This window comes from Amblyraja radiata, chromosome 14 (assembly GCF_010909765.2).
Source record: "Amblyraja radiata isolate CabotCenter1 chromosome 14, sAmbRad1.1.pri, whole genome shotgun sequence".
In the NCBI taxonomy this organism is placed as follows: Eukaryota; Metazoa; Chordata; class Chondrichthyes; order Rajiformes; family Rajidae; genus Amblyraja; species Amblyraja radiata.
The window spans coordinates 25,740,233-26,028,590 of NC_045969.1; the positions used below are offsets into that span (position 1 = coordinate 25,740,233).

The following is a 288,358-nucleotide window of genomic DNA, read 5'->3' on the forward strand; positions in this document are numbered from 1 at the left end:
AATTGTTTTAGAGGCAAGTAAAAACCATGAGAGGAAAATAAGGTGAATGCAGTCTTTTCCCCGGGATATGTGATTCAAGAACTAGAGGGCATTGGTTTAAAGCAGTTTTGTTTCTCCCGTGCAGTTTGTGTGATAGGTGAGACAAGGCGGCGGTCCCAGCACCAACCCCCCTCCCCCTCCCCCCCCCCCACCCGAGGCACGGCACACACACCTCCCACCCTCACGTCCGGCGGCTCTATGTCCGTCGGATGCTCTGTCCACACCCCATATAGTTTTAAACCCGGCCCGGAGCCATGAGCGGACCCGGTGAGTGGGGGCGTCGATGTCGCCACTGGAGCCGCGGGGATGAATCTCGGGCTAAGGCTCCGCTCCGATGCCCGACCCCCGGGTCACTGACCCTCACCTCCCCCGGGCCCCAGCTGGACAATGGGCACCTGGGCCGGCCCTCATTCCCAGGAGGGGGAGAGGGAAACACTCCCCAGGCATACTTGGCTAATAAAATGTATTCAATTCAACAGTCATAATTGTATCTGCTTCTGTGGCTTCCTCTGGCTGCTCATTCCAGATATGGACTACACTCTGAGTGAAAAAACTGCCCCTGAGGTCACTTTTGCATTTTTCCTCTCTATTGAGAAGGGGTAATTCCGAACCTAATCTTAGATACTGTTGTCAGGCAAGTAGTTGAAGGATCAGTGGGAGAGCAGTTCAGAAATTGTATCTAAAATTCTGCAAGTTTCAACATAGTTATGAAACAGCTCCTTTCCCACAACCATCAGGTTCTTAAACCGAACCTGCAAATGCCAATCCGACCTTGACAACAGAACACCATGGACCACCACTTGCACTACCATGGACTTGCTTTTATTTATCTGGGTTTTGTACTGATGTCTTGTTTTGTTTCAGTCTTTTAATTTATTTTTGCTACGTTGCAAGCAAACTCCACACAGACAGAAAAGAAGGGCAGGATTGAAGCTTAGGCAAGGAATGACACCCCCAGGACCATGAAGGGTCATCAATTGCTCTCTGTTTAGTTGCTGTTTGGTTTCCACTGGCTCTCTTTACAAGATTTTGATGTTATCTAGCATTTTTTTTAATTGCTCGAGTCTGCAAAGATATGCACCAGATGCTGAATAAATTTGCAATGGCTTCAAGGCCCCTGCACATATCAGCTGTTCCTCGATGTATTAATGTTAGTAAATATACCCTTGCTTTCCGGCATCATTGAAAACAAGCAGATTGTGAATGGAGTAGGACACGTGACCAGGCTACAAGATGCAGAGGACTCTCAGCGGGAGCTAATGTCACCCAGGGAACAATTCCCCAATGTGAACATGTGTGAGGAGCAGTGAGTGAGGCCGCTACAGTTCAGGAAGCAAGGTCGCATTAAATCTGCTGCCAGTGAAGAGCAGGGCAAGGCCTGCATTGTCAGTGACTGTCAAAGTGATTGGGGTCATGAGCTTTTACATACCAGGCTCATTCCAGGTGAAGATGTTAGCATCTTACACAGGAGGGGAGCTGGTTACATTTAATCCTCCACCCATCAGAGTGGGTTGAAGCTTCCTGATGATGCTTGGCTTTCCACGGTGCAGGATGCTACAGGCTGCACTCACGTTGCTTTGCGGACATCGCACGGTGTTGTTAACGGAAGGAGGTGTCACCCACTCCCCTCACTGCCAGTGATGCAAGTCATTGCCCTGAATCTGCAAGTCTACTTAGCCACCTGGATTGGAGCCACCGCTGGAAAAGAAGACTACTAGGTAAACAGGTCTGGATACGGCTGGCTGCATTTTGGCACCTTAACGGTTGGCATGTTTGTGCTGGAGTCACTCGTGTATGAGCAGCAGATAGTCTGCTGTAAATCAGTGCCCTGATTGCCTGCAATACCTGTTATGTAACAGTGCCACTGGTAAGTAGTGGAGCGGAAGGCAGAATATGGTCAACCTCTCTCTCTTCAGGGCCCATGGAGCAGGAGCAGTAGGTAGAGGAAGATGGGAAGGAGGCCCCTTCTGGCTACGCTGTATCTTGCATCAGACAGGACCACAGACACCCCATGTGTGCCTCCAGTCTCTGCCTGCCTGGTCACAATGTAAATGTAAAAGCTAGCACAGATAAACATTCCAACACATGCTGCTGTGCTGCATCAACTAATCAATGAAAGTCGATCTGGTGCTTGAAACCTGAAACAAAAACTGAAAATGCTGGATCATCTGAATAAGTCAGGCAAGTCAGTTGGTCTTCCCTTCAGCTCCAGCTTGGCCCTGCCCCTAGGTGCTGACACAACACTGGAATAAGATGCACCTCTTACCTCGTCTGCCCCTTTCATGGTCCCCACCACTGCGGGTGGGTTCAGGGCAGAAGCTCCAGCTGAGGCAGCAGGAGCCCCTCGAGAGCACCAACACCCAGAGAGGAGGAGCAGCTCCTTCCACTGGTTAATATATCAGCTGCAATCTGCCGCTGAAACCGGCACAGTGGTACAGCTCTGCCTCACAGCACAGACCCGGGTTTGATCCTAACCTCCAGTGATGTCTGTGTGGAGTTTACACATTCTCGCTATGATGACGTGGGTTTGCTCTGTGTGCTCTGGTTTCCCAAATAAGTGCCGTTGGTTGGTTAATTGGCTGCTTTAACTTGCCCCCAGTGTGGAGTCAGTCGGGATGATGATGAGAATAAAAAATTGCATTAATGTAGGATTCGTGTAAATGAATGGTTAATGGTCGGTATGAACGTTTCATGCTGGAATGGGCGCAGATATTAATGAGGATGTTGCCAGGACCCATGGGCCTGAGCTATAGGGAGCTGTTGAGCAGGCTATGACTTTATTCCTTGAAGCACAGTAGGATGAGGGGTGATCTTATAGAGGTGTACAAAATTGTGAGATGAATAGATTGGGTAAATGCATAGTGTCTCTTGCCTAGAGTAGGGGAATTGAGAACCCGAGGACATAGGTTTAAGGTGAGAGGGAAAAGATTTGAAAGGAACCTGAGGGGTAACTTTTTTACACAAAGGGTGGTGGGTATATGGATGGAGGTACTGGAAGTGGTAGAAGGTACTATCGCAGTGTTTAAGAAACATTTAGATTGATACATGGATTGGATAGTCCTAGAGGGATAAGGGCCAAACGCAGGCAGGTGGATCTAGTGCAGGTCGGTGTGGGCAACTTGGGCTGATACCGAGTCAGGGGATATGGGGAGAAGGCAGGAACGGGGTACTGATTGGGGATGATCAGCCATGATCACATTGAATGGCGGTGCTGGCTCGAAGGGCCGAATGGCCTACTCCTGCACCTATTGTCTATTGTCTATTGCCTATTACCACGCTGTATGACTCTATGACTCAGATGTTGCTTTATCTCTCGCTGATTCTATGACCAATTTGCGTTCCTTTAAGGTTCAACCAGCTTGTGAGTTTGCAGCTTTGTGTTGGCTTTGGAGGACAAATGCTTCCATCTTTGTGATCTCTCTGCCAGTGAACCCCAGTCACACGTTCAGTGAAGCAGGAAGCAGGCAGCTCGCCTGGCCACACCGAGTCTCACAGACTGCGATCTCATCCATAAACAACAGAGATGCGGGCAGGTGATTGATTTCCCTCCTGGACGTCACTTCAGTGACAAAGTGGACCCGAGCTTTGCCGGGTCTGTGAGTGAGACACTGACTGCTTGAGTCCAGATGACAGGTTGACATCCTTTACTGTGACAACCAGAAAAAAAAATCACACAGTGATCAGAGAAAGGAATTTAGAGGCATCAGTAAGTATATTCAAGTTTCATTGAGATGTTTAATGCACAGGAGACGGCTCCAAAGTTGGTCTCTTTGAATTCAAATATGATGTGATGTGACATTCTAAGAAATACAGGGTTTTGTTTAATAAGAGGATTCACCAGCACTCAACACTTTACAAGCGTATGGATTACCAGACTTTGATATTCATGGTTAGGCTAGAATAACTGATGGGTGAATCATATTTTGAGCATTTACTGTCCGGACTAAGCAGTAAGCATGACAACTCTTCAAATGAGCTTTCATAGTTCACTTCAGGAACTTGTTTTTGGGATGTGGGCTATGTGGCAATGTCAGGACATGCCTGCCATCCTTAGTGTAAATGAGGCTTTGTGGCAATGCGCTGCCCGCCACGCAGTCCTTCTGAGGAGGCTGCTCCACAGTGCTGTGGGGAAGGGTGTGCATGGCAACAGTGCATGAACAATGATATATTTCCAAGTCAGGAGTTGGACCTGTGGATGGTGGTGTTCCCTGCTCCAACTGCCCTTGTCCATCTTCCAGTAGAGCTCCCAGCTTTGTGAAGTGATGTCGGAGTAGCCTGGGTGAGTAACAGCAGTGCATTTATAGTGAGTACGCACTGCAGTACTTTTGGCAGCGGGAATGATTGTTTAGGCTAGTGGTCAGGGTGGCAATCAGGTGCTGGCCAGTGTTGAGCTTCTTGAGGCTTGGAGCGGCATTCATCCAGGCAGGGTGTTGCACCTGACTTCGGATTTGTGCCTTGTGGATGGTGTAAAGGTTTTGGATGTCAGGAGTTGAGTCACTCACCTCACAATAGTGCAGCTGTCTCCTGGCACCAGGGACCCAGGTTCAATCCTATAACCATATAACAATTACAGCACGGAAATGGGCCATCTCGGCCCTTCTAGTCCGTGCCGAACACTTACAATACTCTCACCTAGTCCCATCTACCTGCATTCAGATCATAACCCTCCATTCCTTTCCCGTCCATATACCTATCCAATTTATTTTTAAATGATAAAAACGAACCTGCCTTCACCACTTCCACTGGAAGATCATTCCACATAGCCACCACTCTCTGAATAAAGAACTTCCCCCTCATGTTGCCCCTAAACTTTTGTCACTATCTCTGATAAGGTTGAAGAAGTTATGAATATAAAGTTTGAATCACAAGCTGGGAATTTACAAAAGCAGCAATGAGGAAAGTCCCAGCATTTAGCCTGCAGCCAAATGCTTTTTGCTATCAACCAACTTAAATCTGCTGTCTATAAATTGCCTATAAATTAAGTTGAATGAGACGATCGACCCCGGGGGCATCATCCTCCTGCCTCTGGTGTCCAGTCATGTTATATTATTAGATAGCGGAGTCAGGGGATATGGGGAGAAGGTAGGAACGGGGAACTGATTGGAGATGATCAGCCATGATCACATTGAATGGCGGTGCTGGCTCGAAGGGCCGAATGGTCTACTCCTGCACCTATTTTCTATTGTCTATATTGGTGGGTTCTTAATTGTACTGCAACTGCAACAACAACTGTGTTTGAAGACACTTCAGACCAGTTCTAGTTTCTGTGTGCATTCTGCCTCAGACTAAATGTTAACAGACTAGCCTGACCCTCTGAGTTCCTCCAGCAGTTTGTTTTTTACCCACAGCCTTTTGAAGCTAGCTGTGATAGTATTGTTCAGAGATGTTGAATTCTTTCCCCTGTGATCCTTCATATTTCACTTGGGTAGTTGACACCCCAGCGGTATGAACATTGACTTCTCCTATTTCAGGTAGTCCTTGCTTTCTCCCTCCCCTTTCCAGCTCTCCTACAGCCTATTGTCTTCAGCCACTTCCTTTCTTCTTCCCGATCCCGCTCCGAGTCATTTAACCCCGCGATTCCGGCGGGAGAAGTTGCCATTGCGGGAGCTCCGAAAAGCGATCTCCCACCAGGGACCTGCGAGCTCCCGATGTTCCTGTCCACCGGGCCTGCGGCCAGAGCCTCCGAAGCTCCGAAGTCGGGTCGCAGCCGCGCGCCACTACAGCTCTCCCCGCTCCGAAGTCGGCCAGCTCCGCGATGGCGAGTCCGCTGTGCCCTCAGGTTGGTTCCGGATGGAGGTCGCCGGCTCCACGATGTTAGGCCCAACGATATCGGAGACCCAACAGGGAAAAAGTCGGGTCCCCCGTACAGGGAAGAGATTAAACGGTTTCCCCCACCCCCACATATACACAGCTAAAAAATAATAAAAACTAGAATCTAGTTTCTTCCCTCCCTCTAGTTAAAAACTCTAGTTAAAAACTAGAGGGAGGGAAGAAGGGAAGGGAGGGAGGGAAGGGAAGGAGAGAAGGTAGGGAGATGGCCGGAAGCGGGAGCGGATGCCGGGGTCCGGTTGAACGCATGTGAGCTGAGGCCGAGGTTTGTAAACATTGCTCCAAACCCCGGCCCGGCCCTCCCTGTATTGTTCACCGCGTCTCCCCGGGAAGAGAGAGGGGTGGAGCCAGGGTTGTGTGCGTGAAGCACGGTGACTGGAGGGGCGGGAGCGCTGCCCTGGGACCGTGAGGGACCTCCCCCTCCTCAATTTCCCCTCACACCCCCCTCCCCGTCTACCCCTTTCTTCCCCCTCCACCCCTCTACTCTCTCTCCAGCCCTCTCCCCCCCCCCTCCACCCGGGGTAGATCTACCCGAGCCGAGAGTAGATTACTCCCGCGGGGCCCCCCTTAGGCGCGGGGCCCAATTGGGAGCAATCGGTCCAATCGGCTTAAGGCCGGCCCTGACCCCCCCCCCCCCACATCAGTCTGAAGAAGGGTCTCGACCCGAGACGTCACTGTTGTATTCGAGGGCTAAATAATTCACAAACTTCACTTGGTGTCCAGAACCCGAAGTGTATTTATTACAAGCCAAACATGGCTGCTGCTAAAGCCCTGCAGATCCCCCAGGGACCCTCCATGAGGAAACATTCATTCAGGCAGAGCCCTCTAGTGGTGACCCCAGTACACAACAGTCAGCTATTCCTTCACTCCATAGATGCTGCCTCACCTGCTGAGTTTCTCCAGCATTTTTGTCTACCTTCTCTACCTGCTGGTAATCTATATTACTAAAAGTAAGATCTTGACCGCTTTTGACTCACTGCGATGTGATTTCCAAGAGAACGCCGCCATTTACGGCCGTCATTTTTGGCCACCTCGCTCAGAGCCCCCCTCCGCCAGACTGGATCGGAGGATTTTTCCCATTGGTGAAAAATCAGAGAGATATTAATGTTTTTTAAAAATTCACCATTCTCTCTGCTGCCCCCGCTGGCTGCAGGGTGGAGGGACTATAAAACCCGGAAGTGTCGTGGCGCACTCAGTCTCTGCCAGACAGAGGAAGCAAGAGAGTCACGGCTCTCTGAGCTGCGAATAACACTAAACGCACGTCTGCTCCACGGTGAGTCTCCGGGATGTGGTTTTCAGAAAATGTGTTTGTTGTTTGCAAAGTGTTTGCCCAATTAGGTTGGCTTTTTAAAGGGCTTTCAGCAAATTTCAAAAATTGTTGTCTTGCAAAGTATTTTTTGTCCAATTGGCTTGGATTTTAAAGGGCTTGCTTGCAACAGTTTTTGGATGGATAAAGCGTGAATAAACATTTTATTAGATCAGGACTGTGTTTAATTTCAAAATTGGTGCTCATTCTGTGATTCTTGCTTAGTTGCAAGATGTCGCCGATGACGTCATTTCCGGTTAGCGGCATGCTGGCGCTGAGTGCGTCATTTCCGGTTCGTGGCAAGAAGCGAGAGGGTGATGTCAAGATGGCGCAGAGTGCAGGCGCCGTTGAATAATTCAAGAGAGCTGACTGCTGAGTCTACGGTGAGTGTGTTTGTTGGATGTTATTTAAAGCACGTTTTTGCTTAAACAGCAGCAGTCTCTACAGGAGGTTTTAAACATTCGTTTTACACACTGTATATTCGACCTGTTCTGAAGTTACTTGGCATTTTAGTATTGGGTGAGTGTGTGTGTGTGTGTGTGTGTGTGTGTGTGTGTGTGTGTGTGTGTGTGTGTGTGTGTGTGTGAATGAGTCTGTGTGTGTGTGTGTGTGAATGAGTCTGTGTGTTTGTGTGTGAATGAGTGTGTGTGTGTGTGTGTGTGTGTGTGTGTGTGTGTGTGTGTGTGTGTGTGTGTGTGTGTGTGTGTGTGTGTGTGTGTGTGTGAATGAGTTACACACACACAGACACACCCAACGGGTCCCACTTAGTCTAGTTCTTGTTATAGTTTGAGGTGTTATTTCCCTTTTCCCTTCTTTAATATGACTCCATCCCTTCCTTCCCTCCATCTATTATCCTATCACTTCTCTCTTTTACCTCTTCACTGTGCGTACTAATCATGCTGTCATTTTCTTGTTAAAGAGCCTTGTGTGAGAGGCAGATGGGGCTCAAATGGTGCATTTATTTACAGAGCAGAATTAAACCGCACTGCATGCAATCTTCATAATCAGCTTGGTTCTGAGCCAATGGCACATCCAGGATACACTGGGGGCTGGCTTGCATCTGCAACAGGCTCCGGGCCACAATGAGCACAGATTAAGCCAATCTCCTCAAGCAATGATCATGAATGAGATCTATAGCCACATTAGCCCTCGTAATTTCACCAGATATTCATGCGGGATCAAAGCAGCTTGTGGAATGATGCTTAGACAGTTCAACATCAAAATAAAAGACTCCCCCATCTGCATTTCTTTAAACTTCTCATTTACAATTCCTGCAAAATTGCATTTCCAAACTCTAAACTGTGGTCAAAGAGCTTTATTTGCTTTGTGAAAACGTGGGCACCTGTAATTTTGTCTCAATACGTTTGTTCAGGATTCATCTCAGTAACATTTCTCATTAAATGTGCCATTAACAATTTAGTTCTTGAAACGATTCAATTTTGAATTGCTTCATGACTGTTTATTCTACTTGAAATGCCACATGCTTCAAACAAAAGTTGACACCAAGGCACGTGACTTGTCATTGCTGATCTAAAAGTGACATAAACATGTTCAAAGTGGCCGGTTTTACAAAGGATCCCAAAGGGATGGGCAGAGGGAATTAGGTAGGAAATTCCAGACCTAACAGCCTAGGCAGCTGAAGGTATTTCAGATAAAAGTGGGTGAGGAAAATCAGCCACACAGATAAAGATGGTTAGGAGTGGGCGCAAAGTGCGCGGCACAGTAATACAGCTAGTAAAGTTGTTTCCTCACGGCACCAGAGACACAGGTTCAATCCTAACTGTGTGAGCGAGAGGGTTTCCTCCACATGCTCTCGTTTCCTCTCACACCCCAAAGACATACAAGGTTGGTAGGTGTATTGGTCACTGTAGGTTACTCCTTGGTTGTAGGTGAGTGTAGAATCTGGATGGAGTTGAAGAGAATGTGGGGTGAATACAACATTTGATTAATGTAGGATTCATGTAAAATGGTGAGTCAGCATAAACTTGATGAGCTGAAGGGTCTGAATATATGTTGTATATCTCTGACTCTCAAACATTTTGTTTAAGCTGGAGATGGTTTTGGAGACTGAGAGTTGGGGTTGTACAGGGAAATGAACGCAAAATTCAGATGTTTCTGTACAAAGTGTAGATCAGAGAGTGATGGCTTGGGTGGGGAGAGCTTGTATGCTCAGGGTGTACATTGAGCATTTAACTGATATTATTGGTTTTGCCCATCACAGAGAACCCTGACTGAGAGAAAATAAAAGAGGAAGCAATGGGTCCTTTGATTTGCAACAATCTTGAGTTCAGTCCAGGAGCATCTTAACTTGCAAAAAACAGGCAAATATTTCATCTGGCCACGTTATTTTTCATGCCCAACAGAAGATTGTTCAACTTCAAAGCTGATTTAAACATCTGCACACAGAAGCTCTGCTCCTGTAAATGTTTTTCTAAGAAAGGGGATTTTTATTCATACACGCCTGTCAGAATAATTCAACTTTGACAGCTACGAATACAATGGTGAGCGATGGTTCCAGACGGCAGAAATTAAATGTTGTTACAGTCTGAGACAGGATCTTGCCTCAATTGATATGAGGGAAATGCTCAAAGCTGGAAAGCGTTCACGTCAGTCTGGAAATTGGAGCCTTTCAGGAGTAGCTCCCGAAACAGTCATCAACGGTCAAAGAAACAACAATGCATCTGACAGCAGAATATTGTGAAAACTCCAGTGTGTTGGCAACTCATTAGACCAGGAGCATGCACGGTGAATAGAAAACTGCAATATATACTGCAAACACCTATTGTGAATGGATAACATGACTCTACAAGCAAGTATGAATTGTGAATGCAGAACAATAACAGATACCGTGAGTTCTGTGAATATATTCTGCAAACATTTATTGTAACTATAAACTGTAAAAATATATCATGAATCTATACCACAAGCATAGGCTACGAATACATATCACAAGCAGATACTGTGAGCCGAAACAATGTCTGTTGAAAACATCTACTGTGACTAAAAACTAAGTATATATTATGAATCTACTGTACATGTTTATACACATTGACTATGTATATAAAGTTGAATGCATAGATATATATTACAAGCAGATACTGTGAATCAATATTGTAATACATACATTGAATATTAGGCACTGTAGTCATTATTATGGATACATACTGTAAACAGGTACCATTAGTTGATATAATGAACTGTGAAGAGAGAAACATAGAAACATAGAAAATAGGTGCAGGAGTAGGCCATTTGGCCCTTCGAGCCTGCACCGCCATTCAATATGATCATGGCTGATCATCCAACTCAGTATCCTGTACCTGCCTTCTCTCCATACCCCCTGATACCTTTAGCCACATGGGCCACATCTAACTCCCGCTTAAATATAGCCAATGAACTGGCCTCAACTACCCTCTGTGGCAGAGAATTCCAGAGATTCACCACTCTCTGTGTGAAAAATGTTTTTCTCATCTCGGTCCTAAAAGACTTCCCCCTTATCCTTAAACTGTGACCCCTTGTTCTGGACTTCCCCAACATCGGGAAGATATGTCATACAACATATATTTTATATATTAATTAAATACAGAGCAGATATTGTAAATGTATAATGAATTGTGAATATGTACTCTGATTATGCATTGTACTAATGGTGAATATGTATTGTGCATATATATTGCAAATATGAGCTGTAAATTACAATGCAGAACTGCGATTCCAGTTCATTCAGAGAGTATATTCTAAATGCAATACAAACAAGGCTTGTGAATATATTTTGTAAGAGAATTGAGCTTCACGAATGGGAGAAAATGTAAAAAGAAGATAGATTATTGCTTAAAAAAAGGGACTGGGCACTTTCTTCTTGCACTCAGTTGGATGATCAGCCATGATCATATTGAATGGCTGTGCAGGCTCGAAGGGCCGAATGGCCTACTCCTGCACCTATTTTCTATGTTTCTATGTTTCTAATAACAAAAGGTCAACTCAAGGCCCAGCTGGTATTTCGGCATTAGTGGCAATATTAGCATTTATTAAATGTTATTAATAGTTTTGTTCGGAACAAGAAGCGTGAAATTTGCATCAACTTGCAACAGGAACAAAGCTTTGTCAAATGGACAGCACACCATTGCAGCCAGCACAGGGAAGTCTACCTTGTCTGGTCCTGGCCGCTGTCCCTTTAAATGAAGAACATCGTGCCAGCAAGATTGTACATATGGCTGAGATTATCCGTGACAACCTGATGAAAGGTTTTAGAGGGAATTTAGCATTCCTGCAAATCTGTATGCACTTTGTGATTAGCTCCATTGTGAACTTGGCAGCATGTTATACTTTGATAGAGGCTGAAAGTGTAAATCCCTGACAAGCAGGTCACGAGCTATGAAAAGAAGTTTCTGTCTGCAAGTCAGCTGATTCCATTATCTCTTACTACTCCTGCCTGCTTTTGGACGCTTTCTGCCCCATCTCTTTCTGTCATTCAGTCACTGTGCCTCCCATTTAATCCCACCACTCACTCCATCGTGACTCCAATCTCTCCCGCGATTCCGTCTGTCTCCAGACCATCGCTGGATTATAAACGGTATGCACTGGAACTCCGGCTTCACTTACTCTGAATCAACTCACCTGCGGACCAATCATGAACAAATAATTTATTCTTTTAAATAAGACGCTCTGGCACATTATTTCATCTCCACTTACTCTGCGTTCAGGAACGCCAGTTCTGCTTCCCTTGATAATGTCACTGGGCTGAGTGCGGGGGATTTCAACGAGTACTCAGTCCCGTCATGAAAAGGAGCTAGACGAGAGATGTAGGTGATTCTGTGGTGAAACGCATCACTATTCTGACCAGACATTGCCCGGGACTACATGGAATTTATCACACATCAACAGACCATCCACACCCATGGAAGGACATGCTACACCACCATCACACCTTACATTACATTTTCCCTGCTGTTCAGCTGGCTCCTCCTTAAATGCTTTCATGCACCCAACCCCTTTCACCGGGGATGAGATCCACTCTTTGGGAAAACAATTCCTTGCTGATTCCACTTTGTTTGGAGACCCTCACAGTTTATGGAATAAAGGGGTAACGAGGGATACACTGATGTTGTAAATTATGATTTAGGACTGCTATGAATTGACACTGATTTAATCCTGCAAATCCTCATTAATCTTACCTCATCAATGGTGGCCAGCTTTATTAGAGATTCAAATTAAAGGTTGCAATACCTTTGAAGTATTAGTAGGTTCATTATTACTTAATGCCAGACTTTAGATAATGGAGAACCTGAGGAGCCTATTAATATTTCTGAACATTCAAAACGATTAATTTCAAATGTATTTGATGATGAATAACACAGTAACTAATAGCTAAGCATTTATAATGTTCAAAGTCAAAGTCAATTTTATTCGTCACATGCACGCGAAGGTGCAGTGAAATGAATTTGCCAGCAGCGATACACTTAAAAAGAACACACAATACACAATAAGATACTGTGATGGAAGGCAACGAGGTTCAGCCAATCCTCCTCCTTTGTTCACCCTTTGTTCACCCGTGGTCGGGGCCATGAACCCTCCGTAGTCGCCGCTACGGACAGCCCTCTTGTCGGGATGATCCAAACTCCGACGTTGGGACGGTCGAACACACTTGGAGTGCCCGAATCGGCACTTTCTTCCCAGAGACCGCGGCTTCAGGATGTAAAAGGCCACGGGTCCGCGGTCGGAGCTCTTCTCCGGCGAGTGATCCTAGACTCCGGATGGTAGGTCCAAGCCACGCCCGTGGCTAGAAGCTCCGCAGACCACAGCCCCACGATGTCAAAGTCACCAGGCCAGCGATCGGAGTCCTCCTTTCTGGCGACACCCGGCAAGTGTTTGCCCGCTCCGCGATGGAAAAGTTCATGCTGTGCCCGCTGCTGTAGTTCTGGTCCGTGAGGGAGGCGACATGGAAAAAGTCGCCTCTCTGTTGAGGAAGCGACCAAAAATGGTTCCCACCTGCAGGGTTACAGGTTGGAGGAGATTGTGGAGATAGAAAAAAGCTAAATGCAGGCTAGATACTGTCCACCACGATATGAAGTCAGTTAAGAGTGATTGGATTGCGGGAGGGTCATAAGGTCTGGTCTGTCGGGGTAAAAGTGGCAAATAGAGTTTAATCCAAGAAGTGTGAAGTGATGCACCTGGCGAGGTTCTACAAGATAAGAAAAAGTACAATAAACATATAAAAATCAGAAACAGGAGGAGGCTATTTGTACCTTTGAGCTGTTTTTCCATTTATTCCAATCATGGCCAATCACTTACCTCAACAATATTTTCCTGCCCCATCCCCATATCCTTTTATTCCATTTTTATACAGAAATCTATCGATCTTAGTTTTAAATGAACTCAATGACATTCTTCTGAATAGAATTCCAAAGATTCACACCGTTTGCAGGAAGAAACCTCATCATATGAGCCCTAAATAATCCACCCTAATTCTGAGCCTGTGACCCATGACCTAAGATTCCTCAGCCTCAGCAAACATCCTCCCTCCATTCAGCCCCTTGAGCCCAGTAAGAATTATGTAAGTTTCAACACTCAGACATGATGACAACAATTGGAGTAAGGTCACTTCTCATTCATCTAAACTCTGGAGAACATAACCCAAGTCTGCTAAATGTCTCCTCATACAGCAAGCCAATTATCAATCTGGTGAATCTTTACTACACTCCTTCAATGCTAATATGTTCGTTTGTAGAAGGGAGACCAAAACTGCACATAGTACTGTATATAGAGAAGCAGAGGAAATAAAAGGAGATTTTTATTTAGTGGTTTGTTATGATCTGAGTGCACTCCCCGAAAAGTGTCAGAGGCAGATTCAATAGTGGTTTTGTGAAGGGGATGAATGCTTAAAGTGGATGAGTAATGACAGGTTTGGGCACAGGCACTAGAGCAATCCTAATGAGGTGAGATGGGTCCAGCTCCCATTCCCCTGGATCTAAGGGGGATCCCTCGATCCCCAAGTCAATGAGCTTCATCAATGATCTTTAGCAAAACTCTATTTTTTTTCTCCATAGATGCTGCCAGTCCTGCCGAGTGCTCATTGTATTTTCTATTCTTGGCAGTAGATTTAAACGTTTACAAAATCAGGTGGGGCTGCTGTGTTTGATCATGTTTGAAATGTTGCACGGTGATGCCTAATGCTCAACACTGTAAAATAGAGAAGGCTGCAAATACATAGCAGGCCAGGCAGCACCAACGTTAATATTTTAGCTGATAATCCTTACGAAGGTAATGTTCACTCACAGGTTGGTGTTGGATTGGCACAATGGTGCAGCTATAGAGTTGCTACCTTGCTGCTCCAGTTACCCGAGTTCAACCTTGACCTCTTGTGCTGAGTATGCATTTTCTCTTTTTTAGACTTTTAGAGAGTTAGCATGGAAACAAGCGCATTGGCATCCGAGTCCGCTCCGACCAGCGATCGCCAGGCACACTCGCACTATCCTACACACTAGGGACATTTTTAAAAACAATTTTACTGAAGCTGATTAACCTACGAACGTATATGTTTTTGGAGTGTGTAGGCAACCGAAGCACCCGTAGAAAACACACGTGGTCACAGGGAGAACGTACAAACTCCATACAGACAGCACCCATAGTCAGCATCGAACCCAGGTCTCTGGTGCCATAAGGCACCGAATCTACCGCTGTGCCACTATGTCACCTCTTCTCCCTGTGACTGCATAGGTTTCTTCCGGGTGCTCCGTTGTTAGGCATCCAATTGGGCATCTATCAACAGGCCCTCTTCTCGCTGCTACTGTCAGACAAATGATACAGCAGCCTGATGCGCAGGTTGGTAGAGTAGCTGAGTGTAAAATCTGAAACAATGCAGAGGGTGGGAGGAAATGGAAGTTGATGGGAATGTGAGAAGAAGAAGATAAGTTAGGATAATTAGTGCTAAGGTGAGTCTTTGTTGGTTGGGCTGAAGGACCTGTTTCTGTGGTGCATTTCCCTATGTTAATTGGCCACTGACAATAAGCGAGTTTGGTATTCCGACTGCACATGCCCAGGTCATAGGTCACTAGCTATAAAACAGTCTTGGCAACGGTGGTGCTGCATTGTGTGCAGGCTTCCGTTTCGTCTGTAGTTGGGGCCGTGGTCGGGGTCGGCTCTCCGTCTCTGCGGGTGCTGTTGAGTTGTTGTTGGACCGTCCCCATCCCTTCCTCGGTGTCCCGTCCCTGTCCGGAGGTGTCCAGGGTGGCCCCGGGCTGGCAGAGCGGCCCCGGACTTGTAGCCAGCGCTGCAGCCACCTGCAGCCCCCCACCTCCTCCCCGCTTCCCTCCCCTCAGTCCAACACTGAGATCCTGCTGAAGAGGCAGCCGCCGGCATGGATCCTTCTCGAAGAGGGGCGACTCGGAGCCACTGCTGCTGGAGTCGTCCTGGTCAGACAGAGAGTCTGCGGGTGGGCTCCTGCCGGCATGGGCAGGCCGGGCGCCTGCTGGAGCTGCGGGTACTGTTGGTGACGGTGGTGCTAGTGGCAGCAGCAACCTCCTCCTCCCCCCTTGCCCAGCCCCAGAGAAAAGGCACAGAGAGCGAGAACCAGAAACAGAGAGAGTCAGAGAGAGAGCTAGAGAGAGACAGAAAGAGAGACAGAGACAGAGACAGAGACGGAGACAGAGAGGTCACAGGGAAATAAGTGTTAGATTGCGATTGATGGGATTTTGCTGAGAGCCAGTATAGACTTAATGGGCCTCCTGCTATATGTATTATAATATTCCGAACAATGCATTCAACTTTTGGAAATATACTTCATTGAAGTCACGTCTTCCACGGCTTTCAGACAGTGAAAGGAAATAATCTACGTTCTCAGTGGAGTTCTCGCTGTTCACTTGAGACAGATTCTACTTGAATACACTATCAAAACCTTTCAGAAAGATAAGCATTCCCCCGTTGCAAGCGACTTAGTTTAGTTTAGAGATACAGCGCAGAAACAGGCCCTTCGGACCAACCGATTCCGCGCAGACCGGCAATCCTTGCACATTAGCACTATCCTACACACACTAGGGACAATTTACAACTTTACCGAAGCCAGTGACGGAAATCACTATCAAAATATGGAGGGGATAGGGGGACAGGGGGGACCGAATTTCTTGGCAGCCACGCGCGCATGCTCACACTCGCACACACGTGAGGCTTCGGAGGCTTCAGCCGTGGGCCCTGTGAACGGTAATTTCAGCTCAATCCAGCGCTAAATGCAGCTCAACTCTGCCTGTCTCGCCGGATTAACCCACAGCCCTGCCTGGACTGATGGAATACCAGTCCGGAGCCGTGGAGCTAGCGCTGCTTCTCCGAGCTGGCTGTAAATCTGGGCCATATTTCCCTTAAGTCCAGGCAGGGCTGTAGGTTAACCTGACGGGACAGGCAGAGTTGAGCTGGGTTTAGCACTGCTTCTCTGCGCTGGCTGTGGGCCTGAGGGCACCGTGCCCGTCTGACTCCTGACGTCTCTGGTCACCCCCGGGCGTGGGGGGGTGGGGACGGGGATGGTCCAGTGGTGGTTCGGCAGCAATTGCAGTGCTGGAGAGCCGGCCGGGATCGATCCTGACTGCGGATGAGGCGCAGGTCTGTGTCCAGGGCTGCCGTTGTGACCCTATGAACTGGGCACGTCTCCCTCCTCCAATAACCGCGCTCTACCCTCAGTCCCACACCCCTACTTCTGCCTCTGACCGACACCTGCCTCCTCCAATCATCGCGCTGAATCATCATGTCCCGCCCCCATTGCCTGCTGACCGACGTCTCTCGTTTAATCGGCGCCCTCGATCAGCAGTCCCACCCCACTGTCCCGTGGAAAGCGGAGATTTCACCGAGTTTTAAAATCTGGATTACAAAAAATGGTGGGGGGGGGGGAAATCGTCCCCCACCTCATCAAGACGTGTCCCCCCCCGGCCCCCTCCCGGGATTTCCGCCAATGACCGAAGCCAATTTACAAACCTGTACGTCTTTGGAATGTGGGAGGAAACCGGTGCACCCGGAGAAAACCTGTGCGGGGAGAACGTACAAACTCCGTGAAGACAGCATCAGTCCCTGGAGATGTTCTGGGTCGAATCTGGGTCCCCGCACGTAACAACTTGTCACTAAACACCTCCAAGACCAAGGAGCTGATTATTGACTTCAGGAGGTCCCATAATGGAGAATACGCCCCAATCTCCATTTACGGGGAAAGTGTGGAGAGAGTGTCCAGCTTTAAGGTTCTGGGCACTCACATTTCAGAGGACCTCACATGGTCCACCAACACCGCTGCGCTGGTCAAGAAGACACAGCAACGACTGTTCTTCCTGAGGACATTAAAAAAGACTGGTCTGCCCCAACAGCTGCTGACAACGTTCTACCGCTGCACCACAGAGAGCATATTAACGTATGGCATCTCTGTGTGGTATCTCAGCTGCACGGAGGCGGAGAGGAGAGCTCTTCAGCGCATCGTCCGCAGAGCGCAGAGGATTATTGGGACACAGCTACCAGCCTTGGAGGGCATCTACCACACACGGTGCCTCAGGAAGGCCGTCAGCATCCATAAAGACTCCTCACACCCTTGTAACGGACTGTTCGAACTACTTCCCTCCGGCAGACGTTACAAGGCCTTCTATGCCCGAACCTCCAGACTCAGAAACAGCTTTATTCCCAGAGCTATAGCGGCTCTGAACCGGCCCTGCTGAGTGCCCCCCACCCCCCATGACTGTCTCCCTCGGATGGTCACGTCGCACAGCTTATTTATTTATTTTGCTTTTCTTTTACATCGGTTGGAAGCTGCATACTAAATCTCGTTGCACTGATGTGCAATGACAATAAAATATATTATTATTATTATTATTATTATTATGTTAAGGCAGCAGCTCTACCGCTGCACACTGCTGGCCGTCTTATTATGTTTCATTCTAAGGCACAACTCGATTCCAGTCCAGTTCTTAGTTTAGTTTAGTGTCACGTACCGAGGTACAGTAAAAAGCATTGGTTGTGTGTAGTTAACCAGTCAGTGGAAAGATTACAATCGAGCCATCCACAGTGTACGGATACCATGATAAAGGGGATAACGTTCTTTCCAAATCATCAGATTGATTGGAATTATTCCAATACGAATATTTCCAATGATTTATTTGGAATTCTGCTAAAGCCAGTGTTACCTGCTGAAGTTATTCGAAACAGCACCGACTTCCCATCAGGTCGGGCAGCCCTGACCTCGGGTCTCGACCCAAAACGTCACCCATTCCTTCTCTCCAGAGATGCTGCCTGTCCTGCTGAGTTTGACTCCAGCATTTTGTGTCTATCCTGACCTGTTAGTCAGGCAGGCAGCGCGGTTGCCGTGGCGACAATGTAACAATGAGGCGGGATCTGGGATCCGGGACCGGCCCCGGTGCCCACGGCTCCTCACAGAGGCACTTGTCTCCTCACAGCGGTACTGTCTCAACTTCTCCTTCCGCGGGAAAACTTTCCACCGGGAGTTGAAGTGACCCTTGAAGTTGGGTAGGTAGGCACTGCGACCGGCAGGACCGTGGACCGGGTGCTGGAAGGTGAGATTCGTTAGCTTGGGTGGCCTTCGGTCACCACCAGAGTTTTCCTCTGATTCTGCCGGGCAATTGTTTGGTAAGGCGGGGTTGAGGAGAGGGAAGGGCCGATGGCTGAGCAAGTTGTTACTTAGGTGAGACCTGCCTTCTGAAGCCACGGGAGCTGTGTGTTTGCTGCCCCTGCAATAATGGCAATTATGGACGGAGGGCTGGACGGAGTGGGAGGACATTTCTTTGTGCGAAGAGCTGTGATCCGACGCCAACGTGTAAACAAAATGCAGAGTTAAAAGCGGGCGTTTGGTTGCAAAGAACCTGGTGGATGGGACAGGGCGTGCTGTGGGGTTGCAACTCACGGAATAAACGTTTTCAAAAAGCTGGCATGGTGGAATGCATACAGGGATTCTATTTGCGCTACTTCCTGTTCGGTTGAATGAAACATAAACTAGAGTCATACAGCATGAACTTGCCCATACCGACCAAGATATCCATCTACGTTGGCCGCATTTTTATACGCATTTGCTCTATATCCCTGTAAGCCTTTCCTTTCCTTGCCTGTTTAAATGTTGTTATAGTACCTGCCTCAACTACCTTCTTTGACAGATAGTTCTATATACCCATCAGCCTCTGTGTGTGAAAATAGTTCCCATGTTCCTGCATCTCACCTTGAACAAGCTCATTTTTTCCTCTGACATTTGAAGGATACATCAAAGCCCCTTCCATGATAGTGAAGTGTTTCGGAATATTCTGAGGAACAAGAAGATGAGTGATGAGCAGCAGTCCAGTGACCATGTCTCAGAGGTGGCTCCGGAAAACACTGAGGATCTCCAAGAGCAAACCGCAAATCCTGAAGCATCATTGTTGAAGAGTTCTAGTGAGGAATCTGAGAATTCCACCTCTTCTGTGAGTAGTTCACAATCCAGCAAAAGTCAAAATTCTGATGGGAATCCTATGCCTGATATGGAGGAAGCTACAACTGAATTCTCATATGGAGAGAGCTCTTTGGGAGAAAATATACCTAGAATAGATGAAGGTAACTTTGAAAGTGATAATAGCTGCTGGGAAAATGTTATTCTGAGTGAACATTGGAGGATGTAGTGTGATTATTTTTAACTTTTAAAGTTTTTGGTGCACCAAGGTAATGTCGATGACTTCAAATCTGAAAGGAAATCAGAATCGAATCATGAAGACTTGTTTTCCCCAAGTTCCGCAGAGGCCTCTGAAAATGACGGGTAAATGCACTGTTTTGTAATGAATTTGGCAGCCTTGTCCATCGGTCTATGTGAATAAAAATCTCATTTCAGTCTTTTCAATTATCCTATCCACTCATGATTTCATTTTCGATTTAAAAAAAGTTTTGAATATTTAAAAATAAATTGTTTAGGTAACTAAATTAAATCACTATGTCCCTTATTCCACATTCAGTCCGATCTATCTTTCCTTCCCAGCTTGCCTCTTCAATCTTCTCTGTGTAATGTGAACTGCCTTCACCTGCAGGGCATGTGACCCTTTCAGTAGATAACTTTATTTCATTTTTCAGGATTTATGATTTGCTGGCAAGGAATTGAACTCTCAACATGGATTATTTAGGCTTGATTAACTAATCCTGTGTTGGAACCACTACACGACCGTTTCTCTTCAATATCAATTCTATCATTGTTACTAATATTTATTTTGGGCTTTTCTGTATTGCTGTTGCGGTTGATATTTATTGCTAGTCCAGTATTGCGCTTGGGAAGCTGAAACCACTCAAGGTTTCTCCAATTTACCTGCTTACATATTAAAGCACAGGAGGTCATTCAGCCCACTGGATTCATGTCATCTCTCAGAGAGAGTCTCCCTCTCCCTCTCCCTCTGCAAAGGTAGGGAGGGTGATGAGTGCAACAAAGGGAATTTCTCTGAAAGGGCAAAATGTCACGTAAGGATGTTATTCAACACCTAACCGCACTCTCCCATATGAGGTGAGGTGCACCTTCCAATATCTCCTCCATCTTCTCCTGTACTTGGTTACCCAATATGTCGAGATCAACCTGTCTGCTTTCTCTCATGTTCCCTTTGTGTAGCTCTTAATGCTCTCTCTGCATCCCTTTTAAATCACCCATTCTGTGGGATCACCACCATTCTCTCATTTGTGTTAGATAGCCTCTACTTTAGTAAAATATCTCTGTATTTTAATGCATGGCTCAAAATAGGAAGTAGCATTGATTTAAATATTCATTAAAGGGACTCATTTTGGGGAGGCAACTGCTTTTGTTTTGCTTTAATAATGGGGTAATCATCTTCAATAGGTATGAGGAATTACCTGATGCAGCGGAATTGGTCAATAATGTTTTTCCATCTTCCACACGGCAAGAAGGCAAGGAAGAGGAGCAAAAAGTACTTAACACAATGGAGACACAGACCACCTGGATTTCTTTGGACACTCCAGGTTCTTCGGTGGCAGGTGAATGTAGCTTTGCTGTATTTAATGTCTCGCGTTTAGCCTGTTCTTGTTTCAGGGTATTTGTGGTTTGCACTGCTGGTCAATCATTGATGATTATAGGTATGTTTGTTTCCTCGCAGCAGAAAGTAATACAACATATTTCTCATTTTCACGTAATGGTCAGATTGAGTCTGCTGCTTCTTTCCACCGCTCCCCCAAAGAACCCTGATCTGAATATTCCAAAGCTTTTAATGCCAACATCTCTGCATCTGTAAACTAGGGCTCATCAAAACTGTGCTCTGCATGTCCTCACCTGCAGTGTCCCATATACCCTGCCCCATGTGCTCACCACCCGTGTGATTCTTGGGCTGAAAATGTATGATGTTTTGTTTAAACCGCTTCATGGCCTCGTGCATCTCTGTGACTGCTCCAGACTAATTTTTGAGAGCAACGTAGTGCCAAAGCCACTGCAATGCAGTGCGAAAGATGTAGATTCAATTCCGACCTCTGGCACTGTCTATGTGGAATTCATACATTGTCCCTGTGATCGCTTGGGTTTCCTCTGGATGGTTCAATTTCCTCCCTCAAAGACATGCATGTCGGTAGGTTTGTTGGTCACTACAAATTTCCCTTAGAATAAAAGTAATGTAGGATTAGTGTAAATGGGTGATTAATGATCTGCATGGATTGGGTTGGCTGAAGGGCCTGTTTCCATGCTCTCTGACTCAATTTCTGAGCTCTTCCATTTCTGACCTCTTGCTATTCCTGACACCCATTGTTTAAGAAGGAAAGTAGAGATAGTAAGAAAATCACAGGCTGGCAAACCTCATCAGTGGTAGGGAAGTTATTGGAGAGGTTTCTAAAGGATCACATTTAATAGCATTTGGAACAGAATGGAATAATTATTGACAGTCAGCATGGGATTGTCCAGGTTAGGTCAAATTGATTGAGTTTTCTGAGGAGATCATGGGGTGATTGATGAGGGTAGGACAGCATTTGTTGTTTACATGAACTTCTGTAACTGTTACATGAAATTGCGATATATATATATCTATATATAAATATATTTATATATATATAAATCCCATCGTTTTTCTTCAGAGATGCTGCCTGACCCGCTGTGTCTATTTTTATATATATATATATATATATATATATATATATGCAAGTTCATGTAACAGTTACAGATATATATTATTTTCATTTATTAGAGTACTTTGTTTACATGTGTAGGAAGGAGCTGCAGATACTGGTTTACCCCGAAGATAGACACAACTGCTGGAATAACTCAGCGGGTCAGGCAGCATCTCTGGAATAAAAGGATGGAAGAAGTCACCCAAAATGTCACCCATCGTTTTTCTTCAGAGATGTTGCCTGACCCGCTGTGTCTATTTTTTTGGTATAAACCAGCATCTGCAGTTCGTTACTACACATGCATTTACACAAACACATACTACACACGCATCCCTACATTTCTTGCCTAACCAAATGCTTATTTAAAATCCTATTAAATGCCACTATCGTATCTGCCTCCACTGCCACCTCTGGCAGCGCGTTCCAGGCACCCACCACCCTCTGCGTTGGGGAAATAAACATTTCCCACACATCCCCTTTAAACTTTCCACCTCTAAGCATATCAACGTGCACCTTTCTTCATCTACATACCCTTTCACATTCCTGTATGGTCACGAATTTCAATTCTGATTAACAACATGTCTAAACTGTGATGCTGACTGACTCGTCGACCAATTCTAGCATCTAGTCATTTATTTCTTCCCTTGTAGAGCTTGAAATGGAAATTCCAAAACTGTTCAAATCTCATTCACTGGACTCAAAGTCTTGGAAACTGGACTACTTGACTGATTCTGAGGTAGGAAATATTATATGTTACAGTGATGTTTGTTTCTGTCTTTCTCTCTTGGGGATTCTGTCTCATGGGTTTATTTTTCACTTTTTAAGTTCCTCATTACCATGCTTCATCCTTAACCAATAGTTTAGTTTAGAGATACAGCGTGGAACAGGCTCTTCGGCCCACCGAGTCCGCACCAACCAGTGATCCCCGCACATTAACAATATCCTGCACACACTAGGGACAATTTACACATACACCAAGCCAATTAACCTACGTACCTGTGCGTCTTTGGAGCATGGGAGGAAAACGAAAATCTCTGAGAAAACCCACGTGGTCACGGGAAGAACGTACAAACTCCGTACAGAGACAGCACATGTAGTCTGGATCGAACCCGGGTCACCGGCGCTGTAAGGCAGCAACTCTACCGCTGCGCCACTGTGATGCCCACAATAGGCAAGCAATCAGCCTATTTTGACATATTGTAAAAACAGAAAATGCAGGAAACACTCAGCAGGTCATGCGGCGCCTTTGGAAAGATAAACAATTAACGTTTCAGATCATGGATCATTCAGCCTTCTCCCCAGCTGGCCCACGTGGGAACCAATGACAAGTACGACTAAAAAGGAGATTCTCCAAATTAAGAAGCAGAGCCACAATGGACTGAGCCAGTAAGAAAGTTGAAAATGTGCTCTCAGATTGATGTGGTCTCAGAACTGGGGGAAAGCAGCTCTTCCATTGGGATGAACTGCAATTGAATCTGCGTCATTGCATATCATGTAACTAAAGGTGCAGCTAAAACTTTAAACTAATTAATGGGTGGCAGGAATGGGAAATTTAGAAAGTTGAAAGGGATTTTGAAAGCATAGTGAAATGGCTAATCATTACTCGAGGCTATCAGGAAGGTTCAGAGCACATAACAGAACACCGTGCCAGGGCGGTATGGTGGTGCAGCCTTACAGCCCCAGAGACCCAGGTTTGATCCTGACGACGGGTGCTGTCTGTACGGCGTTTGTACATTCTCCCTGTGTTTCCTCCCACACTACAAAGACGTACAGGTTTGTAGGTTAATTGACTAAATTGTAAAACATGTCCCAAGTGTGAAGGATAGGTGTGCCTGTTTCCACGCTGTATCTCTAAATTAAATTAAACCTCATGGTCAAATAAAAATACCATGAAGACAGAATTGAAGGCAACATTTATAACCGGCTGCGTGGATTAATTAGACAAAGAGAAATAAATTGGTACAATCTTAACGGTCATTTGAGAGACATGGAAGCTCATCTGCAAAGCAAAATGTTGGGTTTTAAATATTTCAGAATGCTTAACTTTTAAATGAAAAGTGAGAGGGGGGAGGAATGGAGGGTGTGTGGAGACGGGAGGGGGGGGGGGGGAAGGGGGGGGGGGGGGTGCGTGCTGTTCTCTGATGGTAAAGAATTAGATAAAGGCATTGGATAAAGAAGCTTAGCTTGGTATATCGCACACAAGTATTCCATGTAGAAACCTTTAAATACATTTCCAAATACTTCTCTTCTCTTCACCCTTTTAAATAGCAACGTTTTTCACGGCAATTCCATATTTTAAGGTGTACAGTTGAAATAAAGCAAATGATTAACTGATCACCATCACATGAAGTGACAAAGCGTCAGATAGGGTGTTACTGGTAACGAGCAGTAGCAGCACTGTTCTTATGTATAAACAAATACTAAAAATGTATTTTCATACTTCATAATTAATTAATTAAATTTCAGTGTTTGAAATTGCTTAATATTCTTAAATGTTTTTGCCGGTTAGGTGAGAATTCTGAATGCAAAAATACTGAATAAGCAAGAGTTAGGAACAACAATAGACTCCTTGCACGGCTGATCTGATTAGTCTCATCTGTGCATTCTCATCTACCTGTGACTGCCTTGTGCTATATGTCCTTATCAAGTCTTTTGACCAATTTGGATTCTGACAGTGTCCAAGGGTTTTTTTAAATCTAGAACAGCTGAATTATAGCCTCATTGAGGTTCAGTCTTATGGTACAGTCTTTTTATTTTAGTCTCTCCTTGATAATTGACCACAAATTCTCAAACAGATTCAGGTAGGGTTAGTTACCAGCCCAGTCCAAGACATGTATCCTCTTCTGTTGGGGAAATTGGGTCACCATCTTTAATGTGTGGCACGTTGCAAGGTCTTGCAGGAATATCCCACATCCATCTTCGTTATCTCTGGCACCACTCTTCTCTGCAATACATCGATAGATTGCAGCAAATTTATCATTCTGTCAACTAGGTGCCGCTGACCAACTGAGAGTGGGTGGTACAGGGGGCAATTACTGAGCTTTGAAGATATCTTGTGCCTATTCATTCCATTTCTTGAGCCCATGTAATGAAATAGAAAAAAAAAACAGCAGGCAGGTTTGCTGAGCTGAGGAAGAAGAGAGTAATCTATCTGAGAAACAAAAGTGCAGATGCTGGAAAGTTGAAATAAAAACTGAGTATGCTGGAAACACTGAGCAGGTCAGGCAGCCTCTATTGAAAATGAAAGCAGAAGAATTAATGTTTCGGGTCAATTGGCCTTTCTGCAGGAATACTTTAATTGTGCCTAAATATTGCATTCTGTCTTTTGTTCTTTTTTGTTTGCAGAAAGGAGGGACTCAAAAGAAGTTTGAAAGTGACGACTCTTTTACTGTGGAAACTGACTTTACTCTGACCGAGGTGAGAGTTTCACTCTGTAATTAACATCACCCACCCTGTGACTTGTATTAACCAGGCTGTGTACATGCAGTGGGCTGTGCTGTGCCTGTTTTTTCTTCCCTCCACGAATGCGATGGTTGGCAATGGGGTGGGGAGGGTGTGTTGCTGCTTTGTGAGGTGGATGTGCGGGTGAGTAGGAGGATTGGTCGGAGCTTGGAGTCATTTAGAGCAGTGGGTGGTGGGGGGGGGGGTGGACACAAGGGTAGGTTTGAGGGTTTCAGTGAAGCCATTCTGCAGTGGTGGGAGGAGCTTGCAGCGCTGGACGGCACTGGCGCAGCAGGTAGAGCCATTGCCTTACAGCGCTGATGACCTCAGTTCAATCCTGACCTGTTACTCTCTCTGTGTGTTGTTTCTGTGTTGTCCCTGTAACCGTGAGGATTTCCTGCAATTATTCTTGCTTCCTAGCAGTTCCCAGAGAAGAACTGGTGAATTTGCCCCTGTGAATTGCCTTATTGAGGGGTAGAACCTTGCAGGAGTTGATGGGAAAGTGGGAAGAATAAAATGGGAATTAGTATAAATGGATGCTGGATGGTCGGTCCAGACTCAGTTGGCCGAAGGGTCTGTTTTTGTGCTGTATCTTTCTATAAAGCTGAGCTGATATCTGATGACAAAGGATACTATGATGAGAGATTGGATCAGTCCAGGGTTGGAGACTTGATAGAGAGGCTTGACCTAAATTCTTAGTGTAGGAGCAAGTATGTTTAAAAGAAATTCTGAATAGACCTTGGTGGTTCAGACTCGGTGGCCTTGCGCAAGGTAAGGCTGATTGATGCCTTATCTAACTACTGCTGAAACATCCCCTGCTCTCACTGCTTCTGTGCAAGCATCAGCAGCATCCTTGGGCTTCAGATGAGCACGTGGAGTTTGCACAAGTGATGTGAAATCCTGTGTTATACACTGACCACTGCTCTTGCTCAACATCTCCATCCACAAAGGATAGGGAATGAGTTTTGGAAAAATGGGGCACCCACACACGAACAGTAAATTCTTTTGACTGGTGCATGGATTATTGGAATCAAGCAGTTTAGGGGGTTGGGCGGGGGGAGACCTCCACGAGTCAGATGTAACGCTTGGGAGCGGGGTGGGGTATTTGACCAAGTTAGCAGGCTTTGAATTGAGGATTGACTGAAGTAAAAAGAGCCAGGTGGCAGAGAGCGTGAGAACTGTTAACCTGTAAGTGGACAGCGAGAGATCATTGTGTGGAAGCTGGGTGGTCAGTAGGTTTCAGGAATAATTACAATAGGTGGACATTGTGACGATGCAACATTGGACAGCACCCGAGGACTCGCAGAAGAAAGACAGAGAGAGACGCAGCATTTAAGGGCCGATTTGAACGAAGGTTTGGGCAGTAAGAGCGGATAGGGGAAGGCAGAAGTTCTCGGGTTTAGAGTCGATCTCTGAACATTTGGAGCCAGTTTTTAAGTGTGTGGCTGGAGGAGAGGAGGTCTGGGATCTGTCAGGAGACGAAGAAAGTCATAGTCCTAGGAAAGTGAGGAGCTTTAGCAAGTGAACATCTGAACCAAAATAATTTGAATCATTTTTCAGACATGACTATGTGAAAGATTCACTAAATGTATAAGCAATTCCACTAGCCTGTGGATATTTTGTTTCTGTTTTGGGTTGTGGACTTGGGGTTAGCTCTGAAGTATCTGAGCTTTGAGGAAGATTTGCTAATGCTATGCATTTTGCAAGCTCGAGTAAGGAAGGGAGAAAATAAACCATGGGCTCTGTATCTACGAATCATATAAATAATGTAAATATACAAAAATATTATTCATTCCCACAATTTTTTTTATCGCCTGTGCGGAATTTTGAACTACGGTAAAAGACAAGAAGTGAAGAATCTGATTTTGAAGAGACTGATTATTATTCATTGGATTCCACTGAGGTAGGAAGAATTTTTTCCTACCAGTTTTTGTTGCAGTTTTCATTCTTTTTAATCTATGATCGATATTGACTCCTCTGGAACATAGTACATAAAATAGTAAAGCACAAGAACAGGCACTTTGGGCCACAATGTCTATCAAACATGTTGTCAAGTTAATCTCTGCTTGCCTGTGATCAATATCCCTCCCCTCTCTAAATATCCAAGTGCCTATCTAAAATCTCCTTAAAAATTGCTATTGTATCGATATCCACCACCACCCTTGGCACTTTCAGGCATACACCCCTCTCTCTCTCTCTCTGTAAAAAAAAAACCTTGGCCCGCACATCGACTTTTTCCCTTTCAACTTAAAGCTACACCCTCACATTCATAGTTGCACCCTGGGATAAAGGTCCTGACCGTCTATCTTATTTGTGCTTCTCAAAACTTGATGTACTCCCTCAACCTCCGATGTTCCAGAGAAAACAATTCATCTATTGTTTCAATTAACAATTAACACTCTATCTACTTATGTTACCACTTTTAGGGAGCTATAGGCTTGGGCCGTAAGTTCTCTATGTACATCAGTGCTGTTCAGGGTCTTGTCATTAACCGGATACTTTCCCCTGGGCATTCGACCTCCCAAAGTGCAACACCTCACACTTGCTCGGATTAATCTCCTTCTCCCACTTCTGCACCATATCGACGACTGATCTACATCCCACTGTAACCTTTGACATCCTTCCTCACAAGTTTATTTTCTAAATTCCTCTTTTAATATTTCCTGTTTCTTTTGGGATATTGTTCTGTCATTTTATTTCAACCAAATGAAATGTTCCTAACATGTATGGTTGTAAAATATATATCAAAGGATAGAATCACTGCTTCTGTCCTGCACATACCATCCATCAATCTACCACCTTCTTCAGATCCACCTATTGCATGCCAGCTCTTACCCTATCCCTTCACCTCCTTATACCAGCCATTTTTTCTCCATTCTTTCAGTCAGAAGAACATTAATTGTCCATTTCCCACCAAAGATGCTGCCTGACCCTCTGAGTTCCTCCAGCAGTTTGTTGTTTGCTGAGATATGTATATGATCCAAGGAAGCTTGTTGGAGTTTAAATCTGCATCGCCCATGAATGGCTCAGAGTACTGAGTGCCTCATACAATCTATATTGCTAGTAAACCGAATAATTAATGGGTATTTTATCAGTCTGAGTCAATGGCAAAGTTGAGGAGTTTACTAAATGTAAAAGGTTTCTCTTTGCAAAATGTGTTTGAAATTGTGGAAATATATTCACAGGTTAAAAGGACACAATTTTGGGGTAACGCAGCAGGTCAGGCAGCATCTCTGGAGAACATGGATAGGTGACAGCTTGTGTTGGGACCCTTCTTCAGCCTGATTGTTGGGGAAGGCGATAGGGGGGGAAGAAAGCTGGAAGAAAGGAGGGGCGGGACAAGGTGTGGCAAGTAATAGGTGAACACAGGCGAAGGGGGGGGGGGGGGCTTGAGAGGCAGATGGTCGGACAAAGACAAGAGATGAAAAAAACAGAAGGTGCAAGACAAAAGGATTAAGAGTTGTGAATTGTAAAGCCGGAGGAAGAATGCTGTTTGAGGGGGGGGGGGGAGAAATGGGTGCGTGTCCAGGTGGGACACAGAAAGGGTAACCTAAAATTGGAGAATTCAATGTTCATACCATTGGGTTGTAAGCTACCCAACTTTGTGTGTGACCTCACTCTGGCAATGGGGGCGGCCCAGGGCAGAAAAGTAAGTATGAGAATGGGCAGAGGAGTTAAAATGGATAGCAGCCAGATCCTGCAGGCCTTGGTGGCCAGAGTGTGAGTGTTCAGTGAAACAGTTCGTTGTACCCCTCCTCTCTTCCAGCTTTCTTCTCCCTCCCCCTACAATCGGTCTGAAGAAGGGTCACGAGACAAAAGGTCACCTATCCTTTTTCTCCAGGAATGCTGCCTGACCCACTGAGTTACTCCAGCATTTTGTGTCTTTTTTTCGTAAGCCAGCGTCTGCAGTTCTTTGTTCCAACATTTCTGGATTTGAGAGTCGGTTAGAGACCTTAAGGTCTTGTGCTATTCATTTTGGGAGCCCAGGTCATGAAATTGCAAAATATTGCAAGGGATGCTATTGAACTGGAGATCAAAACCCTGCAATGATAGAAAAGTACAAATATATAGCACAGTCTCATGTTCTGTTTATCCTTTTGCTAAATAATGAACTGTTAAAGAGGACAAGGTGGAAGACTGGAAGGTCGAAGGGTATATTAGGGATTGAAGAGTTGAAGACTGAAAGGATAAATGGTTTCCATCCTGACATGGTGAGTAGACGTCATTGTTACCCTACATCTTTGCTTGTGATTCAATATTATTTGACTATTTATTCTAGACTAATTTTACTTGACACTCAATGATTAGAATTTTTCATATAGAGTCTTACATTTTATCCAAAAATAACTGGTTCAATTAACAGACAAAAATCCTGTTGTAAAATCTGGTCCCAAAAAAAAGTCCAGTTCCTCCAGCCAGAGCCTCAATACTGAAGCAAAATTTGGGGTTCACTCTGGTCAAGTGTCACATGTGCTGATTGAAAGTGTGTTTTTCAGGCCACTGATTTTGTTACAACATGTAGGATATGGCATTCAGCTTTCAATCAGAGCTGCTTTCTACTTGTAAAATGCTCAGCAGTTTGTGGCAGAGTACATCATGACCCATTTACAAATTCATGTAATTCTTTGATCAAGTCCTGAGTCGCGGTTTGTCAAAGAGTTACATAAAATTCAAAGCACAGAAATGGGACATTTGGTGCAACAAATATGGGTCGTTGTTAATTTCACACCAGTCTCCCTCTTCAGTCCCATCTAATCCTCTCAGCAGCCCCTAAGCCTGTCGGAACCAATCATTTGAGTCATAGATAGAGCCATTGGCACAGAAACGGGTTCTTGGCCCATTTAGTCTGTGACTATAAATGCACCCATTTATACTGTTCCTAGTTTATTCTCCCCACGTTCCAATTTTCTCCCCACCCCCTCTTGCCTTTGTGCCTACCTCTGCATGTGGTGCTGGCAGCAATAGCCTAAAATAAGTAATTTCATAGCACATCCACGACAATTACTAATGCCACTGTGTAAATATTTAGAGGATGATCTGCAGGTTGTGAACTCATTTGTGTTGTCTCTTTGAGACTTATTTCCCCACTTAAAAGCCTATTTTGTTAGGAGATGCAGGACAAAGGTTGGAAACCAAACCTCTGAACTCTTGCGCCATTATTGTGTTGAACAAGTTATGTGCTGCACTGATTCTGGGGTTTGTCACCAGTTGAGGTGGCCCATCCTGTCATTACATCCCTTTCAGAATTAAAGGTGTTGCTTTATCAAATTCCATACTTCTTATTAATGGCAGAAATTTTATTTTCCAAACTGTATTGTATGATTGCATACATTGTTTTTCAACTTTTTCCAAGAGAGAGTTAGATTCAGCTCTTAGAGCTAAAGGAATCAAGGGATATGGGGGAAAAAGCAGGAACTGATTTTAGATGATCAGCTGAGATTAGACGCTGGCTCGAAGGGCCTACTCCTGCACCTATTTTTCTATGTTTCAAATTGTGGGTCTACTCCACTATTTTTGAAAGAAACATAACTTCCGCTGGTACCATTCCATGGACTAAAACCATGTCTCTGGTGTTTGAACTGAATATTTAGGAAATTACCTGATTTATGCCATGTGGTTGTCGATGTTTATAGTCTTTGATGAACATCATTGGCTTCCACTTCTCTGCAGCTACAGATTTATGGGCAGCACCTTGTTGCAGTCAGTAGAACTGCTGCCTCACGTGTTTTATTCTTAATGTTTTATTCTTAATTGTTTACTGTATGTCGTGTTGTTACTTGCGAGCGGACCACCAAGGAAAATCCCTTGTATGTGCACATCCTTGGCCAATAAACTTATTCATTCATTCATTCCAAGTCAGCATGGGTTTACGAAGGGGAAATCATGCTTGACTAATCTTCTGGAATTTTTTGAAGATGTAACTAGGAAAATGGACAAGGGAGAGCCAGTGGATGTAGTGTACCTGGACTTTCAGAAAGCATTTGACAAGGTCCCACATAGGAGATTAGTGGGCAAAATTAGGGCACATGGTATTGGGGGTAGAGTGCTGACATGGATAGAAAATAGGCTGGCTGACAGGAAAGAAAGAGTAGGGATTAACGGGTCCCTTTCAGAATGGCAGGCGGTGACTAGTGGGGTACCGCAAGGCATGGTGCTGGGACCGCAGCTATTTACAATATACATCAATGATTTAGATGAAGGGATTCAAAGTAACATTAGCAAATTTGCAGAAGACACAAAGCTGGGTGGCAGTGTGAAGGAGGATTCTATGAGAATGCAGGGTGACTTGGACAAGTTGGATGAGTGGGCAGATGCAGTTTAATATGGATAAATGTGAGGTTATCCACTTTGGTAGCAAAAACAGGAAGGCAGATTATTATCTAAATGGTTCAAAAAAGGGCATGTACAATGGGATCTGTGGGTCCTTGTTCATCAGTCAATGAAAGTAAGCATGCAGGTACAGCAGGCAGTGAAGAAAGCGAATGGCATGTTGGTCTTCATAACAAGAGGAGTTGTATAGGAGCAAAGAGGTCCTCCTGCAGTTGTACAGGGCCCTACTGAGACCACACCTGGAGTATTGTGTGCAGTTTTGGTCTCCTAATTTGAGGAAGGACATTCTTGCTATTGAGGGAGTGCAGGGTTCACAAGGTTAATTCCCGAGATAGCGGGACAGTCATATGCTGAGAGAATGGAGCGGCTGGGCTTGTATACTCTGGAATTTAGAAGGATGAGAGGAGATCTTATTGAAACGTACAACATTATTAAAGGTTTGGACACGCTAGTGGCAGGAAACATTTTCCCGATGTTGGGGGAGTCCAGAACTAGGGGCCACAGTTTAAGAATAAAGGGTAAGCCATTTAGAACGGAGATGAGGAAACACTTTTTCACACAGAGTTGTGAGTCTGTGGAATTCTCTGCCTCAGATGGCGGTGGAGGCCGGTTCTCTGGATACTTTCAAGAGAGAGCTAGATAGGGCTCTTAAGGATAGCGGAGTCAGGGGATATGGGGAGAAGGCAGAAACGGGGTACTGATTGGGGATGATCAGCCATGATCACATTGAATGGCGGTGCTGGCTCGAAGAGCCGAATGGCCTACTCCTGCACCCATTGTCTATTGTCATTCGATCATTCACAATGCCAGTGATTGGGTTCAGTCCTAACACCGGCTGCTGTTTGCGGCTTTGTGTGAAGTTTACTCTTTCTTTCTCTGATCATGTGAGTTTCTCCTGGCTGTTTGTGTTTCCTCCTCCGTCCCTATGATTTGTGGGTTGGGTGCTTAATTGCCCCTGGTGTGGCAGTGAATGGTAGAATCTGGGGACAGTCGATGGGGTTAAAATGGGATCAGTGTAGGATTAGTGTAACTAGATGTTTGATGATCGACGTACGCTGCTGAACGAATCCTTTCCCCAGGGAATCTTGATCGTCTCTGCCACCAGAAAGCCTCAGTCCCATTTTCCATTGTTGTTGTTATTTTTTTTAGCACTTCCAGGTGGCAGTGGTCAAAACTTCCAAAGTTGTTCACTGCGAGTTCTGCAAGCAGGAGCGAATGCCGTTCCCGACGCCCCAGCAGTTGGACACCACCACTCCAGACAAGGTAAAACGCTGAGTGATGGCGATGCATGCAATTTATTTTTGAACTCGAGTGAGTCCTTAAAATGGCTCTCCTACCTTTTGTCTTGTTTTTGAGGGGGTGGGGGTTGCACATTAAAGCCTGAGGTGACTAAAGCTGCCTTTCCTGATCATTTTGTGCACAGCTCTTCTGTTGCAACATGAGTTGGGAACTGTACCAGCAAATCTTGAGGAAGCGAGAGGAGGATCCGGACTATTATGAACCAGATTCTGAAGAGGAAGGCTTCCACGCCACAATGATGGAAATGGAAGAAGCAGAGAAGAAGATCATGGAGAGGTAAGAGAACAGAATATCCGAGTCGCTCTTCGGTAAACTAAAGTGCCACTTATAAGCGAGTTTGGATTCCGACTGCGCATGCCCAGGTCATAGGTCACTCGAGAAAAACATTCTTGCCGGCTGATTGTATACAGACCTACGTTTCATCCGTAGTCAGGATCGAATCAGGTCTCCAGCACTGCTAGCTCTGTTGAATCGCTAATGGAGTTAGCGACACTATTTCTCCCTTCTCCACTGGTCCATGCAGAAATCAGAGCAGTGACAATCTAATGGATCACAGCCTGGGTGTATGGGTTCCATTCTCACTCGGGCTTCACCATTGTCGCCGCCCCACTTCATGCCTCCATGGTGCTGACCCGGGCCCCAACTGCGAGCTCTGTCAGCCTCTTCGCCCTACCCGCGAGGTCCCGGTCGGGCCCCGACCCGGCTTGTACGCAGCGATCCTGGAGGCATCGAGACATTCACTCGAGGGAGCAAAAGGGACATCCGACAGTGTAGCACCTGCTCGTACTGCTCCAGCTCCACACAAGGCCCTGGCATTTTACCATCCCAGACTCCTGACACAGAGTGTTGCCCTGACTCAGTAGGAGCACATGTTGATGGGATTAGCTGTCTGGCACTGAGATAAATCCTAGCACAGAACTGAATGGCTGGGTTTTGATATTAATTTAATGTCATTTCTGTCATTATAAATAGAAGCAAACTTTATTTGAATTTTACATCTAATTAATTCTTGTTCTCTTTCACCAGTCTCATTTGGTTCCCTGCAGATTTCCGTTCTCCTTCCCCCCTCTGTATTTCCCTGCAACTTCTTATAGCCCATGATGTCGCTACCTTCTGTATCATCAGCAAATTTGGACATTATACCCAAGGCTCCCCTTTCCTAATCATTGATGTGGCTTGTGAGCAGCTGTGGCCCAAGCACTGACACTGGGCCCAACCTCCCAATCCAAAAATAAACCATTTATTACTTCTGTTTTTCGCCACTACCGATTCATCAGTCCACACCAGTTGCTTCCAACTCCGTGCTATATCTGTGTTTGATAATCTCTTGTTTAACATCATATTGAAGATCTTCTGAGACACACCATTCTCTGCTGTGCTTGTTGCAAACATCAAACATGATCTCTGTTTAACAAATCCATGTTGATTTTGCCCCAACATTTCATTCCCAACCTACAGTACTTTGATAACAGATTTCCCCATTACCGTGCTACTGATTTCTCTCCTGTCTTTTTTAAATACTGCTTGCATTTGCTACCTTACAAACTGTGGAGAACATTCTAAAATATGACAGGATGCTGGTCAAGCGGTTCTAAAGATGTTGGACCGGGCGAGGAAGCTGACATTTGTTCACTTATCTTGTCAAAGAAGGACTTGTCTTGTCAGTGAAGCCACCTGTTGGTATACTTCTCCAGTACATTGAAGTGCTTGGTGTTGTGTACACGCAGATGCATGTAATAGCCACTCGGATATCTGGCAAATTAAGGGTTCACTTTAAGTGGACTTCATTGTACTTGAAGAAGATACTCAAGAAATGTTTTCTGTGCAACAGTTGGTAATTTCTTGCTTCTTTCTATTGTTTGCAGGATAAAAAATACAGAAGTTACGATGTACATGACCACCATGGTGCATGGAGATGAAGTCATCTTCAGTACGTAATGTGAATAATAATAGGTGTTTCTGTGACCGACTAGGTGATACCCAGCTAGAGTATATGGGGTTGAGGGATGGGGTGGATACACCACACCACTATCTCGTCATTACAAAGATATTACATTTTCAGTTGGGCACATAAAAGATTAATGATTTGGAATCTCAAATCTTCTTAGAGAGGGTGTTAGCTTCACCAGATCTTTAAATGAGCTTCCCAATCACTTGACCCATTCCTGCAGCTCCAGTGTTGTTGTAATACAGTCTGACACTTAGCTACGGCAAGAGATGCTAGGATAGGCAATTGAAAGGTTTTAGGGGAATGCTTTAAATGAAGTGGGAGGGGATGGAGAGCTTGGAGAATTTAAGGGTTTGAATGCTGAATGGCCAATACTCCAGTGAAAATTTGAGAGATGGGGAGCCTAGAATTATAAGAATGGCAAGATCAAGATTTATTAGTGTTGGGTAGCCTACAAGAAGGACTTTTAAACAAAGATAGAATTTATGAATCAAATTGTTGAACTCGGGGCCAGTGTAGATTGTTGGGAAGTGAGAGAACAGGACTGTGTGAGTTATACCCCTGTCCCACTTAGGAAACCTGAACGGAAACCTCTGGAGACTTTGTGCCCCACCCAAGGTTTCCGTGCGGTTCCTGGAGGTTTTTGTCAGTCATCTACCTGCTTCCACTACCTGCAACCTCCGGGAACAGCACGGAAACCTTGGGTGGGGCGCAAAGTTTCCAGAGGTTTACGTTCAGGTTTCCTAAGTGGGACAGGGGCATTAGAAGTCTATAAGGTGGAGGCAAATACATTTTTGAAAGATTGATGAATTGATGGCTATGGGGAACTGGCACAGAAGGGAGAGTTGAGGCCTGATATAGATCGACTTTTATCATATTAAATGGTGGGACGAGCTTGCTGGCTCCTGCTATTTCTTTGTGTTTCGCTCTGCACTGCCATTTAACATGATTGTGCTAATCATACTTAGAAAATGGCCAATGCAATCAGTGCCAGTGAGCTGAATGTTAGTGACATAGCCAAACTCATTAGCAGCTGAAATGACTTTCACTCCAGGCAGCATGGTTTGGCCGAGCTTGGTTTGTGGACTGCAGGTGGGCAGGGGAGAGGGGAGGTTGGCAAGAAATCAGACACAAAATAAGAGCCTTAGTGCATTGAAAGTAAAAACTGAGAATGTTTTAGTGCAGGGCTTCTATTTGACTCGGCAGTGTTAGTTTCCGATTTCCTCAATCACTTAGTGACGTTAGTGACATATTTGTGTCGGATGGTGGAGGAGATACCAGTAAACTGCTCAGCCATGGATGGTGTAGATGTTGGACAGTTGATGGGCAGCCCACAACTAGATAAGTTCCATCACTCTCCTGACTCATACCTGGTGGAAGAATTCTAGAGAATTGGGACTTGGGTCACATGCTGCAAAATACTCAGCTGATGATTGCTTTTATAAGCACACCAATGCCTCTACTTCCTTAGCAGGCTTAGGAAGCTTGGCATGTCCCCTACAACTCTCACCAACTTCTACCAGATGCACCATAGAAAGCATTTTATCAGGATGCATCACAGCTTGGTTTGGGAACAACTCCAGCCAAGAACACAACAAATTGCAGCGAATTGTGGATGCAGCCCAGACCATCACACAAACCAACCTCCTTTTTATTGACTCCATTTGTACCTTGTGCTACCTCGTCAAGGCCAGCAGTATAATCAAAGACAAGTCGCATCCTGGCCACCCCCTCTTCTCCCCTCTCCCATCAGGCAAAAGGTATAGAGATGTGAAAACGCACACCACCATATTCGGGGACAGTTTCTTCCCAGCTGTTATCAGGCAACCGAATCATCCTACCACAACCAGAGAGCAGTCCTGAACTACCTCTTTGATGACCCTCGGACTATCCTTGATCGGACTTTGCTGGCTTTATCTTGCACTAAAAGTTATTCCCTAATCATGTATACACTGTAAATGGCTTGATTAATCATGTATTGTCTTTCTTCTGACTGGTTAACACGTCACAAAAGCTTTTCACTGTACCTCGATACACGTGACAATAAACTAAACTGAACATTATCGCCATTATATTTTTGGTCAGTGGTGACTTTCGGGATGTTGATGGTAGGGGGTCTCTGCAATGATAATGCCATTGATTGCAGAGGGTAGGTGATTAAAGCTGTTGGAGCTGGTCCTCATGTGACACACATGTAATTCGACACATATCAACCCATGCCTGAATCTTGTCTTGGCTTTGTTGCATGCAGGCATAGCTACCTCTTGTGGAGATGCAAGTGGAATTGAACATTTTTACATTGTGTCACAATGACACAGCTGGTAGAGTTGTTGGTAGACAAAAATGCTGGAGAAACTCAGCGGGTGCGGCAGCATCTATGGAGCGAAGGAAATAGGCAACGTTTCGGGCCGAAACCCTTCTTCAGTCTGATGCAGGGTGGGGTGGGGGGGAAGAAGAAAGGAATAGGAGGAGCCCGAGGGCTGAGGGAGAGCTGAGAAGGGGAGGAGACAGCAAGGGCTACCGGAAACTGTAGAAGTCAATGTTCAGGCCACCGGGATGCAGACTGCCCAAGCGGAATATGAGGTGCTGCTCCTCCAGTTTCCAGTGGTGCTCACTCTGGCAATGGAGGAGGCCCAGGACCGAAAGGTCGGATTCGGAATGGGAGGGGGAGTTGAAGTGCTGAGCCACAGGGAGATCAGGTTGGTTAATGTGGACCGAGCGGATGTGTTCGGCGAAACGATCGCCAAGCCTATGCTTGGTCTCACCGATGTAGATCAGCTGACACCTAGAGCAGTGGATGCAATAGATGAGGTTGGAGGAGGTGCAGGTGAACCTCTGTCGCACCTGGAACGACTGCTTGGGTCCTTTAATGGAGTTGAGGGGGGAGGTGAAGCGACAAGTGTAGCATCTCTTACGGTTGCAAGGGAAAGTGCCCGGGGAGGGGGTGGTGCGGGTGGGAAGGGACAAATTGACCAGGTAGTTACGGAGGGAGCGGTCTTTGCGGAAAACATACAAGGGGGGAGATGGGAAGATGTGGCGAGTGGTGGGGTCACTTTGGAGATGGCGAAAATGACGGAGGATTATTTGTTGTACGTGACGGCTGGTGGGGTGGAAGGTGAGGACTAGGTGGACTCTGCCCTTGTTACAAGTAGGAGGATGGGGAGAGAGAGCAGTGTTGCGGGGTATTGAAGAGACCCTGGTGAGAGCCTCATCTATGGTAGGGGAGGGGAACCCCGGTTCCCTGAAGAATGAGGACATTTCCGATGGTGGAGTTGTTGCCTCAGTTCCAATGAACTGGGTTGAGTCTAGACTTCCGGTGCTGACTATGTGGAGTCTGCACGCTCTCCCTGTAACTGCATGGGTTTCCTCTGGGAGCTCTGGGTCCCCAGGATTGCATAGTCATAGAGCAGTGCAGCACAGAAACAGGCCCTTTAGCCCAATTCATCTATGCTGACCAGCATGCTTTTTTATATAAATCCCATTTGCCGGCATCAGCCCTCGACCACCTTTCCTATCCATCAGCTTGTCTAAATACGTTTTAGGTGAGGTAACTATGAGTTTGCACCCTGGGCTCCCTTTGTACATCAACACTCCTGAAGGGCCTGTCATTTACTATCCTACCACTATTTGATGTCCTAAAAAATATTACCTCACACTTGTTTAGATTAAATTTTATTTGCCACCACTACACCCAACTTTTCAGTTGATCCATGTTCCTCTGTATCCGAAGAACCTTCTTTGCTAACTACGACATCACCAATTTCCCTGTAACATGTGGCTTTTTCTAAGTTCTCCGGTTTCCTCCCACATCTCTGGGTTATGTTCGGGTTGGTAGGTTACCTTGCTGCTCTGTTATGCCTAGTATGTAGGTGAGTGGTTAAATTTGGGGAGAGCTGATAAGAATGTGGGGAAAATAAGATAGGATTACTGTAAATGCGTCCTCTCCTGGACAGTAACCTTGACGTGGAGGAGAGGAGGCTTGTGTACTCCAGTGATCCTGAGAGCTAGGCCGGATGGGGATTCATATCCCTGGCAGGTTCAACCAAACCGGACAGGTCTCGGGTGAGGAGGCAGACGAAACAGTCCCTGGTCCTCCAGGTTGGGGGTTGGGCGTGGGGTTAACTACCCCACACTGGAAAAAAGTGTAAGTTCAAGTTCAAGTGAGTTTATTGTCATGTGTCCCTGTATAGGACAATGAAACTCTTGCTTTGCTTAAGCACACAGAAAATAGTAGGCATTTACTACAAAATAGATAAATGTGTTCATATACCATGATATAAATATATACACACATGAATAAATAAACTGGTAAAGTGCAAATAGCATAAAGTGGTTATTAATAATCAGAGTTTTGTTCGAGCCAGGTTTAATAGCCTGATGGCTGTGGGGAAGTAGCTATTCCTGAACCTGGTTGTTGCAGTCTTCAGGCTCCTGTACCTTCTACCTGAAGGTAGCAGGGAGATGAGTGTGTGGTCAGGATGGTGTGGGTCTTTGATGATACTGCCAGCCTTTTTGAGGCAGCGACTGCGATAAATTCCCTCGATGGAAGGAAGGTCAGAGCCGATGATGGACTGGGCAGTGTTTACTACTTTTTGTAGTCTTTTCCTCTCCAGGGCGCTCAAATTGCCGAACCAAGCCACGATGCAACCGGTCAGTATGCTCTCGACTGTGCACCTGTAGAAGTTAGAGAGAGTCTTCCTTGACAATCCGACTCTCCGTAATCTTCTCAGGAAGTAGAGGTACTGATGAGCTTTTTTGATAATTGCGTTAGTGTTCTCGGACCTGGAAAGATCTTCAGAGATGTGCACGCCCAGGAATTTGAAGTTCTTGACCCTTTCAACCATAAAATAGTGATATAAATGGGGCTGTGGGTCCCCCTCCTACTCCTTCCAAAGTCCACAATCAGTTCCTTGGTTTTGCTGGTGTTGAGGGCCAGGTTATTGCGCTGGCACCATATGGACAGTTGCTCGATCTCTCTTCTGTATTCTGACTCATCCCCATCAGTGATACGCCCCACAATAGTGGTGTCGTCAGCGAACTTGATGATGTAGTTCGCACTGTGGTTCGCTACGCAGTCATGGGTATAGAGTGAGTACAGCAGGGGGCTGAGCACGCAGCCTTGAGGTGCTCCCGTGCTGATTGTTATCGAGGCTGACACATTTCCACCAATACGAACAGACTGTGGTCTGTGGATGAGGAAGTCGAGGATCCAGTTGCAGAGGGATGCGCAGAGACCCAGTTCTGCGAGTTTGGTAACCAGTTTGGAGGGGATGATTGTGTTAAATGCCGAGCTGTAATCAATGAATAACAGCCTGACATATGAGTTTTTGTTGTCCAAGTGGTCCAGTGCGGAGTGGAGGGCCAGCGAGATCGCATCCACCGTTGATCTGTTGTGGCGGTACGCGAACTGCAGTGGGTCCAGGTTTTTGTCGAGGCAGGAGTTGATTTGCTTCATGATCAACCTCTCAAAGCACTTCATCACCACCGGCGTTAGTGCCACTGGTCGATAGTCATTGAGGCACGTCACCTTACTCTTCTTGGGCACCGGTATAATTGATGCCCATTTAAAGCAGGTGGGGACAGAAACTTTGACGAATGAAAACAAATGACACACTTGGTTGAAGAAGGTGCCCCAGCGATGGGGAACATAATGCATCCCAGCCAAATCTGCAAGGGCCCTGGGAAGCTGAGACGCTTTCTGACGCCAAAGATATCCATCTTTGTGGGGACATGGAACATCCAAACCATGTTCCTGGCTGGCAAGGCTGCCACAATTGCCAACAAAATGGTGCAGTACAATCTCTTAGTCCTGGGCCCGGCTGAAACAAGATGGACACAGTCATGGGAGACCAAATTGGTCAGCGGGCAGTCCATTATCTACTCCCGACAGGAAGAGGAAGCAATGTGGACCTTGGAATAGAACAAGTCAGGAGCCCATTGACTTAGAAATTCGAAGGAGAAAATGGAGTTGGATTGGACACAGCCTCAGGAAACCTGCCACAAACATCACCCGGCAAGCCCTGAAATGGAACCCCCAAGGAAAATGGAAAAGAGGTCGCCCCAGGAACAGCTGGAGAAGTGTCCAGACAGAAATATCTGAGAGTGGGCTCAACTGGGGAGATCTCAAAAGAACTGCCAACAACCGAGTGAGGTGGAGGACATTTGTCAATGGCCTATGCTCCATAGAGGAGCAAAGGGCTTAAGAAGAAGAAGACTGTAAATGTGTGATTGATGGTTGATACGGACTTGGTGGGCTGCAGGATCTATACCTTGCCGTACCTCTACAACTTCATTTAACTATTAGCCCACAGGGTCCATGCGAATCATCGATCATCCATTCACACTGGTTCTATCATCCCACTTTTACATGCATCCCTACACACTAGGGGCAATTTACAGAGGTCAGTTAACCTACAAGCCTGCACGTCTTTGGGATGTGGGAGGAAACCCAATCACCCGGCAGAAACTCGTATGGTCACAGGGAAAACATGCAAACTCCACACAGACAGCACCCAAGGTCAGGATCGAATCCAGGTCTCTGGTGCTTTGAGGCAGCAGCTGTGTCACTGTGCAGGCCTATTGGAGTGTTTGTTTTTGAATAGTTGTAAAATTCAAGTATTATCACGAAACGGAGAGAAAATTAATGAAAAAAATAGTAAATTTGATATTTTGTAAGTTTATCTAAGCAAGCTATGGTCTTTGATCACAGCTCACCTCCCAGGAGTGGCTAATGTTTCACTCATTGCTGTGTTGATTGTAGCAACCATGAAGACCATCTCATACAAGTTGTCCTCAGAACAATGCAGGAAACAAGGATGGACGTTGGGAATTCCCCGAGCCAAGCCCCTAAAAGTGGAAGATCTCTCGCAATATGTTCCCGTTGCAAAGTCCTACAAGGAAGATGTGGTGAGTCCAGTCAACAGTGGGGGAGGGAGGTCATAGCTGAGGGAAAGGGCAGGTAATCCGTCATGTACTGATGTAGAAGGTGTGGAGAACGGAATGGAATGATTGCAAGAAGCGGAGTGAGAGGAGGTCATTTAGGCAGCCACAGGAACCTGTGGGCTTGGTTGCTAAGCTGCCCCTTGAGGTGGATAACCCAGTACAGGAAGTCACTGCCTTCCCACTGATCCCAATTTGTGACCTGTGCTGGAAAGCGCACACGTTTAAAACAAACACGCATCTTCAATCTGATGTTTCTAGTGGCTAAGCAGCCCGCCCCCCCTGAACTCTGTTGTCTGGATGTAAGTACTAGAAGCAGGAGTGACCCATCCAGTCCCTCGCTCCATCCTCCATCCATTCACATCATGGTTCATCAGATCTTGCCCCAGGTTCTGGTTTCCCTCCTGTTCTCCATGCCTTGGATTTGTAGTGGTTTGGGCTCTGGATGGCAAGTACTCAGATGGAAGTGGAGGTGTATAATTGTGCCTGTGTATAATTGTTACTTATTGGTCATATATTTCCTGGCTTGCGAAGCAAAAAGTGCTGTTGAGCCAAAACCAAAGAGGCCAACGTCAGGTAGTTGAAGACTCCATTGTGAGAGGTACGGACATGGGGTTTCTGCGGCAGTAGACGGGATTCGAGGATGGTGTGCTCCCTCTCTGGTGCCAGGATCCAGGATGTCACGGACAGAGTGCAGAAAATCCTCAAGGGCGAAGGTGAACAGCCGGAAGTGGTAGTGCATGTCGGCACAAGCTATGTCGGAAAGAAGGGGATGAATATTCTGCAGCGTGACTTTAGAGAGCTCGGAAAAATGCTAAAAAGCAGGACCTCCAGGGTGGTTATCTCCGGTTTGCTTACAGTTCCTCGTGCTGGTGAGAACAGGAACAGGGAGATACAGGACCTGAACTGGTGCAGGGGGCAGGGATTTAGATTCTTAGATCACTGGGATCTGTTTTGGAGTAAGGGGGAACTGTGCAAAAGGGACGGATTGCACCTTAACAGGTGGGGGACCAGAATTCTGGCAGGCAGGTTTGCCACTGCTACACGGGTAGTTTTAAACTAAATAAGGGGGGAGGGGGGGGGGGGGGGGGGTGTCAAATGGGATAGTCAAGGAGGGAGTTAAAGGGAAAGAAAGTAAAGGGATGGTTAATGACCCCAGAATTAACGGGAAAGAAAGTTCACAAAGGGATAGGAGCGTATGGCCAAGTGTAATAGGGATCGATGTGAAAGGTGAGATGCGTAAGGAATTTAAAGTATTGTATATGAATGCGCGAAGTATAAGAAGTAAAGTAGATGAGCTTGAGGCTCAGTTAGAGGTTGGTAGATATGACACTGGGGATTACTGAGATATAGCTGTAGGAGGATCGGGCCTGGGAACTTAATATTCAGGGTTATATATCCTATAGAAAGGGCAGGCAGGTGGGCAGAGGAGGAAGGGTAGCTCTGCTGGTGAGGGATGGAATTCAGTCCCTTGTTAGGGAAGACATAGGGACTGATGAGGTAATCACTGTGGATTGAGTTGAGGAATTGTAAAGGCAAGAAGACACTAATTGGTGTTATCTACAGACCCCCAAATAGTAGCCCGGATGTAGGGTGTACGTTGCAGCAGGAGTTGTAACTGGCATGTAACAAAGGTAATGCCACTGTGGTGATGGGGGATTTCAATATGCAGGTAGACTGGGAAAATCAGGTTGGTTCAGGACCCCAAGAAAGAGAGTTTGTAGAGTGTCTGTGGAATTCTCTGCCTCGGAGGGCGGTGGAGGCAGGTTCTCTGGATGCTTTCAAGAGGGAGCTAGATAGGGCTCTTAAGAATAGGGGATATGGGAAGAAGGCAGGAACGGGGTACTGATTGGGGATGATCAGCCATGATCACATTGAATGGCGGTGCTGGCTCGAATGGCTAAATGGCCTACACCTGCACCTATTGTCTATTGAATGCCTCCGAGATGGATTCTTAGAGCAGCTTGTAATGGAGCCGACCAGAGAAAAGGCAATTCTGGATTTAGTGTTGTCTAATGAACCAGATTTGATAAGAGAACTCGAGGTAAAGGAACCGCTTGGAGGTAGTGATCATAATATGATTAGTTTTTATCAATTTGAGAAGGAGAAGGTTAAATCGGATGTGTCAGTGATGCAGTTAAACAAAGGGGACTATGAAGGCATGAGAGAGGAGCTGGCCAAGGTAGACTGGAAAGGAATCCTAGCAGGAATGACGGTGGAACAGCAATGGCAGGAATTTCTGGGCATAATCCGGAAGACGCAGGATCATTTCATTCCAAAAAGGAAGAAAGATTCTAAGGGGAGTAGGAGGGAACTGTGACTGACAAGGGAAGTTAGGGATAGAATAAAACTAAAAGAAAAGATGTATAACACAGCAAAGGAAGCCAGAGGATTGGGAAACTTTTTATACGACAACAGAAGGAAACAAAACGGGCAATATGGGCTGAAAAGATGAAGTAAGAGGGGAAGCTGGCCAGGAATATAAAGAAGGACAGTAAAAGCTCCTTTAGCTATGTTAAGGGAAAAAGAATAGCAAAGTCAAATGTGGGTCCCTTGAAGGCAGACATGGGTGAAATTATTATGGGCAACAAGGAAATGGCAGAAGAGTTGAACAGGTACTTCGAATCTATCTTCACTAAGGAAGAAACAAACAATCTCCCAGATGTACTGGGGGACAGAGGATCTAAGGGGGTAGAGGAACTGAAATAAATTTTCATTAGGCGAGAAATAGTATTGGGTAGGCTAATGGGACTGAAAGATGATAAATCCCCGGGGCCTGATGGTCTGCATCCCAGGATCCTCAGGGAGGTGGCTCTAGAAATAGTGGACGCATTGATGATCATTTTCCAATGTTCAATAGATTCAGGATCAGTTCCTCTGGATTGGAGGATAGCTAATGTTATCCCACTTTTCAAGAAAGGAGCGAGAGAGAAAACGGGGAATTACAGACAAGTTAGCCTGACTTCGGTGGTGGGAAAGATGCTGGAGTCAATTATTAAAGAGGTAATAATAGGGCATTTGGATAGCAGTAAAAGGATTAGTCCAAGTCAGCATGGATTTATGAAAAGGAAATCATGCTTGACTAATCTTCTGGAATTTTTTGTGGATGTGACAAGTAAAATGGATGAAGGGGAGCCAGTGGATGTAGTGTATCTAGACTTTAAGAAAGCCTTTGATAAGGTCCCGCACGGGAGACTGGTGACTAAAATTATAGCACATGGTATTGGGGGTAGGGTGTTTACATGGATAGAAAATTGGTTGCAAAAGTAGGAGTGAACGAATCCTTTTCAGAATGGCAGGCAGTGGCGAGTGGAGTGCCGCAAGGCTCGGTGTTGGGGCCGCAACTGTTTACCATATATATTAATGATTTGGAAGAGGGAATTAGGAGCAACACTAGGAAGTTTACGGATGACACAAAGCTGGATGGCAGTGTGAACTGTGAAGAGGATGTTAGGAGGTTGCAGGGTGACCTGGACAGGTTGAGTAATTGGGCAGATGCGTGGCAGATGCAGTATAATATAGATAAATATGAGGTTATCCAATTTGGTGCAAAAACAAGGGGGCAAATTATTACCTCAATGGGGTTAGGTTAGGTAAGGGGGGGTACAGCGAGACCTGGGCGTCCTTGTACACCGGTCACTGAAAGTTGGCTTACAGGTACAGCAGGCAGTGAAGATAGCTAATGGAATGTTGGCCTTCATAACAAGAGGATTTCAGTATAGGAGTAGAGATTCTTCTGCAGTTGTATAGGGCTCTGGTGAGACCACATCTGGAGTATTGTGTACAGTTTTGGTCTCCTAATTTGAGGAAGGACATCCTTGTGATTGAGGCAGTGCAGCATAGGTTCACGGGATTGATCCCTGGGATGGCGGGACTGTCATATCAGGAAAGATTGAAAAGACTAGGCTTGTATTCACTGGAGTTTAGAAGGATGAGGTAGGATCTTATAGAAACATATAAAGCTATAAAATGACTGGTCAAGCTAGATGCAGGAAAAATGTTCTCAATGTTGGGCGAGTCCAGAATCAGGGGCCACAGTCTTAGAATAAAGGGGAGGCCATTTAAGACAGGTGGAAAAAAACTTTTTCACCCAGAGTTGTGAATTTGTGGAATTCCCAGCCACAGAGGGCAGTGGAGGCCAAGTCACGGGATGGATTTAATTGGAGATAGTTAGATAAAGCTCTAGCGGCTGGTGGAATCAAGGGATATGGGAAGAAGGCAGGCAAGGGTTCTTGATTGGGGACGATCAGCCATGATCACAATGAATAGCGGTGCTGGCTCAAAGGGCTGAATGGCCTCCTCCTGCACCTATTTTCTATGTTTCTATGCATTATTCACCTTTATGTATTAACCCCACACAGAGACCTGATAATATCGTGGAGAAATACTATCCAAATGGCAGGAAGTTTCTCGTCATGTTCCCGGATGGAACCTTCACCGTTTTGTATCCAATTATCATCTAAGCTGTAACGGCAAAGGTAACTTGTGATGTGCAGTGTCACCATGGTCTGTGGAGCCAGATCTCCACTGTAATTTGTAAGGCAGCTGCCGATTGATGCTTAGTTCTGGTAGTCTTAGCTAGGACAGCAAGTGTGAGCAAGGAGAGCAAGACATCTCACTGTGAGAACGGATCACCCAGTCCTCCGTTTTCACCACCAGTGCAGTGCAAGATTAGTAGCAATGTCTTTTCAGGTGGACGCAATAGACCCAACAGTATTATCTTGAAAAACTGGGCAGGTGGGGTGGATAAGACTAATATTTATCCCTCCTCTAGTTGTTTGTGAGAAGTTCTGTGTACATATACATAGAACAATACAACACAAGAACAGGCCCTTTAGCCCACACTATATGTTCCAAACATGATGCCAAATGTCTCTGCCTGCACATGATCCATTTCCCTCCATTCGCTGCATATCCATGTTCCCATCTGGAAGCCCCTTGAATGCCACTATCCTATCTGTCCCCACATCCACCCCTGGCAGCGTGTTCCTGGCAACAAACGCACTCTCTGTTAAAAAGCACACATCGCCTTTAAACTTTACCCCTCTCAGCTTAAAGCTATTAGATTAGATAGAATTTATTACCACACAACCAGGGTCGGTGGAATTTGGGTTGTCAGCAGCGATACAATAATAAAGAACACACAACCACAATAAAAATGTAACACAAACATCCACCACAGCATTCATCACTGTGGTGGAAGGCACAACATTTGGCCAGTCCTCCTCCAATTCCCCCCCGTGGACAGGACCAGAGTCCAGAGTCAGTCCAGGATCGGCTCTTCCTCACCTATGCCCTCTAGTCCATGACATTTTCAACTTTGAAAAAAAGTCTATCCTAGCTATGCCTCATAATTTTATATACTTCCATTAGGTCTCCCCTCAACCTTTGATGTTCCAGATAAAACAACATCTTCTCCAGTATGCTGTCATTTATTGAAACACTGTTTCTGATCCTTCAGCCGATTGAGACTGTGTCAGGATTTGCCCCATGCAAAATATCCAAGACATTCCATTTTTGCTTACATTTGCTGCAATCTAATTATCATTTTAAAAGAGTTTAAAGCCTCTTCTTCAAAACGAATTTGTGGTTGTGAATTCCAGATGCTAGCCATCCCCCAGAAGCTGTCAGGCACACGGTAGTAATCTGATTTTTTGGACTAATGTTACCAACTGTTGCCGGAAGAGACAGAGGTAACCCCACCTCTGAGGTGGGACCATTTTCTGGGATCAATTGGTAGTTTGTTAATCCGGTTAACATCTAAATGATGCTTTTGGCCATCCTCTGGTTCTTCTTAACTTGCCCTCAGCTATCCCTCGGGTAATATCGCCATACAGACCTCTCCTCTCCTCCACGATCAGCTGGTTTACATCATATTTGAGGACCTGGATTGGAATGTAAGAATGCTGGGTGTCTTCCAGTCAACCGGTCATGGGACTTGTTACCATCCCAATCGACATATTTGGTGAGTGATCAAACAGTTGGGTACAAAGATCTCAGATGTGTTACGACACACTGGGGACTCCCTGCATTTGGACAGGTTTGTCATTGCTCTGTTCTGATGGGGTTGATCTGTACACGAGTTTTCTTACAGTCTGGTTTGTAAGTTGTTATCTTCCTCAGTTAACCCAAGGAGTCGGGAGCTGGTAAGGTCCAAAATCTATGAGTGGATAAAGTTGTCAGGTGGGAAAAGCCAGCTGTCATCGCTGCCCCCACGCTCACAATGACCCAGGGGTGCATCTGGACAAAACGCAAGAAAATAGGAGTAGACCACTCAGCCCATCGAGCCTGCCCTGCATTTCAAAATGTGTGAGCTGCTCCGGACCTCACTTCCTCCTCTGAACCAGTTTTCCGATATTTCAAAGGAAGTGACAATTCTCCTGTTTCATTGCCCTGCTCGGAGAAATAATTCTTCTGCAGGTGATTTCATACTCATCCGCTCCTGTTATCCAAATTGCACACCTAGGAACTGGAATGATTCAAGTAGGTTTTTGAGGATTCAGATCAAAGATTGGAGAAAGAACATTTCTCATAACTATGTTTATTATAGTAAAATGTAATATGGTTAAAAAAAATAATCAATAAAGCAACACATTCCTCGCCCTTCTGCTTGTTGTCTTCTGATACGAGTGGCGGTTTTTGGCAATGAATCTCAAGGACTTCTATCTCTCAGGGACTCCTGCTAATGATGGCTGGTCTGGACCACTTGAGGGTCCTTGCACTGCCCCAGATCCCATAGACTGTCCAGTGTAGGTTTGAGGGAGTGTTGCACCATCAGTGCCATCTTTCAGTTGCGGTAATAATGCCTGCCCCCATCAAGGCTGTAAAGGAACCATGGAGACTAATTTGATGAGCTGGTGATAGAGCCAACATTTATCTATTAATTGTCTCGACCCGAAACGTCGCCTATTCCTAGATGCTGCTTCACCCGCTGAGATTCTCCAGCATTTTTGTCTACTATCTATTAACCAATGTCATTACTGAAAAGTGAACTTGTAAAAACAAGAAATATTTAGCAATTTTAATGTATCCAATAAAGAAATAAAATACTATATTCTTATTATTTTGCATGGTATATTTATTGTAAAACATAACGTGCAAAATGTTAAAAAAAATAACCAAGCAGCACAAAAATACTCGGTAGCCAAATTTATCCTTAATCTGAAAACGACACCATCTTAAGATATTCAGACTGCAGATCTACTACTGAACAACTGCAACACCTGGTCAATATCAGGTTACTGTACATGGGATTGTGCTGTGCTTCTTTCCACATTACATTGGTGCTTCCCATCAGAGTGCAGTTACCTGAGAGGTGATGTGCAAAAGGTGAATCTTTCAGTCATTTCTATATGCAGAAACGTTGTGTCCTCACCAAGAATTATCGTTTCAAACATAATCTAAAAATTAAAAAAATGACATATGCTGGAAATCCAATCAAGTGTTCTGGATCTGTAACGTTAACTGCTTTTCTTTCCACAGATGTTGGCTGACCTGCTGAATGTTTCCAAAAATAATATGTTGCCTGTAAAGACCTTTTAGTGGTTGCGGCATTTTCTTGTGAGGATGTAATGCCTCCTGAATGTAATTACATGTCACTATAGCAACATAGTATCAAAACAGGGACTTGAATCACCAGAGTGCAGGCAGCTATTGACCAAATGCTGGTTATCATGATTGATCGGGATGGGGAATGGACGCTTGGCACAGATGTTGGGCCGAAGGGCCTATTTTGTGCTCTCTGACTAAAATATGGTCAGTGCTGCTGCCTTCCCACTCCCCGGTCTGCTCCCTCAGTTTGATACAGAGGTTGCTTTGGGGGGTGGAATGAGTGGGTCAGTCACAGGTGACGGTCTATCGATTGGTCTCTGCAACACAAGTCCAACTCCCAGATTCACAGTGTGCCTCTGTCCAGGAAGACTGCCTCATTGAACTTACCCCGTGTTAGCTCAGTTTTTGGACAACCCCTCTCAAGCTGTATGTATGTGACTGAACAGACTGTGAAAAGAAATAGAATGGTAGCATTTATTGCCCTTGACAAGGTGGTGGGAGAGCTGCTTTCTGGAACCACTGCAGTCCTGGTGAAGATGCTCCCACAGTCCATGGAGACGGAGTTCCAGGACTTAGTTCCAGTGAGGAAGAAGGAACAGCAATACATTTACCAGTAAGAATAGCTGCTTGGAGGGGAACCCACAAGTGGTGGTGTTCATGTACACTGTGGTCCTTGTCCTTGGTGGTAGAGATTGCAGGATCGAGAGGTGCTGTAGCCTGGGTGCGAGACTAGAAATACTGGAGCCATTGCAGCAGTAGTGGGGGGAGTGAATGTTTAGGGTGCAGTGCCAGTCAAGTGGGCTGCTTTGGCCTGGATGGTGTTGAGCTGAATCTAACTGCAGTTGTGCTGAATCTGTTCTCTTTCCACAGGATCAACCTGACCCCTCTCCGTGGATTATACTTCACTGAACAGGGAGTCGTCAAGATGCACTGGCAGTGGCGAGATTACGCGTACCATGTCCATGCACCACCGTATAACTCCATCAGCCTGAAATTAAGCCCCTTCATTAGCATCCACATCATTTCACGAGATCAGGTTTACGTCACATTCAAAAGGATGAAGAGAAGAATACGATTCAATGTGGGAGCAAAGCTGGTAGTAAGTGTCCTTGTGTGTTTAATGAGTAAAAATATTCCTCTGTCGCCGGTCATGTCTGTTGGGATTAGTAATGTGATTTGTCACAGTGGAGGAAGCACTCAGCCTAACAGATGGTCTTGTGCTGAGATCTGATCTGGTAGATTTCCGTGGAGAAGTTCATGGAAGCTAGGGAATTCAGGGAAGAGAATAGTCAGGTCATGAAACAAATCCACATTCCAAAAGAGGAAAAAGAGATGCAAAGTACTGGAGTAACTCAACAGGGGCAGCATCACTGGGGAACATGGATAGGTGATGTTTTGGGTTGGGACCATTCTTCAGTCCGATTGTGGGAGGGGAACGGAAGAAAGCTGCAAGAGAGGAGGAGCACGATAAAACCTGGCGAGTGATAGGTGGGTGTGGGTGCGGGGGGGGGATGGGGGAGGAGGGTTTAACATGCAGATGGCTGGACAAAGGCCAGAGATGAAAGACGTCAGATAAGGATAGGAGAGAAGCAAATTATGAAGCCAGAGGAAGGAATATAGGTGGAAGGGGAGAGGTGGGTGTGAGTCCAGGTAAGGGGGGGGGGAGGATTAATATATATTTTTGTAGGTTCGTAACCTAAAATTGGGAAATTCAATGTTCATACCGTTAAGTTGTAGCAACCCAAGCAGAATGTGAGGTGTTGGTCCTCCAGTTTGTGCGCACCCTCACTCTAACAATGGATGAGGTCTAGGACAGAAACATCAGTATGGGAATGGGAAGGAGAGTTAAAAAGGTTAGCAGTTGGGAGATCTAACAGGCCTTGGCGGACTGAGCGCGTGTTCATCGAAACAGTTGCCGTGTCTACGTTTGGACTCATTGATGTAAAGGAGGCCACAACTGGGATCCAAATGCAGTCGACAAGGTTGGGAGTTGTTGACAGTCTTAAAGGTGGATAAATCCCCGACCAAGTGTATCCTAGGACATTGAAGGAAGGTACTAGGCAGGAAATTGCTCAGATCCTAGCAGAGATATACATGTCAGTGATCACCACAGCTGAGGTACTTGAAGTCTGGAGGGGGGTTAATGTTGTGCCTTTATTTAAGGAGGGCTGGAAGGACAAACCAGGGAACTACAGGCTGGTGCATCTAACATCACTGCTGGGAAAGGTACTGAAGGAGATTTTGAGATGGGAGGGAAGCCTAAAACAAGAGAGCATAGATCGACAGGGATCGGTGCTGGTTCTATTGTCATTCACATGAACAATTTGGCTGAGCATGCAGTTGACATGGTTAATTAACGCATGGCATCAAAATTGGTGGTGCAATGGACAGGAAAGTTTATCAAAGATTACAATGGAATCTAGATCAACTGCCAGATGGAATTTAACTCAGACAAGTGCGAGGTATGGCATTTTGGCAAATTAAACCTTTTGGCTTCAAAAGTAAATGGCAGGACCCTGGGGAGTAGTGCAGGACAGAGGCACGTGTACTGAATGCAATGCGGGAGCCTCCCTCAGCCAGAGTCCTGATCGCTGTGTGAACTGGTTGGCCTCTAAGCTTTGCTCCTAATGGTGGATTCACTTATCTGCCAATCATTGCCCCCCATTGATGCTACTGATGTTTAAATAGTGCCAGAGTTAAAGCAAATCTTAAGTTTTCTCTTTCTGTGTTCATCTCCATGCAGCCGAGAAACCTTGAACAATCTCATGCAGCACAATCACGCATGAAAGGAGAAAAATATATCAAAAAAGCAAAAGGGAAAATCAACATGCTCCTTAAACAACTAAGAGAGCGTGAATGATCGGCATTTTCAGCACTACTATCTCACATTAGAGAGGCGGAATCTGCAGGTGGGAGCCAAAATTCAAGCATCCATACCTTTAAACTAAAGGGACTATTTACAAGTAAATCCATCTTATCCTGAAAATGTGAATGTGTACAATAACTCATGGATAGTTTGATCCACTTTTTCTTAGATGTGACTAATGAGATTTATGTTTTTTGCACCAATCCAGTTTCAAGCGTTTGTTTACCATTACCTTTGATTTATAGTTTCTAAATGTATCAGGAACGTTGACTACAATTGGAATTGATGGAGTGAAACATTTTACACATGGTACCTCCTACAGTTTATATATTGTCTATGTAGAGAAACAGTCAAATGCCTGTTATGGGTTAAGAGTATATTTTTCTATGGAATGTTAAAATGCACCAACTAATAGTTTACATTATTATTATTGTCATGTGTATCGAGGTGTAGTTAAAAGCTTTTCTTTTCATGCAATCCAGTCAAAGAAAAGACTATTCATGATTACAATTAAGTTGTCCACGGAGCAGGTAAAGAGTATAACATTGAAGTTTGATTAACGATAGTTCAAAGGCCTTCAATGAGGTAGATGGGGGGGGGGTCAGGATTGCACTTTAGCTGAGGAGGGGACTGTTCAGTTGCCCATAACAGCTATGAGGAAACTCCCTGAATCTGAAGGTATGCGTTATTAGTTAAGACCAAAGTTGGATCCTTGAAGACCGAAAAAGGTGAATTTATTATGGGGAACAAAGAAATGGCAGATGAGTTGAACAGGTACTTTGAATCTGCCTTCACTAAGGAGGACACAAACATTCCTGATATACTAGTGGCCAGAGGATCTGGGGTGACGGAGGAAATGAAGGATATCCACATTAGGCAGGAAATGGTGTTGGATAAACTGATGGGACTGAAGGCTGATAAATCCCCAGGGCCTATTGGTCTGCATCCCAGGGTACTTAAGGAAGTTGCTCTAGAAATTGTGGATGCATTGGTGATAATTTTCCAATGCTCTATAGATTCAGGATCAGTTCCTGTGGATTGGAGGGTAGCTAATGTTATCCTAATTTTTAAGAAAGGCGGGAGAGAGAAAACAGGGAATTATAGACCAGTTAGCCTGACATCAGTGGTGGGGAAGATGCTGGAGTCAATTATAAAAGATGAAAGAGCCGAACATTTGGATAGCAGTTACAGGATCGGTCCGAGTCAGCATGGATTTCCGAAGGGGAAATTATGCTTGACTAATCTTCCGGAATTTTTTGAAGATGTAACTAGGAAAATGGACAAGGGAGAGCCAGTGGATGTAGTGTACCTGGACTTTCAGAAAACATTTGATAAGGTCCCACATAGGAGATTAGTGGGCAAAATTAGGACACAGTATTGGGGGTAGAGTGCTGACATGGATAGAGAAGTGGTTGGCAGACAGGAAACAAAGAGTAGGGATGAGAGAATGGAGCAGCTGGGCTTGTACTCTCTGGAGTTTAGAAGGATGAGAGGGCATCTCATAGAAACATATAAGATTGTTAAGGGTTTGGACACGCTCGAGGCAGGAAACGTTCCCGATGTTGGGGGAGTCCAGAACCAGGGGCCACAGTTTAAGAATAAGGAGTAAGCCATTTAGAACGGAGACGAGGAAACACTTTTTCTCAGAGTGGTGAGTCTGTGGAATTCTCTGCCTCAGAGGGCGGTGGAGGTAGGTTCTCTGGAAGCTTTCAAGAGAGAGCTAGATAGGATTCTTAAAAATAGCGGAGTCAGGGGATATGGGGAGAAGGCAGGAACGGGGTACTGATTGGGGATGATCAGCCATGATCACATTGAATGGCGGTGCTGGCTCGAAGGGCAGAATGACCTACTCCTGCACCTATTGTGTATTGCGTTTTCAAACTTCTGTACTTCTACCCCAATGGAAGAGGGGAGAAGAAGGAGTGACTGGTCCTTGCCTATGCTGATTATGAAGTCAATGGAAGGAAGAATAGTTTGTGTGATGGTCTGGGCTAGAAACACAACTCTGCAATTTCTTGCAGTCTTGGTTGAAGCTGTTCCCAAACCAGGCTGTGAGGCATTCCCTATAAAATATTTTCTACAGTATATCTGTAGAAGTTGGTGAGGGTTGCTGGACAACCCGAACTTCCGAAGCCTTCTAAGAAGTAGAGGCGTTGATGTGCCATAGCTGAGATGTGGCTGGTCCAGGACAAATTGTCGGTGACTCCTGAAGCGTGTTTCTGATCTGTCGGACAGGTGTTTGGGGATTTTTCTTTATTATAGAAAGAATACTTTTGTCATCAGCTGTGGAGGTCTTCCTTGGCCTACCAGTCCCTTTGCGATTAGTAAGCTCACCAGTGCTCTCTTTCTTCTTAATGATGTTCCAAACAGTTGATTTTGGTAAGCCTAAGGTTTGGCTGTTGTCTCTAACAGTTTTATTCTTGTTTCTCAGTCTCATAATGGATTATTTGACTTTCATTGGCCCACTTTGATCCTCGTTGATAAACAGCAATAAAAGTTTCCAAAGGTGATGGAAAGACTAGGTGCTGAGAGTTCTCATACCTGCATTAAAGAGGCAATTAAACGCACCTGAGCAATTACAAATGCGTGTGAAACCACGTGTCCCAAACATTATGGTGCCCTGAAATGGGGGGGGGGGGGGGGGGGGGGGGGAGACACTATGTATAAACACAGCTCTAATTTCTACATGGTGAAACCAAAATGTATAAAAATGACCTTTATTAAAATCTGACAATGTGCACTTTAACCACATGTGATTTTTTTTAATTACAAATCTCAAGTTGTGGAGTACAGAAGCAAATATATCAATGATGGGTCTTTGTCCCAAACTTTCTGGACATTTCTTCCTGTGTGATCCCAGGCCTGTACAGGCTCAGCAGTGCAATGCTGGGCATCCCCAGCGCAAGCCAACTGCACTCACTAAATGGCTCTGGCTGCTGATGGGGGTTCATGCCAGCTGTTAAAGCTGTTGCAGAAGTTGAATGTTTACAGATGACCCTGATGGCACACAAATATTCAAACTCGCAGGAACTACTACAGAAAATAATATTTATTCAGACATTAAAATTTAAAAACACATAATTAAATGCAAGTTGAATTACAGCTGAAACAATTAAAATGGTGTGCTTACAATTTCCCTACCAGCCATTATATTCCACAGTGGAATTTAAGCGATCCAGGCTGGGCTACTGGTCTCCCCATCAGATTCCACAGTGCCAGCACTGGGTTTCAGTAATTCTGTAAACAGTATATACAAGTCCAGCAGCAATGCTGGTACCTCAGCAGAAGATCTGGCTTGTTCTCCATTTATCAGTTTGTTGTGCAATTTTGAATCATGTCAGAGAGAGCAAATTCTTGAAAATGTTTTTATTAAAACTGTCAGATTGCATTGAGAAACTGTGGACAGGCAAGTTTATATTATTAATTTCTATGTACATACAATTTACATTATGTAAACCCTTTTAAAACACCCAAAAATAATGTAATCAGAATCAGTGAATGGGATCTCGTTAGCTGTACCTGTCTCTGAAATAGACTACTGTAAGCATTAACTAGGAATTAAAACTAAAAAAATGTTTCTAAAGTATAAAATGAAGATACACCCTTTATAATAACTCTGGTAACGCTTGCCCACAATTATTTACAGTAGTAAAATGTCATTTTGTTCCATACCAGGAAACCAAATATATACATCGTGCAGTTCCCCCTAATTATTTTATAGAGAAAATCACTGTTATTTAACAACATATACATTCATATTACAGGACATGTTTCGATGCAAGCTGTTTTAACAATGCAACCTGCAAACTTTCTGGACAACCAGTAAAATAAAACAGATAAGATTTTTAATCTCATAGAATGTCTTATTCGGCAGTCAACTGGATGATTTCTGGAATTAATAATTCCAGCTACAAAAGTTTGGACATCTTAAGAACCAAGAGGGTGCCTCATGTTAGCATAGGAATTTGAGTGTGGAGGGTGAGGAGGAGGAACAGGAACTTTGACATTCTGCTTATCCTAGAACAGGAAATCAATCACAGAGCATGGATGGACCTTCCCGTTCCAGGTGTCTGCCTATCTATCTACTCGTACCGTATTAGCACGCGAGGAAATTGAGTTTTCTGAAGCCTTGGTGCAGACCTAATTGAAAGCAACTACTTCAATTCCAAAACCTTTCACTGAATCCAATTGCCAACTTTAACAGCCTCTTCAATGCACACAGCATTTTACTTCCAATTGAGCATCTCAGAGACAATTATTTATCTGCATGGATTAGAAAGTATGATAAACAGTTCTTTATAAATTATTTATGACTGGATATCCAAGTTAAAAATTAAAAGAAAAATGGGACAAATCAAATTTAAACCAGGTAGACGACTAATGTACTACGTTCATTTCAGCAATTTGAAATTAATCTTTGATTCAGAGAGCATTTAATGAATCATAGAGCATACTTTACAGAGTGCAGTAATACCTTAAGGCAACTGCTAATTTAGCTTGTTGTGATAAGGGAGCAACGAAGGACTTGATCAGGAAATTACCCAAAGAAGAGAATTGAGGCAGTGAGGAGACAGTGGGGGTTTAGGACCTGTGTTCTTACATAGAACTGGCATAAACTCTGCAAGACAAATCATTCCATTGAGATTCTCATTCTAATTTACTCATGTATCTTAACACACTCCATTCTCATTTGGTTAGTATTATATTAGTGAATGCTAAAATGCTTACCAAATGTTTTTCACAGTTCAAATTGCTGTGGGTTAAGAGCTAAGTGAGAGTTGATGCATTTATATATTTATATAGAACAATGTTTGCATTTGGGAGTGTGATCTATGCACAATTACTGTTCATTGCTATTGAAAACTTTCATAGTGAGTCATCTTTGTGCCGATCAATACTACAGTGTCTGTCTTTTTCTGTGACTTCTGCTGTTAGTGTCCTGTAACAATCAATGGACAGAATGTGCATAGATAACAAGAAAACGATATTCCCCAACTGTCTGCGGTTTCAGCTTGGTCCACAAAGGTGAGAAGTTTGCAAACTCATATAGAACTGTGAAAATGGAACTAAGCTTAAAGTACAAGAATAGTAAACCAGCCAGTCAGCACTGGCTTGGTAACTGAGTAAAATTGAACAGGAGGTGTAGCAGCTATGATGTATAATAAGAATCACATCGCCTGGCCTCATCTCAGAACAACCTCTGGAACACCCAGTTAAATCTGTTGTCCAGGAATCAATTGTCAGATTCGGACACTGAACTTCACTTTTGGGCCTAGGCTAACCCCAGCTATTGTGGTTCAAAGCTCCTGTTATCATACAAGTCCAGGCAGTTTCAATCCACATGCAAACAGCACCAATGATACTGCAGAGGCATGGCGATGGAAAGATGTCTACTTAAATTGGGGTTGAGACGAAGAGTTGAGGCAGAGGAACGGGAACTTTACTCCACACCTCACTGTGCTACTTTTTGATATTGCACAGGATGAGGATGTCTGAGATGGGAAGAGTTCCGTTCCCTCACCCTGCTGAGCATAGAATGCTAAATAAATAAACTGTGACTATAGATCACACACCAGTAACACAAAAGGGGAGAGTCAATTTGAACTCTCCTCTAGTATACCATACGCTTCAATGTTCCCTTTAATACGTCGTTCATATAACATTTGAGGCCAGCATGTCGGTACCAAGTTCAATGTACAACGTGGAGAAAATAAACACACTCACCAGGTAAAGAAACAAAAACCATTCAGACTTTGAGAAATAAGAATCTCCTTTAGGAAACCGCAGCCTTTCAATGATGAAGTGGAGCCTTTGGTAGGCAGGTCACACATTTAAGAACTGACTTTACATAAGGTAGCCCTTCACCTAACGTTATGAACAGGGGCCATTCCATTCAAGACCAGCTTTGGGTTTGGAGGTGACTGGGTAAATTATGTCACATTAAGTTCTTCACAAAACACCCATAACGTTTACCCGCAGTTCTGTAGTGCTTTCTGATTTCAATCAGTGATCCTAGAACTTCTCTTCGGCCAGCTGTTTTTCTCCGGGTACTGTCCGTTACCAGTGCTTCCCTCCACCAGTTAATGCCCAGGTGTTAGACATATTCCCATTTTCTCTTCATTGCATGACAACAGCTCTAATTGGAAGCTGACAATAGCAGATTAACCTGCAAGAAGAGGATGAAAAATTGAGAAGATGCGAATTAAAGATTGTCCAAAGTCTCTGACATATTCCCACTTCAAACTGAAGTGGAAGAGAGCGGAAATAAAATATATAACAGAACAGTGCAGAATCAGGACCCCTTGGCCCATGCTGTATATGATACCAAATTAAACTACAGGTGCACAACCTTTTATCCGAAAGCCTTGGGACCAGACACTTCTCGGATTTCGGAATGGAAGATTTTTAGCGTAGTTTAGGTAGGTAGCGCGGGCGGCTTGAAAAGTCTGGAGCGGCTGCCTCCACCCCGGAGACCGGGGAATCATTGTAAATCATTGCTTAAATGTTAGTCAGTTAGTTTGGGGATTTTATGTGGTGGGGGGGGGGGGGTGGTGAAGGGGGAAACTTTAATTCTTAGTCCCCTACCTGGTCGGAGAGGCGGGAAGCGGGCAATGCCTTACCGGGTCGCCGTGCAGTAAGCTCCAGAGCGTTGTGGCCGCCGACTCCCAACATCGCGGAGCTGGGGCTGCGGGCGTCCAGCGCCAGTTGGAGCTCCGACCCCGGCAACTCTATCCCTGGCGGCGCGGCTTTCCAAATCCAGCGCGGCCCGCGGCCGGACGCCCGCAGCCCCAGCTCCGCGATGTTGGGAGTCAGCGGCCACAGCGCTGGGATACCAGCGGGGAGCGGGCAATGCCTTACCGGGTCGCCGTGCGGTAAGCTCCGGAGCGCTGTGGCCGCCGACTCCCAACATCGCGGAGGTGGGGCTGCGGGCGTCCGGCCGGCGCTGGATTTGGAGCGCCGCACAGCCAGGGGTAGAGTTGCCGGGGACGGAGCTACAACCGGCGCCGCCCGCGACTGGACGCCCGCAGCCCCAGCTCCGCGATGTTGGGAGTCGGCGGCCACAGCGCTCCGGAGCTTACTGCACGGCGACCCGGTAAGGCATTGCCCGCTCCCCGCCTCTCCGACCAGGTAGAGAACTAAGAATTAAAGTTTCCCCCTTCACCCCCCCCCCCCCCTTCACATAAAAGCCCTCCAAACTAACTGACTAACATTTAAGCAATGATTTACAGATGTTTAAGTGTCTCCCCGGTCTCCGGGGAGGAGGCAGCCGCTACAGTAGTACAGACCTGGGCTGACCGTGGGTCGTTTCGGGTCAAGTTTGGCGCCAAACGCGAGCTTTGGTTTGCAGACGACATCCTGGAAAAAATGTCCGGTTTTCGGAGCTTTTCGGTTTCCGGAAAAAAGGTTGTGCACCTGTACTACCTTCTTCCAGAACATCTTCTATATCTTTTAATGTACATCCATTTGCCTATAAAAAAGCACCTTAAGCATCACTAACATAGCTGCTTCCACACCACCCCCAGCAGCATGTTCCAGGCACCCACCACTGTGTAAAAATCTTGCCCCTTGTATGGTAACCCATACACCCTGAATTTAGGAGGGCATCACGACTCCAAGTTTGACTGCTTCCACCCATGTCACTCCAGTGACTCACTGTGTGTGAAGTGGATACTGAGAGAGAATATTCAGGTCTTCTCCCTCTCAAAACATGTTACACTGGAATTTAAGAGCTTCATTTGGGGTCAAATACAGAATTTGGGGTCAAATACAGCAGGGACAAACTGCTAAATCAAGTCACACCACCCAATGCCCCCTTGTCCCCTCAAAGGTCATGTGCAGTTTGATAGAGATCTCTCATTGTAATTTTAAAGAAAATTCTAAAATGTGGAGTATACACACTGGCACCCATATCTTGGTTTGAGTGGCCTGTTCCAGTGTTTTATATTCCACACAATACAACACATTAACAACGTTTTCAAAAACAAATGAGATGTAGACCCTGGACACTAAGTGGAAAACTGGAACTGAAACCAACTCACCCCTGCAGTAGGGATGGAGAATGGACTTTACACAAGGGGCCTTTGAATAAAGGGAAGCTTCTCTATTTAATGTGTAGCAAAATATTTCCCTCATCGATTTCCAGATTTAGCCAATTCCGTAAAAAACATCAGCATCTTACGGGGTGCTGAATTTGAAGAAGTGTTTCTCTTAGCAGTTTACCAAGTTTTTGGAGCTGCATCTGGTGGATTGTTTTCTCTGGATTATTCTCGTTTATTTTCCCTGGAGCATCAGAGACTGTGTGGAGACCTGATGGAAGTATATAATTTGATAAGAGGCATAGATAGGGTAGAAAGTCAGAACCTATCTCCCAGAGTGGAAATGTCAAAATCCCTTTGACTGAATATATCAGATTGTAAATTATGTTTATCAAGCCCTTGGTCCATATATATTTTAGTAATCTGAGGGATAGGGGTGGTTGGGGTTGGGGAGGGGGGAATAAAAAGCAATATATACAATGGTTGTGTTTAGGAAGGGGGGTTGGAGTTATGCTTTTAAGATGGCATAGAGCTCATCCTAGGAAGTGCAACACAAATTTGTCACACACTGTTACATCAGGCTACTTCCTACCTGGTCCATGGAAGGACAAGCTATAATCTGCAAATCTTCACCAGAGAAATCTTCCTGCAATACTCCTTGCAGCTTCTGGAATGTCTGTTGGATGTTGCTCTAAAGAAAAATCAATTGTCTTAGGAACAGGGCACTATAGAGCGTTTGCAAGATACTATGAGTTATGTGTCCGTTTCACTACAGGTAGTCTGCTATAACACGTGTTTCCACAACACAAACGAGTGACAAATTAGTGAACATTATTTGCATTACATGGGCTGAATTGGTTATAATGCAAATTCGATGCAGAACTAGAGAACATGCAGAAAATGAGTTGCCTGGATTTAAACAGTATAGGGTGAAAAAAACCTGTTTCTATGTAACCTCCCCCCAGTAATCAGACACCATTGTCTCTTAGGAATATAGTTGCTACATTCACAGCAGGAGGTCATTGACAAGCAATCATTTCCTTTGACATTTGTGCAATATTACTCTATAGGAACAATATAGTATACAGTTTTTAGTATTTTTGGCTTACAGTTACAAAAATGTTATTACTGATGGAAATCCTGCAAGAAAAATGACTTTGTTATTGCGAGCCTGAAACTCTGTAGCTCCTAACCCCTTTCCCAGACTGACACAATTGTCTTTATAAATGCGATCGTCTATGACACAAAGTATGTTGGAATGCAACAATGGCGTTATAGCAGAATACCTGTATTAGTGTGATTTGACACAAATATTTAGCACTAGATTAATGCAAGATTACTGTGCATCAGTTGTCAATGTGGCTTTCATGCAGGACTGTGTTACTTACCCGCACCAAATATACCTGGGATAACACAATGAATTAGTATCATTCCCAAATGTGACCTTTCCCCGAGTGTTAAAAGGAGAGGGAAAGTGAACATTGAAAATATTAACTATAATTAAGATTTAAGAGATAGCCAGGAGTGATGTATTCAAGAGAGAGCTAGATTTAGCTCTTAGTGCTAATTGAATCAAGGGATATGGGGGAAAAGCAGGAACAGAGTACTGATTTTGGATGATCAGCCATGATCATATTGAATGGCGGTGCTGGCTCAAAGGGCCGAATGGCCTACTCCTGCACCTATTGTCTATGTTTCTCTGCGTTCATTCTGTGCACTGGATTAGAACCAGAACAATGACGTTCTTATTTGCTGCAGCTTTGCGGGCAAATTAAATGCAACATCAACAATAATAATGAGACAATAAATTATCAGTTATTCCAAGTAAATTGAAACATGATATTGCAAAAAAACCTAAGTACACAGTAAGTGATCTGCCAATGTCGATGTGCATTTAACAAAACTGTAGTCTGAAGGGAGTTTATAAATAGACACATTGCTGGAATATGGTCCATTTTTAAGGTTGGTCATTAAAATATGATGAGTGTTTGTTCATCTTCCACTCATGGGTGATGGAAATCAGTACGAATTTCGACCTCAGCTACTGGATGCTATTTAAAACCAAATTCTGTATTTTTCACTCTCACCTAAAAGCTTAGTAGGTAAAATAAATTAAAATGGCTGAAGTAGAAAAGAAAGAGGAGACATAGAAACATAGAAAATAAGTGCAGGAGGAGGCCATTCGGCCCTGCAAGCCAGCACTGCCATTCATTATCATGGCTGATCATCCAAAATCAATAACCCGTGCCTGCTTTCTCCCCATACCCCTTTATTCCGCTAGCCCCAAGAGCTCTATCTAACTCGCTTTTAAATTCATCCAGTGAATTGGTCTCCACTGCCTTCTGTGGCAGAGAATTCTACAAATTCACAACTCACTGGGTGAAAAAGTTTTTTCTCATCTCAGTTGGCATCCCCTTTATTCTAAGACTGTGGCCCCTGGTTCAGGACTCCCACAACATTGGGAACATTTTTCCTGCATCTAGCTTGTCCAGTCCTTTTATAATTGTATATGTGTCTATTACATTTTCCTCTCATCCTTCTAAATTCCAGTGAATACAAGCCCAGTCTTTCCAATCTTTCCTCATATGACAGTCCCGCAATCCTGGGGATTAACCTTGTGAACCTACACTGCGCTCCCGCAATAGCAAGGATGTCCTTCCTCAAATTCGCAGACCAAACCTGCACACAATACTCCAGATGTGGTCACACCAGGGCTATGTACAACTGCAGAAGGACCTGTTTACTTCAATCCCCTCATTATGAAGGATAACGTGACATGACTGAGACCCTAATCAACTCAGTACCTCCTCCCAATCCCAATCGAGGTCTGATCAGTCTGAAGAAGGGTCTCGACCCGAAACGTCACCCATTCCTTCTCTCCAGAGATGCTGCCTGTCTCGCTGAATTACTCCAGCATGTCTATCTTCAATTTAAACCAGCATCTACAGCTCCTCCCTACACAATCAAGATCTGCAGACTTAGCAGAGTTGACTACAGTGCCATCCATAATGTTTGGGACAATAACCCATCATTTATTTATTTGCCTCCGTACTCTATAATTTGAGAGTAGTAATAGAAAAAAATCACGTGGTTAAAGGGCACATTGTCAGATTTTAATAAAGGCCATTTTTTATACATTTTGGTTTCATCATGTAGAATTTACAGCAGTGTGTATACATGATCCCCCCATTTCAGGGCACCATAATGTTTGGGACACAGCAATGTCATGTTTAGTATTTTGTTGCATATCCTTTGCATACAATGACTGCTTGAAGTCTGCAATTCATGGACATCACCAGTTGCTGGGTGTCTTCTCTGGTGATGCTCTGCCAGGCCTGTATTGTAGCCATCTTTAGCTTATGCTTGTTTTCGGGGCTAGTCCCCTTCAGTTCTCACTTCAGCAGTGAAAAGGCATGCTCAATTGGGTTCAGATCGGGTGATTGACTTGGCCACTCAAGAATTGCCCATATTTTAGGTTTGAAAAATACCTGTGATGCTTGGGATCATTGTCTTGCTATAGAATGAACCGCCGGCCAATGAGGCATTTGTTTGAACTTGAGCAGATAGGATATGTCTATACACTTCAGCAGTTGTATCATCAATGAAGATAAGTAAGCCAGTACCTTCAGCAGCCAGACATGCCCAGGCCATAACACCCCCACCACCGTGTTTCACACGAGGTGATATGCTTTGGATCTTGGGCAGTCCATTCTCTCCTCCATACTTTGCTATCACTCTGATATAAGTTAATCTTCATCTCATCTGTCCACGACATTTTTCCAAAACTGTAGTTGCTCTTTTAAGTACTTCTTGGCAAACTGTAACCGGGCCATCCTATTTATGCGGCTAACCAGTGGTTTGTATTTTGCAGTGTAGCCTCTGTATTTCTGTTCATGAAGTCTTCTGCGGACAGTGGTCATTGACAAATCCACACCTGACTCCTGAACCGTGTTTCTGATCTGTCGGACAGGTGTTTCGGTTGTTTTCTTTATTATAGGGATAATTCTTGTCATCAGCTGTGGAGGTCTTGCTTGGCCTGCCAGTCTCTTTGCGATTAGTAAGCTCACCAGTGCTCTTTCTTCTTAATGATGTTCCAAACAGTTGATTTTGGTAAGCTGAAGGTTTGGCTGATGCCTCTAACAATTTTCTTCTTGTTTCTCAGTCTCATAATGGCTTATTTGATTTCCATTGGCACAACTTTGGTCCTCATGTTGATAAACAGCAATAAAAGTTTCCAAAGGTGATGGAAAGACTGGAGGAAAGACTAGGTGCTGAGAGCTCTCTTATACCTGCATTAAGGAGGCATTTAAACCCACCTGAGCAATTACAAACACCTGTGAAGCCATGTGTCCCAAACATTATGGTGCCCTGAAATGGGGGGACTATGTATAAACACTGCTGTAATTTCTACATCGTGAAATCAAAATGTATAAAAATACTCTTTAATAAAATCTGACAATGTGCACTTTAACCACATGTGATTTATTCTATTACAAATCTCAAATTGTGGAGTACAGAGGCAAATAAATAAATAAATGATGGGTCTTTGCCCCAAACATTATGGAGGCACTGTAGTTCCAGCTATTTTGTTTGCATCTTTGGGTTCTTGATAAATAATCAGTAGAGAAGCCTTCAAGAGTTAACTGGCTAGCATTGCAAGTATGAGACAAGTTAGATATAATTCAAGTGCTAAAGATGCATTAATCTTAAAGCTTACCATAAGTTAACTCAATGTACATCATACAGGTTCAAAAGGTAGATCACAACTTACCCGCACAGGTTTAAATAGGATGAACTCTGTATCTTTATTGTACAAATACAAGGACAGACTTCTCAAAGTCACAGGTAGCTTGCCTTTAATTGTTTTGTATGTGGAAGCCACCAAATCATTGATTTTTGCTGAAAATTCACGGAAAAGAAACAGAATTGTTAGTATTTCTTTTATGAAACGTATCTCCACTTTAAACACTAAACTATGCACACGGAACTTCACAAACTTTTTCATCTCACTGACCACTCAAACTGCTCTAAACCACAGTCATCATTTGCATCCTATCCACCCACTGTGGTACATTAATGCCCACACCACAAGGTTCCTGGTTCAAACCTTCTCCTCTGATTTCATAATGTAATTGAGGTCAGGATTGAACCCGGTCTCTGGTGCTGTGAGGAGATTTCCTCTGCCACTGCCCTTCTGATGCGATTCATTACAATGCACCAGGAGATGATCTGAGGATTTAATGCAGCACTTCACATATGAACGTTAGTTCTTTCTAAGTGTGGGTGGATTCAACAAACAATGGAGGTGGAATCTCTTCACAATCCTGAAACCCACAGACATTTAAAAAGGACCACCTTGCTAAACATCATTTCATATAGGAAATAAAGATAATCTTATTAAAACTTGGCAATAAACATTACTTAATACAACAAAGTAATAATAATCTGAAATAGAAATGGAAACAGCTGTACATCAAGCAGAAGAATAAAATCAAACATGCCTGGCTGTGCCCAGGGCTGTTGAGCGAGGCTGTATTTCGGCCCTCCCTGATGACCCATGGCTTTTAACGCTGATACCTACACAAGATAAATTCAGTATCATCATTGAATGAGAATGGCACAAATCATAATAGTTTGTATTATGATTGCTACCCCTATTATGTTTAAAAATGTGTCAACAATCTAATTGAAAAGTAATCCATGAACAAGGGAAATTGCTTGCAAGATAGTGAAATCATAGAATGGTCGTGGCCCTTTGACCCAATAAATTCAGGCTGGTTCTTTGCAGCAGAGTTAGTATTTTAATTTTAAATTAATTCCAATATACAATTTTAAAAGTTTTAAATAATTCTTTAAATTATTTAACTCTGCCATAATAGCTTTTAAAACGTCATCTAGTTCTGGACTCCTCTGCTCTGGGGAAGAAGAATATGACCATTCACCCCATCTATCCTTGTGATTTTGTACACACCAATGGTCACCCTCAGCCTCTTATGCTCCGGGGTAAAAACTCCTGGCCTATCTAGCCTCCCCTTGCAACTCAAGTTTGACCACATCTATCAGCATAAGTGACTCCTTGGTCTAGAGGTAAATAGGGAAGAAAAATTAATGCTGACCATGTCAGTGATGTTCGCATCCCATGAAGAGTTAAATTTAAAAAAATTCAAGTGGCTTTGAAATCCTTTGACAGCAGGGTGGCAGAACCTTGGTGATATCCTGCTAAAGGGCTGCCTGCATCTGGGAGACTGCTCTGCTTGTGGGATCCTGGGTTCCAAGGATCTGCTCGTTCACCTCTCCTCTGGGAAAGAAAGTCCAGAATATGGGACTGGACAATACAGCACAATAAAGCACATCATAAAATGTGCACTGCATCTCCGGGGAACACTGTGTCTACCATCCTCATGTTTGAGAAACAACATTGTCTAGATCTTCTCTGATTCTGTCCTTAAGTCAATTTCCTGCCCTCTGAAGAAGGGTCTCGACCCGAAATGTCACCCATTCCATCTCTCCAGAGATGCTGCCTGTCCCACTGAGTTACTCCAGCTTTTTGTGTCAATCTTCAGTTTAAACCAGTATCTGCAGTTCCTTTCTACACGTCTTTTTCCCCCCCGCCAACATTACACGTGCAGGTGCCCAGACCTTTGTTAGTTTAGTGTAGAGCTGTAATTAGAGGAGTCAACAAGTACACTAGAAGCTTCAATTAGTAAAATAGGAATGAAGGAGGTGGGACTGAAGTGCATTGCAAGAGTCAAGTCAGCGTCACAATGCATGGAAACAGGTCCTTCGGCCCAACTTGTCCATGTCAACCAATTGCCTATGTTTAGCCTATATCCCGAAAAACCTTTCCTATCCATGTGCCTGTCCAACTATCCCTTAAATGTTATTATACCCACCTCAACTATTATCTCTCTGTCAGCTCGTTCCATATATTCACTACCCTCTGTGAGAAAGTTGCCTCTCCATGTCCATTCCATCTTTCCCCTCTCACCGTAAACCTATACCCTCTAGTTCTTGATTCCCCAACCCTTGAGAAAGGACTTTGTGCATTTGCCCTATCTATTCCTCTCATGATTTTATATACCTCTATATGATCATCCTTAGGCCTCCTGCGCTCAAATGAACAAAGTCCGAGCCTGCCTAACCTCCTCTGTAGCAGTCCCTCATATCCTGTCACTATCCTCATCAACTTCTAGGTTCTCTTTCCATTTTAATGGCATCTGTCCTATAACAAGACGACTAAAACTGAATGAACGTCCAGGTTAGGCCTCTTCAATGTCTTGTACAACTGTTACATAACTTCCCAACTTCTATACTCAATTCCCTGACTGATGAAATTCATCTTCACCAAACTACCTACCTGCGATGCCACTTTCAGGGAACATACTCTGCTTCCCTCTGCTCTACAACACTCTCCAGGGCCCTACTGGTCTCTGTGAAAATCCTGCCCTTGTTTGACTTCACAAATTGCAACACCTTACACTTTTCTGAATTAAACTCCATTAGCCATTCTCTGGCTCACACGCCCACCAAATCAAGATCCTGCTGTAATTATTAATATTCACTGTTTATGATATAATCTATTTCAATGTTATCTGCAAACTTATTAATCATGCCTGCATATTCTCATCCAAATTGGGTTGATATAGATAGCAAACAGCTATGGACCCAACACTGATTCCTGAGGCACACCAGTAGTCAAAGGCCTCCAGTCGAACAAACAACGTTCCACCACCTCTCTCTGCTTCCTTCTATGAAGCCAATTCTGTATCCAATTGGCTAGCTCACCCTGGATTCCATACATTCTAACCTTCCAGAGCAGCCTACATTGTAGAGCATTATTAAAGGCCTTGCTGAAGTACATATACACTATGTACACAACCCTGCCCTCATCAACTTTCTTGGTTAGTCTATTTCCCGGCAATGAAGACGCACTTGCGTCGAAGACGCCACCCCCATTTTGAGTAGCTAAATTTTGAAAAAAGGCTGGCGGGACAGGATCAAGGGTTTGGTTTAGTCCAGGAGTCGGCAACCTTTTTGCATAGGGGCCAGGACCCATGTTTGTGACGGATGGAGGTAATAATACATACTAACTAAATTAGTAATTAGTAACAATACATACTAATAATACATAAATTAGTAATAATACATACTAATAATACATAGTTTTCACGTGTTTTTCAGCTAGTTTTCTGCAGTTTCCAGGTCGCCTGCGTGCCCCGGGACTGGCTGCAGTTCCCAGATCCCTCGCGCCCCCGGGACAAGCTCTAGTTCCCAGGTTGCCTGCGAGCCCCAGGACTGGCTGTAGCGCCCAGTTCGCCTGCAAGGCCCGGGACTGGCTGAAGTTCCCAGGTCGCCTGCGAACCACTCGCAGCCACCCGGGCTACTGAGTGAGTTCTTGGCCTGATCCCCGACCCCCTAGGGCCTTCTCAACTCCTGCCCTCCCCGCAACTTTATCCCTGGCAACCCAGCCGTGCTGACCCGGGCCAGGCTCCCCACATGCTGTGGAAGGAACTATTCCCCCCCCCCCCCCCCCAGCGGTGATGACCTTTTACAGCCGCTGTACTGAGGGATAGCCAAGTCTATCTTGGCTAACAATCTAACATTCGGCCTCCAAGACGCAGGTCAATTTTCGGGCCTTATTTTTGGGTATAAAATAGCGTCTTCATTGCCGGCAAATACAGTACGTCTTAATCAGATTCATGAGACTTGACCTCACTCACACAAAAGCATGCTGACAATTCCTAATAAACCATCTTTCCAAATGCTTATCCCTGAAAATCCTCTCCAGTAACTTTCCTACTATAGATGTTAGGCTTACTGGTCTATAGTTCCCAATTTTTTTTCTTCTTTGCAGCTCTTCTTAGAGGCACATTAGCCACCATCTAATCTCACGGCACCTCACTCATCTCTAACAGCGATCCATATATCTCAGCTTGGGCTCCTGCAATTTCTTCTACAACTTACAACATTGTCCTTGGATATATCTGATCAGGCCAGGGAGATATGTAGCACCTCCTCGACTTAGGAAAGATGTCAGGCTGGAAAGGGTACAGAGAAGATTTACCAGGATGTTGTCAGGGCTAGCGGGTCTGAGCTATAGGGAGAGGTTGAGTAGGCTGGGACTATTCCTTGGAGCACAGATGAGCAGTGACCTTATTGAGGTGTATAAAATCATGAGAGGAATAGATCGGGTAGATGCACAGAGTCTCTTGCCCAGAGTAGGTGAATCGAGGACCAGAGTATGTAGGTTTAAGGTGTTGGGGAAAAGATTTAATAGGAATACAAGGGGCAACTGTTTCCACCCAAAAGGTGGTGGGTGGATGGAACAAGCTGCCAGAGGAAGTAGTTGAGGCTGGGACTATCCCAACGTTTAAGAAGCAGTTAGACAGGTACATGGATAGGACCAAATGTGGGCAGGTGGGACTTGTGTAGAGGGACATGTTGGCCGGTGTGGGCAAGTTGGGCTGAAGGGCCTGTTTTTCACACTGAATCATTCTATACCTATGACTGGGTTGGGGCCATTGTTTAAGGAATTGCAACAAGGAAGAAAAGCATTAACAAAGGTGGTTGTCCCAATATTTGGAGGAAATTTCTGTTTGGCCGGCACAAGAAATGAGATAAGCAGTTTGACAATTTAGGGGAAGTGAGGGTCTCAAGGAAGATTATGCCGAGGCAGAGCAACGAGGTGGAAATGGACACTGGTGAAGAAGTCACAGAGGAGCAGCAGGCAGAGGAGAAATAGTGTGACACCAACATACGCCATATTGAAACATGAGGATCTAGATCTCTGTATAACACTTAAAATCAGATGAAAACAATGTAAAATCCCCCAATCTACATTTTACCTATTTCAGTTGGGCAAATAGTGTGTCAATTCTTCAGTCAAATTGTTTCCAAAACCAAGGCTCCAACCAAGAATAATGCAGTAAAACAGCAGTATATCTATCCATGCAATTAGCTGTGTCAGTTGTACAGCATAAGACCTTTCGGCCCATCACATCTATGCTGACTGTCATGCTAATCCCACTTGCCTGCATTCATTCTATGCGATTCAAATACCTGTCCATTTGCCTCCTAAATGTTATCACTGTTTCTGCATCCATTACCTCTTCCGGCAGTACCACCTACTCTTTGTATGAAAAATCTATCCATAGGTCCCCCTTAGACCTCCCTCTCACCTTAAATCCCTTGAAGACTGAAAAAGGTGAATTTATTATGGGGAACAAGGAAATGGCAGATGAGTTGAACAGGTACTTTGGATCTGTCTTCACTAAGGAGGACACAAACAATCTTCCTGATATACTAGTGGCCAGAGGATCTGGGTTGACGGAGGAACTGAAGGAAATCCATACAAGGCAGGAAGTGGTGTTGGATAGACTGATGGGACTGAAGGCTGATAAATCCACAGGTCCTGATGGTCTGCATCCCAGGGTACTTAAGGAAGTGGCTCTAGAAATCGTGGATGCATTGGTGATAATTTTCCAATGTCCTATAGACTCAGGATCAGTTCCTGTGGATTGGAGGGTAGCTAATATTATCCCACTTTTTAAGAAAGGCGGGAGAGAGAAAACAGGGAATTATAGACCAGTTAGCCTGACATCGGTGGTGGGGAAGATGCTGGAGTCAATTATAAAAGATGAGATAGCCGAACATTTGGATAGCTGTAACAGGATCGGTCCGAGTCAGCATGGATTTACGAAGGGGAAATCATGCGTGACTAATCTTCTGGAATTTTATGAAGATGTAACTAGGAAAATGGACATGGGAGAGCCAGTGGATGTAGTGTTCCTGGACTTTCAGAAAGCATTTGATAAGGTTCCACATAGGAGATTAGTGGGCAAAATGAGGGCACATGGTATTGGGGGTAGAGTGCTGACATGGATAGAGAAGAGGTTGGCAGACAGGAAACAAAGAATAGGGATTAACGGGTCCCTTTCAAAATGGCAGGCAGTGACTAGTGGGGTACCGCAAGGCTCTGTGCTGGGACTGCAGCTATTTACAATATACATCAATGATTTGGATGAAGGGATTCAAAGTAACATTAGCAAATTTGCAGATGACACAAACCTGGGTGGCAGTGTGAACTCTGAGGAAGATGCAATGAGAATGGATGGTGACTTGGATAGGTTGGGGGAGTGGGCAGATGCATGGCAGATGAAGTTTAATGCGGATAAATGTGAGGTTATCCACTTTGGTAGCAAAAACAGGAAGGCAGGTTACTATCTAAATGGTGTCAAGTTGGGAAAAGGGGAAGTACAACGGGATCTGGGGGGTCCTTGTATATCAGTCTATGAAAGTAAGCATGCGGGTACAGCAGGCAGTGAAGAAAGCGAATGGCATGTTGGCCTTTATAACAAGAGGAATCGAATATAGGAGCAAAGAGGTCCTTCTGCAGTTGTACAGAGCCCTAGTGAGACCACACCTGGAGTATTGTGTGCAGTTTTGGTCCCCTAATTTGAGGAAGGACATTCTTGCTATTGAGAGAGTGCAGCGTAGGTTTACAAGGTTAATTCCCAGGATGGCGGGACTGTCATATGCTGAGAGAATGGAGCAGCTGGGCTTGTGCACTCTGGAGTTTAGAAGGATGAGAGGGTATCTCATTGAAGCATATAAGCTTGTTAAGGGTTTGGTCACGCCAGAGGCAGGAAACATGTTCCCGATGTTGGGGGAGTCCAGAACTAGGGGCCACAGTTTAAGAATAAGGAGTAAGCCATTTAGAACGGAGACGAGGAACCACCTTTTCTCTCAGAGTGGTGAGTCTGTGGAATTCTCTGCCTCAACGGGCGGTGGAGACGGGTTCTCTGATTGCTTTCAAGAGAGAGCTAGATAGGGCTCTTAAAAATAGTGGAGTCAGGAGATATGGGGAGAAGGCAGGAACGGGGTACTGATTGGGGATGATCAGCCATGATCACACTGAATGGCGGTGCTGGCTCGAAGGGCCGAATGGCCTACTCCTGCACCTATTGTCTAAATCCAAGGCCTTTAGTTCTAGACATCCTTACCATGGGAAACAGATACTGGCTACGTATTCTATATATAGCTCTCATAATCTTATAAACCTCCATCACAATCACCTCTCAGCTTCCTTTGTTCCACGGAAGGCAGACCCAGCCTGTCCAATCTCCCCTGATAACACTAGCTATATTGACACAGAAACTCCTGTTGTCTTGCAGGCAAGCTACATTCCTTTTTGATGATCAATTTCTAAACCCAATACCATGTACATTTTCCAATATTCGTGATGCTTTGGCCATTTTCTATTTAACAGTATGGATGAATACATTAAATCTCCATTCAGCAGCACTGATACACATCTCCCTGAGGTATAACCTGTAGGTTAAACACAATACAGTTCCCTTACTTTGGTCATAAACTCTTCCAGGTGTCCTACAAAGAGTTTGGTTTGGTACTGAATAAATTTTTCACAGGCAGACTTCAAATTACGGTCGACTTCCTTCTTCGAGTCTATGTAGTGTTCCTTGATCTCTGGAGATCCCTAAGGAGAGACAAGAGGGGTTATCCATTCCTCAGAGCAGTGGAAAACTAACACAGCTATCGCTCATTCAAGTGCTTGCACTCATTTATGCAAAAACCTAATGCACGCTCTGAATTAATTTAAAACTGCCTGGATTATTCATGACAGTTACGTTGCCACGTTTTTCTCGGTGATTCCTCAGACTCTGGCATATCGCACATCGCCACATTTGAAGCTCGCTAGTGGCCACCAAGAACACAACATACTTTGAGCCCTACCTCAAGCAGGAATTCAAGGATGGAATTGTTGCTGCTTAGTCTGAATAGTCTGGGAACGAACCTGGGATTCAGCATTTTAAAAGCTGCATCTGTAATTGAAAATATTCAAATGTTAAACAGAGACATCATGCCAACTGAAGCAATTAAATGGCACATAGACCAAGTTAAATACTGAACCTTGCTTAAATGGGCTGCATGATTTCTTAAGGTCTGGAAGTAAACATACCTGCACTCACAGGGTTCGGCTTATTCACTAAGATCTACTTTATAAAGTGATGATTCCAAACTCCTGGCAAGAACTCCAGACAACATTGTTAACAGAGAACATGTCCATTTTGACCTATTAATCATAATTGAGGTAAAATGATGGACAAAATTGCTGGAGGAACTCAACATCTGTGGAGGGAAATGGACAGACACTTTTTCTGATCAAGCATCTAGACAAGACGAATTTGGGTTTTTTTGGCTCCAGATTCCAGCATCTGCAATCTCTTGCGGCTCCAGTAAAATGATGGACCATGCACCCAACAATTCCCAGACGTTATTCCTATCATGAGGTCTGTTTAATCATACCCATTCATGCACAAAAAGAATTAAACATAAATGCAGCTTCAGCACAGGGAGGCCCAACAACAGAAACAAAATGCAGAGGGGATTGTGTACCAATAGGCTTTGGGCAGCTGAAGAAGGAGAAAAACCACTGCAAATCTGCAACTATGGAAGAAACAGTGTAAAGCTGTCAGTGTCCAATGTTGCTCAAAATCTGCAATGAAAGCCTGTTCAACAGAAAGGAACAATAAAATATAGAGCACCTAGAGCGGTTGAGAGGAGTGTGATCCAACAGATTTGTTTTAATATTAAACAACATGAAATTTAACCCTTTAACTTCATTTAATTGGGGGCCTTTCGTTGTAGCTTTCATCTCTCAAACTAATCAAGGGCTGACTGATCTTCCACCTTGTTATTTTTCAGGTCCTATATAAAACAAAGTGTTTTACAAGCCAAACAACTGTCTCCTGAGAGTCAATGAGGAACTAGCTGCGCATTCCCTGCATTTGCTGCTGTGGAAATCCCACATTAACAGTCCCACAATTGCAGGGCTGGGCTGGGCTCTAGGCGTCTGGGTTACAGCTTGCAGCATTATGATGTGCAAATAAGTTGTCCAATGCTATGGGACAACTTAAAGCTTTGCGATTAAATAAACTTGGATACTTGGGTGACAATCAACATTGTGCTCAACTGTGAAAGACAGATACTACAGCAAAGAAGACCGTTCAGCCCAAATACTTCAGCCTTGCGATGTTATATCATCAGGTCTCCTCCATCGCTCTGGATTTAATATCAGCATTGATAACCATTTCTTTCTTCAGTTGCTTATCCAGCTTCCAATTAAATGAACACTTAAGGTTGATCTCATTGGCACCTTGTGGTTGGTTGGCAGGTACAGTAGCCCATGTTATATGAATCTGACTGAAGCTAGTCTTATAATCAGTAGTTGCATTATAGTTGTACATCTTGTAGACAGGAATTTAAAAATGAAACTCCACAAGTCTAAACGCGGACCATGGCAAATTAACAATGACCTTGACGGCATCATTGGGAGATGAGATATTCAAAAGGAGAACATTCATATAAGTTCTTTACTAACATTCCTTTGAAAATGTAATATTTCCTCGTTTCAAATTTTGTGTTCTTCAAAATCGTGCTACACTACCACTGTAAGTTCCCTCCGAGCCACGCACCATCCTGGCTTGGAGGTACATCCATGTTTCTACACCGTCGCTGGGTTACGATCCTGGAACTCCCTCGCTAACAACAATGAAAGTATACCCACACCTTAAGGACTGCAGTGTTGTAAGTGTTGTGAGTGCTCATCACCGCTTTAAGCTGCATTAAACCAAACAACCCAACTCACAGCAACATAAATCGGATCAACTGTAATTCTATTTTCATTTTTGGTGCGTTCAGTGTGCAGCAGAACCACACGGATCACAGGGATGGACATTAAATTTATGGATGAAGCTCACACCCCAAGAATGAAAACAAATCTGTAATTACTTACCGCCACCAGCTCACCACCTCACTTGCTGGCTGGCACACAGGTTTGCCCATGTAGCAACGGCACACATAATGAGAGAGCAAAACCATGAGTCAGCCATCTAACCATACCACAAGGATGTATTACCCTTCACCTGTATGTCTACTAGAAATGCACCATGAAAAATGAAGAGCTTATTAATGTTCAGATGCAATTTAGAAAAGTTGTTAGTTGATCTGGAAGCAACGCAGAGCATTCAACACTGCAAAGGCCAACAAAGGAGAGTGCAGACAGAAAAGAATGTACACAAAATGGATAAACATTTTTTTTCCAAGGTGGCCATTAATAATTCAAAGGATTTTGCTTGGCAATTACAGGTTATAATGTTAGGCGACTGCTGTCAAGGTTGAGCTGCAGCTGTAAATTAATTTGTGAACTTTGTGAAATTAGTTGATTTGTGCACTAGATTAGCTACAGAGTGAGGAAGAGTGACCCTATCCCCAGACCTTCCGATAAGTTCATTCAAGATTCCTAATAGCAGCTGAAAGCGCATTGGCTTGATGATCACTTTACCATTGTTCACACAGACAGCATGAAGTTAATCTTGCACAAAAATCAACAATTAACTTCATTGCGTTACTGCATGAACTACTGGACACACAAGGATGAAATGTCCAATGCATACTCCAGATTATTTGACTGGGCCTATGAGGTTATACTCTCAAGAACTCCAGTCCCCTTCAATTGTAATTACGGCAGATGAGGAAAGGGTTAAATCAGACAGGTTTGGTGGTAATATAAAAACTGGTTCTGCTGGGTGCTAACCAGCAGCCCTTGCCAGAAAGTACCTGTTAGTGCTTTGTGTCGGTCTTGTATGCTCAGCCTTATCTAACCTCCAGCTACTAGTTTACACATTTAATTCTGATGAAAGGTCTCGGACTTGAAATGCCAACCTTTTCTCTTTGCAAATGCTGCCTGACCTGTTGAGTGTTTCCAGCATTTTGTTCAGACATTTGATATGATTGTGTTAGTGTAAATGCTTAAAAAATGTCACACTTCGCCATGTAAGATTTTGCTGATATTAAAAGCACAGCCAACTGCAATGCGATATGTATCCCACAATAATGCTGGGTGTATGTGTCTTCGATTTACAAAGCTATTTCCTATTATTATAAATAGTGCACCATACTACTCATGAGAATACTGTATGGAATCACTCATCAAGAGCTTTGCCCAACCATTGTGATATGTAATTTCACGATACAAAATGGTTTCGGGAAACACATCTTTTTTTGTCCACCCTTCACTCCCAGCTCCGGATGGCTTTGTCGCCACCCAGTGGTGCAATCTGGGATACATCCTCAATGTTGAGCGCATGATCTTTCGTTGTCCGTCCCTTTTCCCAAGAACTCGGGGTTCTACAAGTAATCCACTTTTTGATCGATAATGGACATAGTCAGGATTTGAGCATCCATCCAGAACAATTATTCTAAGCGTCCAGCAGCACCATAGGCTACATTTCTTCTTGTGTCTGATCCTCCTTCCAAGTTGAAGATAAATCTGTCGTTCTTGCCCAGATGACCAGTCAGCTAGCCTTGAAACATATAAGATTGTTAAGGGTTTGGACACGCTAGAGGCAGGAAACATGTTCCCGATGTTGGGGGAGTCCAGAACCTGGGGCCACAGTTTAAGAATAAAAGAGTAAGCCATTTAGAACGGAGACGAGGAAACATTTTTTCTCACAGAGAGTGGTGAGTCTGTGGAATTCCCTGCCTCAGAGGGCGGAGGAGGCAGGTTCTCTGGATGCTTTCAAGAGAGAGCTTGATAGGGCTCTTAAAAATAGCGGAGTCAGGGGATATGGGGAGAAGGCAGGAACGTGGTACTGATTGGGGATGATCAGCCATGATCACATTGAATGGCGGTGCTGGCTCGAAGGGAAGAATGGCCTACTCTTGCACCTACTGTCCATTGTCTATTTTAGAACATGCTTACAGCTGCAAGAGTCACAAGTAAAACAGAGCTGCAAGAATGCATTATTAAAAAGCGAGACAGAAAGCATGCAGGTCATCATTGCAAATGAACATAGAATAAACCTGGAATGTTGATCAGGAAAAGATGGGTAGAATTGGGCCACCCAGCTCCACCAGCCAGCACCAAGCAGTACCTCTAGTCTTTTTAAGGTCCAGGGAAATTTCCTTAATGGCAAAGTCAGTGTGGAAAGGAGCAATCTGTTCCCGAAGGATCAAAAGGTGCTTGATAAGGAAGAGCTGTCCATCTGTCAGAGTCTGAAACAAAAAATACAGAGAAAGGATTTTTAGTCAGCTCTTGGATGACGTGACTAAACAACTAGCTGTGTAGCAAGGCACTGCAGATGCTAGTTTAAACCAAAGATAGACACAAAAAGCTGGAGTAACTCTGCGGGTCAGACAGCATCTGGAGAAAAGGAATAGGTGACGTTTCAGGTCGAGGCCCTTCTACAGACAACGAGCTCTATTGTTTGCATCTCATGCAACAGAAGCAGATTTTACATTGGGAGATGGTCCTGGCCTTTATTGAAACATTCTCCTTATTGACATTGGCCACCGACGTTGAGACTCTAAATCTGGGTAGAATACGATACACACAAAAGAAATAAACTTCAGACAGACATTTATTTCAGAAGGTACACACATATTTGGCTAGTTCATGCTGACAACAATCTCTTTGCATTTTGGCAAAGTGATGACAGAAGAAAATGAACAAGAAAAACCATCTTCAATGATAGATTGAGGAACTGCAGGTCAATTTAGCAGGACTATTTCAGCAGATCCACTGATCAAATTGAATACAATACACAAAACCTAACATGTATTCCACTCTGACGTGGTTGAGCTGCTTCTGTGAATAAAGGCAGATAACATTTTACATTTGGTGCAGGCAACATCTAGCATTCTGATGGCAGCACACTATTTGGATGAAATATTACATATAATATGTAATATTTTCTGCATTTAAAATTACAATGCTCCAGATCACGCTGATATACATTATCGCTACACATTAATTTGAAGAGAGGATGATTGTGAAAACTGAGAGGTTTATGCTTCAGCCAACAGTAGGGAGAGAATTGTAACCTTACCACAAAATTGTTTCGAGGAGCTTGCTATGTTAGAACGCTGATTGCAATTCAATCATATTTCATTGACTGTTGTGAACTTTGGGACATCATCCGTATTTCTAAGGTATATCATATAAGACATCATTTTGAGACCATTCTTTCAGAGATTATACAAAATAATTCTGCATTAAACCAAACAACCCAACTCACAGCAACATAAATTGGATCAACTGTAATTCTATTTTCATTTTTGGTGCGTTCAGTGTGTGGCAGAGCCACACGGATCACAGGGCTTTCTTTCAGAGATGCCTCACTGTTGGTTTGGATAGTGGAAGGTACATGGCTAAATGTTTCTGTGTGCCTGGGTCAGGAAGGAAAGGTCTGCATGTGCAACTGAGTCTAAATGGTGAGCAAGGACAGGGCTGGGCCAGCCTATGCTACCACCTTGTGGCCAGATGGCCTCATGACAACTGCCAAAATTCACATGTAGCCACCTCAGAGCCGGGATCGATGGATATCGGGAGAGCTGGGGAAATTCAACAAGGCCGGGGAAAGAGAAGGGATGAGGAAAATCAAACACAACCCGTTACAAGTAATCAATATACTGAAATGCTCACTGACCTTGTTTTTGGTGATTAAATCGGCAGCCCCGAGCAATGACTGTATACAAGCAAACAAAGCTTCTTGCGATAGACCTTGAAACACCATCCGCTGTTGAAAACACACCAGTTACAACCCATGACCTTTTCCTTCAGTGCCAGTACATGCGTTGTCAGACAAACCATGCTTTTGCCTTTCAGGAAACTAACCACAAGGGATATTCTGCGTTTAAAATGACAATGCTCCAGCAAAAGACTACATCGATTCAGGCAAACACCAAGGTGTCTTGGTGGTCGGTGAGAGAAAATGAATGCTAGTAATATTTTGAAACAATATTATTTTGAAATTTAACCCCAGTCACTTCATGTGCTGTGATGTTAAACCTCCGCTTCCATAGCACTTTGCACCAGTAGGGTACCATACAGCTGCACTTTAATGGTGGTGACAGAACAACCTTGCTCTCAAAGTCAGTAAAACCAACAAACTGATTGTTGATTTTAGAAGAGGAAGGCTGAGTATCCACAAACCTGTCGTCATCGACGGGACGGTGGTGGAGAGAGTCAATAACTTCAAGTTCCTGGGCTTGCATAACTCTGAAGATCTGTCCTGGACCCAGCAAATTGATACAATCATAAAGAAAGCCCATCAACATCTCTACTTCATTAGAAGATTGAAGAGATTTGGCATGTCAACAAATACTCTCTTGAACATCTACAGGTGTACTGTAGAGAGCATATTCACTGGTCGCATCACAACCTGGTTCAGCAACTCGAATACCCCGGAATGAAGGAGCTCACAAAAAGTGGAGAACACTGCCCAGCCCATCATGGGTACTGACCTCCCTACTATCGAAGCTCTGCCTCATATGGGCAACCAGCATCATCAGGGACTCATGCCACCCCGGCCACACTTTCATTTCACTCCTGCCATGGGGAAGAAATTATAGGAGTCTGAAAACCATGACATCCAGATTCTGGAACAGCTTCTTCCCAACAACCATAAGGCTACTGAACACAACAAACTCCATCTGATCTCCAAATGATGAACTGCCCTGCTGGCACTCAGGACTTCAGGTTTCGCTTTGTTTTGTTTTGCACTATATTGCTTTTTTTTAAATTTATGAAACAATTTTTTGTTTGTTTATTATATTATTTATTCAGTACTGTGTTTACAAATCTGTTGTTACTGCTAGTAAGAATTTCATTGTTCCATTTCGGTACATATGACAATAAAACATATGACTCTTCACCCACCGACCCCTCTTGCCATGAACCTTGGGATGTTGACACGAGGCTGGATAGGTTACTGGCAAGTCGTGTACCACGTACATTGTCCAAGAGCATCGGACCTGCTGCTTCACACTGCTGGCAGCTGATAATGAATACCCCAATGGGGAACATATGCAACCCGAGATCACACCATTCCTTTGCTCCACCACTGATGAATGTGCCTTCTAACACCAAGGCCCTCGGCTCCCAAATTCTCCACCTTCTCTACCTTTTTAGCTCATTTATTAAAACCTCTCACCAAGCTTAATTCTTTAAAAAAAAAAATTGCGCCTCATTTCAGAAGTTGTTAATAAACACCTGCCAAATACTAAGAGATTGGACACCTAAAGGATGGGCATATTGTGGGAGCCTACAGATGGTATCATACATTAATTGAAAACACATATTGAATTCATATCAACAGAATACGGATAGCCGCTCATCACAACCAGTCCATATGGTTACTCATCACACACACCGACATCTTACACCTTGTCCCTTCAGTCCAACCTTCTGCAATTCTTGGGCTGGACAACTCAGCAAAGAACAGCAGCAGCTGACTATTGAGACATAGCTTCAAAGTGAACAGAGAACTCACTCAGAGCGAGTTCAAATACGTTCAAATGCTAATTATCCCCCATCACCCATAATACATTCTTATTAAAAGTTAAGAACCGGATATAATTAGCAGGTGGCTGGGTTGGAGGGTGGAATGGAGATGAAATGAAAATGTTTTTCAAAGCAAAAAAGGTAAAAAGAGCATTTTTCTGAAACTTACATCTATACATCTGTACAGTTTTGAGAGACAAACCAATGTCCTGCGAACTGTTGGGTACCACATGCCATGCAAATCTGCTGGGGATATGGACGACTGTGGCCGAGATTTCAGAACATCTGGGTTACCTGCACGTCAATAAACTAAAGTGAACATCACAGCACAACACAAAGCAAACGCTGACATAAAAGAGACAGCTGCAGTCCGACCCATCCAATAGAAGTGGCTAGTCTAGTTTTAGTTTAGTTTAGAGGTACAGCGCAGAAACAGGCCCATCGGCCCACTGAGTCCGTGCTGACCACGACATTAACACAGTGCAGGAAGAGATCACAATTAACCAACTATCCAAAAACTTCTCATTTGCACCAACTCCTCAGCCAGGCTTTCAGCTGTCAGACCTTCCTATTCCTCTACTCACTATCTGCTTGGACACTGGGAGCAATTCTCAATTTCTTCTTCAAATGGAATCATAGAAACATAAAAAACAGGTGTAGGAGTCGGGCATTCGGCTCTTTGAGCCAGCACCACCATTCAATATGATCATGGCTGATCATCCAAAATCAGTACCCCGTTCCTGCTTTTTCCTCATATCCCTTGATTCCTTTAGCCCGAAGAGCTAAATCTAAGTCTTTCTTGAAAATATCCAGTGAATTGGCCTTCACTGCCTTTCGTGGCAGAGAATTCCAGATTCACAACACTCTGGGTGAATTTTGTTTTCCCTCATCGCGGCTGATTAATGCTACAGCACTTATTGCAGTGTAGCACTCACTCAGCATGGTTCCAGAAGTGTTACATCAAATGCAAATTATCTTATTATACTTATTGCTGACAGAGAGTGTTGAGTCATTGAATGCCTTAACAAACGACATGGTCAAATAGCCTTTGAGGATTGGTGAAGGTATGTGGAGCTTGAGAAAGTTCTGGTCAAGAGATTTTTAGTCACACTGTAACCGCGTGGAATTGGAAATTACCAACTGAGATGAGCTGGGAAATAGTGGACAGAGTGAAGGAACAAGAGTTCTCCGTTTGTGACATATTGAGTAGATTGGAACGTAAATCAGCAAAACTATGCCGGGTGGGATTCAGTGAGGAGAAATGGGAGGTCACTTATATGGCCAGGATTAAAATAACTGAAGATATTTTCTTCAGTTCAGCATGATTTAAAGCCACATCCTGCTTACTGCTTAGTTCACCTGGAAATGTTGTATTTTGTTCTGATTGGTTTCATATTTTTATATTAAATCCAGAATTTTCAAACTACAAGCTTCCAGTAACTTTTACTACCTTCATTAAATGAACAAAACTGCAACAACAACTCTATTTAATTACTGGATGCGCACGCCTCCATTCCTCCGCCCACTATCAGTACAATGTAGTGCAATACCTGATTTGATGACGTTTTCAGAATCAGGATCTTCTAGCTGAACTTCAGCCAACGAGGAATCAGCTGCAGCATGCAGCTTCTTTTGCTCGTCCTTCAAACTCTGTGCAATTTGCTGCAGAACACAAAGGAATTGCAACCCCAAAATTAGAACTTATTTCCAGCTGTGAGTCATCATTTCTTTTTCTCCAGAAATGCTGTCTGAGTCGCTGAGTTACTGCAGCTTTTTGTGTCTATTTTTATTGTTAACCATTCAATTCATTAAATGGTTAAACCAACTATGGATCTCCTACTTTAATCACTCCACTATCACGTCACTTAGATCAGCTATCCAAGCCCCATTGTCAGGTGTTTCCTTTACAAGTGCAGATAAGGGTCTGCGGCGGCATTGGGGCCTGGAAGCTGCAAGGAAGCTGTGTGGGCCAGCAGTGGTGGCAGTAGGACCAGCCTGGAAGCGATCGGGAAAGCGATGCAGAAGGCCCACCGGGAGGAGGTGGCTGATCTGGCACTCTGGTGTCAGGACAACAGCCTCCTCTTGAATATCAAAAAAACCAAGGAGCTGATCTTGGACTTTAGGAGGGCACATCATCCGAGGACGTACACACCATTGAAGATAAATGGGGATACTGTGGATAGGGTGAGCTGCTTCAAATACCTGGGAGTCCACATCTCAGAGGATCTGACATGGACATCACACGCTGCAGCACTGGTGAGTAAGGCAAGGCAGCGCCTTTACCACCTCAGGCAATTGAGGAAATTCAGAGTGTCTCTGAGGATCCTCCAATGCTTCTACTTAGCGGCTGTGGAAAGCATCTTGTCCGGAAACATCACAATTTGTTTTGGGAACTGCTCTGCCCAGGACTAGAAGGCTCTGCAGAGAGTAGTGCATTCGGCCGAACGCACTAAGGGAACTACACTCGCCCTCCTGCAGGAACTATACATCAGAAGGTGCAACTCCAGAGCCAATAAGATCATGGGAGATCCCTTCCACCCCAGCAACGGACTGTTCCAGCTGCTACGGTCAGGCAAACGCCTCCGTTGCCATGCTGTGAAAATGGAGAGGATGAGAAGGAGTTTCTTCCCAGAGGCCATTCTTCCCAGAGTAAACTCCCATCTCATGAGGGACTAACTTTACTGTACCATTTTACTGTTGTGTGGTGTCTTTTTAAAATTGCTCTTTTTTCTTTTTTTCCTCCCACAAATATGTAATATGTGAATATGTGTTTCTGTTCCATTCTGTTTTGGAGGGTTTTTTTTTGCACAATCCGCGAGCATTGCCACTTTTCATTTCACTGCACATCTCGTATGTGTATGTGACGAATAAACTTGACTTGACTGGGGCTGGCGTCGGCAGCCCAGCCTGGTGGTGGTCGGTAGGTCCGTCCGCCATAATTGAAATCCGAAAACAAGTCCGAAACCATATATCAAGATGCAGGAGTTAAAAATACAGACCAATGAAAAAATTTTCCCCACTATTTTGATCAGGATCCGATGAATATGGCGTACAATAGGATGAGGAAAAGCAAGATTAAATGTAAGCCATTTAGTTCTCAATAGCACGATTTTCCTACCTCCATCATTTCGAGTTTGTCAGGGTAGGCCAGGTCACCGGCTGCTGGTTTATAGCCCAGAATGTCAGTCTGAATGTAGATATGTGTTCTGTACATGAGACGCTCTTGTACATCTTCCAGCATCTGCTTTACCACTGTAGAAAAGGCACCTAGCTGCTCCACTGAAATAGATGGGAAGCAAAGTTATGAGTATTTGTAAATTCAACTTTGGATCAAGAGCACAATTCTGTCAAATACTAGATTTACTCACATCAATTGTATTTACATTTGGATTAATTATAGGAAATTTCCAACCAGTTCCATAAACTCTACCTACTATTGTTCTGTGCATGGTCCTCGAGCATTTCATTCTTTAAAATTCCACACAGCTCCGACAAAGTCTCCAGGTGGTTAACATGGATGATGAGCGGTCGAAACACATCATACCACAAGATGCACAGCTTCACCAACAGCTCGCTAGGGAAACAGAAGGTCAGGGAACCGTGATGTTAAATCATTTGCAAGTTTCAAAGATTCTCAACAGGAAAGTGAGCAAGTCACCTCTTTTGATTCCGCTCATTTTCTTTGTCAAAGATGTAGTCATGGGCCCTAGTTATGCCTGCCTTTTGTTGGTTATGTTGAACACTCCCTGTTCCAAACGTATCCTGGCACCATTCCCTAACTCATTCTCTGCTAAATTGATGATTGCATGGTTTCCTCCCCTACTCCAGATGTACAGGCTTGTAGATTAATTGGCTTAGTAAAATTGTACATTATCCCCAGTGTAGGATAGTGTTAATGTACGGGGATCGCTGATTGGTGACTCGGTGGGACGAAGGGCCTGCTTCCGCGCTGTATTTCTAAAAAACTAAAACCCGCCCCCCCAACCTAATGTGCAAACATTTCTCCCACTACTGTCTCTTTGCTCCAACCCTCCCCCCCTCCAGCTTTACATTTCACTCCTCTTCTTCTTACCTTATATGACACCCTTTTGTCTCCTTTTCACCTCTATCCTTTGTCCCTTATTCCATTAATGTGCCATCACTCACTCGCTCCTATCCCTTGCCAGGCTTTGCAATAAATGACTTGCAAGACTTTCCTTTTTCAAACTATCACTCCTTGATAGACTTGAGGCTGCTCATCCATGGCCAGAATCTAGATGCCCCTTGTCAGAAAAATGTGAACGTGCAGTTGCTGTTTCTGTATTCTGAACCCCCAGCCCCTGCACAGAGCTGATCTTACATGCTGGGATCAACACGAAACAACACGAAAGCAGTTTGTGAATGCAAAAACAATGTATAACAATTTCTCCATCAATTGAGTCTGAGAAGTTATTAAGTATGTTTAGATGAAAGAACTTGAAATCTCAGATGTCAATAAGCAAGAAAGAAAGTGACATTAAACCTCAATGACAACTTACTCTAGTTTGGTTGTTGGTTTGGTAAAAAATTCATTATATAGCCGATGCTCATCCTGACAAACATGGACCAGAAAAGCACAGCCACTGCGAACCTAGAAGGAAATTGCGAATTATTTCTCACTTAAAGTAACAAAATTGTTCAGAATATTTAACAAGTGGAAATTTAATACAAACCTAAATTTAACATTGTAAATGATTTTAATTCCAGTATTTTGTTATTGATTATCACTCTTTAAAGTGTTTGGGATATTTTACTATACATGTTAGGTAAAATAAGTTGAAGTATTATTAAATAGTAATATTAAAGTTGCAAACGCGTCAAGTGAATTTTTAAACTTTAACCAGACTTCCTTTTTAACCACAAATCAACCAATACAATCAGTTTAGACCAACATATCTTTAAATAATAGAAAATGCTGGATATAATGAGCAGATCAAGCGATATCTGTGGAGAGAGAAACAGTTAACCCTGTCAGATTGATGATCTACAACTGATAAAACTTCATTAATCTGAAATATTTGTTGTGTTTCTCTCCCCACATGCTGCCTGACTCTCTGTATGCTTCACGTATTTTCCATTTTTATTTCAGATTTCCATCATCTGCAGGTTTTTTTATTTTGAAGATGTTTTCATTGGAAGTTTTAATTTTTAAGAAATCCAATCTCCAAAACCTAATTAACCAGGAGACATCAGCTAGTTAGCATCTCTATTCATGTTTAACTATTGCCTGACAGGTTACTTAAGAAACATTATAGTGTGTTCTTTGTGAAAATAGCTAACAAACATCTTTAGATTGAATACAAAATGACTTTTAAATGATTCAGCAACTAAAATAAAACACAATAAAAAATAGTGAATTGCAGAATTCAGCAAAAGATTCTGGACATTAGGAAATCAAAAATACATAGGAGTAGAAGCAATCTTATGATACTGAATGAGAAGAAGAGAATGCTGGAAATATTCAGCTGGCCAGGTAACCTCTGTAAAAATGTCACTGACAACTGAGAAGTAACAATTTTCTCAGTCTCCACACAAAGTCCCCTAAATGCCCAACACACACTGCTAGACTTGCAGCATTTTCTTGAGATGATCTTTCAGGACACATCTCAGGAAAGCTTCATTGGTTATCACTCGAATATTACGTATATTTGAGTTGTTAAATTATGTGGACAGGTTCCCCCATTTCTTTGAAACATCGAGGGATGATTGAATTGTGGTCTTTTAAATTATATAAAGACTCTAATAACGGTGATACAGAAAAAACAATCAGCAAATTTCTGATAAGGAAATCCAGAACACGGACAATCAAAAAAACTTAAGAGCTCACAGCTTTGGGGGGGGGGGGGGAAGAGAAGGGGGAATCAAAAGAATCTGTAGATGTTGGAAATCTGAAATAAAACCAGAAAGACAGGAAATATTCAGCAGGCCAGGCAGCATTTGTGGAGAGAGAAACAGAGTTAACATTTCAAAGTTAACATTAACAATAGCTTTTATCAGCATGACAATCTGTCTGAAGAAGGGTCTCGACCCGAAACGTCACCTATTCCTTCGCTCCATAGATGCTGCCTCACCCACTGAATTTCTCCAGCATTTTTGTCGACCTTCGATTTTTACAGCAGCTGCAGTTCTTTCTTAAACATTTGTCTTCCCAAGTTATTGATGCAATTCATACCAGAGCACAGTGATCCTTGTTGCTTTGGCTGGTCAGGTCAACAATAGTAGAGGCAATGCTTGGACCCAGCAGGAACGCCCTCTGATCCAGGTAACACTGATGGACCTCGCTCAGGAGCTGTTGATACCTGATGAAAAAGTAGGCCCACTTTAAATTTAACATACACAAACGTCCACAGCAAAATAAATAAGCTTTGCTTGCAGAAATATGACATCATGCCAATATCATTCAATATTATTGGTGTCTTTTTTGAGATAATATATATTAAACACATTTGTCCTTTATAACATTTGTATCACCTCTTGAAAAGCCTGTCCTACAGGAGACATTTGCTCCACCCAAACACAGGTCTCCTTGGGCCAAAGAGCCACTAGTAGTTAATATGATTCTGCACCTGATCAACTTCAAAACAACCGAAATCTGAAGGAATAATCTAGCACTTTGGGAAGGAGGGCGAGAGGGAGGTCTGGGTTAAAAAAAGTGCAAAAAGGGATCAACAAATAAAGGACAGCCAGAAGGGAGAGAAATGAAGAGGCCACAATGAGGAGAGTGGAAAACTGCACCTATATTGTCCTTTCCAAACCCCTGCAGCCATAACAGTTCTTCACCGTTAGTGAATTACTTTTTATGTGTGAACATTGTTACGTCTATTAATCTTCAAAACCGCAGGGGTGGGGTGGGTGGTTGACATTCAAGAACCTGCTCTACCGAAATCATTGGAGGAAATCACAGCCGCTCAATGCAGTGACTAGGTATCCACAGAACTGTTCGGTCGGTGATAATGATTAGATTAAAAATTAGATCCATGTATATTGAGCTGAACTGTGGATCAGTAATCAAAATTCTTCTTGAACAGCAGTTCATGGACACTTTATAATTCAATTCATGTTCCACAATGTCCTAAAGTTTAACCCCATGATGTTGTTTATGAATACATCTGAAATCTTTTTTTTACACACCTTCTTTTTAGCTCTCCTGTTTACATAATCACAACCACACTTAAACATTGATTCACTTAAACTCAAAAATCTGGGACAAGTTATAGGATTTGAAAAGGTTCCAATAAAATGTTCCAATAAATTTTTTTTCATAAAGATTACTGCTATCAAGTCAGTGCACACTTGTTCTAAAGAAACATTTAATTAATGGTCAATGCCTAAACTAATCTCTTTGCTTATTGACCGCATTGAATTCTAACACAATGAGTGACAAGGTTTTCCTTTCATCGAACATACTTACTCAGGGCTTTTATCGGTTCTTTGCTCAATTTGTTCAATCAGAGACTGTGGAAAAAGGCAACAGCACTGTAACTTTTTTAAATGGCAACAAGGATCAGCATTAGATTATAAATGTGATCTGATGACTCCTAGAACATGCAATGATTCTTGCATCATTTTTAGGATTTGCTATAAATTAATTGAACCTAAATACTGGCACTGCTCACAAATAGAATTTCCAAGCTGTGTTATAAGATGCCCAGCCTGACAATTCATAGGATGCCGATCTATTCATGCATGGGTAGCATATACGAGGATGCACAGTCCACTGTTCCCTCCCACAAATATCACAATGCTGCACATTGAGAGCTAAAGTGTGGTAGCAAAGGATATTCTAAGTAGTCTTCAAGGAGGAGAAGCACTTTCTGTGATTGCTGCCATTCCTCCAAACACTATTCTTTGCCTCACAGTCCTGTTTCATATTTTTGGTACTTCTTTTCCATTTTCAGTGTGACTCATGCACACATCGTTAATTGTGATTGCAGGCAATTTTCGCCATTCCCTCCAATTCTTGCCATTAAATGCACCTTAAAGTCAATCTCTGCAAGAAACCCTCTCATCACTAAGTTTGAAAAGTAGCCTTAACGAGACTGCAGCAGAAGCAAGATAAAACAAAATGCTACCTTGTACCCCCTGTTCATTTCTGACTGGTTGATGATTGTCATCTTTCACTCACAATAAACTTTTAAGAAATTACTTTTTTACCAGGTAGTGGTCACTTTTTACCGAGTCAGGTGGAACTATGAACAACATTTTACAAGTAAAATGTTCAGTCTTTCCAAGACACTGTCTTGTGCTAATCAGCTAGCTCCAGTGTTCACCATAATATTCAACCTCTCCCTGGCCAAGTCCGTGGTCCTTGCCTCCTTCAAGAGATCCACCATTGTACCAGTGCCCAAGAATGCCTCTCCAGCCTGCTTGAATTATTTCCGACTGGTGGCCCTCACCTCGGTGGTCATGAAATGCTTCGAGAGGCTGATTCAAGAACTACATCCGCGCCTTCCCCCCTCGCACCATGGACCCGCTGCAGTTCGCATACTGTCAAAACAGATCCACGGATGATGCGGTCTCCCAGGTTTTGCACACCACGCTCTCTCACCTTGACAGTCAGAAGGGGGGGCTATGTGAGGATGCTGTTCATTGATTTCAGTTCAGCTTTCAACACCATAGTCCCCACCCGACTTGCTGAGAAGCTGCTGGAACTGGGACTGAACATTCCCCTGTGTGCCTGGGTCCTGGACTTTCTCACCACATCAGTCCCCAAGTGGTCAAGATGGGGAGACATACCTCCAACCCCCTCAGCCTGAACACAGGATCTCCCCAGAGTTGCGTCCTCAGCCCCCCTATTGCACTCTCTGTACACACATAATGGTGCGGCCAGGTTCAGCTCCAACTCCATCATCAAGTTTGTTGATGACACAGTGGTGGTGGGCCTGATCTCCGATAACGATGAGAAGGCCTAATTGGAGGAGGTGGCTGACCTGGCACTCTGGTGTCAGGACAACAGCCTCCTCTTGAATGGCACTAAAACTAAGGAGCTGACTATGGACTTTAGAAGGGCACAACAACCGAGGACGTATACGCTACTGGGAATAAATGGGACTACTGTGGATAGTAGCTTTCAATACCTGGGAGTCCACATCACAGAGGATCTGAAATGGACAACACACTGCCTCACTGATGAGAAAGGCAAGGCAGCGCCTTTACCACCTCAGGCAGCTGAGAAAATTCAGAGTCTCTCTGAGGATCCTTCAATCCTTCTACTCTGGTGCCAGTAGAAAGCATCCTGACTGGAAACATCTCGGTCTGGTTTGTCAACAGCTCTGCCCAGGACAGGAAGGCTCTGCAGAGAGCAGTGCGTTTGGCCGAATGCACCATGGGAACTAAACTCCCCCCCCCCCCCCCTTGCAGGACCTATACACCAGGAGATGCAGATCCAGAGCCAACAAGATCATGAAGGACCCCTACCACCCCAGCAACGGACTGTTCCAGCTGCTACAGTCAGGCAAGCGCCTCCGCTGTCACGCTGCGAAAACAGAGAGGATGAGACGGAGTTTCTTCCCACAGGCCATCAGGACGGTTAACTCTGATCTTACCAGGGCCTAATTACTGTTGTGTCTTTTAAAAAAAATGTAAATACTGGTTCTGTTCTGTTGTTTTGCACAATCCCGCAGGCATTGCCACTTTTATTTCACTGTACATCTTGTATGTGTATGTGACAATTAAAGTTGACTTGACTTGATCAAATAAACATCTTACTTTTCACAGCATACGATGCTTACCCGCACTTTTGGTGCTGCAGCTCTGAATTTTACATAAAACAATGTAAAGGCATTGTCAGTGTTCGATATAACGGAGGGATCCTGTCAGATTAAAAAAATGAATAATTTATTAAATGTAGCACAAATACACGTGATTTCTACTAACTCCGCTTGAAATTTAAACCCATCTTTTTGGTGAGGTATCAAACTGCATTATCATGTCAAGTGGACATAAAAGATCACCTGCCATTATTATAAAGAACAGGGAGTTATCCCAAGGGTTTTTGCCAAGCGTTTAACCTGAGCAGGTTTATTTTAACTTGGCACCATGTTCAACACAGACATTGTGGGCTGCTGGGTCTCTTCATGTGCTGTACTACTCTATCAAAAAACAGTCTCTGGTCACAATCACACCATTGTTTGAACGTTTACTGTGTGCAGATAGGTCGCAATTTTTCCATATTCAATATATTATTAGACCATGCTTGCTATGACAAACTGGTTAATTGAAAAACAAGACGAGTCAAATAATACTGGAACAATTGTCTAAATACAGTGCTTTAAAATTATGTCAAACTACAACTTACCCTTTTCGTTAGTTGAATGGAAAGGTTCTGAAGTGTGTTCACAGTATATGTTTTCATAAGGTACATGGCTTTGGATAGGCAATGCTTAAATTTTGCTAAATAAACGGGATAATCTCTAAAGCCAGGCTGTAAATAAAAAGTGTTTGATAAATGTCATCAAAAGTGCATGGCATAGACAGCTTTTCTTTTAGCAAAAATGTATACAACCTTCATGTTACATTACACATATCTGGCCGTCTCATCCAAGCCAATGCAGAGAAAAGCATTTGAAAATGGAAAACATCTCACATTACCAGACATCAATCTTACTAAAATAACTGTGGGTGCTATTTCCACTGTGGCGCTTCAATGGCAGCCTTGCCAACATTCTGTCTATCCTTTTCATCTTTTTTTGTTATTTTTAGTGTGTTTTAAGAGAACGTGTTAATGTTCTCTGGTTTGTTTTATGTGGGGGGGTGGGGGAGGGGGGTCAGGGGATTTATTTTTTCCAATCTCTTACCTTGCCGGAGATACAATTGTGTTCTGGATCGTATCTCCAGTCACTCTGTGGCCTAACATGGTGGAGCTGGAGGCCTTGCTCGGGACTGACTTTGAGCGTGGAGCGTGGACTTGCCGTCGGAGCTGATTCTTTGCCTGCAGACCTTAACACCAAAGAACTCGCAGTCTCGGGTTAAGACCGACGTCGGGAAGCTCCAAAAGCCGCAAGACGTTCGACTAGCCCTGACCCAGGGTAGATCGCCCGGCGCGGGGAAGCTGAGATTCCTCCCCCCCTCCCTCCGATGCAGGAATTTGATCGCCCCGACGAGGAGGCCCGCCGCCAACTACGGGACTAATATCGTCCCGTCAATGGAAGGTTAGAGGCCCCAGCCCGCTGGAGGACAAAGAAGGGAGATTGATCTTTTTTCCGCCTTCCATCACAGTGAGGAATGTGGAGGAGTTACTATGGTGAATGTTCATGTTAAAATGTATTTTATGTGTTCTGTTGCTTTTTATTGGTGTGACTGTATGGCAAATCAAATTCCTCGTATGTTGATGATTATGTATGATTATGAAAACAAGACCAATACAGCCGTAATACTGTTGAAGGAAATTTTGAGTTTAACCTGTATCTGGCCTTCACGTGAGGCCCAGTTGCTGTCTTAAGTACAGCTCAGAAAGAACAGGCAAAAACTGCTTGTAGAGCAGTGGTAGACAAAAATGCTGGAGAAACTCAGCAGGTGAGGCAGCATCTATAGAGCGAAGGAAATAGGCGACGTTTCGGGTCGAGACCCTTCTTCAGACAGACTTGTAGAGCAGTGTTGAGTTTCTTAAACATATCGGTTTATTCAAGGCCTTAACAGCGCACACTAGGAAACACTGAGAGAAACCAGTGTTCCAAAGGTTCGCATTTTATATTCCCACAACACAATGGTTACATGTGGATTTTATACCTTTGAAGCAATTCACTATTGATCAATAGTTAAACCTTGTCATTGGAAAACAATTCCTAATTTACCTAACAAATCCTACACCCAATTCACCATTGACTATGTTCAATCTCCTGGAAATTAGGAAACTATATCTTCATTTATCCAAAAAATGTGTCTAAATCCTTTGCCCAATTCACCATTGACCATGTTTAACCTCCTGTTTCCTGTCATTAGGAAACAATTCCTCCATTTACCTAACAAAAGGGTGCAAAAAGGACACCTCTATTTCCCATTACATGTGGCATTTACACCTGATAAATCTATTTATCGCCTCTCCTAATATCCTGAGGTTCCCTTCGCTATATTGGTATCTTTTCCCCATCGTGATTTCTCCGTACATAAATTCTTAGGTTATACATAATACAACCAACTCACGTATATTATAATTTTCAGAGTTTCCTATGTCAGTACCAACACCCAGACCAGAGCTGACTAGAACAGACTCCAATTTATTACCCAGATGAACAAAACATCCCGGCCCATCACCCAGAATACCACAGCCCAGACTATAACATAAGAAATTAAAATGTGCACCATATACAATGCAGCCATAAATTAGCTACACAATAAACAAAAATATGATTGTAGTTTGGGGGTACAACCGCTCCTGCAACAAGGACTTACATGTGATGATACATATGTTATACAGTCATCCAGTTTAGCCAGCGTCGGTATAAATCCTTCACTGTTCACAGACAGCGTGGGTGAATTCAGTTTCTAGGAAGAGAGAAAAATACTATCAAATTAGCTCCACATGCCAGGACATTGAAGTAAAACTATCTTTCCGAATGACAGAGTTTAAATGATCTACTTCCATCTGTGCAACCTCCTTGGTACACAACAAGAAAACATTGAGATACTTGTACTGACAATTCCCTTGTTTTTAATATTTACATAGACGTCGCAAACTGATTAATATATGATTAATATAGGTGGGAAATAACTGGAATGCATCCAGTACTGTTTCTCATAAAATACCATGACGTTGGTCATGAAATTTTTGACACAGCTTTTGTAACGTAAACCTTTCTTGATTACTTGCTGTGACATAGGTGGTTGCCATTTGGCCCATCGGGTCAATGTCAGCTCCCAGCATCACAATCCATTAATCCCATTCTTCCTGATTGCCAGCTGCTTAATTCCTTTGGTCTTTGGCAACCAAGCAGTAATATAGCCAATTAACTTAATACCACATTTTTTGGGAAGTGGAAGACCTGGCAGAAACCCACGCAGTAATAAGGAGAATATATAAATTCCACAAAGGTTACACTTGGTTAACCCTGCGACAGGTTGAACCTGGGTACCTGGCTAGCGTAACAGGATCGCGAGATATCAGGTCAAAGACCAAAACAAGATACAGATCAGTCATATTCTAATAGAACAGACAGGCCAGAGGAGGAAAAGGCTGAAAATTTGACACAGGAGAGAGAAGAGATACCAAAGGTTTTCCGAATTTTACAAGTCTTGTAAGATCATCAAAAGGAATAGACTCGTGTTGAAAATGCACCAGCTTACATTACCAAACTTAATGCTAGATATTATATTGGTACTAGGTATCAGGGAGAGATTTTTTGTTCAATTTGTTTTTGGAATAAGGATAAAAGGAAAAGTTAACATGCATTCATTAGCTTTGTTGTGTTGTTCAGATATGAATGGTTGGGGAAGCAGTTATTCAGTGTTTCTTGCGTGAGATTATTAATGAAACTTTCAGAACATGCAGAAGGTCTCATTGGTTCTTTCTAACCAGCATACAAGTCCCCAAATAGGCCACTGTGAATTGCAGTGTGTGAGTTGGGGTCAGATTCTGGAGAAAGGGGTGGGAGAGAACTTGATGGCAATGTGAGAAGAATAGTTTAGAGAAAATTAAAAGGGAATGGGATTACTTTGTAAGCCTTGTTTTACACAATAAGGAAATATAGAAACAAGATCCCACAATACATTTTTCCAGTTAAAGACAATAAATTTTCGGCATCAGAGAGTTTCACATTCACCAATAATGTGAATGCATAGAATGTCTACTTGAGGAAATTTAAAAGAAAACAGTGCATAAGTTACACATACTGTGTTTATGTTTTCCAACTCGTTGAAATACGAAAGCTTCTGCTGAATATTCTCAGCAAGGTCTACTAGCTCCGACTGTTGATAAAACAAAATTAAATGTTGCAGAACTGCTGTCACAACATTTTCTTATTTTCAATAAAATAAATGCTTTAACATTCGAAAGACAAAAATTCCACCAAATGCTCAGTCATCACCTTCAAAGCCGCGTGGTGAACCCAAAATTCACATGGCACATTTTAATAAACAAGATGTGACCCAGAATCTTCAACGTATAAATTCACATTTCCATTAATATTTGTTCACATCAAGTTATTAACTGTGATGGTTTCTTGGTGTTGTGCCACAAGATCACAATGGGGAAGTAGTGGCAGTGGTATTAGCACTAAATTAATAATTTGGATACCCAGGGCAAAATCCTTGGGATTTGCCTTTGAATCCCAACATGACACAAGGTAGAAAGTTCAAATTTCAATTCTGGAATTAAAATGATGTCCATGAAAACCAGTTGATCGTTGTAAAGACACAATTCACCCACAGGGAGGAAATCTTGCATCTTAGCAGCAATGTGGTCGACTGTTGACTGCCCTCTGAAATGGCCCAGCAACTCATCCACTTGTAAGAAACCACCAGAAAGTTTACTTCTGCATCATTTCATCAACATGAAAGAGACCTCTACAATCCTCCAAATAAGTCTGATTTGGACTAAGTGGAGTACTAATGTCAGAACTTTGAATAACGCCACTTAAGGACACAGCTGAAGATGGCATTCTATTGATTTTCTTCCTTCCTTTGAGAGTGATTCCTCGTACGCACGCGCGCACACACGCACACACATATGACTTGCTGATATAGATATAGATAGAGAGAGAGAGATATATATATATATGACTTGCTGATATAGATATGACTTGCTGATATAGACATATATATATATATATATATATGACTTGCTGAGTATTTCAAGCATTGTGTTCTTATTTGAGATTATCAGCAGCTGCACTATTCTTGGTTCCCCAACTTGTTGAATGGTGTTGAGTATTACAATCGAGAAGGGGCAAAGGTGCAACTGACGTGATGTACTGATTGGATCAATGCAACTTTGAAATGGTTGAGAAAAGAAACTTACACGTAGAACAAGACAGTACATTTCTTTAGAACTGAGGTTAGTAAAGGGAGAAGCAAACATGAAATGCTTCCAACATACACTAACATAATGTATCTATTCAAGGGTGAAGTCAAACAGCCTTCTCTGTATTTGTTTGGATTTTAAATACTAAAAACACAAGAAATCACACAGGCCGCCAATCGTCACTCTTCTATAATATCATCACCAGGAAATGCCCTCTTCTCCAGCACATCAGATCTATTCCTTGACTTTTTCATTCATTTTTAAATTGTTTCTATCTTACTAATCTACTTTAGAGCCAAAGTATCACATGAATGAATGCACTACCAACACGTGAAAAATGTACACAGCAAACACTAATATTGGTACACTGTAATTGTCCCAACAAAACTTTCCTACCTGTTCCCTTAGGAGTTGTTCACAGGCTTCATGAAGTGTACCCGTCTTAGTTGATACAAATAGATACTGCTTCTGCAAAGACTCCAAATGTAACAAGGCTGTGTTTACATCATTCAGTATTGCATTGCACTGCTCCTGAAAGCCATATAGATAATCCCTCAATTCTCTAAAACAAAGAGCAAAAATAACATGTTACAGACTGCGTATGAAAGAACTGAAGATGCTGGTTTAAATCGGATAGACACAAAATGCTGGAGTCTCGACCTGAAACGTCACCCATTCCTTCTCTCCAGAGATGCTGCCTGTCCCGCTGAGTTACTCCAGCATTTTGTGTCTATGTTACAGACTAATCTGCACCTTGATTAGCATTCTTAATATGAGGGATGGTTAATAAATGTAGACCTTGCAATTGTGCCTATAACTCAATTAACAGGTTAACATAAAATTGGAAAAATAACCTAATCAATGGAGAATCTATTCCATGTGAAGGGGCACCGATTAATGGCTGTGCTCATAGTAACACACTATTAACTTGTTATGGTGAGCACAGGATGAAGATTAGTGTTAGAGAAAAGAACTGTGCCATAAAGCACTTTTATATAGGAAACTATGTTCAGTTTATCAACACACGTATCCTGCGCAAATATACATTACCAGACACCCGGTTTGTAACTTCAAATCAATCTAATTATTATAATTTTCTATATTTCGTCTTGTATTCATTTTGGGACCATTTATCAGCAGCAAACCATAAACAGTATTATGATGTGCATTCACAAATCAGAAATCAACTTACAACTGCCCAGTTGACAGTCTTAAGGAAAGCACAGATTTTCATCTAAGAGCTCATTCAATACCAGGAGTAGGTTACAGTCATCTGTGATATAGCAATGCTTATTTCACAGATACTTGATCTGTTTGAATAGCAAAACAAAGCTTTTCACTGTTACTCAGTATGTGATAACAAACTTAAACTTAATCAATTGTAATCAAAACACAAATTATCTGTTCTAATTTAGTACCAAAAAGAAACTGCAGATGCTGGTTATACCAAAGAGAGACATAAAATGTTGTTGTTTTCTTGCTTTCACTCACCAACCCTCCTCCCATCAGTCTGAGAAAGGGTCCTGACCTGAAATGTCATTATCCATTTTCTTCAGAGATGCTGTCTGACTTGCTGAGTTACTCCAGCTTTTTGAGCCTATCTTTGTTCTAATTTAGTGCTGCAGCCAAAATTACTCTCTGCTTTGATTTCCATAATATATGTAATGTTCTCCTAAATGTTTGTCAGCTTAGTAACATCATTAACGTTTGTCAGCTTATCAACATTATTTCTAAGCAAAATTTCTATAATTCGTTTTTCAAAACTCAATATGCTGGAAAGCTTGCTTAAACGACCCCCCCCCCCCCCCCCCTCCCCCCCACTTGAAGTAGCAAGTAAAATATATCATGGATTAAGCAATCAGCCAATATTAGAACAGAGTAAGGAGACACCGTACACAGGGACAGTCAGTTCCCAATCTGAGGTTGACAAAAACTAATCAAGACCAAGGCCAGTTGTTTCTTGCAAATGTTTGGTGCAAGTCACTTTCTCAGCTCTTCTACTCCTGGTTTGAGAATACTAACTGCTACCTGAGCATTCCATTGACAAACACCCTGAAAGAAAGAGAATTTAATATCCAGGTAAAGCCATTAAGTTTGTCGTCTGAGCTCAAGGCTTAAAATCAGATACCTCCTAATCCCACAATGGTATGTGATCAGACAAACTTTTCAAATGGAATACCTGCCTGTATTTTGTTCCTTCATCTTGATCCATTTGTGTCTGAATTTTGGAGAAACAGGAAAAGAACTGCCGGGGTGAACAGAAACAAAGTTATTTAGGCAGCTAACAAGCCAATGTGTAATGCCTTCCACAAACGCTCTGGTCAGAAGGCATGCACATGTGCGAGAAAGAACCAAATAAATGTTTTCAGAGTGTTGCCGCTATGTCTAAGGGTTCTATGGCTTCCTTCTGTGCTATAAATTTCTGCCTGTTTATAAAATGGGGCTGGGCTCATCTTTTGGCCTGTCCACACCACCTGATGCTCTAGGAAAGGTTTGATAGAGAGGGAATTCTCTCAGGTACATACACTTCATCCACAGGGAACCATTCTGGTGTTACTCCCATATGCCATGCCACGGCAACAGTTTCTGGAAACGTAGTGTCAGGTACCATGTGTACATTTGCCGGCACACAGCCCTTGATCATCAGACAATGCAGAATGTGCACACACATCTCTCTCATAACCTCTGCTGCTAATAGATTCTCACCCTCCTCACCTCCCCCACATCCCACAATCTTTGAGGAGAAATCTGCTCCAATTAACTACTATGGAGAATAAACCATGCCACAAATTTCATTCTTAAGCCACTGATCCCATGTCCCACCCTGAGCAATGTCCACGTTGGAATCGTATATCATAGGTTCCTTTAGTTGAAAAGCGAGGGAGATGGAATGCAGGAAGATAGTTGAAAACTGAAAGCAAGGACCTAACGCTAGGAAAATATTACGTTTTATTAAAGATATTTCAGCATGGCACAAAATCATTCAAATTACTCTAGTACGGTCAACATAGTTTTGCAAAATGCTTTTGTTAAATTTATCAAACTGAACACATTAAGGTCTAGACACAAGGAAATTTAGGAAACAAGCTTTGCAAAAATAATTTGCTGGTTTTAATAAATTGGGAAGGACAATAAATCCAAATTCTATGATTATGGTTATTTAAACAGCTTAATTAACTCATTAGTCATGTGGGGGGCCCGCCGTGAGGGAGAACAATGGAGGAGCTGGTGTGGGGGGACCGCCGTGAGGGGGGAGGGGGGAGAACAAAGGACAATGGGGACCCAGCGTGGGGGAACCGCTGGGGGGGGGGGGTGAACAAAAGGAGGAGCTGACATGCTTTGAAACTTTGTCAGCGCCGTAGGTGGCTATTTGTATACATTGGGTATGTAGCAAAGAATTTCACTGTGCCTAGTCACATGTGACAATAAAGTATTCCATTCCAAACACAGAATCTAAGTCATTGTATCTGAAAAATATTGGAGAAGAAATTCATGAAGGGGCTCATACAAGGGAGAAAGAATGAAATTGTCACAATTTACAGCATGGGACATTAATGTAATAGGAGTTATTCTATAATTATACATAATGTTTAGTTGACATATTTCTGATTATTCCTCATGTTGATAAGAATGAAATTAAAAGAAACTCAGTTCAACTCTCATTTCCTAAAATTAAATGCATCAATTTTGTTATTACCTGTTGCGCAGTTTCAATTTTCTCATTTTCCATGTTCAGTGCAGTAAATCCTTTCAGAAGAATATCCTCGGTGGATTCAGGAACAACAGCAGTTAGAGGGACAGTGATAGATCGAGATGTCAGACTGCAAAGGTCCTCAATTGGCAACTAAAAGTTGAAAAGAAAAGAAACAGAAAAATTACTTCTGGTTTGGCTGTATCCTTAGTGAGATAAGTATGTTACAGTTGCAGTTAAGTGAGTTACAGTTGCACAAGACGTTGGTGAGCCCACACTAAGAGGATTGTCGTCAGTTTGGTCACCCTGCGACAGGAAAGATCCATTAAGCTGGAAACCAGGGTGCCAGGTTTTCAACTAGGAGCTAGGGCTTTCGAAGGTGATGGCAGGATGCACTTTTTTTATACAAAGGCAACAGTAAACTGAAAATCCACTAATAATTATTGAGGTTGGGATCAATTTGAAATTCAAGGCAGATCGACAAATTATCTTTGCAAAGATATCAATGGATATTGAACCAAGACAAATGAGTTAAGAGACAGATCTAACGAGTTACCTAAATGATCAAGCAGGCTCAACGGGTGAATGGCCTTCTCCTGATACAAGTCAAATGGAAAACCCCAAATTTTTGATATCCAGCTATAAAGTCATTTTATTGCCCTTGATGATGCAAGATAGAACTAGCTGCTCCATATAACATAGAAGGTGACAAATCGAATCACTGTCTGGTGATGGCTATTTGAAAAAGCTCTCTAAGTAGATTCACTTATATCCTCTTTTCCCACATTCCTCCAAATGTTTCTTTACAATAAAAGTGTGCATCCAACTCTGTTCAGAATTCTGCTATTGAATCCGTTTCCAACATCCATCGCGGGTAATCCAATCCAGATCACAACAGCAGCCTTGGTATATATCATGACCTGAATTGGAGAATCACTACTAAAAATAGGAGACAGGAAAGCATGAAATAGCAACCCAGAGCAATGGATTTAATTTCTACACTTATTATGCTACGTTACAATCTCCCTGTGTATCCTCTCTGGGATGTGATGTTACATAGAATGGGAATTAAGGATAAGGCACTTGGACATCTCCTTAAATTAAATTCACTTCTTTCTCTTTCTCACAAAGATGGAAACTGAGCTTTCTAAAGTGAATGAAATACAATACCCAACCTCCCAAGTTTGTCAAATGTATCAAATGCCTCCCAAATGGCTGACTGGTGCTGCAACTAGCTCTAACCTGGAATAAGGCTACAAGTTCCGTCAGTGTCTTTGAGGTGACAAAAGATCAGGCCAAGCTGATCTATATCACCGAAAAGTGAACATTATATCATTTTCCTATGTTTGGCCGTCTCCTTGTCCAGGCAGAAAGCCAATGCTTACATCTGTGGCACAGATTGGGCATAGAACAGCTGCAGAGATTACAGCATGTTGTCCATCAAACCTTAAATAACTTTGATCTTTAACATTTATCATGCTCCTTTGCATTGTAGTACAGACGTCACAATAAAAAGATGTATCTGAAATTGAAAAAACTTTGTAATTTAATTGTGATCCCACTCTTGCTCATATACAGACGATTAGTTCATTATTGATTTAGTCTGATGTTGATTCCACAGCATATTCAAAGGTTCCACATTGCACATTAACGTTAGATTATGAACCAAAGATACACTATTTGATATTACGAGATTTTAATTTGTTTTTAATAGGTAGATGGTTGTTCGAAGACCAGAGATGAAAGGACAAGCGTGAACAAAAGGTGTTGTAAATTGTGACGCTAGAGGAAAGAATGTAAATGGAAGGGTAAGGGGTGGGAACAAATAGGTGCAAGTCCAGGGGAGGGAGGGGTTTGTTCAGTTAGTTAACTAAAATTGGAGAGCTCAACACTCATACCATTAGCTACCCAAGCGGAATATGAGGTACTGTTCCTCCAATTTGTGTGCAGCCTCACTCTATCAATGGAGGAGGCCCAAGACCAAAAAATCAGCATGGGAATGGGAATAGTAGTTAAGATGGTTAATAACCAGGAGATCCAGTAGTCTTTGGCGCCAAGCCGAGTCTACATTTAGACTCGCTAATGTACAGGAGGCCACACTGGGAACACAGGATGTGGTAGAAGAGGTTAGAGGAGCTGCAAATGAACCTCAGTCTCACCTGAAAGGACTGCTAGGGACCCTGGATGGAGGTGGTATAGGAGCAGTGGTTACCTCTCCTTCAGTTGCAGGGGAAAACACCTGGGAAGGGGGTGGTTTGGGTGGAATGAATGAATGAACCAAGGGGTGGCTGGTGGTAGGTACATGCTGGAGATGACGGAAATGGCATGGAATTATGTCTTAGATACAGATATATCGGTTGGGCGAATGGTGAGGGCCAGGTTCAGGAGGTACATAGAAAATAGGTGCAGGAGGAGGCCATTCAGCCCTTCGAGCCAGCACCGCCATTCATTGTGATCATGGCTGATCGTCCCCTATCTATAACCGGTGCCTGCCTTCTCCCCATATCCCTTGACTCCACTAGCCCCTAGAGCTCTATCTAACTCTCTCTTAAATCCATCCAGTGATTTGGCCTCCACTGCCCTCTGTGGCAGGGAATTCCATAAATTCACAACTCTCTGGGTGAAAAAGTTTTTTCTCGCCTCAGTCTTAAATGACCTCCCCTTTATTCTAAGACTGTGGCCCCTGGTTCTGGACTCGCCCAACATAGGGAACATTTTTTCTGCATCTAGCTTGTCCAGTCCATTTATAATTTTATATGTTTCTATAAGATCCCCCTCATCCTTCTAAACTCCAGTGAATACAAGCCTAGTCTTTTCAATCTTTCCTCATATGACAGTCCCGCCATCCCAGGGATCAATCTCGTGAACCTACGCTGCACTGCCTCAATCACAACGATGTCCTTCCTCAAATTAGGTTACCAGAGTCAGAAGGAGCAGTCCTTTAGACAAATGTGGATTGAGTAACATATCCATGTTGACCTTCTCAGAAGGCAAATTGAATCTCATGAAAATGTCATTTTTTTGATGAGATACAAAAAGTCGATATGAGGACTTCCAAAATAAGTCTGAAGGGGTGCTGCATCAAGATTGAAGACCATGTAAAAAAGCTGCGGCAGCATGAAGTGAAAATTAGCTAAGAGACACAAAAACACTGAAAGGCTGTGCATCAGACTGGAGAAACGTACAGTGGAGAACCAGGGATCAGTTATAGAACCACTGCGCTTCATAATGCCTCCTAATGACTTGGACTTGCAGAATAATTTGTAAATTTATAAATGACAAAACTTTGTGGTGTAGTTAACTGAGGAGAGAGTAACAGACTTGACGAAGATACAGACAGCCTGGTGGAATGAACAGATGGGTGGAAAATGAAACAATGCTTAGAAATGTAAAATATTACACAGCGACTTGAAGATGGAAGTAATACACACTAAAGACAAAATGTTAAAAAGGAGTACGACAAAGCAATCTATGGCTATAAATGTATCATTTGTTAAAAGTGGTTAAAAATGCATTTGGTATCTTAAGGTTTATAAAGATAAGCATTTGTACAACTGCAAAGAAATAAAGATAAACCTTAATAAAACAATAGTTCAGCAATAACTGTAGCAATGTCCAATTTTGGATGCCACATTTCAGAAGAGATGTGAAAGCTTTAGCAAGAGTGTAGAAAGGCTTTATCAAAAACAATCTATTTCTAAACAATCACGGCGTGACAGAAGGGAGGCACCTTTAAAATTCAGTCCACTGTCATCACATTAGTCAATGCTGTATCTAATTATCTTTGTAACAGTGCACAACGATAGTTTAGAGGAAAATGAGATTGGCACATGATTCAGAGAAATTAGCATCATAAGCAAGAGATCAAGTACCTGCCCTGAGCTATTCATCTGTGGTGCTTGGTACTGTGCAACAAACAGGGGCTATACAAAGTACATTGAACCATAAATCCCGCAGATCAAATTTCTGCAGCTTGAAAGGGATGTAAAGTTTCTTCAGTAAACGAACCAGTTAAAACAGACAAATAGACAATTTCCCGAGAGAAAATACAGCATTTTAAAGGCCATCTAATGACATAAATGTATGCCAATATCATTCAAGGGAAGACAAATGCATGAAATACACATTGACTAGAAAATAGTTCAGGAACATTTATTCGGCTTGAAGTTGGCAGCATGGATTCAAGATCCGCAATAGAACTGTGCCAAGGTTAAAGCAGTTGATACAGAAGAAATATGTTTATACCAAGAGGCTACTGAGGATAATTTAAAAAGATGGAGAATGATTTGATGAAGAACACAAGTAGGAGGATGGCAGCGAAATGGGACTAAAGTAGAAAATTCAATATTGCCATCAAGGCAACACCTTAAGTGTAAACAAACTTTCCTGCTCACAAGGAAACAAGTATCTTCCATTTATCGCCTCAAGGCTTTCAAGGCGTGGTGGTTCCGGGTGGCAGGTATAATCACAGATAAAACCAACCATTGAATACAAACCGATGCAGGAGACTTTCCTCTAAAAGTAGTTATCACCTTTTGTACTGAGGTCATTTTGACTGCTCACAAAATACATTGAGCCAAAATGCATGCATGTACTTTTGTGTGGCACAATGCTGCAGCTGGTAGAATAGTCTCACAGCACCAGAGACCCAGGTGCGATCCTGAACAAGTGATTGATGGTGGGCATGGAGTTGGTATGAAGGGTTTCGGCCCGAAACGTCGCCTATTTCCTTCGCTCCATAGATGCTGCTGCACCCGCTGAGTTTCTCCAGCATTTTTGTGTACCGTTGGTATGAAGGTCCTGTTTCCATTCTGTACCTCCAAACAAAACTTTTGAATCTTCCAGCCTGTTCCAAATGCAATGTACCAAGCCAGTTTTACAATTTCTCCCTACGTCCAGATGAGATTGAAATACGATACAATAGAACTTTATTTTTACCCAGGACGGAAATTGATCTGCCAAAGTCATAAAACACAAGATACATGAAATTAAAGTGATGAGTGGAAAGGATTGAGAATGTGCAAAGATTGATGGGGGGGGGGGGGGGGGGGGTCGTCAGTCTACCCCACGACAGAAGGGGGAGGAGTTGTGTGGTAGACTGGTGTGGGTTGAATCACCTGCACCTCAAGATTAAGGAGTTAGTGGTGGACTTTAGGAGGAGAGGAATACCCCTGCTACATGTCTCCATCAATGGTGTAGATGTGCAGTTTACCAAGGAGTACAAATACCTTGGAGTGTACACGAACAGTAAACTGGACTGGTCCTGGAATGCCGAGGGCCTGTACAAGAAGGGACAGAGCCGGCTGTACCTTTTGAGAAGGCTCCGCTCCTTCAATGTCTGCAGCAAATGTTCTACCAATCGGTGGTAGGCAGTGCCATCTTCTTTGCTATTGTGTGCTGGGGCAGCAGGGCAATGGCCGCGGACGCCAACAGGATTAACAAATGCATCAGGAAGGCTGGCTCCATCCTGAGGGCTGGGTTGGATTCCCTGGAGATGGTCTTGGAGGGGAGGATGCTCCGCAAACTGTGGAGCATCTTGGACATTACAGCTCACCCCCTCTGTGACACACGTCAACCTGATGAGTACCTTCAGCAATAGACTAGTTCCACCAAGATGCAGTACAGAACACAACAGATCCTTCTTCCCTGTGGCTATCAAACTGTACAACTCCTCCCCCTTTTGTCATGCAGTGGACTGACTCCCCTTCCCTCCCTGCCCAATCTTTGCACATCCCCAATCCTTTCTACTCGTCACTTTAATTTCATGTTTCACAAATCTTGCGTTTTGACTGCTGGCAGATCAATTTCCCTCCTGGCATAAATAAAGTTGTGTCATATCGTATTCGCAAATCTCTCAGATGTAGGACATATGATAGCTTCCTTTGACAACACATTGTTGTAGACATCATGTGTCCTCTATGTAAAGATGGGACATTGTCTCTACTAGGACTGCCAATGGGATGATTGTGCCCTAATTATATTGGGCTATCCTGATACCACACCTGGAGTATCTGTAGTTTTGATCTTCTTATCCAAGGATATATTTTGCATTGAGGAAGTACAACATAGATTCACCATGAGGAGAGATTAGGCAAATTAGATTTGTATTCTTCAGAGTTCATACAAATAAAACAAAATTATTACAAGGCTCTGCTGGTTGGATACAGGGACATTTCATCTAATCAACACCGTTTGAAATAGGCATCCCTGTCTCTTAATAATGGTTCAGCGTTCTAGGACTGAGATTAGAAGATCCCCCCCCCCCCCCCCCCCCCACACAAAGAGCAGTGAATCTTTGGAATTCTCTACCCTAAAACTAAAGAGCTGCATTGGCTCAGTCCTTGAGTTTGTAATTTGTAGAGTCAAAGAATAATGATGGGAAATTGCTGTTGATACAGGATCTTGATGAATGGCAGCGGGCATTCCGTTCCTCTTTCTTACTTTATCGTGTTTGCAGAGGTTGGTGTTGTGGGTGTGTGGAAGCAAGGGGAGCAGGAAGAGAAAGAGGGCAGGGATGGACTGTGTGCCAACAACCGTCCCCATTCACAGAGTCCGCACCGAGGGCAGCCGCTCCCGTAGCCCCGGGTCCATAATCAAGGCCAGGCTGTGACACCGGGAGAGTGCCCATGGCTCCAGCTCTCCCCTCCCCCAGGCCCAACTCCGGCTACGTGGCAGCTGACCGGAGCCCTGCACAGGCGGAGCGGACGAGAGCAGCCGCAACGGCCCTTCGTCCCCAGGCACCGGCCCTTCCTCCCCCCCGTGCCCGGGGCTCCGCTGGGCAGTTCCCGCGGTCCCGGGCGCTGGTTGCACCGGGCCGAAGGCCTCACCCGGCCCGGGCCCGGCGCGCTGCACTCACCTCGGCCGGCAAGGGCGTGCTGTCAGCGGCGGGCCGGAGCTCGGCAACACTGCGCTGCTGGGTGTCGGTGAGCGGGGCGCTGGAGCCCGGGCCGCGCTCCCACAGCGCCAGCTGCTCCCGGCTCCGGGCCTCACTCACATCCGCCACCTCCGCCATTCTGTTCCGGGTCTCCCCGGGCCTGACCCCGGAAACACTGCCGCCGCCGCCGCCGCCGCCCCGCCCAATGTTGACCCTGGCATCAAGTCAACACAACGTGAGAGTGGTCGCAGGCATCAGGACAACATGGGAGACTAGGCCCTGGGCCCCAGAGACAACGCTCACCCCGGCATCAGGACAACACAACATGGCAGAGTGAGAACAATGAATCAAAGATATGCAAGAAAGTAACGATGATAAAGGAAACAGTCCATTGTAAGCTGTTTGTAGCAAAGATTATAGAGGAGCAAGATAGACCACTCCTCGAAAAACGCGTAGTATGACGTGTGTGATTGTCGACGCCATTTTTTGAGGCATTTTATTGGGCTTCCCCCACACTGTCATGGCGTCCTTATCTAAATCAAAGATCTTATAGCAGAGATCTTTGATCTAAATCTTCACATCACTGCTCTGCTATCAATTGTTCTAATCGTAAATCTAAACGACCAGACCTGTCATTCTTTAGGTTCCCCAATAAAAAAGAAAGGTGAGAAAATATTATTATTTTCAGTCGATATTCTGTCGTGAAAATGTTATTTTCTGTTCTCCCATCAACGGCCATTGGGAAACTAGGTTTGTCGGTACATTAGAAAGTTATTAGACTTATTTTTAATAGATCTTTACTTACCATAATAATAAAGACAATTTTAACACTTCTGTACGTTTTTGGTTTTGTTCTTGTAAGGGATTGGTCTCCAAAATATGGCCCGCGGGACACATTGGGCCCAGTGACCACGAGATTTTTCGAGCTCAGATTCAAGTCCGAGGACGCGGCGGCTGTTACCCGTTATATCCCTCGAATTGTCGAGACATCGCAAGCAAAGATCACAAGCCCGCCGTGAAGAAGGGTGCAATCAAAGATTATACAACTCTGCTCTTTCATCTTTGGGTGCAATGGTGGGCTGGGGGGTTCGGCGGCGGCGGCCGCAATCAAAGATACGAGAGGAGCTCTGCTCTATAATCTTTGGTCGGAATGGGACGGCTGCACGTTATAATGTGCTATCGTTCCACTCCCTCTCCCCCTTCTCCCCTTCTCCCTGTCCCCCTACTCCCTCTCCCCCCTTCTCCCTCTCCCCCTTCTCCCTCTCCCCCATCTCCCTCTCCCCCCTTCTCTCGATCTCTCTCTCCCCTCTCTTCTCTCGATCTCTCGCTCCCCTCTCTTCTCTCGATCTATCTGTCTCCCCTCTCTTCTCTCGATCTCTCTCTCCCTCTCTTCTCTCGATCTCTCTCTCTCTCTTCTCTCGATCTCCCTCCCTTCCCTCTCTCCCTCCCTTCCCTCTCTCCCTCCCTTACCTCTTCGTGAGAGTTGGCAGCTCTGCTATGCCTTGGGTCCAAAAGAGGATAGAAAGAAAATACTTAATGGTCTTTGTAAGAAGATTTTAATAAGCTCTTCTACATTTAAGGTAAATTGACATATTAGAGGCAAAAAGCATCTTCAATATACAGGTCTCCACACAACTGAAAACAATTGCATTTAAGTGATATATCATCCATTGTTCAGGCATGTAGTTATGATCATCTTTTTTCTTATTAGTTAATCCTAAATGATATCTCCTGTAATTTCAGATGTCAACAGTGGATCCAGAATACTCGTCGACAAGATCTCCTGCACCGAACTGCAGAGTATTTGTCAAATAACTGCCCTCTTATGTACATTGTGTGAAATTGTGATTTGTTAACTGCACAAAACTAATGCGGGGTGGGAGATTGCAACCTTCACGTGGTCCGCCCTGTTTCGACAAATGCAAACAACCTGGTGTGCACAGTCAAATAAGATCAAATAGAACAATTTGTACTACAACTTTAGGCTGTGCACGCCATACGCAAGAAGAAGAAGAAGTGTCAGAACGCAGTCTGAAGAAGGCTTCCGACCTGCAACGTCACCTATTCCTTTTCTCCAGAGATGCTGCCTGACCCACTGAGTTACTCCAGCATTTTGTGTCTATCTCTGTTTAGATTGGACTCGTGGGTGGAGATTGCGGCTGGTCTGGTGATCTAGAACAAGGGCCAAAGTCTCAGAATATGGGTAATGATATTTAGTAATGAGACAAGGAGCATTTTATTCACTCAAGGGCTGGGAATCTTGGAATTCTTGATCGCGTGAGATGGTGGAAGTCGAGTCCTTGAAAGGAGAGATATTTTTTTTCAAATACGAAAAGGATGAAGGATAATGGAGAGAATGTGGGAATAAGGTGTTGAGGTGCAGGATCAACAATAATCTTACTGATGGTGGTGTGAACTTAGATGGCTTATCCTTCTATTTCTTACAGAGATACAGCGCGGAAACAGGCCCTTTGGCCCACCGTGTCCGCAGTGACCAGCGATCCCCGCACACTAACACCATCATACACACACTAGGGACAATTTACACTTATACCAAGCCTACAAACCTGTATGTCTTTGGAGTGTGGGAGGAAACCGAAGATCTCGGAGAACACCCATTCAGTCACGGAGAGAACCTACCAACTCCGTACAGACAGCACCCACTGTAAGGCAGCAACTTTACCGCTGCACCACCATGCCGCCCTTAATCCACTAGGGCACTAGGTTACAATAAACTTCCTACATATTCCAGGAATGCATCTCATAAAAATGGGAGAGGTTTAAATGCATTGTAAAACCTACTCTCAGTTTCCTAGATCGGTATTGCTCTAATGGCCTCTTTGTATCATTTTCTTTGATTTAAACCATCCATTGTTCTGCATTTAGATTTTATTTTTTCCCCTGTGGATCACAAGGCACTGTTTGTTTCAGGGGTGACTCTAATCTCCAGCGTAATTTGACAAGACAGCCAAGAGGGCAAACACAGGCAGTTCAGAGCTGCTGCCTGTATCGCATGAGAGAACAAGAATGAGACCAACTTGTTTTTTGCAGATCATCAACCCCTGACTGATATCAATGCCGATGGTGACTCAAGGAGACTCAACCAGGTGGTGGTTTACAAAGGTCCATGCCCATTGTTCCTCATGGCATACCACCAGCCTCAACAGATCACCTAGTCATAGAGTCTCACAGTGTAGAAGCAGGCCCTTCAGCTCAACTTGCCCACGCTGGCCAACATGTCCCAACTACACTAGTCCCACATGCCTGCATTTGGCCCATACCCCTCTAAACCTGTCCTAACCATCAAATAACCTAACAGAACTGTCATATGAGGAAATATTTAAAAGACTAGGCTTGTATTCACTGGAATTTAGAAGGATGAGGGGGGATCTTATCATATTGTTTACAGTGTACTATGTTTACAGATTCTGTTGTGCTGCTGAAAGTAAGAATTTAATTGTTCTATCTGGGACAAGCTAGATGTAGGAAATTGTTCTACATGACAATAAAACACTCTTGTTAGATGCAGGGGATCTTATAGAAACATATAAATGAATAAAAGGACTGAACAAGCTAGATACAGGAAAAATGTTCCCAATGTTGGGCGAGTCCAGAACCAGGGGCCACAGTCTTAGAACAAAGGGGAGGCCATTTAAGACTGAGGTGAGAAAAAACTTTTTCACCCAGAGAGTTGTGAATTTGTGGAATTCCCTGCCACAGAGGGCAGTGGAGGCCAAATCACTGGGTGGATTTAAGAGAGAGTTAGATAGATCTCTAGGGGCTAGTGGAATCAAGGGATATGGGGAGAAGGCAGGCATGGGTTATCGATTGGGGCTGATCAGCCATGATCACAATGAATGGCGGTGCTGGCTCGAAGGGCCAAATGGCCTCCTGCACCTATTTTCTATGTTTCTAGAACACTCATTCAGCAATCCTCGAGCCCACCAGCTCATCCCGTAGTCAATTCATCAGCTTTTCCATAAGAACTTCCATCAGTTCTTCCAAAAGAATGACAATCAGACAATCTCGATTACCCTCAGCCCATCAAGTAGCCCCTTAATTCACCCAGAAGTCTGAACTATTGAATGCTCACTGCATCTCTTTCCATGTCGGCAAGTTAATACCCAGCTGCATGAACCATGTGAAAAGGGAATAAATAGATGCATGTGGTGCAGTGATTTGTGCAGCACTATAGGCCTGGAGACCAAGAGGAGTTCACCATTGAACGGAGTTTGAACGGGGGGCTTGAGGCCCCCGACCGAGGAAGAACAAAAGGAAGGGACTTGAACCTTATTTCGCCTTCCATCACAGTGAGGAATGTGTAGGAGTCACTGTGGTGAATGTCCGTATTAAAATGTGTTTTTGAGTGCTGTTGCTTTTAATTGTATGACTGACCTGGCCAATGAAATTCCTCGTATGTTGCAAAACATACTTGGCAAATAAAATCTGATTATGATTCTGAAAAGCCTTTCCCTTCCATACTCTTTCCTCTCTGATCTTTTTGCAGTTGACTGCCTTTCTGTACTTGTTGCAAGAGATTGTCGCGGCATCCAGCATCCTCGGAGAATGTAGAATTAAAGGCAGAGGCAATGCCAGTTTTAAAGATGGTTATTTGCCTCAAGATTGGATTATTGTATCTCCAGAACCTCCCCAGAGGTTCTGGGAGACACAAGGTTCAAGAGGGAACACAAAAAGCCTAATTAGGAAGAATATTAAGAGTAAGATTTGCAATTAAAATACTGTAATTGATGGAACCTTGCCTTTAAATTGGTTCTTGGATGAAACCCTGATGGTTCTCACATTGTCTCTTTAAATTTACTCTCCTTTTCACACTTGCATTAAAACACACAGCCACCGCCATTCACAGTGATACTGCCCGGCAGTCTCATAATTACAGTCAACACAGCCGCCTTGACAGCCACACAAAATGATGTAAATAAAAATTGTTTTCCTTGTTTAAGAAGTTCAATTTAGAATTATTTGAAATTGTGGGGGTTGGTACAAAATACTGCTGACCCACAAATGTGTTGCTATGAGACATTCACATTTAAAAAATCCATGTCTCAAAAAAAGCAAGAAGGTGCCCATGTTATTTGACCAACATATCAGATGAATTTAAATATGTAGGTATGTATGCATTAGTTTTGCTCCTAATTCCCTTTTCCAAATCATTAATATATATGGTAAACAGTTGCGGCCCCAACACCAAGCCTTGCGGCAAAAAAATCCAGAAGATTAGTCAAACATGATTTCCCTTTCATAAATCCATGTTGACTTGGACTAATTATTTTACTGCTATCCAAATGCCCCATTATTAAATCTTTAATAATTGACTCCAGCATCTTTCACACCACCAAAGTCGGGCTAACTGGTCTGTAATTCCCCGTTTTCTCTCACGCTCCTTTCTTGAAAAGTGGGATAGCATTAGCTATCCTCCAATCCACAGGAACTGATCGTAAATCTATTGATCGTTGGAAAATGATCATATGTATAAATATATATGTATGTGTATATATGCATGTATATGTATATATATATGCATGTATATGTGTATATATGTATGTATATATATGTGTGTATGTATGCATATAAATGTATCCATATGTATGTGTATACGTGTGTATGTATGTATGTGTGTATATATGTATGTATGTGCATAAATATATATATATGCATATATTTATTATTACTATATAATTATATATATAATTGCCTTTATGGTTTATGCACATCATCTTACAAGACAAATGAATTAATAGTGATTATTTAAATCAAAGTTGCTTCTGATCCATGAGAATAAACTTTATTATCTCTAACTTGCCTCTCACACACAGACACACATTCATATAAATATATAAAATATATATACGTTAAATTTAATTTTGTGCAGTGTGTGTTAAAGTAATACAAGGGAAACTGCACAATACAATGCAAGGGAAACTACGCAAAGGAGGGGGCTGTTCCCGCTACAAGATACTGGAGGATCTTTTCTTTGGATCAAAGATTATAGAGGAGCTCTATAATCTTTGCTTCGCGTGTCGCATTAAGAAATGGCGGCCGTGACGTTCCGTCACGTACTACACGTCAGTCCATTGGATTTCGGAGGAGTGGTCTATCTTGCTCTGCTATAGGATCTTTGGTTTGTAGGGTGAAAATGAGAAGCTGGTGCGACTTGAGTGGGAGGGAGGAATGCCGGGGCTACCTGATGTGAGAGAAATCAATATTCATACCATTGGGCTGTAAGCTTCCCAAACGAAATATGAGATGCTGTTCCTCCCATTTGTGTTTAGCCTCACTCTGACAATGGAGGAGACCGTGAACAGAAAGGTCTGTCTAGGAATGGGAAGGAGAATTAAAGTGTCCAGCCAGTGGGAAATCAGATAGGTTCAGGCGGGCTGAACGAAGGTGTTCCACGAAACGATCGTCCAGTTTGCGTTTGGTCTCACCGATGTATAAGAGCCCACATCTTGAACAACGGATACAGTAGATGAGGTTGGAGATGGTGCAAGTGAACCTCTGCCTAACCTGAAATGACTGTCAGGGTCCCTGGACAGAATCGAGGGAGGAGGTATAATGACAGGTGTTGCATCTTTTGCAGTTGCAGAGGAAAGGACCTGGTGAGGGGTGGTTTGGGTGGGAAGGGATGAGTAAACCAGTACGTTGTGGAGGGAACGGTCTCTGCGGAAGGCGGAAATGGGTGTAGTTGGGAAAATATGGCTAGTGGTGGGATCCCATTGGAGGTGGCGGAAATTTCAGAGGATTATGTGTTGTATGCGACGGCTGATGGGGCGGAAGGTAAGGAATATGAGGACTCTGTCTCTGTTGCGACTAGGGGGAGGCCAACAAGGGCGGAGCTGCAGGGTACTGAGGAGACACAAGTAAGGCCCCCCCCCCCCCCCCCCCCCCCGTTCCATAAAGAATGAGGACATCTTGGATGTTCCAGTATGGAACACCTCATCTTGGGCGCAGATGTGGCGTAGACGGAGGAATTGGGAGTGGGGGATAATCTTTGCAGGAAGCACGGTGGGAAGTGTAGTCGAGATAGTTGTGGGAGTACACCGACGAGACCAAATGCAGAATGGACGATTGTTTCGCGGAACACCTTCAATCAGCCCACGTGAACCGAACTGATCTCCCAGTTGCTGGACACTTTAATTCTCCTTCCCATTCCTACACAGACTTTTCTGTCTTTGATCCCCTCCATTGTCAGAATGAGGCTAAACAAAAATTGGAGGAACAGCATCTCATATTTCGCTTTGGCAGCTTACAACCCAGTGGCATGAATATTGATTCATCTCATTTCAGATAGCCCCGGCATTCCCCCTCTCTCTATCCCTCCCCCACAAAAGTCACACCAGCTTCTCATTTTCACCCTACAAACAGCTTTCAATGGTCTGTTCCCTTTATCATCGTTACTTTTTTGCATATTTTTCATTCATTGTTCTTTATCTCTCCACATCACCGTCTATATCTCTCGTTTTCCTTATCTAACCAGTCTGAAGAAGGGTCTTGACCCGAAACGTCACCCATTCCTTCCCTGCAGAGATACTGCCTGAGTTACTCCAGCGTTTTATGTCTATCTTCGGTTTAAACCAGCATCTGCAGTTCCTTCTTACACATGGTAGAGTGAGCCCCGGGATCAGGACAACACGACACAACATGGGAGAGTGATCAGGTCAACATCGGAGCTTCAGCCCCGGGAAAGGCAACATTGAACCCGGGTTCGGGAAGTGGCCCCAGCATTAACACTGGCCCTGGGATTAGAAATTGGTCAGGGGATAAAGAAACTGTCCCTGGGATAAGGAACACTGATACAGTGTGAACACACTCAGAAGCATTTACAGCGGCCAATTAACCGACCATGGTGCAGGTCTTTAGGATGTGGGAGGAAACCGGAGCATCATTGGGAAACCCACATTGTATTAGGGAGAATGTGCAAATTCCACACAGATAGTGACTGAGGTCAGGATTGGTGGAGACGGGAGGGTGGAGAAGGAATGGGTGACGTTTCGTGTCGAGACCATTCTTCTGACCTGAAGACTGAGTCTGAAGAGTCTCGACCCGAAACGCCACCCATTCCTTCTCTCCAGAGATGCTGCCTGTTCAGAGTGGGAGGAGATACAATTGTTTGTTGTCATGCACACTTGTCATCGGCCCGCCAGGTAATGTGTCCCCCCCCATGTTTTAAAAGTGATTTACCATGCCCCGAGCTGTCTTTCCCCACGGCCAGTGTGGGGGTGAATCACCCGGTGTGGGTATCAGGGTCCCAGGATCGGAGGGGTGGGGGAATCACCCTGGTGTGGGGGTGGGGGTGGGGTCCGATGGCGGTGCATCGCTGTCAGTGACTCTGGGTGGGCGGAGGGACCAGTCTGTCCTACACCTCCGCTCCACCTGACGCACTGCCCGTCACAGTGCGGCCGCACGGAGGAGATGAGGCGGGAGAGTGGGGGCCATTTTCCCACACAAGCTATAGGTGACTGGGCAATCTGAATCCAAGCACCAAGTTGTAAGCGGCCGAAGGTGTGCATCCCTCGGGACAGCCCTCACTCTCCCACGGCCAGCCTCCGCCTCGTCTCCCCTGTGCGGCCGCACTGACGAGCTATGGGTCGGGTGGAGTGGAAGTGTGGGACAATGTTCATCCCTCCACAGTGATGTGATGGACGCGGAGGTCTGTACCAATCGCTGACAAGTCCCGCCCCCCGGCAACGTCATGTCCGTTATTTGACTTTTTCGTTGAGCGGCATTCGGTTCGTCGGCTTGTAGGCGATGCTGCCTTTCGGGTAGGTGGCCTTTTGGCAGAGCGGCCATTCGGTAAGTTTGCTTTTAGCCGATGCAGCCTTTCGGTTAATTGGCTTTTAGGTGTCCCGCCCTTTTGGTTAGTTTGTATTTAGGCGTCCCACCCTTTCGGTTAGTTTGCATTTAGGCATCCCACCCTTTTGGTTAGTTGGCATTTCGGCTTTGTATGCTTTCGGTTATTTGGCATTTCGGCCTCGTTTCCATTCGGTTATTTGGCTTCCACTTTGGCTTCGGCTTCTCGTCCGTCGGCGCCACGTCCAGGTACCGAAGATTACATTGTTAAGACAGAATTGGAAATGTTGATCAACAGTTTATGATTGATAGAACCACAGGATGACATTAGTATTGTGTTAGTGACAAGAATGCTTTGAATGGGTATACTCTGTGATTTGTGTTAGACGTCATTGCTGTATAAATATGTCACTACGTTTCCAAAATACTATAAAAAGAAGCTGTATGTCTTTGTTCATTAGAGTGATGGCCCAGGAGGGTTAAGTATCAGCTGCATACTTGGCTTTGTATCCCCTGGCAATCTCGCCGGCTAAATAATCAGTAAAGCTTGTGTTGGTTTACTTAACATTGTGAGTTGTCTGTTTTAAGAAATGAACCTTAACATTGGCGTAGTCGGCTGGATTTCACTGGGACCATCAACAGATGACTGAGTAAGAGACCGTAGTTTGACCGGGATCGGATGGGGAGAAAAAAGTGCACTAGTCGAACCCCTTGAGACCGACCTCCCGAAGAAGCTCCCGGGAAAACTTAGTTCCCTCGTCGTAGGTTGATCTGGTGCCCTGCCGAAATCCTTAGATGCAGACAACGAAAGTAAGACCAACTGTATTGAGATTTTTGCTACTGGGAAAGTATTTGGTAAGAGAATTTGCTACTAGGAAAGTAGTTGGTAAGGTATTTTGCTACTAGGAGAGTAGTCGGCAATTACCTTTGCAAACTAAAAAAGTTTGTCGTTCACAAAGTAGCTGGGCTGAGAGAGTCTCGCAGCTGTGAGGAATAATCTGGATAAAAGTGACGGGGGAACGCCCGTATTTTGCTACTAGGAAAGTAGTCTGTGATTGGCTCTGCAGATAGAAAGCCCGTCATTCACAATTAAGAAAGCCTTAAAAGTGTTAAAAGATAATGGGTAACAATTTGGACTAAAGTGACAGGGGAACGCCTGTGCAACATATGTGTTATTCGAATCCTAAAAGTAAGATGAATCCTGGCCAGTAGGTAGAACGTAGAGACGATTAAAAGAGCAGAGATGATGATATGGGAAAGAGACGCAGGAAAGAAATGGAAAAAGAGAATTAAGGAATGGAAAGCGGAGACAGAGAAGAAGTATGAGGAGAGAGGGATAGAGTTAAGGAACAAGGATGGCACCATGAAAGGATGGAAAGTGTTACAGCTAGAATGCCAGTGGGCAGGGGAACGTGAAAATGGCTACGGTAGAGAGAAAAACTCTGATAAGAGTCCAGAAAACAAGCAATTAATGGTTTAGAACAAACCCGGTACCGGTAAGTCCTCTAGAGACCCATTGTCTGACATGACGACCCTGTTTATAGAAGAGGGGGAATGAAGGAATAAAGTCGTGAATAGATGTGTGGAGGTGGAGCCACTCAAGGTTATTTTATTTTCCTTTGTTCTTTGCAAATGCGTTAGTAATCTTTGAAAATTAAGTTTATTCTATGTTTTCTCTTAACTTTTAACAGAGGAGAGATGAAAAAATGTAAGTTGTTTGTTTTGTCTTATTGGTGTTTTAAGTCTGTTTTCTTCCTATTTTCTTATCTTTTGAATTGAGTTCAAAAAGAGACTTGGATGCCACACTGGCCATGTGTTAGATGAGATTGGATAAGCCAATATCTCAGTCCTAAATGGCCTATCCCTTATTCTTAAAGAGACTGTTTTCAAGTTTCCAGAATACCACTTGTGCCACAAGAGCGAGTGCTAGCATCTCAGTTATTGATCATCCATGTTATTAATTTGGATTTTTTTAAAAGAGCAAGATTATTTTATAGTCAAATTTGTTAGTAAGTGGTGATGACATAAGATTGCTTAGTGTAGGTTGACTGAGACAGAATTTGGCAGTTGGAGCATAATGTAGGAAAAAAATATATATTTTCATTTAGGGAGGAAGAATAAAAAAATAGGAATATTTAAACTTTAGAATGGAGCTGTGCAAGGGGATCTGGGTGTCTTTGTAGTTGAAAAATGAAGTTAACTTGCTTGATTTAAAAAAAAAGTGGATCAGGCAGCATTTCAGGAGAACATTTCAGGTCAAGTTAAGTCCATGTCAAAAAGAAAGGATGAGCAAGTTGGACTGTGCTCTGTGGAGTTTAGAAGGATGGGAGGAGATGTAAATAAAGCATAGATTGAAGGGCCTGTCCCACTTGGGCGACATTTTCAGCGACAGCGTGGTCGGGGCGTGACGAGGGGTGAAGCCCAATTTTTGTCTTGTTGAAGTTTATTGGAGTTGATGTAAGAAACATAGAAAATAGGTGCAGGAGTAGGCCATTCGGCCCTTCAAGCCTGCACCGCCATTCAATATGATCATGGCTGATCATCCAACAATGTTTCTTTTAGAATGCAAATGAGGAGCCAGGTTTCCTGTTTCCTGTCTTAAATGTATGGAGGGAAGCTTGTAACGTGTTTGTGCTAATTGATTACATCAGACCATAGCTTACAAAGAAGGGAGAAAAATCACTATGGGAAGTAAATGTTGAGAGATAGAGTAGATTGGGGAGGAGAAACATATTTGGACAATTGCAGACAAAAAGATCAACTATCCCTGATTTCCTTCCCAGCACTGGGATTCTCGATATTTGACAAAACTCTACCATTTGTGCTGTGATAATGATGGTACAAAAAGTGGTAGTAACAGACTATGAAGACAGAATGAGAACAGTTGCTTGCTGTTCCGCTAGGCAAAGTCCAATGTTAGCTTGCCTGCACTGATGTGCTTAAGTACGTGAATACGTAACATGGGCAGGGAAAATAGTATAGTGTGACTTAGAAGCAGGGATGTTAAGGGCAGTATGAGATAGTTGCCTTGCCAAATGTAAAATGAGTATAGCCTGCAGATCAACATCTATACATTAATAAAAGTAAGATCTTGACTACTTCCTGTTTTTCTGTTTCATGATTTTTGAAAAAACGCTGCCACTTACGGCTGTGATTTTTGGCCATCTTACTTAAGAGTCCCCCTCCGCTGTGCAAGACAAGAGGATTTTTCCCATCGATTAAAAATAAAGGAGTTATTCATGTTTAAAAAATGTTGACATTCTCTCTGCTGCCCCTGCTGGTGGGAGGGGGGAGAGACTATAAAACCTGGAAGTGTTGTGCCTCACTCAGTCTCAGGTGAGTGGTGGAATATTGCATTGGGGGAAATGGGTTGCGTTGGGGGACCAGGCCCCCTGTGTGACTACGAGGAGTCTAGTGAAACTTAAAAGGGGAAATTATTTTTTTAGACATATGAATTTGAGAAGTCAATACCTTGAGTAAGGTTATAATGGGCTGCATATTATGGGTGATACCTCTTTACCCTTCAAGTTGGCACATGGTGAAGTTTGTGTCTACTGTGCATCCAATTGAACAGGAGGACCCAGCCTACATTCCCTGCAGCAGACAGAGGGAAGGTTCATATTTTGCCCCCTAAACCCAGATTAATCTCCATCTGTGAAGATGGAAAATAAAAACACAAGTTGTTAGAGTAACCCAGAGGATCGGGGGGGACTATAGATGCTGGTTTACACCGAAGATAGACACAAAAATTTGGAAGGGTGCAAAGTTTCTTTGTGCTTGTCTCGCTGTACTCCAGCATGTTGTGTCGATTTCATTGCCTCTGACGATGTTAATCCTCCGGCGGTGACCTCAGTCATTGCTGGCTATACCTGGCCACAATGGAGAAACGGCACATCCCGGGGCGAGAGGCGGCAGCGGGCTGAGGGGCAGTAGTAGGTCGAGGGACGGCAACGGTCTGAGGGGGCGGCAGCTTGTGAGGGGCAGTAGTGAGTCGACGGACGGCAGCGGGGCGAGGAGCTGAGCATCTTTGTGTCCAAAGATCCTGTTTGGGGCAAAGATATATGATCTTTGGTTTGGGGCTGAGACTGGCGCGACGCATGCCCAGCGTCGTCACAACGCGCGTAATCGCCAGCGCACTGTTGACGTGTGATGCGCTGGGCTGACGTCACGGCGACGACGTCTATATAAGCGTGGGCGCGGCGTGACTCGCCCTTTTCGGTCGGTGCTGCAGGGGCGCCGGGTGTGCGACTTTCTATAACAATGAGGCTCTACCGGTGCATCATTTCGGGTGAGTGTCGCCACCTGGGCTGGTTGCCGCGCTGTCGCGCGTTTTTTGGTTTTAAAAATGTGCCGGCAGGTCCGGCCGCCGCGCCACGGAAGTCGCGCTGTCGATTGTTTTGTGGAGCCTGTGCGGCTAGGCCGCGACGTGAGGCGTTGCGCCGGGCGGAGCCAGGAGGCCAAAGGCCTGGGAAATGGGGAGGGTGCGGGTGCGGTACCGGTCCTTTCCGCGGCGTCTCACCGCCTTTCCACTCTTTGTCCCGGGCAGGAGATGAGATGTTCTCCGACATCTACAAGATCCGCGAGGACCCGAAGGGTATGTTCTACGAGGTGGAGGGCAAGGTAAGAACCGTGCCAGGTTTCTATGGAGACTGGGAGGGGGAGGGGGGAGAGGGGGGGAGGGGGGCGTGGCTATTGAAGCTGCACTATTGGGGGCAAACGGTGTCTGTTCTAGCATTTTAGTCCTAGTCTAGTGGCTTGAATTTAGTATGCAGCCGGCGGAGGTTTAGCCGGGTCTGCCCCTTGTTGCCTCTTGCAGCATCGAGTTGTCTAACAGACCATCTTTGAAGGTTTGTATGGCTTTGTGTTGACTATATTTTCTCCTCGACAAAATCCCAGTACTGCACTGTCGATCCGTTCTCGTTTGATGAATGGTGAGTATTTATTTCTGTAACCCTTTCCCCCAGGGTTTAGGTTTGTGGTAGGCATTCTGAGGGGACAGGAGTTTCTCCAGTATTTGAGTCAGTGCAAGTTGACTTTTCGATTAATATTTCTATGACTATTAAGTTATGGACGTGTTCTGGAGTTAGCTAATGTTGGAATTTTCACGGTACTAATATTGTAATGAAAGCCTCTGCTTTTCCAAAGCTGGTTACCAGAACAGAAAAAGGGATTGATGACAATTTAATTGGAGGTAATGCTTCCCAAGAAGCCCCAACTGAATATGCTTTGGAGTCAACTTGCAGTGGTGTGGACATTGTGTTGAATCATCATCTCAAGGAAGTTTCTTTCAACAAACAAACCTACAGAGTCTACATAAAGAATTACATGAAAATGTGAGTAACCAGTAATTTAGTAATGTAATGCTCATTCATTGCTTTCCCTAGTTACATTAAATTGGACAGACTTCATGGGGAACCTATGGTTGGTCGATTCACTCTTTTGATATAATGTAAACAGATGGCACAAACGTAGCAATGGTTAGTTTCATACATTGACACTATCAAGTTTGGCTTTTGCTTTGTCCTTTAAAGCTCATGTGCTTTGTATGGTCCTAATTCAGGCATCTGGAAATGATTGTTAATTGGTGTTGGTATTTTGGTGGGAAGTTGAGTCATTTCTTTGAATTAAATTTTAAACATTGGGATATTCAAAGGCTTCCTACATTGATTTAATGTAGAATTGTATACATGGGACAGTCTAACACTTAAAAGCCTTTCACTGTACCTCTGTACATGTGACAAACTAAAATAAACAATGGTCATGTGCCTATTGTGACTCCACTCTAGGATTACCTCACCAGCAAATTTGGTATCTCCCTTCACTGTGTCTCCTTAGTGTCCAACACTAATGGGCCTGCCCCACTTAGGCAATTTTTTTCAGCGACTGTCATAGTCGTAGCAGGTCGCCGAAAACCCGGTGACTGGACCCCACTATGACAGTGTCCACAACCTACCACCTAGTCGCTGTCAAGTTACGGCAACCCACCGACAACCGATTAGGACAAGCTACGATCATTGGCGTCAAGCTCACTGTCGAAAAGTTTTGAACATTTCAAAATCCAGCGGTGACCAGAAAACCGATACAACTCTTTGGACTCGAGGAGACTACTCACAACCATACAGGCATCACACAGCGACTATGTGGCGACAGCCTAGTCGCCTGTAGTTGCTAAAAAAAATCGCCTAAGTGGGACGGACATTATGCTCTGAATTTCCCCCTGCCCAGACAGAACAGGAATAGAAACAGAAAATAGGTGCAGGAATAGGCCATTCGGCCCTTCGTTATCTCAGTCCTCACCTTGCACCCTCTGCATCCAACTTATTCTCTGGCATTCCACCAACTTCAACATGATCCCATCGCAAGTCACATCTTTTTATCCCCACCTCTTTCCGCTGAGGTCACTCCCTTCACAACTCTGGTTTACTCATGCTTTCCCTAGGTGCATTCCCTGGTGACCCCAGCAGCCCTTCCAGATGAGATGGACTGGATGAACATTGAATTCTCCAATATTAGATGACGGTCCTATAAATGATACCCCTAATGTCTCCCTCCCCCCTCTTCCATGTGACCCATCAGGATTTCTTCCCTTCCCTTCCCCATCCCCATTCTCTTCCACCTATATTATTTTGTCTCGCTTTACAATTCGCACATCTTCTCTGGCTTTTTGTCTTTTCATGCCTGGCCTTTGTCCAACTACCAACTATCTGCCAATCCAACCTCCCCCACCCCACCCCCCCTCACCTATATCCACCAATCACTTGCCAGGCTATGTCTTGCCCGCCATTTCTCTTACAGCTTTTTCCTCCCCACCACTGGGGAGTCTGAAGAAGTGTTCCCACCTATAATGTTGCCTATTCATGTTTACCCCCCGCCCCTGCATGACCCGCTAAGTTACTTCAGCACAACTCGCACACATGTATTCTAATTGGCTACTGCATTTGGTGCTCCCAATGTGGCCTCTTTTGCAGTGGTGAGACAATTTGTAAATGAGACAACTTTTGAACCTCAAGACATCCATAATTCCTTGAATCCCCAGTTTTGATTATTCAAGATTGTACTTTGATGGTATTGAAGCAACTTGAGTTTTAAGTGCAACCGTGACAATGTCGGAATTAAGTTTTGGTACTAATAATTTGTCTCAACCACAGCCTGAAAGGAAATGTTCAACGAGACAACCCAGAAGCACTGGTCGAATTTACTGCGAATGCTCAGGAAGTCGTTCAAGAGATTGTGAAAAAAATTGACGAGTATCAGGTAATTAATTCATTTTTTGCATTATTTAGTTCGCTTTGAAGCAAATGAAACCTGATGCTCAACAGCTCTTTCGAATCCTTTTTCGTCATGTTTAAGGTGTAGCTATCAGTCCCAGCTCTTGTTGATTTTGATGGACAGTTCTTGTTCCAAACAACAGTCACACAACTGGAGAAACCACACCACGTATTCTGCTTGTGGGTAACTTACAACCTGATGGAATTAACTTTGAATTCTCAAATTTTAGGTAACTAACCTACAAACCACCACTTCCTGCCTTATTCCTGGACCCCAGCTGGAACCATACCCATTCTCCCCTGTTCTACCCCTCTTGTCCCTTTTCACCTCTATTCCTTATTGTGGCATCACATTTTGCATTTCTTCTTTTATCTCACAATTTTGTCTGGGGCAGAAGGCACGTGGAATCTGTTTGTGGTCAGCAATGTGATTGATGTCCATGTTACTGTTCCAAGTCCTTGCACTTTACCATTGGAATCTGGAGTTCAGCCCTCTGCTCCTACAGCAGTGGAACTCTAAAGTGGTCCCATTCCTTTGTGGCTTAATGTGATGTGAGCATCCAGGCTTTTGTGCAAGGACTGGCTGGGAAACTGGTGCTGGGAGAGATGGGATGATTGGTTGAGCTTGTTACCATGAGGATCTTCGGGTGATTTTTGCGAAAATGAGAGGAAAATAAATCTCATTTTGGTATATTCCGAGGTGATGGGAGAGGAATTGGTGCTCTAATTGGCCTGGGCTAATTAGACGGGTAGTGCTTCTGTTTAATCCCGATCTATGGTTCAGTATATTGGGATGTGGACCTGACCCATTGATTAGAGTTAATGTGAATTGGGGAATCCAGTACTAAATTCAGGAACTTATTTAGTTTTTTACAGGTGAGAGTATGAACCCTGATGCCATGGTTGGACTACTAAATTACCGCAGTGATGATACTCCATATATGATTTTCTTCAAAAATGGTTTGAACGTTGAGAAATGTGTGAGTACTTAAAATGTTATCTACGATATTTGTTTACATAAAATACACACCACAGAGGTTTTGATTCTGTCATTCGGAAAAGAGAATTGGGCAAAAGCTTTGATGCCATTATGCTATAGAATCTGAGGATGTTAACTGGCCTATTTATTGTCATTTGCTCATCATGTGTTATGTTAAAGGTCCTTTAGAACTGGACCCGTTGCTAAAAAACGGGAAAGTCTGGTGTCAGATGGTAACTGAAGGCAAACTGTTAATGTTAAGTTAACATTGGCTGAATCTGATGAGGTTTACATTTAATCGGGCTTGGCATTTAATATTTTCTTTACGGTTGTGATCTGACCTGTCTTTCACAATTATTGTCTTCCAGCACCTGCCTGCTGTATTGCCTCAGTTCTAGAAATGTTCTGTTCTCCATTGTTGCATAACTAGCCTTTATCCTCGGCAGGTCTGTCATCCCTTGTCTTCTCCACTCAGTCAGACTTTTTTTCATCCATCTCCTCATTTCCAACTTTGTTGATTTTGACAAAAGGTCATTGATCTCAAAGGTCAACTATTTCTCAGATGCTGTCAGTATTTTCATACCTTCATTGTGGCAAGTTGATCTGTGTGAAAATTGAGATTGAGCATTAAATGTCAGTCACATCCAATATTCTGAATTGCAATTCATGCAGCAGGGAACGATGTTCAACATAATACCAGTTGTGTCTAGTATTGAACAGCTGTCAAATTGTAACTTTTGGATTCTTTCAGTACTTAATATAGGCATGATGATTGGTATGGACGGACACAGGTTTGCCCGAACAGCCCAAATGTTTTTTTTAAAAGGCCTCTTTAATGTTAACTAAGTGCATCTACTGATAGACCTCAAGTAAAATTTAGTGACTTTGTGGTTTGCACTCAGATGCAAGATTAAAATTCCTCAATCTTCTGCCTGCTTCTCTGTGGCAGTTCAGATGGATAAAGGTAGACAGTTTTTAGGAAAAAATAACCTTGGATTCTTTCAACTACATTTTGTCAATAACATAAAAGGAGAGTCTGGTCAAAAGCTACAAACTAATGTTTGATTTCTTTCTTTTTACAGTAAATCTGCCTACAATTCATCATGTTGAATTCATCAAATCACAATGACCTAATGTTCATATTACCGGCAATAAACTCTGAACTGGTATCACTGAGCTGATTCATTATTGGAAATGAACATTGTTTTACCTGTTGAGTTGTAATAAAGTGCATTATTCCCCCTAATGCTTGTCTGATTTACCTTGAGATAAATTGCTTCTGGAATTGATTGAATTGTTCCTATTGTGGAAATACCAGATCTCTTTCATTTGAGCCACATCAGGTGCTGGTTATTTATTTAATTTCCAGACTGCATTGCATGATGCCCATATAATGTGAAATTCATGGATTTTGACATTACAAGAACTATGGGGCGAGGGTGTTTGGGGGGAGGGGGCACTATGGGTCAATGTAATAAAATATGGGCTAGATAATGTAAGTACAAGTGCAATTGTGCTTCAATAAATGTCTTGGTGTTGTTCAGTCACAGGTAGATTCTGCACTGATAAATTTGTCCATAAATCTCTGAGCTAAATATAATGGGCAACATGTTTTCTGCTGAACTAATTCAACTGTTCGGGCCTCTTTGTGTGACCAGGAAGCATGTCTTTTTTTAATTGTGCCAGTTCCTCTGGGCTGTAACTGACTCCTGTGTGCCGGTTCCACTGGGCTGGCTATTCCTGCTAGACATGGTTAATTTGGGTTTCATAGTACAGAAATTGCCTGGTGTGCTGGTGGCACTTCTTAGCTGGCTATTCCTGCTAGACATGGTTAGTTTGGGTTTCACAGTACAGAAATTGCCAGGTTTGCTGACTTTGTTTTAGGATTTCCATTAGTAGGGTAGGCTGCCATTAGGCTAAAATAGGTAGCAGCCTTTGTGAAGAGACAATTGACTAATAAGGTGAAGGTTAATCCTTTATATAACTGGAGAGCTAGAATTCTTGCTCTAGTTGACCACCTTGTGTTTTTGGCATGCAATCTTGTTGAATACTCTTCACAAAAGCTGATCTGTACCAGCTGGAATGTATTATTACTATCATTGGGCTTTCCTATTACACTAAATCCATCCATTGCATCTCATTTTTTCTGGCAGTGTCAATTAAGTGATGTTCTGCCATAGGCCAGTATTGGATATGGTCTTGGTTGCTATGCTGAATTCTATAGCTGCATTAATGATCACAATGCATGTCTTCACTAAATCTTGCTACTCCCCATAATGAAAATTATGCATGCCAAACCACTAAGTTTTGCTATTTTAATTTTTGTAATGTTGGCAATTCTGAGAACTACATCTTTTTGCAAAAATAAAGATCTTTGTAGCATGATGCAGCATATCTGCACGAGGTGGTGTCGTATCTTAATGATGTGAATTGTAATTTTGGAGTACATTTATCTTAATGCAGTGTTAAACACAAGCTTGCTGCCAATTAGTAGATGGCTAAATTGCTGTAAAAAATGACCGGTAGATTTTTTTTGAGGCTGCAACAGTGTTTTAACTTTGAAGGCCTAAACCCAAAACAAAGTACATATGGGGGAAAAAACAAATTTTGGCTCTTCGTTTGTGTTACACAAGAAGATTCTAATTTACACAGTATTTCAAAAGTCTGCTAACAAAATGGAATTTGTTCCTCGCTGTAATAAAGGAGCATGAAAGATCAAACCTTTTGCCAAGTTTGGTTGGGCCATAAGAGCCAGGCATTTTGTAAGGAGCTGTGAAGGGAGCGTGTCCCGAGCTCTCTTTCATTCTCATCCCGTGACTTGTGTGCAATGGAGTTGACCAATTTTTTTGAAAGTTAGAATATAAAATTTGACAAGACCGGTGGTCCCAGCACAAGAGTACTGAATTTGAGCCAGTCCCACTGCACTACTTACCCACAGCCCTGTAACTTCTAACAACATCAAATTCCATAAATTGAATGGTTTTTAGTACGTCAACAATGCACCACTTTGTGATTGGGATGTTGAGGATAAATGAAGCAGGCTTTAGTTATGGTGTCTTCATCAATTGGTAATAGTATTTCCTTCTGATTCTGATGCCATTTAAATTTTATTTTTTTTTAATGGCTATGCATCCTCATTTCGGGCCTCCATTTTCACCAGGAGTTTCAGGTCTCGTGTTGACACAAAGCAATGCAGACGCTGGTTTACTAAAAAATAAAAAGTGCTGGAGTGACTTGGCAGGTCAGACACCATCTCTAGAGAACATGGGTGGGTGATGTCTTACGGGGTGGGACACTCTTGAGATACTCCAGTGTTAATATTTGACCAGTACACCATTTCCAGCTGCATTGAGGATTTGAAGCTGAAGTAATTGACTACATTGCATTATTCAATGGCTTGCTACTGGGGCAAGAATCTATAATGTCATGTTTAATTAACCATCCTATTGTAGCCAGAGGAAATGTGTTGATGATGCCTCCTAAATTGCTAGATTTGATTGTCATATTTAGCGTGGATTTCCACCCAATCAATGAGCAAACCAACGCTAAATCCTGTTAATCCACCGCCATGTCTGCTGACCTGGATTGCAATCATTAACATTCTCATTTTCATTTTTTGTGGCTGCATGCCTTGTCTCTTGTAATCCCCTATAATCTCTTCAATGCTTTTTCAAAAATTATTCTGACTGGTCATGGATGCCACTTTAGGCTGGTTGCCAGTTGTACCTGTTCTTGTGAAGTATTTTGTGCTGTTACATAACATTAAAAGCGTTACTAGGATACAAACTTCTTGGTGCTACATTATTATTTTCACAATGATGTGATAGCAGGATTAATTTTCCTCAAAGCTACATGTGGATTTAAACATCGGTATTCATGGAAGATACAAAGTGGGTCTGACAGCATCTCTGGAGAACATGGTTAAGTGACATTTCAGGTCGGGACACTTCAGACTGTTGGGGATGGAGGTGGAAGTGGAGAATCCTGAGACGGCATGACAAGTGACAGGTGGATAAAGATGAGATCCAGTAGGACAAGCGCACGTACCCGGTGAAATGCTCACCGAGGGTGGAATTCTTTCCCCCCCCCCCTCCCGTTCCCCAGCTGGAAATGCAATTCACATCTCCAATCCTTTTATCTCATACCTTATGTATTTTCATCTCTGGCCTTTGTCCAACCATCTGCCCATCAAATACTCCACCTAATGCTTTCCAGGCTTTATCCTGCCCCTCTCTTCCAGCTTTCTTCCTGCACCCCACTATTCTACAAGTAGACTTGGCAATCATTTGCCGAACACTTGCGTTTGGCCTGTCAAGGCCTGCTGGATCTCCTGGTTGCTAAACATTTTAATCCCTTCTCATTCTCATACTGACCTTTCTGTCCTGGGCCGCCTCCATTGCCAGTGTGAGACCACAAGCAAATAGGAACAACACCTCATATTCCAAACCTATGCTTACAACCCAATGGTATAAACATTGAATTCTCCAATTCTAGGTCACTAATCAAAACCACACCTTCCCCACCTCCCTTCCCTGTGCCAATGGAATTCGACCCATATCTCACCTTTCCCTTACATTCCTTCTGGACCACTATTCACCACTCTTCTTTCCTTAGTTCACACATTTTGTCTTCTCATCTCCAGTTATTGTCTACTCATCTACCTAAAAAAAAAACCATCACATGCATCAACTTATCACTTGCCAGGCTTTTCCTGCCACTCCTCTTCCTGCTTCCCCCACCACAATCAGCCTGAAACTTCAAAGAGACCAACGTTATCTCCAAATTGCCTTTGTTCAGCCTAAGAAGTTGCGGGAAGCAAGGTCTAGTTGGTTTGAGAAGTGCAACTATTTGAGACTGAAATCCCAGCCGTGTTCTGATCTTGTCTGATTGGCTTTCTGTACCAGACAAAAATGTAATACAAGGAAGTTGAGGTGTTTGTAGTGTCAGATTTTGATCTCTTCTTTTTCTCTGACAAGGAAATTAACATCCTTCTGTTATATCCTGTCCCACACTAACCTCAATCAAGTCAGTTCTCAGATATAACATTCCAAAGAACATTCTATTGTTTGGAGGAAAGGTCATCAATCTAAAACATTAACTAGTTCTTGCATCCTGGAGTATTTTGCTTGTCCAAAGGAAATAATCCTAACCCAACTGGTCCCTTTATTGTACAGAGATAGCAACATTTTTGTGAAGACCCTGGATCTCCTCAGCCATTAAAGCAGCTTCCCCCAGATATAAAAAAAATATCAATTACCATGATATGCTCTGCCTTCACCAATAGAAATATTATTTTACAAGATCTCTATTCCTATGTTATCAAGCATTCTCGCTCTGCAGTAGAATTTACTGAAAGTCAGCATCAACCCAATTCATGTTTTAAGCAGAAAGATGTTTGCCAATGGCAAGGATAAAGAAAGGGACCACATCACCAAAAGTACTGTACCTAATGTAATGTTTATTATATCATGAAAAGTAGATGAAAGGCAAGTAATTCATGACATCAGATAGGATCACCTACATTGTTTCAACATAATACTTTATTGACAATACAAATGTAGCCCCTCATTAATTAACTTTCTACATCAAAACACTTAAAGATACAAAGCATTTTCTTGATTCATATAAAAACATAACTTATCAATCCTTTCCCCATCAGCTGAAAAATTTAGAGCCACATACATTTTTTTAGGCTATGAATAGATAAATAAATCTCATTGCTCAGGTTTTAATGACTGATGCTGACTGCATGTTGAAACGTTTTGCTGGTTTGCTTATTTTTCTTAGTTATCAAATGATCCTATTCACTTTTGTCTTCATTCTGGTAATGCCGATACTCCGGCTTTAGTTCCCATGTGTTCTTGTGAGTCCCTTTTACATTGTAGATGCCAATCTCTCTCAAAATCTCCTTTAGGTAGGTCTGTGGAGAAGGAAGAAACAACAAAATTACATTCTAAACCAAAATGTGCAACTTGAATAATGGAAAAATCTTGCTACAAGTACCTCCAATACCGCTAGATATCTGATCACCAGCTTTCCCTTGACTGGCCACACGCATCCATCTCGGCTTAAGAGCTTGGCTGTCTCATGTTATGGAACCTGGACTTGTGCAGCATATCAGTGCAACCTAACAAGCCAAAGGTTGCACAGCACTAAAAGTACTGGAAAGAGCATCCAATGCTTTCTGTTACTGGATTAGCTTGTAGTATTACGTGTAACTGTGTCAAGACTCAGAGACCTCCCTCTGACTAGCCACACATCCAGGTTCTACTGAGCGTCATCAATATTCTCGAACAATGCAGACATGGCAAGCTTAGTGAGAATTCCTAGTGCCAGGAGTCAGTAGTTGTAAATTTCTAGCCAGTAAGCCTGTCTTTGTTGAAACATTTCAACACAATCAGAGACAACCTGTCTCTGGTTGGTTGCATGAGAATGAACAAATGATTAGGACTGGCTTTGAGCTTTGGAAATGGCAAAGTGAGTAACAGGACACTGAAATATGTGAGGACACTGACACTATTCCTCTCATCACAATAGAGGATACTCCTTCAGAACAACAACCATTTTCTCACACTGAACCTCCATGTAGAAACTTGAACCTGTTTCCTCCCCAACATTTCTTCATCAGCATGGACCAATGCAGTTTATGAGTCACATTTACATTTAGGATGTTCGGGGATATGGCTGCCGTGTACATTCATCACCAACTCCTTGATCCAGACTCTGAAAATGGAAGTCGGGCTGTACTTGCGATTGATATCTCTCCAGGGTGTTTAGTGACGGGGAACTTTCACCATTCCCCCCCTTTTTTGCTGCAAATTCATAAAATAGCTTAATTTTGAATTTTTAATAAAATGACCTCAAAGGTAATATTTTGTATTAGCTAACATGAATGTTAAGTAAAGAGAAGATAGTGGCAGATTATTATCAATTAGTCTTTTCTACCCTCCAACTTAATGTGATCCATCTCCATCTTTTTCCTTCCCATTCTTTTCCATCTCCATCTCTGGGGATTAGTCAGGAAGCCAACAAACAACCCAACCCACTGATTCATGCATGCACCGAACTGTACTGCTTTCTTGTTAGAAAACAACATATAATGACAACACACAGATTGGACGATTGCTTTGCGGAACACCTCCATTAATTCTGCCATTCCAATTGCAAGCTTCCAATTGCCTGCCACTAATCAGTTCAAGTCAAGTCAAGAGAGTTATTGTCATGTGTCCCAGATAGGACAATGAAATTCTTGCTTTGCTTCAGCACGACAGAATATAGTAGGCATGAATACAGAACATATTAGTGTGTCCATATACCATTATATAAAAGGTAGACAAAAGTGCTGGAGAAACTCAGCAGGTGCAGCAGCATCTATGGAGCGAAGGAAATAGGCAACGTTACGGGCCGAAACTTTTCTTCAGACTGATGTAGGGTGTTCGGCAAGTCCGGTGCGGCGGCGATGTTAGATGGGCCGGGTGCGGCGGCAATGTTGGATGGGATTAGTGCGACGGCATTCCTTCGCTCCATAGATGCTGCTGCACCCGCTGAGTTTCTCCAGCACTTTTGTCTACCTTTGATTTTCCAGCATCTGCAGTCCCTTCTTAAATACCATTATATAAATATATACACACATCAATAAATAAGCAGGTAAAGTGCAATAAACAGATAATGGTCTATTAATGTTCAGAGATTTGTTTCAGTTGAGTTTAATAGCCCGATGGCTGTGGGGAAGTAGCTATTTCTGAACCTGGACGTTGCAGTCTTCAGGCTGCAACGTCCTGAAGGTAGCGGGGAGATGAGTGTGTGGCCAGGATGATGTAGGTCCTTGATGATGCTGGCAGCCTTTTTGAGGCAGCGACTGCGATAGATCCTCTCGATGGTAGGGAGGTCAGAGCCGATGGTGGACTGGGCAGTGTTGACTACTTTTTGTAGTCTTTTCTGCTCCTGGGCGCTCAAGTTGCCGAACCAAGCCACGATGCAACTGGTCAGCATGCTCTCTACTGTGCACCTGTAGAAGTTAGAGAGAGTCCTCTCCACTCTGACCTCTGCTCGAATACAGTTCCATGCAAAGTCAAGGAACAGCATTACATCTTTCAGCTGGGCTTAGACAGTCATCCCAATGATGAGTGAATCAATTTCAGTTGATGGTTCTGCTGTTCCCACATACATCATCATTTGTTTCGTTACCTGTCCCAATACCACCCACTTTCCTTGCTATGTCATTCCTTTTATCACTTGATCGTTTAACTTATTAAGCTCACATGAAGAACAAAAGTATGTGCTTGGTCAAATGGCCTATTGCACCTGTTCAGCCATTCAATAAGATGCTTCTGGACTCCTGCGCAGGTGGGATCCACCCAGACCATTCCTCTCAGAATCATAGCTGTTGCACAGAAACTGTTAACCATTTTCTTAAATTCCAATCTTCCTCAAACTCCCTTAATCCGGCAACTTCATCATTCCACCAGCTAATCCTGTAAATCTATGCTGCATGTATTCTGGGCTAGCATATCCTCCCTCATGAACGATGAGCAAAACTCCACAGCATGCTCTAAATGTTGCTCACCACTGTCAAGTATGCGATTTCCTTACTTTCGAACCTCCTTGCAATAAAGAAAAAGCTACTCCTTGATTGCTGTAGTCACATGTTTATGTCCTGGATTTAATGAACCAGCTCACCATGCTGACAATGTTAACTACTTGTTCCCTATTCAAAAATATTTCATATTCAATATTTTTGACTTTTATTTTGCTAAATTGCTTCATCTCAATTTCCTCATCTTCCCCTGGGCTAAACCTGTCTTTATCTCTTATGGCCTCTGCGTCCTCCAAACTCACTCTCCCACCTCACGTGGTATTATGGACAGATTTAGACATATGACAGAATGTAGGCAGAATGGTTAAGTTACTGGGCTCCCGTCCAGAAGTTCAAATCCCACCACATTAGCTGAGGAATTTAAATTAATATAGTACAAAGCTACTAGATTGTCATAAACTCCCATCAAGTTCATAACATCCTTGGGGAAGGAAATCTGCCTTTATCAACATGTCACTCCAGAATCAATAATATTGTCTCTCAGTTCAAACTCAAAGGAATGGAGTTAATTGTTGCCCTGCCATAGATGTCCACATCTCATGAAGAAAGAAAAAAATAATTGCATGGTCATTTCAAAGGTTAATAATTTACTGTGTTAGGTGAGATATGATCCCTGCTAAATTGCATTTATTTTCTAAAGTCTGTTTACTGCCCCTTAACCAATCTACTAATGCTAACATTAGGTTCTTGTTTTATGTAGCAACCCTTTATGCAGTAAATGCTTTACATACATTTTGAAAATCCACACATATTACATTCATGGGTTCCCCTTCATGACAATGCCAACTTAATCCCACCAAAACATAATTAGATTTGTCAGCCATAATTGTCCCTTTATTGGACCTTGTTTATTCTACTTAATCATATTACATTTTTTTAATTCGTTGCTCCACAACCTTAGTGATGAATCTTGACATTTTGGAAAAGGCTAGGCTATAGCTCCTTGTTTATATCTCCCGCTAAGATTTATATAAATAAGTGATATATAGGGGTAAATCACCCTCAAACTCCATCTGGCTCCACTGTTAGCATTGGTAGATTGGTTAAGGCAAGAAATGTGGCATCCTCAAAGAGACAACTTCTTTAACCACTGGAACTCTCTACCTAGGTGGGTTGTGAAGGCAATATCATTGGACATATTTAAAGTGTAGGTAAATACATTTTTGAAAACCTGGGGCATTAGCACAGAGGTGGGCGGAGATGACACTTTAAAGATGGGATAGGATTGAGGGGCTGAGCGGCTATTCTTTTGTGTATAGCCACTCATGTGGACTCATGTCAGCTCAAGACTTAGAAAAACTTGTACATGCCTTTATTACTAGTAGGCTAGATTATTGTAACGGTCTCCTTGCAGGTCTTCCGAAAAAAACTGTCAGGCAGCTACAGCTTGTTCAGAACGCTGTTGCTAGAGTTCTAACAAAGACCAAAAAATTTGAACACATTACACCAATTCTTAAATCCTTACATTGGCTCCCTGTATGTCAGAGAATTGATTTCAAAATCCTGCTGCTCACCTATAAATCACTACATGGTTTAGGGCCAAAGTATATCACTGACATGCTTCCACTATATAAGCCTTCTAGACCTCTAAGATCTTCTGAGAACAATCTGTTAGTGATTTCCAGAGTAAATACATAACATGGGAAAGCAGGATTTAGTTACTATGCAACAAACAGCTGGAATAAACTTCCTGAAGATTTAAGACTTGCCTCAACTTTGACCACTTTTAAAACAAGACTGAAAACTTTTATGTTTACCTTAGCTTTCAGCTAAATCTTAGCTACATTGCACTTTTAACTTTTGCACTTTTGATAATGCATTTTTAACGTTGCTTTTATTTTCTTTTAATTCTTCTATTTTATTTCATTTTATTGTATGACATGTTTTTATGTGAAGCACTGCTCGTGTATGAAATGTGCTATATAAAGTTGCCTTGCCTTGCCTTGCCTTACCCTCCGCTAACGGCTCTGCCGCCAAGATCCGCCTGTATGATGATATTTCGAAGTATTTTCAAATATTTCATTGCTGACATCAGATACCTATCCTAATAATGTATCTTGAGATGTTCATCCATGTTATTCAACGTAAAACATCAATTTAACATTATAATTTATCTCAAACAGTTCCTGTAGTACTGATCATTTCCACCAAGTGGCACAAGGCTCCTATTCTACCAAGTGAAATTACAGCTTAGTGGGTTGTTTGAATGGAACATATAGCACAAATAGAAATATTCTTCTTTGGATAATTCCTAGTTATGGCAGTTAAGCTATACCTTGACAGTGCGTTAACACCAGGAGGATAATGAGGTAAGAAGATATAAGGCAGTCAAGGACTTAGCACAGTCAAGTTAATTTTATACAAGAGCAAGGTTTAGTTTAGTTTTGAGACACAGCACGGAAACAGGCTCTTTGGCCCACCCAGCCCGTACCGACCAGCGATCCCCGCACATTAACACTATCCTATACGCGAGACAATATTTACTTTTTTTTAATATACCAAGCCAATTAACCTACAAACCTGTACGTCATTGGTGTGTGGGAGGAAACCAAAGTTCCCTGAGAAAATCCACGCAGGGCACGGGGAGAACATACAAACTACAGATAAGCACCCGTAGCCAGAATCAAACCTGGGCCTCTGGCGCTGCAGAGAGGACTTGGGCAGCAAACCATTCTAACCATAATGGGAGTGACTAAGATGAAAGTTTCATAAAAGTGGTATGTGCAGCATTGGCAATTTTGCCTGTTCAATAAAAATAAATCTAATTCTTTGGGGAAGTAAGATCTCTGCTTCTGTGCACTTGTTGAAAAGTTTGATTGTAATAATAATAATAATGATGGATGGGATTTATATAGCGCCTTTCTAATACTCAAGGCGCTTTACATCGCATTATTCATTAACTCCTCAGTCACACTCGGTGGTGGTAAGCTACTTCTGTAGCCACAGCTGCCCTGGGGCAGACTGACGGAAGCGTGGCTGCCAATCTGCGCCTACGGCCCCTCCGACCACCACCAATCACTCACACACATTCACACACAGGCAAAGGTGGGTGAAGTGTCTTGCCCAAGTACACAACGACAGTATGCACTCCAAGCGGGATTCGAACCGGCTACCTTCCGGTTGCCAGCCGAACACTTAGCCCATTGTGCCATCTGTCGTCCCATCTGTACTGGATACAGGAGCATGAACTAAATGATAACTCTCCACCTATGGCTCCTCACTAAATGATATCACCTATGGCTACTTCAAGAACTCCAGGAGAACCATGCATCTTATATCCAGTAGATGTCACTGGTAGAATGAGAACCTTCTTTGATTAGAACTATGCATCATTCTCTTTACTTACAACGGGCTGCTTTGTGATGTCCACCAGATCCTTAATGTTGTAGTACTGATGCTTCTCAAATGCTGAAAACAGCATATCCAGCACTTGCTGCCTGTCAGCTCGGGCACGCTTCCCATCTTCCTTCTTCTTCCTCTCATATTCAATCTAATAGAAAGCTCAAGATTAGTACGGTTATACTGCACACATTAAATACCACAGCAGTAACCCACAAAATAGGAGAAGACCAAGTTCTTGACCTAAAGAGTCGACTCTCTTGACAGATACTGCCTGACCGGTTTCCTGTGTTTGTAGTTCTGCTTTGGATTTCCTTGCTTTTAGATGCATTTGTGATTTTAGGTGCATTAATTATCTCTTGATTATTTTTGCTCTAATGGACTGGAGTATGCTGCCTGTGGGAGCAGGAGAGCTCTGCAGTTAACCCTCAACCGATATTTGGAGTAGACATAATATCAAACAGATATTTAAAATCTCATCCCAAAAAAATCTGACAGCAAAGGCCTGGAAGACCTGTAGATGATAACAATCTGAACATACTGCACCTCTGCAGTGGCCATTTGACAATCTCAGTAGACTGCAAATTAGTGTCAGTAATTGCATTGCTTGGCTCTTGACGCACATAGTCCAGAGGAGGGAGTGACATAAACGTTGTCATTCTGTTAGCCTCTTCAGTCATTCTCACAGTTTGGGATAACTACCAACTGATGAGGAGATCCTGCCAAGAGGCAGTAAAACGTTCAGCAGCCTGGATCCTGTTGCAGCCAGTCGGTGGGACCCAGGAACCCACCCAAAGGTTCGTTGGTTGACAGGATCGGGAACCGCCTAAAGGCTCGCCGGAGCCCCACTCGAAGGCTCGCCAGTGGTGGGACACAAAGGTGGCCAGGTGAGGAGAGGATACATTGGTTCATGGGAACTGCTCCAGTACATTGAGCACGTGGGTCGACCGGACTTTGAATAATGGTGCCAAACATGGCAACGCCAGCATGTGTAATATATACAAAAAGAATTTCACTGTTCAGTTGCACATGTGACAAATAATGCACCATTCAACTATTGTCAGCACACGTCCATCGCCACCTATTTCTTCATGGGTCCCCTCTTTTTGCAAGGAATATGCAACAGTCGATCAAAAACATCTCTCTGTGCAGCAATGGTGTGTGGGAACAAAATATCTTGTCCTTTAAGTTCTATTGAGTGGCACAATTCTATGTGTTTCACGATTACATTTTCTCAGAAACACATTTGTGTTTACTGTGTGGGCGGTGTATTTCTGGAAATTTGTTTTGTGCTCAATGTGTAGGAGTCATGGGCATATAAAGGCCACAGGTCAGAACCCATGGTTTCAAACAGCCTCTGCGCAGATGTTTCAAATATTTCTGCGCAGATGAAGCCCATGAAAGGCAAGGGTCTTGTTCATTGAAGCAAACTTGCCATGGCACAGTTATATTGTTGCTTCAGAGCTCAGGTTTCCTCCCATTTTTCAAAGACACACAGGCTGGTAGGTTAATTGGCTGCTGTGTGTGTAGTTGAGAGGTAGAATCCGGGGGGACTTAATGGGAACACGGGGAAACTAAAATGGTATAATGGGGGGTTGGTGGTGTGAAATCAGTGGGCTGAAGGGCCTGTGTCTGTAACTATCATTCTGTGGAGGAGGAGGTGATAGAGAAGCTTGATCGTGCCTAACCCACCGCTAGAAAGGATGGAATGTCCAAGGCATCCACTGGATTATCAATGATTTTTCATTTAAGAGGTTTTTGCCAGGACTTAAGGGCCTGAGCTATAGGGAGAGGTTGAGCAGGCTTGGACTCTATTCCTTGGAGCGCAGGAGAATGAAGGGTGATCTTATAGAGGTGTACAAAATCATGAGAGGAATAGACCGGGTAGACGCACAGAGTCTATTGCCCAGAATAGAGAAATCGATAACCAGAGGACATAGATTTAAGGAGAGGGGGGGGAAGATTTAATAGGAATCTGAGGGGTAACTTCTTCATGCAAAGGGTGGTGGGTGTATGGAACGAGCTGCCTGAGGAGTTAGTTGAGTCAGGGACTAGCACAAGACTTAAGAAACATTTAGACAGGTACATGGATAGGATAGGACAGGTTCAGAGGGATGTGGGCCAAATGCAAGCTGGTGAAATTAGTGTAGGTGGGACATGTTGGCCGGTGTGGGCAAGTTGGGCCGAAGGGCCTGTAAGACCCGATGACTCAATGCTTGCACCTACCCTGCTGCTGATATCTTAAAGCCCTGTGGCCGCTATCTAACAGATCCCACACACACACGTTGGACCCTTGCCAAGTCTCCCAATCACAAATCAATGACTGTTTGACCCCTTGCACTTCACCATTTTGACTGTCAATCACCAGTCCACCTGACCTCTCCTCCAGCTCCAAACTGAGTCGAGAGCCCTTGCCCATGTGACAGCTCTCCCAAGCTCCGACAGACCCTCTCTAACCTATCCCAAACTGGTTTCTATGTTGCCTGATCCCCACTACAAGCTTCTCCAATCCTTACTCCAAATTATTTCTTCCGTAATAGTTGGGGCACGAGGAGGTTGCAAAAAAAACCCTCTGCATTTGATAGGTCCTCACCCCCATGCATTAGGTATTGAAAACCCTCTTATTGATTTTTATCCATGTTACGATTTCTAACATATCTTAATCAGTCATGCAAATATCGTAACAATTTTTAACAAACCTTAAAATATCCCTCTGATTTATAATGTCAATTCATCATCCCGAGGTATATGCTGTATCTGGATGATCACTGCACGCATTTTTAATATGCAATATTGATGAAAAGAAATGGAGTTGAAAAAGTGGAAAATAAATCAAAAGAGGTAGTCAGAGAAATGATTTAAATCTTTATCAAAGGAAAGGGTTTCAAATAGGTGGCAAAAAGGGACGATTGGATTGGATAGGATAGGAGATAGACACAAACAGCTGGGACAGGCAGCATCTCTGGAGAGAAGGAATGGGTGATGTTTTGGGTCGAGACCCTTCTTCAGATAAGATAGGATCTGTGGTATTTCTGTCCTTCCCAGTAACAGAGGACGTGTTTGCAGAAGATGTGGGATAGGAAGCTCACCTGTCAAAGTCAAAGGTCTCAGTAGGAAACAGGCAGTGAGAACAGAATAATAATAATAATAATAATAATAATAATAATAATAATAATAATAATAATAATAATATCACAGTGATGGAAGGATTTTTTTGGACAGAATTATAGAAATGATATGTAACTTTAGAGATTACAGGACTAGTAGGTTATAAATATATACCTGAAATGAAACATGTGATAGGAGTATGAAGTTTGGGCATTGGGGATAATATTGAACTAGAGGAAATTGCATAGTTGCATTGAACTTGACCTGAGCATTATCAGCGTAATGTGGAAAGAGACCCACATGACACCAATATGTATGTATCAGCAAGGACAGATCCTTGGTGGAGATAGAAATAACACATTTTTTTATGGTTGTCTCTGACGTACTTGCTGACCATTAACTGACTGTAGGATGCTGAGATAGAAGGGGGGGAAAGAAGTAGAGAAAGAACGAGGGTTGAACGAAGAGAAATGCAGGAATGCCTCATTGCTGTGCATCCAGTTGAGACTGGCAGACCCATTTTTTTGGCAGGAACCAGAAAGCAGAAAAAAAGGGTATTTATTTCATATTCTCCATGCCCAATCCTTTACCATTCCAACTTCTGCTGCAATTTGAAACCCTTTATTTGGCTTTGTGACACCGTAAGATAATTCACGTTTTACTGGCTACAGTGTTTTTTTTAATCAGGAAAAGCTTTGAGTTATTGGCCTGACCCACTTAGGTGACTTTTTAGGGGACTGCCGGCAACTGACATAATCTTGTTGAATCGTCGAAAAACCGAAGACTCAACCCCATTCTACCACTATGTCTAAGACACCTACGACCTAGACGACGATACGCTAAGACAAGCTCCCGACAAAATGCGACCAAATAGTGGGGACTTAGGACGACCACCTTCGACTCACCTATGACTACACCTACGACCACCAAATTCAAGCTGCGACAAGCTACGACCCTGTAAGCATCAAGCTACGACTCTGTAGGCATCAAAATTACCACCAAAACAATAACATCATCCTATTTTATTATAAAATGGTTTGCAGGGTGGGTTTTCAAATCATTCTGAGACATGACTGCCATGCAGGAACTTCAGAGGGCATTGCGCTCAGTAGAAATACAAGCCCTGCTGCCTTCAGCAGCCCTCTTGCTTATACATCCGGAAGACAGAAGGACAAGAATAATGGTGAAGAAGAAACCCAAGAAGAGGTCTCAGTGGGTGAAGCCATTCTTCCGGAGGAGATGCAGGTTGGGCCAGTATGACTACCTGATTAATGTGCTACATGAAGAAGATCTGGCTGCTTTCAAAAACTTCACTAGAATCCCCCCTGAGCTGTTTCAGAAGCTGAAGGCAACAATGAGCCCTCCTGGAAAAAAAAGGAGACCCATATGAGGAAGCCGCTGGAACCAGGCCTGCACCGAGCCATCACCCTCCGCTACCTATCCTATCCTATCCTATCGTCACAAGGGAGATCTCTTTCCAGAACTTACCATCTGCGACATTGCCAGGTGTGCCCACATCCACAAACAGGAAGTTGTAGTTTGCATCCACCTAGACCTAGACCCACTGCAGTTCGCCTACAGAGTTGTAGTTTGCATCCACCTTGACCTAGACCCACTGCAGTTCGCCTACAGAGCCAACCGATCCACAGAGTACGCAGTCTCAACAACACTGAACCTCGTACTGTCACACCTTGATCGGAAAAATACTTATGCCAGGATCCTCTTCATAGACTTCAGCTCTGCGTTTAACACAATCATTCCGCAGCAGCTGGTGGAGAAGTTGGAGCTATTGGGGGTTGATGCTGGCACATGTAACTGGGTCCTGAACTTTCTATCACAACGGCAGCAGACAGTCAGGGTGGGCAGTAGGACATCAAAAACCATAGCCGTGAGCACTGGCTCGCCCCAAGGCTGTGTCCTAAGCCCCCTGCTGTTTAGTCTGCTTACACACGACTGTACTGCTAGACTCAATAACAACTTCATCAACAAGTTCGCTGATGACACAACAGTGGTGGGTCTCATCAGTGACAATGATGAGTCGGCGTACAGGATGGAGGTGGAGCTGCTCACAGGATGGTGCAAATCCCACAACCTCATTCTCAACGTGGGAAAAACTAAGGAGATGGTGGTTGACTTCAGGAGGGCGGGAAAACAACACCATACACCTCTGCACATCGATGGAGCTGATGTGGAAAGGGTCAGCAGCGTGAAGTTCCTAGGACTCCACCTGTCAGATGACCTGATGTCCACAACCAACACCACAGCACTGGTCAAGAGAGCCCAGCAGCGACTACACCCTCTCCGAAGACTACGTAAAGCAGGTCTCCCCACTACACATCTACGAACTTTTTATAGGGGGACAATCGAGAGCACATTAACCAACGGCATCACTTCCTGGTTCGGGAGCTGCAAGGCGTACGAACGGCACCAACTTGACAGGATTGTGAAGACCGCCAGCAGGATTATTGGTGCTCCACTCCCTTTCTTGCTGGACATATACAGGAAGAGATGTATCAACAGCCATCTCCATCATCAAAGACCCCTACCACCCATCGCATCACATATTCTCCATCCTGCCATCTGGGAAGAGGTACAGGAGCATTAGCTGCAAAACCAGCAGGATGCTCCTCAGCTTCTTCCCGCAGGCTATAAGACTGTTAAACGGACTTTGCCCCCTGCCAAAGTATCGCGCACCAACCACCAACCTGGACAGAGCCACTGTCGTGCCGCTGCCGATCGGAACGCCTGTTGATGTTTAGTTGAGAGTAGTGTTAAACTTGTTCATGATATATGTATTTTTATTTCTATTTATTTTTTACTGCACACTGAATGGACACTGGTTTGAGTAACGTTTTTTTGTTTCCTCTGGGTATGTGAGTACTCAGGAAAATAACAATAAAGATATACAATACAATACAATTCAATACCACAGCTAGGAGTACGATGGAGTGGAACTTCTTATAGTTGAAGTACATTGAATCTCCCTTGAGTGGACACCTGATGGCCACATGCTTGCCGTCAACTGCCCCACATGTGTGCTGCAAGTTCCATCTTTTATCAGAGCCCTGCGCCACTCTCTTCCACTCATCTGGTGTACTAGGGCACCACGACTTCATCTTCATAAGCCTCGATGATGGCCTCAAAGGTCTCTCGGACAATCTTGCCGATGGAGTGGTGGGCCACAAGAAAGCCTTTCCTACAACTTTTTTGTGGCCCACAACGCCATCGGCAAGAATGTCCGAGAGACCTTCGAGGCCATCATCGAGGCTTCGTGTTTGTGGATGTGGGCAAACCTGGCAATGTCGCAGATGGTAAGATCTGGAAAGAGACCTCCCTTGGGAAAGCACTGGAAAAAGGAACAGCCCGCTTTCCTGATCCAGAATCTCTTCAAGCAGAAGACAACCCTAACATCCACTACACACTGGTTGCTGATGATGCATTCCCTCTCAGGTCATGGTTGATGACCTGAGAGGGACCTCACAGGCTGTCCAGGGCTAGGAGGGTCGTGGAAAACGCCTTTGGCATCCTCGCCAACAGATCCAGATGCTTGCTGACTACGATGGAGCAGGAGCCCAAGATGTGGAGACCATTGTCTACGCAGCATGTGTCCTCCACAACCTCATACGTAGCAGAAGTGCAGCAGCAGCCATGGAGGAGGGTGACCGAGTGGACAACCAGACAGGCAACATCACACCAGGCTCATGGAGAACTGGAGGACAGGCTGCACCTATTGTGCCACTGGAGAGATTGCCAGGAAACACGGGCAAAAAGAGAGCCAAGGAGCAGAGAGACCATCTCTGCTCTTACTACAACTCCAAACTCAGCAGTGTACCATGGCAGAACAACATGATATGAAGACCAGCAGCAAACATCCCACACCACAAAACAGGAGGAGAGCCCACTGCAGACCACAAGATAAGTCCCTTTTCGGGTACATCCACATCCTGTCAAAAGAGTTTAATTTTAAACAAAGTGCACTTCTTTGTGTATCTTTTATTGACAAAAATATCTTTAAAAATAATTGTTCTCAATGCAGTGCATTGCTTGTCTTTGTGTTTGTTTGATTCATGAACATATATAAAAATAATCTTCTTTTAAATGCATTGCTTGTTTTTGTTTCATTCATCAAAACATATAAAAAGATTCTGCTTGTACATGCAGTGCGTTGCTTGTGGTTTAGTGTTTGTTAGACTCATCAAAATGTATAAAAATAATCTTCTTTTAAATGCACTGCATTGCTTATGTTTTAGTGTTTAAAATAATCTTATTTTAAATGCAGTGCATTTGAGTCACCACGTGGAGCTGTTTACATATCTTTTTTGCAATGAGCCAATGAAAATCACCAGTCAGCAACGGCGACAACCTACGACTACCTGGCGACCCACTACAACAGCACCTACGACGCGAGAATTCTCGCTGCTCTCCATGGGGTCCAAATTTTGGTCGCCGCGAATTTTTCAACATGTTGAATAATTTGCGGCAACCATAATGAGGCCAGGTCTAGTTCCCAGAATGCGGGAACTCCTAACGACCATGAAGGCGACTCCCCGGCAATCACCTGCGAACATGTGGCGACTGCATAGTCCCTTGCAGTCGCCTAAGTGGGACAGGCCCAAAAGCAAAATATAAAAATACTTCCAACTCAATGTTAACTGTTTTGGGAGAGTTTCAACAGTATACCTTTGTTAGATCCCTCCCGAGTACACCTTTTAATCCATCTCATATCTCTTGACCCATATATGTACTGAATTATCTGTAAATACAGACTCGCGACTGTACAGCATTGTATTTCATTGGCATTTATCATCACACATTTCAATGCGGTCAGTAAAGAAATCTGACTTACATTGTATTGATGGTTTGCAACAGGCTTATAATTTGTTGTTACAGCCTTTTCCAATTGTAGGGAAAGACGGAATGGTTTGGATGATTCTTCAATCTGCTGTCTAGAGTGTGGAGGCAAAGGAAAAAAATATTTTTAGAATGTTTTAGAATACAGCATATTCAACAAAACAACTGGCATTAATAGTATCTTTAATGTAGCAACACATCCTATGGACTTACACTGGAACATAGAAGAACATATAATGCAGAGCCAAGGTGGAAATACGAATCCAGGTGACCAAAAGCTTGATAATAATAATTGGTTTTAAGGAGAGTCTTGGGGAGAGGGGAGCATGAGAAGGGAGAGGGAAGGGCCGAGAGAGGGTAAGAGGGGGAGGAACGGGAGGAAGAGGGAGATGGGGGGTGGGGGGAGTAGGAGAAAGGGGGAGAAGAGAGGGGGAGGAGAGAGGAGGAGGAACATGGTGGGGGGAATGGGGGGAAATAAATCAGAGATGTTGAGGAGGTTTATGAAGGGAATTCCAGAGAATCGGTGGCTGATGCCAGTAGAGTAATGCAAATCAATAATGTACAAGAGAACTGAAGAGTGCCGGGTTCTTGGGAATCTGCTAAATATTTAAAATCGCAGCTAGCAGAACCGCCATCTTACAGATCCAGGGATCCATGTTCACTCCTGATCTCTGGTGTTGCATTTCTCCCTGTGACCACAAACGATTCCTCTTGGTGCTCCAGTTCACACCCACCTCACAAAGTTGTGTGGGTTAGTAAGCTAATTGGCCACCATAAATTGCCCCTGGGGTGTATCTGAGTGGTATAATATGGGAGGGGGGGGGGGGGGGGGGGTTGATGGGAGAAATAAAGGTATTAGTGATAAATGGGTATTTGATGGTTGGCATGGACTTGGGCCGAAGGGTCTTTTTCCCTGCTGTGGGACTCTAGAGATAGTCTATAAGATTATGTGGCGGTGCTTTGAACACTTGTTCTTATTCATTTCAGCATGTTAGTCAAATATATTAAATGAATTATTCATAAGAAAGGAACAGCAGCATGACTGACGGAACAAATTTTAACAGCCTGGGTTGATTGTTTTTTTGGTCATTCTCATCTCCCTTGCACACCCTTTGACAGTGCAATGTTCAGGGTTGCACTTGGATGACCAGACCTGCCAGTGACATTGTGGAGTTCAGATGTATTCAAAAACAGGCAATGTAATTAACCTGTTGATTAAAGAACCCCTCAATGCCACAACTGGAAACGATCTTTGCTAAAACTAGATTCAAGTAGGATTTGCACAAGCAGTGACAATGAGAATCAATATGGCCAGGTCTTATTTAGCATTTTATCTGCTTAAATCTCATGGTTACCACCTTAAGAGTTAAATGGAAAGAACTGAAAGCAGGTCTGTTTTCACTAACCTGAGTCTCCTATTTCTGTTTTTTGAATGAGCACTGTACAATAAATTTAATTTCTCCCAGATACTTGCCAATGTAGATATTCAGTAGCTTGGGTTCAAGATTATGATTTATAGTTACCCAACTCCTGGATACTCTGAGTCACACTGCCACCACATTTCTGCAATAATCAGCAGCTCCTCAGCATTCATTTCCTTTGCTGTACAGCCGTGCCTCGGCAACACACAGCCACTTCAACTATACATCTTTATCGGCTGTAATAGAAATGGCCTCTGCTTCCAAAAGGTAAGAGTTTTTATAAATATATATTTTCTCCTTTATAAATCATTAACACATGTAAAATTCTGTGGCTCTTTGATCGCATTAATAGCAGGAATTCGAAGATCAACCACAGGCAGAAATGTGGAAATCAAACAGTTCAGAAGCTTTGGAAGACTACGTATTTTATCAGGCTTTCACAATACATTATATGTTGGTATATGTAGGTAAAATGTTGCATCCTTTTTAAAAATACCACCATGGGAATATTTTGAACAGTGGCTTCAAACCTAACACCTAACACGCATTCAGCTCAGTGAGTTGAGGAAACATTTGGACCGATTTTTTTAAATTCTCTCTGGGATATGGAAGTCTACTACAGAAACTACTTCAAAATGCTGGACAACTTGCAGATTGCTGGCACAATAACATTTTTCATCATTCAAGAATTTTGATGACACATTTTTTTCCACATTGCTGTGCTATAATTTATAATTTTCTTTAACCTTACTGAGTGTAGACCCTAGTCAATGAAAGCCACGGAAGCAGAGGTAGGTAATTTTTAAAAAGGCTGCATAATATTGTCCTGTTTGTCCTGAATTTCACAGCTAATTGCTGTTTATTTGACACTGGACGACTTGCAGATAAGTAATTGGTATTTGTTTGCTTTAGGGTGTTAACTGCAGGACATTACTTGGGATCCAATTGTGCCTATATGACACTAAAATATTTAGAGTCCCTCAAATTATCAACGTTTGTAATGGTTTTCAGGCAAGCAGATTCTGCTTTACAAATAAGCCTCTGAGAAATATATGATGACTTCTTTCTTTTCATTGTTTGATGTTCCTGCCCATCGATATTCATTTAAAAAATGAGTTATTAATGTTAACGTTCTTTATTCCCCACCATATGTTCATGGTGCTGTATGTACTCAGCTAGATAAGTTACTGAAATCAACCACACGGCAGGGAGTTAATGTCAATAAAGATGGAACAGTCAATGTAGCTTGATAATACAGTTACTAACTTCTTTCAGCTAGCAAAATAATTAAAACATAAATATATTACTGGATATTTTTAAATAAATATAAATGCTGAATGAAAGCTTGTTGGAATTAAACAGTAATTGCTTTAATATTCTTAAGGGGTTTGGATGCAGACAGTAGCTCTTTCAACTTCAGCCATTTTAAGTTTTTGGCATCTTTGCCTCATTTCTTCAGTGAATGTCTGATTCAGAAGGCTAAATAATTTTGTGTTAAATACTAGCCTGGTGCATGTGGTTCTTACATTAAGAATAGTGCAGAATGAGGGGGAAAGAGTTACTCATTAAACAGAACATTTAGTTCATCTTTCAAAACAATTTCAACTATTTTACAAGGCTGAGGTCAGAAAGAGAGAATGAAGGTAATAAACTGTCAAGGATATAAGGATTTAATCCAAGATCATTCCCACCACTGTATCTTATTTCAGATTCAGAATTGCAAACCAGTCAGTCTGAACTTGCATTAATTCCATTCACGTTGTATTTAGATTCAGATTCACATTCAATTTTAATTGTCATTGTCAGTGTACAGTACAGAGACAACGAAATGCATTTAGCATCTCCCTGGAAGAGCGACATAGCAAATGATTTGAATAAATAATAATAAGTGTCCGGGGGGGGGGGGGGGCGATTGGCAGTCACCGAGGTACGTTGTTGAGTAGAGTGACAGCCGCCGGGAAGAAGCTGTTCCTGGACCTGCTGGTTCGGCAACGGAGAGACCTGTAGCGCCTCCCGGATGGTAGGAGGGTAAACAGTCCATGGTTGGGGTGAGAGCAGTCCTTGGCGATGCTGAGCGCCCTCCGCAGACAACGCTTGCTTTGGACAGACTCAATGGAGGGGAGCGAGGAACCGGTGATGCGTTGGGCAATTTTCACCACCCTCTGCAATGCCTTCCGGTCGGAGACAGAGCAGTTGCCATACCATATTGTGATGCAGTTGGTAAGGATGCTCTCGATGGTGCAGCGGTAGAAGTTCACCAGGATCTGAGGAGACAGATGGACCTTCTTCAGTCTCCTCAGGAAGAAGAGACGCTGGTGAGCCTTCTTGATCAGAGTTGAGGTATTGTGGGTCCAAGAGAGGTCATCGGAGATGTTGACTCCCAGGAACCTGAAGCTAGAAACACGTTCCACCTCCGTCCCGTTAATGTGGATGGGGGTGTGCGTGCCGCCCCTGGACTTCCTGAAGTCTACAATGAGCTCCTTGGTCTTCTTGGAGTTAAGGGCCAGGTTGTTGTCAGCGCACCATGCTGCTAAGTGCTGGACCTCCTCCCTGTAGGCCGACTCATCGTTGTTGCTGATGAGGCCAATCACCGTTGTATCATCTGTATACTTGATGATGGTGTTAGTACCATGTACAGGTGTGCAGTCATAGGTGAAGAGGGAGTAGAGGAGGGGGCTCAGCACACAGCCCTGTGGAACGCCGGTTCAGGGTGAGGGTTGAAGAGGTGTGCTTGTCTAACCTAACAGACTGGGGTCTGTTGGTTAGAAAGTCCAGTATCCAGTTGCAGAGGGAGGGGTCGATGCCCAGGTTACCGAGTTTGGTGATCAGTTTTGATGGTATAATGGTGTTGAATGCCGAGCTGTAATCGATGAACAGCATTCTTACGTAAGTGTCTCTGTTGTCGAGGTGGGAGAGGGCGGAGTGAAGTGCCGTTGAGATGGCATCCTCCGTACTCCTGTTCTTGCGGTAGGCAAACTGATAGGGATCCAGTGTGGGGGGTAGGCAGCTTTTGAGGTGTGCCAGGACCAGCCTCTCGAAGCACTTGGTGATGATGGGGGTAAGTGCAACTGGGCGGAAGTCGTTGAGGCTTGCCGCAGTGGAGTGTTTTGGCACTGGCACGATGGAGGTGGTTTTAAGGCACGTGGGGACAACTGCTTGGGCAAGTGACAGGTTGAAGATGTCAGTCCAGACGTCTGTCAGCTGCGCAGCACAGGCCCTGAGCACGCGCCCGGGGATGCCGTCAGGGCCAGCAGCTTTACGTGCATTAGTCCTACTCAGTGCCACGTATACGTCGTAGGGGGTGAGTGTGAGGGGTTGGTGATCGGCAGGTAGCACAGCCTTGATGGCTGTCTCTAGATTTTCCCTGTCGAAGCGGCCATAGAAGTGATTAAGCTCCTCAAGGAAGGAGGTGTCCTTTAGACACTCGGGATTTAGCTGAGCTTTGAAGAGGTTGGATATACATTCACAGTGCTTATTAAATTGGAGAGAACCCAACTCTATTTATTAAAGCTATATATCATTCTGAAAGCAATTGGTGCAATTAATTTGTATTGAACATTTTGTAGTCAGAAAGTGCATTTAAAAACACCGAATAATTAGCATTAATAACCTTGAATAATTAACATTCGGGAACCTTTCCCTGCAAAGGTCAACACGCTGGGGAGTTTGTTGATCACGGGTAAGGTTATCTTTTACGAAGAGCATACGTTCCTAAATACTTTATCGGAACAAACTCATCTATCAAACAAGTGTGCGTCAGTTATATTTTATGGCATTTACATTAAAAAAATCTTCAAATTGAAAACAGATATGCATCTTATCTGAGTAAAGATGGAGCCTTCAATCATGGATCTATGAGACTTAAATTATTTGGTAATGTATTTTATTCTCTTTCCCCATTCTCTGTTAATTATTATTTCCAGTGCACAATATCTCACTTGAGTGGCCATTCTTCCTGTGGAACACTATTCTAATTACTGGCGTATTGTCTGACCATGTAAGGATTATCAGATGAATCTAACACTGCATCACACTAGACATGTACACTTTCCACAAGACATCAAATTAACATTGAGATCCAGGGATTAAAGCTGAATATATTTACTCTTTACTTAACACCAAGGTTAGTCAAACCAGTTAGGCAAAGTACCTCAAATAACATTTTCCTTGAGGTTAGCTAATTCAACAAAGTTCAGTGGTTAAATTTGATTTTTTTTTGGAAGCAATGTTGAGCAGGATTACTATTTGAAATGTGTATAAACATAATGGTGGGTGTTGTTTTGGATGTGTTTGTTGCCTGGCAATTGTTGGATGGCTCCATGCCAAGTTTTGCTCCTTTAGTTTCATCCTTTGCTGTTGAACAGAATTCAGTTTCCTTTCCTATGGTCATACTTTTCATTTATGGACCTAGATGTGAACCTATTTTACACAGCGAACAAATGGTGTCCCTAAAGAGCTGGTTCAATGAGCGAGCTAGTACAGTCCTAGCAGAAAAGACTTGACAGTTTGGTATGCTGGTCATGAATACACACTAAAGATCTCAGGCTGCATGCGCATTGTATCATGAGGAAGCAAAACAAATTTCAATCAATGGCAGGTTTAACACATGAACTAAACATGCAATCCATCTGCTGTTCTTTTGCATTCAAATATCTCCATTTTCAATTTCACTATGCCATTTTTGTACCATAACAAATGTATGTTTATTACGATGCACATCTACCAAGCACAAGCGTACATTCTGGAGCTGGAAGCCACATCCACCAATCGCAAACGTACGTGCTGAAGTTGCAACTGGCATACATCAATCACAAGCACACAATTTGCAGCTAGGATTCACACCTACCAATCACAAACACACATGCTGAGGTTGTGACTTGCATGCACAAATCACACACATATATTCTGAAGCTTACCCACATCCGCCAATCCCAAACGCAAATCCTTGAGTTGTGGCCCACATTTACCAATCATAAACACACATCCTGGAGTTGGGACCACCAAATGATTCTAAAACTGCTTCCATATTAATGGATTGGGTCATTAATGTACAGCCATAAATCATCATTTCTGGATCTGGGACTTGCATCTACCAATTTAGACTTTTGAGATGCAGCGAGTGAACAGGCCCTTCGGCCCACCGAGTCCACAATGACCTGTGATCACCCCGTACGCTAGCAGTATCCTACGTACTTGGAACTAATTTTACTAAAGCCAATTAACCTACAAACCTGTACGTCTTTGGAGTGTGGGACGAAACTGGAGCAAACCTACGCGGTCACAGGGAGAACGTACAAACTCCGTACAGATAGCACCCTTAATCAGGATCGAACCCGGGTCACTGGCACTGTTAGGTAGTAACTGTACCACTGCAACACTGTGCCGCCCTATTACAAAAAGTATCTTTGCATCTAGAACCCACATTTACTAATCAGAAACACACAAAGACTTAAGGGCTTGTCCCACTTGGGCCATCACTTAAGCGACAGGCCGGTAGTGACAGTGACGACGGTCCCGCGAGAATCGCGCGCGTCATCATGCGCCCGCACAGCCGTCTGGAGCGAGTAATGTCATTTGAAGATGGACACAAAATGCAGGATTAACTCAGCGGGACCGGCAGCATCTCTGGAGAGAAGGAATGGATGATGTTTCGGGTCGAGACCCTTCTTCAGCATTTTGTGTCTATCTTCAATCTTCTTGGCCCCGCTCTGGGAGTAGGACTGGGGGCGGATCCGGATCTGCAACGGTCATGAGCCCCAGGCTGAGTTCGACGATCGTTTGCCTGCTTCTGCTGCTGTTGGGGGTGAGACATTGCGTCGCGCCAGGGTCTTGGCCCTGTTCCACTTTGGCCGTCAGTTACGCGACAGGCTGGTGGCGGGCAAAGATTTAGTGCAGGACGAAATCCACACTCCTCCACGCCACTCCACACTCCTCCACACCACTCCATGTGCCCGTCCCCGCGCTACCCACGCGCTTCAAACACGCTAGCAGGTCGGGTAAATGGCACGCGAAAGACAGCCAAGTTGGACAGGCCCTTAACTCTACGCAACTGATAAAATGCAATCTTAGCCTTTTAGCTATTGGATGGGCTATCGTAAGCAATCCGAAACAAAGCATGTCAATGTACAGCTTGAAGATGGTAAACAGTGAAGAATTATCTGTTCAGAATCATACAATGTCTTCAAGAAAATTTTATTAGGAAGAGAATTATTTAAGTATCTTTTATCCATGTAAGGAGGGAGCCCCAAGTAGCACATCACAGCATCTTGGTAATTTATAGCTAATATAGGTAATTTAAGTTTGAATGTCAACACTAAAAAACACTGTAGTTGCATTTGTATTGATTTTTTTTTTACACACAAATTCATTGAATTTAAACAAAAATCTTACTTTGTTACCAAAGTTACTACTGACCTTTTTAATCTCATGTAAGATTCATTGACAGCTGGTCTACATTCTGCACGCTGAACCACAACACCTTCAAATGTTAGTTTTTCTTTGGGCAAGAAAAGAAAAATCAAATGAGTATTTGAGAGTTAAATATAGATTTCAGAACCTGCCTAATGTAAAGATCACCAAAAATTCTGAAATGTAAAATGACAGTAACGAGGTCAAATATCATTTTCAGTCTCAGCCAAAACTCAAATGCCATGAGCTGATGAAAAACAATTATTTGCCATTCAGTGAGTTCTAACATGGTATAATCATGGTTGAGTGACTTTTATCTATTTTGTTCCTCATTATAAAGGAGCAGCCAGTATCCTTTGCCCAATGAACAGGACATTGCAGAATTTGTCTGAGCACAACAGGAGAGGGACTGATTATAGTGTAAATAGAAGAACAGCTTGCTTCAGTTTCTTTTTACAGATGAGAATAGAGATAAAATGGCAATTTCAGCTATTACAAATGGACTGAAATGAGCAGCAACTGGAATAATGGAAGCTGGAGAAATGTGTGAAAATTTAATATTTCCTCTTTCTCCTAAAAACATATTTACTCCTGCTAAAAAACGACAAATTATTCAAATACAACAGTAATAAAAAATCATCTATCGGCATTAAATATCACAAATTTATTCAGAATAAATCGTGAACAAACGTGAGCAGATGTGAGCCAATTGTATCCTTTAAACATTGACATTATGTGGCAGGTCACGGAGAATAATTTAGCAAGGTATCTATAAATGCAACACAAATGTGGCTAAATGAAATGTGTGCATCTAAAGATTAGATTTCTTTAACCATTAGATGCTGGTTTAACTTTAATACATAATTACATGACCACCCCCAACCTAGACAATGCAATTAGGACGACTCACATTTAAAAACATGTTTGATTGTTTCCCCCAAATTTTGATTTAATGGTGGTTCCGAACAACATTCTTTCAGAATGCATGATTGTTGTGTACGCACTACTAGCATGAATGGGAAGCTTAGTTCAGCCTTGAAGACCTCTCTCCATGGTGGCCACAATAGAATGATATGAAAGGCGAGGTGAGGGAGTACTTTGGGGAATACGCGTGTCTACAATATTTGTGGGCAGTGCCTCCTCCTCCTGTGATTGTTGTTGCAGGTCGAGACTAGTGCAACGAGTGGCCCCCAAGTGATTGAGAGCCACTCTGCAGTGGACACAATATGCATCTCTGGTAGTCAGAGCATCTTTGTGACAGCACTGAACTGTACACATCACTATGCAGATACAGCTTGATTCACACTTGTGATGCACTGGAATAAATGTTAACATACGAATATATAGTTATGAATACAAAGCTAGTCCATTATTAAAATTATACAAAATCCATTAAAATTTCCTATAACAGATAAAGGCATGTTTATACTTCCCCAACTAATTAATTGGTCTGTATATTAAAGGTTCTTTAAGTGACGTCCAATGGGACAACACTTTCATGATTAGTGGATCAATGAAGTGCTAATGTAATCAATGGAACTCTCGTCTATAAAAAGTGTACAGGGAGATTATGACTTGCAATAAATTATAGATTGAAACAAGCCCAGAAATAAGCATACAAATAATAATTCCGAAGTTTAATAAAATTGAGTAAATTCTCATGTTCATTTCCCTCATTCTTGGTTTATTTATAATTGAACCAAAAGGAAAATTAGGTTTAAGCTTTATTTGTGTCCTGTTATTTGATAATATTTCTGATAGAAAATTTGCTGCATAAACCCAACCTGCCTGGCCATTAACAAGACCCAAATGAAAACTGCTCGATTCTCTTTTCAGATTAAATCCACAAAGTCAAAGCAATAACATATCTTTCACACCCAGTATATCTCAAAATAATATACTGCCAAGGGAATACTTCATAAATTAAATCACTGTTGGCAAATGTAGCAGGCAATTTGCACAAGGCAAGTGACATTTTCACTACTTAAATGGCAAGCCATAACCAACTCCAGTCAAAAGCATCTCCTCAATAAGTTTTTCACTGTACATGTAACAATAATAAACCAATACTAATACCAAAGAAGGAAACACCATCACCTCCAAATTTCTCCAAATACCCTGTTCTGTGGAGTAGCATTTCACAGAATACACAGCAAACAGGCATTCATTTGACTCGTCTAATCAGTACTGGTATTTATATTCTACATTCGTCCATTCCATCTACCTCATCTTAGCCTTTCAATATATAATTCCATTCCCCTTTCTTTAATGTATTTGTTTCTTTTAGAACATTTCCAAGCTATTTGCCTCAACAAATTCCTGTGGTTGAGTGTTCCACTCACTAACAACTCTATGAATTATAATTTTATTTTTCTTATTTCCTTTCTTTGGATTCTTAGATTCTTTCCCTTGCAGAAATATTTGATCCATATCTATCCTATCCAACCATCCATATGTTTATCATGTTATCTCTATTTTTTTATGATTAAAAACAAAGTCCCAGTCTGTTCAATCTGTTAGAAGGGAAACCTCTCAGTTCTACAAAACCTCTATATGTATAAAGTAAATGTTGGCAATTTGTTTAATATTCCACGTGCACAAAAGGATGTTGCCTGGAGCAACTTTATGGAGTTTTTAAAATGTATCAAGGTGACCTATTCTCTCGATCACGTGTCAAGGTTTTGACTTTGCTATTCTTTCATGTTGGTGAAATAATAATCATGGAACACTTTGCATACTATCACAGTGCAAGTACTTTGCCACACAGATCCACGGTCCAAGATGGTAGCATTCCACCAAAGTCACCAAGGAGCTATTGCTGATAAATGCTGCTGTTGCTAATGATGCTCACATTTGAAGAAAAAGAAACAAAATGGTGTTTATCCCAAACGTGTGCAGGTTAATGGTTAACCAACCATTTCAAATTTCCTCCAATGAATGGTAGAATCTAGAGCGAGGTAGTTGATGGAAACATGAAGATACCATGGAGGTTGAAGGGCCTGTTTCTGTGCTGTAAAACGCTACCATATAAAGGTTTTCCTTTGTTTTCTAACTTTTAATTCCCAGTTATTCCTTCCTTCCTTACATAATCAAGACAACTGCTGATTTATTCTATTCCACAAATTATTAGAGTACAAACAAACCATAATTGAATATATCAGACGTTTTAAACAATCTCTTATTCTTCCAGACACATCACCCATAATATCTGAATACTACAGAAGGATATACTTTCAGAAGGTGTGAGCAATGAAGATTTATCACATTGATTCCTGGAATGGGGAGTTTGCCCTACAAGGAGAGATGAGATGGATTGAGATTATACTCTATTGAGTTTAGAAGAATGAGAGATGATCTCACTAAAACATACAGATTTCTTTCAGGACTTGACAGTTTGTGTTGTGGCGAAGATGCTTCCCCAGGCCTGACTGATAGATGCTGAGATTATAGTCTGAAAACAAGACCATTCAGGATTGAAATGAGATGAGATTTCCTCACAAGACTTGTGAATCTTTAGAATTGTCTACATAGAGACCTGTGATTAGTTAGTAATTCGAGAAAGAGATTGGCTATTTGGCATTATAAAGGGATAGGGAGTTAATACTGGAAAGTGTGCTGAGGTGAAAGATCTCAGCGACTGATGGAGCACATGCAAAAAGCGTACTTGCTATCTCTCGTGGCCTTTAAAATGGATCTCCACAAAAGCCTAAGATATCCGTACAAATATCCAAGTGCACAAAGTCTATCTTTGCATTGACCTTGACAGATGGCCAACATCTGGGAGAACTTTCAATCTGCATTTCTGTGTAGTTTATTGAAATCAAGCCTTCGTCACCTGACTTGTGAGCTGGGATTTTCTGACCGGCAGTTTCTCAACCCATCGTTTCCAAATAATTTAAATGCCTGATTGAATGCTCCATATCTATGTAGCAATATAATTGTTAATGCGCTGTTCTCCCTTTATCAGCTTGGACAATTTGCACAATAGTTTTTACTAGACCTATGCCATTTGTTCAGAGAATTTTCTAGTGCAGTAAACCCTAGTTATATCATACCATGGGAGAAGGGGGGAGATTATGGCGTTATAGCTGATTGGCCACTATAACCGAGTAAGGGATTTGCTCCAACCACCTATGATACATCAGTATGAAGAAGGGTCTCAACCTGAAACGGCACCTATTCCTTCACTCCATAGATGCTGCCTCATCCGCTGAGTTTCTCCAGCATTTTTGTCTACCTATGATATGAGTTGTGTTTTTTTTTTATAAGCAGCTAAAGATGTACTTTTGTTACTGCAAGATAAAAATACTAAAGGCTGTTTGTTGAGGCCCTGTCCCACTTTCCTGAGTTACTCACGAACTCTCACGAGTTTTCCCCTTGATTCGAACTCAGGATATGTCGGGTCATGTCGGTAGCGAGCTCGTAGGAGTCCGTAGATGTTTCGTAGCGGCTCGTAATGCCAGCCGTAGGAACTCGGGGCATCAGGTAAGTCGGGATGTTTTTTCAACTTGTTGAAAAATGTCCACGAGTTAAAAAAATAGCCCCGTGTACCTTCGAACAGCTATTACCGTAATTCTCCGAGTTCGAATCAAAGGGGAAAACTCGGGAGAGTTCGTGAGTAACTCGGGAAAGTGGGACAGGGCCTTAACTAGTAGCTTGTATTCTTAAAGAAAGAATCTGCTATAACTGAAATCCATTATAAAGAGGTCTGTAATAACAAGGGTTTACTGAACGAGCATACAGTTAGTACAGATGTTTTTAATTTTAAAACTGTGGAATTCATTGATGAGATCCCAAAGTTCTAATGTTTTGAAAGCTTAAAATAGTCCTGTGAAAAAAAAACGAGATACAAATAACAAAGGCACAACAAGATCTTAGAATAGTTCAGAATGAATTAAGCAGCATGGCGCAAAGAACTAAATTAGCTAATTACGCAAGCATTATATAAAATTCTGCAAACAAGCTTTTAAAGAAATTACAGCAATGGATCATAAAGGATGCTGAAGGAAAAATCTGAAATGAAACCGAAAAATGCTGGAAATTCCCAGCAGGGCCGGTAATGTCTGTGGAGAGAGAAAAACAACTGTTAACATTTCATGTCAATGATCAGAACTGTGAAAGAGGTCTCCACCTGAAGTGATAACTCCTATTTTCTCTCGCGACAGATGCTGCTTGAGTTGCCTAGCATTTTCTGTTTCATCTAATGCAATTCGCAATCTTGACTTTGAATCCAAATAAACCAACATATCTACTATTTATTGCACTGAGATTTTTATTAAAATATCTTCCTGGGATATTATAATAATAGCATTATTATGTAACTTTAAGTGCTTTCGAAATTGTACTTCCCCCGACTGCTGCAATCTCTGGGGCAATGTCATTCCCACATTACTATTAGGGGAGGGGCTTCCAATTTTGACACTGTGATAATGACCGAACCTTAAGTGTCCTAAGAGATGGTGCCCTTCGGCCCACTGTCCTTGCCTTGTTAGCAGGTAGAGGCTGAAATGATTGTGAAGATGCTTTGACTAGTTGCCACATTGGATCTTGCATAAAATACACACTAGGTAGCATAGGAGGTGAATATTTAAAATGGTGGATTGGATAACATGAATGCTCTATTGTTCAGAAAGATGTTGACCAGTATTTATGTGGCTGGTTCATTAGTTTTCTGGTCCATGATGACTCCCAGGATGTTAATAATAGGTTAGGCAATAATGGTTATACTATAAGTTCTCAAGGAGAATCGATTAAGTCATCTCATATTGGAGACGGGCATAGCCTACATTTGCGAGTAGGAATGTTACTTGCAACATAGGTCAGGCAACAAAGTCTGAATAAATGGTAATCAACCTTAAATATTCACCCTGCATCCTTCACCACATAATCTGTCTGACCTATTAAGCAGTTCCTGTTTCTATTGTAGCAAAATGTGAGAGCAGTCCATGACAATATGAAAGAGAAGAAGCAGCTACCGCTGTTAGGACTCAGTCAAGACGCGATGGCGCAGGAAGGGGCGGACCGTCCCGGGGAGTGTCAGGGGAAGAGACTAATCCGCGCGGCACTGAATGGCAGGAGAAGAGATCGATCTGTGCACGCGCTGTTTTTAAGATTTTTAAACCTCACTAACTTTTATGACATTCAACCGATCTGGTTGAATGCAGTTCCAACAACACTCAAGAGACTTTCAATTATCCAAGACAAGCAGCTCATCTGCTCGCTACCCCATCCCTATCATAAATATTCAATCATTTCACTACTAGCACTCAAAGGTTGCCCAGAGCCTCGGATGCCCGGAGCCTCGGCATCGGCGGCGGCGGCACCGGCATCGGCGGCACCGGCGGCGGAGCTGCGGGTCTGAGGACGGCGGTGCAGCGCTGGAGCGCCATTGCGGGGCGGGCGGTGCCTTGCCTGGGTCGCCGCGCTGGAACTCCGGTGAGCTGGGACCGGCGTTAAAAACATCGCGGAGCTGCAGCGCTGAAACTTTCCATCGGGAGCCTGGGATCTCGCGACGAGATCGCCAGTTGAGCTCCATTCGGCGCGGCCTTGTCGGCTCCGGAAGCCACGGTCTCGAGTAGGGAGGCGGCCGTTCCAGGGTTCCCAGGCCGCTGGGAGGACTCTCCCGACGCCGGAACATCATCACCCGGCGAGGACGGCCTGGAATATCGGGCCTCCGTAGAGGCAACTGTGGAGGCCTCAATAGGCCCGACTATGGGTGGACATTGGGGATGGGACTGGACTTTGTGCCTTCCCCCATAATGGGAACCATTGTGGGGGGATGTTTTTTATGTTAAAGCTATTTATTATTGTTATGTTTGTATTCCTTTTTTAATGTGCTGCATTGGCAAAAAGAATTTCACTACATCTAGGTGTATGTGACAATAAATCAACCTTTGAACCTTTGAAGGTTACAATGTGCTCAATTCACGAAACGTACTGCACACTCACCCAAAGAACTCTGAAAGCCGTTTCTAAACCCACGATCTCTATCACCGAGGATAAACAGATGTATGAAAAACCTGCCTATTGGTTCCCCTATAAATTGCATGCAATCCTGATTTAGAAACATATCCCCATTCATTCAGCAAATTCTGAAACTCTCTTCCCAATACTGTGGGAATATCTTCACTAAAAAGACCCCAGTTCTTCAAAATGCTAGCTCACTATCACGCAGTACAACCATTGATGGAAAATAAATGCTAGCCTTCCAAGTGATAGCGAGATCCAGAAAAATTTAAAAAATCCATTTGGATTTTGCCTACAGCTTTTGGACTTGTGAGAAATTAATCATGCTAAACCTGCACTATTAATAATCTTATGATTAAATTATCTCAGTAGCGGGAGCAGCAATGAAGCATAACCTCATAAACTAAATTGTTACTTCAAAGCCCGACAGCTTTTTAAACATTTGTCTGCATCAACAACTGATTTGTTCTTTTCTTTAGCCCTTGCTCTTGATAAATGCTACAGCCAGCTGCCAATGTAAATAAAAAATAAGGGCTTGTGCTTTAAGCAGACAAATAAAATCTGTATCAATAGTAATTTTGTTTTGGTGGAGATTAATCCTTATGAAACATTGCCTGTGCAGCATCTTCTGCAAACAAAAGTGCGCATTTATCATTGTGCCTGGTATCTTGTTTGGAAAATATTAGGTCAAGTAACTTTAATTCACCAGGAAATTACATATCCAATATGTAATAAAAATGAACTGCAGATGCTGTTATTACCAAAGATAAACAAAAGATGCTGGAGTAACTCAGTGGGTCAGGCAGCATCTCTGGAAAAAATGAATATGTGACGTTTCAAGTCGGACCAAAAATGTCACCTACCCATTTTCTCCAGAGATGCTGCCTAGTCTGCTAAGTTACTCCACCATTTTGTGTCTATCAAGGCTATATCCACTTGTTTTTAAAGAGTTGAGGGCAGACTTCAGTGTCAAATATATTACTGCAAAATTCACTGCATGCATTGATAAAATACTATCTATTGCAAGATGCTGCTGATATCTAATGAAACTCAGACAATGCTTCAATTTCATTATTTTTTCTGTACTATGCACAGGTGAACTTCTTTCCAACCAGCAAAAGTGGCACAGCACAACTGAACATCAAGGTTTCTAGAATGGAAGGGAAGATCAATAAGAAAGAAACTCATGATGAAGGAAAATCTAACAATACAGAAAACTACCTGCAAAAGGGCAAGAACTGTAAGGTGATCACAATTAATGTTGGTGGGCATCTATACACAATGCAGAGACATACATTAACACAGTATGTTGATTCCTTGCCAGAAGCTTTAATCAGTGGCAAAATTCAGAATACTGTTGATGCAGATGGGAACTACTTCATTGACCGTGATGGCTTGCTGTTCAGGCATGTCCTTAATTTCCTACGAAATGGTGAGCTTCTCTTACCGGAAGGATTTCAAGAGATTCGACTTTTAGCAAAGGAGGCAGAATTTTATCAGATAAAGCCTCTAATAGAAGCTCTGAAAACCAAGTCAGCAAATATGCAAACAGCATCAGAAGCTACGTTCCTAGAAATAATCGACAGTCATGATCGCTCTCATGGCCTCAAAATCTACTGTAATTCTTCAGATTTCATTGCAAGGATCAAGTCTCGCATTATTCAAGTGTCAAAAAGCCGTCTAGATGGATTTCCTGAGGAATTTGTTGTCTCATCACATGTCATCAAGTTTAAGTTCTTCATTAAATCTGAAAGTGGGGCACGTCTGGTTCTCAAGGAAGACAACACATTTGTTTGCACCCTGGAGACTCTAAAGTTTGAGGCCATCATGATGGCTTTAAAAAGTGACTTTAAGTTGCTGACCAGCTTGGATAGCTCCAAGGGATCAATTGTACAGAGTGATGCACTTCATTTTCTTAAGTAAATCCAGTTTTACAAGTATCCACCGAGGTAAAATGACTATTTTGCAACTGCTATACCACTGCATTTATGCTGCAAAACTGCCTGCTAAATCTGACATTATCCCAATGATATAAATATCTTAGGCACCATTAAATGGCAAAATAGAATTGCAGCTAACTGATTACAATACTATCTCTTCAATTTTTAGAATGAAGACCTTGAACCATTACATTACTTAGTAGGTTAGAAAGCAACAATAAATAAATGATTTAGGTATTTTAAGTAATGTTATTATTTTATGAATTGGAAATAAATGATTTTTTCATAATTTCACAACATGAAATATGAAATAATTTGCTCAATCTCTGAAAATGAAATGATTTGGAAAATATTCCATTATGCCACTTTCATTTTAGAAATACAACGCGAGTTATTCCCTTAGTTATTAAGTCTCAAAACCATTTCAGCTTTTTTTACAAAGGGTTCTCAGAAAATGCTTGGAAAATTGTCTGCAAAGATACCACAATTTCGCCTGTGGCCGTGATGTTTTGCTCCAAGAACAAGCAGACATTGTGTGCCGCTGTACTGTTAACTTTATATTAAAATAATTAATTTTGAACTTGGAAGAACAAAGTAGATTTAATTTGATACATGAGGTTATTCTCATTTAGTCTGCATGATTCATTCATCCTTTTTATATTCAAGTTTCACATTGCATTATGAAGTTATTCAGTCATAGATGGATAATTATTTTCTTTAATATATGTAGATGCACAAGCTTGGAAAGAATAATGGCATTATTTCAGCATGTTCATTATTTACTTCAAATATGTTGCATTAAACTAAACAAGGCTAGTCTGCATGATGTACCCATCAATTAAAATCACCATCAAATCTGCTTTTGTTACCCTGAAATAATTCATTACTCCCCTCACCATAAATTATCAGTGCCATTTTATACCTGAATTCGTGGAGAAAGCAAAGATCAATTATTAACAGTGAGCTTCAAATATTACGCATATCTCTGCACCTAGCACAGACGAATCATTCATCACAGGGATAAGATAGTCTGAAGGATTATAACAAGCCAGTCTTCTATATTTTCTAACATCTTCACTGATGACCAACATTGTGTCCAACATCTGCATTCTAATCGAGACTACGATGGAAGGGTGAGAATAGCTTGAACAGAAATTCCCCGAGGAGAGGGAAGAATGGCATGTTTACGTCAAAAGCACATAGTTATTTACAGCTTGGTAATGTGATTTTCTGGCATGAAAATATTATGAATTACAATCTGCAGCTGAGAATTATAGTACTTGCACATATCAGACAATATTGTTAAATGCAACTAAAATAAATATTTAAGCAGTAACAATGAGCATGGGCTATTTCACATGTATCAGCTAATAAAGAATTTAAATCCAAAATGTTTACTTTCAACTTGTTTTCATTATCTAAATGGCAGTGAAGAACTGTGGAGGCTCAATTGGTATATCTCATGAGAGAGATCAAGAACTACAATTCTTGCCAACTTGTGCATGGACAGTTAAAATTCCCATTCCTTCTTCACAGTTCCAAGCTTACCACATTTAGCAAATATTTCACTTTGTCTGTTAGATCCAAATTACCATGTAGATGCTCACATTGAACTTTTTCAGCCACAGTTTTGTTTTCATTTAATATGTGTATGCCCTTTTATTACATATTTTCCAAGACATACCATCTGTTTGCTTTCTAAAAACCTGGACATACCACTCTATTCCTTCATCTACCATGAATAGGAAATGCTCTTATAGTTCCCAGCAAGTTACATTCTGACAATCAAGAGATTAAATTATTTAGCCCAACTTCCTTTTACTATCTCCCAACCAATTTTAAACAAAGGGAAATAAGCTCTCTCAACATCATGCTCCAGCACAAAAAATACTCTGATCCACATCATCCTCACATTTTATTCAGAGCTGGTACACACCAAACAGATCAAGTATCTCCCGTCCTTGAAGCACACCCCATTTTCCTGGGCAGCATTTTTCAAATTAAAAAAAATGCTATTGCCTGAGACTGGTGGATGCAGTGCAGCTGGGTGCAATAATTCAATAGATGAGCACATTTCAGCTGTCATTCTAAGGCCTTCCAGCATTAACTACAATCAGTATCTATAACAAAGTTGGATGAGGTGATCAAGTGCAACATGTCCATGTTTGATGATAATACGGTCGGAGGCAGTGGGGGTTATGATGATAATACAGAGAAATTTCAAGTGAACATAAAGAGATGAAGTGACCATGTGAACAGATGGAATATAATGCGGAAAAAATTACCACATTCATTCAGGTGTAAATCTATAAAGGTTGAGTAGCTTTTAAATGGCGAATGATTGAAAGGTGTTAGCAATTAAGAGCACTATACAGTGACGCAGCTCATAGAGCTGTTGCCTTCCAATGCCAAAAACCCAAGTTCAATCCCTATCTCTGGCACTGTCTGTGTGGAGGTTGCATGTTCGCCCAGTGAGTGCCTAAATTTCCTCTGATTCTCTAAATTCCTCCCATAAAGTCTATAACAGGTGGACTTAAATAGCTACTGTAAATTGTCCCGATTGCATAGGTGAATGGTAGAATCAGGAGGGAGTTGGCAAGAATGTGGGGGAAATTAAAAAATGGGTCTCGTGTAGCATTAGCACAAATACTAGTTAATGGTCAGCAGGTAGTTGTGGGCAGAAGTGTCTGTTTCCATGCTGTATCTATGCACCCCATAATGACTTGAGTGTCCTTGTACACTGAAAGTTAACATACTAAGTTAACAACTAAGAATAGGTTACAGGGAAAAAAACTGTTGGGATAGGATTGTGAGAAGGCCAAAGAACCAATTACTACAATTACTACAATTATAAAAGGCCATAATCCGTCCACACCTGAGATTCTGCATATAAGTTTGTGTCTAATAAAGGATATACTTGTGATAAAGGAAATGTAGCCAACATTCACCACATTGATTCTAGGAATGGGATATTGGTTCCATGAGAATAAATTAAGCATATTGAGCCTATAGTCTCTGGAATCTAAGGAATAAGAAGTGATCTCACTTGGATAGGTTGGGTGAGAGGGCAAATGCATGGCAGATGCAGTATAATGTGGATAAATGTGGGGTTATCCACTTTGGTGGCAAAAACAGGAAAGTAGACTATTATCTGAATGGTGACCGATTAGGAAAAGGGGAGATGCAACGAGACCTGGGTGTCATGGTACACTAGTCATTGAAAGTAGGAATGCAGGTGCAGCAGACAGTGAAGAAAGCAAATGGCATGTTAGCATTCATAGCAAAACTATTTGAGTATAAGAGCAGGGAAGTTCTACTGCAGTTGTACAGGGTCTTGGTGAGACCACACCTAGAGTATTGCGTACAGTTTTAGTCTCCTAAACTGAGGAAAGACATTCTTGCCATAGAGGGAGTACAGAGAAGGTTCACCAGACTGATTCCTGGGATGGCAGGACTTTCATATGAAGAAAGACTGGATAGACTCGGCTTGTACTCGCTAGAATTTAGAAGATTGAGGGTGGATCTTATAGAGACTTACAAAATTCTTAAGGGGTTGGACAGGCTAGATGCAGGAAGATTATTCCTGATGTTGGGGAAGTCCAGAACTAGGGGTCACAGTTTAAGGATAAGAGGGATGTCTTTTAGGACCGAGATGAGAAAATCATTTTTTACACAGAGAGTGGTGAATCTGTGGAATTCTCTGCCACAGAAGGTAGTTGAGGCCAGTTCATTGGCTATATTTAAGAGGGAGTTAGATGTGGCCCTTGTGGCTAAAGGGATCAGGGGGTATGGAGAGAAGGCAGGGATGGGATACTGAGTTGGATGATCAGCAATGATCATATCGAATGGCGGTGCAGGCTCAAAGGGCCGAATGGCCTACTCCTGCACCTATTTTCTATGTTTCTATAAGATTCTAATGAAGCCTGATACAAGGATGATGTTTCCCCTGGCTCAGATTTCGTAAATCTAAAGTCTGTGGTTACAGTCTTAAAATCTTCTTATCGAGTCCACATCACAAGATTAGAAATTGTTCAGCCAGAGCTGAACACACTTCCCGGCATCTGCATACAATGGCGTTTTTTGCTTCTCGTGCGTAGTGGCAGAAAGATTGGTGGAAACAGGGCCACGACATGAACGGTCTTTCCTTGACCTCAGTCTTAAAATAAGGGGTTGAGATGGACAGGGATGAGGGCGGCCTGCGGTGTCACACACACACACTAACCACCCCCCTTGATTTATATTAATATTATTCATTTGCTCCTTTTACCCCATCCCCCGCCCCATCCACTCATAGCCCCCAACTCGCTGGAGAGGGAGGGAGGGCACAGAGAGAAAGGGCAGAGTGGGCAGAGAGAGAGAGAGAGAGAGGGGGCAGAGAGAGAGAGAGAGGCCAAGAGAGAGAGGGGGAGGGGTGCAGAGAGAGAGAGAGAAAGAGCAGAGGGCAGATACAGAGAGAGGGCAGAGAGAGAGAGAGGGAGCAGAGAGAGAAAAAGAGGGGGGCAGAGAGAGAGAGAGAGAAAGGGGGGGTAGAGAGAGAGATAGGGGCATAGAGAGAGAGAGAGAGAGGGGCAGAGATAGAGAGAGAGGGGGCAGAGATAGAGAGAGGCAGAGAGAGGCAGAGAGAGAAAGAGAGAGGGGGAGGGCAGAGTGAGAGAGAAAGGTGAGAGGGCAGAGAGAGAGAGGGCAGAGGGCAGAGGGCAGAGACAGAGAGAGGGCAGAGAGAGAGGGCAGAAAGAGAGAGGGGGCAGAGAGAGTGAGGGGGCAGGGAGAGTATGGGAGCAGAGAGCGGGAGCGAGAGGGGGCAGAGATGGTGATCCCCAAGAGAAAGCGACCACGGAGCGTCTTTTGAATAACGGGGGGGAGGAGGGAGAGGTTGGGAGTAGGGAGAGGTGGGGGGGCAGAGAGGAGAGGAGGGGGAAGAGGATGGCTGGGGGAGGAGGGCTAATGGGAGAGGAGGGCTGGGGGGAGAGGAGGGCTGCATATTTTGAATATTGGGGGGGGGGGGGGGGAGGAGGATATATTCGATAACTCGAGAAATAAAGCATGAAGTTTTCAGATAAGGCGATTTCTGACCATGGGAAAAATCTCTACCGGAATATGTAAAAACTTTACTGTTAGCACGTTGTTTTTTCGAGAAGATGTGATCGCACACGAACAAACAAATACACACACATCCAAGATCAGACTTTTAATAGTTACTAGACCAAGTGGGACCCGTTTGGTCCCGTCCCCTCAACGCACGGTTGCGGGGGGTTGGGGCGGCCTGCGGCGTCTACACACACACTAACTACCCCCCAGACACACACTAACCACCCTCCCCACACACATACTAACCATCCCCCTTGATATTTTATTAATATTATTCATTCGATCATTTTATCCCATTCCCTCCCTCTCCACTCACGCATAGCACCCAACTCGCAGGCGCGTCTAGAGAGGGAGAGGGAGGGGGGTAGAGAGAGAGGGTAGGGAGAGAGGGGGCAGAGACAGAGGGGCAGAGACTGAGAGAGTGAGGGGCAGAGACAGAGAGAGAGGGGAGAGAAGGGGGGGCAGGGAATGGGGGGAGAGAGAGGGGGGGAGAGAGAGGGGGGAGAAAATAGACAATAGACATTAGTTCAGATTTTTGAACATTTTCAGTAATAACCCGAGAAATAAAGCCTGAAATTTACACACACACACACACACACTGTGGAAAGTGCAATTGAGGTATATGATTAGTTATCCTACTTCTATTTCCAAAGCTCTCAACATTTTCAATATTTCAAAGAAAAGAGTTTTATATTTTGATAATTTAATAAAAGCAATATCATTGCCAAAATCAAAGAAAATTAAGGAAAAATATCTAACACTGATACCACAGTGAAAATATTTCATATTAAGCAAGGTCGATGAGTATCTGCTTGTGGATCAGGATTAGAGATAATTTGATATCCTGCTGCAGTAAAATAAAATAATTAATCGATAATTTGATAATAACAGAACTGTTTTGGCACAAGAAAGAGGTAAGCAAGCATTAATGGGTGGGTACCAGTTGAAAATGGTATTAAAGAACAATATTTGTAGTAATCAGAACCCAGAAGAAATACTGTACATTGAAAACAAGTACCAGGATTAAAGAACATTGTCAAAAGGAGCAAAGATACTAGTGAAAAAGCAAGTGCCTGTCAAAATCAGATTTCATAGTGGATTATTTAATTCAATATATCAAAGGCAGCTTTTTATAAGAGCATTTCACAGCAAAATACAGTATCTTTCTCTTCCCATAAATAATTTACAAAATCAATAATTCCATACCCCAAACACTGCAACAGAAAGAATCAAAGCAGTGGAAGGTTAATGAGAAGAGAACCCTCATCTTTAGCAGCTGCATTTGTTCTGCTGTGAAAGCTCAAAGATCAAGGACACAAAAGACCAGTACAATGAAAGCTGTGCAACAGCTAGCCTGATTTTTGGGTGGTGACCATGATTATTTCAGTTATGATTACAAAACCACTAAATACGCTTGCCGCAGCACAACGTTGCTGCATTAAATGTGACCTCCTCAATACAAATCTGGATGACCTGTATGTGATTGGCAAAAAGAAAGTTCAGATGCAGCAGGTAAATAGGAAAACCAACAGAATATTATTGCTAGGTAAAATTAATACAAAAATAGTGGGGTTATTTTTCAGCTATATAGGGGACTTATCAGATCACATCTAGAGAGCTGTGTGCAGGATTGATTTTTCTTATTCAGAAAAGGATGTAAATCCATTTGGAAGCAGTTGGAGATTAGCATTGGAGGGTAACTGGATTAATTTCTGGCAATGGCAGGCTGTCTCCGGAAATGGCAGACTGGCTTGCCTTGTATTCACCAGAGTTTAGAAGAATGATAGATGTCTTGATTGAAACATTTAAGATAATGAAGTGTGGGTGTGGAAAGACTGCTTCCTCATGCAAGAATCTAAGATTAGGAGTCACTGTTTAAAAATGTACTGAGCATTTAAGGCAGAGGTCTTTTTTCTTTTAGAGCGTTGTCAGTCTTTGGAATGCTCTTCCTCAAAGGGCAGCTGAGGCAGCATTTTAGAAACATTTTAAGGCAAAGGACTACATCTTACTGAAAGCAACGGTGTGAAATGTTTCTGCAGATTCATAGGAATGAGGTCATAGACATTGGTTTAGTTTAGTTTAGTTCAGATTATTGTCACATGTACCGAGGTACAGTGAAAGACATTTTTTGCATGCTATTTTAAGGTGGGGGGGGGGAAAGATTTAATAGGAACCTGAGGGGTAACTTTTTTTGTGTAGAAAGGAAGGTGGGTATATGGAATGAGCTGCTGGAGGAGGTAGTTGAGGAAGGTACTATCATAACATTTAAGAGGCATTTGGACAGGTACATGGATGGATTAGGTTTAGAGGGTTATGGACCAAGTGCGGGCAGGTGGGATTAGTGTAGATGGGGTTTGTCGGTCAGCATGGGCAAATTGGGCCGAACGGCCTGTTTCCACTGTGTGACTATATGTTCATATGACAGGGACAAGGGACCACTGAGAAGCCCACAATTATTTATGTGTTCTTGTTGCCCACTACCTTTTGTCAAGGTGGATGAAATAGATGCCAGGGTTAACGAACATGTCCGGAGGAGACAGCACACATAACCTTCTAACGAAGAGATATGCTAATAGCTGTAATTTTTGCGTGTAATTTTTGTAAGTTTCCTGCACTTGTACACTAGACCAGAAAGATTCAAAATGCACATCAATGGCTTCTCACAATGAAATTCTGGCCCTGCTCTGTGCCTAAAACGTTTGACATAAATTAATCAGCACTATTCACTAAAGTTTCAAAAGGAATGGCTTCTTTGTTTCATTAAGCCTCCTTCTGAGAACAATTTCCTGCTGTCCTCAGGAGGTGCCACTGTGGCAGGCGCCTTCTGGAGGTGCCGCTGAGAGACCGAGGCTACAGCCTCGTGACACGGAGCCTTGCGGGTCGGAGGTGGAGCCTCGCGGGTCAACGAAGCCTGCAGCCATCGGTGTCTGCGTCTGCGGAGCCCAAGGCTGGGGCCTGGGTCGGCCCCAACGGACGAGGACAGTTACGTGGAAGCGAGGATGCCGCTGCCGAGAGAAGGAACAAAGGAGGACCTGGCATAGGGGTACTGGTGTGAGGGGGGGGGCTAAGGGGGGGAATTTGTAACTTTGTAAGCGCCCTTTATGGCCGACTATTTGCATACCTTGGGTATGCAAGCAAAGAATTTCACTGTGACTTGTCACATGTGACAATAAAGTATTCAATTCAACTCTTTTGGCAGGTTGTCCACTTCTCTGTTTCTAACATGCTACATCCCTTGTGGACTGGTCACCACAGCATTTGTGTATGGTCGCAGCAGCAATTTGTTGAATTGTCAAAGCACAGTCCCCTTTTTTGAAAAATCATTTATTGTGGAGTCTCAAAACTGCCAAGAGGTCTGGAAAATGACTAACCCATTCTAAATCCAACCAACACTCTCTAAGTAAATTATCAACACATTGCAAGACTCAGAACTGCTGTAGGTTTGGGAGGAACAGCAGCAGGAGATTAGCAAGAGATACGACTGATTGGCTCTAGCCCAAGTGGGAGGAGAGAAGTGAAAACAGTTAAAGTAGAGGCCAAGGACAGGCAGACTTTACTCAGAACTGCTGTAGTTTTGGGAGCAACAGCAGCAGGAGGTTAGCAAGAGATACGACTGATTGGCTCTAGCCCAAGTGGGAGGAGAGAAGTGAGTCAGTGCCGGGAAAACAGTTGAAAACTGAGGAATTTGGTTTGTAAATTGGTAAATCAGGCAATTTATCAGTCAATTTAAACAAGACGGCTCTTAGCGAGCGGCAGTGAGTGAAGTGCCCTGTGAGAAAAGTGTGAGTCTTTGGCTCGAGAGTCTTCGGCGAGGAGACCACGCAATACGCTTGAGAGGTAGAGACGAAAGAAGATGTCGGGCAAGCTGATTCAGTGCGATGCTTGCAGTATGTGGGAGGTCAAGAACACCACTGGTGCCTCTGGCTGCTACAAATGCGAGAAGTGCATCCAGGTAGAGCACCTGAAGGGCCGTGTTGGGGAACTTGAGAAGCAAGTGGATGACCTCCGGTTCGTCCGAGAAACTGAGTCGTTCCTCGACAAGTCCTACAGTATGATTGTTACACCTAAGGTACTGGAAGAGAGAAGGTGGGAGACAGTGAGAACGGGAGGGAAGCATGGAATGCCAACGTCCCCGGGTGTTGTACCTCTTGTGAACAGGTTCACCCACTTAGAAGCTGTCGGGACAGAAGAGGTGTTTACACTGGGCGGCGGACTGGCTTATGATGCGAATAGGGCTGTTGAGCCAAAACCAAAAAGGCCTAAGGCAGGCAACGCCATTGTAGTGGGAGACTCCATTGTGAGAGGTACGGACAGGGGTTTCTGCGGCAACAGACGGGATGCGAGGATGGTGTGCTGCTTTCCTGGTGCCAGGATCCAGGATGTCACGGACAGAGTGCAGAAAATCCTCAAGGGCGAAGGTGAACATCCGGAAGTGGTAGTGCATGTCGGCACAAACGATGTCGGAAAGAAGGGGATGAATATTCTGCAGCGTGACTTTAGAGACCTCGGAAAAATGCTGAAAAGCAGGACCTCCAGGGTTGTTATCTCCGGTGTGCTTCCAGTTCCTCGTGCTGGCGAGAGCAGGAACAGGGAGATACGGGACCTGAACGTGTGGCTGAGGAACTGGTGCGCGGGGCAGGGATTTAGATTCTTAGATCACTGGGATCTGTTTTGGGGTAAGGGGGAACTGTACAAAAGGGACGGATTGCATCTTAACAGGTGTGGGACCAGCATTCTGGCAGGCAGGTTTGCCACTGCTACACGGGTGGTTTTAAACTGAATAAGGGGGGTGGGGTGTCGAATGGGATAGTGGAGGATGGAGTTAAAGGGAAAGGGTTTCTTAAATGTGTGAGCGTAGAGACAGAGGGGTGTAAAATGAGGGTAGAAGCAATAGGTAGCTAGGTGAAAAGTAAAAGTGGCAGGCAGACAAAACCAGGGCAAAAATCAAAAAGGGCCACTTTTCAACATAATTGTATAAGGGGTAAGAGTGTTGTAAAAACAAGCCTGAAGGCTTTGTGTCTCAATGCAAGGAGCATTCGTAATAAGGTGGATGAGTTGAATGTGCAGATAGCTATTAATGACTATGATATAGTTGGGATCACGGAGACATGGCTCCAGGGTGACCAAGGCTGGGAGCTGAACATCCAGGGATATTCAATATTCAGGAGGGATAGAGAGAAAGGAAAAGGAGGTGGGGTAGCGTTGCTGGTTAGAGAGGAGATTAACGCAATGGAAAGGAAGGACATTAGTTTGGAGGATGTGGAATCGGTATGGGTAGAGCTGCGAAACACTAAGGGGCAGAAAACGCTGGTGGGTGTTGTGTACAGGCCACCTAACAGTAGTAGTGAAGTTGGAGATGGTATCAAACAGGAAATTAGAAATGCGTGCGACAAAGGCAAAACCGTTATAATGGGTGACTTCAATCTACATATAGATTGGGTGAATCAAATTGGCAGGGGTGCTGAGGAAGAGGATTTCTTGGAATGTATGCGGGATAGTTATCTAAATCAACATGTAGAGGAACCAACGAGAGAGCAGGCTATTTTAGACTGGGTATTGAGTAATGAGGAAGGGTTAGCTAGCAGTCTTGTTGTACGTGCCCCCTTGGGCAAGAGTGACCATAATATGGTTGAGTTCTTCATTAGGATGGAGAGTGACATTGTTAATTCAGAAACAATGGTTCTGAACTTAAAGAAAGGTAACTTTGAGGGTATGAGACGTGAATTGGCCAAGATTGACTGGCAATTAATTCTAAAAGGGTTGACGGTGGATAAGCAATGGAAGACATTTAAAGACTGCATGGATGAACTACAAAAATTGTTCATCCCAGTTTGGCAAAAGAATAAATCAGGGAAGGTAGTACATCCGTGGATAACAAGGGAAATCAGGGATAGTATCAAAGCGAAGGATGATGCGTACAAATTAGCCAGAAAAAGCAGCATACCGGAGGACTGGGAGAAATTCAGAGACCAGCAGAGGAGGACAAAGGGCTTAATTAGGAAAGGAAAAATAGATTATGAAAGAAAACTGGCAGGGAACATAAAAACTGACTGCAAAAGTTTTTATAGATATGTGAAAAGAAAGAGATTAGTTAAAACAAATGTAGGTCCCTTGCAGTCAGAAACAGGTGAGTTGATTATGGGGAACAAGGATATGGCGGACCAATTGAATAACTACTTTGGTTCCGTCTTCACTAAGGAAGACATAAATAATCTGCCGGAAATAGCAGGGGACCGCGGGTCAAAGGAGTTGGAGGAATTGAGTGAAATCCAGGTTAGCCGGGAAGTGGTGTTGGGTAAATTGAATGGATTAAAGGCCGATAAATCCCCAGGGCCAGATAGGCTGCATCCCAGAGTACTTAAGGAAGTAGCTCCAGAAATAGTGGATGCATTAGTAATAATCTTTCAAAACTCTTTAGATTCTGGAGTAGTTCCTGAGGATTGGCGGGTAGCAAACGTAACCCCACTTTTTAAGAAGGGAGGGAGAGAGAAAACGGGGAATTACAGACCAGTTAGTCTAACATTGGTAGTGGGGAAACTGCTAGAGTCAGTCATTAAAGATGGGATAGCAGCACATTTGGAAAGTGGTGAAATCATTGGACAAAGTCAGCATGGATTTACAAAAGGTAAACCATGTCTGACGAATCTTATAGAATTTTTCGAGGATGTAACTACTGTAGTAGCGTGGATAGGGGAGAACCAGTGGATGTGGTGTATCTGGACTTCCAGAAGGCTTTCGACAAGGTCCCACATAAGAGATTAGTATACAAACTTAAAGCACACGGCATTGGGGGTTCAGTATTGATGTGGATAGAGAACTGGCTGGCAAACAGGAAGCAAAGAGTAGGAGTAAACGGGTCCTTTTCACAATGGCAGGCAGTGACTAGTGGGGTACCGCAAGGCTCAGTGCTGGGACCCCAGCTATTTACAATATATATTAATGATCTGGATGAGGGAATTGAAGGCAATATCTCCAAGTTTGCGGATGACACTAAGCTGGGGGGCAGTGTTAGCTGTGGGAGGATGCTAGGAGACTGCAAGGTGACTTGGATAGGCTGGGTGAGTGGGCAAATGTTTGGCAGATGCAGTATAATGTGGATAAATGTGAGGTTATCCATTTTGGTGGCAAAAACAGGAAAGCAGACTATTATCTAAATAGTGGCCGACTAGGAAAAGGGGAGATGCAGCGAGACCTGGGTGTCATGGTACACCAGTCATTGAAAGTAGGCATGCAGGTGCAGCAGGCAGTGAAGAAAGCGAATGGTATGTTAGCTTTCATAGCAAAAGGATTTGAGTATAGGAGCAGGGAGGTTCTACTGCAGTTGTACAGGGTCTTGGTGAGACCACACCTGGAGTATTGTGTACAGTTTTGGTCTCCAAATCTGAGGAAGGACATTATTGCCATAGAGGGAGTGCAGAGAAGGTTCACCAGGCTGATTCCTGGGATGTCAGGGCTGTCTTATGAAGAAAGACTGGATAGACTTGGTTTATACTCTCTAGAATTTAGGAGATTGAGAGGGGATCTTATAGAAACTTACAAAATTCTTAAGGGGTTGGACAGGCTAGATGCAGGAAGATTGCTCCCGATGTTGGGGAAGTCCAGGACAAGGGGTCACAGCTTAAGGATAAGGGGGAAATCCTTTAAAACCGAGATGAGAAGAACTTTTTTCACACAGAGAGTGGTGAATCTCTGGAACTCTCTGCCACAGAGGGTAGTCAAGGCCAGTTAATTGGCTATATTTAAGAGGGAGTTAGATGTGGCCCTTGTGGCGAAGGGGATCAGAGGGTATGGAGAGAAGGCAGGTACGGGATACTGAGTTGGATGATCAGCCATGATCATATTGAATGGCGGTGCAGGCTCGAAGGGCCGAATGGCCTACTCCTGCACCTAATTTCTATGTTTCTATGTTCTATGTTTCACGTTCCATAAATAACATAATAGGGTAGAACTTTGGTCCTACTTTCAAACATGAGATTTGTTGCCCACAAGAACTGAAGGCAATGTATCAGCCACATTGTTGAGATTCAATTTCCCAGCGCTGTTGTGTATTTATCAAAACTTTGATTGATGTCACCAGCTGTCGGTTCTGCACACTTCCTTCAGCAACTTACATTAAATGCTGGGTACACAAAAATGCTGGAGAAACTCAGCGGGTGCAGCAGCATCTATGGAGCGAAGGAGATGGGTAACGTTTCGGGCCGAAACCCTTCTTCAGACTGAAAGGGTTTCGGCCCGAAACGTTACCTATCTCCTTCGCTCCATAGATGCTGCTGCACCCACTGACTTTCTCCAGCATTTTTGTGTACCTTCGATTTTCCAGCATCTGCAGTTCCTTCTTGAATACATTAAATGCTGTATAGGTCTTCCTAATATTTCCACATTTCTTCATGACATAGGACGAGGCAAACTGCCCCCATCAAATCTAAGCTATTTTTTAAGAATAATTTCACGAATCCCATTTTATTTTTCTATAGGGGGGTTGCACGTAAGGTCATTGGGTCATAGGGCTTGATGCACGGAGACGCTCAATCCATCTGGAGGACATCCGTAACTTCCGGTATATGTTATTAATGCAAGAAACGCGTACTTTCCTACCTGTTAAAAACCGCCAAAATGTTGAATTTTTGCGCTGAAAAAATTTGTGGAAGTCGGGGTAAGTGTGAGAGACATGTACCCAACTTCAGAATTCCAAAAGTGAAGCGAAATGAAGGTAAAGAGAAGCGAGAGCTGAAGGGAGAACAGCAGCTAAAGTGCCTGGCGAACATATCGGAATTGAAAATATTGGGAATGATCGCGTTTGCTCACTGCATTTCATCAACAGTAAGGCATTATTTGTGTTTTTTCTTGATTCCTTTGGTATCTAAAAAGTCTCAGAAGTGATAAATCTGGCTGTAAATTTTTCTTCAAATGCGTTTTCATTTTGTATGTAAACACCCACTTGAGAACCATGGGCGATTTAAAAAATTCACAACCAGATTTATCACTTCTGAAACTTTTTAGACGCCAAAGGAATCAAGAAAAAAACACAAATAATGCCTTAGTTGATGAAATGCAGTGAGCAAACGGCCAATGTTCGCTAAGCGCTCTGTCTGTTGTTGTCCTTTCAGCTCTCACTTCTATCTACCGTAATTTCTCCTCACTTTTGGAATTCTGAAGTAGGCTAAATGTCTCACACGCTTATCCCGATTTCCATAATTATTTACAGCGCAAAATTTGACAATTTCGGCGGGTTTTAACGGGCCCGCTACGTTGGAAACAATGGTATGTGCTTACCTGCAGTTCAACGCGTGTACTCCATTTGGAGTAGCGTAGCAACAGTACGGGTCATGGGTCGTGACCCGACTGTCGTGAAACCTCCCTATAATCAAATCTCTCTCATATATACTTACCAACTAAACCAACTGATTCTCCTGCCACCCACCTACACAGATACTTTACAGTAACCAAATAACATACCCACCCTGCATGACTTTTAAATGTAGGTAAGAACCAAAACACCCAGAGGACACCAACACAATCATAAGGAGAATACTGAACCACTATGCCACTTTAAAAATGGCAGATGGAGCAAAATGGACTGCAAACGTGTATTTACTCTTAAATGGTGAAAATAACAGGCAATGTGGAGCTAAATATTCTAGCCTAGGACTAGCCTCAAGATAGACACAAAATGCTGGAGTACCTCAGCGGGTCAGGCAGCATCTCTGGAGAAAACGGAAAGGTGACGATGGGCCCCGACCTGAAAAGTCACCTATCCATTTTCTCCAGAGATGCTGCCTGACCTGCTGAGTTACTCCAGCATTTTGTGTTTATCTTTAGTATAAACCAACATCTGCAGTTCCCTTTTTATTACATTTCCCTGTTTACTCGCATCTTTTAGCATCATTCAATGTGCTATTAAAAATGTTCTGCCTCTTACAAAAATGCATGTTGAAATATTCAATGTCAGATAATATTTGTAGAAAGAGAATCTGTTAATGTATCAGAATTACAATTCTTCAAATTTGAAAAAAATTAGAATAATGCGAAAGATCATAAATGAAACATAACTATTTTTCTCTCCACAGTTGGTGCCTGACTTGCTTTTCTCTTTTTATATTAAATATATAATATGATACAGGGAAAATGTGAAAAGGTAGGAAGGCACAAAAAAAAGGATTTGTAATAGAAACATAGAAATTAGGTGCAGGAGTAGGCCATTCGGCCCTTCGAGCCTGCACCGCCATTCAATATGATCATGGCTGATCATCCAACTCAGTATCCCGTACCTGCCTTCTCTCCATACCCTCTGATCCCCTTAGCCACAAGGGCCACATCTAACTCCCTCTTAAATATAGCCAATGAACTAATGAATGGAAGAGAGGGGAAATTCAATGTCGAAAGGGATGGTTTGCAAAATGAAAGATTCTTATCCATTCTTATCTCATCCAGAGTGATCTCAGAGAATACATGGCTCTTAGTGAAACTGGGGATGAAGGTGAGACAGCATGGGTCAAAAGCACCTATGTGAACAAAAAGAGGAGGAAACATTAAGTGAAGGAGGAATTAATCTTTGTTTTAAGAAGGTCCATATCAAAAGCTGGAAAATTAAAGTTTGATGCGGTAGTGACTCAGCATGAAAAAGCGAAGGCAGAGACATTGAGAAGAGTAGAAACAAAGCCCAGGCACTGACATTAAATAGAAAACAGATGAATAAGCAGGAAGATCAGAGACAAAAGCAGGGAATCTAAAAATATAAATTGAGAGGAGACAGCTCGGTAAAAAAAAGCATTAAGGGAACAGATATAAGAGAGCATCAAAGGAAGAGGGCCGGTGGTCAGGGAAAGAGCATCGGGGGCAATGGAGACAGACGCTGGAAGAGAACATTAAAGGGAAAGGATAAAGAGATCAGGAGAAAGAGCATCAAAGATAATCAAAGAGGAGAGAGAACATTAAAGAGTGTGGAGATAAAGGCAGGAAGTGTGAATGTATGTCGGCATGAAGATTTACAGCACAGGTGGTTGCAAGTGACAGTGAATGCCAGCAGGTGGAGGAAAGGAAGGTCTGGAAACAAAGAGGCAGTAATGACAAACGATAGACATTTAATTTTCTAAAATTCCAGATTGTCACTCTGGCTTGTCATGGATCAGGTTAACTGCTAAAGCCTATTAATTCAAATATATTTTTTGTTCAGAGCTGATATTTTAGCACAGCATTATTTATGTGTCAATCTGTTGTGCCTTAATTTAAAACTGTTGAATTTATGCAAACATAAAAATCTGAAACCATCAAGAGCCCAATGGTGATTATCTAAAAAGGATAAAAGTGATGAATAAAAGGATAAAAGGTTATACAATAGCAAGTTGAGCAGCATCAGAAGGGAGAAAGGAATGGCTGAAGTTTCTGCTTAAAACCCTGCATCGAGACTAAGAGGGAAGAGAGCCAGTAGAAAGAGATGGGTGTTGAGGCAAGAACCAGACATGATTAGTGGAACGAGGAGGGGTGAAAGATAATAGGCAGATTGCTTAATAGGGGTGGGGGTTGGCAGACAGATAGATGGATATTCGATGAAGGCAGACAAAAAAAAGGCAGATGGAGCCAAAAGCGAGGGGAGGCTGAAGTAACTTGGAACTCAACCTCCAGATGAGAATTAAAGCAAATATGTTTTTTTTAATTCCCATTCAAATATTACTTTCTCATGCCAACTTTCTCCTTGTCCCAACTACACATTACCATTTACTTTAATAATGGCAAAATACCACTACACACAATAGAACACTTTACTAAAAGACTCAGTAAGCTATCTGCTGCAAGTTTTCTTCAATGGGACTAAAGCTGATCACTAGTGAGTCTACAAGTATAATTCCAGCAAATCTCCCCACTTTCCAGCCCAACAGAGATCTCAAAATAACTTGTGGAAAATAGTTTATAGTTATGTTTCCACTTCCTGAAAATCTTTTGGCAAATCAGGTCTACTTTTGCTCCAAATTTATTTTATGAATTTCCTTGTTGAAACAATGTTGATTACCTTTTTGAGTTTTTATTTATATCGTTAACAAAAACCGAAGAGCTATAAAAAAAAATCTTAATGACTCTGACTTTGTTGGATTAATTTATTTTCTGACAGTGAAGTATAAATAAAAAAAATTTTACACTTCAAATAACACTTACCATTGCTGCCATCAGGTTTCTCTTCTGACTGTCCTGCAAAAGATGTAAAATTAACTGTAATATTACCCTAGATAGAAAAATATACAAGAAAAGCAATTCTAAAAAGTGAAGGAAATTATTTCTAAATAAAACATTTAGCGATTTGGATCCAATTAATTTATAAATTCAGAATTCTGTTTCGTTACTCTGAACTGTAGGCTACAATATTAATAATTAAAATGTAAACACAATAGATCTTATATAAATAGCCTGGCTCAAATTGATTTCAGAATCATGGTTTGAACCTTCAGAAGCCTGATCTCAATTTATGACAAATAGATGCAGAACCAGCAGGTTACATTTTTTTTCAAATTTGTTTGATCTATGGGATCGCTGAGAAGACATTTTACCTTATTATCCTCAGATTCTTGAAAATTGTGGTGGTTCACCTCTTTATACTGCTGTCCACAAGGTGAAGGTAACAGAAGGCAGACAGAAAGCAATTCTGGGATTTTGACTTGGCACTGATGAAAGGACACTAATGTGTATGATGTGGTGAAGAAATTTGGGGTTGCTGGGGTCTGTAATTTGGGAAAATATTGACAACTCTCTTCTCACATCATGATGGGGAGGGAGGGAGAGAAAAAACTGAAATTTCTACAGATAAAGTAATCAGATGATTGGACGTAGGACATTGCCCTGAAGAACAATTGCATTTATGTCTCAGGTTGAGTAATATTCAACATTTACCTGCACCTAAACTTAAAGCTCTATCATGGACTTATCTTGCTTTAGGTAGACAAACGTTAAATAGCTGGGTCAGTGCCCGGATTTTTGGGTACATGCTGTACCAGCACTTTGGGTGCATGCTGTACCAGCACTAGCCTTCAGATTCATGCCAGGATCTCATATAAAGTGGATCCAATTGTTCAAAAATTACCAGGAATCTCAAGAATAGGCTGCAATAATTTTGAAGTTGGCAGAAGTAAACCTCAAAAAGTAGAAATAAATAATACCCCACTACAACATATCATTAAATTAATGTTTTACATACAGATAGATTGCTGGTGCCAAAATGAGATTTGATCTTATTCACATATGGAAAGTGGGGAAAGTGAGTATTTATTACCCATCCCCAATAGAACAATAACCTGTTTCCAAATCAAGATATGATGTGACTTGGAAGGTGCAGGAGCACTCACTGATGATTGCAGCTCAAAAGATCATAAGACAAAGAAGAAAGTTAATTTTAAATTATTTTGCTTTAGATTAATGTTTTAATTATATACTACTATTTGTTTGTTGATCATTATTCCAAAAGCTGATTTTCATTCTTCAATGCTTTATTTTAATAGTCTTAAGATGTTTCTGAATGACAGAAAGATTTAAAGGCTACTAGACCAAGGGGGACCCGTTGTGTCCCGTCCCCTCAACGCGCGGTTGTGGGGGCGGGTGCCTGCAGCGTCACACACATACTAACCACCCCCCACACACACGGGGGGGGGGGAGTGAATGGGAGAGGGAGAGGAGTGGGGAGAGAGGAGTGGGGAGAGAGGAGGTGCGGAGGAGGGTAGTGGGGATAGAGGGGGATAGAGGGACACAGAGAGGGGCACAGAGAAGGACACAGAGGCACAGAGAAGGACACAGAGGCAGAGAAAGGGACACAGAGGCAGAGAGAGGGACACAGAGGCAGAGAGAGGGACAGAGGCAGAGCCAATGAGGCAGAGAGAGGGACAAGAGGCAGAGAGGGGGATAGAGAGGAAGAGAGAGGGACACAGAGGCACAGAGAGGGAGGGAGGAGAGAGGGGGGCAAGAGGGAGCGTGAGGGGGGCAGAGAGGAAGCGGGGGGAGAGGGATGGGGGGAGAGTTTGAGGGGGGGGGAGGGATGCGTCGTCAGAGGTGAGGGCTGGTTCTCGAACATAATAATCACTCGCTCCCTGCAGCGTGGTTTTTTTCAAAGATCTTGTGAGCAGCGCGGCCGGGCGAGTTCTTCAAAAGCAAGCCGGTGACCTCGGGATCTGCAGAACTTGCTCGTTCTTTCTGCAATAACGACTGCCGCCGCCATGTTGTTGAATTTCAAGAAGCCCAGCGGAGCACGCGGGACGACTTGATCACGTGATCACGGGCTTCAATCCACGTAACTGGCTACGCATTGAAAAGTCTGCACAGCTGGTCGCGAGGATCAAAGGCATTGTGACGTCATGCAGCAGTTACATTTTAAAACAATTTTAGTTAAAAATTCGGGAAATAATTAAACAAAATTTCAGATGAGGAGATTTTTGAATTCATGAGGTAAATCTCTACCGGAATACGTAAAAATGTCTCCATTACCGCGTCGGAGGAGATATGGAGGAGATATGACTGACGTGAAAACAAACAAACAAACTAACGAAGAGAGTTTTTATAGTTATATGATATGATTGCAATTAGCAACATATTCAAAGCAACACACCGGGCCTGACAGAATCTGGACCAATAGATGTACTATTTACAGTACAATATAAATTCCTCACTATTAAAATGTTTAGGCCTAGCAATTAGTATTTATGAGAAACTAGACTGTGTCATACGGGAGGCCTGGTCCCCCAACGCAACCCGGTCCCCAACGCAACATTCCACCACTCACCCGTTCCCCCAACACAACCCGTTCCCCCAATACAATATTCCAATATTCCCCATCTCCCTCCAATATTCCCCATCTCCCTCCTCCACCCCCCTCTCCCTCCTCCACCCCCCTCCATCTCCCTCTACCACCCCACTCCCCACCCCATCTCCCTCTACAACCCCACTCTCCACCTCTGGGCACCAACCACAGGTGAACATGAGGAAGAGGACTGAACTTTATTAACTTTATTGCCTTCCCTCACAGTGGGAAACATTGATTCCGCTGTGGGGGATGTTTTATGTTTTATTTTAAATTCTATAGTGTTGTGTTTATCTTATTTGTGTGCTGCATGGTAACTCAAATTTCACTGCACCAATTGGTGTATGTGACAATAAATGTCCTTTGTCCTCTGTACAGTAAAAAGCTTTGTTTTGTATGCTATCCAAACAGATCAGATATGCCATGCATAAATAAATCAAGTCAAACCGTTTGAACATGTTGAGAGTTTCTGCCACTTTCATCCTTTTCTGGTAATGAGTTCCAGATCCCCAACATTCCTTGGCTGAAGAGATCTTCCTTGACTAACCTTTTTACTAATTAAATCCATGCCACCTATTTTGAAAGCTATCTGCCAAAAAAAACAGATCCTATAATTACTTTGCACACCTCTATCGTTCTTGTTGTAAGGAAGAAAGCCACAATCCAGTGACTTTTCTCATAACTAACTCTCCACCCTTGGTATAAATGACTCAAAGCAGGGCCTCAATAGTATTTTGAGAAACTTTAAATAATGGTTAGGGAAAGGGCAGAGATTTTCAAATAGATTCAGACAGCAATTAACTACTCAGTAGAACGAAGAGAATGTTGAGGTCAGTTACATTGGATCATAGGTGCAAGATGGAATTTAGAGCTGGAGAAGGTGTCATGGTGAAGGTGAGCCAAGGCAACCAGAACACAGTCAAAGTGAAGGACTCTGGAATTGCTCTATGAGCATTACTCAAATGGAAGCCAACAAATATAGGGATTATGGCATAGTATGAGCTGGCCAAAGTCTTGTATTCATGTCTAGACACCAGCAGGGAAGAAATTGGAAAAATCAAACCTGGAAATGATAAAATCATGGGCACACTGCATAGCTACAAAGAACAAAATCATAGCTACAAAGAACATAATCATGCTAGTTTGGCCTACAAATACAGATGCAAGTCAGATGTTTGTCAGCGAGTTTTTCAGCTGCAAAAACCCTCCCCAAGAAACTGGCCAGTCAACTGTGGGTGTTCATAGCCTGGTCAATGTTATAGGAACTGTTTAAGTTGACATCAAACAATATTTTTCCATACACATTGTGATCCTAAAGTTTTGTTTCTCAACCCTGCACTCAAACTTTCTGCATTTACAAGTGTGATATTTTTATTTGGCTTTGGTGCAAGAAGCTGTTGAAGATGTCATTTCTCAGTGTGTGTTAAACATGTTTCAAATGCCATCTGCTTGTGGAAATAGTTCAGATGTTTGTAAAAAATCCTGTAATTTTGTTCCTGGTGCTTTTGTTTAAGGGAGGAGAAAGTGTTCTCAAGAGTCTCAATCTCCTTTAACCAATATCACTAGAAATGTAATAGAAGGTCTTTATTGTTTGTGGCAGCTTTCTGTTGAACAGTGACTACACTCCAATCAAATTCATTCTCTCAAACACTGGTGCGCAGGAGGTTGAGGGATTATCTTATAGTGTATAAAATCATGAGGGTTCTTGGTTCTTGGTTACTTGGTCCTCCAAAATATTCCTGGAACTGGAATTTAAACTGGAGGTGGTGAAGGGAGGGATTAAGCCAGGGGAATAGATAGGGTGAATGCACAGTCTTTTACCCAGGGTAGAGGAATCAAAACCCATAGATTTAAGGTGAGAGGGGCAAGATAGGTTTAATAGGAACCTATTAAATCATGGGACGGGGTCAAGGAAAGAGCGTTCACATCGCAACCCTGTTTCTGCCAATCGTTCCACCACCACGCACAAGAAGCGCAAGATGCAATTGTATGCAGATGCCGAGAAGTGTGTTCAGCTCTGGCAGAGAAACTAATCTTGTGATGTGGGCTCGATAAGAAGAATTCATGGGGCAACTTTTCTCACTCAAGAGATTTTTAGAGTTTAGAGATGCAGCGTGGAAACAGGTCCTTCAGCCCACCCAGTCCATGCCGACCAGCGATCACCCCATGCACCACCACTGTCCTACACACAAGGAACTATTTACAAATTAGAGAAGCCAATTAACCTAAAACATATCCGTCTTTGGATTGTGGGAGGAAACTGGAGCAGCTGGAGAGAACCCACATAGTCATAGGGAAGATGTACAAACTCCATACAGACAGCACCCGTAGTCAGGATCGAATCCGGCGCTGTAATGCAGCAGCACCACTGCCAAGAATTGATCTTTTTACCTATCCAGTAAAATACTAGATAAACCATGATAAATGTGAAGGTAAGGAATTTTATAATAAGATATTAAGATCAAAAAAGGGAAAAGCCATAACAACTATCAACAAGCTAAGATAAGAGGATCAACGATAAAAGGTTCCCTGCATAACAATTGGACAGCAGTCCATGACTCTCTGGAGCTGTTAACCTCCAGATTTCAGCAGAAATCTCTGCAAACATGGTCTTCGGTCCCATCCTAAAACATCAGCTATCCATTTTCTTCAGAGATGCTACCTGACCCACTGAGTTAGTCCAGCTTATTTTGTGTATCTATGCCCTTTCTTCTTTTGGAAAACATCAATAAATTAGAAGGCAAATTAGTCTATAATAACTGAGCCATTGATATGTGGGCAGCAGGATGAGATTACTTTGTCTAGCCTACACCGCAGAATTATACAATAGGCCAAATATTAAAGCAATTAACATTAAATCATTGAAATGCAAACAAGATTAATTATCAGAAACTTTTTTTTGGATCTCATTTAAACGGAATTTGTGACATTATATATGCTTTCAGGAAATAATTAACATTTGACCTATGATTCCCGCTGGGATTTTCCTCACCCCACACACATTTTCTTTCTAGAGCATGATTGTTCAGATTACTCAACAAATTATTTGCTTTATTGTGATTGTTTCCTGTGTCCACCAGTGATACATGAACAATACAATACTTGTTTTTTTTCCCTCCAGCACACCTATTCTCTCTGGAGAAATACAACGGAGAATGTGGAAAAATGAAATTATAATGTAGATTGAGGCCAGAAAAGACAATCACAAAAAGAGCAGGAAAAAGTGCGGTATTTAGAAATTACAATATCAAAACAGCCCAGAGTACGAGATAAAAGTACTTGAAAATTTGGAGAAACATTATTTCATATTTCTAGATGGTAGGTCATATTTGAACAACCTTATTGAAGTATTTCATGCAGCAACAAAGGGGACAGGCTGTGAATGTGGTTTAGCTGGACTTCAGAAATACTTGAAAGGTGACACATAAAAGAACCATGGCAAAGAAAATGACACACATTTGGGTTATGGGGAAAATGAAAACAAGGAAAGGAAATAAAGTGCAATTTTCTAACTGGAAGATGGGGTAGGTGATCTATCAGAGCTTTCTTTTGGAATAGCTTTTGGAATTTTTTAACATAAATCCACCTCTCTGTTATTTCTCATGACCTCTTCATTGCCACATTGCTTCCTGGGATTCTAAGTGCATCATCCAGCAAGTAAAAATTGAGGTCAAAATTTTTCATGTTGTGGCCCTGTTGCAAATTCCATACCCTTACGACAAATCTAAGCTGACCATGGCCTCAGGCCAAATACTCACTGATACTCCCCAAAAGAAGGGTTTCGGCCCGAAACGTCGCCTATTTCCTTCGCTCCATAGATGCTGCTGCACCCGCTGAGTTCCTCCAGCAATTTTGTGTACCTATTGATTATTCATCCTCTCCATTACAAGCCTGTCAATCTCCAGCTTTCCAACACAAGCAGAGTCAATTAATGTGTGAAACATCTTACACCCACCATGCACTTCCTGCCTTTTTTTTCATTACAAATTCCTATGTAAAACAAAAACTGAATTAACTTGTCAATGTTGTAATTAGATATTTGCTTCAGTGGGAAGGGAATGTATCAACAACACATCAACGAAGACAATCTTGTGGTAAATGTGGATGGAGGAATCTGAAGGAAATACATCAGACAAATCATATGACTTTAAAAGGGAGAGGGGACTGGGGATGCTAGTAAAATATATTTGTCAGATTAAACACAGAAAAGGATGTAAACAGCAATTTAGGCAGTGTCTGTGGAAGACTATAGAATTGGAATAAGTTAGTATTAAATTGCAAAGAGGTATGTGTGGGATCAATAAGAAAAAGGGAATATTTCTGAAAGTTGAAGTCAGGATTGTCCTGGTGAAGTTGTAAATAAGAGCATCTGGTCATTGGAATCATGGGGGCAGTTACAGTCAAATAATATATTTATTTGTTCGTAAAAGATGTGAAATGAGGGGCAGTTATAGTGCGAGAACACATAAGAGAAAGCAATAGTTGCAAAATTGAGCCTATATGCTCATATCATGCTCATGATCTAGAAAGAAAATGTGTGTGGGGTGAGGAAAATCCCAGCGGGAATCATAGGTCAAATGTGTGTGTTTATGATTGTGTTTATAGTTTGTTTGGTTGTTTGTTTGTTTGTCTTTTTGCACAAAGTCCGCGAGCATTGCCACTTTCATTTCACTGCACATCTCGTATATGTGACGAATAAACTTGACTTGACTTGACTTGATATCAAACATGGATAACCTGGCCAACTCAGATACAGAGAAAGCACTGAATAATTTGTAGCATTCAAATCCAGAGAGTCTGTAATGTTGCAATGTGTCTAGACTTCAACTTCATTGAGTGTCTTCTAACAGTGCAGAAAGCCACAGAGAGATAGATTTAAAAAAGTGTGACTGGGAATGAAAAATAATGTGGCAGGTAATCTGAAGATCGGATGTTTCACAAAACAGTCATCCAACCTGCACTTGGTTTCTCCAACATTGTGAATGTTGCAAATATGCTGCACTAGTGCAAATGAATCATGTGGAATGACTTTTTGGATTCCTAGACAGTGAAAACAGATGAGGTGAAAGGTTAGATGTTGCATCCTCTGTAGTTGCATGAGTAAAGCTGCAAGAAGGGGAGTGGTTGGTGGAGGCCATGAACGGAATGGTCCCTTTAAAATGCTGACAAGCCTGTTATGCTGCAGCAAATAACAATTTAATTGTTCTGTTATTGGTGCATACAGCGCCCTCCAAAATGTTTGGGACAAAGACCCATCATTTATTCAATTGCCTCTGTACTCCACAATTTGAGATTTGTAACAGAAAGAAAATCACACGTGGTTAAAGTGCACATTGTCAGATTTTATTAGAGGGTATTTTTATACATTTTGATTTCACGATGGCTATATTACTAAAAGTCTGACCTTGACCGCTTTTGGCGCACTGTGGCTCGATTTCCGCCACCTACGGCTGTCATTTTTGGCCACCTCGCTCAGAGCCCCCCTCTGCCTTCCGGGACCGGAGGATTTTTCCCATCGATGAAAAATCAGAGAGATATTATTATTATTTTTTTAATTCCCATTCTCTTTGCTGCACCCGCTGGCGGCAGGGGGGAGGGACTATAAAAGCCGGAAATATAGTCCCTCACTCAGTCTCTGCCAGATCCAGGAAGCGTGAGGGTCACGGCTCTCTGAGCTGCGAATAACATTGAACGCACGTCTACTACACGGTGAGTCCCCCCCGATGCGGCTGTAAGGTGGCTGCAGCCCAATTGTTTGCCTTGTCTTTTTTAACAAGTTTGTGTTCACAAAATGAATTTTGGTTGTCAGGTGGCTGCAGCCCAATTGTTTGCCTCGCCTTTTTAAAAAGTTTGTGTTCGCAAAATGAATTTTGGTTGTCAGAGGGCTGTAGCCCATTTGTTTGCCTTGCCTTTTTAACAAGTTTGTGTTCACCAAATTAATTTTGGTTGTCAGGTGGCTGCAACCCAATTGTTTGCCTTCGCTTGGCTTTTTAAATCGTAGCAACAGTTGGATGCCAGCCCAAGAATCCATTCGGGCCCACAATGTCTATACTAGCCCTCAGGAAACCAGTACCTTGGGCCCGCAACACCCATACTAGCGCAACAGACAGCCCTCCCACTGGCGAGCAATATTGGAATTGGTGGAAAAGTGGAATATTGCGTTAATAGGAATATTGCCCTCCCGCCCTCCCGTGTGATGCTGGGACCCAACGGGTCCCACTTAGTCTAGTAATAAAGAAAAATCCCCAAACACCTGTCCGACAGATCAGAAACACTCTTCAGGAGTCAGGTGTGGATTTGTCAATGACCACTGTCTGCTAAAGACTTCATGAACAGAAATACAGAGGCTACACTGCAAGATGCAAACCACTGGTTAGCTGCAAAGATGGCCTGGTTACAGCTTGCCAAGAAGTATTTAACAGAGCAACCACAGTTCTGGAATAAGGTCTTGTGGACAGATGAGACGAAGATTAACTTATATCAGAGTGATGGCAAGAGCAAAGTATGGAGGAGAGAAGGAACTGCCCAAGATCCAAAGCATATCATCTCATCTGTGACACACGGTGGTGGGGGTGTTATGGCCTAGGCATGTATGGCTGCAGAAGGTACTGGCTCACTTATCTTCATTGATGATACAACTGCTGATGGTAGTAGCATAATGAATTCTGAAGTGTATACACACTTCCTATCTGCCCAAGTTCAAACAAATGCCTCAAAACTCATTGGCCGGTGGTTCATTCTACAGCAAGACAATGATCCCAAACATACTGCTAAAGCAACAAAGGAGTTTTTCAAAGCTAAAAATGGTCAATTCTTGAGTGGCCAAGTCAATCACCCGATCTGAACCCAATTGAGCATGCCTTTTATATGCTGAAGAGATAAATGAAGGGGACTAGCCCCCAAAACAAGCATAAGCTAAAGATGGCTGCAATACAGGCCTGGCAGAGCATCACCAGAGAAGACGCCCAGCAACTGGTGATGTCCATGAATCGCAGACTTCAAGCAGTTATTGCATTCAAAGGATATGAAACAAAATACAAAACATGACTACTTTCATTTACATGACATTGCTGTGTCCCAAACATTATGGTGCCCTGAAATGGGGGGACTATGTATAAATCACTGCTGTAATTTCTACATGGTGCAGGGCTGCCAACTCTCAAGCTTTGAGCGTGAGACTCACGCCCTCAAGCAAACTCTCACGCCCTCACGCTCATCAGAAATTTCTCACGCTCAGTGGTGAGAAATTATGTGATCAACGAAAATTTAAAAACTCGGATAAACTGCATGGTCCGCGGGTGTTGGAGAGCAGGGGCTGCGGGAGGGATGGGAGCAGAACCAGCGGCCGGAACAGATGCGGGGAGCCGGGACGGACGAGTGTTTGCCGGGGCCGGCGTGTCGCTCGCTGCAGCTCTGGCCATGGAGCACTCCGGACAGTGCATGTCCCGGGCGTCGGAGGCGTCGGAAGCGTTGCGCCGCTGCCGCGAGAGTCTCTGTGCCGAAGGGACAGACTCTCAAAGGGAGGTGGAGAGAGAGAGAGAGGGGAAGGAGACAGGGAGACAGTAGGGAGAGAGAGGGGGGTGAGAGGAGAGAGAGGGGAGAGACAGAGGGGGGAGTGAATGGAGAGAGAGAAGAGGGAGAGGGGGGAGAGGGGAGAGAGGTGGGGGAGAGAGAGGGGGAGAGTGAGGTGGGAGAGGGGGGGAAGCGAGAGAGGGGTGAGGGAAGAGGGAAGAGGGAGAGGGGGTGGAGAGGGAAGAGAGGGTAGGAAAGAATGGGAGAGAGAAGGGGAAGAGAGAGGGGTGGTAAAAGAGAGAGGGGGAAGAGGGGGAGAGGGGGAAAGAGAGAAACGGGGGAAAGAGAGAGATAGGGGGGCAAAGAAAACGAGATAGAGACAGAGGAGAAAGAGAGGGGAGAGAGGGCAAGGGGAAGAGTGAGGTAGGAGGGAGAAATGGGGAAGAGAGGAGGAGAGAGGGGGAAGAGAGAGAGGTGAGAGGAGAGACAGAGAGAGAGGGGAAAGAGAGGGGGAAGAGTGTGTGGAGACGGAGAGAGAGGGAGAGATAGAGAGGGAGGGAGAAAGAGGTTGGGGGGAAGCGAGGGGGAGAGAGATGAGAGAGAGGGGGGAGATAGAAGAGGGGGAGAGAGGGAGGAAAGAGAGGGGGAGAGAGAGAGGGGGAGAGAGAGTTAGGGGAAAGAGAGGGGAGAGAGAGTTAGGGGAAAGAGAGGGGAGAGAGAGGGAGAGGGGGGAGAGAGAGAGGAGAGAGGGGACAAGAGAGAGGGGGAAGAGTAAGGTGGGAGGGAGAGAGGGGGGAAAGAGAGGGGGGAAAGAGAAGAGAGGGAAGGGGAGAGAGTGAGAGGGGGAGACAGGGGAGAGGGGGTGAGAGGAGAGACAGAGAGGGAGAGATGAGAGAGAGAGAGGGGAAAGAGAGGGGGAGGAGAGAGAGATAGAGGGGGAGAGAGAGAGAGAGGGGGGTTGAGAGGAGAGAGAGCGGAAGAGAGGGGGGAGGGAGAAAGAGTCTCTGTATCGAATTTGCCCAGGTGACCGGCATGGATCAGGCTGCTGCTCGGTGCATCCTGGAGGACAACCAGTGGCTGCTGGAAGTAAGTACCAAGCACTGGGTAGAAACGGTGGAAGGTAGTGGACTTCAAATGGGGGTGGTTGGAGAAAGCATCCTGCTTGCCTGCTAGATTTTCACTTACTGTAACTGCAGGAAAAATGTTCCCGATGTTGGGGGCGTTCAGAACCATGGGTCACAGTTTAAGAATAAAGGGGGGGGGGGGGCAGTTAGGACTGAGATGAGGACAAACTTTCTTCACGTAGAGAGTTGTGAATCTGTGGAATTCTCTGCCACAGAAAGCAGTGCAGGCCAATTCACTGGATGTTTTCAAGAGAGAGTTACATTTAGTTCTTGGGGCTAACGACATCAAGGGATATGGGGAAAAAACAGGAATAGCCTTTTAGATGAATAGCCATGATCATATTGAATGGCAGTGCTGGCTCGAAGGGACGAATGGCCTATTCCTGCACCTATTTTCTATGCTTGAGTATATGGCAATAAAACTCGATCACTTGATTTTGAAGCATTCATGCATGGTGGAGGTATAATGTAGTCATAGAGTGTTATAGTGTGAAAACAGGCCCTTCGGCGCAACTTGCCCATACCCGCCAACATGTTCCAGCTACGCTACCTGCTTTTGGTCCATACCTCCAAACCTGTCCTATCCATGTATCAGTCTAACTTTTTCTTAAATGTTGGGATGGTCCCTGCCTCAACTACCTCCTCTGGCAGCTTGTTCCATACACCCATCACCCTTTGTGTGGATAAAGTTACCCCTTAAAAAGTTACCTCTTAAAAATACTTCATACAAAAAACATTGAAATCATACTTCTACAGTGCACTAAAACATGATTTTAATACATCAAATTTCAAAAAGTTCCTACCCTTGGAGGGTAAACACCCTTCTTCCACACCCTCTCCCCACTCGGTTGATCCACTCCCTCACCGGGTACCCCCAAGGCCAGTGATCAGTGATCGCACAGCCTCCCCCCTTTCAAAAACGCTCCAATCCAATTTAAAGCATATATATTGCATTCAAGTGTAAGTTATAAGACTCGCTACAGTATGCACCATATTGCACAATCTCAAGCTGAAAAATGCAAATGTTCCGTACCAATGGGAGGGGGTACCCTACACCCTACAGATTTTTCATCCCTTTGTTTTTATTCCCTTATAGTCCTTATTTCATAGATCTTTCGAACTAGCAAACAGGTTCTCTCTCTCCTTAAGTGTCGAATGGACCCATTAAACCAGATAATCCTATTTACAATTTATCCCTTCGGCAACCCAGTTCTTGCCTTTTCAGATATTCCCTGTGTCTAATTCACCCCTTGTCCACACTCCCCACAACTCTCTTTCCCAGTTCTGACAAAAGGTCTATGAGTCTCAAACGTTAACTCCATTTTGCTTTCTGCAGACTCCACCCCAACCCACAGAGTGTTTCCAGTATTTTCTATTTTTATTTCAAATTATCATTGTCTGTATAGACACTCCCTGACTTAACGCGATAGGCAACTTACGTAAACTCGCACGTATGTAAACAATTCGGTACTCAGTCCCTACTGCAATCAAGGCAGTCTGTAATACTATATGATCACTCAAGTTTATATCAGAAACAAGCTGGCAATGGCAGTGGTGCTTATCCAGAAGGCCGCTCACCACAGAAAGTGTCCTGGATGCAGCCGGACGCTGCCGAGTGACAGACACAAAGTGTTGAAGTAATTTAGCATGCCAGACAGCATCTCTGGAGAACATAGACAGGTGATGTTTTGGGTCGAAACCCTTCTTCTGGCTCAGAGTTATTTGGGGCAGAGGATGGGGATAGTGATTCTGACTTACATAAATTCTACTATACGTAAGGGTTCGCAGAACGTAACCTTTACACATGTCGTGGAGTCCCTGTAGTTCATTCATATTCACTCAGACTACTGCGAGGAGGAAAGTTAAAAATAGATCATAAATTATTTAAATCATAAATATATCACCGAAATCCCACAGAAAGGGTGGTACTTTGGTACAGCCATCCGAGTTTGATTCTGATCTCTGATATTGTTTGCGTTGAATTTTGTTTTCCCATGGTGCTCTGGTTTCCCAAAGACGTCCAGGTTGGTGGATTACTTAGCCACTAAAATTACCTGCAGTGTATAGGTGAATAGTCGAATCTGGGGGGAGTTGGTGGAAATGTGGGATTAGTGTAGAATTAGCATATTTGGGTCATTAATGATTTGAGTGAGCTCAGTCACACTCCGTGACTCTGACTCTAAGACAGTGATGTAGTCTAGTTTTTTGTAGCGGGTATACTGTGATGATTCCCTCCTAGCCTCTTCCACACCCGTCCTATAAACACCGCCACACTCACTGTCGCATACAGTAGCCTACAACCACCATAAGTAATTGAGATTATTCAACACTCGATATTGTCATCAGTTTCTAGGACAATAAATAGTCAAATTAAAATCACCATTAGGCACTAGCATCAAATAAACTATAAAGCATCAATAAATAAATAACTGTTGGCTATATAAACACTGTACTACTGTATATGTAACCGGCCTGGCCACAGTACTAATGTGCTAAGGAGACGACGGGATACTTGAGTCTTTTGCACAGGACATTTATTGCTGCTGCTGCTGCATGCTCTGTTTAGAGTTTTGAGACAAGGAAAAGTGCGACTCTGACAGAGACACAGCACACAGGTTGAATTTATGAATGAAAGTATGACAGTGACAGAACTGTGATACTTTCATTCATAAAATAAACAGAACTTCTGTCACTATCGAAGTTGATACGTGTCATTGCGCATTTCTAAGTGGGCATACGGAAATGCTGGAGCTTTCTTAGTGGGTATACGGCGTATACCTGCGTATCACGTAGACTACACCTCTGCTCTAAGACCATGTACTTTCTACTTCCAGATTAATGCAAACAGTCCTTTCCACATCTGACTGATATCACCAATACAGTAACAATGACCTTCAATATTGAAAATTATTCTTCCTCCTCTTTGTGCAAAGAGTTTAAAAGGAGCCCCAATTTCTGCACATTGTTCCAAGTCAAGACCAGGACTAGTGCTCCCTGTCTACACACTTTAGTATGCTCACCTGATGGTCCTTCCGTAAAAACTGACAGCGTCTGTCCTCCAACGCTCTGCATTGAGAATGGATGCTCTCTGGGTGCACAAATTGGTGCACCTTTCCCACTGGCATTTTGGATATATGCAAGCTCTTCACTTAAAGTGAAAGAAACCTAAAAGTAATGGAAATAATAAATAGAAGTAATAAAAGGATAAAAGTAGCCAAGTCAGGCATTGCAACATCATGGGGCTACAAACCACCCAGAACGGAGTCATGCAATTTGATGCAACTACAATTTTAATTGAGGTATTTTTTAGGTTTCTCATGCAACCACCATCAACAACTGTGTTATCCAGAAGCATACGTCATAAGCTTCAGCTTTTGCAGTTGTTAAAATGTATGCCGTGGACATATTCAAACTGGGCAAATATGAAACACAGTTATCAGTTTTTCCTTCAATTATGTCTCATTAGGACTTAACAAAATCCTGACAGTACCAGATATGAAAGTTAGCAAAAACACAGGGAAATGCAAAGACACACAAACGACCAAGAATTTGTTGTTTTTTCTTTCAAATTTCAATATTATTGCCATTCGATGTCGTAAAGTTTTGGAACCAAACTTGCACCCTGTTCCTTTCTTCATTGTGGCTCTCTTATCTGGGTATATCCAGCTTTTTGTATTTCTTCATTATTGTATGAAATCAGAATCGATTTGTGTGGTTTGTATCTGTTTTACTCAGCAAAAAAAAATTGGGAGCTACATAATGTGAAACAACAATGGTGAAAGGCACAACTCCAATTTGCAATAAACAAGTAAACAACTAGCTCTGTCTTCATTCAGGCAGCCAAGGCAGGGTCAAATAATTCTCAATGTGGTCGCCTCACAGCTGTTAGTTTGTTTTTTTCTTTCATTATTCCACATGGAAAATACATGAATGCATCTGCAAATATAATCCCCTTTAATACTTACCACATGCGATTTAAGGCAATGGTCATAATTTATCTAAATGTTGATAATAATGCTCCTATTCTAAATTTAAAGAAAGCACTACAAAGTTGGCATGACTGAAAATATACTGCTCTTTATAACCTGCATTTGGTTCTGGAGATTTTAACAGAAGCTGCATTGTTGAAAGTGACAAGATGGTCACTATGTAGGTTTTGCACAAGGTCTGAAGAAACTTGGAGAAAACAGAGACGAAACAAGATTTTTTTTAAATGCCGGGAATTGTTATGATTTGAACCATACTCATATGGAAAGTGGTGGAAGCATATTCTCTAGCATTGTTCAAAAGGAACGGTATGAAAGCTCTGGGGAAAAGGATAAATCAGAACAATAACAACGCTCTGACAGAATCACTGCAGAATCACAGGACAAAATCAATTCTTTCTGTGCTGTATCATAGAGTTGAAGAGAGATTCAGCCCGAGAATAGGTCAATGGCAAACCGAGTCAGCACTGACCATCAACTGTCCAGAAATACTAATATAACATTATTCCTACATTATCAGAGGGGAGATCTAGCAGAGAAGAAGATAATTAACCTTTCAGAAAAGGTAAATATAAAAAAAAGTCTGCCAAAGCAAAGAAAATAGCCTTCACATTGATATCAGGAAATTCTTTTTCACAGATAGATTTGCATAATATATGGATCCAAGAGTGGATTCCTTGGATTATCGAAAATTGTTTATTGTTGTAAGATTTCAGGATCTTTTACATGAATAAAATTAGATGGGCTGAGCAGTCTCTTTTACAAGTAATTACTTTGCGATGCTATCCATTGACCAAACCATAAGAGACAAGTCTAGGCCAATTTCCTGCTGATTGATCTGGACCAGAGCTTCAGAACAATTAGATTTTAGGATATTCCTGATTGTAAATTGTTCCTTTAGTCAGAATGAGCACCAGAAACGAAGACTGAATGATTAAATAATCAAAGGAATAATCCAGAACCATTAAAAGCATGGAATTCAAATTCAATGCCAGAATTTAAAAAAATACTTGTGCCCGGAATATCATTCTGAACAAGGATCCCCAGCCAAAATATTGTCTTGTAGCGACACCTGGTGATGGCTTTGGTTAGTCAAACCCTCGGATTGGCTGCACCGATCACGTGGGTGCAGGGGGCGAGTTTCGCGCGCTTTTTACTGAGTTGTATCAGTTTAGCGTCACACTTGTGGAAGTAACATTGCGTTTTTGGCTGTCTTACCGACCAGAGTTAACTCGTTGTTTTACCGTTGCAAAATAAAGCAATTTAAATTCACTCACTGTCTCGACTCGCCAAACTGGTGACCCCGACGCGTCCACTCGTATATTGGACGTCAAGAATGCAAGCCACCGCCGTTCCCAACGCTCAGCAGAATGTAATTGGCTTCAAGCTGCCCGTGTTCTGGGCCGAACAGCCACAGGTTTGGTTCGCCCATGTCGAAGCACAGTTTAATCTCCGCCACATCGTGGTCGACGACACCAAGTACTTTCACGTCGTCGGTGCGCTCACACAAGAGACGGCTTCACGTTTACTGCCATTCCTCCAGGGCTCGCCGGCGTTCGCGAAATTACGAAGGCCTCAAAGCCCTCCTACTTTGTATGTTCGGGCTCAGCCGCAGAGATCGCGCCGCCCACCTCTTACACATGGACGGGTTGGGCGACCGCAAGCCGGCCACGCTGATGGCTGAGATACTCGCCCTGATGGACGGCCACCGCCCGTGTCTGCTCTTCGAACTGGCGACTCCATCAACAGGGTCTCCGCGCCAACCGACAGTTACCTCAGCGGGACCGTGGCGGCGCACCGCCCACTGCTTCCATCAGAGCCACAGCCACGAGCTGGCGACCGGGATATGCGCAAATGGTGCTTCTACCATCTTCGCTGGGGTGCTGAGGCTCGACGCTGCCGTCAGCCCTGCTCGTTCCAGGGAAACACTTCGGCCAATCGTCTGTAGAGGTGATCGCGATCGGCCCGAACGACCGCCTCTATGTCCTTGACCGTCACTCCGGCAGGCGTTTTCTCGTTGACTCCAGGGCTATTGTGAGCATCCTCCTGCCGACTGGACGTGACACCCGCTCTGGTAAGCGGGGCCCTGTGCTCACGGCTGTTATTCGCGGTACCGTTCGGAACTACGACACGCAGACCCTCTCGCTGTCTTTCGACTCCCGCCCGTATGAGTGGACTTTTATCATTGCCGACATCGCGCAACCACTCCTTGGTGCCGATTTCCTACGGGCTTTCTCCCTCCTAGTCGATGTGCGGGGTGGGCGCATGATTCTGGCGTCGGCCCTCGGCCCGCCTCCACCTGACCCACAGCTCAGCGCCGTCGCCGAGGTTGACGGCCCCTTTGCCTCCCTCCTCACTGATTTCCCCGAGCCCCTCACTCCCCACCTCAGCACGGCCGCCCAAAAGCACGGGGTCGTCCAAGGATGGGTTGCACTTGAACCTGAGGGGGACCGATATCCTGGCGGGGAGATCTGCAAAGGCTACTTGGGAGACTTTAAACTAGAATGGTTGGGGGGAGGGACTCAAATAGAGAAAGCTATTAGACAGTGTGTGAGGCAGGAGGCAGAGAAGGAAAGCATTCAGACCCAACATGTAGGGGGGAAAGAAGAAAACAATAATAAACAGAGAATAAGAGGTGGTGGGGTTCTTAAATGGGTGAGCAGAGAAACAGAGGGGTGTAAAATGCGGGCGGAAGCAATAGGTAGCAAGGTGAAAAGTAAAAGTGGCAGGCAGACAAATCCAGGGCAAAAATCAAAAAGGGCCACTTTTCAACATAATTGTATAAGGGGTAAGAGCGTTGTAAAAACAAGCCTGAAGGCTTTGTGTCTCAATGCAAGGAGCATTCGTAATAAGGTGGATGAGTTCAACGTGCAGATAGCTATTAATGTTTATGATATAGTCGGGATCACGGAGACATGGCTCCAGGGTGACCAAGGCTGGGAGCTGAACATCCAGGGATATTCAATATTCAGGAGGGATAGAGAGAAAGGAAAAGGTGGTGGAGTAGCGTTGCTGGTTAGAGAGGAGATTTATGCAGTGGAAAGGAAGGACATTAGCTTGGAGGATGTGGAATCGGTATGGGTAGAACTGCGAAACACTAAGGGGCAGAAAACGCTGGTGGGTGTTGTGTACAGGCCACCTAGCAGTAGTAGTGAAGTTGGGGATGGCATCAAACAGGAAATTAGAAATGCGTGCAACAAAGGCAAAACAGTTATAATGGGTGACTTCAATCTACATATAGATTGGGTGAATCAAATTGGCAGGGGTGCTGAGGAAGAGGATTTCTTGGAATGTATGCGGGATAGTTATCTAAACCAACATGTAGAGGAACCAACGAGAGAGCAGGCTATTCTAGACTGGGTATTGAGTAATGAGGAAGGGTTAGTTAGCAGTCTTGTTGTGCGTGCCCCCTTGGGCAAGAGTGACCATAATATGGTTGAGTTCTTCATTAGGATGGAGAGTGACATTGTTAATTCAGAAACAACGGTTCTGAACTTAAAGAAAGGTAACTTTGAGGGTATGAGACGTGAATTGGCCAAGATTGACTGGCAATTAGTTCTAAAAGGGTTGACGGTGGGTATTCAATGGAAGGTATTTAAAGACTGCATGGATGAACTACAAAAATTGTTCATCCCAGTTTGGCAAAAGAATAAATCAGGGAAGGTAGTGCATCCGTGGATAACAAGGGAAATCAGGGATGGTATCAAAGCAAAAGATGATGCGTACAAATTAGCCAGAAAAAGCAGCATACCAGAGGACTGGGAGAAATTCAGAGACCAGCAGAGGAGGACAAAGGGCTTAATTAGGAAAGGGAAAATAGATTATGAAAGAAAACTGGCAGGGAACATAAAAACTGACTGCAAAAGTTTTTATAGATATGTGAAGAGAAAGAGATTAGTTAAAACAAATGTAGGTCCCTTGCAGTCAGAAACAGGTGAGTTGATCATGGGGAACAAGGACATGGCAGACGAATTGAATAACTACTTTGGTTCCGTCTTCACTAAGGAAGACATAAATAATCTGCCGGAAATAGCAGGGGACCGCGGGTCAAAGGAGATAGAGGAACTGAGTGAAATCCAGGTTAGTCGGGAAGTGGTGTTGGGTAAATTGAATGGATTAAAGGCCGATAAATCACCAGGGCCAGATAGGCTGCATCCCAGAGTACTTAAGGAAGTAGCTCCAGAAATAGTGGATGCATTAGTGATAATTTTTCAAAACTCTTTAGATTCTGGAGTAGTTCCTGAGGATTGGAGGGTAGCAAACGTAACCCCACTTTTTAAGAAGGGAGGGAGAGAGAAAACGGGGAATTACAGACCAGTTAGTCTAACATCGGTAGTGGGGAAACTGCTAGAGTCAGTTATTAAAGATGGGATAGCAGCACATTTGGAAAGTGGTGAAATCATTGGACAAAGTCAGCATGGATTTACGAAAGGTAAATCATGTCTGACGAATCTTAGATAATTTTTCGAGGATGTAACTAGTAGAGTGGATAGGGAAGAACCAGTGGATGTGTTGTATCTGGACTTTCAGAAGGCTTTCGACAAGGTCCCACATAAGAGATTAGTATACAAACTTAAAGCACACAGTATTGGGGGTTCAGTATTGATGTGGATAGAGAACTGGCTGGCAAACAGGAAGCAAAGAGTAGGAGTAAACGGGTCCTTTTCACAATGGCAGGCAGTGACTAGTGGGGTACCGCAAGGCTCAGTGCTGGGACCCCAGCTATTTACAATTTATATTAATGATCTGGATGAGGGATTTGAAGGCAACATCTCCAAGTTTGCGGATGACACTAAGCTGGGGGGCAGTGTTAGCTGTGAGGAGGATGCTAGGAGACTGCAAGGTGACTTGGATAGGCTGGGTGAGTGGGCAAATGTTTGGCAGATGCAGTATAATGTGGATAAATGTGAGGTTATCCACTTTGGTGGCAAAAACAGGAAAGCAGACTATTATCTAAATGGTGGCCGATTAGGAAAAGGGGAGATGCAGCGAGACCTGGGTGTCATGGTACACCAGTCATTGAAAGTAGGCATGCAGGTGCAGCAGGCAGTGAAGAAAGCGAATGGTATGTTAGCTTTCATAGCAAAAGGATTTGAGTATAGGAGCAGGGAGGTTCTACTGCAGTTGTACAGGGTCTTGGTGAGACCACACCTGGAGTATTGCGTACAGTTTTGGTCTCCAAATCTGAGGAAGGACATTATAGCCATAGAGGGAGTGCAGAGAAGGTTCACCAGACTGATTCCTGGGATGTCAGGACTTTCATATGAAGAAAGACTGGATAGACTTGGCTTATACTCGCTAGAATTTAGGAGATTGAGAGGGGATCTTATAGAAACGTACAAAATTCTTATGGGGTTGGACAGGCTAGATGCAGGAAGATTGTTCCCGATGTTGGGGAAGTCCAGGTCAAGGGGTCACAGCTTAAGGATAAGGGGGAAATCCTTTAGGACCGAGATGAGAAGAAACTTTTTCACACAGAGAGTGGTGAATCTCTGGAACTCTCTGCCACAGAGGGTAGTTGAGGCCAGTTCATTGGCTATATTTAAGAGGGAGTTAGATGTGGCCCTTGTGGCTAAAGGGATCAGGGGGTATGGAGAGAAGGCAGGTACGGGATACTGAGTTGGATGATCAGCCATGATCATATTGAATGGCGGTGCAGGCTCGAAGGGCCGAATGGCCTACTCCTGCACCTATTTTCTATGTATCTATGTATCACATCCCCACCGTGGGCCCACCTGTGCACACCTGGGCGCTCCGCCTTCCACCGGACAAGCTGCGCATTGCCCGGGAGGAGTTCCAGCTCATGGAGGACATGGGGATTGTCCGGCGCTCGGACAGCCCATGGGCATCCCCGCTGCACATGGTCCTCAAAGCATCTGTGGGGTGGAGACCATGTGGGGACTATAGGCATCAGAACGCCATGACAACTGCGGACCGCTACCACATCCAGGACTTTTCCGCCCACCTCGAGGGTGCCACCTTCTTTTCAAAAGTTGACCTTGTCCGTGGCTATAACCAAATTCCAGTCCACTCAGACGACGTTCCCAAGACCGCGACCATCACCCCGTTCGGGTTGTTCGAATGGCTACGTATGCCCTTTGGATTGAAAAACGCCGCGCAGGCGTTTCAGAGGCTCATTGACAGGGTCGGGAGGGGTCTGCCTTTCGTCTTTATCTACCTCGATGACATCCTGGTCGCTAGTCACACCCAGCACGAGCACATCGAACACCTGCGGACCCTCTTCCAGCGCCTCCTCGACCACGGCCTCATTATCAACCCCGCCAAGTGCCAGTTTGGCCTCCGCTCCATCAGCATGACTCCTCAAGGCACCGCCCCTTTACCCTCGAAGGTGGAGGCCATTCGGCAGTTTCCCCATCCGCACACGGTAAAGGGGTTGCAGAAATTTGTCGGCATGGTAAACTTTTACCATCGTTTCATGCCGGCGGTGGCCAAAATCATACGCCCCCTTTTCCAGTGCCTCGCGGGAAAGCCGCGGGAGCTCGAGTGCTCCTCCGAGGCGGACGCAGCGTTTGAGGGTGCCAAAGCGGCCCTGGCCAACGCAACAATGTTGGTTCACCCGCGAGCCTCAGCCGCAAGGCCCTCACTGTGGATGCCTCTACGACATAGCTGTGGGCGGCGTACTAGAGCAGCTCATCGATGGCCGCTGGCAGCCGCTGGCCTTTTTGAGCCGTCAGCTACGAGCCCCCGAGCGCAACTACAGCGCCTTCCACATGGAGCTCCTGGCGTTGTACCTGGCCATCAGGCACTTCCGCTACTTTCTTGAGGGCCACCCTTTCACTGGCCTCCGGTAGGCTGACGTCCCATGTGGGTCCTCGGGCACGATGGTCCTCTGCGATGTCTCCACGGGTCGACCTCGCCCCATTGTCCCATACGTTGGCTCCGCCGGATCTTTGACTCCATCCACGGTCTGGCCCACTCGTCCATATGGGCGACCTCTGCGCTGGTGGCAGACAAATTTGTTTTGGCACGGGCTCCGCAAGCAGGTGGCGGCCTGGGCCCGTGCCTGCCTTCCCTGTCAGACCTCCAAGGTCCAGCGGCACGTGCGGCCCCCGGTGCAGGATTTTGCCGTCCCTTCGGCCCGCTTCCTACATATTCACGTTGACCTGGTGGGTCCGTTGCTGACATCCCACAGCGCCACCCACTTACTCACCGTCGTGAATCAATTCACGAGGTGGCCGGAGGCTATCCCGCTTACGGACACCTCCGCCGCGTCTTGCGCCCGGGCCCTGGCGGCCAACTGTATTGCCCGGTTTAGGGTCCCATCGGATATCTCCACCGACCGGGGGGCCCAATTCACTTCCTCTTTATGGTCTTTTCTCGCTCAGTTGTACGGGGCGCTGTTGCATCACACCCACAGGCCAATGTTCTTGTTCGCAGGGATGCTCACAGATCCCGTTACAGTGCGTCTACGAGGGGCCGTTCTTGGTGATGAGCTCTGGAGTCGCCACCTTCACCTTGGACGTGGGGGGCCGGGAAGAGATCGTCTCCGTCGCCCGACTCAAGCCTGCTCATGTCGACGTTGACAGCCCAGTGGTGGTCGCGCAGCCCCGACGTAGAGGTCGTCCGACGGCCGACACAGCTGCACCTGTAGTGCCTTTCCTCCGACCCGGTTGTTCACGTTTCTCCCACCCCGTTCCGGTCTCCTGGCCTTGTTCGGCCAGTCCCCTTTGTTAAGGCCGCCCGTCACCTCTTACCACGCGTTCTGGTCGCCGTGTCCCTGCTCGGTTCGTATCTCGGGTTCGGGGGGGGGTGCTGTAGCGACACCTGGTGGTGGCTTTGGTTAGTCAAACCCTCGGATTGGCTGCACCGATCACGTGGGCGAGTTTTGCTCACTTTTTATTGAGTTGTATCAGTCCCTCTAGCACTTTGTGTTTTGCTCAGGGTTCCAGCATCTGCAGTTCCTTTTGTCTCCTCTGCCTTTATTCAGTTTAGTTTCTTTATGCCTCTAAACCCATGTGACTAGCTCCTAACTGCCCTGACATGGCCTAGTAAGTCATTCAGCTGTGTCATATTATATATTAAACAATGAATGAGTAAAGTCACCCCTGTAGAACCCACGGACTTCATTACCTCACCACTAACTTCCACCCTGATCTCAAATTCACCTGGATTATCGAATGATATCTACTACAAGCCTATCGACTTGCAGTTATCTTGACTATACTTCCTCCCACCCTGTCTCTTGCAAAGATGCTATCCCCTACTCTCAGTCCCTCCATATCCGCCGCATCTGCCCACATGATGAGGCTTTCCATATGAGGACATTCTCATTGTTTCTTGAATGGATCCCTCACCTGCCTCTCGTGTCCCGGAGTTCCGCTCTCGCTCCCTCTCCCTTCAGACATAACAGGGACAGAGTTCTCCTAGTCCTCACCTTTCACCCCATCAGCCTCCATATCCAAGTCATCATCCGACATTACCGTCACCTCAAACGTGATCCCACCACTGATCACATCTCCCCATCTCCACCTCTTTCAGCCTTCCACAGAGACCGCTCCCTCTGCGATTACTTGGTTCACTCATCCCTTCGCACACAAATCATCCCCATCCCAGGTACTTTCCCCTGCAACCGTTGGAGATGGAACACCTGTCCTTATATATTCTCTCTCGACTCCTTCTAGGCATCCCAACATCCTTTCCAGGTGAGACAGAAGTTCACATGTCCATCCTATAACCTGATCTACTGCATCCGGTGTTCCTGATGGGGACTCCTATACATCAGTGAGACCAAGTAAAGTAAAGTAAAGTAGCCTTTATTGTCATTCAGACCTTGCGGTCTGAACGAAATTTTGTTGCCTTGCAGTCCTACATATAGTAAAAAATGACAAAAACACACAATAAACACAAATTAACATCCACCACAGTGAGTTCACCAGGCACCTCCTCACTGTGATGGAAGGCAAAAGTCTTAAGTCTTTGTCTCTTCCCTTCTTATTCTCCCTCTGCGCCGAGGCGATCCAGGCTTCAGATGTTGTGACCTCGCCGGGCGATGGTAAGTAATGTCAGTCCCGCGACTGAATCCAAGCTCCGCGAACGGGCCGGTTCAACTCCGTGGCCCGGGGTGGTCGAAGCCGCCGAAGCTGCCACCCTCCAGTCCAGCGGACGCAGCTGTTGTCGCAGGAGCTGCGGAGAACAGGTCACCAACCTGTAACCTGCGAGCACCTGACGATGTCGTCCACTGGACCCGTGGCCGATCCTCCGAGGTCGGGTCGCCGCTGCCTCTGCCCGCTCCGAGGTCGGGTCGCTGCTGCCGCCGCCCCAACTCCGAGGCCGCCAGCTCCGCTATTAGGCCTCGGCGCAGGCGGAGACGGGGATACGACAAGAAAAGTTGCATCCCCCCGAGGAAGAGACCAAATACATGTTTCTCCCCCCCACCCACACACACACATACACAACCTAATAAGCCAAAAATTAAACTAAAACAGGACAAAAGAACACAAAAAAGAAAAAAACAGACGGACTGCAGGCGAGCCGCAGCTGCTAAGGCAGCACCGCCATCTACGCCAAGCGTAGACTCGGTGAATGTGTCGCTGAACACTTACACTTGATCCGCCAAGGCTACTGGATTTCTCGATTGCTAACCATTTTAATTCCCTTTCCAATGTCCCGTATTGCCAATCTGTCCTGGGCTTCCTCCATGCCAGAGTCAGGCCACACGCAAACAGGAGGAACAATACTTTATGTTTCATGTTCATAAGTCATAGGAGCAGAATTATTCCATTCAGCCCATCGAGTCTACACCATTCAATCATGGCTGATCTATCTTTCTCTCTCAACCCTATTCTCCTGCCTTCTCCCCATAACTCCTGACACCCTTACTAACCAAGAATCTGTCAATCTCCTCCTTAAAAATGCCTAATGACCTGGCCTCCATGGACACACCTGTGGCAAAGAATTCCAGTTTCACCACCCGCTTGTGTAGCTTACAACTCAATTTTAGGTAATTTCTACAAACACCTTCCTTCCCCCTCCTAGTTGCAATATGGCATAGTTCATCAATTTCAATGCACAGGAATGCAAGAGGCTGCAGCCAGTCATGGACTCAGCCCAATCCATCAGACACAACCTCCCAACCATCAAAAGTATCTACAGGAGGCACTACATCAAGACTTGAATTTTCTTCCTAATTTTGCTTTAGACTTTTTTTTTTGCATAAACTTTTTTGTTTTTACAGTCTTTTAGAATCTTGTGTAATTTATGTACAATTCATGTTTTCTGTGATTGCCTGAATCTAGGTGTTTGTGATGATGTTGCGTTAAGTATTTATATTGTATCTATACATCACTGTATTTGTGCATATGACAATAAACTCCACTCGACTTGACTTGACATGGATAAGTCTGTGGCTGCAGCCAGGGTTTAGTGAGCTTGTATTTTCCCAGTCCCCTTAAACTCACTGGGTTCACTGGAAATTTTACTATATGACCGTGTAACGTGGAAAAATAGTTAAATTAATCTGTTGGGATACCATGAGTAATATCCAACCGTCTGAAAAAGTTGCCCGTCCAGAACCACCAAAGTCCTGGGGGTGCCAGATTATCCGCAGAGTTTTACTGCAATTAATCTTCCACATCTTCTATTACACAATATCCATCAAGTACTTCATTGGATCATATGATTACATTGATTTCTCTTACCTCAGTTTTCCCTTGATTTCTGTTAAATGCAGACAGACAAGAAGAAAAATGTATTAATGGTCACTAGTTTATCATACAGAAAATATTGTTTTCAACAGCTGCTTTGGAACAAAACAAATCCCACTTACTTGGCTATCTTTATCTTTCCAACATCACCTCTTCCTGTTGCTTTTGTCCATTGTTGTGAAAGATATTTAGGAACCTATATAATAAGGCAAGCCATCAACCACAAACAATAAAAACAAAACACAACAACAAATGTTTGAGCACACTTACATATTTCTGACTGGTGTTACTAAGATGATTACTGCATTGCCACTTCTGTTACCATAGGAAAGAGGGGAATGCCGAGGCTTTGGACTACAAGAGACTTAAGAGAGAAAGAGCAATAGATCTGGCAACGATTCACAGGAGCAAATTGGGGCATGCAATCTAGGTGAGCCATGAAGAGTAGGAGCCTAAATTCAAAAATACATCAAGAGTACCAGCGCTGAGTCTGGTTGACCATCACCTGCAAAGTTACTATAGGTGATAAAACATGTACCAAACATAAATTACTTTGTTCTTTTTGAACATGAGGAACAAGTATATTTTCCCCAAGTCATTAGATTTAATTCCATATTATGCCGATTGAAGGGATTCTTGGCAAAGGCCGCAGGAATTAACCAATTATTTAAGGAATTAGTAGAGACCTTTGAAAACAAAAAATTACAGAATCAGATGTTCAGGAACACCAACATCAGAGAACAATGATGTTTAATGGTGCCCACACGAATCCTAAAGGATGGGGTGATGATCGATCACTGGGAGCCATCAAATTCATGTTGCTACATGTGGTAGACCCCCCAAGCAGATGGGACAGAATGCAGGCATGCCCACTCTCTGTGTACCACCCTAAGAGCATTATACATATGCTCCAGTGTCTTAACTGGATTAAAGTTGGGGGGTTTCTCAACTGAGATGTCCAGGGTGTGGTCAAAGCTACAAAAAGGAGAGGAAATACTCTCCTGTTCACTGGACCTCATCCTCTTACTAACTTTGCCGTTAGTGTTAAAGTAGACCACTGGTTCGGATTGTGCACCTTCCCTTTTATCCTTACCCAGGCACCAGGAACTCCCTGGGCCTTCTGATTTTTTTCAGGCTTTTAGTATTTGAAACTTGTTTGATTTTCAGACAACATTCCATCTTGGAACCCTGTTGACTGGAATGTCTGTTGCTCCTGACTATTGAACCCCTTATCATTATTACTGGTCGTACCGGGATGCGCAGCAGGGGCGAACGACCTAGGTTGGCTGCCGAGGGCAACCCAGTGGGGAAGCCACCGAGAGCAACGAGGGATCCAGCATGGAGGATGCCAAGAGCAAAGAGAGACCTGGCCGAGGGGCTGCCGAGAGAAGGTAAGACTGTACGAAGAGCTTTTGCAACTTTGTCGGCACCAGAAACGTGGTGACTCTTTGTGTACTGCCTAGGTGAAGTCTGCTATATGACTTTACCGGGTTGTATGCAAATCCAAAGATTTTCACTGTACCTAGGTACATGTGACAATAAAATATCATAGATCTCCTTGACTGATTAATCATTGATCTCATTGCTGTCTGAATCTTCTTTCCCCTTCTCAGGCAGCCACGACACATATGGCACCATGTTCCCACCCCAAGCTGCATCCCCGGAAGGATCTGCACTCACACCAGAATCCAATAGGGAAAATCTGTTTGTGAGCAGGAAGAACTAAGGGGCCCCTTCAACTAACCAACCACTCCACTTAATCTTGTCCAGCAGTCTTCTGCTCCCTCTCTGTGTGTATGTATTTACATTGCACCACTTAACACTTCCCTAATCATACTATCCACAACCACAGTGACTACAGTTGCCAGTCCAGCTCTGAAATGTAGTGTTTAACCTGCTGCAGTTAGACACTTTCTGCACATGGTTGCCTAGTTACAGGGAATGTCCATGACTTCCCACGTGACACTGTGGGAGGAATGCCAAGCAATAAGAACATTTTAAGGAATTTACAGAGGACAAAATTACAGGACCTGTAAATACATGGCTGGATGTGTAAATAAATTTACATGAATGTGCATTACAATTAAAAGCAATTCAGTTTTTACATTACTTACATGTCAATGCAGAAGTGAAGAAAGGATGAATATAGGGGAAAGGTTTCAAGCTTTGTGCTCACAGGAAAGGAAAACATTGTTTGTAACTGGCTCTGGGCTGCATTAGCAAATGTTATGCAAATATAAAAGAAAGCATTGCTGAACAATTCATGTCATTTTTGAGTTTGACATTGAAGTTTACAAATGTGTTATTGTCCTTTGTGTGAACCTTGGAATCAAGATGTTTCTTAAACAGATTGTCCTGTTTTTCAAATTATTTCTCAAGGACAAAAAAGATAAAGATATAATGCTGTTCATTCACTAACTGCAAGATTGGACAAAATTGGTACAAGAAAAGCACAAACTGCCTTCCGTACAGCATGAAGAAGGCAACAAAAAGATTGCAAAGCATCATGGGATGCAGCGAAACAAACCCAAAGAAATGAAACCAATTATTTTTTTACCAACTATTTGGAAATATATTTACTACTCATTTGTCTTCATCTAAGCACTTAGAAAAAGTGCTTAGCATGTCAGAACCATAAAGGGTCTTCAACAGAACTTGTCAGTTCTATTTCTCCTCCCACAGATGCTGTGTGACCTGTGGACTATTTGCAGCACTTTCTGTTCTTATGTTAATTTTACATTTCCAGCACCTTGTTTCCATTTTCATTTGTTTCTGGTTTGCTTTCCTGAACAGGTTGAAACAGCACCACTGCATGGAGAGATACAAAACTACAGATAGGTCACCAAAGTAAAGAAAATCATTAGCAATGACAATCAGAGCAGAACTATGGAAAGACCATTGATCTAAAAGATTAAGTTTCCCTTTCCACAAATGCTGACTATTCTCAGCATTTTCTGCATCTATATGCAGAAAAATGTTCAAATATGAAATCAAATTAAATGGTTAAGGGAAATAGTTGAGTTGTATTTAAGGAAATGTTTGTTAAACACATGAAAAAATAAATAAAAGGACATGTTTACAGAGTTGGGTAAAATCACATGGACTACATTTGCTCTCAACAGAAAGGCTGGACAGAAATAGAATTAACCTGTCGTTCATCAGAATGAACAACTGTCTCTGAACAAGTGTGTAGGAAGGAACTGCCGATGCTGGTTTAAACCGAAGATAGACACAAAAAACTGGAGTAACTCAGCGGGACAGGCAGCATCTCTGGAGAGAAGGAATGGGTGACGTTTCAGGTCAAGACCCCTCTTCAGACCCGTAATGGGTTGGGTCACTGGGACCAATTCTATTCAGAAAGAAATTTTTAAGAGACATAGAAAGGAATCTATGTACGAGGGTCTATGTACTATCTTCTCTATAATTATAAAACTCTGATCTTGGATGTGTGTGTGTGTGTGTGTGTGTGTAATCACATCTGCTCGAAAAAACGCCACTCTAACGGTAGCGTTTTTACATATTCCTATAGAGTTTTATCCCGTGGATTCAGAAATCAGCTTACCTGAAAATTTTGAGCTTTAATTCTGGAGTTATTTATGAAAATGTTCACAAATCTGAAATATCTTAGAAAATAAACGAGCTGATGACGTCACAATCGGTCTGCATCGCGCGGCCTGTGCGCAGTTTTCCACGCGCAGCCTGCTGCGCACTGTTTTCCACGTGCTGCGAGTTGCGTCACCCCCCCCGACTCGCAGTAATTTGGTCGCAGGCCACCCGCACCGCCCGCCTGGATTGAAGCCGCTGAACACGCAGTCCTTTGGTTGACGCGTGCACCGCTCCCTTCCTCCCCACCACCTCCTCGCCCCCATCCTCCTCCTCTCCCCCCCTCCGTTGGCCTCTCTCCCCCCTCCTCTTTCTCCCACCATCTTCCCCCCATTTCCCCCTCCCTCTCTCCCTCTGCGTCTCTTTCCCCGCTCTCTCGCTCTCTCTGCCCCTCCCCCCCTCTTTTTGCTCCTCTCTCTGCCTTTCTCTCTCTGCCCCTCTCTTTCTCGCTCTCTCTCTGTCCCTCTCTCTCTCTGCCCCCCCCCTCTCTTTCTCTCTGCCCCCCCTCCCTCTCTAAACTCGCCCGTGAGTTGGGTGCTATGCATGAGTGGATAGGGCGGGGATGGGGTAAAAGGAGCGAATGAATAATATTAATATAATGTCAAGGGGGGTGGTTAGGGTGTGTGTGTGTGAGGGGTGGTTAGTGTGTGTGTGTGAAAAAATGACGCTCTAACTGTAACATTTTCACATATTCCTGTAGAGATTTATCCTGTGGACTCCGAAATTGCCTTATCTGAAAATTTCGAGCTATATTTCTCGAGTTATTTATGAAAATGTTTACAAATCTGAAATATCTTTGAAAATAAACGAGCTTTCGACGTCACAATGTATCTGCTCCACGCGCCCCGCTGCGCAGTTTTCCACGCGCGGCCTGCAGCAGGTCAGGCTGTTTTCCAAAGATCCTATAGCAAGCCCCCCCACCCCGACTCGCAGTCCTTTGTTCCCCGCCTGATCGCAGTCAGCCCCGCTCAGCCAGCCATCCGCCCTGCCTGTCTCTGCCCTCTGGTCGACAAAAGTGCTGGAGAAACTCAGCGGGTGCAGCGGCATTGATGTCTTTGTCTCTGCCCTCTCCCTGTTTCAAAGACGCCTCCTCCTCTCCCCCCCCCCCTCTCTCCAATATCAAGGAGGGTGGTTATTGTGTGTGCGGGGGGTGGTTAGTGTGTGTGACGCCACAGGCCACCAGCCCAGCCCCCCCCCCACGTTGTGGGGACGGTACCCTTTGGTCTAGTGTACTATAATTTTCTGTATTAGGGTCTTTGAGTGTTTTTGCCTTCCCCAGATGGTCTGAACAGAGTGAATTGTGAATTCAGATGTGACGCTCCAATAATCAGTGCTGTTGGACCAGAGATTTTGTCCTTGATGTACTTCTTTCACTTCTATGATGTACTAACAATAGGTATGTTGCAAAGCCTACCTGAAGCGTCGCTGAAAATCTGTCGCTGCGGGTGTGCGCGATTTTGGCGCCGTTTAGAGGGGGGCGGGTTTAAAACGCGATTTTCTCTAGGCTGTTCAAATCGAAGATGTTCAGCCTAGTTAATTATTAACGAAAAATCGCTGGAAGACCCCGTCGCAAAAGCTATTATTAGTTTTAAAGGCCTCGTATAATAGTTATAGTAGTTTAAAAATCAATCTCTAAACCCGCGACCACCGGCAGCTGTCAGGGTCTCATAGAGCAAACAACTGAAGGTAGGCTGCATATTTTTACATTAAAAAGGGCTTCTTAAGATCCCTTTATACAAAGTTTAATATTGCGAGTAGCTCATTTTGGGCGCATTATATCCCGCAGTATTTTTCTGGGCATTTGAGGGCACAAATCTACCGCAATGTGAACGTTCTAAACCAGCGCGTTCACAGGATCCCACTAGAAAGCTGATTTAAAATTGACTTTAATTTACAGCAATTAAACACTAAATTCCTTCCATTTGGCCTATAAATTAATGTAAATGAGATTTAAAAATCATGTTTTATTGTGAATTATTTGTGAATATTATTTGGACACTTAGGCGATTTAAAAATGTTAATCATTTATTAAGAAATGGATAGATGTTTAGATCTAGTAATTGAAGCTTGAAATTAGCTACACTTGGGTAACTAACTAATTATATGCTTTAATTTCAGGTCATCCAAGAAAGATTATTTTATATTTGTTTCAGAATGGTTCAATCTACGATAACTGAAAATTTCATTCAGTTCTCTTAATTTTTAAGAAGGTTATGGGCTTTTGACTGTCCACGATCACAGCTTTTTTGTTATGTCCATAGAAAATCAATAGGGAACAAGATGCTCATTTCCCAGTATGAAAATGGCCATAACTTTTTAAATACTTGAGATATGAAAGTGAATTAGATGTCAAATTAAACTTCTTTTTATGCTTTATCTGATGGGATAAATTACAGACTTGATTTTTTAAATCTCAAAATTTTGTAACATTGCTACTAACAAGGATTTAAATACCCACATGGACCTGGAAAGGTGTATACAATGAGGGGACAGTAACCTCAACAAGAATAAATGAGATTTGGGCTGAGATTTACACAGGTGGGTGCAATATCAATCCAGAGAAGACGGTGCAGACGGCCAAATCCACTGGTGCGATGAGCGAAAAGGTCGGGGCGAGGGCCGGGAGTTGCTGCCGGTGCGGAGGCAGCAACAGCAGCCATCGCTCCGACCCAGGGGCCGCCTTACATCTTGTTATCTCAAGGAAACGCTGATCTTCCCACAGCCCCTGACTCCCGGCCCGCAAGCCGACCAGCGCTTCCTAACGCACCTTCACCAGCCAGACGCCGGTGTTGAGCTTCACTGCGGTCAAGTCCAGCTCCCCTTTTTCGCTCATGGCCGCCACCTCAATGGTCGCCTGCGCCAAAGATCGTGCGCGCTGCCGCTACCGGGGCGTCACTACGTCGTGCGTGCTGCCGCTACCGGGGCGTCACTACGTCGTGCGCGCTGCCGCTACCGGGGCGTCACTACGTCGTGCGCGCTGCCGCTACCGGGGCGTCACTACGTCGTGCGTGCTGCCGCTACCGGGGCGTCACTACGTCGTGCGCGCTGCCGCTACCGGGGCGTCACTACGCCGTGCGCGCTGCCGCTACCGGGGCGTCACTACCTCGTGCGCGCCGCCGTTGCCGGGGCGTCAATACGCCGTGCGCGCCGCCGCTACCGGGAGTTCGTTGAATAAAGTACATCATTGGGGAAGGTGTCGCAGAACGCCAGTTTGGATAAGGACTGCAAATTTCCTTCCACACTCAAGTAATATTTTCTTATTCCAGTAGCAAACACATTGAGGATTAAATGAAAATAATAAATTATTTAACTTTTTGAATATCTCATAATTGCAGATTAATAATTATAATAATATCTTTTATTGTCATTGCACGTCAGTGCAACGAGATTTAGTATGCAGCTTACTGAACTGAAATAACTGGGACTGTGTAAGTAGTGTGTGAACAGCAGAACAAGAAAGGAAGTTATTGAGTTGACAGAATTCTAAATTAATTCATTGGTAGAATAGTTAACAATTTACACACAGTTTAAACAGCCAGTTCGCTTTTTCTTTATCATAAATGACCTTTGACAATTCCCATGATTCTTTGTGTTTTTTAGAATACCGAACTCGCTTATTCCAACCTTTCGTTGTGGACAATGCCTCCATGGCCGAGATCATTCTCTAAACTGCCTTCAGTGAACTAGTATCTCTCATTGAACAGGGGACCAAGACACTTTACAATACTCTACTTGTGGTCACACTAATGCCATATAGAGACTCGGGCTTAATTATTTTTCTGCACCAACTTCTGAAGGGCCAATATTTCATTAATTCCCTTTTGCTTTCTGCCTTCTACACTGGCTTTCTTTAATGCGCAAGTAAACACAACACTTTTTTCCTCTTTCCTCCCAAAATGAACTTAATATTTTCCTGCATTATCCTCTATTTCTCAACTTTTGGCCTACTCAATCTGTAATCTTTGCCTACTCAATTTGTCAGTATCTCACTGTAAACTGTTTCCATCCTCCTCCAATTTCCCCTCCTGCCTACTTTTGTGTCGCCCTCAAATTTGGCGATTCTACATTTGTTTCCTTCCTCCAAGTCGTAAATAGAAATAGAAATTGTTAAAATTTGCGGTCCAGCATGGATCGCTGTGGTACCAGTAGTCACAGGTTGTCAATCTGAAAATAAGCCTCTTATTTCTACATGCTACTTGTTAGTCAATTTTCTGTCCATGCCAATATATTACCTGCAACACCTTGGGTTTTTGTGCCTTAGCCTTTTGTGAGGCATCCTGTCGAATACTTCCTGGAAGTCCAAATACATCCACCAAAACACCAAAAACATCAGTCACATAAATACCATAGCTACAAGAGTTCAGAGCTTGGGTCTGCCATGGCGAGCAACTCACTTCCCGAAACCCCAAAGCTTTCCATGATCTACAAGGTATGTCACGGGTTGTGACGGAATACACTCCACTTGGCTGGTTGAATGCAGATCCAACTACATACAGGCAGTACAGGAACTCCATACAGGCAGTCTGAGGAAGGGTTTCGGCCCGAAACGTCGCCTATTTCCTTCGCTCCATAGGCGCTGCTGCACCCGCTGAGTTTCTCCAGCATTTTTGTGTACCTACAGGCAGTACAAAGCTGCCTGCTTAATTGGCTATCTGGCAACCATTCTAAACATCCATTCCCTCGACCAGCAGTGCAACATGCTTGCAAAGTTACAAACTACAACTTACATTCCACTTACGCAACCAGCTACTCAGACAGCACATCCCACTCTTGCAATCTTTCTGCCAAGGAGGACCATGGCTGCAGACACATGAAAAAGTAATTCCTTCAAAGTGTGCAAAATCCCAATGTTAAATAACATTGTGGGAGCACCTTCACTATAATAACAGTGGTTCACTATAACCTTCATGAGGGTAATTCAGGATGAACACTTAATGCTGACGTATGTCAGTAATGTGCACTTCCCAAAGATGAATTTAAAAAATGTATCAATTGATGACCAGATGACCAATAAGTGAGTTTGGTATTCCGAAAAACGCAAGGAATCATGGCATTTGTCAAAGGTCGAACGCTATAAAATCGAACAAAGCGCTGTAGATCCAGTGAGTATAGTTTGGGTCCGAATTTTTTTGTCTTTTTTCAGTGGGAGACAGACCGAATGGGAGGGGGAGGGGGAGAGAAACTGGGGCGGGGGGAGAGAGATACCTGGGGGGGGGGGGGGGGGAAGACCGGGCGGGGAGGAGACCCGCAAGCGCTGCCGAACCGCCACTGGACCGTCCCCGGTCCCGTCCCATCCGCCCCCCACCCCCCCCAACCACTCGAGTGTCCCATCCCCGCCCGGAGACGTCCGGACGACGGGACACCGGCCCCCAAGCCCAGCGCGGAGAAGCGTCAACCCCAACTCACCTCCGCCTCTCCCGCTGGGCCAACCGACAGCCTGGACCGACAACACCAGCGGCCCCAGACCCACAGCCAGCTCAACCGCGCTCCAACTCCAGAGGAACCCACTCCCCGATGGGCTGCTACGGCGACAAGTGCCAGTTCGCCCACGGCCTCAGCCGCTGCCCCTGTACCTTGCACACCACCGGCTTCTGCCCCTACGGTACCCTCTGCCACTTCATCCACAACCCAGAGGAAGAGCAAGGCCCCCGACCCCGCCAGAGCGCCAGCCTGGGCTCAGCTTCCTCCGGGCCCGGCGCTAGACTGGGCCGCGCTGCGGGCTGCCTTCAGCCCCGACCTGGAGTTTGAGCTGGCCCAGACTCTGGGCTTGGGGCTGGGGAAGGGAGGGGGAGGAAGTTGCTGCTGCCGCCAGCACTACCAATCAACCATCACCAACAGTACCCGCAGCTCGAGTGGTCACCCGGCCTGCCCATGCCGGCAGGAGCCCATCTGCAGACTCTCCGACCAGGATGACCCCAGCAGCAGTGGCTCCGAGTCGCCCAGCGGCTGCCCATCTTCAGCAGGATCTTGGTGTCAGACTGAGGGGAGGGGGGTAGAGGTGGAGGACTGCCAACCAACCCAGCAGGACAGACAGAGCTGAGCTGTAGCCAGCGGCTGCAAGTCCTGGGCCGCCCCGGACAGGGACGGGACACCGGGGAGGGGACGGGGACGGCCCAACAGCAACTCAACAGCACCTGCTGCGACAGAGAGCCGACCCTGACTACGGACGAAACGCAAGCCTGCATACAATGCGCAGTCAGAATACCGAACTCACTTATTGATGAACAGCTACAGTTGGCTTTCTTTGGAAAGTCCTCATTGTTGTTTCAGAATTCTGAGCAGATCTGCCCAGTTGTGAATTTCAATCTTATTCACCGTAAGTGGCCAATTACCCTAGTACAGATAACCACCGTGTTACAGCCACCCGGGTGATGGAACTTTGGGCTTATGGAATTCACAAATCTGGGATATGGAATAAAAGTGTCCTCCTGTAATAATTATGCGGAAAAGTAAATAAACTCACATTTTTTTACCCACATGCAGATGACAAAGCTTAGTATTATGAAAAAAATCGATGTACAAAGCCTTTCCTAAAATCTCAGCCCCACCAGTATTGGAATGTTTGCCTGTAATACCTTTTTGGGATGTGAGGAGACTGTCAGCTCACAGCAGGTGCAAGGTAGTTGACAAGAAGCACCTATATATTTGCAGCGGAACTCTACTTTATCCATAATTATTTCCAGGTGACCTTTGTGAATGGGTAACTTTCCTTCATATAAATCCAATCCACTTACTGTCCTGATAACAATTCATCTCCTCCTGGAATCCTCTGCTTCTATTTCCTGTTCCATTCCTGAATCACCACACATTCATTTGCTTAGCACGATGAGTTGGATGAATTTGCCAGGCAGGAGAAGTACCTAGGCAAGTATTGGATCTTAAAAATATTAATTACTGAACATCAACGACAAAAATAAAATGGATTTGTTTTTATTTTGATCAAAATTATTAAACAAAAAATATTTTATTATTTGCTACTCATACATGCTGGTTTGAACCAATATTTCCAAAGTAGGAATATTACAGCTGAATTAAACTATAGACTGAATATTGATCAAATCTGCGATTTGCCAGTTGTATTGTTTTTTTTACAGAAACATGTTGCTTTTTCCATGTGAAAACCTGGAGTTCAGTTCCCTGGACTTCTTGATTAAAGCTTTCTTTTGGGCCTCATCGAACCGGTGAACCTGAAGATCCTGATCACGATCAAATGCCCGTCGCTCTTGGGGCTTGCTCTTCTCAGCTTCTGCTTTTCTTTTAAGTTTCTTGCTGTGCATGTCAAGCAGGGACTCTGATCGTGTGGAGTCCTTGAAACAATAATAAAATAAAAGTTTGTTGCCATTCCTGCCATGAAACACAGCTCTTTTCTCAATCTGGATACTTAACCCATTAGCACCAGGTAAGTGCGTTAGCACATAATCATTGTGCTGATGGTGCTCCAGCCATCACTGTATTTACTGTCCTATTACAGCTGAGCTAGTTAAAGACTTTGGTCCGTCTTGTAGTTACATGGATTGAACTTTCTTGGTACAGTACTAAAATCCACTTCAAAATACTGGATAGTGAAGAAGGATCCCGACACAAATCCCTGTCTTCCAGGGATGACTGGAATGCTGCCTGACCCGCTGAGTTACTCCAGCATTTTGTGTTCTCCTGAATTCAAAATAATACTTATGATAGAGTATCTTGGGCAGATAGATAGGGCAGCACAGTTGGGTTGCTGCCTTACAAGGCTGGAAACCCGGGTTTAATCCTGACTACGGGATGCTGTCTGTACGGAGTTTGTATGTTCTCCCTGTGACCGCATGGGTGTGCTCCGGTTTACTCCCACATCCCAAAGACCTACAGGTTTGTAGCTTACTTGGTTTCTCTAAATTGTCCCTAGTTTGAAGGATAGAACTAGTCTACGGGTGAGATCACTGGTCGGCGCAGACCTGGTGTTCCGAACAGCCTGTTTCCACGCAGTTAAGCTTCTGTATGGACATACAATGACACAAGAAAATAGTAGTCTGCCACCTGGCACCTCAAGCTACTCGATATGACTTACCTAGACATCAACTTCTTCTCTATGCTAGATCCTCATAGCCCTCATTTCCTTGATCTTTCAAAGGTTTAGTCACTTTAAATTCTTCTAATGAGCTTCTAAGGGCATATAGTTTCCTGCCCTTTATCCTTCATTCATCCTGAACGATGTGGTTACATCTAATCTTTTCTAAACGACTGGTACCATTTCTGAGTTCAATGCGGTTTGAACAACTACAAACAATAAGTTCACTATCGCTGTAACTAATTCCTTTAAAACCCTTGGATGAGTGTCATCATGTTCCCGTTACTTGTCTGCCTTTACTTTTGTTTAGTTTATAGATACAGCGTGGAAACAGGTCCTTCGGCTCACGGAGTCCACGCCGATCATCGATCACCCGTACACTAGTTCTATGTATGTTATCCTACTTGCCTCATATGGTGTTTTGTATTGAATTCTGTCTTTACTTTGTGTACTAGTCATGTCTCTACTATTTATTTCATTCCCCTTACATGTTTTTCCTCTGCCTGCTAAATTTTTGTAAGGTGTCCTTGAGACTCTTGAAAGGCGCCCATAAATAAAATTTATTATTATTATTATTATTACTTTTGCATCCTACACGCCTGGGGCAATTTACAGAAGTGAATTAAATTACAGACCTGGAATGTGGGAGGAAACCAGAGGACCCAGAGAAAACATATGCAATCTTTTTTTGTTTAGTTTAGTTGTGAGAAACAGCAACGAAACAGGCCCTTCGGCCTACCGGGTCCGTGCCGACCAGCGATCCCCACTAGGGACAATTTTTACATTTACTAAACCAATTAACCTACAAACCTGTACGTTTTCGTAGTGTGGGAGTGTGGGAGGATCTCGAAGAAAACCCACGCAGGTCAAGGGGAGAACGTACAAACTCCATACAGACAGCACCCGTATTCGGGATCAAACTCGGGTCTCTGGCGCTGCATTCGCTGTAAGGCAGCAACTCTACCGCTGTGCCACCGTGCAGCGATAGGAATTTGTGATTTTTACAAGGTTTTCTATGCTATTTGAAACTAGCCAAAATGTTATTAAAAGTAGTTTTCTGTAAAACGAAATACTAATTAGTGGGAATCATAGGGGATAAAGGGTATCCACAGCTTTTAATGGCTTATTTTTGCATTGCTCTATGATTTAAAATAAATTGCTCACATTATATGATGCCACCTCTTTGGCCATTCGTTTGTCTCTTTCAGGGAGACTTGGCTGTTCAATATCTTTTGCAGAGGATTTTTTAACTTCTGACACTTCCTGTGGAAAGTAAGCAAAATACAGGTAATGTAGTTAATCAGGCAGAAATTCCTCAGAAGAAATAATGCAAGCCGTATGAAGACGTCATCACCAAAAGCTGAATTGCACTGAGAAAGATAGCTATAAATAGTACACGTCTCTGCCAGACTGGAGATTATAGGGAACTTTTCTAACCCATTATTTTTGCAAAGTAGGAAACGGCAAATGATTTTATGCATGCAATTTGCATTCCACAACTCCATTTAATGCAGTTTGTAAGAAAAATAATCCTGCCTTTACAGGGAAATAATGGCGTGGTTTCACTTGCAAGATCTGTTTACTAAAGTACAAAGAGACTGTGCTGGGTAAATAAACTGTTTTCTGCTAGTCCTGCCCACTTGAGAGTCACTATTCCCTCTGTAGTGTGACAATGAACTGCTTTATGCAGCCCCTCAAGTGTACCTGAAGCTGCAATTGTGGTTATATGCCTGCCTGACAGGAATGTCTGTGGATCCATTCATACAGCAAGTCAGATACTTCTCTGGAGATTGGATGTGTTCAGATATACCTCATTTCACACCAGCACACAAAATATCATATTAAATCTGACTATACAAAATCAGCATCAGTATATGGAAGATGCAGGGGAGGTTTAACATGCGTACAAGTTGGAACAATGTTGTTGGAGTCATATAGCATGGAAACTAACCCTTTGGTTCAATTTATCCAATGACCAAGATGCCCATCTCAGCTGGTCCCATTTGCCTGTGTTTGGCCCACATCTCTCTAAACCTTTCTTATCCATAAAGTTAAAGATTAATTATTCAAACTGCAGTACAATAATGACCTTACTAACATTGAATGTGACAAAAATGTATTCTGTTCACCAGGTTCCAAAAATATTTTTTGCATCATTGAACTCGTCATGGTTTTCGTTGAATTATGAAATGATACAAGACTGTAGTAGCCATTTGATCACTTAAACCATGCTAATACTTTGGGTAATTATTCTCACCCCCGTACTCTTTCTGCAGAACACTCTGAATTCTTCCCTTATGAAAGTTGCTGCTGAAGCTGCTTTTTCTGAACACTTTCAAATGTCCTTTCTATCATGCTTTTCTAGTCACATTGTGTTGAGCACACCTGTGCTATTTTGTAAGTGACTCCCAAATGACTGGCAACTGGACTATAACAGTAACTGGTCAGTGATTAGAAATATTCCAGACAAACCTGAGCTTTCCTTTCCCTGTCAGCTGGAGTGTCTGTCCAGATGGAGCGGTCAGCCGATTCTCCATTTGCACGCTTCTTAAATGTTCTTGCAGTCAGGCCTATAATTTGTAACACTGGTGGAAGCTCAGTCATCCAAGACTCTCTGGCCTGATTCTGATTATCCTGCAATTGAATAGTGAACAGATAAAAGAATCGCAAAAACATGCAATGTTTTCATCACATTAATCAGAAAACACTTGTTTTGCAGTTTTTGGTCTCTAAGGTATTCTTAGGAAGATGTAATAATAAAACATTGAAATACATTGATTAAGTCCCATTTTCATATTCCAGGTATCACATTGTGTTACTTTGCAAAACAATCTTAAGTGGCGGCACAGCAGTTAACATAGCTGCAGCCCCGCCCCAACAACACACCTTCTATTTACATTTAGGGTGCAGTCATTGTCACCGCACCCCCCCCCACATGCTCTGTTTCTTTTCCCCACACCCAAAGTTGAGGTTGGCAGATTAATTGGCTGCTGTATAATTAGCCCTGGTTTAGCGAGACGCATAATAATCAGGCGAATTGATGGGCATATATAAAACAATATGTTTCAGGGATATGAATGCAGGAGATGTTGCACCTTCTCTAATACAGAAGGTGCAAGATCAGTTCATTCCAAAGAGGAAGAAAGATTCCAACATAGGAGTAAGGGACGACCGTGGCTGACAAGCGACGTCAGGGACAGTACAAAAATAAAAGAGAAGTAGTACAACACAGCAAAGATGAGCGGGAAGTCTGAGGATTGGGTAATGTTTAAAGAGCAACAGAAGATAACTAAAAAAGGCAATACGGGGAGAAAAGATGAGGTACGAAGGTAAGCTAGCCAGGAAAATATAAAAAAGGATAGTAAAAGCTTCTTTAGGTATGTGAAAAGGAAAAAAAATAGTTAAGATCAAAGTTGGACCCTTGAAGACTGAAAAGAGTGAATTTATTATGGGGAACAAGGAAATGGCAGATGAGTTGAACAGGTACTTTGGATCCGTCTTCATTAAGGAGGACACAAATAATCTTCCTGATGTACTAGCCAGAGGATCTGATTCCTGGGATGTCAGGACTTTCATATGAAGAAAGACTGGATAGACTCGGCTTGTACTCGCTAGAATTTAGAAGATTGAGGGGGGATCTTATAGAAACTTACAAAATTCTTAAGGCTTTGGACATGCTAGATGCAGGAAGATTGTTCCCGATGTTGGGGAAGTCCAGAACAAGGGGTCACAGTTTAAGGATAAGGGGGAAATATTTTAGGACCGAGATGAGAAAAACATTTTTCACACAGAGAGTGGTGAATCTCTGGAATTCTCTGCCACAGAAGGTAGTTGAGGCCAGTTCATTGGCTATATTTAAGAGGGAGTTAGATGTGGCCCTTGTGGCTAAAGGGATCAGAGGGTATGGAGAGAAGGCAGGTACAGGATACTGAGTTGGATGATCAGCCATGATCATATTGAATGGCGGTGCAGGCTCGAAGGGCCGAATGGCCTACTCCTGCACCTATTTTCTATGTAACTAGGAAAATGGACAAGGGAGAGCCAGTGGATGCAGTGTACCTGGACTTTCAGGAAACATTTGATACAGTCCCACAAAGGAGATTAGTGGGCAAAATTAGGGCACATGGTATTGGAGGTAGAGTGCTGACATGGATTGAAAATTGGTTGGCAGACAGGAAACAAAGAGTAGGGATTAACGGGTCCCTTTCAGAATGGCAGGCAGTGACTGGTGGGGTACCGCAAGGCTCGGTGCTGGGACCGCAGCTATTTACAATATATATTTATGATTTAGATGAAGGGATTACGTAACAGTAGCAAATTTGCAGATGACCCAAAGCTAGGTGGCAGTGTGAACTGTGAAGAGGATGCTATGAGAATTCAGGGTGACTTGGACAGGTTGGGTGAGTGGGCAGATGCAGTTTATTGTGGATAAATGTTATCCACTTTGGTATCAAAAATAGGAAGGAAGATTATTATCTCAATGGTGTGAAGTTGGGAAAAGGGGAAATACAACGGGATATGGGGGGTCCTTGTTCATCAGTCAATGAAAGTAAGCATGCAGGTACAGCAGGCAGTGAAGAAAGCGAATGGTATGTTGGCCTTCATAACAAGAGGAGTTGAGTATAGGAGCAAAGAGGTCCTTCTGCAGTTGTACAGGGCCCTAGTGAGACCACACCTGGAGCATTGTGCGCAGTTTTGGTCTCCAAATTTGAGGAAGGACATTATTTCTATTGATGGAATGCAGCGTCGGTTCACGAGGTTAATTCCCGGGATGGCGGGACTGTCATATGTTGATAGAATGGAGCGGCTGGGCTTGTTACTCTGGAATTTAGAAGGATGAGAGGCAAACTTATTGAAACATATAAGTTTATTAAGGGTTTGGACACGCTAGAGGCAGGAAACATGGTCCCGATGTTGGGAGAATCCAGAACCAGGGGCCCCAGTTTAAGAATAAGGGGTAACTCATTTAGAACGGAGATGAGGAAAAACATTTTCACACAGAGAGTTGCGAATCTGTGGAATTCTCTGCCTCAGAAGGCAGTGGAGGCCAATTCTCTGGAGGCTTTCAAGAGAGAGTTAGATAGATCTCTTAAAGATAGAGGAGTTGGGATATGGGGAGAAGGCAGGAATGGGGTACTGATTGTGGATGATCAGCCATGATCATAGCGAACGGCGGTGCTGGCTTGAAGGGCCGAATGGCCTACTCTTGCACCTATTGTCTACTGTCTATTGTCTACTGTACATCTGATGAAGTTTGCTGGAGTATTCCAAGACTACCGGCTTTCTTTAAACTTCTAAAGAAAGTAAAGGCGCTGGCATGACTTCTTTGTGATTACATCTATGTGCTGAGCCAAAGGCAGTTCATCTGAAATGTTAATGAACAAAAATTTGAAACTGTTAACTCTTCACCACTGACCCACCAATGAAAACTGGTGCATGGTCTCCCAACTTCCCCTTTCGGAAGTCAATGGTCAGTTCTTGTCACTTGTTGGGCGAGAGATTGTTGTTGTGCACCACTTAACCAGGTCTTTCCTGTATGTTGACTCATCACCACTGGTGATTAACTTGATACATGCATGTTGCCAAACCAAAATTGAGCCTAATAAAGTACATTTCCCTAACCAAGGAAATGTTTAAAGATTATTTAAATGAAGCATATTGCACCCTGTCGGGATTTTATTGCAATGGTGTGAAAAGATTTGTCAGGCTGGTTCAGAATCTGCAGAATGCCAATGATCCTAAGGCAGGGAGAACACTGGAGCCAATGATTTTGCTCTAAGCAGCATACAACTCTACATGCCATATACAATAATTGTTGGAAGGAGTTACTACCATGTCCCCAGAGACCAACTTTTCCTTCATTCTGTTCGACCTTCGCTCAATATCTGCCACCACACTGCTTTCAACTGCGTCTTTTGAGGGGATTGGGCCAATCAGCATCTCCCCATCACTGTCTTCATCTGAAGGCTGTAAAACACAAAAGAGTTGTGAAGCATAGAGCTTGGTCATGGGATCCATTATTCTGTGGACATGGAACAGCAAAAGGGGCGGTGCTTTAAGTACCTTGCAGTCTATTAAACAAATGTTTTCTGTAGCAACACTACTGTTGGAAGTACATTTAACCTCACACAATCAAATACTTTCACATCATGAGACTGGAAACTATTTGAATTTTGGAATAGTTCTGACTGCCTCACGTTGGGAACCTAGCACAAAATGACAGGATGATGAGCTGTAGCTTTGTCACGGCCAAAGAAATTCTTGGGTTCCAGCCAAGATTCAGGTGTAAAATCAGACAATGACATTTCAGCTCAATATTAAAGGAGTGCTGACCGGCTGGAAGTGCAGTCTTTTTCGATGGAGCATTAAATAAAGCACCCCACCACGTCCTCTCAGAGGTGTATATGAAATGTTATATAACACGCAATTTCTCCTCAGAGATTCCTCTAAAAATATTAATGCAAAAGTTCTGGTCATTTATCCTAATGATGTTGTTTCCAGTAGAGAATTGGTTGCTGCTTTACTCTACTTGGTGATCACAAATAAAAATTAAATCAGACTCAGATGTACTTTGAGACAACCTGAAATAAAGATTTTCTTTATTCTTGAGTTGTATGGCAATTATATTGAGTTGAAACATCCAGTTTTAAAAACAAAAATAAAATACTCCAGATGCAAACAATCTGAAATAAAATATAAATTGTAGCTCAGGCTGCAGAGAGAAACAGAAAGAGAGCTGCTGGAGGAATTCAGCGCAGGCAACATCCCTGAATGGAAATGGACAGTCGACATTTTGGATTCAGACCCTTCACCTGCACTGAAAAAATAGAGGGGGAATAGCCAGTATAAAGATGTTTAAGAATAAGGGGTAGGCCATTTAGGACTGAGATGAGGAATAACTTTTTCACCCAGAGTTGTGAATTCTCGGCCACAGAAGGTAGTGGAGGCCAAATCACTGGGTATTTTCAAGAGAGAGTCACGTATAGTTCTTAGGGCTAACAGAATCAAGGGATATGGGGAGAAATCAGGAATGGGATACTGATTTTGGATGATCAGCCATGATTATATTGAATGGCGGTGCTGGCTCAAAGGGCCGAATGGCCTACTCCTGCACATATTTTGTATTTCGATGTGAGGGAGAGAGGCAGCACGACAGCTGTGAAGTGTTAGATGGATCGAGGTGAGGGGCTATTGATTAAATGGAGTCAGGAGGGGGAGCGTAGGGTAGAAATAGCGACAGAGGCAGGGAGGTGATAGGTGGGGGCAACATATACGACTGCACTTAGAGATTTAAGACTGAAAATGGATAGTTTCTTTTCTTTAGTAACCAAAGTTATCAACATATAATATTTTGTGTGTTGGAAAACAAAATATAGTAGCACAGCTGGTAGATTTGCTGCCTCACACGCCAGAGATCTGTGTTCGATCCTGTCCTTGGGCACCGTCTGTGTTGAATTTGCTCATTCTCCCAACAAGCGTGTTGTTTTCCTCCCACATCCCAAAGACGCATTGGCTTTGTAGGTTAAATTGTCTCTGTAAAATTGCCCCTAATGTGTAGGGAGTGGGTGAGGAAAGTGGGATAGCAGAACTTGTGTGAATGGGTAGACAAAAATGCTAGAGAAACTCGCGGGTGAGGCAGCATCTATGGAGGGAAGGAAATAGGCGACGTTTCGGGTCGAGACCCTTCTTCAGACTGATGTGAGGGTGGGGGGGGCGGGATGACGAAAGGAAGAGGCGGAGACAGTGGGCTGAGGGAGAGCTGGGAAGGGGAGGGGAAAGAAGGAGAAAGCAGGGACTATATGTAATTGGAGGTCAATGTTCATACCGCTGGGGTGTAAACTGCCCAAGCGAAATATGAGGTGCTGCTCCTCCAATTTACGGTGGACCTCACTCTGGCCATGGAGGATGCCCAGGACAGAAAGGTTGGATTCAGAATGGGAGGGGGAGTTGAAGTGCTGAGCCACCGGGAGATCAGGTTGGTTATTGCGAACCGAGTGGAGGTGTTGGGTAAAGCTATCACCAAGCAAGCCTACGCTTGGTCTCACCGATGTAGAACAGCTGACACCTAGAGCAGCGGATGCAATAGATGAGGTTGGAGGAGGTGCAAGTGAACCTCTGCCACACCTGGAAAGACTGCTTGGATTCTTGAATGGAGTCAAGGGGGGAGGTAAAGCGACAAGTGTAGCATTTCCTGTGGTTGCAAGGGAAAGTGCCAGGAGAGGGGGTGGTTTGGGTGGGAAGGGACGAATTGACCAAGGAGTTACGGAGGGAGCGGTCTCTGCGGAAAGTCGACAGGGGAGGAGATGGGAAGATGTGGCCAGTGGTGGGATCCCATTGGTAGGCAAAAAAGCTGTAGAAAATCAGCGGGTGAGGCTGCATCTATGGAGCGAAGGAATAGGCAACATTTCGAGTTGAGACCCTTCTTCAGACTGATGTCGGGGGAGGGGAAGAAAGGAGGAAGTAGGCTGTGGGAGAGCTGGGAATGGGAGGGGAAGGAGGGAGAAAGCAAGGACTATCTGAAATTGGAGAAGCCAATGTTCATACCGCTGGGGTGTAAACTACCCAAGCGAAATATGAGGTGCTGTTCTTCCAATTTACGGTGGGCCTCACTCTGGCCTTGGAGGAGGCCCAGGACAGAAAGGTCGGATTCGGAATGGGAGGGGGAGTTGAAGTGTTGAGCCACCGGGAGATCACGTTGGTTATTGCGAACTGAGTGGAGGTGTTGTGTGAAGCGATCGCCAAGCCTGCGCTTGGTCTCACCGAGGTTGATGATACGCTGAAACATCCAACCACATTTTTGTTGGAAGTGGAAAGAGATAATAGAAATTCCATTCATTGCAACGTGAAAAAAGGTTGAGATACTGTATTATAATGTTGCTGCATGTCATTGTGGTATATATCATGATATTGGTGGATATGTTTAGTTTGTGACTTTATTTGAAGCAGAAATAATGTGTGAATGCTTTATTGAGCATAATTCCGACTGGTAACTACGCACTTCGTCCGAGCACATTATCGCACGTGTCATGCAAGCCGTCTTAAATGACCACCTAAACTGTCATTTGGCAACCTAAAAAGCTGCCAAGGTTGCCCGGCTGACAACAGAGAAAAAAAGTTATGTGAGGGCCCAGGATCTCATTACCTGTCTTGTAATAGAGTGAGTGTTACACAGCAGAGGTTCAATCATTTCACTCGTGGAATGGGAAGGGTTATTATATACAGCAAACGGCCTATACATTTTCAAGTTAAGAAGTGATGAGTCAAGCTAAGAAGTAAGAAGTTGAGAGGTGATGAGCAGTTGAAATGTATAACAATAGTTACTGGGCTTGACAACATGGATGCAGAGATGTTTCTCCTGGCCGAAGTATCTAAAATCAGGTCTCGCATTTTCAAATATAGAGATTAGCCATTCAGGAGAGGGGTGAAAATAAATTTCATCACCGAGAAGGCAACGAATCTTTGGAAATCTCTATACAAGAGCCCTGTGAAGATTTAGTTGCGAGTATATTAAAGACAGAGAATGATAGATGTTTCGATATTAGGGGAATCAAGGGATATGAGATTAGTGCCGGAAAGTTCAAGAGAGTTCAAGAGACATTTATTATCACATGCACCAATTAGTACAGTGAGATTTGAATTACCATACAGCCATACGAATAAAAACACAATACACGCTAGAATTAAACATAAACAAGAATTAACGTTTCCCACTGTGAGGGAAGGCAATAAAGTTCAGTCCACTTCCTCATTGTTCACCTGTGGTAGGGGCCTTTGAGCCCTCCGCAACGGGCGGCCCGATGTTTCAGGCCCTCTCGCCGGGGTGATCGGAGCTCTGGCATCGGAACGGAGAACACTCTCAGCGGCTTGGAGTTTCCAAATCAGCCACTTCCTACTGGAGATTGCGGCTCCCGAAGTCCACAGGCCGAACTGGGCGGAGATTCAACGCTAGCGACCCCAGAGAGAGGTCCCCAGGACTCCGCGATGTTAAAGTCAGCGCCGCCCGCAGCTGGAAGCTCCGCAAACCACAGCTCCGCGGTGTTAATCAGCAGTCCCAGCACTCCAGAGCTCCACACGGCGGTCCTCAGTAAGGCATCTTCCCGCTCCGCGATGGAATCCAGTACTGCGCCGCTGCTGAAGCCCTGGCCGGTCTCCGGCAGGAAAGGCCGCGCCAATCCAGATGGTAGGCCGCGAGGGGCGGGGGAGCAAAGATGCAGCTCGGAGAATAGACGCATTCTCAACCAGGAAGTGGATGAGAAAACGGTTTTCCCCCTTCCCCCCCCCCCACACATAAAAAAGACTAAAAGACCTCCAGAAACATACTTTTAGACAGACTAAAAATAACAAAAAAGGTGAAAGGACGGACAGCTGCTGGCGAGGCTGCCACACACGGAGCTACCCAATGAAAGTGGCTCAGAGTTAAAGACCAACCATAATCTTGTTGAATGACAAAGCAAGCACAAGATGCCAGAAAGCCTATTCTTGCCTTTAATTAATTTTAAACAATAGACAATAGGTGCAGGAGTAGGCCATTCGGCCTTTCGAGCCAGCACTGCCATTCAATGTGATCATGGCTAATCATCCCCATTCAGTACCCCGTTCCTACCTTCTCCCCATATCCCCTGACTCCGCTATTTTTAAGAGCCCTATCGAGCTCTCTCTTGAAAGCATTCAGAGAACCTGTCTCCACCGCCCTCTGAGGCAGAGAATTCCACACTCACCACTCTCTGTGAGAAAAAGTGTTTCCTTGTCTCCGTTCTATTGGCTTACTCCTTATTCTTAAACTGTGGCCCCTGGTTCTGGTCTCCCCCAACGTCGGGAACATGTTTCCTGCCTCTAGCGTGTCCAAGCCCTGAACAATCTTATATGTTTCAATGACATACCCTCTCATCCTTCTAAACTCCAGATTGTACAAGCCCAGCTGCTCCATTCTCTCAGCATATGACAGTCCCGCCATCCCGGGAATTAACCTTGTAAACCTACGCTGCACTCCCTCAATAGCAAGAATGTCCTTCCTCAAATTAGGGGACCAAAACTGCACACAATACTCCAGGTGTGGTCTCATTAGGGCTCTGTACAACTGCAGAAGGACCTCTTTGCTCCTATATTCGATTCCTCTTGTTATAAAGGCCAACATGCCATTCACTTTCTTCACTGCCTGCTGTACCTGCATACTTACTTTCATAGACTGATGTACAAGGACCCCCAGATCCCGTTGTAGTTCCCCTTTTCCCAACTTGACGCCATTTAGATAGTAATTTTGTTTCAAATCTTTTAATCCCATAGTTATGGAGCAGTATAACCTAACTGTCTCAATAATGATTTATCTATGCAACTCATGGTAATTTATGTGAGAGCAGGTTATCTGGCCCAGTGGGTCGTTGCCAGACAAAACTGGACACTAGGTTAATTGTACATCCTAGATCTTGGTTCATAGGCCTGTGGACTATGACTAGTCAAGTGTTCTTTCAGGTACCTTTGAAATATGGCCAGCACCCTTGCAGATAGCGAGTTCCAAACCCTACCACTCATGGAGTGGAGCTTTTTCTACGAATATGTCTCCAATTAAATTAATCTGTGCGACTTCATTAATAAAATGACTACTAAAGAAAATTAACCCTTAATAATTACCCTGTCTAGCCTCATAATTTTACATTGCTCAAATAATATAATCAAATAATAATAGTTATTTAGCCTTGGTTACAGGCTGACTGCTATTAACCAAACCTTAGTAGAAACAACATGTATACAGATACCATCAAGTACAGGTGATGATCCTGATAGCCAAATGGCCAGCCAACAATTACAATGCACATTATTATACAATGGCCTTTTCAGTATAGCACAAGAATGGGTTACAATTTACATCCTTTCCTGGTTTCTTAATTAACTCCAAATGCATCTCATGTACCCACTATATCAGTGTATATCGCAAATGTCTGCAAATACTGCTCTGTAACTAGCAAAGACTAAGCCCCACAGAAATTAATTTCACTTCATCTGAGTCCATCTCCATTTCAAACAATGGAAGGAATCAGAAGAAAGAAAATCTCCTCTTGCTATTTGATTTCTGTCTCTATGCTGTTAAACTGGTATAAAATAGCTTTGGAAACACTTATATTGAAAGGAAGTTCAAAGGAAGAATTATCTGGATTTTCACTACTCAGTGGCAGCAAAGTAATGTAGAAAAATAACAGATATAATATTCTGCACCTGTGAAGGCAATGTAAAAGAAAATTTTAGAGGGGATGGCTGTAAATCCTACTTACCTGCACATTTAACTTTAAGGGCACAGCTAGTTCTGTTTCTTTATCTGACCTGCTGAAGCCAGGCGGTAGTGCAGGTCCTATGAAAGGACTGAAAAATAAGAACAAGTGAGTCCTCACAACCTTGTTTAATTCTCCTTTCATAATCAGTCTTAACAACGTGAAAGGGTTTCCTACATCAGGTTAGTAGATCTGGTGATGCTCTAGGTTTGCCTACTCTCTCATTGGAATCTAACTTATCATCAAGGAAACAGGGATGTAAGAAGTGTTCATGTGTGGTTGGGGTGGCAGCCATTCAAGCCTGGACTGCTAAGGTTCTGGCTTTGCTATAAGAGTTAAATTAAGACCTAATGTGGCTGTTGCAAAATTATGTCATAGTGGAATTCTCCTGCTCAATATTCACTACTTGACCAACAACTAAATTCATATCCAATCATTATCACAATAAATGCAATGTCTTCAACACACATGCTTGACCCTCAATGGAGAGCGGCACATTTAGGTCCATGGGAAGTCCATGTTATTTAGCCAAAATGTTTCTCAAAATATTCAATCATTGTCGCATACGCTTCAACAAGATTCCCCACTTCATCTCAACAGAGAATAAATGATAATTCATCCCTGTTATCTACAAGCCAATATAAATATTAGATTTGCCATTTTGGATGTTTTGTGGCAAAATGCCTAGAAATAATGCAAAGTAATATATTAACAGCTCCATTAAGAAAAGTCCTAACCCAAACGTCACCTATCCTTGTTTTCCACAGATGCTGCCTGACCCGCTGAGTTACTCCAGCACTTTGTGTTCTACCATTAATTAAATGTTTTTTTTACCATTCAGGCGACTGCTCTCTCTTTGGAAATCCAGGGGGAAGAGCAGGACCAAAAAATCCATCATCGCTATCATCTTCAACCTGGGGAGCTTCAATCTGGGGAGCAGCAGGTTGCTTGCATCTTGGGGAAAGAGACAACATCATTATCATGGAATCAATACCATACAAATAAACACAGCGTTATCATACAAACTATTACGCAATGGCATCACTAGACACTGCACAACTGGGGCTGTATTCAGCACCATCACATGCAACGGAGAGTGAACAGAGCAACATCACAACGCAATTCATACTTAACACAGCATCGCCATCAGTCAACCAGTGCTGAGTGCAGCATTAGCATCACACAAGTTATACTGTTTAGCAGCAACATCATAGAATTGACACTATAATTAGCAACATTACAACATAATTGACACTGTATGAAGAACTATTATCATGTGGTTGATTATATATATGCAATATCACCACAGAATGCAACAACATCAAGATTAAACTCTCATGATGTAAGTAGCACCATTACCACATAATACAGTACATATCATGACACAATTGATCTATATACAGCACCACACAAATGATGCTGTATGCCAAATGTTACAACTACTGCAGTAGGCAACACAACACAACTTACACCCAATGCAGCAACACACCATGCAACTGACGATGAACTGAGCAACATCAGACAACCACATTTTCCTGCAGGTGTTACTGTAGTTAGCATCATCATAGAAAAGCTAATGTCAGCAAGATCATCTTGCAATGTACTATATACAGCAACATCAACTCAGAATCGTTAATGTTGTACTGTCATTATTGATGGTGCAACAATCGTAACGGATATATGTAGAAATGTCACCAAATGACCAGGCTGTCCACACTAGCATCTCCACATAATTAATGCTGCACTCAGCAACATCTTCTTAGGTAGTCCCTCGGGATCAAGGATGACATCCTTCAAATCTGGGGTTGTTGTTTTTGAACAAGGCCAAAGTAGAAACAGTAAACCTTTCCCCAAATAGTTATTTAACAGATGATGATGATGATGATGATGATGACAGTAGAGGTTCCTGGTGGTGCGAGTATTGTCTTATTGTCTCTCTTTGTCTTCAACTATTGCTGTCTTTCCCTCTCCCTGTAATTTCTGTCTGTCATCTAATAACTTGGGTTGTCTCTCTCCCCTCGGCTCTCTTTATCCCTTTCTCTCTCTTCCTGGCCCAATAACTTGTCAATCCCTTATTTATCATTCTTTTTCACTCTCTCTATCCCCCGTTCTCACTACCCCCCCCCCTCCCCCCCGCCTTCAATTCTTGTTCTCTCCTTCCTCAGCTCTCTTGCTTCAGCCCTCTTCAGCTTTTGATCCATCTCCCAGCTCTTGCTTCATCCCTCCCTCCCTCTGTTCTCCCTCCCTCAGCTCTCACCCCATCTCTTCCTCCCCCCCTTCTCCATTCCTTCCTCCCCCAATTCTTGTTGTCTCACTCTGCCCTATGGGTTCATTGTTTCTCTCTTCCTGCCATCCAGCTCTGAGAAAGCATCATAATCTGTTTACAGGAACGCATATAATGGCAAGGATTGAGTAGTGTGATGATAGCTATAGCTGAATAGCCTTGAATCACTCAGTGTCAAGGTTCACTCTTAATTGACTTTTTATGGCTTGTGACCTTATCCTAACCTGTAATATATAGGACATTATTAAATAGGACACTGAAAATTACATATAGAATAGCGTGGTCTTATTATGTAAAGGGAGTTAAAACATTGAAAACAGTTCAAATAAGGTTTACCAGACAGAAATCTAGAAGAAGCAATTTGCCATATGGTCATAAGTTGAATTGAATTGAATTGAATTGAATTGAATTGAATCCTTTATTTATGTGATAGCAGAATTAGGCCATTTGGCCCATCAAGTCTGCTCCACCATTCAATCATGGCTGATCTCTCTCTCTCTCTCCTAATCCCATTCTCCTGCCTTCTCCCCACAACCCCTGACACCCATACTAGTCAAACAACACTTGACAATGATGAACGGTTATGTGGGCTTAAATATAAAAATAACATGTAGTTCACATAACACAATCTGCAGCGTACTGCCATGTAGTTAAATGCATAGCACATGGTCCACATGGCGCATTAATCGCCACCTTGTCCAGGTCACATCCGGGATCACCAATCCACACCGCAACACTAGATCAACCTAATCTTACCCCACAAACGAGATCAACATAGATTGCAACGCTGCACAGTGTGCGCTCTGCATCTGGCTTCACCATATTGGCACGGAATTCATGTTATACATGGGAACATGAAGAGTGAGCAGCACACAATCACAACTGCACACATGTTTCAGCTAGTCAATTAAGAGAAAGTACATACAACCATAGTTTCAACATGATCACATCAAGCATCAACCCATCCATGCTTTACCTGTCTCTTGAGTTGCCGTTACTCTCCTCCATAGCTATTCTGTTAGGTTTCCTTAAGTCTTGGGCTGAGCTTTGCTTCCTCTCACTGGTGCAGTCGATAACTTCATCATTATCTGAACTTTCTGAACTTTTGGTTGACCGAAATCCCGGAGGTAATGCTGGTCCTGCAACTGTTATATAATGTTGTATCAAAAATTCTTCTCATTCTAGCTTAAAACACAGTTATAAAGTATAGTCTTCAGTAGGCACTGCGGATGTTGATCAGAAATTGAAACTTCTCCCTCACTCTTCCTCTATCAACCTTGAAGTCTCTGACGCTCAGCAATTCACTTAATAGTTCTGCTACCCAGTTAAGCACATCAGCAGGAGTTTGATCCTGTTTATAGCAGGAACTTGATCTTGTTTATGGATACATTCAAGTCTACATACTCTTAATTTTCTCAGTTTGATTGATACACATCCATGTGGGAGTGGCATGAACCCAGCTGTGGGGATGGGGAACAAAGATAGGCAGCAAAGAAGCTAAGTGAATGTGGTTAGGATATAAAGTGCATCAATTAAGTTAGAGAGAAAGGGATACAATAAATTAGAGACTAGTGCCAAGGTAGTTTTTTTAATCAGATGAACAACACAAATGTAGGTTAGTATTGTGTTTGTTTTCATCAAGTTTGGAATAATAATAATAATAATACATTTTATTTATGGGCGCCTTTCAAGAGTCTCAAGGACACCTTACAAAAATTTAGCAAGTAGAGGAAAAACATGTAAGGGGAATGAAATAAATAGTAGAGACATGACTAGTACACAAATTAATGACAGAATGCAATTCAAGCACAGATGAAAAGGGAGGGGGACGTGGGGCTAAGGATAGGCAGAGGTGAAGAGATGGGTCTTGAGGCGGGACTGGAAGATGGTGAGGGATACGGAATTGCGGATCAGTTGGGGGAGGGAGTTCCAGAGCCTGGGAGCTGCCCTGGAGAAGGCTCTGTCCCCAAAACTGCGGAGGTTGGACTTGTGGATGGAGAGGAGACCGGCTGATGTGGATCTGAGGGACCGTGAGGGTTGGTAGGGGGAGAGGAGGTCAGTGAGATATGGGGGGGGGCAGATGGTGGAGGGCTTTGTAGGTGAGGACCAGGATTTTGTAGGTGATCCGGTGGGAGATGGGAAGCCAGTGAAGTTGTTTGAGGACTGGAGTGATGTGATGCCAGGATTTGGTGTGGGTGATGAGTCGGGCGGCTGCGTTCTGGACCAGTTGGAGTCGGTTGATGTAGGTGGAGCTGATGCCAAGGAGAAGTGAGTTGCAGTAGTCCAGTCGGGAGGAATGTTTAAACTAAAAGAGAAACTATCTTATTTTATTAGATAAATTAATTTCATTCAAAGTAAAATTATGAAATCAATAGAAGCTGATTAAATATACAAAACATGATTTGATAAGGAAAGCAGAAAATAATATGCGACATTACTGCAACATATTTAAGTTAATGGAGACCAGTGATCTTGAATAATCATATTTGCGGCATCTCTACTCTGAGAAACCTCGCCTCAGAGTTGCTGAGATAGAGTTTGAGATGCAGATAGCAATATATTAAGAGGTAAATTATCTGGAAATGTTATTCAGATGGCAGATGACAATTAATGATGGTTCAGATATATTACTGGTTACGAAAAGGAAGAATTTAATTGCCAACCAGACAGGTGGCCAACACAGAATGTTGTGAATATTTCCAAATAAGAGTAATCTCACAGTTGTATCGGAGATCACTCAGGTAGGGAGGGTTGAAAGGAACCTTGAAGATGTACCTAATAGACTGCCTGCTGTTAAAGTTAAGGACAGCTGCTGTTAGCTGGGGTGGTATTCGAGACGGTGGATTTATTTTTAGTGGCCAACACTACCAATTCCACAGGTAAAACTAAGAAAAAGCTTCAGCTGACAGTCGGTGCACTTGCGGTCCAAATTAAAGTGCATTACTCCTCAGATCACAATTTCCCTATCGCCAGGTCATGTGCAAGGGGCACAAAACGAACTTTGGTGGGTCAGAGACCTAATTTATCAAATAATTAGAGTTACAGGGAGGGTTTTAAACTAAAAACTGCAGGGCACGAGCTTCAGAGATTTATAGCTATAAATTACATATCACAGTCAAAGTCATTGACCAGTGTTGCAATTTAGGAATGGTGAGTCAAGTGTGACAGGAAGAGACAGACTGTACGCTGGTAATAGTGCATCAATAAATAAGATCATAACGGAGAAAATGATAAAATGTTAAAATTAATGGTTCTTTATCTGAAAGCACAATCCGTTTGCAACAAGAGAGATAAATTAATGGCACAAATAAGATAAGCATTTGTTTATATTCATATTTCAGGATGCGGACACTGCTGTCTATGGGCTGTTTATTACAAGAGATACAAGCACTTGCTGCTAACCTTCTTGATGCAGGAGGTCACAGGTGTATTTGGTACTGTTGGAGTGGCTTGAGTGAGTAGTGTTTTGTGGTGTGCACACACTGCTGCTATGATGCACTGACACTGAAGGGAATAAATGTTTAGGATGGTAGATGAGGTAGCAATCAAATGAGCAGCTTTGTCATGGATAGTGGCTAGCTTCATCTTCAAGGCATCACTCTTCTAACTTGTGCCTTGTAGATGGTGGAAAGCGTTTTTTCCAACTTAGTTGGCGGTCTAATTTAGCTGACAGTGAAGAGGAGAACTTTATCTGAAGGGGTCCCGACACAAAACGTCACCCATCGATGTTCTGCAGAGATGCTACCTGATTCGCTGAGTCACTTCAGCACTTTGTGTTTTTTTTGGCTGGCAGTGACTTTGCTTTCAATCGATATGGGGTCTTTGGCTCAGTATTAACATTTAAATGTTTGAGGTGTGGTACAACTGAAAGGCTCACTAAGCTATTTCCATTAATTTGTTATTTTGCATGGGTTTTGAGTCACATATAGGACAGACTGGGTAAGAACGGTCAATTGTATCTGCAGATGAACACTGATGAACCAAGTGAAATTTCATGGACAACTGCTTTTAAAATTCCAGATTATTTAATTGACCATTTTCTTAATCCCTGTTATTGTATGACTTGAACTCATGTCATGGATTTGTTAGTACTTTCCTCTGGTTTATTACTCTTGATAATTTAACCACTGAGCCACCACTGTATAACTACAGGTTTGATCTAACGGCCATTACAGAAACATGGTTACATGGTAACAAGAGCTTAGAATTAAATATTCCAAATACCATGGAAATCTAAAACAGAAACAGTTGATGCTGGAAATACTCATTAAGTCAGGCAGTCTCTGCAAAGAGAGAATCAATGTTAAATCCATCACGATTAATTGATCTGTGTAGGAAGAAAATGCAGATGCTGGTTTAAACTGAAGATAGACACAAAATGCTGGAGTAACTCAGCGGGACAGGCAGTATCACTGGAGAGAGGAAATGGGTGACGTTTCGGGTCAAGAAACATCACCCATTACTTCTCTCCAGAGATGCTGCCTGTTCCGCTGAGTTATCCAGCATTTCATGTCTATCTTAAGTAGGAGGGCATGTCTGGTCTCGGCCCGAAATGTCACCCATTCCTTCTCTCCAGAGATGTTGCATGTCCCGCTGAGTTACTCCAGCATTTTGTGCTACCTTCGATTTAAACCAGCATCTGTAGTTCTTACCTACACATCGCACACTATGAAATATAATGCTTTTCAAAAAGGTCTGGGAATGCTGTCAAGACCAGCAATTATTGCCCTTCCCAAATTGTCCATGAGAAGGTGTTGATGAGCTACCTTCTTAACACCTCTACAGTTTTTTAGTGATGGTAGTCATCTATGCTATTGTGTAAGGGAGTTCCAGGATTTAAAACCAGTAAAGGAATGGCAAAATATTTCCAAATTAATACTGTGTGTGACTTGAAAGTCAAGTGGTGGCACCTGAAGCCTTTCTTGGTGGTAGAGGTTGTAGTTTTCGTGAGTTACTGTAGCCATGGTGCTGCTCTGACACAAGATATGAATGTTTAGGGCAGTGGATGGGATATCAATCCACCAGGTTGCTTTGTCTTGGATAGGATCAAGCCCCTCGAGTTGTTGACTGCATTCATCAAGGCAAATGGATGGTATTCATTGCACTCCTTGTGGGTATTTTGTGAAGCAATGTGACTTTGCCATTTAGAATTCAGGCATGGGCTCATATCCAGGTCTTGCTACACGCAGGCATGAACTGCAAATATAATTGAGCATTATTTAATCATCAATGAACATCCCCAATTCTAACCTTTACTCTTCTGGTGATTGAAAGTAAACTGATTGGACAGTTGTTAGCGGGATTGGTATTGTCAAGAGAGTCAAGAGTGTTTTATTGTCATGTGTCCCAGATAGAACAATGAAATTCTTACTTGCTGCAGCACAACAGAATATGTAAACAAAGTATAGTACACTGTAAACAATATGATAAACGAGAGAAAAAAAGTTCAGTGTGTATATATATGCATATACACAAGTGCACACACACACACATTTTTATATATATACTAGATTAATGTGGGACCCGTTGGGTCCCAGTCACACGGGAGGCCTGGTCCCCCAACGCAACCCATTCCCCAACGCAATACTCCACCACTCACCCGTTCCCCCAACGCAACATGTTCCCCCAACACAATATTCCACCACTCACCCATAACCCCTAACTGTGCAGGCGCGGCTCATTTCCCCTCATCCCCCAGCACTCCCTCCCCCTCCTCTTCATGTGTGGGAGGGAAGGGGGGGAGGGGTGAGGAGGAGTGGGGGGGGGGGGGGGTGGCAAGGGGGGGTGGGGGGCGGGAGGGGAGAGGGGGGTGTGTGTGGGCAGGGGAGTACAGGAGGGGGAGGGGCTGTGGGGCGGTTGTGGGAGGGAGGGGAGGGTTTGTGGGGGGGAGGGGAGAGTTTATGGGGGGAGGGGTTGTGGGGGGTAGGGGTTGTGGGGGGGGGAGGAGATGTGTGGGGGGGGGAGATGTGTGGGGGGGAGGGGTTGATTAGGTGGAGGGGTTGTGTGGGCGGCTCTCGGGCTGGGCGGCTGCGGGGCTGGGCTCACTCACTCACGTCTTCTGGACTCTCTCACTCACGGACTCTGGAATCTCTCACTCACGGACTAAGCCCCGCCTCCGGGATTTTATTCTCCTTGCTCCGGTGATTGACAGCGGGTGCCGGACGGGGCGTGGTGAATGACAGGCGAGAAGACCAATCTGCTGATCTCATGATTTTTTAAAACCTTCATAACTTTTGTAATATTCCACCAATCGGAACAAATCTTGGTGCGCTTGGAGCAGAGGAGAACGGTGAGTAAGGTGGCGGGAAAATCTTAGCGATTTAGGGCACTGTTTTTGCACAAATTTAAAAACATATATATATATATATATATATATATATATCCACATAAATATATATACACACATATATACATAGACACATACTCAAAAAACAAATAGTAGTGCAATAAAAATAATAGTAATGGTTGATTGAAGTTCAGAGCTTATGAGGTTGTAGTGTTTAATAGCCTGATGGTTGTAGGGAAGAACCTGTTCCTTAACCTGGACATTAGAGTTTTCAGGCTCTTCCCGATGGCAGGGGTGAAATGAGTGTGTGGCCAGGATGGTGTGGGTCTCTGATGATGCTGGCTGCCTTTTTGAGGCAGCAACTCCAATAAATCCCTTCGATGTGGGGATGGACTTGATGAAGCTGAATTTTAGTTAAAAATATAAGAAAATATTAAAATAGGTTTCTGGGCTAGCTTACAGCTTATATTTATTGTCAAATTAGGCTTGCCTTAGGTTGCGGTGTGTGAGATAATAAATACCATAACATTGTCTCCCAAGTGACAAGCAGAGAAGAGCTAGATCTCTTTGAAGTAAGATGCCATAAACCAAATGGCCAATGTTTATGAGGGACCAAATGACAGAGAGGAAGCAGCGAAAGAGCTAGGGTGATCTCTGTGAAGATAAAATGGCATTATCCAAATGGCCAATGTTTATGAAGGCCGAGAGGGGAACCAGGGAAGTAGAAAATAAAATGTCGTAAACCAAATGGCCAATGTTATCTTGTAACATGTAAACAAAAGGCCTTTGATGTGATGCATTCTGTGGAAACCTTTTCCTGTACCTCTGACCATGACTAATGTCTGTGAAATGTGCTAAGGGGACAAAAAAACCCTATTTAAGGCAATGTAATTCTGTTGTTCACAGAAGTGGACAGAAGACGGTCAAGTGTCTGTATTGGTCACTTGACTGGAATTCTCGCTCCCTTCCATCGGCCGATGTTAAGTAAAGTTTTGAACTGGTCTACCAAACAGTTTGTGTGGTGTCTGTTTATTAAGAAGCGAACCTGGTTTAGTAGTTATAAAAGTAGCTTTTTCAGACTGGGCAGTGTTCACAACTTTTTGCAGTCTTTTCCGCTCCAGAGTGTTCATGTTGCCGAACCAGACCACGATGCAACCAGTCAATGTGCTCTCTACTGTACACCTGTAGAAGTACAAGAGAATCCTCTCTGACATACCGAATCTCTATAATCTTCTCAGGAAGTAGAGGCGTTGATGTGCTTTATTTATAATTGCATCAGTGTGCTGGGTCCAGGAAAGATCTTTGGAAATATGCACGCCCAGGAACTTCAGTTTTTGACTCTTTCCACCACCTGTTGATATAAACAGGATTGTGGGTCCTCATCTTTCCTCTTCCAAAGTCCACAATCAGTTAATTGGTTTTACTGACATTGAGAGCCAGGATGTTGTGCTGGCACCATTTGGTCAATCAGTCGATCTCACTTCTATACTCTGACTCATCACCATCTGTAATTCGTCCAACAATGGTGGTGTCGTCGGCGAACCTGAAGATGGAGTTCGCACTATGACCGGCTACACAGTCATGAGTATAGAGCAGGGGGCTGAGCACGCAGCCTTGAGGTGCTTGGAGGGGATGATGGTATTGAACACCAATCTGTAGTCTATAATCAACAGCCTGATATAAGTGTTTTTATTGTCCAAGTGGTCCAGTGCGGAGAGGAGAGCCAGTGAGATTGCATCCTCCGTTGACCTGTTGTGAAGGTAGGCGAACTGTAATGGGTCAAGGTTCTTGTTGAGGTAGGAGTTGATATGCACCATAACCAACCTCTCGAAGCACTTCATCACCACGGACATTAGTGTCACTGGTCGATAGTCATTGAGGCACCTCACCTTACTCTTCTTGGGTACCGGTATTATTGATGCCCCCTTAAAGCAGGTGGGAACCTCAGACCACAATAATGAGAGGCTGAAAATGTCCGCAAAATTGGTCTGCACAGGTTTTGAGAACTCGACCAGGTATACCATCAGGTCCAGGTGCTTTCCGAGGGTTCACCCCCCCTGAAGAATCTTTTGACATTGGCCTCTGTGACTGTGACTGTAATACCATCGGGGTGTATGGGGCTCGGGAAGGCACATCAATGTTCTCCCTATCAAAGCGAGCGTAGAACGTCCAGTAAAGAACATACCTGGCTAATTTTCTACATCATCAGATATAAGTAATTTGTATTAGTATTAGTTTAATGTTGTCTCTGTATCGAGATAGAGACAAACTTTTGCATATTATCCAGGCAGATCATAATCATACACAAGTACAAAAGGTAGTGCAAAAGATAAAATAAAAAGAGTGCAGAATATAATATCGCAGCTACAGAGAAAGTGCAGATTTTAAAAAGTGCATGGTTTACAACAAGGAAGATTAGAAGATCGAGAACATCCTTAGCATTTGAGAAGCATGTTCAAGAGTCTGATAACAGCAAGAAAGAGGCCATCCTTGAATCTGGTGGTACTTGTATTCAAGTTTTTTTATTTTGTGTCTGAGGGGAGAGGAGGGAATAGAAAGTGACCAGTGTGAAGAATCCTTGATAATGTTGGCTGCTTTCCCAAGGCAGTGTGAAGTGTCAATGGAGCCGATATTGGGGGTCCTGATGCTGAGGTCTGAGTTGGAGCATGTGAAGTGAATTAATTTAACTATTGTGATGGCGAGGCTCTCAAGACACCAACTATGGCTCCATCTAATAATAGTCTGGCCACCATTGCTAGTTTCAGTCCGCAGGTGAAAGTTTAGTTTCTGTGTACCTTTAAATAGATGTCAGTAGCAGAGATTTTAGACTCTATGGCACAATTGGTGCCATAGGTTGGCACAGTTGTGCCATGAACTGTGGGGAATTTAATCTGCATTCAGCGACATTTTAGCAATGAAGGGGAGTTTTTTTAATTGGATTTGACCAGGGGAGTCAGGCAGCATATCTGGAGAAAAGGAATTGATGACATTTCGTGCCGAGACCTTTCCTCAGAACCGAAACGTCACCCATTTCTCCAGAGATGCTGAGTTACTCCTGCGTTCTGTTTCCTTTTCCTACGTTTACACGATAAGCAATCACACCATTGACGGCTGCTGTACGGTCAGATGTGAAGTCCCTAAACTCGTGTACCTCGCTCCCCCATCCGTTCCTTCAGATTGCACCTGGGAACCTACGTCCAATCAACCTTTAATGCATGATTCTCCTCCTATGACTCGATGCCTTAATGTGATACCCGCCGCCCGCCCGTGAGCTGCCAGCTTCCCACCGCCAGTGAACGGTGGGATGCAGTTGGAGGGGGAGCGGGGCACCCATTCCTTCCAACCAGAGATCCTGCCTGCCCGCCCGCCCGCCCCGCTGAGTTACTCCAACATTTTGTGTCGATCTTCGGTGTAAAGCAGCATCTACAATTAGTTCCTCACTATACAGCCGGAGGGGGGCAGGGGGAGCGGGCCGGCGATCGCAGCGCACCCACCCACCTGTTTTATCAAGTGTCGGCCTGGGGCGGCGCCGGCGCTCGGTCTCGGCCTGCGGCCCCCGCGACTTGTAGCCGGGCGGCAGCGCGGGCCCGATCAGCAGCGCGCTCTCCTCAGACATGACGGGCCGAGCCGAGCCCGCGTCCCCGCCGCCGTCGGCGACCTCTCCTCCTCAACAGCCGCCACAGGCATTTACAATATAACCAACAGAACGCATCCTGCGCGTCGTTTTTCTTTCTCAAAACAGAATCCGATCACCTTGAACGCAATGTTGAGATAGATGATGGGGAGTGAAGCCGGATCACTCTGTTCTGCTTCATTTGCTTCAAGATGGGCTCCGGTCGGGTCCTCCCACTAGGGCGCCCCCGGCGGCCAGGGAGAGCTCGGGCCGCGCTGGAGGTCTGGGGATAAACGTGGAAAGGAAGCGCCGGCACATGGTGATTGTCCGCCGCTTGCTGGAGCGATGAACGAGTTTGGATTTTACCCGCCGCCAGTGTTCACCCCGCCGGCTCCCTTGCTGCGACCTCCGGTGTTCTCACCACCGCCTGCGCCGTTTTTTCAACAGCAGTGTCCCCCTGCCTGGGACGGGAGGGCGGCGGCTCTAAACCTCGGCCCACCCTGGGGTATGGTCGCTGGGCACCGCCACACTTCCTGGCTCAACTCCGGCGGCGGCAGCCAGTTTCAGGGTAAAATGATTCTCCTCACTGTTGGTGATGTTAAAGTTCTAGCGAGGGGAATCCACTTTATACGCGCCAGATCTTTCGAGGTATTGCTCATGGTAAAGATAGACACAAAATGCTGGAGTAAATCAGCAGGTCAGACAGCATCTCCGGAGAAAAGGGATATGTGACGTTTCGGATCGGGACCTTCTTCAGACTAATTGTCTTCCCCCAATAGCAGGGGAAAGTACCTGGCGAGGTGGTGGTTAGGGTGCGGAGGATGAGAGAATCAAGGAGTTATGGATGGCGTGGTCCCTGTGGAAGATGGAAAGTGGTGGAGATGGGAAGATGTGATCAGTGGTGGAATCACTTTGGATGTGACTGAAATGCTGGAGGATGATGTGTTGGGTTGGAGGTGGGTGGGGTGAAAAGTGAGGACCAGGAGAACTCTATGTCCGGGGAGAGAGGGAGTGAGAGTAGAACTCTGGGACATAGAAAATATGTTGATGAGGGGTCCCTCTATGATTTCTGGGGGAAGCAATGTTCACTAAAGAATGAGGACCATTGCTTCCAAGATGTGGCTTTTGATATGAAGACATCTTAGATGTAAAGAAAGCCTCATCTTGCGAACCGTTGTGGAGACATAGGAATTGAGAGTAGAGGACAGTGTCATTGCAAGAGGCAGGGTGGAAGGAAGTGTTACGATAACTGGGAGTCAGTAGATTTGTAGTAGATGTCAGTCGATAGTAAGCCTCCTGTGGTGGAAACGGAGATCAAGAAAGGGGAGACTTGGCAGCAGGTTTGCTGATCGCTTGCACTCAGTCCACCACTGGATCTTCTGGTTGCTAACCACTTTAGCACCCTTTCCCATACTGACCTTTTTGAGGCCACAAGCAAATTGGAAGTACAACACCACACATTTCGCTTGGGTAACCTATCTCTAATTTTCATAAATCATAGGAGCAGATTTATGCCATTTGGCCCATCTATTCTGCCATTCAATCATTGCTGATCTATCCTTCCCTCTCAACCCCATTTTCCTGCCTTCTCCCTATAACCCCTGACACCCATACTAATCAAGAATCTATCAATCTCTGCTGTAAAAATATCCATTGACTAGGCCTCCACAGCCTTTTGTGACAATGAATTCCACAGACTCGCCACCTTCTGACTAAAGAAATTCTGCCTCATCTTCCTAAAGGTACGTCTTTTTATTCTGAGGCTATGACCTCTGGTCCTAGACTCTCTCACTAGTAGAAATATCCACTCTAGCCAGGCCTTTCACTATTCGGTAAGTTTCAATGTGGTCCCCCCTCATTCTTCAAAGCGAGTACAGGCCCAGTGCCTTCAAACGCTCATCATATGTAAACCCAATCATTCCTGGGATCATTCTTGTAAACAAACCTCCTCTGGCCCCTTTGCAGTGCCAGCACATTCTCCGATATGGGGCCCAAAATTACTCACAGTACCCCAACTGTGGTCTGACCAACGCCTTATAAAACCTCAGCATTACATCCCTGTTCTGAACACGGGCAAAGGGGCTTTTTGATAGGCAGATTGTTGGACAAAGGACAAAGGTGAAAAGACAGGTGTGAATCCAAAAGGATGCCGAGTTGCAAATTGAACCTCGAGGATAGAAAACATGCACATTGTGAAATTCATGGAAGGAATTCAGGTGGAGGAGGGGGAGGTGTTACTGGTGCAAGGTCAGTCAGGGTTCAGGGGAGGAGGGGGGAGAGAGAGAAATTATGAAACCTTTACTTTCTTTGTCAAGTAGTCACCTCTTGAATATCAGGCATTGAGAATATGTACAGGTGCAATAAAAACAACTCCAACAGCAGCATTACAGGTTGAAATGGGGGAGATGCCTCTAGAGATGAGAAGGATACAGCTTTCATTGAATTACTGGATTAACCTACAGGGCCACAGTCAAGAACACCCAACACACGTTACTGTCAAACCATGCTGGGAAAAGGAGAGAAGGGAAACAAAAAGCTTTGGATGGACAGTGACCCAGAGAGCATTACAAATCAGCATAGCACAATTAAATGTGGTTCCAACGGTTCCATTACCTTCAATTCCACCTTGGATACTTCCAGATGCAACAGTAGACTTTACAATATTAGAACAGAAAAACAAGGATAAACAACGTATGTATAATTCATTCATCATACAGGAATACATTGACAGATACTACAGCTTTGTCCAAATTTATACAGATGCATCAAAAGATTCAGTAGATAAAGTAGGAGTAGCATTTATTGTACCAGAATTTCACATCAAAGTAGGGAAGAGGATCAATAATGAGGTCTCGGTATACACAGGTGAAATGATTGCAATATTGTTAGCGGTACAGTGGGTCGAGGATACCAGGCCTTTAAGGACAGTTATTTGTTCAGATTCAAGTTTAGCAATAAAGAGTTTACAGCACAGCCATTCAGACAGTAGGCCAGACATTTTGATTGAAATACAACAAACACTATTCAGAATTCAAATGATGGGGCTTACAGTCATATTTTTATGGGTACCAGCACACATTGGCATTAGAGGAAACGAAATGGCAGATAAGGTAGCAAAAGAGGTAACAAAAAGAAGTAAGATTGATTTAAGTATTAACATAGGTAAAACTGAAATCAAAGACATTATTAAGCAAAGACTGAAGGAAAGATGGCAAAAGCAATGGGAGGAAGAGCGGAAAGGACGGTGGTTCTACAGAGTCCAGAGGAAAGTGTGAGAAATGAGATGTGCAGGAAAAAACAGAAAAGAGGAGACAGTAATTTCAAGAATCAGATTTGGACACACTGGTCTGAACAGTACACTTTTTATAATAGGCAAGCATAATACAGGCAGATGTGAATACTGTGGGCAAGAAGAGACAATAGAGCATGTCATTATACATTGTGAGAGGTATGAGGAAGAAAGAAGACAAATGAGTGAACGATTCAGAAAAGAAAAAGTACAATTTGATTTAATAGATATTTTACAAAATAATTCATATAAGTGCTATCAAATCCTATTGCTTTTTCTCAGGGTAACCAATTTGTTCGGAAAGATATAGGTTATTAGTATATAAGTTATAATGTTATTTGATCCACACTCCATACCAATTGGTGGCGGTAATGCACTAAAAAGTTGTTTGCCAACCGCCAAAAAAAACAAAAAAAACTACATAGAAGGCACCTCTTGAGTCTTAACCTATCCTAACTTTTCCAGCTGCTTTGTTACTGAACGTATCGTAATTTGCAAAATTATGCTTTGCATGCAGTGGAATGAAGCCACACTGCCTCTGGGGATATTCAATTCGAATGCACTTAGGATAGCTAGAAGATAGACACAAAGAGTTGGAGTAACTCAGCGGGGTAGCAGCATCTCTGGAGAGAATGTATGGGTGACGCTTCGGGTCGAGACCCTTCTTCAGACTGAAGTTTTGGGTCAAGAGCTAGATACAAATGTGGCATACCAGGGCTGCTTCAGTGTGGAGGACATACCGGGAAATTGATGAGGGTAAAGCAGTGGATGTTGTATATATGGACTTCAGTAAGGCCTTTGACAAGGTTCCTCACGGAAGGTTGGTTAAGAAGGTTCAATTGTTGGGTATTAATGGTGGAGTAGCAAGATGGATTCAACAGTGGCTGAATGGGAGATGCCAGAGAGTAATGGTGGATGGTTGTTTGTCAGGTTGGAAGCCAGTGACTAGTGGGGTGCCACAGGGATCTGTGTTGGGTCCACTGTTGTTTGTCATGTACATCAATGATCTGGATGATGGTGTGGTAAATTGGATTAGTAAGTATGCCGATGATACTAAGATAGGAGGGGTTGTGGATAATGAAATAGATTTTCAAAGTCTACAGAGAGATTTATGCCAGTTGGAAGAGTGGGCTGAAAGATGGCAGATGGAGTTTAATGCTGATAAGTGTGAGGTGCTACATCTTGGCAGGACAAATCAAAATAGGAAGTACATGGTAAATGGTAGGGAATTGAAGAATGCAGGTGAACAGAGGGATCTGGGAATAACTGTGCACAGTTCCCTGAAAGTGGAATCTCATGTAGACAGGGTGGTAAAGAAAGCTTTTGGTGTGCTGGCCTTTATAAATCAGAGCATTGAGTATAGAAGTTGGGATGTAATGTTAAAATTGTACAAGGCATTGGTGAGGCCAATTCTGGAGTATGGTGTACAATTTTGGTCGCCTAATTATAGGAAGGACGTCAACAAAATAGAGAGAGTACAGAGGAGATTTACTAGAATGTTGCCTGGGTTTCAGCAACTAAGTTACAGAGAAAGGTTGAACAAGTTAGGGCTTTATTCTTTGGAGCGCAGAAGGTTAAGGGGGGACTTGATAGAGGTCTTTAAAATGATGAGAGGGATAGACAGAGTTGACGTGGATAAGCTTTTCCCACTGAGAGTAAGGCAAGGCAAGGCAAGGCAACTTTATTTATATAGCACATTTCATACACGAGGCAGACTCAAAGTGCTTCACATAAAAACATGTCATACAATAAATGAAATAATAAAATGAAATAAAATAGAAGAACTAAAAGAAAAGAAAAGCAAAATTAAAAATGCATTATAAAAAGTGCAAAAGTTAAAAGTGCAATGTAGTTAAGATTTAGCTGAAAGCTAAAGTAAACATAAAAGTTTTCAGTCTTGTTTTAAAAGTGGTCAAAGTTGAGGCAAGTCTTAAATCTTCAGGAAGTTTATTCCAGCTATTTGTTGCATAGTAACTAAATCCTGCTTTCCCATGTTTTGTATTTACTCTGGGAATCACTAGCAGATTGGTTTCAGAAGATCTTAGCGGTCTAGAAGGCTTATATAGTGGAAGCATGTCAGTGATATACTTTGGCCCTAAACCATGTAGTGATTTATAGGTGAGCAGCAGGATTTTAAAATCAATTCTCTGACATACAGGGAGCCAATGTAAGGATTTAAGAATTGGTGTAATATGCTCAAATTTTTTGGTCTTTGTTAGAACTCTAGCAACAGCAGTTCTGAACAAGCTGTAGCTGCCTGACAGTTTTTTTTGGAAGACCTGCAAGGAGACCGTTACAATAATCTAGCCTACTATTAATAAAGGCATGTACAAGTTTTTCTAAGTCTTGAGCTGACATGAGTCCTCTTAATCTTGCTATGTTTTTGAGGTGATAGTAGGCCGATTTTGTTACTGATTTAATGTGACTGTCGAAATTTAAATCTGAATCCATAATGACCCCAAGATTTCTGGCTTTGTTTGAAGTTTTCAGGGACAGAGAGTGAAGGTGTTGGGTTACTTTAAGCCTTTCTTTTTTAGCACCAAAAACAATTATCTCCGTTTTGTCCTTATTTAGTTGGAGAAAATTTTGGCACATCCAGTCTTTGACTTGCTCAATGCACTGGCACAACAGATCTATGGGGCGATAGTCATTTGGTGATAGCGCTACATAGATTTGAGTGTCATCGGCATAGCAGTGGTGGTCAATATTATTATTTCGCATGATTTGCCCTAGTGGGAGCATGTAGATGTTGAATAAAGAGGGCCCTAAGATCGAACCTTGCGGTACTCCACACGTCACGTTGGTTGGTTCTGATACAAAGTCGCCAATGGAAACAAAATAGTTCCTATCTTGTAAATATGACCTGAACCAACTTAAGACTGTGCCTGAGAGCCCCACCCATTTTTCCAACCTGTCCAAAAGTATTGAGTGATCAACAGTGTCGAATGCAGCACTGAGGTCTAATAGCATTAATATTGAAACTTTGCCAGAGTCTGTGTTAAGACGGATGTCGTTTACAACTTTAATAAGAGCGGTCTCGGTGCTATGAAGAGTAGGGAAGATTCAAACAAGGGGACATGACTTGAGAATTAAGGGACAGAAGTTTAGGGGTAACATGAGGGGGAACTTCTTTACTCAGAGAGTGGTGGCTGTGTGGAATGAGCTTCAGCAGGTTCGTTTTTATCATTTAAAAATAAATTGGATAGTTATATGGACGGGAAAGGAATGGAGGGTTATGGTCTGAGCGCAGGTATATGGGACTAGGGGAGAATACGTGTTCGGCACGGACTAGAAGGGTCGAGATGGCCTGTTTCCGTGCTGTAATTGTTATATGGTTATTATATGGTTATACCCATTGTGAGATTTTTAAATGTACTTCACAATATGTATTGAATTGTATTTCCCAACAGCATGTTGTTCACTTTAGGTCTTTACGAACACAATTAATTCTATCTGCCAACTTCGTTAAATAATCAGTCGGGGATAGGATTTAGAGGGATATGGCCCAAATGCAGGCAGGTCGGATTGGTGTAAATGTGGCATGTTGGTCTGCGTGGGCAAGTTGGGCCGAAGGGCCTGTTTACACGCTTTATGACTCGCCCTTGAGTTTGGTGAAATGTTCATGTAGGCCCTAACCGTCGTTTCCCTTCTTCCCCATTTTGTTTTTAAATGAAACCAGGTAACCATGGCCAGTTTTGCCAGAAGTGGCCGAACCAGCAAGCATCAGCTCACTGGTCCCCAAACACCAATCAATATGACACCAGCACCAATCAATATGACACCAGACAACAACAGCAGGTATTGTCAAAGTCCCACATTTCATTTCTAGATGCTACTTCCTGCAGCATATTTAGTTTAGGTAGGCAGCTCATTTTTGTGGTAAGTGATTTCCTCATCCAATGTTGCAAAATATTACACCTGGTTTTGAATGAGAATTGATTAATACTACCTATCCTTCCTAACCAAGACATGATCTAGTGCTCCACTGTCTTTTAATCTGCTTTGCTGCAGACAAAATAATCACAACTTCTTTAGTCTGATTTCACAGGAAGTGTTTTCCTAAATTTCTCTGCACCCTCACCAGAAGCTTCCTATTCTTCCTCAATGTGGTGACCAGTTTTGTGCAGATTCCACATTTGTTGTGTATGCCAATACCTATGATTGCCAGGATTGTATATGTTTTACTTTCAGTGTGCCTTTTCACTTTCTTGGATTTGCACTCCTGCAGGAACAGATGCTCTCTTGAGACTTGTCCCATTTAGCCAGAATTGACTATCCTTTCTGCCAAAGTACTTTTGTATTAAATTTAATTTGCCATTTGCATGGCTATTCTGTTAGGCTACCTGTTATTTGTAGAATTTATTACTCTGAAGAAGGGTCTCGACCCGAAACGTCACCCATTCCTTCTCTCCAGAGATGCTGCCTGTCCCGCTGAGTTACTCCAGCATTTTGTGTCTACTCTCCTCCACAATATTCATGTTGTATTCAGACTTTGTGTCATCTACTAATTTGGAAAGATCACCCTGTGCTTTCAAACAATTACTATTTACAATGCAGTGGTCCTAGCGTAGAGACTTTGAGATCATCATCATCATCTATAATCCAGTCTGAAAAACAGCCAACTCTCTTTCATCACTACAAGTGGGCTTGAAATCTATTGGCCAAAATTCCTTGAATATTGTTTCTCAAAGTTTTCCTAAAATGGTATACAGGCGTGGGGGAAACTGTGAAGTAATTTGAGTAGATTTGGGCCAAAATGAATGAGTAAAACTGGCCAAATCGATTTTAGTGGAAGCAAATGTGTGGTCATTCACTTTTGACTTTAAATGCTAGCAAGTTATTTTTCAGATGGCAAATTAAAACACTCTCTAAGCCAAAAACGAACATGGATTTGCACAAGTAAATCATTAAAATATCATGGTTGTGCACAGAAAGTAATCAAAAGCTTGTGGAATATTGGCTCTCGTATTTAGGGGAATAGGACACAAACATTTCTCTGTGGCTCTGGGGCATTGTTCAGATTCCATCCAGAATGCCCCGAACAGTTCAGAGCCCCAGGCCTTAAGGTGCATATATTGGCCATGGGAGGAGTACTGTGTTTACAATTAAAGATACATTATAAGGAGAAACTATAGAAACTTGGGTTGTTTACCTTGGAAATTGGATTCTATGGTATTATGGGGAATTAAAGCTTGAGAAACATTTTCCATTGGTGGGAGCTTGGGCTGTATGGTATAGTGTGTGGCAAAAGTGAGAGCCCTTTGGAGAGTTTAAGAAGGAACTGCAGATGCTGGAAAATCGAAGGTAGACAGAAATGCTGGAGAAACTCAGCGGGTAAGGCAGCATCTATTGAGCGAAGGAAATAGGCGACGTCTATTTCCTTCGCTCCATAGATGCTGCCTCACCCGCTGACTTTCTCCAGCATTTTTGCCCTTTGGAGAGTGATTAGGAAATAACTTTGCCACACAGTAGACAGTGGACGTTTTGGATTTCTAGCCCCAAATAGTACTTGATACTGGGGTCAATTGTTAATTTTGATTCTGATAGCATTTTATTAGCCAAAGATATTTTGATCATGATCTGAATGACAGCTCAGACAAGAGGGGCTGAATGTTTTCGCGTTTTCCTTGGTGTTGGTCTGATTTATTGCTGAAGTGCTGGAAGAGGGATTGAACATTTTGACTCCCAACGCATCTAGATTCAGCCAACTGTTCCAAGCAAGCAGCTGTTTTCAATGTAACGGGAAGGTTTGCTGTGTTTTTGCAATTTGCTGGGAGACAAACTTGAACATTCAATAAATAAGAAAAGTAGAAAACAGTGTGATCATTACCCTATCACAGCAATGTTTTTACACCGTGCACAACATCACTTTGAAATCGCACTGAAAATTGCACTGAAAAAAACTGAATTCTGCTTGCTTATATTAATATATTAATTTTCTACCTGGGATTGGGGGGGAAGATGTGTGTGTGTCTGTGTGGGGGGGTGGAGAAACGAGCCTAGAAACTCTGGCTTGTCATCATCCCTCTTGCATGCTTAACTTGTTTTTCTGTTGTACTTTCCAATAGAAGAAAAAGAAAAAAAGGGACCCAATATTCACACACTTCTGTGATACTTGTGATAGAGGATTCAAAAACGTGGATAAGTACAACGAGCATGTGTCACAACATGTCCAAGTAAGCAAATATCAATTGTGTCAAATGTCTTTGTGTACCTGGTACAGATACCAGTGCATGACGGTTACTGAGCCGAGATAGGATGGTCTAAATTACAATGCAAGCACCTGCTCACATCAGAGGCTTTAAATGTTGAATGTTTTCACATTATTCAAAATTAATTCTAAATGTAGAGTGAGTGGTCTGGGCATTGGAAGACCTGAATGGAGGTCCAGACCAACTTACTGAAAACTATTATCTTTCTCATTGCTATAGGCAACTAATTTTGGGAACTCCAAAGATCTGAGTGAACAAAAGTGCAAATATTATTCTGCATTCTGTACCAATTGGTAAAGTGTTTCATGGGTAATTTGAGTGAGACATTATTGATGTTAACAGTTTAATATATCTTTCACGGTTGGTGAAATTTTACTAGCTGACAAAATTTATCACAGTATTTTGGGGGTATACTGCCTGTGGCCTTTCTACATCTGGATAATGCAAATTGGTCTGGTATGCGTTGGGCCAGTGCGATAGGTCCTCTACATCTGGTCCAGAGAAGTGTGGATGTGAGGAGAGGATATTGATTGGGGGCAGTAGTGGGGGAAAGAGAGACAGTGTCAGTAGTGGGGGATAGGCCAGCTGAGAGCTGTAATAAAAATGCATGCATGAATTGGGCTAATACAGAGAAACAAGACCAATCTAGTATTTGGCCTGATTACCAGTCCAATTCTTTGCCTAAGTAGGTTTCTGATTTCTATATTGACTTTAAACTTTTATGACATCAAGAAAGTTTATTTAGAGAGAATGCAGAACAGATTTACTGACTGGTTTGGAAAATAGAAGGCTAAAGAAGTTAAATGGGGGCATTAATTATCATGGTTTGGGTTTGCGACCAAAGGGTAAATAACAACGTGCAAGTTTTTGATTCGCAAAGGGCGCGAGAGAAGATCTTTGCTTGCACTGATAATTATTTATTTGCAGCCTGATGTGAAGGTGGAAGTTGGGTCTGGGAGTTCCTCTTTCCCCTGACTCAGTCTGGAGACGGGTCTCCACCTGAAATGTCACCTATTCCTTTTGTCCAGAAATGCTGCCCGACCCGCTGCATTTTGTGTCTATCCTTTAATCTCTCAGCCTGATATAGTGGAATCTCCCTGAATTAGCTTGACGCCATGACAGAAGCCGGTTACGGAAATGGCGCTGAAGATTACATATCACCTACTACGGCTTTTTCGCGCAGTGAACCATCTTGCTCCGCTCTAAGATCTTTGGTTCCCAATTCCATCCAGAGATGCATTGCTCTTAATGATTAAGCTGAACTTTGTATACTTTATATAATTATCCTTCAATCACTATGACTTGCCGAGTAAATCATATGATTATCATCAGGGGACTTGGCTGTTGTTTCAGCCATGAGTTCTTTTTAATATCTAGAGACTAAATAGACGCTGCTTGCCACAAAATGTAGATACACAGAACTGCATCTCTGGACAACATGGATAAGTGATATTTCAGGTCGGGACACTTCCTTACCTCCCAATTGCAACTGTGATTCGTGATACTTAAAACCGTATTAATTGTTTGGGGCGGGGGTGGGGGGAGGGAATAGAGATTAAAATTGATGTGAAATAATTAACTAAAGTGTTGCTTCAGTATTAAAGAAATTATCAGAAGTGGAAAGGCTGCAATGTGGAGCACTGGACATGAACATAACTTAATGGGGAAGGTAGAGATCTTCCAGTGGCCAGATATTTTTGCTGCATTTCATGGAACTGTCCTGTAGTGTCAATGTAATAGTTTTGGAAAGGGGACTTAATACAAAAACCTAGATTAGAGCTGCAGGGCAAAGGATGAAATGAGTTAAGATTGTTTGCATTCAACGTGTTCAATTGAGCATGAGTTTATTTTTAATTAAAATGCAATTTCAGCATTGGGACGGTGATATAGCTGATGCTTTTCAAGGTGAAGGTTCTTGATGCAAGACCTGACACATGGACACCTGTATATAAGAATGAGCTCCTGTAATATTAAATTCAAAAGCCTTTCATGTGTAAATGTGTTCATTCCTCTCTTTATTCTCCTTTTTACTCTTTGCTTCTTGCTCTCTCGTTCTCTCTCTGTCTGTTGATTGTTCTTTCTTCTATGTGTTTGATGCCATTCATTATAAATACTGTAGTGGTATGATTACCATTTCAAAAGATTTTTGTGCAATTTCTGCCTTGTGGACAAAATTTGATTTAAGAACATATTAAAATGGACCCCGTTTCTTCGTCTGGGATGGTCTACCTCTCTACCATGGCCTCGGACACCATCCTAGTGTGATGCAGGTGTGCCTTGTGGAATGTAATGTTAATGAGTTCCTGTCCTTGCTCATTCTTCCAGCTGCATAAAGAAAAAAATAGATTCTGTTTCTTAATTTTCACTTTCAATAATCGCAATCAGATGAAGGTGAAAGTGATATCTTTGCGACTTGAAGGCTGGTCATAATATGGTGTCTACCAATTGGTTCTGCAATGTAGTAAATGCTGGCTTGAAGCTGCTTTGGTTTATTGTGTTCTAGTCTGCCATGTGTCTTAAGAGGAATATGTTGTTGAACAGAGAACCTACAGCATAATAGAAGTTTACATTCACCTCAATTTAAAGTACAATTAAAGTATCTAGTTTTTGTTGCAACATTCATTCTGGGCCGAGATTCAAAAGCCAAACTGTACTAAGTTGTTCTGGGCATTGTAGTACTGAAAGGGTCCTGCGTGATTGGAGGTGCTATTGCTACACTAGCATATGGCGTGCACAGCCTGAAGTTGTAGGACAACTTGTTCTATTTGGCTAGCAAGATTATTCAGAGTTACATTGAATTAAACCCAGACACAACTGGAATTTCTCGGCATAGAATATAATGGCACCTTTTGGTATCACTTTTACATACTTCTGTATAAATGACACATGTCTCTGTATTTACCTTATATACTGTTCAAAGGGAATTTTAGATGCTACAGATTATGGGGTGGTTTGCTTTGCAATCATTACTTGATGAACAGAAGTTGCCTCAATTAAAATATTGGGAAGTTTGGAGCTAATTTTTATTTTCTATCTCTGCTGCAGGAAGCATTCTTAGGAACTGATTTATCCCATTTCCTGGCAACAGCTTGTAGGCTGAATTATAAATTATAGAAGCAGAATGAGGCCACTCGGACCATCGAGTCTACTCCCTCATTCAATCATGGCTGATCTATCTTTTTCCTTTCAACCTTATTCTTCTGCCATCTCCCTGTAAGCTTTGACACCTTTACTAATCAAGAACCTGTCAATCTCCATTTTAAAAATGCCCAATGACTTTGCTTCCACAGCTGTCTGTGTTAATGAATTCCACAGATCCTCTACCCTCTGACTAAAAAGATTCCTCTCCTCCCTTCTAAAGGTACGTCCTTTTATTCAGAGTGCCCTCTAGTCTTAGACTTTTCCACTAGTGGAAACATTCTCTCCACGTCCGCTCTATCCAGGTCTTTCACTATTTGCTGAATTTCAACGAGGTCCACCCCTCATCCTTCTAAACTCCAGTGGGTGCAGGCCCAAAGCCGTCAAACACTCATCATACATTGACCCAGTCCTCCCCAGGACCATTCTTGGATTCCACCTCTGGACCCTCTCCAACACCACCACATCCATCCTCAGATATGGTGCGTAAAACAGCTTACAATACTCTAAATGCAGTCTGACCAGCGCTTTATAAAGTCTCACCATAACATTCCTGCTTTTATATTTTAGTCCTCTTCAAATGAATACTAACATTGCATTTGCCTGCCTTACCGATTCAACCTGCAAATGAACCTTTTGCGAATCCTGCACCAGCACATCTAAATTCCTTTGGACCACTGATTTCTGAATCCTCTCCCCATTTAGAAAATAGTCTACCCTTTTATTCCTACAATCAAAGAGCATGACCGCACATTTTGTTACATTGTAATCCATCTGCCATTTCTTCACCTACTCTCCCAACCTGTCCAAGTCCTTCTGCAGACTCCCTGCTTCCTCTATACTGCCTGTCCCCCACCTATCCTTGTATCACCTGCAAACTTGGCCACAAAGCCATCAATTCAAATCAGTAATATACAATGTGAAGAGTTGTTGTTCGTCCTTCATAGTCGAAGAAGACCATGACTTCAGTGTTTTTGTTTGTGGGTCCATAGGTGACTGGTGAGACCGATCCGGGCCCGGAAGGCTCGCCTACATATGGGACACAGCTGGGTGGGCGCCGCAGTAGAAGCCGAAGTGGCCTGAGCCCCGCGCACGGCGCGTTTCCTCTAAGCTTCTGTGGTGCGCCCCTTCCCAGCTGCACGCGCTCCCGTGGTGATCCTGCTTCGCCCAGTTGGGCGGTATGGGTCCTGAAGTCATGCGCTTGACTTGGATTAAAGTGAGGGAGAGTTGCACAAATCATCAGCCTCACTCTCTCGTCCCGGTCTATCAGGATCCAGTGGCAAACCATAGTCAAGACGGCTGGCGATAGGTCAGAATGCAGTGGATGGCCACCAGTTTTCTACGTGAACATTGTGCCCTAATTGCGCTCCAAATAATCACGTCAGTGGAGGTTTGCATTTGGTGTTTTCCTTCATCCCTCCAGGCTGCTCTATGGAGGACGACTGTGTGTGACTTTGTTTAACGTGGGGAGACTGGTGCACAGGCAGCCACCCCTTGGTCCTTGACAGATCTGGGTCAGGATCCAGTGGCATGGAGTCCAAGACGACCGGAGACCCTTTCCTGCTGCAGCCTTCACCCACCTTCCCAGCCATTGCGACGCTCCATCGTCAGCCATCGTCCTCCGCCTGTTCCACCATTGAGGTCTTGGTTGGATTGCTCTTTGTCAGAGACCTCCTCCTCGACCTTACCGCCATGGGTAGCCCTACCAGGAGCATAGTTTCAGGCGGCATCGCTCTCATGATCTCAGGTCCTCACAAGCTTCTCCACCACAACATGGTGACAATCCACGGAGAATGTGAAGAGTAGTGGACCCAACACCAACCCCTGTGGAACACCACTAGTCACCGGCAACCAGAAAAGGCCACCTTTATTTGTACTATCCATGTTTGTATCTTCTCTCTGATATCATGGACTCTCATTTTGTTCAGTTGCCTCGCATGCACCATCAAATTAGATTTGGCTCATCAATTAGACTGCTTTGTTTAAGAAGGTGTTGAGCTGCTGAATACTATACACAACCATAGAAACATAGAAAATAGGTGCAGGAGTAGGCCATTCGGCCCTTCGAGCCTGCACCGCCATTCGATATGATCATGGCTGATCATCCAACTCGGTATCCCATCCCTGCCTTCTCTCCATACCCCCTGATCCCTTTAGCCACAAGTGCCACATCTAACTCCCTCTTAAATATAGCCAATGAACTGGCCTCAACTACCTTCTGTGGCAGAGAATTCCACAGATTCACCACTCTGTGTAAAAAATGATTTTCTCATCTCGGTCCTAAAAGACTTCCCTGAGATGAGAAAATATAGTATTTCACCGCGGCCTTGGCGTGTCTTGTAGATAGTCAGGAGGTTCTGGGAAATCATGAGTTGAACCATCTGAAGAATACCCAGATTCTGATTACCTCTTTTGGCCAGGAGGCTTAGGTAGCTTCTTCATTTGAATTGATAATTATTGATTGTACCCAAGATGTTGATGGGGGATTCTGCCCTGGTAATGACATTGAATGTGAAATGACAATAGTTGGGCACTCACTTGTTGGAGATCATCATCTTTTCATCGAGCGTTGAAAATATTACTTTATTACCACTTTCAAACCAAATTGTTTGCTGTTTGAGCTTTGCTACATGAAGGCACGGCGAGTGAATTAAACACTGATGATTGATACACAACCACTTTGTGATAAAATGTAGGTCATTAAGGAATCATGTGATGGTTGCAATTTTGGACTATTTTTCTGAGATGTGGCACAGTATTCACAACGTACTACTTTTGAGTAGCCTAGTACTTGAATCACCAAGACAAAAGGCTGCAGCCCAAGTGCTAGTAAGTGGGATTAGCATAGATGGATGCTTGGTGGGTGCATGGACGTGGTGGGTCGAAGACCCTCCTCTTGTGCTCTGATTCTAATTGTAAATCAATGGGCCAGGAAGGCATCGCCACTCTTTGAATTATGTCACTCTATCTATTTGTCCACCTAACATTTACTGTCTCATCTGAGTAACCAGCTCTGACTAAACAGGCGTTTCAGTGCTGGGAGATCATGCATTGTCTTTAAACTATGACTTTAGCACCTTGCCTTCGAACTTTGCTTATGTTGTCGCTGAGCCAAGGATGTAGCAGACCTTGTTCAGTTGAATAAAATGAAATTAATACCACACACATGTAATATTTATCGCAGGTCTCTTTTAATGTTTCAGCAGAGTGAAATCTTTGAACCTACTCTGACTGCTCCTTGCAACACTATGGACTGACCCCAGGCAATTCTTTCTTGATCGGAGCTTGTGTGGTATTTGTACTTCTGCTGAAATTAGCTATTGCAGTGCAGACATTAACAGATTTTGGTATATTTTCTGATATTTATTTACACTTTGGTTCAAATTTTGCTGTCAAAAGATGTCCCACCATGCTTAGAAAAAGGTTGCCCTATTGATTTAACAGCAGTGGAGGTTTCATTTCTCCCAACACTGTCTTCTAACAGCTGTGGTGTCCTCCAACATTGATATCATGGAGCAGGTTAAATGTTTCTCAAACAACATGCCAAGAATTAAAAGGTGCACATCTTAATTCCATTAACATTTCCTGGAATGTAAAATAGTTTTTGTCGGAATAAGAGAAGTGATGTAACATGATCAGATCTTTAAGTACTTCAAATGGCAGAGAAATTTAAATTTACAATCTTCGGGGAATGAGAATCCTGGAGCAATTAATATTTTAATTACTTGAGGCACTGCTGAGATGAGACAACATTCCTTTTGAAGGACAGGAAACCACAGAGAGAAACACGGGGTCTTTGCACACGGTTGCATTTGCAGAAGTTCCTATTCGATTTTTTCCATTTATTATACAAAATACCTGAAGCATCGATGTAATGCTTGTCAAATTCCAGGCCTACCTTTGTAATCTTAGTCTGACATTGACTGTATTTTGCATGCTTGCACACAGAGTATCATGTACACTAATTCATCTCTGTGACTGAACTACACGACAAAATGTTTTAAACAAAAATCAGACCTCACTCCCTGATTTATCCTTAACTTTTTTGTACTTTATTTTCAAATATTTTGACCTTTTTATTATTGTTCCTTTCTTAACTCTTAGCTATGCTTAATTCACTTTTTAATCCTTATTTTCAGTTTATTTCTTTATAATTTCTGGTGGGGTATTTTACTATTCCAAGTGAGCTGACCACTGTGAGTGAGCACTTTTTGTGCTCTACAAATGTGTCATAAAAGGCAGAGAATTTAAAAGTTACAGTCTTCAGGGAATGAAAATGTACCCATAAAATTACCTGAATCATTAGAGCACAGGTTATTTAGCCTCTGCGCCTATTAGATAGATAGATAGATAGATCCTTTATTGTCATTCAGACCTTACGGTCTGAACGAAATTATGTTGCCTGCAGTCATACACAGAATCAATAATAACAAAACATACAATAAACACAAATTAAACATCCACCACAGTGAGTTCACCAAGCACATCCTCACTGTGATGGAGGCAAAGTCTTAGTCTCCGTCTCTTCCCTCCTTGTTCGCCCTCTGCGCTGAGGCGATCGATCCAGGCCGAAGATGCCGCTCTCCAGTCCAGCGGACCTCCGTGGTGATGTCGCTGCAGCCGAAAGCCGGAACGCCGTCTCCGCTCCGAGACGGCCCGCCACAGTATCAGCTCCGGGCAGCCGCCCCAGCTCCAGGTCCCGCAGTCTCCGCTCCGGGTCCCGCAGCCTCCGCTCCAGGCCGCCGCCCCAGCTCCAGATACCGCAGTCTCCGCTCCGGGCCGCCGCCCCAACTCCAGGCCGCCGCCCCAGCTCCAGGTCCCGCAGTCTCCGCTCCGGGCCGCCGCTCCAGGTCCCGCAGTCTCTGCTCCGGGCCGCCGCCCCAGCTCCAGGTCCCGCAGTCTCCGCTCCGGGCCGCCGCTCCAGGTCCTGCAGTCTCTGCTCCAGGCCACTGCCCCAGCTCCAGGTCCCGCAGTCTCCGCTCCGCTCCAGGCCGCCGCCCCAACTCCAGGCCGCCGCCCCTGCTCCAGGTCCCGCAGTCTCCGCTCCGGGCCGCCGCCCGAGCTCCAGGCCGCCGCCCCAGCTCCAGGTCCCGCAGTCTCCGCTCCGGGCCGCCGCCCCAGCTCCAGGTCCCGCAGTCTCCGCTCAGCTCCAGGTCCCGCAGTCTCAGCTCCGAGCCCCGCTGCATCAGCTCCAGGCCGCTGCCAAAAGCCAGAACGCCGCACCAGCAAGTCGGGCCACCTCTGCCTTAGCCCCGAAGACGGCCAGCCTCTCGTTGATGAGTCCTGGCTGGCTCTTCCTCCAGAGCCTCGGGGTCAGTCGCAGGTTGGAGGCCGCCAGCTCCGCCATTAGGCCTCAGCGCAGACGGAGGCAGAGAATGGGGACAAGACACGAAAAAGTCGTATTCCCCCGAAGAAAGAGACAGAGAACATGTTCCACCCCCTCTGACACAACCCAACAAACTAAAACTTAACCAAAACAAGACAAAAAAAACAACAGAAAAAAGTAAAGACAGACGGACTGCAGGCGAGCCGCAGCTGTTAACAGCGCCGCCACTTCCTATTCTAACTTTTCAAGAATCTTTTTGCTCTAAGCTCCTTCCATTTGCAGATTGAAAAGCCTATTTTTAAGGTAGTGATTTAAGTTCCTAAGACATAAGAGCAGAATTGGGCCATTTGGTCCATCAAGTCTACGCCCATCTTACTCTACCATTAGGGCAGTATGGTGGCGCATTGCTGGACTTGGTGCGTTACAGCACCAGGGACCCGGGTCCGATCCTGACTACGGGTGCTGTCTGTACAGTGTTTGTACGTTCTCCGAATGGGCTTTCTCAGATTGCTCCGTTTTCCTCCCACATTCCAAAGACGCACAGGTTTGTAAGTTAATTCGCTTATCCTAGTATGTGGGATAATGCTAGTGTTCAGGAATCGCTGGTCGGCGTGGACTCGGTGGGCCGGGGGACCTGAATTTGCACCGTTTCTTTCAAACTAATCATGGCTGATATATCTTCCCTTCAACCCTATTCTGCTGCCTTCTTCCCGTAAGCTTTGACACCCTTACTATTGAAGAAACTGTCAGTCTGCAGATACGTGTGTGTTTATATATTTTTTTCATTTATTTTGTTCAGGAGTTACCTTAACAACAATTTTTAAAAAGTGAAAAATTTATGTCAAATCCTTGAATGAAAAGGAAAGTGATTTTGGCAAGGTAATAACAGAAGATGCAGCTTTGAATATTCCATTAGTCTAAATTTCTCTATCTCTTTCTGTCAGTGCAAAGTTCAAGGTTGCAGTTTCAATGCCCATGAGAAGCTGGTTCAGATTCATTGGAGAAATGTAAGTGTTCTACTTGATCTAAAATTGTGTTTAGTGAAGAATTAAAATGGACTTCACTCTGTTGAATTTTGTTCTTTTCCATCTGTTCTGAAATTCATGGGGGAAAGATAATGTATATTATCCATAAAATTGCTGAGGACATTGTTTGCTCTCCTCTTCCAAACAGGCACATGGGCCAGGAGCACAAAGAATTAAACTGGATACTTCAGAAGAAATTGCCAAATGGCGTGAGGAGAGAAGGAGGTGAGCTTTGTCTGCCATGATTGTGTTATATTGTTAATCCATCGGGGTTATGGGGGATATACTGTGGGTTCATTCTGAGTGGGTAGACTGGATTTTGGCCAATAAACATTGCTCCTGAAGGGACCGGAATAACTTTGGCCTGTTTTCTGATCGGGTAAGAAAGTACTGTTTATGTGACGTTAAGCTTGTGCCTTTATAAGAATGTTGGCAAGACAGGGTGGTGGAGGGGGTGAAGAATTCCAATTTTGAGATTGTTGAAAAGAATGGGTTTGGGTAGAAGACAGTCAACCTCACAGTTTGCCACTTACACTGTGCTAAAGACAGATTCATAACAAAATCTGATTAGATTTTATAAAATGGTTTACTCAGACCAGGCAGTGTTATACAAAAGTACTGTAACTGTTATATAATCTAGTCTAGGACATTAACAGCACATTTTTGAGTGGACTTCCAGGTCTCCTTTGAACACAGATCTTCCATTATAAAGCAATGCAGTTTGGGAGAACGCACCAAATGGGCTTTGTGAACTATGAAGAGGTTTTGAAGTGGAGTTGCATCAATTACATTGAAAAACACAGCAGCATATTTGAGTACACCGCGATCCCACAAGTGAATTACAGCTGGCCAACCTGCTTATGGTGCTGATTGGTGAAAAAACTATTAGCTGGTCTCTCTGCCGATTGTCTACTTTTTAAACAGTTGCCTGCAATCTTGGACATGTCAGTAGGCCAGCAGGGTTAACGTTTCTGGCCGCAGAACAGTGAGAGGTTAATATGTTTTAATGTGCGGAGTCTGCTTTAAACACTGACCTCATAACTTTGAGGCGTAACTGCTACAACAATCATTTCTCAGCATTTGGTGCTCGATTTACATGTAATTACTTGTTTTTAGACTGCATGATTATTAATTCTTGAAACTCAACCAATACTAAAGAGAGCTAATGGGTTGCCTAAAATTGCAGATCTCATTTAACAGACAGCAATTTTGGAAAAGATGAAGTTGTAAATCTAGACCAGCACTTGAATCGCTAAGGCGTAGACGAACATGCGCCAAGTGTGGGTAAATGGGTCTAATATAGCAGACATGTAGATATCAGCCAATTAGGATGTTGGCCTATTTTTGTACTGCACGACACTAATTAAACTAAACTGCCAAACCTCTCTCTAAAACCATGAACAAAATGTCAGTCTCCGGTTTTTAATTAATTTACTTGAATTTGTAAAATCTTTTCTGGAGCGTTGTCTCAGTTCCCTCAAAAGTTATTTGTAACTTTTATATTCTGCACTCTGGTTATTTTTCTCTTTGCATTACCTCTGTATTGAATGTGGTGTGTTTTGATTGGATAGCACAAATAAACAACGGCTGTCACTGTATCTCGACACGTGACAATATACCAATACAATTACAATTGTTTTGCATGCTTGAAATGGACCCATACTTAAAATGATGCTGGATCTTCTAACAGTGTTATTCCTGGTGACAGCTAGAATTGTTGTATTTTGTTCTGCTGCTTCCACTTGAAAAATTATCTCATGTCACAAACTATGTGAAAACTGGCAGAGCATCCCATTCTCTAGGTAACTCTCCATTGATTGTTTGTTAATCATTTAAGGGATGAGGCGTTGCAGACTGAGCCAGCATTTAATTGTCCATTCCTAAATGCCCTTGAGAAGATAGCAGTGAACTGCCTACTTGTACCGCTGCTGTCTTTGTGGGTGTTGTTACACCCACAATGCTGTTGGGGATGTTCCTTCATTTTACCCAGGGGCATGGATATATTCCCAAATCAGGATGGCAGAGATTGTGGATTTGTAAGGTGCCGTCTAAAACGTGGTGAGTTGCAAGAGTGCATCCTGTAGACAGTACAAACTGCTACTAAGATGGAGTTAGACACAAAATGCTGGAGTAACTCAGTGGGAAAGGCAGCATCTCTGGAGAGAAGGAATGGGTGACGTTTCAGGTCAAGACCCTTCTTCAGTCTGCATCTTTTGTATTGTCAATGGTTTTAGCTCAGATGAATAATTATTCCAAGCCCTGTTCCTCATGACCACCACTTCAAATGAATTTAGTTGGTAATCAACCACTACCATGCTTCTATCTAGTGTATTCTTTTACATTAGTTTTGCTCTGTTGAACACTGATACCAGTACCATCATGATGCAAGCTTGTGTTAGGCCTCATCCTCTGCCTACATGCAACAGAACATACAATACCAGGAATGCACATGTGATTAGGCAACAACTGAGGAGAGATAACTTATTTCGCATATTGGGTTGATGACGAGGGCAATTGGCATCTTAGCACTAAACCACTTGCAAGTGCTGCTCCAAATTATATTCCATCATTTAGCAGTATTTTACTGTCCCTTTATCATCACTGTGTATCCAGGAACATAGTACCGAACAATATTGCGGTGGTATTATCACTAGCACTGATTTAGAAATGGCTTCCTTAAGGCATTTGTGGATGGAGCATAAATACCGTCTTGCCTGCAACATCCACATCCTGTAAATGTGGAGAATTGCCCCAGCTTGTCTTGTCCACAAAAAATGTGACCAAAGCAATCTGCATAATTATTGTAGAAGCAAAAAACTGCAGGTGCTGGTTTACAAAAGACACAGTACTGGAGTGACTCAACTGGTCATGCAGCATCTCTGGCGAACGTGAATAAGTGATGTTTCGGGTTGGGACGTTTCTTCAGACTGATTGGGGGATAGGTGGGGTGGAGGAGGAAAGTTGATATAGACGAGGAGGGTTTTCATAATTTTCCCCCAGCATTTCCCTCTTATTGTCCTTAATTATTGTCTCAGCAGACTATTCTCAATTTTCATGGAAGGCACTATATTTTGACCTACTAACTGTTATTATCACAAATAAAAATTTATAGTTTAAGATTTGAGTTATAACTGTTATCCAATACTTTGACATTATGAAGTTGCAACATTTATGTCCACTTTAGGGAAAGGTGATAAAAGGCCTGGGTTTCAAGCCTCTTTTGAAAAGTGGCATCTCCTACAATGTATTGCTTGGTGGTCTCTAACTAGATTTGTGCTCGTATGAAATGATGCTTGAGCCAACATCCTCATAGAATGTAGAACAGTACAACACAAGAACATGCTCTTCGGCCCATAATGTCTGTGCCAAACATGAATCGGAGACCATCATTATCTACCTGCACAGGATCCATAACCCTCATTCCCTGCATATCCAAATGCGTATCCAAAAGTCTTTTAAATGCCATTAACCTATTTGCTTTAACCATCACCGCACCAACCATCCAAGCACTCGTTAACTGCTGCGTGTAAAAATAAAGAAATAAAGTAGGGGGAAAATTGCCCTGCACATTTTTAAACTTTCCCCTCTCGCCTTAAACCTGTGCCCTTGATGTTTTTGATTTTTACATCCTGGTGAAAAGATTCCTTTTCTAAAAGAATCTGAAAAGATTCTATGCCTTTCATAATTTTATATTCTAGGGTCTCCCCAGAACCTCCGGTATCCAGAAAAAACAGTCCTAGTCTTTTAAACTCTCCCTGTAGCTAATAACCACTCCAGGCATCATTCTGGGAAACTTTTCCAAAGGCTCCACACATGCTTCCTGTAACGGGGAACCAGAACTGCATATGATACTCTATATGCGGCCTAACCATAGTCCTATAAAGCTGCATCATGACTACCTGAACCTTGTACTCCATGTCCCAACCTATGAAACCAAGCCTACCATATGCTTTCTTTACCTTCTTATCTACTTGTGCTGTCACTTTCACGGAGTTATGTACTTGAACCCCAGAGCCCCTCTGGACATCAATGTTGTTAAGGGTCATGCCATTAATTGCAGATTTGTCCCTTGTATATGACGTCCCAAAGTCCAACACCTCACACTTGCTCGGATTAAACTCCATCTGCCATTTTGCTGCCCACTTCTGTAGCTGATCTATATCCCGTGTATACTTTGCCAGCCTTCCTCATAGTCCACAACCCCAACAATCTGGGTGTCATCTGCAAACTTGCTAAACAACCCTGTATATGTTTACATCAGCACAGATCTCTGGGGAACTCCACTGGTCACAAATGTTCAACCTGAAGATTGTCTTTTCACCACAACCTTCTCACTTCTATCAGTAAGTCAGTTCTGAATCCTCTAACCCAGTTCCAAATCCACATGACCAGGTTACTATTCATTCTGTGCATCTTATCTTCTGGATCAGCCTGGAGACGCTATCAAATATCTCTTTCCATTGAAACGAGGGTTCTTGTCATCTGAACCATTGATGCAATATAGTGGAAGTGGTTTGTACTCATTTTGGATCAATGTGACCAACTGATAAACATCTGCCTGATTATCAGCTGATGTAAGACATGGGTATTTTGGCAATGGAAGGCGGAAGTGATATTTTACACTGGTCTGGTGCAGCTTCTGTTTCTTGTTCGGGTCTTCTCAGGTGTGTATAAGTTTTCTGGCATAAATTGCTTTTTGAACGTTTCGTCCATCTCAAAGCCATCATTGTGAAATGGGTTAAAAGACTGAATTGTTGCTGAATAGCATTTTCTGTTCATTGGTCAGGAATTTTCCAACTTTGGCAAATATGACAAGGAAGAGGAAGGCAAGTCAAGAAAAGGAACAACGAGGAGAGATGTTGCAAACTCAGCAGTTTGGGTAAGTGTCTCTGGTTTTCCCTTCCCTCCTTGGGACTTGTGGGTATAAGGGACAAACAATCGGGTATTGGTAGGGGAGGGGTGGCCAGTTGCATAAATGGCTGTTAATATGAGCCTTAGTCATGAATGCAGCTATGTTTTTAGACCAGAAAAGCCATCACATTGAGCCCAAACTTTCTCTCAGTGCCTTCTGCTTTATTCCAGCTGTTGTCTTCCACAACACTTTCCTTGCGGTTAAAGTATAATTAAACTGAAATTTTGTTGTATTCTTGATGCTCTTAATTATGCTGACCGGTTGCATCATGGCTTGGTTCGGCAATTTGAGCGCCCTGGAGAGGAAAAGACTACAAAAAGTAGTAAACACTGCCCAGTCCATCATCGGCTCTGACCTTCCTTCCATCGAGGGGATTTATCGCAGTCGCTGCCTCAAAAAGGCTGGCAGCATCATCAAAGACCCACACCATCCTGGCCACACACTCATCTCCCTGCTACCTTCAGGTAGACGGTACAGGAGCCTGAAGACTGCAACAACCAGGTTCAGGAATAGCTACTTCCCCACAGCCATCAGGCTATTAAACCTGGCTCGGACAAAACTCTGATTATTAATAACCCATTTTCTGTTATTTGCACCTAATCAGTTTATTTATTCATGTGTGTATATATTTATATTATGGTATATGGACACTTATCTGGTTTGTAGTAAATGCCTACTATGTTCTATGTGCTGAAGCAAAGCAAGAATTTCATTGTCCTATACAGGGACACATGACAATAAACTCACTTGAACTTGAACTTATGAAGCTTTTTAAGGATTTTCTTGCTTGTCTTTGAATTTAGGGATGTTATTAGTTAATGCAATACTTCATGTTGTATAACAGCAGATGTCCAAGGGTTTTGACCCTTAAAATGAATCATATTTGCAGCTAGGTTGCGATAAATCTGTGTAACTAAGACTTGCTTCCCCCCCCCCCTGCAAATGGATTTTTGACTTAATATCCCATAGACCGCAATTAGTAAAGTCAAATGACAAAACATCTTCCACAATAATTCTCATCAGCTGTGCTCTGCAGGAATGCATTTCAGCTCCTTCACTATAGTTCCTAAACACTCATACTGAGAGACGAAATTCTGCTCGAACTAAGTTCGCAGGTGACGCCACTGTGGTGGGCTGGATCTTCAACAATGACAAGATTAAGTACAGGAAGGAAAGGGAGAGCTCTCTTTTTAAAATCTGCCTTTCCTCTGTGGCTGTAAAACTATTTTGTTAACTCTGTTTACTTTCTCTTTTGCACTATCTGTTGTACTTGTGGACGGCTTGATTGTACTCGTGGCCTGATTTGTCTGGGTAACATGGAAAACAAAGTTTTTCACTCTTAATAGAAATGACAATAAATGAATACCAATACATCTTTAATTAAACAGTTATACATTTCAATTAAAAAAAAGTATTTCTTCATACCCGTTTACAAACATTTATTCCCTAATTACTCGCAAGCTACTAGAGGTGAGCAGGCATCACTGCAGTTCATGTGGACAAGCTATGTTCACAGAGGCGTTGGGTACAAATTTCTAGGATCTCAATGGCTTTGAAGGAACATTAATGTTTATGCATAGTGCAGGACTTGAAATTGCTGGTTGTATTAATGTTATATTTCACGGATAAAAGATGGTCCAAAACGATACAGGAGATGGATTTAAAAAAATACATTCTTGGCAACTGTGGGAAGTCATTGTTTAATGTACAGTGAAACTCTGATAACCCAGCACCCTCTGGGGTTTGGTTTCTGACTAGCAGATCTTATGGACTATTGAATGTTATTTCTTGTTATTAGAACCCCAGCAAATTTTTAATTCACATTTGTGAATGGAATCCGGCAGTATATTTTTAATTGAAAAGCGAGTGTTGGAAATATCACTTGGCATGTTGGAGGTTTATCCATGGGGATCTGTGCAATAAGAGAATAGATTGTCAACATTTTACTCTATACATTGTGTGTTCCACTGGATTTTCCTGCAAGCATTTCTTGGTATCCAAGTAGTGGAGCTGTTTCACTTGTTTACCTTTACTTGAGTGAACCTTTTTAATTTGTCTGTTCCTCATTCAATACCACATATAATACTATAGTAAGTGCTTGATTTATGCTTTTTATTTTGGCGCTCTGGTTATAATACAGTTATAACTCTGTAACTCTTGTTTTGCAGCAAAATGAAGGGACGTTGGAAAAGGACTTGTAATGGGAACAAAAGAGATTTCTGTGGAAGGTTTAATGACAGGAATGGGGGCCATTTCGGTGAAACACACTTTGGTGAGCAGGGAGGCGCAAGTGCAAAGGAGGACACTGGCCGCATGCAGCCTAATGAGACTTGCAGTAAGCAACCAGAAAACAAGGAGCCAAAGAAAGGTGGTAAAAGAGATGTGGACCCTCTCGGCATGTTGGCACAACATGACGCAGGTGTGTATTGACCACGATTGTGGAAATGTTCTGCATAGATCGTAAGGAGGAGGGGAACAGGGAAAGCATTATGTAGCACCTTCGACTACCTTGGGAAGACCCAAAGTGCGTTATGGTCATCAAATTATATTGGTCATGTTCAGAAACAAGTCGGCCAGTTTAAGCACGGCAAATCCTCCAAAACCACCACCGAGAATTTATATTTTTGGCTGTTTTAGAAGGATAAATATTGCCCAGCACCAGAGTTTCTCACTACCTCAGCTGAAACCATTCGGTCTTTGTATTCCTCTCTCCAACCCTACTAATTTGTCCTGTCTAATTTTTTAAACTTTTGATTGACTGTATTTACAAAGGTTCCATGGTAAAATCGTGGCCACATGGAACACTGATTCTTGCTCAAGGGGCTTGATTTCAAATCCCAGCTTTAACTGCAATTCAGATATTACAAGCTCCATCGGTACTTTGCAATATTGCTAAAGTAGGTTTCCATTGTAGGAAGAAGAATAAAAACCAATATGGCACTTGTGTGTGTACATCATAATGGCAATTCTGGTGAAGCACAGGAACCACATTTGCAACAGAATATAAACTCCATAAAGAATGAGCAAAGAATGCCAGCAGGGGAAAGGTCTCTTAGGAAAGAAATGCACATCCCAATGTAAATGAATGAGTAAAGAGTTGTTTAATAAATAGGACGATACTGAATAGGATATGAAAAGGCAGCATTCATTCGCCAAGATGAAGGTTCCTAACCATGAAGGAAGGGGCAGGTCTCAGATCATTGAAATAAATGAGTCTGAGGTGAAAGATCTGTTCTTTGCCGACCACCAGATTCACACTTTGTTAATCTTGTTCACTACTTGCCGAACATTGCTGGTTTCTATTTGGCTGATGTGCTTGCAACTCCTCATCAAATTACTTTTGGAACAAGTGAAATGAAGCATTATCTCAGTCTGAAAACACGTAGTTGAAGATTAAATCAACTATTTCCCATGATCAGAATAGACCTTTTTAGTTAAATTTGATGTATCTGCAATTTGTTTATTTAAAAAACTCTTATACAGGGTGGGCCTATAAAATATTTAAAACATTTATTAAATTGTTATGATTGCACCAATAATATAGAAAGCCGCCGTTCATGCATTTATAAAATACACTATTTAAAATGGCTCTCCAAAGAAATGGACAAATTAATATTCTGGGTGCTATGTGTTTTAACATAACTACAGGTGACGAGTGTAGTGTCTCTCCTTTTTTCTCTATGGCTGTGGATTGATATTTTGCATAATTCCAACAGTTTATCTTGTCATTTATAGTACTTTTATTTGTGCTCCAGCTGATGGAACAATAAAGGCGGTTAGGGGAGGCTTGTGTGGTGCATTAACTTGGGCATGAACCAGTTTGTCCATGCAATGATTTCTGGGAAGTTTATGTTTTTGTCGGGTTAGGTCAGGATTGTGATTTTGTGGCTGCTACTTAAGATTACAGGTTGGAGAGAGTTGTTTCCAATCATTATTTACCAAATTGCTTCTGTTCTGATTGATTAAGATTGGATTTACAGCCACTTTGGCGGTGAAGCAGCTGTATCTGATTGTGCAGAATTGCAGTATTGCTCCTGTAGTTTTTTTTAATGTCATTGGTGCACTCATTTCACTGTTGCCATCCTTCATCTTATTCAAGTGCCATTCCAAATGTGTGCCCCTGCCCTGTTAACCAATAATATGTTTTTTTTGGGGGGTATTCCTTTCTTCTCACCACTCTACATCAGTCTGAAGAAGGGTTTTGGCCCGAAATGTGGCTTATTTCCTTCGCACCATAGATGTTGCTGCACCCACTGAGTTTCTCCAGCACTTTAGTCTACCTTCGATTTTCCAGCATCTGCAGTTACTTCTTAAACCAATAATAACACTTGCTGGCAGTATAAGGGCTGTAAATGAGTGGGCCCTTTAAGCTAAACACATTAATCGAGAGATCTTCCCAAGGATCTCTGGATACATAGTGTATTTGTGGGAACCTCCACCGTGAAATTGCCCAGGATGATTTAAACTCCCAATAGATCACCAATCAAATCTGAAATTCCCAGTTTCATCTACTCCATGGCAGCTGACCTGTTGATGCTTGAAGCTTGCTGATGGAGGAGCAAAGCATTCCAGGCAAACCCACAATTTCCCACTGATGTTTTCAATGTTTTCAAATCACTTTTGTGCTTTGATTGAAATGATGCGTGTGAGAAAAAAAAGTATCCATTCCATTGAGGGCTGGCCTTGAAGCTAGCTGGTGTAGTGAAGAGTCATCGGAGGAGCTCATGGCCAGGCTGACTGTCTGGATTAATTATGCAATATTCTGGCTGCCAATATGTGCAGCCCCCTGCTGGGGAATCTGTCTGTTTGTTGATAGATTTTGACTGGAACTTGAAAGAGCTGAAAAGTTGTGTTTGGCCTTGCAGAGTCTGACAAGGACGAGAGCCGAGCTGGCGATGAACAAGCAGCAATCGTCGTTGTGCCAAGCCAGATAACGTCAGGCCTGAGCGCACTGATGGGTAATTACAGCTCATCAGACAGTGGAAGTGACCAGGAGCCAGAGGGTAAATCTGAACAAATAGCTTTTTTTATTTCTGTTGAGGAAAATGCCATTCTTAATAGATTATTTTAGATCTATCATTACATTAAGTTGATTGGGGAGTAGATGGAACTGTCTAGGTTTTACAAATTTTCTTCCTAATCCTAGCACAATAATCAGTTAAAGTAGATTAATAGCGTTCTTTGGCCTCTGTGACCGAGGTTTGGTTTCAATCTAGGCTGATGACTATCTGATTATAATCTTGGTGTTACTAATCATGCCTTGTCCTAATACAATTGTTTTTAATGGTTCTTTGCTTGAGACAAATCTCAATTTAGGTGGCCATCTCTTGACCTTGTACATTTTTCTCTGAGATTCACATTTTGTCCTTGTGAGCTATACAAGGGGGTTTCCTTGGAACCCCCAAGGAAAAGGGAAAAGAGGTCGCCCCAGGAACAGCTGAAGAAGAGGTGTCCAGACAGAAGTGTCTGAGAGTGGACTCAACTGGGGAGATCTCAAAAGAACTGCCAACATCCAAGAAGCTATACATGGCCAAGTTATTGTGATGAAGCTGGATCTGCCTACCCATCATTGTTTGGCATTGCTTCTCTGTAATCGATCCCCTTCCAAAGTGTAAATTGAAGCTCTGTGCCTGATGATCATTTAGGTTCATAACCTGTGCATCATTATGATCTGCATAAGAATCGCAAGTACCTCCACTAAAGTCCAACTGGCAAAACATGAATAGAGAAATCTGATGCATCAGTGCTCTGAGAGTGGACTCAACTGGGGAGATCTCAAAAGACCGAGATGAGAAGAAACTTTTTCACACAGAGAGTGGTGAATCTCTGGAACTCTCTGCCACAGAGGGTAGTTGAGGCCAGTTCATTGGCTATATTTAAGAGGGAGTTAGATGTGGCCCTTGTGGCTAAAGGGATCAGGGGGTATGGAGAGAAGGCAGGTACGGAATACTGAGTTGGATGATCAGCCATGATCATATTGAATGGCGGTGCAGGCTCGAAGGGCCGAATGGCCTACTCCTGCACCTATTTTCTATGTATCTATGTATCTTGTGCCATCCCACAGCCCAAAGATGTGTGTGTCAGTGGGCTAAGTAGCTTTTGTCAATCGCCCTAGTATGCAGTTGGTGGAATCTGCTGGGAGTTAATGACAATGTGGAGAGAATAAAATGAGAATAGCGTAAGTGGATGCATAATGGTCATCCGATTCGGTGGCCTGAAAGGCCTGTTCAGATGAGGTAGATCTGACTCCGCCATTACATCTAACTTTGTACATTCTTCGAATGTGTTACATTAATCATTTGATTAAAACAGAACAATGTCAACCTTCCTAATATTTCTATCAGAAATCCCCGTCCGTATTCCTGTCAAAGCTGTTGAAGAAAACGTTGCACTGGAATCTGCACCACAAAATGCAAATGAGCAGGAAACGAAAAGGTGCAAAAGCAGCATTGCAGATTTGGAATTGGGCGGTCATTTCAAATGCAAGGATAACAGTAGAGGAAGAGTTCGTAACGCACGAGAAAGACGGCCTTGCCGGCAGAAATTATCACCTTGGCCAACCCTGCTTGAAATGGTGAGAGTCATTCTCTGTTTATACAGTGCCACACACCTATATGCTCTGTTCGTATGTGTTGCACTTGTACTTGCTAGAGCAAAAGATTAAGTATGAAGTGTGGAGGCTATGTATGAATACTGTAAAAGATCAAATATACTTGGTCTTATGGCTAATACTCCTTTTCCACTTTCTCTCCCTATGTGTGCCTAACAGTTCTTCCCAACTCCTGCTTATTAGGAAGTAGCAATCTCACGACTGCTGGCTGCACTGGTCAGCCCACGTGGAACAGGCCAGGAACTGGATTTTAATACCCATGTCTTCTATTCATCGATCTGTTGGCTAATTACATCCTTGATATCCTATTTATTTGCTGTTTAGGGTAGGCCAATAAAGTGGAAGAATGTTGGCTGCAGGTAGCAAATGAACCTCTGAATTAAAGGGTGGCCAAGACATTTGCAACAAAATATTGGTTCAGTTGCTGTTGCTGTTTCTGGTTCAGGTATGGGTGTTAAAATCCAGATTGGTTCTCTTGGTCATTGGATGAGGAATGAGTGAGCTTTATTCTGCATTGTGTATTTCATGATGATACATTGGTAGCAAAAAGTGTGGTGTTTTTCTTTTTCCTCCAATTCTTGACATCATTTCAATATTTATTATAATCCATTAGTATTTCAAAGAGGAAATTCAAAAGCTCATGATTTAATATGGACTGGATCCAAAGAGTACTGTGGTTAATAGACTTTCGAAAGCCTTAAAATTCCTGAATCCGATTTTCATCAGATTTTATTTCTGGCAAAGGCATCATATTTAAAAAAAAAAAAAAACCTCAAGGTGAAGTGCTACCTATTATATAAAAAATTTAAAAAAACAAAAAAAACAATCCTCTATTTTTTTTTTGTGTTGCAGTTGTTGGCCAGAGACATTCGCCATGAAAGAAATGTAATCCTGCAGTGTATTCGGTACATTACACAGAACAAATTCTGGGACCTTGAACCAAAAGTAAATGGGGCGAGTGTCAGGCCACAGTTGTCAATAACATCAAGTGATGAGGAACCACATACAAACGGAACTGTAGAATGTAACAAGACGTCCGGACCTGAGGCCTATGCACCTGGACATACTACGAGCCCGAAAGCTGAAAGGATGGGCCCGGGCCCTTTGCTGTCACCAAGAAGCCCACAATTGTTGTCCACAGCTGAGCTGCCAGAAGCACCCCTGGTTACATTGCCTACAGTAGATGATGACATTTGGGAGACCCCGGAAGCCATCTGTGAAGAAAGATGATAAAGAAATCCTAAACTTGGGAAAAGGGCAAAGACTATTGGTGAAAATCTGAGGACTTCCGCAGCAGTTTCTTTGTTTTATATGGAGATTAGAATTTGTTCATAATAAATTAAACTGCTTAAAATGTGATTATGACATTTCAGGCATTTTGAGCTGTTATTTGTTCAGTTTTAAATATGAATGTAGAATATCGGAAGTAATTACTTGCAATTTAAATTACTATTTCAGATCTTAAGCGTTTTATATTTACTCATTTTGTAAAGACTTGCATTTCTGATTATTTTCCTTTCTAAGTTATTTCCAGTCCGCTTTCTGTTAATTGTTCTGCAAAATGATTTCGAGAATCAGGAACTTAATGGAGTGCCATAGTCATAGAGCTATAAGGCAGGAAACAGGCCCACCCAGAGTGGCTGAGGTTGTAACTTTTACCCAACTAACCTGAGGCTGATTGTAGAGTGATTAACCTATTTATGCTGCCTGACCCGCTGAGTTACTCCAGCACTTTGCGTCTATCTTTGGTCTCAACCACCATCTGCCGTTCTGTGTTTCTACATTTTGTCCAAACCCATTTAGAGTTTGGGGCAAAAGGAAAAACCATTTAAAATAAAATACATCCAGTTTTGTTTCATAAAACAATCTATCCTGCCTCAACCACCTCGCTGTTTTAAATTTAGAAATACTAAGGAAGTGTGAGTGGTTCCAGAATTTAATTCAGCATTTCAAAAGCTTCCCTTTTACACAGTAGCTGGAAGTGCACCTCATCAAATGGTGCAGGGCTCTTGTAACAAAGTACAGTAAAACACTGATAATCCAGTATCTTTGGGCTCTGGCAGTACTAACACCAACAGATTTTCCTGGTAATTCAATATTACCCCTTTTAATACCCAAACATGCTTTTTATTTTATTTTATACAGATGACTCCATAGTAATCTTTACTTTGAACCCAGTGAGATTAAAGGGGGCGACAAAGATAAAAGTTCAATGGACACAAAAAGCTGGAGTAACTCAGCAGGACAGGTAGCATCTCTGGTGAGAAGGAATGGGTGATGTTTCGGGTCAAAGTCACCAATTCCTTCTCTCCAGAGATGCTGCCTGTCCCGCTGAGTTACTCCAGCTATTTGTGTCTATCTTCGGTTTAAACCAGCATCTGCAGTTCCTTCTCACACAAAGTTCAATGGACTCCAGCTCCTGTGGAATCATACCCATTCATGACCCCAACCCATGATGGCAACCCCATCCTGGAACTCAAGCTTGGGACGCCTCCTGCTCTATTCTAGGATGATATGCAATTGGGTGCCAAACCATCAAGATTTCTAAGCTATCGAATGCTGGATTTTTGCAGTTTTGCTGTATTCCTGCCTCCACCATCCCGAACCTTTGTTTGCTTTTGTCAGTTTGTTTACTGGTTGCAAGTTGCAATGATTGGTTTGCCCATCTGCCATGCCTATAACATTTCTGCATCCTCGAGTTTGCTGCTTCCATTCAGCATTGGTAAAACCTTGTAATTTATGTTGATTTATACAAATAAAATCATGTTTTCCGATATTCACGAGAGGGTTAAGAATGCCATTAATATGCTTCAGAAGTAAACCAAGCTTAGGTTAAGCAACTTCAAGGAGCTTTTGAGTGGTATGTCCCCTGCATCTGGCACTGATTTTAAGCTAAACACAGCACTGATAATTGGTCTCGACTCTAAAATGAAAGCTACAAAATTAAACCTTGTTTATCTTTTGATGGTTTTATGCAGTTTGGGCTGTATTGATTATAAGCTGCATCCAATACAGACTGGAGAAATTGAGGCTTACCATTGTGATTTGAATATTCTTTCATCATCTAAGTGTGTAAACATGCTTAAATGATGAAAGGCCTTGAAATTGCTTACAGTCATCAGGGAAAATATACTAATCAATATTATTGCAAAATATTTCTAGCGTTGGGTTGGTTTTGTCATCTGTTTTGAATTTATACTGTGTTTTGAGGTTTGACATGTGGAGCCCTTCAGTATTTCCAGCTGCCTTTTGTTGTGCAATTGTGCTGCTTCCTGATGATAGAGCAGGGTTAACAGGTGTGACACCAACTGTGATGTGGGGAAAAAGATGGCATTTAAGACCTTGGTCTGTAATTGACTTGGTCCAAGGGAGGATTAAATGGCAAAGAGTGTGAAGATGGTAAACCAAAGCCCAAAAATTATTCAAATCTTAATTCAATATCTCAAAGCTTTGTGAAATACAACTAGGTTGTGACTGTAATAAATGAGGCTCCAAACTCTCTCATTGCTTTGTTTGAAGCGGCAGATATCATTACACCAGTTGTAGAACATCTGTGTTCCTTACAGCATCTTGGGTGTCATATATCCTACAGTTGAGGATGTATTAAGTTTTTATTGTCTCATTTTATATGACTTTGTAAGGGGTTTTGAGCCAACTAGAAAAATTGAAATTCATCATGCTGTGTTTACTGACAATACAAAGGCAAGATGGTTTGTACCAAATACCCGTTAGTTAAATTACTTTCAAGACTCGACATGCAGTTGAGGGGAGATTGCAATTAGAAATGGTTTGAGTGCATGACTCTCTGGATCACTTGTTCCATGCTGGGAAACGGCTCACCCTTGCAACATCTACCACCAAGAAAGTCGAGCAAGAACGTCATGAGAACATCAATTTTTTTTTCTTTTTTAAGCTGTGCACCATTCTGACTTGGATGGTATTTGTGTGCTATCCACTCAAAGCATACTATCAATGAGTACAATCAAGCCACAAAAGTACAACAAACAGGTAGTGTGAAGAGAAAAATATCTGAGGGCAGAATATATTGGAGATTAGTGAGTATCGCCATTCTTTCCGTCTTCCATCTGAAATAGTCATAGAGTAATACAGCATGGAAACAGGCCCTTCGGCCCAACCTGCCCACACAGACCAAGTCCCACTTGCCTGCGTTTGCTCCATATACTTTTAAACCTATCCTATCCATGTACTTGTCCAAATGTCTCAAATGTTGTGATGGTACCTGCCTCACCTACCTATCGTTCCATACACCTATCACCCTCTGTGTGGAAAAAGTTGCCCCTTAGATTCCTATTAAATCTTTCCCTTCTTCCCTTAAACCTATGATTCTTGATTGCCTTACTCTGGGTAAAAGACTGAGCATTTACCCTATCTATCTAGCTACAGAGCCCTAGTGAGACCACACCTGGAGTATTGTGCACAGTTTTGGTCCCTAATTTGAGGAAGGACGTTCTTGCTATTGAGGGAATACAGCATAGGTTTACAAGGTTAATTCCTGGGATGGCGGGACTGTCATATGCTGAGAGAATGGAGCAGCTGGGCTTGTACACTCCGGAGTTTAGGATGAGAGGGGATCTCATTGAAACATATAAGATTGTTAAGGGCTTGGACACGCTAGATGCAGGAAACATGTTCCCGATGTTGGGGGAGTCCAGAACCAGGGGCCACAATTTAAGAATAAGGAGTAAGCCATTTAGAACGGAGACGAGGAAACACTTTTTCTCACAGAGAGTGGTGAGTTCTCTGCCTCAGAGGGTGGTGGAGGCAGGTTCTCTGGATGTTTTCAAGAGAGAGCTAGATAGGGCTCTTAAAAATAGCAGAGTCAGGGGATATGGGGAGAAGGCAGGAACGTGGTACTGATTGTGGATGATCACATTGAATGGCGGTGCTGGCTCGTAGGGCCAAATGGCCTACTCCTGCACCTATTGTCTATTGTCTATTCCTCTCATGATTTACTACACCTCTATAAGATCATCCCTCATCCTCCTGCGCTTCAAGGACTAAAGTCCTAGCCTGCTCAACTTCTCCTTATAGCTCAGGAGTCCTGGCAGCATCCTCGTAAATCTTCTCTGCACCCCTTCCAGCTTAACATCTTTCCGAAACTTGGTGACCAAAACTGAACACAATACTCCAAATGTGGCCTCGCTAATGTCTTGCACAACTAACATAGCCTCCCAACATCTATACTCAATACTGTGACTGATGAGGACCAATGTGCCGAGAACTGCCTTGACCACCCTATCTACCTGTGTTTGCCGCTTTCAAGGAACTATGTGCCTGCACTCACAAATCCCTCTACAACACTCCAGAGCCCTGCCATTCACTATGTAGATCCTGCCCTGGTTTGGCTGCCTAAAATACAACACCTCTCGCTTATCTATATTAAACTCCATTAACCATTGCTCATCCCATCTGCCCAACTGATCAAGATCCTGTTGCAATTTTTGATAACCATCTTCTCTATTTACAATGCCACCCACTTTTGTATCATCTGCAAACTTGCTAATCATGCCTTGTAGATTCTCATCCAAATCGTTGATATAAACGACAAACAGCTAAGAGCCCAGCACTGATCCCTGAGGCCCACCATTGGTCACAGGCTTCCAGTCCGCACTTCCGCCATCATCCTCTGCTTCCTTCCATGAAGCCAATTCTCTAGCTAGTCGGCTAGCTCTCACTGGATTATCCAACCCCATGCAGCATTTTAACAGTTTCTCTGCAGTTGCTGCCAGACCTGGTGAGTGTATCATTTTCTGTATATTTATTTATTTCATCATTCATTCACAATTTGAGGTGAGTCATGTTTACTTGGTTCTGAGGACATGTTGCCCATAAGGTCCTATTCCAATGTGATCCAACATTGTTCAAGTAGAACAGTATTGTAGATGCACCTCTTTTGGGATGTGAACCGTGCCATTTCTCTGCAATAGATTAATAGTTTTTTTTATTGTCATTGTATCACTATTTGTGTTTGCATTTTATCCAATTAAATTAGATCATACTATACACGAGTACAATCAAGCCGCACACCTGAGTGAAACAATATGAAGAGGATAATACTAGAGTGCAGAATATTATTTTAGAGCATTTACAGTGTTACAGTTATGGAGAAAACTTCAATGTCCACAATGAAGTCAGTGGGAAGATCAGAACTACACTCTAGCTAATGGGAGGACCGTTCAGTAGTCTGATAACAGATGATAAATAGCTGTTCCCGAGTTTGGTGGTGCATGCTTTCAAGTTTTTGTATCTTCTGCCCAATGGGAGAAGAAGGAATGACCGAGGTGTAAAAGGCCTTTCATTACGTTGGCAGCTTTCCCGAGGCATTGTGAAGTGTTGATGCAGTCGATGTTGGGGAGTCTGGTCTAAATTATGGACTGGACTACATCCACAACTCTGCAATGTCTTGCTTAACATCCTCTAGTTCAAGTTCACATTTATTGTCGCATGCACCAATTAAGGTACAGTGGAATTTGATTTACCATGTAGCCGCACAATCAAAAAGAGCACAATACACAATAGAATATACCATGAACATCCACCACAGTGGAATCAACATTCTTCACTGTGGTGGAAGGCAATAACGTTCAGTCAGTCCTCCTCCTTTGTTCTCTGATGGTCGGGGCCATGAACCCTCCGTAGTCGCCGCTACGGAAGGCCGGATGTACAGTCCCTCTCGTCGGGATGCTCGAAACTCCGACGTCCGGACGGACGGACACATCCGCGGCTTGGAGGTCCCGAATTGGCCGCTTCCTACTGGAGACCATGGCTTCACGATGTTATAGGCCGCAGGCCGGCGGTCAGAGCTCTTCTCTGGCGATCCCCAGCGAGAGATCCCAGACTCTGCAATGGAAAGTCCACACCATACCCGCGGCTAGAAGCTCCGCAGACCACAGCCCCATGATGCCAAAGTCACCAGGCAAGCGATCAGAGCACTCTCTGGCAACCCCCGGCAAGGGTTCGCCCCCACTCCGCAATGTAAAAGTCCACGTTGCACCCGCTGCTGAAGCTCTGGGCCTGACTCCGGGAAAGGCCGCTCCAATCCAAGCTGTTGGGCCGCGAGAGGGGAGGCGGGAAAGCGACATGGAAAAAAGTAGTCTCACCGTTGAGGAAGTGACTAAAGAACGGTTTCCCCCTTTTTCCCCCCCACCTCCCTCTACATAAGACATACCAAGGACATTAAAACAAACATTTGGACACACAAAAAAAACAAAAAAGTCGAAATAACGAACATACTGCTGGCAGGGCAGCCAACTCGCAGCGCCCCCAACCGTTTCTTCAAATGTGAAATTACCATTTTGTCTCTATCTATTCAAGATAGTATAAATGGTTTGCTGTTTCCCGACAGCTTAGCATCTGATTTTAATTTTGTATGAAATCGAATGTTTATGGGACCTAACTAGATGTAGGAACAAGTCCAAAGGCAGAAAAATGTGTTGAGTCTGAAAGCAAAATTATTTGGAGAGAAACTTAATATTGTATTTTTTTCTCCACAGAGGCTACCTGATCTGCTGAGTATTTTCGGCATTTTGATTTGTAGTGGCAGGTGCTCATTTTTGGCCAGAAAATCTGACATTTTAATGGATTCAGCGCAATAACAACTGTTGATTTTGTTTCCATGAACACTATTGCACCCTGATGGCTTGTACTCTAGGGTGTTAAGGCAAAAAAATGACAGAGGAAATAGCATCAGTTTCTAGCCTTATTTATAGACTATTTTAAATATCAATTTGTTCCTTAGGACTAAGCAATAGTGTGTATAGTTTGTCGTATACATAGGGTGATTAGTTTGTCGTATACAGCAGGGTGCAATGAAATTTCTTATTTGCATGAAGTTCAGAAAACTAATGATAGATACAACAAGAAATACAACAAGATAGCTAATTGGTGCAATGATTGTAGGGCAATCCAAAGTAGTGCAAAATGTTTTCAAGTGCAGTATTGTAATAATTGAATGAGGTAAGAGTATGTGGCTGCACCTCTGCACCTCGACAGTCTGATAGCAGGTAGAGGAACAAAATGTGTAGGAAGGAACTGCAGATGCTGGTTTACGCTGAAGATGCTGGAGTAACTCAGTGGGTCAGGCAGCATCTCTGGATAGAAGGAATGGGTGACATTTGGGTCGAGACCCTTTTTCGCACTGAGTCAGGGGAGAGCGAAAGGAGATATGGAAGGGTAAGGTGTGAAAACAAGAAATCAAAGGGAACGAAGTTGACAATATAGACTACTTGTGTCCGGACATCCACGCTTTCAAGCTACTTCATTTTCTCCCAGTAGGTAGATGAGAGAAAGGGTATAGCAAGAAAAGAGAATATCTCTTCTGGGGAACAGCTGAGGAAATGGGGCAATTGGCCAACATTAATTTGCTCAGAGGTATAGCAGGAATCAAGTGCAATGGGATGTCATGTCTCTGCTTTCTATTTTATTTTAGGACATTAAGTAATATTAGGTCAAAGGCACAAATTTAACTTTTGTGCTTTTTGTTCATTCAGCTGCACAATATTGCATTCTGTTACTGAATGGAATTGTTGCTTTGATGCACTGTTTCATGAAATAGTGCTCAGTGCCAACAAACATCGAAATAGTAAAAATTAGATCCTAGTTTTAGTGGCTGTTTAAAAGTCTTGGGTGTCTAAATTACCTTAGTCAGGAATATATGCTTTTATTTTTCCTGCCAAAATGGACAATATTGTACTTTCCCTGATGATACTCCCTTTACCAAAACTTTACCCACCCACTTAACCTTTATCTCTTATGTAACCTCATCTTCTCTTCACAATTTACTCTAGTGCCCATGTTTGTTTCTTCAGCAAATGTAATAACCCTGCTTTTAATTCCTTCATCCAAACTATTTAAACGGATTGCAAAAGAACATTGAGGCATCACCCCAAAAGAAACGCTTTATGATATTGTCTGGCTTCTGTTGGTTGGCCAATTTTCCGTCCACTCTTCCCCTTGTTTACTTTCCACAGAAGCTTATAAAAATTACGAGAGATATAGCTAGGGTAGACGGCCAATATCTTGTTTCCAAGGTGGAAATGTCAAATACTAGAGACACAGGATGCCAGGGATGGTGTGAAAGCGGCTATAATAGATTTGTGTAATAAGCTTTTAGATAGATGCATGAAGATGTAGGGAATAGATGGATATGGATTATGTGCAGGCAGAAGGGATTCATTTAATTTGGCATAGTGTTTGGCATATGCATCAGGTGCCAAAGAGCTGTTTCTGTGCTGTACTGTTCTAATAATTTTTGCAGAACCTTTAACAAAAGCAGGTTCCTATTAATCAACAGTTGTTTCATCTATGAATTCCAATAAGCTGGTCAAAAATGATTTGCCTTCCACAATACCACATTTTCTTTGTCTGATTGTCTCAATCTGTTTATCCTAAGTATCCGCCTATAAACAGCCATAAGTTAAAATGTTTCCCTTGTAACACATCTATAGTTCCCTACTTTGTCTTTCTCTATTTTTGAAAGAAGGAGTTGCATTGGCTATTTGCTAATTTCCGATCTAATGGAACCTAATGCCAAAGCTATAAAGTGTCGCTAGTTTATGGTCTTGTAAAAAGCCCTTGTAAAATTGAAGTATAAATGCAGTCAAATTATTGCATTGTGTCTTGTTTCATTGGAATATAAACTCAAAAAGCGAAGTAATCTATAACTGGAACTTGAGGCAATTTCAATTATTCAAAAATTAAATTTCAACATTTATTGCAACATTCCCCATTAATGTGACAAAAGGTTGAATCTCCAGAAGCCCTTTTAAATAAACCTTGAAATTTATCAGTTAGTGCACATCAATACTAAGAATGACAAATCCAATTGTTTGTGAGTGCCATTGCTGCTTTTTTCCCCCCAAAGATCTTAACGCATAGCTTTCAGTAATTAGTATCTTTGTGTGCAGATACGAAACAACAATATGAAACTTTTAGCAGCTGTGTAACTTAACATAAAAATGTAAAACATAGAACAGTACAGCAGAGGAACATGCCCTCCGCCCCAGTGTTTGCGGCAAACGTGATGCCAATTTAAACTAATATTGCCTGTCTGCATGTGATCAGTATGCTTCCATTCCCTACATATTCAAGCGTCTCTCTAAATGCCATTTAAACAGCACTATCCCATCTTGCTGCACCACCAATCCTGGCAACAACTTGTGTGTCTCTGGCTTTGTCCCTTTCTGTAACAGGATGCCTAGAACTGCACACAACTTTCCAAATATGGCCTAACCAGAGATTTGTAACCCTACACAGTGCCCTGATCAAAGGCAAGTATGCCATATGCTTTCTGTACATCAATGTTGTTAAGGGTCTTGTCATTGTCTAGGCTGGATTACTGTAACGCACTCTACTCTGGAGTCGCACGAGCTTCATTGGCTCGTCTCCAGCTTGTTCAAAATGCTGCCGCTCGCCTTTTGACTGGAACTCGAAAGAGGGAGCACATTACGCCAATTTTGGCCTCCCTACACTGGCTCCCAGTGCACTTTCGAGTTCATTTCAAAATTCTTTTATTTGTTTTTAAATCATTGAATGGGCTCGCCCCGCCTTACCTCTCTGAGCTGCTCCACCTATATGCTCCTGCCCGGTGCCTCAGGTCAGCTGATCAGCTGCTCCTTGAGGTACCAAGGTCTAAGCGGAAGCTCAGAGGGGATAGAGCCTTTTCTGTTGCTGCTCCGGCACTCTGGAACACCTTGCCGTTGCACATCAGACAGGCCCCCTCACTGTCCATCTTCAAATCCTCCCTAAAAACATATTTTTATTCTTTGGCTTTCGACACTGGCTGAGGCATTGCTCCTGTTTTTAGTGCTTTTAATGTCTTTTAATTTTTAGTGTGTTTTTTATAGTCCTTCGTTGTACGGTTTTTAATGGTTTTTAATTGTTTGTAATAGCTTTTTGTTCATGATTTCTCATGTACAGCACTTTGTGGCAACTGTAGTTGTTTAAAGTGCTTTATAAATAAAGTTATTATTATTATTATTATTATTATTATTAACTGTATACTTTCACCTTACATTCAACCTTCCAAAGTGATAATACAAAGCACTAGCTCGGGTTGAATGTCGTTCTCTGCCCACTTCTGTAAAGTGTCTACACCATGCTATTTGTCGTCTGCAAACTTGCTAGCCACCATCTACATTTTCGTCCAAGTGCTTTATATTTATTGCAAACAGATGTCCCAACACAGATCTCTGTGCAACACACTGGTCACGGACCTCCAGCTGGCATAACACCCTTCCACCACAGCACTGTCATACATGAGTAAACTTATTCTGAAACCAAACTACCAAGTCACTGTGGATCCTATGTATCTTAATATTCTGGCTCAGCCAACCATTGGGAGCTTTATCAAATGCCTTATTCAAATCCATGTAGACAACATCCACTGCACCATCGTAACCTACTAAAAATACTCAATCAGGTTTGTAAGACATGACCTGCTGCGAACAAAGCCATGCTGACTCTCCCAAATTAGCACATTCTCCTCCAAATACAGGTAGATCTTAGCCCAAAGAATCCTCTCCTGTGGATTCCCTAACCTGATGTGAGACTCACTGGCCCATAATTTGCTGGATTCTCTCTACTTAGACAAATGAACAATATTGGCTGCACTCTAGCCGTTCAGCACCTCGCATGTAACTCGAGGGGGTAAAAAGAGCTTTATTAAGATTCTTGCAATCTCCTCTCTTGCCGCTCTCAAAACTTAGTTTAGATCCCATCAGGCCCTGGAATTTAACTACCTTAATGCTGTAACCCTGTGTGGGTCTAACTCTACAAGTTTGCAGATGACACCACTGTGGTGGGCGGGATCATGAACAATGGTGAGTGAGATGGAGTCTAGGAAGAAGATAGAATTTAATACATAAGATGGCAGGGCAACAATCTCTCCCTCAATGTCAGCATGTTGAAAGAGCTAGTTAACGGCTTCAGGAAGCACATAAGTGTATAAAATGTAAGCGCACCCCAATCAGCATCAATGGTGTCAAAGTAGAAATGGTTGAGAGCTTCAAGTTCTTTTGTGTTAATATTACCAATGATCTGTTGTGGACCAACCACATTGAAATGACAGCTAAGAAAGCACACCAATGTCTCTACTTCTTGAAGAGACTGAGGAAATTCGGCATGGCTCCCATAACTCTTACAATCTTCTACAGATTAACTATTGAAAGCATTCTGTCGAGTTGCATTACAGCTTGGTTTGAGAACAGCTCTGCCCAAGACAGCAAGAAATTGCAAAGTTTACCCTACCCCTCCCCCGCACTCTATATACTGCCTCTCTCCCCTCTAGATGCTGTTCACAGATCCTTGGTCAACCGATGCTGCCACACTTGCTGAGTTCCTACAGCAGTTTGTTTTTTATCCTTCCATGCTAACCATTCAAAACTTCGCCTCACGTGCACTGAGAACAACATTGGACTGACTGTGTGGCTCTAAAGGACAGCCCTGTCATCGGCTAGCCAGCTGGACATAGCTGACTCTGCATAGATGGGTATTGATGAGCAGAAGGACTCTGCTTCCTTTGCATTTAATTTAAATATTTGAACAAAATGCTGAGTACACAGTCTTGCCAAACCACAACAGAAGGTTGTATGATGTGGTGTTTCTACAATGATCTTGTAGGGTTCATGTTTATGAAAGTGGTGTTTTTAATATTTGGCATATTGTAATTTTTTTCTGTGTTTTTACAAGAATACCATTGCTTTCCTGCCGGCTGGTATAGAGATGACTCTGCTTGGAAATGATGGGTAAAATCTCAGTAAGCTAAAGGCACTGCGTGTACTCCTTGGCCACTTGGAAAGTAGATAAAGACCAATGTGACTGTGTAAGTATAGATAAATGCATTCCAGATTCAAGCCAAGAATTCCAGTGATCTAAATGCAATCCTTCTATCTGGGAGGTTTAAATTCTGTGGTTTTTGGATCTAAAGATGTAATTTTAACACAATCACTCAACAATATATTCTGTATACTAGTTAGTTATAAACCCTCGATTGTCCATCGAAACAAGGGAATTTAGTGTATCCATGTTCAAGTGAATGGAATAGAATCAAGTCAGACTCCTAAATAGATGGTGGCAATGCACAAAAACCAATGCACCTAATCCTGTTTGTGGTCTTGATTTACTGAGAGGGAGTAGTGGATCAGAATTTACTGAAACTAGGAAACAAACAACATCTGCACTTGTTAAATTCCCTTGGCCTGTCTAATTTCCATAAGGTTAAGCTCTTATTTATTCATTGCTATGTGCTACCAAGACAGACATTTATTGTCCATTGCCATTCCCCTCTAGGCCTTTTTAAGCCACAGTTTTGAATTGGACATATGTGTTTGGTTTAGTGTTGCCGAAAGGTCAGACCAGATAAAGATGGCTGGTTTCCTTCGCTGTAGGACATCAGTTCACCATATGGGCTTTTGCAACAATCTGGTAGCTTCTTGGTGCTGCCACAGCTGATGCTGACTTCTGGTTGTGCATTTATTTAATTACTTTAATTCAAATTCTCCAGTTGTTACAGTGAGGTTTAAATTGTCTCAGCGTTGGCGATGCTGCTCCAGTATCAACCACGATGTCTGGACCATCATTGTTTTCAGAGATTAAAAGAACATATAACCCATGACAGGTCGTCAGTATGAATAATTGTACATCATCTTTCAGGGCAGTACAGTGGGGCAGTAGTAGAGCTGCTACCTCACAACACCAGAGACCCCAGTTCGATCCCGATTCTGGGTGCTGTCTTGCATGTTCTTCCTGTGATCACGTGGCTTTTCTCTGGGTGCTCTGGTTCTATAGAACTGTATATTGCCCTAGAGTGAAGCATGCAAAACTGGGGTAGCACAGAGCTAGTGTATGGGTGATCGATGGCCAGTGTGGTCTTGGTGGGCCGAAGGGTCTGTTTCTATGCTGTATCTCTAAACTCTAACTTTAACCAATCATTGCCAAGAGCAGTACAATCACCAGGACAATATTTAAACAATAAGCATTATTGGTGCAGCAAGTAGAGCTCTAGCGACCAAAGTTCGATCCAGGCATCCAGTGCTGTCTGTGTGGAGTTGCCATGCTTTCCTTGTGACTGTATAGATTTCTTCAGTACTGGATTTTCCATTGTATCTCTTCTAGACTAATTTGGAGATGAATTTGATCAGTTATTATTGTCACACAACACTTTGGCTGCGAGAAACTATCTGGACAAATAAGTTTTTACATCAACAATTCCAATATTCTTTTGGATCCTAGACAAGATTCCTAGTTGGCAGTCGTACTCTTGATAATCATTTGTTCACATGCAACTAGAGCAACCGTACAAATCCAACCCAGATTTTACTGAAATATTTAAGGTAGAATTGAAATCAACATTCTAACTGTTGGAGAAAGGATCCAAGAGAGGAGAGGGGTGATTATTTGGCTCCAATCCTGTAGCTTCTCCAACAATCCTAACTCACGTGAGACTTGCCCACCAAAGAACATCGACCTACTCCTGGAGGAGAAATCTGGCAAAACAGAGATGGTGGATGATGAGGGAAATGTGTCTGCTGCAACAACATATGAACCATGTTGTGCAATTCACCTGAGCATCAATGTGAGAGCATATACAATCAGGGTTTCCTGGACTGAGGAATGCGCTTGACACCGTTTTGCAAGAACTACAAGTCTGAAGAAGGGTTTCGACACAAAGCGTCACCTATTCCTTTTCTTCAGAGTTGCTGCCTGCCCCATTGCTTCACTCCAGCAGTTGGTGTCTATCTTCAGTATAAACCCTTTGTTGCTCTTTCTATCAAGTTGGAATTAAGGAACGAAACCATGTCATTGCATAGCACCTTTTAAACACAATGATATATCTATCCCATTGTAATATCAACAAGTACAATCTAACAAAGATCAATGTTGGGAAAGTTTAGCATGCGTGATGAAGTTTGGCGAAAGAGATGGGTCATAAACAAGGAGTGTGGCATAGGTGGTTTAAAGAAAGAATTTCAGATCTTGGGTTGTAGACTGCTGAAGGCACACCTCGTTTCTCCATTCTGACATTACTTCCTACTTTAAGATGACCACTATTGTCCTGGTGCCAATGAAAAAGTAGGCAGTTCCTTAATAACGATCATTCCTTAATAACTAAGCTCTGATATCCCTCTTAATAAAATGTTTTGAGAGGCTGGAGATGGCGATCATCAATTCTAGCCACCTAGACAACCTTGATCCATTGCAGATAGACAAAAGTGCTGGAGTAACTCAGCGGGTGCAGCAGTATCTATGGAGCGAAGGAAATAGGCAACGTTTCGGGCCGAAACCCTTCTTCAGACTGAGCCATTGCAATTCACCTTTCACCATTGCAGGTCCTCAGCAGACACCATCTCTCTGGACTGACACTCATCCTTGAAATATCTGGATAACAAGGACACCTACATCAGTCTCCTATTTATTGATGATAGTTCTGCCTTCAACCCCATAATTCCAAACAAACATATCTCCAAGCTACTGGACCTAGGATTCAACAATCCCCTCTGCAAGTGGACTCTTGACTTCCTGATCCATCGACTGCAATCAGTAACTGACAAAATCTCCTCCATGATCATTCTCAACACTGGTGCCTTACAAGGCTGCATACTTGAAGGCTTCAATAGGGAGAGGTTGGATAGACTTGGATTGTTTTCTCTGGAAATGTCAGAGGTTGAGAGGGGAGACTCGATACAAGTATATAAAATGGTGAGAGGCATCGATGGGCTGGATAGTCAGAACTGTTACCCAGGGTGGAAATGGCCAACCTAGAGGGAATAGGTATGTGAGAGGGGCTAAATTGGAGATGTGAAGGGCAAGTTTTTTACACAGAGAGTAGTATGGGGCTTGGAACACATTGCTAGGGGTGGTGGAGGTTGATACAATAGTGTCGTTTAAGAGGATTTTAGATAGGCACATGGAAATGAAGAGAGTAGAGGGATATGGATCATGTACAGGCAGATAATGTTTGGCACAAACACTGTGGGCTGAATGACCTATTTCTGTGCTGTACTGTTCTATGTTCTGCAATATTTATTTTAACACATTTCCTATCAGAGTACAATCACCAAGTTTGTGTAGACTGTGAAATATCAAAACCAGCCAGATATTCTGTTCATTTCCTGCCTGAATCGAGAAGCTAGTGTCTCCTAGATGGTTGGCTCCGATTAGAATGCAGCTACGTAATTGTTTCATAATTGTGGCGCAAGAGGATGTAAGCAGCTCAAAGTATTCTCTGGCCTGCTGTTTCTCAACCCCATCTGCTGCAGATGGTCTGTGTTGAAATGGGTTTATTATAGTTACATGTACCGAAATAGAGAGAAATACACTGTTTTGCGTGCTGTCCAGTCAAATCATACCATACATGAGTATAATCAAACCATTTGTAGCGCAAAGAAAAACGTGATCATAGTGCAGAATGTAGTGGTGTAGCATTATAGTGTTGCAGCTCCAGGTAAAGTAGGTACAAGGAAGTTTAATGGATGCAATGAGATGGCCTGGGAGATGGAGGCTACACCCTTAGCTCATGAGAGGACCATACAGTTGTTTGATGACAGCGAGCAAGTTGTTCCTGATCCTGATGGTACGTGTTTTCAAGCTTCTGTATCTTCTGCCTGATGGGAGAGATGAGAAGAGGGAATGACCGAGATGTAAGGTCCTTGGTTATGTTGGCTGCGTTTATGAAGTTGGGTGAAGCGGTGAACCACGATTAGAGATTAAAAAGGGCTACACCCTTCGATACAGTGGACCATGGAATTTTAATTTCCAGACTACAGCACCAAGTGGGCATTTGTGGCAGTGCCCTGGGATGGTTCAGGTCCTATCTGGCAGACAGAACCATGCGGGTAAGCCTTGCTGACTTTGAATCCTCCTCCACTCCCTTGGTATATGGGGTTCCACAGGGCTCAATTTTAGGGCCCCTGCTCTTCTCCTTATACTTACTTCCTCTGGGCTCAATTTTAAGAAGGCATGGCATCTCCTTTCACTTTTATGCGGATGATAGCCAGTTATATATGCCACTCAGGAAAGAGGAAGACTATTCTTTAAAATCACTTCTGTCTTGTCTTGAGGACATTAAGTCCTGGATGGCCTTAAACTTTCTGGGACTTAATGAAGAGAAGACAGAGGTGATTTTGTTTGGCCCCAATGGCTGCCGTGAACCTCCCTTTGTTGACTTGGGTCCACTGGCAATGTCTGTAAAGCCAACCGTCTTGAACCTGGGTTTTAGGATGGACGGTGATTTTAAACTAGACAAACAAATAGGCGCGGTGGTTAAGTCCAGCTTCTTTCACCTAAGGAAGCTGGCAAAGGTGAAGCCCATTCTCGAGCGGGAGCATTTTGAAACAGTAATCCATGCCTTTATTACATCTAGGCTGGATTACTGTAACGCACTCTACTCTGGAGTCGCACGAGCTTCATTGGCTCGTCTCCAGCTTGTTCAAAATGCTGCCGCTCGCCTTTTGACTGGAACTCGAAAGAGGGAGCACATTACGCCAATTTTGGCCTCCCTACACTGGCTCCCAGTGCACTTTCGAGTTCATTTCAAAATTCTTTTATTTGTTTTTAAATCATTGAATGGGCTCGCCCCGCCTTACCTCTCTGAGCTGCTCCACCTATATGCTCCTGCCCGGTGCCTCAGGTCAGCTGATCAGCTGCTCCTTGAGGTACCAAGGTCTAAGCGGAAGCTCAGAGGGGATAGAGCCTTTTCTGTTGCTGCTCCGGCACTCTGGAACACCTTGCCGTTGCACATCAGACAGGCCCCCTCACTGTCCATCTTCAAATCCTCCCTAAAAACATATTTTTATTCTTTGGCTTTCGACACTGGCTGAGGCATTGGTCCTGTTTTTAGTGCTTTTAATGTCTTTTAATTTTTAGTGTGTTTTTTTATAGTCCTTCGTTGTACGGTTTTTAATGGTTTTTAATTGTTTGTAATAGCTTTTTGTTCATGATTTCTCATGTACAGCACTTTGTGGCAACTGTAGTTGTTTAAAGTGCTTTATAAATAAAGTTATTATTATTATTATTATAAAAAACAAATCTCCCATAACTTTTTTTGCCAGAATTTAAGGCATTTTATGCAAATCAGGATTGAGTCCTACAATGAAACACTGAAGAAGTGAAGTCTGGATTGGCAGTATTTAACTCGGTAGCAGGAATTCTGTAATTTTAGTCCAGAAATGACTCTGTTTTATAATTTGATTCAGGTGCTAACTGGGAATTTAGGTTACAATGAAAGAGCATTATTGGAAAATTTATATCGCTGCTAATTCATGCTTTTTTAAAAACACTTATAAGGTGTGTGTGTGTACACATGATTAATAAACATGTCACGTGGCCAAAAACAAAAT

At 43.4% G+C, this 288,358-nt stretch overlaps 7 protein-coding genes and 1 non-coding gene across 11 annotated transcripts; 5 read left to right on the plus strand and 3 right to left on the minus strand.

Annotated features, from left to right (window-relative positions):
* The first annotated feature begins 18,528 nt into the window (after nucleotides 1-18,528).
* erich6b (glutamate rich 6B) lies at nucleotides 18,529-53,292 on the plus strand. The gene is made up of 16 exons (XM_033032872.1): nucleotides 18,529-18,702; nucleotides 19,395-19,726; nucleotides 19,832-19,925; nucleotides 20,982-21,136; nucleotides 22,900-22,985; nucleotides 25,595-25,666; nucleotides 27,534-27,593; nucleotides 29,812-29,901; nucleotides 33,170-33,283; nucleotides 33,444-33,595; nucleotides 35,185-35,249; nucleotides 42,028-42,173; nucleotides 46,568-46,650; nucleotides 48,016-48,171; nucleotides 50,628-50,856; nucleotides 52,501-53,292. The coding sequence occupies exons 2-16, from the start codon at nucleotides 19,456-19,458 to the stop codon at nucleotides 52,615-52,617; spliced, it is 1,890 nt and encodes a 629-aa protein (XP_032888763.1). The 5' UTR covers nucleotides 18,529-18,702; nucleotides 19,395-19,455; the 3' UTR covers nucleotides 52,618-53,292.
* A 2,362-nt stretch (nucleotides 53,293-55,654) lies between these two features.
* Nucleotides 55,655-106,709, minus strand: cog3 (component of oligomeric golgi complex 3). The gene is made up of 23 exons (XM_033032873.1): nucleotides 106,546-106,709; nucleotides 99,696-99,842; nucleotides 98,182-98,243; nucleotides 96,395-96,560; nucleotides 94,870-94,944; nucleotides 93,433-93,525; nucleotides 91,340-91,465; nucleotides 90,774-90,854; nucleotides 88,454-88,497; nucleotides 87,215-87,341; nucleotides 85,542-85,633; nucleotides 84,459-84,598; nucleotides 84,143-84,303; nucleotides 82,575-82,686; nucleotides 81,194-81,318; nucleotides 79,169-79,258; nucleotides 77,615-77,735; nucleotides 73,413-73,501; nucleotides 73,021-73,155; nucleotides 66,161-66,236; nucleotides 65,431-65,558; nucleotides 61,252-61,350; nucleotides 55,655-58,789 (listed from the first exon to the last, which is right to left on the minus strand). Exons 1-23 carry the CDS (start codon nucleotides 106,699-106,701, stop codon nucleotides 58,760-58,762), a joined length of 2,475 nt encoding a protein of 824 aa, XP_032888764.1. The 5' UTR covers nucleotides 106,702-106,709; the 3' UTR covers nucleotides 55,655-58,759.
* A 12,522-nt stretch (nucleotides 106,710-119,231) lies between these two features.
* On the plus strand, nucleotides 119,232-126,003 carry tpt1 (tumor protein, translationally-controlled 1). Its single transcript, XM_033032877.1, has 6 exons — nucleotides 119,232-119,659; nucleotides 119,918-119,991; nucleotides 120,517-120,704; nucleotides 122,520-122,625; nucleotides 123,506-123,619; nucleotides 124,701-126,003. The coding sequence occupies exons 1-6, from the start codon at nucleotides 119,632-119,634 to the stop codon at nucleotides 124,701-124,703; spliced, it is 513 nt and encodes a 170-aa protein (XP_032888768.1). The 5' UTR covers nucleotides 119,232-119,631; the 3' UTR covers nucleotides 124,704-126,003.
* LOC116980941 lies at nucleotides 124,465-124,592 on the plus strand. The gene has a single exon (XR_004414116.1). It is a non-coding gene; the product is annotated as a small nucleolar RNA SNORA31 (small nucleolar RNA).
* A 3,053-nt stretch (nucleotides 126,004-129,056) lies between the features above and the next one.
* Nucleotides 129,057-210,068, minus strand: gtf2f2 (general transcription factor IIF subunit 2). The gene is made up of 10 exons (XM_033032876.1): nucleotides 210,050-210,068; nucleotides 209,765-209,857; nucleotides 203,517-203,590; nucleotides 203,389-203,407; nucleotides 191,765-191,909; nucleotides 177,486-177,518; nucleotides 151,348-151,429; nucleotides 143,508-143,607; nucleotides 135,561-135,704; nucleotides 129,057-129,538 (listed from the first exon to the last, which is right to left on the minus strand). The coding sequence occupies exons 2-10, from the start codon at nucleotides 209,828-209,830 to the stop codon at nucleotides 129,419-129,421; spliced, it is 783 nt and encodes a 260-aa protein (XP_032888767.1). The 5' UTR covers nucleotides 209,831-209,857; nucleotides 210,050-210,068; the 3' UTR covers nucleotides 129,057-129,418.
* kctd4 (potassium channel tetramerization domain containing 4) lies at nucleotides 144,423-161,638 on the plus strand. Of its 2 annotated transcripts, XM_033032875.1 has the most exons (3): nucleotides 145,122-145,200; nucleotides 154,532-154,581; nucleotides 159,403-161,638. In XM_033032875.1, the coding sequence occupies exon 3, from the start codon at nucleotides 159,463-159,465 to the stop codon at nucleotides 160,228-160,230; it is 768 nt and encodes a 255-aa protein (XP_032888766.1). In that variant the 5' UTR covers nucleotides 145,122-145,200; nucleotides 154,532-154,581; nucleotides 159,403-159,462; the 3' UTR covers nucleotides 160,231-161,638. The 2 variants fall into 2 exon arrangements, with proteins under 2 accessions (XP_032888765.1, XP_032888766.1); XM_033032874.1 differs by lacking the exon at nucleotides 154,532-154,581 and having other exon boundaries at nucleotides 144,423-145,200.
* A 3,840-nt stretch (nucleotides 210,069-213,908) lies between the features above and the next one.
* Nucleotides 213,909-239,711, minus strand: gpalpp1 (GPALPP motifs containing 1). Of its 3 annotated transcripts, none has more exons than XM_033032882.1 (8): nucleotides 239,631-239,711; nucleotides 230,568-230,736; nucleotides 228,142-228,261; nucleotides 227,311-227,398; nucleotides 220,874-221,011; nucleotides 217,517-217,678; nucleotides 216,209-216,307; nucleotides 213,909-214,304 (listed from the first exon to the last, which is right to left on the minus strand). In XM_033032882.1, exons 2-8 carry the CDS (start codon nucleotides 230,597-230,599, stop codon nucleotides 214,086-214,088), a joined length of 858 nt encoding a protein of 285 aa, XP_032888773.1. In that variant the 5' UTR covers nucleotides 230,600-230,736; nucleotides 239,631-239,711; the 3' UTR covers nucleotides 213,909-214,085. The 3 variants fall into 3 exon arrangements, with proteins under 3 accessions (XP_032888773.1, XP_032888772.1, XP_032888771.1); XM_033032881.1 differs by having other exon boundaries at nucleotides 220,877-221,011; nucleotides 239,376-239,699; XM_033032880.1 differs by having other exon boundaries at nucleotides 239,376-239,671.
* On the plus strand, nucleotides 239,712-271,361 carry nufip1 (nuclear FMR1 interacting protein 1). The gene is made up of 10 exons (XM_033032879.1): nucleotides 239,712-240,058; nucleotides 246,459-246,577; nucleotides 248,848-248,955; nucleotides 258,400-258,462; nucleotides 258,629-258,705; nucleotides 263,267-263,359; nucleotides 265,561-265,811; nucleotides 268,258-268,395; nucleotides 269,737-269,966; nucleotides 270,855-271,361. Exons 1-10 carry the CDS (start codon nucleotides 239,836-239,838, stop codon nucleotides 271,230-271,232), a joined length of 1,680 nt encoding a protein of 559 aa, XP_032888770.1. The 5' UTR covers nucleotides 239,712-239,835; the 3' UTR covers nucleotides 271,233-271,361.
* Nucleotides 271,362-288,358: the final 16,997 nt, after the last annotated feature.

Excerpts from the sequence above, each read along its gene's own strand:
- erich6b (XM_033032872.1), top strand. The coding sequence starts at position 19,456 with ATGAGTGATGAGCAGCAGTCCAGTGACCATGTCTCAGAGGTGGCTCCG. Across the intron at positions 33,284-33,443 it reads ACACCACCACTCCAGACAAG|CTCTTCTGTTGCAACATGAG; the intron begins GTAAAACGCTGA and ends TTTTGTGCACAG. Across the intron at positions 48,172-50,627 it reads CATCCCAATCGACATATTTG|GATCAACCTGACCCCTCTCC; the intron begins GTGAGTGATCAA and ends CTCTTTCCACAG.
- cog3 (XM_033032873.1), bottom strand. The coding sequence starts at position 106,701 with ATGGCGGAGGTGGCGGATGTGAGTGAGGCCCGGAGCCGGGAGCAGCTG. Across the intron at positions 85,634-87,214 it reads ACAAGGATCACTGTGCTCTG|GTTCGCAGTGGCTGTGCTTT; the intron begins GTATGAATTGCA and ends ATTTCCTTCTAG. Across the intron at positions 73,502-77,614 it reads GGACCTTAAAAAGACTAGAG|ATGCAGCTTTTAAAATGCTG; the intron begins GTACTGCTTGGT and ends TTTCAATTACAG.
- tpt1 (XM_033032877.1), top strand. The coding sequence starts at position 119,632 with ATGAGGCTCTACCGGTGCATCATTTCGG. Across the intron at positions 119,660-119,917 it reads CTACCGGTGCATCATTTCGG|GAGATGAGATGTTCTCCGAC; the intron begins GTGAGTGTCGCC and ends TGTCCCGGGCAG. Across the intron at positions 122,626-123,505 it reads AAAAAATTGACGAGTATCAG|TTTTTTACAGGTGAGAGTAT; the intron begins GTAATTAATTCA and ends GAACTTATTTAG.
- kctd4 (XM_033032874.1), top strand. The coding sequence starts at position 145,021 with ATGATTTATAGTTACCCAACTCCTGGATACTCTGAGTCACACTGCCAC. Across the intron at positions 145,201-159,402 it reads ATGGCCTCTGCTTCCAAAAG|GTGAACTTCTTTCCAACCAG; the intron begins GTAAGAGTTTTT and ends TACTATGCACAG.
- gtf2f2 (XM_033032876.1), bottom strand. The coding sequence starts at position 209,830 with ATGAGCGAAAAAGGGGAGCTGGACTTGACCGCAGTGAAGCTCAACACC. Across the intron at positions 151,430-177,485 it reads GAAACCTGATGGCAGCAATG|AAAAACTAACATTTGAAGGT; the intron begins GTAAGTGTTATT and ends TCTTGCCCAAAG. Across the intron at positions 129,539-135,560 it reads ACATCACAAAGCAGCCCGTT|ACCTACCTAAAGGAGATTTT; the intron begins GTAAGTAAAGAG and ends CCTTCTCCACAG.
- gpalpp1 (XM_033032880.1), bottom strand. The coding sequence starts at position 239,493 with ATGTCTGAGGAGAGCGCGCTGCTGATCGGGCCCGCGCTGCCGCCCGGC. Across the intron at positions 228,262-230,567 it reads AACGGCAACTCAAGAGACAG|ATGCAAGCAACCTGCTGCTC; the intron begins GTAAAGCATGGA and ends TCTTTCCCCAAG. Across the intron at positions 221,012-227,310 it reads CCTTAAAGTTAAATGTGCAG|CCTTCAGATGAAGACAGTGA; the intron begins GTAAGTAGGATT and ends TGTGTTTTACAG.
- nufip1 (XM_033032879.1), top strand. The coding sequence starts at position 239,836 with ATGAACGAGTTTGGATTTTACCCGCCGCCAGTGTTCACCCCGCCGGCT. Across the intron at positions 258,706-263,266 it reads TGGCGTGAGGAGAGAAGGAG|GAATTTTCCAACTTTGGCAA; the intron begins GTGAGCTTTGTC and ends TTCATTGGTCAG. Across the intron at positions 268,396-269,736 it reads AAGTGACCAGGAGCCAGAGG|AAATCCCCGTCCGTATTCCT; the intron begins GTAAATCTGAAC and ends TATTTCTATCAG.